We start from the raw sequence: 270,482 nt of genomic DNA on the forward strand, positions 1-270,482 counted from the left end.
AAAGCTCATGCCACTGACGTCCTCGCAGGTTGAAACCCACAAGGGACAAAGCCTTCCGTGGAATGCAGTAAACAGTTAGATGAGATGAATATGGATTATGAGTCTGACTTCCTTTCAGTGGGTAAACAAGCAATACATATGTCGACTAAGTATTTTGCTTCCTGGGCTTAGCTATAGTACCGCATTTATTTCCCCTTATATTGGTTCTGGAGGCTTTTTTGAGATTTTGTCAGGGGATAAAGCTATGATGGAACAGTACTGACCATGACTGAAGCAGACTGCGATATTAAGAGTTAATGTCTGTGTCGAGAAAAATATGTGCTGTGCAAATACAAAAATCTCAAGATCTGTTTTATCCTCCCAACAAAGGATTAGGGAACTGCACTCATTGTGATTTCATTATGCTAGTGCAGGCTTGACTAAGAATGGGCAACAGTACATGTATGGCACATTTAGGAGTCCAAAAGCCACACAGAAATACGTTCTTCACAATTGCGGAAAAGCAAAGGGAGAATCAGTGACTTGGTATTTATTAATCTGGCAACACTTTGGCATTTTTGTCCACTGAAAACTTCAATTCCTGGAAGCATCTTGTTTTGCGAAAAAGTCTGTTCTCGTTTAAGTTAGAGGTTAAGTGTCAAGTTGTTTTTTTTGTTATAATATGTGCTTTAGTTTGAAATCCTACAAAGTTGCATCCCTTCTCCATACACTTTCCTTTTGTGATTTCATCTAGTTTTAACCAGACAATGCAGAGGCATGGCAGCTTTTGATTAAAGGTGGTTGGATAGGTGTAGTTTAACCCATTCTGACCGGGCACCCATTTTGGTGTCAGCATCATGTTATGCTTTAGCTATTGAAAAATAGCAGATCTACAAGCTCATATCGCGCCACCGAGTGGCGCGATACGAGCTTGTAGGTCTGCTATTTTTGAAAAATCGAAGAATGACTGACATTTTTAGAATCTGATCTCAGGTCAGAATGGGTTAATCAGACCAGTGTGTGTCCCAGTGGAAACCTCGTATGAATCTGATCTCAGGTCAGAATGGGATAAAGTAGGACATAAAGTACCATCAAAGGTGTACAACGTGTACTCAATCCCCTCTAAATAAAGGCGGTGTAAATCAATAAATAAATGAACAGTAAACAAATAAACCTGTATAGATATGTAGTATTTAAACCAGATTAATATAATACATGTGTATAGTATGATACAGTGCACAAGTGGGCAGCTGCTTTTTTTTTTTTATGATTACGTACTTACAGTAGTGGAATAAAGCATTAGCAAAGTATTACTGTAATTTGCAATAGTTCAATGTCTGGGTTCCTCTGGAGATGACTAAAGTAAAGACTCTCCCCAGCTTCTCAGAGAGCCCCCCCCCCCCCCTTGCCTTTGCCTGTGAGTGGTTTATGGTACATACCACTCAACACTTTGTTCCCACCACCAATTTATCTCTGTGCTTAAGGTTTTTATGGCACCTCATTTTCACAAAACAACCATAGCCCTTCAGGTAAATCTCTCCATTTACTCTACTGACAGCTAACTTTGTTGTTGTAGCCAAACTGCTCCATCCCCATTCCCCATAGAGTAAACAGCAAAACAGCACAGTGAGCATGCACTAGAGCAGACTGATCACCCTGGTTTATCGGGTCAGACTGTGTGTTCTGTGAGGTTGTGAACAGGCCTGGCGTGTGCCCCCACCCCTCCAGCCCCTTCTGTTAGGGTTTATAACACCCTTGGAGCCTGGGCCGGGTGTGTGGGTCATCCCCTCTAACGGTCTAACCTGACAAAGGAAACCCAGGTCAGGGATCAGGGACAAAAAAGTTTAAGTGGAATTGCATCGAGATAGACGTTCTTGGTTTTTTTATTCTGGTAAAGGCAACCCTGTGAATGATGATTGAAAGAACATTTCATGGTCACAAGTTTCATAATATACTTTTATACTTCACAACTTTTTTCATGTGTCTTGGAGGTGGTGCATGGTGCACATAGTTTGCATTGCTTCAAACAACCTCTGCATCATGTGGCACTGCAACAAAGTGTTCTTGCATATTGTACAAGGATAAGATTCGGACCTCGCATACAGTGAAACTTGCAGACACATCACCCTTAAAGACCACCTACTGGTCGGCAGGGTGGGCAGTCATAAAATGAAAATAGATATTTCAAAATAGTTAGCCTCTCATGAAAATTCTAGTCATCATCAAGTGCCTCATTTTCAAAACAAAGGGCACAGTGGCACAGTCGGTAGTGCTGTCGCCTCACAGCTAGAAGGTCCTGGGTTCGATTGCTAGGGACGCTGTGGGTGCTGGGGGCGTGTACTCTCCTCCGCGTCATCAGTGCCCATACCTGATGTGGGGTTGGTGAAAGGGCCTTTCTGTGTGAACTCAGTTCTCCCCGTGTCCCCTAGGGTAGGTACCCTCACAAAAACATGCATTAATCCTGGTCTCTAAACTACCTCCCCCTGGCCAGCCAGGGCACCTGATGGAGGGGAAAGGAACTGGTCGGACCCGGCCGTAAATTGAGTTGGAGATCGGGGTTCAACTCCAGCTCAGGGTGCTAAACGTTACATTGGTGTCAGAAGTGGGATGAGGACCCCTGGAGTGTGCCCTTGCGTGAGGGACGTGAGGGACTCGAGGAGTGAAGTGAGAAGCGCGGGGGCGTGCGTCAGAAAGGAGGAGGTAGTGTAACGACTTTGCGAAAGACCCGGCCAAAAGCTCTCTTGGCGCGGTTGGTTGCTTGCCTTGTCTATTGAGTTGGAGATCGGGGTTCGACTCCAGCTCAGGCTGCTAAACGTTACCATATATATATAACTAATATATGTATATATTAGTCGACAAAATTAACACTGGTACCCTCACAAAAACATGCATTAATCCTGGTCTCTAAACGCCTGATGGAGGGGAAAGGAACTGGTCGAACCTTCCACGCGCTACTTCCGGCCGGGGAAACTCCCCCCTGTCAGGTGAAAAGAAGCAGCTTGGACTCCTCATGCATAGAAGGAAGCATGAGGTCAGTCCCCTGCCCTCCCCAGGTTGGCAGATGAAGTGTAGCGCACAGGATTACATCAGATAATTAACACTGGGTGGGAAAATGGGTTGCAAAATCGTGGGATAAAAATGTATTAGCAGATAAAGAGGAAATATTATGTACCTGCATACTGGATACTCACTCCATTTATTATATTTTTTTAATTCTGTTTATTGATAAGCACACTTAATCAAACAGTTGTACAACAGAACCGGGAGGAGAGTGATCAACATAGTCATTTACAACATTATTGTACTTTTGGTTTGTTTTTCTCTCCGTGCATTTAACTCTCCTCTCTCAGTGTTCAGTTTCATTTTTTTTACAGTAGTTCATGTGCCGTTATCTTTTCCCCATTTTTGAGTGGTGCAACCACTCCTACAACCAGCAATGTCCGTGTACCTGTGTACCTGTATAAGTGAGCACGAGTATGTGACTTATTAATACCAGTAGGGGGCGCCAGAAACAGAGAGAGGGGTAGTGCTGTGTCTGCTGCCTGCTAATGAGAGAGAGAGAGAGAGAGAGAGAGGGGGGGGGAATTGCACCACTCAGTTCACACGTGTGTGATTTTTTTATATGCCTGTGTTTACATACATATAATGTAAACACATTATTGTATATGTAAACCCTTCCCCCTCCTGTACTAGGGTCAGTGTCCGAGTGTCCGTACAGTCTGTTTCATATTAACAGAGAAATTGTCTGCGTGACGACAATTGTATGCAAGTATAAATAAAAAGACGTAGATATAATGTAGATATAAACATGAAACATAGTGATGATAGTAACAATAGTGTAATAGTATTAATCACTGTAGTATTAATAAAAAAAAGTCCCTGAGTACCAGTTCCATGGATATAAAATAGTAATGATAATAAACAAAATAGGCATGGCCAGGCCTCAGAGAGAACCAATAGGTGTTTCCTATACTGATTGTTTTTTCCCCTATTTTCTATACCCCCCCCCCCCCCCCCCCCCACCACAGTGCTGACTGCCGCCCTGAATAGACAGGGATGCAGTCAGCACGATGTATCGGAAGGGGGTAGGAGAGAGGACAGAATCAGCATGATGGCAGTTTAAATTATATTGTTATTATATGACAGCCCGGTCCTCTACATATCTTATGAATGGAGCCCACGTTGTATCGAACTATATTGTCTGTACTGTACCAGTCACCTGGGAACTACATACACTATATTTTGGAACTCGGTAATGGACAAATACTACATTCCACTCTATCCCTAGCCAAGAATGTCACCTCTTCCTCCTTCAACCGTGTTAATTATTCATGCAACATTACTGGCCACTGTACAATGTGGCTGAGGTGGAGATTACAATAACAGCACAAGGTGCAAAGAAAGTTCAACAAAAAGGAGTCTAGGGATTATAACCCATTCTGACCTGAGATCAGATTCATACGAGGTTTCCGCCGGACACACACTGGTCTGATGAACCCATTCTGACCTGAGATCAGATTCTAAAAATGTCAGTCGTTCTTCGATTTTTTTCAAAAAATAGCAGACCTACAAGCTCGTATCGCGCCACTCGGTGGCGCGATATGAGCTTGTAGATCTGCTATTTTTAAATAGCTAAAGCATAACATGATGCCGACACCAAAATGGGTGCCCGGTCAGAATGGGATAAAGCATGGAGGATTTATCCAGATGAAGTATTTTCAGGGGTGGCCTGGGGCCTCTCTTTTATGAATCACTAATTATAAGTGCTGCCCATTTTGATCTGTTTGAACACTAAGCCTCCTCTGACTGATCCAGGGACCAGAGAGCAGAGAGGGGATAATCCTTACCATGCGCACTGTTAATACAGGGGAAAAACAGCACTGTTCACTTTAATTGGCAATGGGAAGATGCATGGGTGAGGAAACAGTTGAACCATAGCACCAGTTCTTTAATTTGTTTTAGATTGGTCAGTAACATTTCACTGACTAAACCTAAAGCAGTTAATGTGCTTTAAGTGAGTAAGCAGGAACCTCCCCATTGTCAATAGATATTCTTGAAAGTGTCAAGAAAATCACATAAAAAGTTATGGTTTATCAGCTTTGAAGCAATGTCACCTCTCACTAGCAGAGCATGAACAGAACTGCTGCAGGACATGTCCTGCACTGTAGCTCACAAGACATTATCTATTCTATGATGTTGCTCTGCGCCTTATCTTATCAATGCAGTGGATTTGAAGTACCATGTAATACGGTCAGCTCCTATCCTGCAGATATATACGGGAAATAAAGAGATATGTGCAATATATAGAGGCATATGGATGCAGGGAGGGAGATTTGGACCACTACTGGGTCTGACTCATGTTCTGATTCTTAAAGGGGAACCAGAGGAAACGAGGAGAGAAAGTTAAATGGAGTATAATGAAAGATTGGGTATCCATGGTTAAATTAGAGTGAAATTTGGAGATTAATTGGTGTCACTGGGATCTAGGATGCTCTCCTGTAACGGTTCAATAGTTTTCAATAAAAAAAAGGTGCTCTGATCCACTCTGTCTCGGAATCTGGCATCTATCTTTGATTTTCCTCGATTGTATATATGCAACAGCGCCCCTAGCGGCCAGGGTTGCGCAGCCAGTTGCACTCATTAGGGGAGACGAGGAGAGAAAACTACGGATCTGCGGGTTATAAATGCTTTCCGTAGCCAAACCGGACAAGTGGAGCAGCAATTTAAGCACCGTAGATTTTGCATTTGTACAAGTTAAGAGTTACTTTGAGGCAGGGATTTTCAGACCACCACAAGCCATGGGGCAAAGTCGCTTAGACTCTCATAGAGTGATGACGTCAGAATCGATAAATACATCTAAAATAGTCTAAACTAATCTTAGGCTAGCACTGGACCTTTGAAAGATATATGGACACATGTGTACTGTATGTCATTGTTGGTCTGTAAACCTTTTTTATGATTACTATGTTTTCAAAGTAAGTGTTGTTATATACTGTGCAATGTATTTGTCTTCACTTTCATTGGCAGTATAGAAATCAAGGTGTGGATTTGGGACCAGATGAAAAGATCTGGGTAAAATGCATGAGTAATGCTCCCGGCCCCTCTCAACAGCTACTGCTGACGTGCCCTTGAGCAAGACACTTACAGTAAATGTTGTATTGGAGCTGCTTAGTCACAGACAGGAATATGTCTATATGCTTGAGGGGGGATTAGAGTTGCTCAATGGCTACAAGAAGGCCTACACTACAGTATGACTATAGTTGTAAATGAGTGTGACTGCAAGAATGTGCAAAAATGAAAGTGAGAAGCTGGCCAGTGCTGAAAAATAGTGTTCATGCTCAGCAAACCCTTCACTGAAAGGAACTAACAATGGTAAAAACAAAATAGTTAAAGGAGAATATTGATGGATTTCTTTCACATTCCAGTCAGTCCTCATGACATAAAGAGGTGTCTTTGTCATCCCCCGACCCTCAGTCATCCTTCATTCCTTTACAGAATTACAGTACTTAACCATATCTTCTCTTCCCTGAGGAGAGAATGCTCAGATTTGTCACTGATAGCTAATAGAAACCAAACATTCTTTCCCCCCTTTTATCCAGACCGGAGAGTATAGGCACTGTTCTCTCCTTAGGTTTTTATTAACTGAGACAGATACTGTGAAAGTTGAGAAGGAGAGAGAGAGAGAGCATGAGAGCAGCACAGGAAAGCACTGGCGGGATTCAATCCTTGGCTAGCCTGATCAGCTCTATGGGTTCAGCACAGGCACGGATTAACAATGGAACTAGGCGGAGCTTAAGCGCCAGGGCCCGAAGCTTGCAGGGCCCAGTATGAGACTATAGGTACAGCTGTTGCTTCTGTCGAAAAATATAACGCAACACAGGAACCCCCGCTAGTGTTTTTGGTCGTCCGACAGTTTCTGTAGCAGTTGATTTTCCCTCGGGTCGGTTGGGGGAAGGCCCCCTCACTCAGACCAACGTGTGTTGTTGCGACAACATACAACCTATATGTAAGCCAAAGGAATATAAACACAAGACCTTGGCGCAAAACTTCATATTTACCCTGCTCTAATGCAACAAAAGTGTGTTCTTACATCCTCCATTTCACGATTTCAGCACTCGTGAGTAAATTAATTTAATTGTTATTATGAAAGCTTTCAGTGACGTTGCACCCACAACTTGGTTGCATTGTTGTCAATAATGAGTCTGTCTTTAAAACGTTCTAATATTAATAGAATATTGGCATTGTTTGTGCACAAATGTTATGTGGACCATGTAACAACATGGTGAACAGCACTGTTTGCAAATGTAGCTACATTTGTTGGCCACAAAGACAATTTAGACTGCTGCTGCCTGCTAATGGGGCTTGTAGTTATAGGCTAATTGTTTTTCGGGAAAATTGCAGATAGTTGAGTGGACCAGTTCCATGCCAGTCTTGCTAGAACAGAGATGGTGACTTTAGTAAATGTGAAAAACGGTATTTAACACCATAAGTGGAGCTTTTCAAAGTCTTTCTCAACCGTCCGGTTCTGTATACATTAAGGAGTCAGCTTTTTGTTTCGCTTGTAAGCTATTCAGGACCTGAATAGCTTTTTTCAGGAAGGTATGATATGCGTGGTTCATCATTCAGCTGTTTGGCTGTTGAATACAGTATAAGAAAATACATGAAACAGCATAGTTTTTTCCCCCATCTTATCATTGCCATGCATGTTTCTTGTTAATGACTGTATTAATAACCATAAAGTAATCTCCTAGTCCTTACATAATAGTTTAGCAGAGACTGAAGTTGGAAAGGCTGTGCCCACTGCCTGGCTGTGTCTTGTGTGTCAGCGCCGGCAGTGGTGGATATGTTCTAAAAGCTATGCATGTTAATGTTAATTAATTAATTAATTGGCTGCATCTGTAGGGCCTTTTGATTTGGTGAAGCGCCAGCTGGGCCCTGAGAGGGGTTGATCCGTCACGGGTTCAGCAGAGATGTGTGCTGCACAATCACTGGCCTAAACGTTCAGCCTTTTGGCTAACATGTTACACAGACTCAATCACGGTACTTTTAAATCATGCGCTATAAGCAGTATGCCTTAGTTGAAGGTAAACCATGCTGGACAGAGCTGGAGCAGACAGTTGGCCACTACAAAACAGTCACGCTTCACAGCAGCTGGTCAAATAAACTGATGAGTCTTTGTGCGGGCCCGTCTGCTGTCCGTCAGCAGTGCAACATTCTGGCTGTGCTGCTGTTGGGTGGACTGGAATAGTGGTCCGGGACACATTTTTGGGTTGGCTTTTTTCATTTCCTCCAATTTTGTAAATGATTTATAAACATATCTGAAATAAATAAAATGTCATACATTTTTCAAAATAATTTAATACATAAAAGAATAATCAAAGAAATGCCATTAATACAAATTAAAACTTAATTTGCAGATCTACAACGTCACAACTGGTTGCATCGCAATACGATGTGAGCTTGTGGATTGGTCATTTAGGGAAAATGTATTTCTCTAAAACATTTGGGAACCATTGGACTGGAGGTTGAGGGGTCCAATTGGATTGGAGGTTCTACATTAGAGGTTTGACTTGAGAGCTACTTTCAAAATGACAAGATCTACCCACCAAAACAATATTGAATTGCTGAAAATAGTACCTGAGGGGGCTTTGGAATAGTGGCAATGGCATTACAAATAAGACTAACGCACTTGGAATTGGAAATACAGGGGGAAAACTTTGAATTGGTAGCGGTTTCTTGTATATAACTTTGTAATGCTACTGATGTTTGTGATACAAACTTGAAAACAAAGTATAATGCAATACTTTGTTTGGGTTTGAGCTGAGGACCTTTTTTGATGACAATAAATCAAGTCACCTTAATTCAAGTGGAAGATGCCTTTTTACCGGTATTTATTTATTTTACATTTAAATTATATATTTTTGGCATGTCATGTGACATGCCTTTGTGATCTACTGGTAGATCACGGTCTACCTTTTGGGCACCCCTGTATCTACATTAACTTCTTGGCTGAGTCCAATATTTACCTCACACATTTTGGTTTTAATATCTTATTTCTTATTCTCCTTTCTACAGCTTTCAGAGCAAAGATCAAGGAGGTAAAGCGTGAGAACAATGATCGCAAGGTGATCCTGCAGAAGAGGAAGAAGATGCTGAAGACGGGGAACCTGAAAAAGAAGGATTTGAAGAAGCTGGTTCTGTACTTGAAGAACGGAGCAGACTGCCCCTGCCAGCAGCTGGACAACCTGGGCAACCAGTACCTCATCATGGGTCGCAAGGTGGACAAGCAGTACCTCCTCACAGGCATCCACAAGTGGGACAAGTCCAGCAAAGAATTCAAAAAAGCCATCAAGAAACTCAAGACCTACAAGTGCCCTGCCTTTGAGAATGTCTTCAAATAATCCATCCCATTTGTTTGCATCTCATCCTACATAAGAACTTGCACAACCAGAAAAAACTGTCTTTTTTTTGCTTTTCTATTGTTTTGTTTATATATCTATATACCTTGGTATATATACAGATATACATAGACAGTTTCTATGTATTTGTTTATGTTTGAATGGGGTGGTTTATGAAAACACACTTTTATAGGGTTGGGATTCTTTTTTTGTTTTTCTTTAAAGAAAGGACATTGTAGTAAAGAGCCCTCATCACTGAAATAATTTCCACTATGTATGTAGATACTTTTGTTAGACCCTCTCAGCTCAAAGAATGTGCTATATACCTGTAAAGGTATCCATGATAGTGTGATAGTGTCATTTTGCTGAAATCAAACATTTTCGGAACTTCCACTTGCTTTGATCATATAATAATAGGATCATTATGTAATTTAGAACCATGTGATCAATGAAAACTGAATTGGCAGTTGCTGGTATTCATTTTTAGCTTTCAAAGCCACACTGTAGTGATCCAAATGGTATCATTGTTGAATAACTTATTGACAGTAGTTTGATGGAGTGTTTGCCTCGCCTCATTGTCTCTCGAATTAATGACTTCACTACTGTGGATTTTAATTGTCATTTTCAGTCATTCTGACCCATATATTTCTCATATTTTGACTTGAAATATATATAACAGCCAATTAGGGATGCACCAATATGAAAATTCTTGGCCGATACCGATGTTTAAAATAACAATTTAGCCAATAGCCGATACCGATATATGTTTATTTAGTTAGTTAGTTAGTTAGTTTCATTTATTGTCCACGTGTGGAAATTTGTCTTCGGTCCCAACAACAGTAAAAAACAAACAGCGACAACAGCAACAACACTTACACAATTATTTTCATGGCAAAAATGCAGTGGCAAATACATTAAAAAACTACTCTAGCGAGACATGGTATCATTTAATGCCTTAATGGCATTTGGAATGAATGAATTATTAAATATGTTATGGTTAGCTTTTGGTACTTTGTACCGTCTACCAGAGGGAAGTAGTTTGAACTCCCTGCAGAGTGGATGAGAGGGGTCATTTGTTATCTTGACAGCTTTTTTTTGAAGTACTTCCTTGTAGATACAACTTAATTGTTTCTGTCTCTTCCCAATGATTTTTGAGGCTAGGTTCACTATTCGCTGCAGCTTGCTTCTTCCTTTTACATTAAGATTGCCATACCACATTGCCATGTTAAAAGTCAAGATTCCCTCTGTCAGTTTCTTATAGACTGTTTCCATGATATTTAGTTTAGATATTTAGTGCCAGGGAAACAAATACATCTTCAATACAAGAAATAAATGTTCAGAATCTACAGCTTGGTAGGCTGCAGATATCCAACACAATATGTATGCATATCAAGAACAGATAAATATCAGCTACTGCCATCGGTTAACGTCAGTTTAATTTGCCGATATTGATCGGAAATGGCAAATATCGGCCGATACCGATATGTGGGCCGATACATCGGTGCATCCCTATACAGCCAATCTATAACTGCGCATTGTGGTCCGAAAACATGTTTAGACATTAGTCATTACTGTGTAGGCCTATCCTGTGTAAAACACTATATGATTGTGTTATGCAGTAACAGTATAACACAACAACAACAGTTCATAACAGAACAATATTTTTTGTTTGCCAGAACAGATATTGTATAGTCTTACATGATGTAGGTACTGGTAGCCAGTTGGATTGTGTGTGTTTTTTGTTTGTTTGTTTGGTTGGATGGTCTTTCTAAATACAGTTTAAATGCAGTAACATTCACTCATTCGCATGAACAAATGTCAAAGTGCAAAGAATGCCAAATCTATATTTAGATATTGTTCTTGGTGTTGTTGGTTCCTTTTTAGCACCATTTTGTTTCTAGATATGAATGTCAGCAGTGCTTTGCTGCTTATTATTGTGTACATACAAAGTTTACATAAATATGGAAAAAAGGAGTGGTGTCTTGAATATTACTTCGTTTTCTTTTACATTGAGTCTCCTGCTTATACACACATATCACATGCTGTAAAATCCAGTGTTAACTAACTATTGAGAGTGTAAAATGCTTTGATCTCTTTCTATGAAGACACAAACATACTTTTAATGCATTTCAATCTGCTTATATAGAATAGAAATGGCGCCACTTCTCGATTGGACTTAATGGACTCTAGTGTCAACCTGTTCAGTCGCCCTATTACTTTCAATGGTGTCCTCAAGCTCGATATAGGACACTAATAATAGTTATAAATACTCATAAATATTCATAACGATTAAAGTATAATCCTCCTCCCAGCATCTCGTTAATTGGTTAAGATTTCTGTAGCAAGCTTTTTACGTGCTTGTCCCTGTGCTCAACCCCTGTGCCATTGCTCACTTTAACCCATTCTGACCGGGCACCCATTTTGGTGTTGGCATCATGTTATGCTTTAGCTATTGAAAAATAGCAGATCTACAAGCTCATATCGCGCCACCGAGTGGCGCGATACGAGCTTGTAGGTCTGCTATTTTTGAAAAATCGAAGAACGACTGACATTTTTTTAGAATCTGATCTCAGTTCAGAATGGGTTAATCAGACCAGTGTGTGTCCAGTGGAAACCTCGTATGAATCTGATCTCAGGTCAGAATGGGTCCTCTCCCCAAAACCAATAGCCTTCCAGGAAATGTATTAGAGACTCACACCAGACAGGTTGTGGGCTGTGGACAAGCTACCCCGGCACATCAAGCCCAACCAACCGTTACCATGTATGTGATATTTTGCTCCTAAGTTGGTGCAAGATTCCCACTGTACTGGCAACGCAAGACAGGTCAAGTATCCCAATACTACACAAATGCTGGACACTCACTGACAATTCATTTGCAGGTATCATAATGCATTGTAACTCTCTAGTTGTAATTCATTATGTCATAATGTTATAATGGCTGTATTATAGTGCGATTATGTGTCACAATAAATAAGTAATCATTGGGTGTTTTAAGTAAGGTAAGGATATTATTACCAAATGACCACTCACATAATGTATTGTTACCGTGATTATATAATGCATTATTATTATTATAATCTTTTTTTGGCTAAAGTTTTATCCCACGATTTTGTAACCCATTTTTTCACCCAGTGTCAATTATCGAATGTAATTCTGGGCACTACACTTCCTCTGCGAACCTAGGGGGGCAGTGGACTGACTGACCTCATGCTTCCTTCTTTGCAGCCATGAGGAGTCCAAGCTGCTTCTTTTCACCTGGCAGGGGAGAGTTTCCCCGACCGGACGTAGCGCGCGGAGTTCCTTTCCCCTCCATCACGCGGAGGAGGGAACACGCCCACAGCGTCCCCAGCGGGAATCGAACCCAGGACAGCTGTGAGGCAACAGCACTACCGACTGTACATGCCACCGTGACTCCCTATGCTAAACTAAAGAAACTAACTAAAGAAAAAAGTATTATAGTACGTCATTAAAAAAGCTATAAATAAGTTGTGATTATTGTTATAAACCATTATGTGTACTTATAGTACAGCGGCTAACAGCCACATTGTGAGAGAATCTTTCACAAGGTGATACAAGCGTGAAATTTGGCATGAACATGCCTCTGGGTCATCTCTTTAACTTTTTAAACCGAGCCAACAAAAAATCCAATATGGCGGTCATTTTTCAAGATTGGCGCCAAATGAAAAGGGCCTTTTGTGGCGGTACTGGACAACTGGAAGTCGGTGGGGCGAACGGTTCTCGAGTTACGTGGATTACAGATGTACAGACACACACAAAATGCGTGCAATTAGCAGATCATTGGAACGGTTGTTCGCTTGGTGATACAAGCGTGACATTTGCCATGAACATTCCTTTGGGTCAACTCTTTAACTTTTTAAACCAAGCCATCCAAAAATCCAATATGGCGGTGATTTTTCAAGATGGCTCGGTTTAAAAAGTTAAAGAGTTGACCCACACGTTCCACACACCCACAGGGAGTGCAGTGCCCGGTCTCGAGTCGGCCAGACCCACGGTTGTCCAGTACCGCCACAAAAGGCCTTTTTAATTTGGCGGCCATCTTGAAAAATGACCGCCATATTGGATTTTTCGTTGGCTCGGTTTAAAAAGTTAAAGAGATGACCCAGAGGCATGTTCATACCAAATTTCACGCTTGTATCACCAAGTGAAAGATCGTTCCTATTATCTGCTGTACTATTACTTGTATGTGTAATTATGCAGTGTTATAAAGAGTGAACACGTGACAAAGTACATTTATAATGCATGTGTTATTCTTATTATTTTTTTAAAGGTACATTTAGCAAGGATTTTACACAATAAAAGCCTTCATCATACCATGCAGATTGTTGCCAAGACCTTTTTTGTGGCCGTTTAGACAGCCTTGGAAAGGCATTGGGGATTCTTATAATTCTGTAAACCTTTATTTCACGCTTTGCTTATGATGTGTGCTTGTCTGGTGCAATAAAAGCAAAACACTACATTTCCTGCCAATAGCCTGTGCCCTGCGTGAGTTCACACTAGACACTATCATTCCATATGAGCCTATGATGCCAGGCCAAATGAACTATCTTGTGAGTCAATTTCACACATCTCAATTTTTTTCACATAAAGAGTCTCTCATGCGTGCATGCTTTAATTCTCTCCTCTCTGACCATGTTGTTCAAGCGATCCAAATTCCTGTCCGGATGTCTTAAAGGATTCCTTAAAGGCTCATTGTGGTTTCATGGACTATTGGTAGCCTGGTATGCTGTGTCTGAACGCTAATCCCGAGATATACATCATTAACAGCTCATGCTGATAGTGAACTTTACTGCTTTCTTAACCAAGGGCCAAATGTGTCTGATCAGTTGTCAGATATAAAATGATATGTTTGCGTAAGGATTTTGCTGATGGATATAATTTCCAGGCTGAACATGATTTCTTCAAGCCATTTCAGCCGATATGTCAACAATAACATGCAAATACAGGAGAGATGTCAAAACATGCTTGTGAGGACAGGTTAGCCAGCTCATGTTTCCCCTTTACAATAACATTTGTAGTTTTGGGGAAACACAATTTGAATACTATACTCTACCATAAATATTTCTTTATTCAAATTGAACATGGAGGACAAACAACAAAACAATAAAACATTTAGCTGTTTCTGCCAATAAAAAAGGCTAGTTAAAAACACCAAATAGTAGGCTATCAAATAGACCAGTGTGGCAGCGTCTTACCCATCTGGTTCCAGTAATCCAAGGCTTTGGTATTTCAAAATACATCTCAGATGTGGACTGCACTTTCTTTCTAATCATTCATTCTATTGTCTCCAAAAGAGACAACTTGAGGACAGGGGACAGCTTTGTCTTAAGAGATGAACTGTGAAATTATTGGGGCACCAAAATCTACAAAAGAAGAAAGGATTCCATCCATTCGTTATACACATGCAGAGTGAAAGCCAGTTTTCTTTTACCACTGTGAAGTCATATACCATGGATCACCACCATCCATTGACAATTATTATGTGTGTAGAGTCTGTTTTTCTACTAAACACATGTTGAAAACCAATATCATTCTCTCATTGTAACTCATTGTTTCTCCCGTTATTCCAGTAAACCATATACCGGACCTAATTCACCACAATGCTAAATTAATACAAATTATAACAGGTACTGCTCTATTATGGTTATGGTCCTTGTAATAAACACATAAGGGCCTGGAGGTGGTTCCGATAGGCAAAAACAAAGGGTAAAAAAAATATATCCTTTTTTCAACAGAATGGGTTTCTAGATTGACAGTTTTAGACTGCTTAGAAATGTTAATAAAAGCCTCATTAGATTCTTATAATTGTTTATAATAACTTACAATCACATTTATTGGGTTAAATTATTACTTTTATTATGGCATTGTTATACATTTAAAAAATAAATTAAATATGCTTTAGGCTATACATACTTAATTGATTGATTGAATACTTTATTACAGAGAACAGAGGTACATGCTAAAAGGATAACAGAAAAAACCCAAAGGGCTTCTTTCCATTGTTGTCCTATGCAACAAGAACTCACATAAAAAACTGAACTGTGGCATTTATTTTGGCAAGCTAGAAAACTTGTCTAGTCTTTGTCCATTAAGGAGAATAGGGACTGAATCTTTAGTGATTTCTAGTGATTTTTTGATGGCTGGTGGTAGGGCATTCCACATTTTAGTGATTGTTAGTGATTTTTAGTGATTGTTTGATGGCTGGTGGTAGGGCATTCCACATTTTAGTGATTGTTAGTGATTTTTAGTGATTGTTTGATGGCTGGTGGTAGGGAATTCCACATTTTAGTGATTTTTTGTGTTTTTTTTATGGCTGGTGGTAGGGCATTCCACATTTTAGGGATTTTTTGTGATTCTTTGTGATTCTTTTGTGATTGTTTTATGATTTTATGTTCTCATGGTGAGGTGGTAAGAACCTTTGAGGAGGCTAGGTATCGAGCTAAAGAGGCTGATGCCACCTTGGCTGCCAAGCGATGTTGGGGACCTCTAGTTCCAATTACTGTCCAATGACTGTCAAAGAGTCCTTTTCTATGATTTTTAATCAATAAGCAACCTACGGCTGTAATAAATAGATTTTTTAGTGATTTCTTTGTGGTTTTTTAGTGGGGTTTTTTTAGTGGTTTTTGTGATTGTTTTAGTTATTTTTTGTGATTCTTTGATGGCTGGTGGTAGGGCATTCCACATTTTAGTGATTTGTAGTGATTTTTTGATGGCTGGTGGTATAGTAGGGCATTCCACATTTTAGTGATTTGTAGTGATTTGTAGTGATTTTTTGATGGCTGGTGGTATAGTAGGGCATTCCACATTTTAGTGATTTGTAGTGATTTGTAGTGATTTTTTGATGGCTGGTGGTATAGTAGGGTAGTAATTTTTTGATGGCTGGTGGTATAGTAGGCCAGGGCATTCCACATTTTAGTGATTTTTAGAGATTTTTTGATGGCTGGTGGTAGCCTACCGGGCATTCCACATGGCTGGTGGTAGGCTTAGACTAGAGTATATACTCTAAGGTGGTGGGACATTCCACATTTTAGTGGCATAATAGTAGAATGAATTCATCCCCATGTTTGTGCCGAATCCGGGGGGATAAGTGGAGCAGAGTGTTGTGACCATAGACTGTAAAAAATATGGACAAAGCGTTCCCCGGGTCTAACATGGACGTAAAATGAAGCCTCTTATTCCTGCACTGTAAGTCGCCATCTTTCTAGATCCGTTTGGGCCCAGCTGGCCATTGGCTGGCTCCGTTTGGGCCCAGCTGGCCATTGGCTGCCCAGACAACGAGGCGGGACTTCCCCCCTTCTTCTCCGTTGGTTTTTATTTTGACTCGAGTGGGTGGGGACTCCCGATCATAGACTGTAACGGTAGCCACGCCCCTCAGAACATACGCGACTTTATGGTCATTTATTTTATAAATGGGACCATAATTTTCCAAAAAGAATATTATGACATTAGAAATGAGACTTTAAACTAGTGACTGGAAGCAGAAAGTATTCATGACCATGTTTATTAAGGTAATACAGTCTAGGTGAAGTTGGGCCCAAATACATGGACTTCTATGGGGCTATGGGGTTTTTTGGGTCCAGTGACAGCGCCACAACAGGCCATTATATGAACTTTCAGGAGTTTCAGGCTTCACAAAATATCTGTCTGACTGCCCCCCTGGTTGTGACTGTGGTGTTGTGCCCGTAATAATGCATTTATTAACAGTTAACTATCCGTTTAGTCAAGTGGATCTATAGCCAGGTAAGTAAGGAAGGAAGGAAGGAAGGAAGTGTGCATTCGGAAATGTGCACTGGGAGTGCACTCGTCAATTACTCAGTGTGCCTATGCACCCTAAGTGAGCAAGCAAGTGAGTAAGTAGGTGAGTATTGTTGGTATCGGCTGAGTACGAGGGTGTCTACGGCTATGCAGTTTTCAATCGCCCTCCCTGCCTAGCTTTATTCCCTTGAACATGGTCAGATTTGAACCCCTATGTGATGGGGCGGGGTTCACCTGACAGTGAGAAAGAGTTTTACTGGGAGAGCGTAACACAGGCAACACGCATGCTTCTCAATTCTGTTTTGTACAGCAGGAATCACCTTTTTCAATAGGTGGACAATGACATATCTGGAAGAAACATAAATGACACCCATCTCTGAACCTAACTTTATATCCCCTCATTAACAGGGGGAATAAATAGTGTTATTTTGCCTTAGGCACAAATATTTGGCCTCAAATTAGCTGTCATGATGTCAGACTTTCTTTTTTCCTTCCACAAGGTCCAAATGTTTTGTTTTATAGATCTCTGAACCGCACTGAGACCTTGTGGTTTTATAAAGTGAGGCGGGCCTTATGGTCTTAATCCATCTGCCTTCAAAGGCAGCATTTCCTTAACTACTACAAAAAACATCCTCCGTATTTAATGGTAAAGCTGTATGCTCTGTTTTACGGCACATCATCGGTAGCCAGTGATCATAAAAGGGTCATTTTGGGGCTTTTGTGTAGGAAACGCAGCCATAGGAGCCCATAAAGCAGAACATGTGTTTCTGAATGCGTTAAGAACACCACATCATGAATCTTTTTTCCACAAGGCATAAAATACGAAATGCATCCTTTTCTTGCTGTCTGGATGGTAAGACTTGTTCTAGCAACTCCAACACTTTTTTTATACATACATTTAGCATCTGTGAATTCTACAGCGCAATGTCATTACAGTTTCATCATCATCATGCTATTGGCGTCTGAGTGCGAACCATTAATATATTTTGCTGTTTGAGTGTTCTGTCAAAAGGAAAACAACAACAACAACAAAAAGAATAGAGAGCTTGTTTCCATTGTGGTGCAAATGTGTCTGATAAATAAGCAATAACAACAACAACATGCTCACTGTAAATTGAACTGTTTAAAATAATCAATGGTTATAATTAGAAGGTTCTATTCAGCCAGCACTTTATGGAGGTCTTGAAGTTAACAATTCCACATGGAATAAATGCTGCTGAGTATAAAAATAAGTCCTTTCCCATACAGATTTTAAATATGAAATGTACAAAGTCTGTGACACTCCTTCTGGTGGAATAACTACCATAGAAAAGTATTTGGATATGGATTTTTGCGTACGACGTTGAATGGACCATTCGCATCTTAATATGTGGTAGGCTACTCTATCCTCCACTCTCTTTTGGTGAATAAAATGAGTAGGGAAAATATGTGTTCTCTTCCCGGGTGGATGATCAACCAAACTAATTAATTTGGCAAAATCTGTAGCTTCTTTTTAAGGAACTTTTATTTTATTTTATTGTCTGGATTTAGGGAAGAGGGATGGTGGTACTTCTGGAATTCTGGGATCTAAGTCAATTTAGCAAATTAGTCATATCAATCATCTCACTATTCAACTTCTCAAAGTCTTGAGGCAGTTTGCCTATTACATTTTGTTGAAGGCTTCTCACAGCATGTGATCACTACTTTTAACAGCCACTTAAATCCCAGGGGGAATTCGGCACAACCTGAAAAGGAGAATCAAATAGAGAAACAATTGTTTTATTATTCACTTGAGCCCCATGCACAAGGGGGGTAGATGTGGGAGCTTGTAGCACATACAGGGCCTACTGCCATGTGTTTTTGAATAATAACCATTACTTTTAAGAGCATGATGTCATTGCAGGTCTGCTGTTCCAGTAACTATATTCTTTCCGTCTTGGATCTGTTCCCTCAGACGATAGAATTCCCCGAAAAGCGTGAAATTTGTTGTGTAATTTACGTCAGAGGAAAAATCGCAGTGAGCATATTTCAGCATATTTCACCTTTCTTATGAGACTGATACAAAAGTTCAGACCATGTCTAGGAGTTAGCTGTCAGCAGGAACTCACCATCCAGAAATGGAAAGAAAATCGGTTTAATGTAGTAACGGTATACATTTTGATTCACGATTCAGCAAGCAGTTAAAGCCATTACCTTTAACAATTTCTCACTGAGTTCAATCCTCTTCACCTATGAACTCTGGCAATAGCATGTACAAACACAGGCTGTGTAACATTGTGTGACGCCAATGCCGGCCAGCCAGTATGCCCACAGTTGATTTTTGGAAGCATCATGTCTCAGTCACCAGTGAGACCAGCCATCAGTCGTTAAAAATAACAGGATTTATGATTGGTCATTAAAACACACGAGACCTGTTAAAATAACCACAGTGAGAAAAGTGTAATTTGCAGTTCTGCTGCTATGGGACATAACTCAGGCTTTATGGTAAACTGGACCTGCTTTAAACGTTTTGTACATTCTATTCATGGGATCATGCAATGCCACTTTGATTATCCAACTGCAATGGACAACTATAAATGAGAGTACATTATTGGAGACAATTTTATAGGGATTACGATGACCAGGATTATTAGAAATTCCAGTCATTGGTAAATGACTCCATGCTGGAGATGTTTCTTTATTGGATTCTGATTAGTCTGAGTACTGTTTATGTGATGTGAATTCGACATTTTTTATGATAAACCTGAAATGCTTCAGCTGTTTTGGCCATTAGAGTGTGGCGTCTGGATGTAGGAGGACAGTGTTGTCATTCTGACAAGGCCAAATTGACATCATGTAAATACTTTGATAGTTGCTCAGTTGTGTGTCTCTGCTTCCTGTACACTTTCAGGGAATCTCATCAAACGTTTCCAGTCAGGAAACTACAAGCAGCTGTGTTTTAGTGGATTACTACCATTTTTAACATATTTGATTTAGCACACAATATACACTGTATGTGGAAATGTAAAAAAAAAAAAAAAAAAACTTAAGTAGGCCTATCTAGAAATGTGCTTTATTAAAGGTGTCTCAAAATGAATATATCTCAAAACAGCCTCATACTTTATCTAGTTAGGGCATCAAGGCTATTGGTAGACATTTATTATTAGATTAATTTTTAATAGCAGCTCTACAAGCTCACAACTCATTGCTTGTAGATCAGTTAATTTAGAATGGATTAAAAATAAAACGGGTGTGCTATTCATAAGGATGAGTCCTATTGCACACATTCTTTAACACCTGAGCTACACTGGTGGTTATGAAGATTACAGTTGATCTCAAAGCTTGTCCACAGTGGTGGCTTTGAGGGTAGTTGTCATTTTAACCAAATTACTCTTACCATAGTGCTATGATAATGTTGCTTATATAGTCCTGAAGACCAGGGGGGGCTGCCAGTACGTTCTCATCCTCAGCAAACTCAACAAACACAGTAATGATTAGTCTCTGATGATATGCCACGTATAGCTTGAGGGTGAATCTGGAACAACTGGAACAACTCGCTAGTTATGTTATCTTGATGTATTTATATTTACTTCAAAAAAAGGACAGCTTTATGGATTTTTCCAATCCGAAATGAGCGCTCAATACATTTTTATGTTTCCTGGCAGAGCTCCCTTTGGAAAGTTAGACAGTTATAGGTGGTCTTTAGAGAATTCATAGATTCCGTTGCTATAATCATGAAGGTATATGACATATAGTTTCCATAGGCAGCACGTGGTTGAAGCTGAACTAAGATTATGCACTAAAACATCACCCTAAAATCAGAGGTGAAAGAAGCTCACACATCATTGCCTTCTCATTGTAAAATGCTGCTCCATTTGTGTTGTTATAAACCTTTTCACGAGGGTTCATTTGTTGTGCAATAATTGTTCAAAGGCTGATTTGCGATCATACAGATAGGCAGCTTCAAACATAGCAGCTGGCATTGAATACACACTGCAGCCGAGCTGTATGTCGTCCAACAGCAGTAGACACTGCCAATTTTGCTAATTATAGTTGATATTGGGTGTAGGCAATATGTCTATTGGAATAAACTGTTACATGAAAAAGCCTGTTCTCTGGATTTGCGTTGGACTAAAGGTCATAGAACCTAATTTTGTTCTTGAAATTGAGTATCCCGCTGGTTTATGGTACTGAAGATTTTATATTAAGTAGATAAATAAATATGAATAATCTGTAGGTCATCTTCCCAGCTCTGTTAAAGCCCTCCCCACACACACAAACACATATACACAGTACACGGGTCTGCGCACATGCAAACACACCCCTCACCAACTGCCTAGTTAGGCCTACTCGAACAGGAGATTGAAGAATGCAATAACTTGAAATAAGCCATAACAATAAAGAATTTCTAATGGCGTGTATACTGTACGTGTGTGTGAAAGGAAATGAAAATGGTTGCCTAACTAACTTGACGCTGAAGTCTTTTTGCTGAGCTATAAGAGCTTAATTTGAAAACATGATGCTCTCATGCAAAGTTTCTATGCAAATAAAAAAAACAGTAACACAACTGGATTCGGATTCTGTCTACAAAATGGTTGTTGATCCATGATCAGACATGAACTTGAATTGGCTGGATTCCATCAAAAGATCGTTTGTTTTCTTTTTAATCCAACAGGCCTGTGAAGCGCTGAAGACGTTTTGGAACAGGACATTTCACATACTGTAGTAGGCCCATCATGATACAAATGAATACAAAGGAGTTTTTCCAACTATTACGCTTGTCAAAACAATGCTTCAGAAAAACAATGCTTCAGAACAACATTGAATTACGGATTCAGCTGGTGTTACAGACAATCACATCGTCTTTTTCATCTTGCCTGGGTTGTTTACTGCCTGAGTCCTGACATAGTTTACACAATACGAGAGTCAAAGCTTATGAAGGAAACTAATTTCATAATTTTTACACATACAGAAACCTACAGACGGACACGCACGCACGCACACACACACACGCACACACGCACACACACACACACACACACACACACACACACACACACACACACACACACACACACACACACACACACACACACACACACACACACGCACAAATATATCTGCATGCTGTAATGGTAATATCAAGTCTGGGCAGAGCATTTCAAAGTGGTTTGTTCACAGCATGCTGATTTGAGGCTTGGTGTTTGTTCTGATTAAATAAACTCAGCTTCACAAGCTGCTACAAAAACACTCATAAATTTGGTGTCAGAATGACATTTCTGTGGGAGAATTTTCCAGCACTGTCTGTTTATATAAAAAAAAGAAACCCCTCGAGGCCTCTTTTTCATATTGTGCACACAGCACACACATACCCTTTGCAAACATCCTTGCACTACAGTACATGTGAATTATGTAGAAACACAAGCGCATGAAGATACAATACAAACTCTGAGACCCACAAATATAGGCTACATGTATTTGCATGCTTTTGCATGTGTGTGCATTTGCGCACACACACACACACAAAAACACGGATACACAAACACACACTAAAAACATCCCGTCCGTCAGTTAGTTAGTCACCCCACGCCTATTATGGTCACGCCTCGTGACATCACACTCCATATGGTCACGCCTCGTGACATCACGCCTCCATACTGTATATGGTCACGCCTCGTGACATCACGTCTCCATATATGGTCACTGTCATGCCTCGTGTCATCACGCTACGTAACACTTCACGCCACCATAAATGGCCACCTCCATATTATATGAAGATCACAACCCTGGATAACCATACATGGAGAAGACTGGATCATCGCCTAGATCTGCATAATGGAGCCAGCCAAGAACTCTACATCTGACTTCAAACCTCAAGCCCTTATAGATCTTCATATATCGAGCTGTGTTGTTGTATATATTGTATAGGTTTCGGAGGTATTGTCATGGATTTATTATTGGCTGTTGTAGGCTATAACTTAACATGTAGGCCTACGATGTATTGAAGTGTAATTATGTATTCTGCCGCTTTGCCAGTTCCCACTTGAAAAATATACAGTTTTTACTGGTTGAATAAAGGTTAAATAAAAAATAAAATAAACTCTGGCCTGGTGGCATGACGCCACACACTCGTAATGCCCTGATAATTTGAAGGGGGCTCACAAGTCATCCACTCACCCTCGGCTCTACTCTCACTTTCCTGTGCTCTCTAATAAAGCAGAAATGCCTTACAAAAAAGGGGGGGGGGGATCACAGTTGCAAAAAGAAAGAAAATACCTGGTCTCTTGCTTAACATAATGCTTACCTTGTGCAGCCTTGCCATCATTAGCTTGGTTACAGTAGAAAATAAATAGAGGAATGCCTGTGTGAACCCAGTTTTTTTTCGTGTCCCAGGGGAGTAGCCGTGGACAGAGGGATAATCTGAAGAAAAGGTCTGCAGAAAGAGGCAGGCTTGTATTTCATTCTCCCCTGAACCGGCGAGTGAGCTGCTATTTGTCCAAGCCCGGTGGGGTGCATAATAAGCAACATCATGTTTCTGTTAGGGGCAATGGTATCGGGTAATGGATCAGCTGGTGTCAGCAGAAATGTGTATAGAGACGTCTAGGATAGTGTGTGTGTGTGTGTGTGTGTGTGTGTGTGTGTGTGTGTGTGTGTGTGTGTGTGTGTGTGTGCGTGCGTGCGTGCGTGCGTGCGTGTGTGTGTGTGTGTGTGTGTGTGTGTGTGTGTGTGTGGGAGGTGGGTGGGCATGGGGGGCATATTGAGGTGAAGATGGGACAATACACTCTACAGCTGTGCCTGTGGTGTGTTTACTGGTGCATCACTGCATGGATGGGTTTTGTGTCCGACTCAGTGACGGAACAGAGGAGATAATCGGACACAGCGGAAGGAAGTAAAACTGTCATCACGCTTTCTAGATCATTCGTATTGCATCGTATGATGTCGCTGAAGTTAAGTTATTTTGAACTATATCTGCGACGAAGCATAAATTAGCCTGAAGTAACGAAAAGAAAAGAAAAGAAGAAAAATTATAAACATCCTCACATGGCACATATGCCCCATTATCCCTTGATTCATTCTCTGTCTCTTTGTTTCCACTACAGTCATCCTCTCCTTTCTTTATAAACATAACATAGAATACTGTCTAATAAATAATGTCTGAGCACAAAGTGGTCAACAAGGTACTTTCTGGACTGCAAATAAGTCCCATGTTGTTGGTTCTAAAGGCCTGATGTGGCACTCCCTCTAGTGGTAGTTGAAGGTATCGATTATTCCTGGCTCCTGTCAGGTCAACAATGTCTACAATCCTGTGTGTGTGTGTGTGTGTGTGTGTGTGTGTGTGTGTGTGTGTGTGTGTGCGCGCGCGCGCGTGCGTGCGTGTGGGTGTGCGTGGGTGCGTGCGAGCGGGCGAGCGAATGTAATGCACATTGTAAATCAATATAAATGCACTATTTAACATTCAAAGTTACAGCATAATAGATTCTGCATGACAAGGTGGACTATATTTTGCAGTCAGTGGATGAAAGCATGCATGTTGTGATTATGTTTAGTTATGGACATGGACAAGCTAGCGTACTTCCAAAGATACTTGCTATTGATATTTGCATTAGCAGAATATATAGAGAAAGCTTGGGACATACGGACAAAGAAAACTCATATTTTATGTATTTTATTTTTATGTTATTGCTCATTTCTGTTTTGGTTTTATCAAATACTTGGTGTAACTTCTGTGTGGGAAGTGAACGTGATATTGTTTATTTATGTTTGTTGGTGTCTTATAATCCTGCAAGGGATGGGTCTTAAAACAAGACACGAAAATAAAATAAAATTCATTCATTCCAAAGATACAAGAACCCACTTAAAAACTTTAGTTACTATAGTTACTTTGTAGATTCTGATTATTATTACAAAACACACTAACCACTTCAGCCATATAGGCCTGTAAATATTTCGTCCATTTGAAAATAGCAGATCTACAAGCTCACAATGCGTTGCATGAATTGTGACACATTGTGAGCTTGTAGATCTGCTATTTTCAAAATATGTTTTATAGATTTTCAACGACATTCTGCACAATGAGTTGTTTCACCTTTGGTATACAATAGTGTGTCCCAAAAGTACATTTTGATGCTGATACTAGTACATTTCGAATACGCGACTTTTACTTGTAACAGAGTATATCGATATTGCAGTATTGATATAAGTAAAAAAATATAAAAGTACTTTTTCCACCACTGGTAGTAGCTATACCCAGGTCATGTCCCAGGATGCTAACTGTCCCCAGTCCCCTCTTCAGGAGAGGAATTAAGTGAGATGCTGTCAGACATCTCCACTATAGACACTGGATACTTCATGCACACACAGTGCACACTGCACAGGATCCTGCTTATCCTTTGTTCCCCTTCTGTGCTGGATAGGGATTCCAAGACAAACACGCCGCCCCACTGGCCAGCCTCCAACCCCCGTAGCAACTCTGCATGGCGCTCAGCCAACAAGGTGCACCACCGTAAACCCCTTTGGTGTTCATTGAACTCTGAGAGTGCAAAGATGGACCGGCCTGGCCCCGCTCCAGCCCCTGAATCGCCAGCCTACACACATTAAAAGATATATTGAATATAATAATACCTGGAATTTAATAATGCCTGGAATTTATATCACGCTTTCCCCCCAAGTAGGCCTACCCAAAGTCGCTTTACATGTTTGATGAAAATAAAACTACGATAAGTAAGTTAAGATAAGAAATAAAAGCAGTAAAACACTATACAAGAGTTGAGACAAAGTCAACTCTGAAAAATGAGGAGTGAAACTAAATGAAAATTCTGGAATGTGTCCATTTGAGTCACTTTTTTCCCTCCTGGAGAGTTCAATGAATACTGATGATTTGACAGTATAACCTGTGCTTTCCTTCTTTTTTCATTTTCTTTCAGTCCCCCACCCTCACCTCACTCGTACGTGCACACGCACACGCACACACACACACACACACACACACACACACACACACACACACACACACACACACACACACACACACACACACACACACACACACACACACACACACACACACACTGTTAAGGGGGGATATATTTTCCCCCTTAACAGTCTTCTTCCTGCCTTTAGTTTCCATTTGTCCTCACTAGGAAATGCTTTACCGGTTACATATCTCCACACAACAACAAGTTTACCACATAACACTGACAGTGGCCTAAAGCAATGGTTCTTGATCTTGCACTGCGACAACAAATCTGGCACGGACCATGAAATCACCACCATATTCCTTCGTTGCATTCTTTGTCTATGATTTGATCGGAATGTTTGACTCCTGACCTGTCAGTTGAGTTGCACAGCTGGCCTGAAGCAATCCTGTTACAAAACATGCTCAGGTCCAGGAAGGAACATCAAGAATGAAGACTTAGCATAAGCTTTGAAATTAAAACATGTGAGAGATAACATGGGGTAGTAGCTACTCGGTTTTAGCAGAAAATAGTGGCATTTATTATTTTAAGTAAGACCTTAAGCTGAGGTTTAGCTGTGATTTACAACAACGAGCAGGGAACGGTTCATTGCCTTGCTCAACGTCACTGTAAGGGCCGATTCATACTCGCTGTTTCGGCGCTGTAGTGCCGAAATGATTTCGGCTCGTCAGAAATTTTCAGTAGCACCGAAGAGCCGACTTTAGCACGGTACCCGCCCCCCCGAACCTCAAATGACGTCAAATTGTAGGCTCTACAGCGCCGAACCGACTTTTATTCGGCTCTAAAATAGGAGTATGAATCGGCCCTTAGAGGACATTACCTGTTGATGAACACATTGTCAGTAACAGCGATATGACTTTCTGGTATCTAATGTATACATAGAAAATCACACCCGTGTGAAGTGAAAAAAAAAACATTAAATTATCTTTATTGTTAATGGCATTTAATGTTTGTGTTAGGGACAAGATGACGAAGATTTTCCCCTTCATTGTCAATGGCGTTTTTAAAACAAACATTGAACTAAATGCAAACATTAAATTCTATTTATTGTTAATGGGATTTAATGTTTGTGTTAGGGACAAGATGATGTAAATTTCCCTTCATTGTCAATGGCGTTTTTAAAACAAACCTTTGAACTAAAGCAAACATTAAACCTGTATATATTGTATTCAATCTCAAGAAGAATTGTTTACATAATCATAATTTAACATTGTACTGTGAGTTAACTGTACAAAAATGTGTGTTACATGACATGTTAAAGTTAAATAATGAAGAAATGTCATATTCAGAAGAGTTGACTGTTTATGGATGCACCACACTCACAAGAATACTGGGTGTTGTTTAACCCTGGCTGGCATCCATAACTTTGGGAAGATTCTGAAATATTGTTCAAGTTGTTAAGCTCGTCTTTAAAAATATTTGAAAAAATTACAAAAATAGCTCAGAACGTACTCGTAGTATACTGTGTCTGTATATTGAAGTGATTCAAATGGACCTTTTTCTGTATCCCAGGGCTGTGTCTGTTCCAAAACACCCACTAGATGGTACTGCTGTTCAACACAATGATAAATGCATGCACATCCTGTCCTGTAAAGGGACAGTCAATCTTAATTTAAACCTCCTCCAGTGGTGTATCCTCTGGACCTCTGGACCAGGATAAGCATTAGCGTTAATTAGTTAATGTTTGATAACCTATTCTGAACGTTAGGGTCATTTTCATTAAACAAACAAAGACATATCATTGTTAAATTAAAATGCCTTTATACATGGCTTATTAAATAGGCTATTTCAATGAGTGAGATCAGATTCTTCTCGTCTTTTATAAACTAGAGGTTCAGACTTCTACGTGGCCCTCACGAATACCGGACTTCTCGCCTCGGCGAGTGGACTTCATCTTTGGCGAGTGGCCTTCCCCTTTGATCGAGAAGACTTCACTTTCCGGGGCGGGGTGTCCGAGACCACTCGCCCCGGAAAGTGAAGTCTTCTCGCCAAAAGGGGAAGTCCACTCGACCCGAAAGTGAAGCCCCAAGATGGTCCGTTGCTGCCCTCTAAAGGATCTCCCGTACGGACCATACTCTATGGCACGGACCCACCAGTCACTCGAACGAGTCGTTCAATCATTGGCCGAGCCAGGCCGATCGTCCTTCCAGGCTATGGGATTTTCTCTGGGAGGGATGGGGTCTAATCTCCTCTTGTGCGGTTGAGAGTAGCCATTTTTCCCCCTGCGGTCTATGGTAGTAGCATATAGCACTGTCAATTAGCATCGGACATTTGCGCTCGTTATAGCTAAATACAGTATTAAAAAATTATGAATTATGATCGAAAATCTCAGTTACAATGAAACTGAATGGAGGTGTTTTTTTTAAGGGTAACTGTTCCGTTTTGGCAGAGTCAGACGATCCGCAATGTCAACACCAGTCACTCCTCCCAGTCACCCCCAGTCATGATGTCTTGTACCCGGGCATAATTTCGTCTTTAACATCCCCTGTCTGTCTGGGACCACCAGAGCTCCAATAGCTATAGCAATTATCACAATTTAACTAAATAAGCATATTGAAACTATTTCACATTAACAATGTTGGTAAAACTAAGATATTTGAGGGGAAATATATAATTTATATCTACAAATAAAACATTAACATGTTCTATTGTTCTGATTGTTCTGCCCCTTTAGGCGGACCGAAAATAAACACTCTTTTTACAAAATACGATGGTTAATACTTATTTCTCTGCTATTTCTGTTAGCAAGTTAGTAAAAGACTAGTATTGTTTAATGTTGCTGTAATGTAGAACTATGGATGGCTACTGCTAATGACATATTAGCATGTGCGAAATCTTTGTACATTTAACAGCAAGTACAACATTCCTGAGGCACAGGAAATAAACAGATGTTAATTCGGATCGTCTGATATGTGTCTGACTGCACAGAGCAAGTTTGTACATTTTTACATCATCACTGTTCTATATCACTAAAAAGAGAATATACATACTGAACTAAAACGACTTAATGAACTAAACCTGACTTAATGAACTGTTTTGCAACCAAATAAATAACGGGGACATAAATTGCGCAAAATACTGGTTTGTTTTGGTTGTGCACGGATGTTATTTTTGTTGCTTTAGCACAGTAGCTAGCAAAGGCTGCAGTTGCTGAAAGTGAAGAAAACACTAGCCAAAAAGGTGAAGACTTGTCGCCAAAAGGGGAAGTCATCTCGCCCCGGGGCGAATGGCCTTCTGCTTGGTCCGAGTGGACTTGACGTTTTGGCGAATCGCCTGGGCGAGTGGTCTAGGCGATTCGCCAAGGGCGAGTGGTCTTGCTACCGCCCTCACATGTCGCACTGCCGAGTCATATTGTCGGGCATAGTGTCAGGCTTTGTCAGAGTACCGGTTGTACGCATCTGTCTGTGTCCCTTTTGTGCCCATATATGAATTTATCTGTATCTGTCAGTATATGCCCATAACCTGTATATTGGCATGCTCATATATGGGCCTATTGGTGGGATTGGTGGTTGGCAACTGGATATCCATGGCCATATATGAACATATAGTGGTCAGATCGGCAGTTCTGGACAACCGCATATCCGAACGACTCGGCGGTGGGCACAACACTCCCTCAAGTCCTTGCCGATGTGTGAGTTGAGTTTGTATATATTCTAGTGTATACAGTATATGCACATGACCGTGCATAGCGGTCAGATCTGTGGCTCTAGATAACCAGATCTCCATGCTTGTATATGGACATATCGGGTTTGTTTATGGTAAAAATGTGTCTGAGTCAGAGTGACTGGTATAGGATAACAAATAAAATAAACTAAAGTCATCCAGAGAGGGTAGTCATATCATATATGGAGGTCTATTTTGTTTATTTGGGGTTTTTTTAAGCTGGAAGCAACTGATCAACAGCCTGCAAGCTCCTCACCAACCACCAGGTATTTGTAAAAAGACATTTCAATGTCCTTGTTTATGACGTGCGATTCAATTACACCTTGAGAAGATGGTGCAAACATGGACCCACTCAGAGATGGGATAACCTCAGGTGTCATAGGTTAGTCATTGGCATGGATTGGGGTGATGTTCGTTGGGTCCCATGTGTCTGGGTGATTTATGGTATGTTTAACTGTAGACCATTGATCTGTTGATGCTTGTGGTGTATGTTGCTTTCCTCCCTGTATCCTACATAGAAAGTCCGGAAATCAAAATGTTACTTATGTACTACTGAAGTTTTCAAATGTATAAAAATCTTGAATGATTGTTTCAATAATGTACACAGAGAAGAGCATTAGGGCAAAAGGGATTCATATTTGATTTTAAATTAAATGTAAAAATAATAATCAAAATTCAAATAAGAAAATTAATAAACATATGTTTTAATAATGTCCTTGGCTCTAATGCTCTTTTGTAGTATAACAAGGGATGTCTAAAATGCATACCATGTAGTTAACACACTGCTCAAGGCTAATACATTCACAATCACAAAACAAGCAAAGATATAACATTGTGAATCACGAGGATTCTCACATACTAAAGTAAAATGTCTAAAGACATTTCTTGTCTTGTCTTGTCTAGAGCACACAGGGCTCAAGGCTAATATGTGCGGAAAACAAGCAACGTTAAATTTATTTTCTTTTTTTCTTGAAAAACAATGCATAATAATGTATCTTAGATCTCGAAGAAACCTCAATCATATGAAGTGATATTATCTTGCCCAGCAAGCAGAACTTGTTTCAGCAAACACAAAATAAAATAAGGCACAGGATGCGATAAGGATACTAGAAACATACCGATTGATTTCATGTTATAGTTATTGGTTTTTGGAAAGCATACTGAATTGTATAGAAACAAGTGAAATGATCTAACACCATTGGCAATTGTCACTTGTTAAAAGAACAATAATGGAAGGGCTTGTTAAACTGTGCTTCACACAAGCTTATTTTCAGATAAAGGGATTGGAGGTACACATTGTAAATGGGCAATGAGCAACCCTCTTATGGCACAGAGTAAGGGGATTTTCCTTCTGTGCCTGAGTTGTTTCCCTATGAGGTTATAATGAGGTTAGAGGAGGATTTGTGAGCTGCTTTTGTCTTTTTCTCTTTCCCCTGACGCAGCCAGAGATACACAGCTACTGTATAATCCTCACCTTGTTTTCACTATGTGGCAAGGTGCCATGAAAGCACACGGTAACAATATCCTAACCTCGGACAACATCAACAGCACAACTAAGAACACAGACTTTCATTTTTGTTTTGAAAGCCCATGTGTGGTAAGAGGTCAATGGCATCAATAATCCGACAAACCTCAGATGCCAGGTGGTCCATTCTGACAGAGCTCTGTATAGCGGCCTACGTGAGATCACAGAGAACACCTTAAATTAGCCTGTTCCTATATTTCACAGAGGCTTGATCACTTATGCCGGTCATATGGTTCTGCTCTGGAAAACAGCACCGGGGACACACCCCCATTGATCACAGAAATATTGCAGATAAAAACATCATGGTTTATGTTCAAATATATAAAGTTCCCCTTCAAACTGCAGTAACTGCAATATGATGTCCTAGAGCAGATTCAATAGGGAAGTAATGTAGGCTACTGCAAAATGACAAAAGAAATGTAAACCAAGTCAACTGAAGACAGTGTGGACTAGACAGTGCATGAACTTTTGCGACTTTTGCTAATAGGCCTACATGTCAAAGCCATTAACACACAATATGGATCAGGTGAAACCCCAGAGGTTTTGCACATTGCATGTGTCCAACGATGTGGCATGAAATATGCCTGTGGCATTCTGACCTAAGCTGTACCATAAGCCTTGAGGCTGAATCTCTGCTGCACTGAATAAGCATGCGATGCATCACATACAAACACGCACAAAATAAGCAATTTGTGCATAATTATGTGTGACATAGTCATGCATGGATTGTATGTTGTGTGTGTGTGTGTGTATGCATGGGTTTTAGCTTTTATCTTACACAAGCTACAGAGCATCTACACTCTACAGTCATCTACACATGCAGACACGCTCAATCATGCTCACGTCCATGCACAAATTCCACATTTTGCAAAGTGTTTGCTCATCTACATTTGAATTTTAGGCATGATGGCATTTAATTGAAGTTTAAGCTTCAATTCCTACTTCACATAAATCAGATTACATGCAACCAACTGTATAGTCTGAGGGTCACAGGCAACATTTACAACGGCACTTGATTTGTGTCCGACCTAGACCACGGATTACCGAAGTTCTGAGCAATAAAAAAGGTCAAAAATCTTGAAATCAATTTCCTCACAATGTGACGCATCGCAACGCATTGTAAGCTTGTAGATCGTCTATTTTCAAATGGCCGAAATGCACATAGGACTGAAGTGTTTAATGTATGTTTGGTAATAATAATCAAAGTAACTAGTAACTAACGTTTTCAAATATAAATGTAGTGGAGTGAAGGTACAGTATTTGCCATTTTCTAAAATAGATGATCTACAAGTGTAGTGGCTAGGCTGTAACCTGTAATGGCTGTATAGTATTATAAATAAATCTATCCTTATGCTATAACCAAAGAGACTGGTCTGGGTCCTTCTGGTGAAGATTTCCCTGGTCCATGAACACTTCCAACTACACAAGCTCACAATGTGTTGTTGTGGTGGTATTTCTGACAAATAAAATTAAATAAATATATAAGGGTTATCGCCCACAATCGCCCACAATGACATGCCCGAAATAGGGAATAGGCATGTTGCAGGAATAGGCATGTTGAAAGTGGGTCAAATTCAGGACACATTGACTGCATAACTGCCGATACCGGCATCAGTCAAGCTCCAGCTCAATGGCCTTTGTGGTTATAGTGTCCGCCCTGAGACTGGGAGGTTGGGGCTTTATCCCCGGACTGGGTCATACCAAAGACAAAAAATGGGACCCAATGCCTCCCTGCTTGGCATCAAGGGGCGGATTGGGGGTAAGTCCCTGAGATAATTTGCGACATACTATAGCGTCATGTCCAGCGAGGGGGTGTAGGCTATACTTGTACGTACATCTAGCTGCCGCGCGCTACAGAAACAGGAGGTATAGGCTCCTTCTCTATAGGGGCCACATGGCTCGGCAAGGCTTACTTTAATGACTCATATATGAGCCAAACCAGAGTGCACTAGTCTTCACAGGACACAGGTTATGGATGAGGTATCTGACCGCAACTCCCCCCTCCCCTACATTCTGACACAAACATGGGTCACTTGGTTGACGAGTCCCTCAGGGTAATATACTAGTGACTTTTTGTTCGCTCCACTACACGAAATATCTTCACAAACAATATTTTCTGCGAAAGCTTCCCCCAGAATACAAATGCTGGGGTTAACTCTCTCAATCTTGTATTTTCAACAATCTTTTCCTCCCTCCTGCAGAATGCAGAGAGAGATTGCATGAAGGATGGGCCTATGCAGACTGCAGGTTTGTTTGTGAGGTAAATGGTAAATGGTGCATTTATATAGCGCCTTTATCCAAGGCGCTTTACAGAGATTGTGCATTACATTCACCCATTCACACACACATTCATACACCGATGGCAGCGGAAACCCTGCAAGGCACCAACTAGCACATCGGGAGCAATTAGGGGTTCAGTGTCTTGCTCAAGGACACTTCGACAGTAACTCTGGGGGAGCCCGGGTTCGAACTGGCAACCTTGCGGTTACCATCCAGGCACTCTACCCCTGAGCCACCGCCGTCCCCTCGTGTGGTGTAGGGAGCTATTTCCTAATCAATCACACTGCTGTGCACAAGGTCTACTGTGGTCCATACGCATTGACTCTTGAAAAAGGACATTTATCTGGTTTAGTTCCAAGCGCAAAGTTAAAGCGGCACTATGTCACATTTCTGTTCTATACCCTGGATTTAAACCCGGTCTCCTGCGAACTGCTGAAATGTTTTCCCACTTAGCTAATAGGGGACTGCCTGCTAGCTCTGGTCTAAAAAGAAATTTGACCTTCAGGTCAAAATGTATGTAAACCAGAAACAGGATTGTGTCAAAGGTCATGTCAAACCTAGACACAGGATCTAAATGTCTCAATAGAAGAGCTGGGAGAAATACAACCACCCCAATTATAAGCTATATTGTATTAATTTATAGCATATAGAATGGACAAAATATAAATTTGGCTATTCACTAAACAAAGTGTGTGCGTGTGTGCGTGCGTGCGTGTGTGTGTGTGTGTGCGTGCGTGAGTTAATGTTATTTTGCAAATGTGTGCAGGAACATGTTAATTCGTGCATGTGTGTTAGTGTGTTTGTGTGCACTGTGCTGTGCTAGGGATTGCCTGTGGAGCTGTCACAGTGCTGGAATGACCTTGTATCGGCATTCAGCTGCTGCTGCTACTGCATAGGAGGCGGGGCTTAACAAATGAAGGTAGGCTATTTACTGTGTGGTTGCAAGCTTCATTCCACTCCATTAACTCGTTTTACAGTATATTAAAACAAGATGGGTTTTTTTTGTAAAAACTAACAAACAAACAAAAAACCTAACCTTTAAAACACTCTTGCTTGCATAACAATACTTAGCCACTTAAACCCTCAGTCTATACTAAATGGACCCGAGTTGAAAGCTCTTGTTTCACTTTATATAGCGGATCTAAATAGCAGATCTGTAAGCTTGATGCTAGCTTATAGATCTGTTATTTCTGGCACCAGAGTAGGATGAAAGGAATGAGGGGTCTGTCTGTTTTCTCATGCAAATACAGCTGCACCGTGTACAGTATGTACAGTATGTGTCCTGCAGCAGTGAGAAGACTGGAATCATATACCATTTGTGTTTATGCACTGTGAAACATAGGAACATATTCACACTTTTAGTTTATCCATTTCTAACTTAAGAGTTAAAGGGACACTTCACCCTTTTTGCAAAAAAATATATGTTAATGACGTTTAGAAGCTTTAGAACACTTTCCTGGAGATCTTTATGTGTGTAATATGTGGTTTTAGTTATTTTAGATTGTAGCAGTGAGCCTGTTGTCTCTGATGTCATGGACACTGGGCTCACTTCCTTCCTGGACTACATGTTGTCTCAGTAAGACAGCTCTCCCCCTATCCACAAGGAGGAGCAGTGCACCAAAGAATTATGGGAATTGTAGTCCAGGAAGGTAGTGAGACCAGTGTCCATGACATCAGAGACAACATGCTCACTGCTACAATCTAAAATAACTAAAACCACATATTACACACATAAATACCCCCAGGAAAGTGATCTAAAGCTTCTAAACGTCATTAACATATATTTTTTTGCAAAAAGGGTGAAAAGTCCCTTTAAATCAACACTACTTGGCTGTATAGGTCTATGCTAGACATTCTTCCTGGAATATATGTGTGAAAATATGAAAAGATCTTGAATTTACTGTTACATTCAGTCAGACATTTAGATAAGCAACATTAAAAGCAATGGAAAAGAGGGGCAGGGACAGACCCGCATTGTAGTGATCCTATGACAGAGAAATATGCTACTCGGACAAGGTTGTGAGAGTCCCAGAAGGGCTTCTTTTTTATTTCTTAAAGGGACACTTCACCCTTTTTGCAAAAGAATATATGTTAATGACGTTTAGAAGCTTTAGATCACTTTCCTGGGGGTATTTATGTGTGTAATATGTTGTTTTAGTTATTTTAGATTGTAGCAGTGAGCCCGTTGTCTCTGATGTCATGGACACTGGTCTCACTACCTTCCTGGACTACAATTCCCATAATTCTTTGGTGCACTGCTCCTCCTTGTGGATAGGGGGAGAGCTGTCTTACTGAGACAACATGTAGTCCAGGAAGGAAGTGAGCCCAGTGTCCATGACGTCAGAGACAACAGGCTCACTGCTACAATCTAAAATATCTAAAACCACATATTACACACATAAAGATCTCCAGGAAAGTGTTCTAAAGCTTCTAAACATCATTAACATATATTTTTTTGCAAAAAGGGTGAAGTGTCCCTTTAAAACATTCCTTATTAAAGTGATTATGGAATAAAAAAAATACATCAATCACTAAAATGCCTCTAATTTAGATCCACATAAACACACTTACACCTCATCAATAAGATGCTGTACCCTTCTTAGGTGGAAGCAAATGTCTGGTGGTCTTGAACACACAACCTGGCTCTAACACAGTAAAGGATTATATTAACTCTGGACCCCCTAAAAATACGGTCCCCTCTATGAAAATCTCAACCAGCAGTGCACATTCTGCTAACTGCTCGTCTCCCCAGGCCAGATTCATGTAGAGTAAAAGTGCTCCCCCCCCCCCACTGTGACGTTTGAAAATGTCAGTTTTTATACATACATTTTTGAGGGGCGTTGGCCCCTCTAAAATGTGGCTTTCAGAAAAACAAAAACAGTGACGTTAAGCAGTGTCTACAGTCAACAGCATCACTGGTTCATAATGGCTGAGGGAGGGGAATGAGAAATCCATTTGTGACTACAGAGATATTAAACATCCATCTTCCTACTCTGCATGCATGTGCTGACACATACGCAGTATTGATTAAAAGATAATTGCAAAATGCCTGTTGACATCTGCACAGTATCCAGTGTTACGCATAGCGCTTGCAGTGGTTTGTGCTTTTTCTTCTTTCAACCCCTTGTCTGATGCAGCACGTTGTCTCATAATTGTAAATGTGTGTGAGTAATTGTCTGGCGTTCTCCTGTGATGCACCGCACAGTTTCAATCAAGCGCTCAAACAAAAGCAGCACTGGAGTGTGTCCAGCTATCTATATCCACTTATTATATATGCCCATTTACTGCTGAGAACTGGCACAGAATATAAATCAAAGGCCTGCATTACTTGAGGAGAGAGAGAGAGAGAGAGAGAGAGAGAGAGAGAGAGAGAGAGAGAGAGAGAGAGAGAGAGAAGGTAAGGAGAGGAACAGAAAGTGACAGGAAACGACAGAGCTAGTATAAGAGAGAAAGGGAGAGAGTCAGAGACAGTGTAGAAAACTGCTAAACGGCACGCTTAGCCCACTGCTGTTCACACTACTCATCCACGATTGTGCCAAGTCTGAAAACAACCACACCATGAGGTTCACTGATGGCCTCAACAGCAACAATGATGAAACATCATACAGAGAGGAGGTGCAGGAAGTGGGGAGCTCATGCAATGAAAATAATCTATAGTAACTCTTAGACGGTTGTTGACGTTAGGAGGAGTGGAGAGGGTCAGGAGCACGAAGTTTCTGAAGAGAGACAGTTTACACCACCCATCCTCTACAGATTCACTGTGGATGGTGTTATTGCTGGCTTAGTTACTGTGTGGCTTGGGGACTAGTGTAAAGCATTTGAATGCAAGATCCTGCAATGAATAGTGAGGACAGAAATCATATGGGTCTCTCTCGTGTCTAGGCCTATGTCAATCCAAAGGGATTTTACAGCAAATGCATGACTTTTTAGATAACTCCAGAACAAGGCAGGAGCGCTGACAGTGAGGGCTTGAGGTTCGTTATGGTGCGCCTGAGTGAGCCGCAAGGTGAGCGAGTGCCCATGCCAGGCAGCCGTCCACCGAGTTGGCAAGCCATGGTGGACAGAATACATCAGACATGTCCAAAGTCCGGCCCGGGGGGGGGCGAATAGTGGCCTGCAGCTTCTGTGTATTGTTTATTGTATTATTATTTATATGAATTATGTATTATGTATTATTTATGAAACAACCTAACTAACCTGGGCTATTATTGCGACCATAGGTTGCAGATTACTATGAAAACCTGAAAAACCCGTCCGTCACTCCGTCACTCACGCCTCCATATATGGTTGTCAGTTCGTCACGCCTCGTGACATCACGCCTCATGACACGCTTCATATATGAAGATCACGACGCCTCGTGACACGCTCCTGAAGGTTGTCAGTCTGTCACGCCTCGTGACACGTTCCATATATGACCATGACAATGTCGATCTGACGATCATCAAACCCTCTACACTCAAGACACGCTATATATGGCCATGAACCCTGGCCTTGCCTGTTTTTCATTGTGCATTTGTTGGTCAATGAAAAACAGGAGGAATATATGGGAATATCAATATATGGCCATATTGTGACAGTCTCATGACAACCAGTGTGGTTGCCGCGACGCGAGTCACACTTGCAAATGAACCAAGTTGGTACAACACATGGACCTCCATATGTGGAGCCGACTATCATCACAGGAATCTCCATATGAAGGTCACGGCACTGACCCCGTCAAACCCTGGATAGCCATACATGGTTGACATACTGTATACTAGATCTGCAACTCTACGTCTGACCTCACGGACACCAGATTAATATATAGTTTAACTCCTGCTTCTTAACTGTGCCGTATTAAGAAGCTCTGTTGTTTAAGCGTGACCTCGCCTCACTTCTCGCCCTCAGGGTGTCATGCTGCTGGTGTATGATATGCATTTGTATGTGACTTTGTAATGGTCCAAACAAAGGTACAGTATGTAGTCTACCCTATGCTATTTTCATATTTTCAAATATGGATCCCTTTCAAAAGCATGGACACCCCTGGAATAGGTTATCGCGTGAATCAAAATGAGCACTATCCGTTCCCTCCCTGATGTTCATGGTCATGTTACCAGTTTTCCTTTTTGGATTTTCCTTTATGCATCTCACAAAACTATGCACACTACTGATTCCACTGATCTCCTCACTCTATGTGTTTGTACTGTACTGTGCAGTACTGTAAACTTAATACATGATACAGACACATCATCATCAACAGCCTACAAATCTATTTTAACCAATAATATCATTATTCAGTTAACTTTCCACACAGAGCTATGATTCATTATGCTAGAGTCTAGCAGTCTTGCACACATGTAACTTTATTTACTTAAAACAAAGCATTGCATTGCCTACTATAGAATCCACAAAGGGAGCTGACAGGCACTTTTTGATGTCAATCTATCAAGTCACCTTAATCCAAGTGGCAGATGCCAAAAATGAGTTTTGTGATTTTTGTTCATAAATATCTGTATTTATATAATTTTAATTATAATATTTTAGGGGCTACCGGCATAGCTTTTCTGATCTACTGGTAGATTGTGATTTACCTTTTAGGCACCCTTGTGCTAAACAATAGCTGCATTTTGAATGTAAAAAAAATAAAACAGGGCTGACGTGTGTTGTTGACAGGGTTGCTCTACTAATTATCTAATTACAGGGAAATCTGGTACACAGAGCCAGCATACATCATCAATCAAATCATCAAATTACATATTTTCGAGACATCGTCCCATAATTCAACAAATGTCTGTTGATGACTTTCGCCTGAATGCATTTGCGGTCACTCGTATCAACAGCAGATGTTGCAATAAGGAAGAGAACCTGACTTCAATGGAATTTTATTTATATTAGTGCCAAAGTTATGTGAAGTGCATATCATGCACCGTTGAGCTTAGTCATTTAAATAACCATAATTATTGTTTTTTCCAGAACAAACAAGTGACCCTTTAACAGATATTAATCTTAGAGAGAATGTAACAATAGATTTTTGAAGCAAGTTAATAATTTTAACTCATGTTAATAATAGCATAATAATTTCTGTGTGGAGTTTGCATGTTCTCCCCGTGTCCCCTAGGGTAGGTAGGTACCCTGAAAAAAAACATGCAGTAATCCTGGTCTCTATACTGCCTCCCCCTGGTCAGCTGGGGCACTTGATGGAAGGGAAAGGAACTGGTTGGAATAACGTGTTCCTTCCACGTGCTACGTCCTACCAGGGAAACTCCCCCTGTCAGGTGATAAGAAGCGGCCTACTCACTCCCTCATGCATTGAAGGAACCATGAGCTCAGTTCAGGGTCTCCCCAGATTGGCAGAGGGAGAGCACTACCCAGGATTACAGTTTAGGCAATTGGCACTGGGTGAACAATGGGTTACAAAAATCGTGGGATAAGAAGTTAGGAGTAAAAAAATAAATGGCCTAATGAATAGCCTAATACGGCTTCTTACAAGGTGTACAAGGTGATTAAGAGCGTCTGCTAAATGCCTAAATTGTAAAATTGTAAATTGTGTCAGTAGAATAAAACCTGGAAAGTCTATTATGCTGGACCATGCATGCTGGTCACTGAAGTGTCGAGTATAGGAGACTACTCTTGCTTTTAGTTGAGTTTTAAAATATCTGTTGTTATCTTTGTACCACTGCCTTTGCCTGATTTGACACTGCGTTATTGTCCTATTGTTTTAACTGCATGCCTGTTTTAATGCTGTTTTGTTTTGCTTTTGTTTTTATTATCTTTTCTGCTCTGTAAAGCACTTTGAGCTACATTTATGTATGAAAGGTGCTATATAAATAAAGTTTATTATTATTATTATTACACATGTGTGTATACACACTGTATAGTGAGATACAAAGTGAGATATAGAGTGAGATATAGTGAGTTATAGATCCAGTAATAATAATATTATTACTGGATCTATAACTCACTATATCCATCCACTCACTATATTAATTCAAATATCACTTATTTTTTTGTTTTGTTGTGATAATCCTCCCTACTATAGAGTGTGCTGGCCATATAAGGAGTTCCTCCCTGTCCCCAGTTAACCCCTGGGGGTCAAAAAACCTTAGGTTTCGTTTTTGACTCTCTATCCTGATTGGACGAAAGGCTGGGTCCCACAGCCAAAAACGAAACCCAAGGTTTTTTTTGAGTGAAATCACTGAATATACCTTTAAATGCATAATCGGTTTCCGCTGGGGGCCACAAAACAGAAGCAAAGATACGTACCGTGATTAAAAGAAGAGCCATGCACTTTTCACTTTAGCTATCGTGTAAATAATATAAAACTATCAATTCACAGTATAGCCTTTATCCCATTTGTTGTATTCAACTCGTGAGTTTTACCCTGACCAGATGGAATGCTTTATTATTTGTCATCGCGGCAGAACAAGGAGGAACACCTTGCAAAGGTGGTTCTGTCAGCAGAAGAAGCAGATACAATTTTCCAGTTTTACTGTATAGCGATTTTGAGGCACACTGAGAAAACACACCATGCAGTGATAAATTGTTACTGCCCTCTGTGGCCTAGTTGGGATGGGAAGTGCAAATGGGTAGGGGAACTAAATGTAACTCATATTTGCTACTACAGGTACAGTATACTGCTCATATATATATAGCCTATTGTCTCTGTTGTGGATTATAGCCTACAATCTGGCATTTTATAATATCTACATTTTAATTCAGCAACAAAATGTACTTTGTAATTTATACTTTTGAATACTTGACTACTTTTACTTTAACTGAGTAATATTTTCTAAATGATTTTATAGCGGGATAGACAGTAGGGTGACAGGAAATAGGGAGAGGGATGGGGGGGGGGGTGACATGCAGTAAAGTCCGTCGGGATCGGGAGTCAAACCCGCGGGCCGCGGCACACACTGGATCACCAGCCAAGGTGCCTGGACCGCTGAGCCACAGCCCAGGCCTAACTGAGTCATATTTGATGATCGAGAGACAGGAGTATATATGACTAGGGTTGAGTACCATGTCCACTGCACTGCTGTATGAGCTGAAATTATTTTCCTGTGGTATGCACCTTTTATGATTACAGGTGTGCTGTATGATGGGCAACATGCAATGTGTTGGTTGGTACAGTCAATGCATGTAGGCCACAGAAGTACCTTGACCACTTTAATTTGTTTAATGAATGGGATTGTGATCGCGCTGAAAACATTCTATATGGATCCCCAGTTCCACATCCTGGCTTAACAGCAGATACTGTGATAGGTATATGTGTGAAGTGTCCAAGACTAAATGAATGAATTTATACTCATTCAATTTCATGAAATGTATTGCATTGCGCCATAAATAAAAGGAATGTATGTGTTTCAGTTGTTCTGTGTTGTTGGAAGATGTGTCGAAGTTCCTCACCAAGGAGGTTTTTCAAAAAGATCTTTCAAAAATAGCAGACCTACAAGCTCGTAGCGTGCCACTCGGTGGCACGCTATGAGCTTGTAGATCTGCTATTTTTCAATAGCTAAAGCATAACATGATGCTAACACCAAAAGGGGTTCCTACCCAAAATGGGTTAAATAAATGATGAAAGAAATTAATATCATGGCTTACCTCTGCTGTATGGATATGATATTGACCTCTAAGTGTATGTCTTTCTGTCTGTACTGTATGTGTGTGTATTCTTGGTGTTGAGTTGTTGTGTGCAGTGTGCGTGGCGTGCACGGACGGTGGGGTCCTCTTTCGGTCGCCTTGGAATTGTCTTTTTTACTTGCCCTCAATTGGGCCATGAATTAATAATCAGTGGTTGACATTTTAATTTCTATTACCATCCAGTTCATTGTGGGCTTGTGAAACCCTGGAAGGTGTGGTACAAATGTCATGAATTGGCCTACCAGTATAATAGGCCAAATAGGGTATATCTATATCCAATTCCATTTCCTCTACCGACACCTATGCACAGTTATACTGTAGCAAAGAAAAGATTAATGATTAGATATAGGCTATTGTGTATACAATTCAGAAGAAATGTATTACATTCTTGTTATTACAACAACCAGATAAGAAACCAATTGGTTTCTTCTGCTGCTGTGCGTTATAAAAGTGTTACATACTTTTGTGAGTGTGCTGATAAGTTGCTTGTTGTGTATACTTTTTGGGTCAGATATCGGTAGTTGTAGTAGAATATACCTTTAAATGCATAATCGGTTTCCGCTGGGGGCCACAAAACAGAAGCAAAGATACGTACCGTAATTAAAAGAAGAGCCATGCACTTTTCACTTTAGTTATCGTGAAAAACATACTTTTGTGAGTGTGCTGATAAGTTGCTAGTTGTGTATACTTTTTGGGTCAGATATCGGTAGTTGTAGTTGGTTGGTGTGATGTAGGTGTGGGATGTAGTAGTGAGGCTTATTCTAGTATACCGACTACTAGTATGACATTAAGACCATCAGCTAAATCTCAGAATATGAGAATATAAGTAAAACTAGAAATGCACTCTGTCGAGGTGCCAACTTGCGCCTTGCACATTGTGCGCAAGCAGAGTCTTGAACAGTTTCTAGTTCTACTTGTCAACAATTAGACTGCTGAACAAGAACTATAGGTCTGGTGACACTGCACAGACTTTACTGAATTCGTACGCATGCATTCACATTGAAACGATCCATATCCGAATACACTTCAACGGTCCAGAGACCCGCCCCCATGCATGGGGTTCCGGAGACGGTTGGGCGATCCGCTCCCGGTAACGGTACGCATCTTTCACACTACCACAACATCTGCCAAGTGGTCCCGAGTGCGCACCCGGGACCATAGTGTGAATCCCGTGTTAGTTACGTCACCATCAACAGCCAATAAGGGGCCACCATTCTTACCCCGACATACATACATACATAGCCTACACCCTACATACTGTACATACCCAGCCGATCACCAAACGTACCTTGGTTACGTCATCAAGAATGGTGGTCCCTTATTGGCTGCATGCTCTTCTTGCACAAGTAATAAATATAGAGCATAACATAACATGCCACCATCCATGTTAGAACAATGCCATCCCCCATCCCATGTTGCACATCCTACATGCTCCTTATGAGTCATGAAGACCACAGACTTTTAATACACTGCGAAAACATTGTCTAAAATCCCCCAGATCACATAGTGATGTGCATGCATCTATGTGTGTGTGTGTGTGTGTGTGTGTGTGTGTGTGTGTGTGTGTGTGTGTGTGTGTGTGTGTGTGTGTGTGTGTGTGTGTGTGTGGTGTATTTCCAAGGCACTTTACAATGATTGTGCATTACATTCACCCATTCACACATGACCGATGGACCAATACCATATTGTAAGGCTAAAGGCACCAACCTGCTCATCGGGAGCAATTAGAGTTCAGTGTCTTGTTCAAGGAGTAGGACACTTCGACACTATAACTCTATGGGAGCCCAGGATCGAACTGGGTTCCCAAGCGGCCACTCTACCTCCTGAGCCACTGCCGTCCCCATGTATGTGTGTATGTGAGTGCACGTGAGTGCGCGTGGAGGCCTCAATTTGAGAACAAGCTGGGTATTTTTTTTTAAGTTATTAATTAATTAAATTAAATTAATAATAACCTCACTCAAGCATACTCATATGAACATTTGGTAAAGAAAAGGCCTGCTAATGTGTTCCGCTTGTTTTCCATAGGGAATTGTCTTCCATGACCAGAGGCACTGATTTCACCCATAAATTCACAACCTTTAGGATTGGCCTATATTGCATTGCTTATATGCCTCACGAAACATCCGGTATAGATGGCACACACTCCACCGCTCCTTCGTTTGAACGCTTGATTGAAATTGTGAGGTGCATTATAGGAGCTGCATTTGTTCCCCTATATATTGTTGTCATTGGGAGGTTTTGTTGCACTTATTAATGGTGAGACAGTCACGGTTTTGATAGGGCTGATATTGAGTAGCCTATGTTTGACTTCACTTGAATGTGCTGTTAATAGGTACGTCTACAGAGGGGGCTTTTCTCTGAAAAGGAGTAATTCAGTATTAGTACAGCACAAAATGAAGAGAAAACTAGATTATCTGGCTGTGACACTATATAGGGTTTTATATGTATGTAGGGTTTTATACGTATGTATGGTTTTATACGTATGTATGGTTTTATACGTATGTAGGGTTTTATACGTATGTAGGGTTTTATACGTATGTATGGTTTTATACGTATGTATGGTTTTATACGTATGTATGGTTTTATACATATGTATGGTTTTATACGTATGTATGGTTTTATACGTATGTAGGGTTTTATACATATGTATGGTTTTATACGTATATAGGGTTTTATACGTATGTATGGTTTTATACGTATGTAGGGTTTTATACATATGTATGGTTTTATACGTATATAGGGTTTTATACGTATGTATGGTTTTATACGTATATAGGGTTTTATACGTATGTATGGTTTTATACGTATGTATGGTTTTATACGTATATAGGGTTTTATACGTATGTATGGTTTTATGTATGGTTTTATACGTATGTAGGGTTTTATACGTATGTATGGTTTTATACGTATATAGGGTTTTATACGTATGTATGGTTTTATACGTATGTAGGGTTTTATACATATGTATGGTTTTATACGTATATAGGGTTTTATACGTATGTATGGTTTTATACGTATGTAGGGTTTTATACGTATGTAGGGTTTTATACGTATGTATGGTTTTATACGTATGTAGGGTTTTATACATATGTATGGTTTTATACGTATATAGGGTTTTATACGTATGTATGGTTTTATACGTATGTATGGTTTTATACGTATGTAGGGTTTTATACGTATGTATGGTTTTATACGTATGTAGGGTTTTATACGTATGTATGGTTTTATACGTATATAGGGTTTTATACGTATGTATGGTTTTATACGTATGTAGGGTTTTATACATATGTATGGTTTTATACGTATATAGGGTTTTATACGTATGTATGGTTTTATACGTATGTATGGTTTTATACGTATGTAGGGTTTTATACGTATGTATGGTTTTATACGTATGTAGGGTTTTATACGTATGTATGGTTTTATACGTATGTAGGGTTTTATACATATGTATGGTTTTATACGTATATAGGGTTTTATACGTATGTATGGTTTTATACGTATGTAGGGTTTTATACATATGTATGGTTTTATACGTATATAGGGTTTTATACGTATGTATGGTTTTATACGTATATAGGGTTTTATACGTATGTATGGTTTTATACGTATGTATGGTTTTATACGTATATAGGGTTTTATACGTATGTATGGTTTTATGTATGGTTTTATACGTATGTAGGGTTTTATACGTATGTATGGTTTTATACGTATGTATGGTTTTATACGTATGTATGGTTTTATACGTATGTATGGTTTTATACGTATGTATGGTTTTATACGTATATAGGGTTTTATACGTATGTATGGTTTTATACGTATGTATGGTTTTATACGTATGTATGGTTTTATACGTATGTATGGTTTTATACGTATGTATGGTTTTATACGTATGTATGGTTTTATACGTATGTATGGTTTTATACGTATATAGGGTTTTATACGTATGTATGGTTTTATGTATGGTTTTATACGTATGTAGGGTTTTATACGTATGTATGGTTTTATACGTATGTAGGGTTTTATACGTATGTATGGTTTTATACGTATGTATGGTTTTATGTATGGTTTTATACGTATGTAGGGTTTTATACGTATGTATGGTTTTATACGTATGTATGGTTTTATACGTATATAGGGTTTTATACGTATGTATGGTTTTATGTATGGTTTTATACGTATGTATGGTTTTATACGTATGTATGGTTTTATACGTATGTATGGTTTTATACGTATGTATGGTTTTATACGTATGTAGGGTTTTATACGTATGTAGGGTTTTATACGTATATAGGGTTTTATACGTATGTATGGTTTTATGTATGGTTTTATACGTATGTATGGTTTTATACGTATGTATGGTTTTATGTATGGTTTTATACGTATGTATGGTTTTATACGTATGTATGGTTTTATACGTATGTATGGTTTTATACGTATGTATGGTTTTATACGTATGTATGGTTTTATACGTATGTATGGTTTTATACGTATGTATGGTTTTATACGTATGTATGGTTTTATACGTATGTATGGTTTTATACGTATGTATGGTTTTATACGTATGTATGGTTTTATACATATGTATGGTTTTATACGTATATAGGGTTTTATACGTATGTATGGTTTTATACGTATGTATGGTTTTATACGTATGTATGGTTATATACGTATATAGGGTTTTATACGTATATAGGGTTTTATACGTATATAGGGTTTTATACGTATGTATGGTTTTATGTATGGTTTTATACGTATGTAGGGTTTTATACGTATGTATGGTTTTATACGTATGTATGGTTTTATACGTATGTATGGTTTTATACGTATGTATGGTTTTATACGTATGTATGGTTTTATACATATGTATGGTTTTATACGTATGTATGGTTTTATACATATGTATGGTTTTATACGTATGTATGGTTTTATACGTATGTATGGTTTTATACGTATGTATGGTTTTATACGTATGTATGGTTTTATACGTATGTATGGTTTTATACGTATGTATGGTTTTATACGTATGTATGGTTTTATACGTATGTATGGTTTTATACGTATGTATGGTTTTATACGTATGTAGGGTTTTATACGTATGTATGGTTTTATACGTATGTATGGTTTTATACGTATGTATGGTTTTATACGTATGTATGGTTTTATGTATGGTTTTATACGTATGTAGGGTTTTATACGTATGTATGGTTTTATACGTATGTATGGTTTTATACGTATATAGGGTTTTATACGTATGTATGGTTTTATGTATGGTTTTATACGTATGTATGGTTTTATACGTATGTATGGTTTTATACGTATGTAGGGTTTTATACGTATGTAGGGTTTTATACGTATGTAGGGTTTTATACGTATATAGGGTTTTATACGTATGTATGGTTTTATGTATGGTTTTATACGTATGTATGGTTTTATACGTATGTATGGTTTTATGTATGGTTTTATACGTATGTATGGTTTTATACGTATGTATGGTTTTATACGTATGTATGGTTTTATACGTATGTATGGTTTTATACGTATGTATGGTTTTATACGTATATAGGGTTTTATACGTATGTATGGTTTTATACGTATGTATGGTTTTATACGTATGTATGGTTTTATACGTATGTATGGTTTTATACGTATATAGGGTTTTATACGTATATAGGGTTTTATACGTATATAGGGTTTTATACGTATGTATGGTTTTATGTATGGTTTTATACGTATGTAGGGTTTTATACGTATGTATGGTTTTATACGTATGTATGGTTTTATACGTATGTATGGTTTTATACGTATGTATGGTTTTATGTATGGTTTTATACGTATGTAGGGTTTTATACGTATGTATGGTTTTATACGTATGTATGGTTTTATACGTATATAGGGTTTTATACGTATGTATGGTTTTATGTATGGTTTTATACGTATGTATGGTTTTATACGTATGTATGGTTTTATACGTATGTAGGGTTTTATACGTATGTAGGGTTTTATACGTATGTAGGGTTTTAAACGTATGTAGGGTTTTATACGTATGTAGGGTTTTATACGTATGTAGGGTTTTATACGTATGTATGGTTTTATACGTATATAGGGTTTTATACGTATGTAGGGTTTTATACGTATGTATGGTTTTATACGTATGTAGGGTTTTATACGTATGTAGGGTTTTATACGTATGTATGGTTTTATACGTATGTAGGGTTTTATACGTATGTAGGGTTTTATACGTATGTATGGTTTTATACGTATGTAGGGTTTTATACGTATGTATGGTTTTATACGTATGTATGGTTTTATACGTATGTAGGGTTTTATACGTATGTAGGGTTTTATACGTATGTATGGTTTTATACGTATGTAGGGTTTTATACGTATGTATGGTTTTATACGTATGTATGGTTTTATACGTATGTAGGGTTTTATACGTATGTATGGTTTTATACGTATGTATGGTTTTATACGTATGTATGGTTTTATACGTATGTAGGGTTTTATACGTATGTATGGTTTTATACGTATGTAGGGTTTTATACGTATGTATGGTTTTATACGTATGTATGGTTTTATACATATGTATGGTTTTATACGTATGTAGGGTTTTATACGTATGTATGGTTTTATACGTATGTAGGGTTTTATACGTATGTATGGTTTTATACGTATGTATGGTTTTATACGTATGTATGGTTTTATACGTATGTATGGTTTTATACATATGTATGGTTTTATACGTATGTAGGGTTTTATACGTATGTATGGTTTTATACATATGTATGGTTTTATACGTATGTATGGTTTTATACGTATGTAGGGTTTTATACGTATGTATGGTTTTATACGTATGTATGGTTTTATACGTATGTATGGTTTTATACGTATGTATGGTTTTATACGTATGTATGGTTTTATACGTATGTATGGTTTTATACGTATGTATGGTTTTATACGTATGTAGGGTTTTATACGTATGTATGGTTTTATACGTATGTAGGGTTTTATACGTATGTAGGGTTTTATACGTATGTAGGGTTTTATACGTATGTATGGTTTTATACGTATGTATGGTTTTATACGTATGTATGGTTTTATACGTATGTATGGTTTTATACGTATGTAGGGTTTTATACGTATGTATGGTTTTATACGTATGTATGGTTTTATACGTATGTATGGTTTTATACGTATGTAGGGTTTTATACGTATGTATGGTTTTATACGTATGTATGGTTTTATACGTATGTATGGTTTTATACGTATGTAGGGTTTTATACGTATGTATGGTTTTATACGTATGTATGGTTTTATACGTATGTATGGTTTTATACGTATGTAGGGTTTTATACGTATGTATGGTTTTATACGTATGTAGGGTTTTATACGTATGTATGGTTTTATACGTATGTATGGTTTTATACGTATGTATGGTTTTATACGTATGTATGGTTTTATACGTATGTAGGGTTTTATACGTATGTAGGGTTTTATACGTATGTATGGTTTTATACGTATGTATGGTTTTATACGTATGTATGGTTTTATACGTATGTAGGGTTTTATACGTATGTATGGTTTTATACATATGTATGGTTTTATACGTATGTAGGGTTTTATACGTATGTAGGGTTTCATACATTTTCTTCGTAACATAACACCAGTCAGAGCCAGATGTCGTAACCAGCAGAATCCCAGTCTTTTCAAAGATCAAGGTTGAGAAAACACAGCATGTTGCAGGTTTGATCCCGACAGCGGTCACTGTGTTCATCACTGGCCAGTGCAGTGCAGTCACTCAGTTAGACAGAGTATACCTGTTCACTCACTGCAAAGCACACTGGTTAAGAGCATCAGCTGAATGTCTACTATGTGAATGAACATGCTCTGGTGACTGGTGGTATATAATCCCCTACGGATATGACATGATTTCCACTGCAAACATAGCTTGTCTTTGAAATTCCACCATCTGGACCCAGAGTAATGAGCTCAAAGGCAAATGAAAGACATTTTCCCACTGTAGTATCCTCTGTGGGCATACATCTCAGTCTGTGCTACTGACCTGATATTCTGACCAACTTGATTGAATAGGGGCAATGGAGACATTTTACAAAGCCGACCCTGTTTCCACACACTCTCTGACAATATAGTCTTATTAACCCACATTATTCAGTGCAGGTTTATTTATTTTTACTTACAATTTGATCCCACAATTTTGTAATCTATTTTTTCACCCAGTGCCAATTGCCTAAACTGTAATCCTCCTCTGTAAAACTCTCCCTCTGCCAAACTGGGAGAGCCCCGAAATGAGCTCAGTTTGTAAATACAGCAAAGATGCGAGTATAATCCCTTATAATGGATGCCTTGGCCTGGAAGAGAGGTCATCAGGTGGTCTCCAACCTTCTTAGAGTGTTTCAACCATAGACTGTAAAAAATATGGACAAAGCGTTCCCCGGGTCTAACATGAACGTAAAATGAAGCCTGAAATCCCTTGCATTCTAATGCACTGTAAATCGCCATCTTTCTAGATCCGTTTTGGACTAGCTGGCCATTGGCTGGCTCCGTTTGGGTCCAGCTGGCCATTGGCTGCCCAGACAACGAGGCGGGACTTCCCCCCTTCTTCTCCGTTGGTTTTTATTTTGACTCGAGTGGGAGGAGAAGACTCTTGAGTGGGAGGGGAATCCCGATCATAGACGGTAACGGTAGCCACGCCCCTCAGAACATACGCAACTTTATGGTCATTATTTTAATTAATGGGACCATAATTTTCCAAAAAGAATATTATGACATTAGAAATGAGACTTTAAACTAGTGACTGGAAGAAGAAAGTATTCATGACCATGTTTATTAAGGTAATACAGTCTAGGTGAAGTTGGGCCAAAATACATGGGCCTCTATGGAGCTATGGGGCTTTTTGGGTCCAGTCCAGCGCCACAACAGGCCATTATATGAACTACCGATTTCAAATGAGGCTTCACGAAATATCTGGCTGACTGCCCCCCTGGTTTCAACCCTCAACCACTACACTCTCCAGTTGGCGGGTCAGCAGTGATTGGCCAAGTCACAGCCCCTCTCCTCCAGGCTTCCAGCTATAGACAAGTCCACGGAGGGGCGCCCCGCCATCACCGAGGCACAACCAGCACCGGGAGGGAGAGCCACACCTGGCCAACAGGGAAGTGCTGGCCAGGTGCAGCAAACCAGCGCTGATCACACCCCAGCGACCCGCCCACTGTCACACTTTCTCCCCTGCCAGAACTAGCAGGAAGCTCTCTCTGCCTTGTGTGTTCTTGGGGGACATCAGGCACTGGGAGGTCTCTAGGACTATGGTTTGCCTCCTGCCTATAGTGTCCTCCTATATGTCTCACCAGACTGTTCATCTGTGCGAATATAATCCATTTCTAATGGATGCCTTGGCCTGGAACTGGAAGAGAGGTCATCAGGTGGTCTCCAACCTTCTTAGAGTGTTTCAACCCTCAACCACCATTATAGTAGTGCATGGAAATTCCAACCAGTTCCTTTCCCCCCCATCAGGTGCCCTGCAGCTCACCAGGGGGAGGCAGTATAGAAACCAGGATTACTGCATGATTTCTGTGCTTCATGGACGCCCTGAAGGGGCAGCCACAGGATATCTCCCTGTCAACAGCAGTGCTATGAGGACCTTGGCCGGTGCTCTCATTCAGTGTCAATTTGACTGTGTTTGTATAAGCCACTGAAGACAAAGCTGCAGACCTCCCAAAACAAGCTTCTATAGATTCAAGATTCTAGATGCCTCTGTTCCCCAAGTACCTGCTACCTGCCCAGAGTGAGGGATGCTCAAGTACCTGCTGGCATGCCCAGAGTGAGGGATGCTCACGGGGAAAATGTGTTTTATTGCGCAGGCTGCAGCCTCTACTTGGAATATGCCCTCCCTTCAGTCCTGAAATCCCTAAATTCTCTTGCAAGATTTAAGAATGACCTTAAATGATGCACTCCCATCTTCACACTAATAGTTAGATCCCGACCCCGGATACCCCCCTTCGCTTCCCTGGATTCTTCTCTTAGGGTACCTCTTGTCCTTTACGTATAGCTCCCAGCCTTAAAAGGATTCTATTTTTGAGGGGTGATAGCCTCTCCTATGTCAAGCATTTAGTGTATATGCAAACACAATCTTTGTCCTACACAAACATTAAATGTGATTGACAATATATGGACAATGTAATGTCCTGTCTCGAGTTGGAGATGTTGCCGGCTCTGAAAAAAAGTTTTACAAGACCTGGGGTCCGTTTATGACATTCTACCAATCTACCACAACACAAAAAACTGTATAGCGTGCCGTCACGTGCCTATGCCTCGGCCAACGCCAAACCACAACAGAAACAACAAAATCTGCTCTGCTATGAAAATCTGCTTCAATTTTATTTTATCTTTATTTATTTTTGTAATTATGTATGCATGTATTTTGTGTATATGTGTATATATATATATATATATATATATATAATATTTATTTTCCTCCAGACTGTATTTCTGACTGGGATAGGGGACTGAGTTTGATATGTCTGTTTAATGCTTGCCCCTGGGCTTGTTACAAAAAACCTGAACAAAAAGATTTTGAAAAGAAAGACAATGAATGGACAGTCTGAGTCAGTGGTTCTCAATCTGCGGGTCCTGACAGTGAAGTGACAATTTAATAATAAATAAATAAATAAGACCATAACTGAATCAAAAGTAATGAACAAACTATAGCCTGCTATAAAAAGAAATGCCACATTTTCAACTAATTTAAGAAAGAGGCAATCTTACTATTTTCACAATATTTATCTGTGGGTATCTGGGGTCAGCCTGCATGAAAAGGTTGAGAACTACCGTTTTACTTATAGGCTATAATTCAGCCATTCAAAAATAGCTGATCTACAAGCTCACAATCACAACAATGCAATGAGTCCGGGGTCCGGACTCCCAACTCATTGTTTACATGAAAATGTTTGAGAATCGCTGTATTGCTAATTATTACCAACACACTGTCAGTCACGACCTCGCGCCTCAGTACCATGCAGACAGTCCCTACTCCCTACACCACCACCTCTCGTGGGAGTCGTGGCGCCCTTCAGGGGGAAATCGTGCCCGTGCCTATACTGCTCCACACAGCGGCTACTACTGCCAGTGACCGCTGACCAATGGGATGGAAGCGGGGCGGAGAACAGTCGATTGTACTACACTACAGTATTCCTGCCAACAGCTGTGGACACGTCTTCTGCTTTAGTGCGCGCGTTATTCGCACATCTGGTCAATGGATTATACGGTTTCTCTTCAAGTGCAACATCAGCTGACAGTGTCCCCGACACACTTGTACCAGGGCTACAGTTTGGAGTTACAGGTACAGTTAACGTCGTCCTATGCTGTTCTTTTTTCAGTGCGCGGCTGCGCCAAACTACGAATGCTATTAAAGTGCTCCTAAACCAGATAATTATACCCAGGAGTTAATACTCATTTGTGGCGATAATGTAGTATTTCATTTTCTCTGCTGCTGTGAACTGTGAAGTATTAAAACGTGTTGGTTTTCGATGCGCGTCGAGAGAGCAACGGAGCGAGATTCGTGTTGCATGTCATTAAACACATCGGTGGAGAGAGAGAGAGAGAGAGACTGTACTGTTTTAAAAAGTAGCGGAGCAACCTCGCGAAGGTCAAATGGCTCTTATAAACAAGTTGCACTCTTTAAGGATCATTCTCAAAGTTGTCCTGCCTCAAGTTCGAATGCGTTGGCCGTCTCACCATGTCTGGCATTTGTATGCCGTTTACTTTGAAGAAGTTGAGATGACTCTTTGGGCAAAATAATTATGTCATGCTCAGCATCACTGCTCACTGCTTGGTTGGCGCTAACATTTCACCACTGTTTGGAAACAGGCTATATAGCCTACTGCAGAACAGCTTGGTCCATTTAAGTGACATGACAGAAAATAGCTTTCAGGACTGTCTTAAAAAACAAACAAACAAAGTGATATTACATTGGATTTGGTGTTATTTTGATTGGGACAGGAGTAGCTCTGGTCCATAGCTCTAATGCGCAGGGCAGAATCATAGAAGCATTAGAGCTATGGACCGGACAGAGCACCTGCTGTCACTGTCACCAATTAACTCTCTAGCTCTCTCTCTCTCTCTCTCTCTCTCTCTCTCTCTCTCTCTCTCTCTCTCTCTCTCTCTCTCTCTCTCTCTCTCTCTCTCTCTCTCTCTCTCTCTCTCTCTCTCTCTCTCTCTCTCTCTCTCAGACGGGCACACACATTTGATTGCCTACTACCATTTGTTTTACTTTATTATTTACTAATTTTTTTGAGTGAGTGCGCCATGAAGTCATTCGTAGGCTGATTATTAATTATGAATTAGGCTACTCATTGCATGTTGTTGATATTCCTCCAGGTGTTGGGTTTGGTAATCAGATTTAGTAGAGTAGAAGTATATAGTAGAAGTAGCCTATATACATTTGGCCTAAAATCTTGTCACTGTGTTCAGAACACAATTTATTCCAGCAACTGTAGGCCTATTCAAAATAATATTTGAGATCCAAACTTGAATGAGTTTTTAATCTACAAAATAAGGTAGGCCTATATTGTGAAAAACGCTGTCCACCTGCTACCTATACACAGTAGGTTACACACGGTCAACTATCCGGTTGTCTGAGGGAATTTGAACGATATCATTATCTTCTCCTCCCCGTTCAATCCAGCAGATGGCCCCTTCTTGGCATTGTCATGGTCTTGTTGAATTTCATCATTCGAGACAGTTCCGTCTCTGCATGCCGCCTGATGCCACAGGCGCGTTAGGTACCGGGACAAAGTGCTTAGGCATGCACTTTCAGTATCCTACTGTTTTTTTACAAGGGGTATTTTTGGAGTTACTGTCCGCAGAGATATTGCAATACATGATGAACTAAAGAAAGTTGATCTCCTTGTGTTAAGTTATGAAGCTCTCTTTTTATTGACCTCCACTTTAATAATCCTGATTAGCCATTTCTATTTTGGAAAATGCTTGAAGTGGTAAAAAGGCTTAAATTCTCCTCCCTTACCGTCGGCATTCTAGAGAGTTATAAATAAAAAGCTTTGAAGCTGTATACGGGATGTGCGATCCAGTGCCAACAATAAAGGTTTCCTTTTGTAGACAGAAAAATGTCTTTCTTTGCATATCTTTTTGGTAATTGTTTTATATTTCTCTAAAGGTGATCAGGGATTAAGACTTATTTAAATAGTTTAAATTAAATGAAACAAGTGATAAAACCATCTGTAACCTAGAAGGGCATTACAACTATAAGGATATCTATATCACAGGAGCAGAATAAATATCTGTTTAATCGAAGGAAATGAATGCATGTTCTGCAGTTATTCCTGGCCTTGGCTAGCAGCAGCAGCAGCACATAAACTATTGATTAGGATATTTAAAAAGCAGTAACACTGCACTTGGATCTACAACCTGTACCTCATGTAAAAGCCATGAGTTACAAATAGTGGCCCTAACATTGATATCCTGATACAGTAGTGTAATTCCAAATGTAAAAACAGTGGTTCTCAAAGTTCCAGAGGGATCCCCAGCCAGATAATTTTTTAGCATCAAAATCAGGTTAACAACTTTAACCCCACATACATCGGCCCCCCCCACATATATACACCACATACGCCGGCTATTTAAAAATAGCCGACCTACAAGCTCACAAGGCTTTCCCGATCCAACACGTTGTGAGCTTGTGTATCACTGATCTGCTATTTTTAAGAAATCTTGAAAAATGTGGATTATTTTGAAACATTTTAACACTTTGGCATTAAATCAAACTCAAAAAGGGATCCGTGGCCAAATACATGTTAATGTGGGGGTCCTTGACATGAAGAAGTTTGAGAACCACTGTGTTAAACTGACAAACACACCGTACAGTACACATACAGTATGGTACACTCCCTGCCACTGACTGTACACATACGGTAAACTGATGCTCCACAATGCCTCCAGTGCTAACAAGTGAAATGTTATACATGTAGCCTACAACAATCATTCTTCTAGAATGATAGTGTAACTGTACATACTGGATACTGCATATGACTTTTGCTAAATATACTCTAAATAATTCATATTTATCTGCCATCTGCTGGCTCCTGTGACGGCCTCATGCAAAAGCCCTTTAATAAACTGCAACCGTACCAAAAACTATCAAATGGAAGTTAGGTGATGCGAGGAACGGCATCTCTCTCCTGTGCGCATGCACGCACATAATAGACGTGTCTCTGTATGTATATCTCTGTGTGTCTTGTGCCCGTGCATGCAGTGTTAAATGTGAGGTGCACAAGCACATCATTTGGTGCACCCCAAACTTTTCACTGTGCCTTTTGGTGTAGGCTATTACATTTTAAGCGTTTTAATGTGCTTCATTGATATGTCATCTCCCATAAACATTAATACTTTCTGTATGATGCAGTATAAGCATTTGTGCATTATAATTGGTTTATAAAACACTGTATAGTTAGTTACAAGAACTCATAAATACGCATAACGCATAATAACAATAATAACAACCAGTCTGCAGCTGCCATGAGAATAGCCACACCATGGGGGCCACTTGTTGCTCTAAACTGCACCAAACTTGAGAAGAGTCACACCGGCCCCATTGGCCAACAGGTGCACCAATGGTCTAACATGCACAAAACTTGACACATTGGGCGCGTTCGGAAATACCACACCGGAGCACACTCGCCTATTAGTTTGCATTGCACAGTGGGCTCAGTGCGCTATTTCCGAACGCGCCCAACATTACATGACAATAGTCACACCTAGTAGTCACACCTAATATTCAGGCGTTTAGTTTTCTGTCTGTTAATACTTTGACTGTGCACATCCCCGGGTAATGCAGCATTCACTGGGGGTCGCCCTGCCTTTTTCTTTTGATTGAAATATTTATTAACAGTTTGTAGAATTTACAGTACATTTTAAGCACAAACTCAATACAAAGACTGTCAACTGTGAGTGGACGACCCAATTAAGCATTACACTTGTTTACAACAGGGTCCACATTGTTCAATTCATCAAAACATTTAAAGACATACAAACATTTAGAGTCATACAAATAGACATTTCTATGTAGCTAAAGAACAGCCTAAGAAACCATTCACCTGAAAGGTGTTAATAGTTGCTATACTACTATGTTCAACAACACAAATTGCGTGCTCATAACCCCAGACGGGTATGGACGAGTCACTAGTGTGAATATTGAATCATTTAGAAAAAGATAGAAAGAAAAAGATAAGTCTGCACACCGTCTTAATGCTCCCAAAATAATGTATTAATAGAGTGGTAAATGCCTTTCAGGCGTTTAGTTTCTCCAATCCGCTCTATTAAGCCATTCTGACCTGAGATCAGATTCTTATGGCCCTTTATCATCATAGATGCTTATTGCTTACTCATAATGTCAATGAATAGAATACATCCTAAAATAAGGGTAGATGCTATCTGCTATCTCTTTTTGTCTTGCGTCCAGGACAACTAAAGTGGGGTAAGCTTATCTTACCCCATTCTCCCAAGTACTTTATATTTTGAATTTGTAAAAAAATATATGGGCACGGAACACAGAGTTCCAAACACTATTGGTGGAAGTCTCAAAGGCAGTCAGAGATACCCTACCTAAATGTCAGAATTGGTTATAGAAATCTCTGCCAGACTTTGTCCAAGATAGTACAAGTTATTGCACCCCAATGACTCAGTCCCTACTGTAGGTCTTTCAAAAATCGATTTCACTCTTCTGTGAAATATAAATACATTGAACGGGAGCGGCCCAAGAACTTCCTTGTTGTATATTATAAAAGTATAGTAGTGTATGACTGTGCGCCTGTGGTAAATGACATAGATTGTGATGTACATTCACCCATTCACATACACATTCTATACAGTGTATAGAATGTAGAAGTGGGCGAGGATTATGAATTTGGAGGCATTTCACATTGCAAAAGGGTGCAGGAAGAGTGGGCACGTGGGCACCTCAGTGTTAATATTGGCCATTAGGTTGAACATGCCCATGCAGAAGGTTAAGGGGTGTCTGAGTGTCTCATTCAAAGACGAAGTTTTACTCTGTGACTCTGTCAAAAGTATAATGTGTTTGGTATCAAAGACGTTTTACTATATATTTAATATATATATACATATACATATACTGTACATATACATTATATATATATATATATATATATATATATATATATATACACCCCCCCCCGTATATCTAGGTGTTCCCCGAGATTTCTAGGCTATGAAAAGTGTTCCCTGGGACAAAAAAGGTTGGGAAACACTGCACTGTCACCGATGGCTGTGGAAACCATGCAAGGCACCAACCTGCACATCAGGAGCAATTAGGCGTTCAGTGTCTTGCCACTTCGGACACTCTGTGGGAGCCTGGGATCTAACTGGGAAACCTTGTGGTTCCTATCCGGCCGTTCTACTGGCCATATACACCTAAGCACTGCTGCCCCTGTGGGTTGCCAGAGCAGGCCACCCTACCTAAAGCTCACAATATTGACTCAAAAGCTTTGTGATAAATCTAAGCCGAGAGCAGCAGATCAGTCATATGCAATAACTGAGCAGTAGCATGCATAAATAAAACATAGGGGGGCAAGGATAGACACGTAGGGGACCCCAGTCAATGATGATGGGGTTTAAATTAATATTACGGGTTGTGTTCAGCTCCCAGTGTGAAACCAGTTGAGAACCAAGATATAGATACGTAGTAGATCTCATGTTAAACTTTGATTCACTTCATTTTACAGCTGAGAATTGTGTTCATTACAAACCATGATGCCGTATGACTCCATTTCAGTAATGATGCCCTATTAAAACCTTAGCTGGACTCAATATATGGATCTGGTTGGCTTGATGCTTGCCTAAGCTTCCAATTGGGGGTGCTTTGTGAATACATCCAGCTGAGCCTCCTTGAGCAACAAATCATTTAGCCTTGGTGTAATGACCTACTACAGCAAACACAGTAGTAAGCTGCACTTGATGGATTGTTGTGTGTGTGCTGATGTAGGCTGTCCTGTCATTTTCAACAGGTACTTACTTCACGAAGGGTAATATTCAGTCTTATATTGAATCAAGGACAATTGAAGTTTGAATCTTTCAGATTGACATTGTGCCTGGAACTGTAGAGATTTAACATCGTTAAGATGACCGGTGTCACAAATTCACAATTTTTTATTTTATCATCCTACCCTCTCAAGCTCACCTAGGCACTAGGCACTCTGCTGTGTCCTGTCCACGCTAATGTTTTCACACGGCCTATCTGTGGGCAATGGTTCGGATCCACTATACAGAAATAGGCCCCACTTACCAGAAAGGATAACTGCAGATTAGTTTGACCTGAAGGCATGGGATTGCAATTTGGCTTGACCTTGCCTCCCCCAAAGAAAAAGACACAGAACGGTAGAGAGTGATGGAGTGAATGGATATCAATTGAGTATACATGGAGCTCAGGGATGAGAAACGTGGCCCCTGGTTATGTAAGTGTGCAACCTCAGTATTCAGGCTTGACTAATATGGTCTCCTGGGAGTAAGGCTGAAACAACTCAATGACCCCCGTAGCACCTGCTGGTCAAGCCACTGCTGATGAGGGCACTTATTTTAAGCCTTCGTTTAGGTAAAGGGGGGGAAAGAAAGAACCAAAAGGTGAACTGTAATTGTATTTTTAACTGTATTTGTACGTGTGTGCTTCTTTCAGCAACGCTCTAGTAGCCCATTACAACTACAGTACCACTATCGGCCACTAGGGATGTGTAAATGTGTCCAAAATGAAAATCGATTTGTATAATTCAATATTAACGATTAATCGATTAATCGTTTTAATGAACCCTACAAATGAAAACAATCTTCCCCCAAGGGGTACCTAAGTCAAAAAAGTTTGGGAACCCCTGATGTAGTTGATTAACAATAATTGTAACTCTTGAGAGTTAATAAGGGTCCATTTGGTTACTAACTCCAATTGATCACCATAGCAACCCCCGCCTAGGCCTGATTAGGTAAATTCCCAACACCTGCTAAATCCTCCAAACCTGTATCTTGATTGGAATCAATCTCCACTCACACTCCTCTCAGTCATGCAGCTACACAGACACATCCCAGGCACACTTTGGTAGGCCTGTAGCCCTGTCCTGTTTGGATGACAATATTGCCTTTCCAACAGATTTTCATTAAAAAAAAAAATGGAAAAAAACCCGATTATCGATTATTAATTTTCATAATCGATTTCGGGTCCTATCAACGATAATCGATTAATCGATTAATCGGACCCATCCCTATCGGCCATTCATCAGCTCCACTGGAGCACCAGGGGGTTTAGAGTATCCATGGAAAGTCTCTAGGTCACAGCCAGTCAGCCACAGTGCAGGGTCAGCCCTTCTTTGGTGCCTCTGGAGCAAGGTGCATTCAATGCATTTGACGTATGAAGCAGAATCAAGGTTTCATTTGTCACTAACTTATACAAGTACAAGCAGCGAAATGTTGATGGGATTTGTTCTGCAAAATTGTGCTAACATGCACAACACAACACATTAACTGCAAATAAGTGATGCTGCTCCCAGGGCCTCATCCAAAAACATGGTGTCTGTGCAGATTCAATCTAGGTGCAATAGTTAATCAAACACATTGATTTTTATAGATTATACAACTTAATAAATGAATAAAAATAATAGATTTTGGCAAATTATATTTTTGAAGAGAAGACTTCCGCACACTCAACTTACTAATAACAGCAGGTGAGTGGACAAAGCAAGCAGACTGCAGACACATAGGAGAAAGAGGGAGTCCCGTACACTGCCAGCTCTGGTTCAAGAGCATTTTATTTAACCCATTCTGACCGGGCACCCATTTTGGTGTCGGCATCATGTTATGCTTTAGCTATTGAAAAATAGCAGATCTACAAGCTCATATCGCGCCACCGAGTGGCGCGATACGAGCTTGTAGGTCTGCTATTTTTGAAAAATCGAAGAGCGACTGACATTTCTAGAATCTGATCTCAGGTCAGAATGGGTTCATCAGACCCAGTGTGTGTCCAGTGGAAACCTCGTATGAATCTGATCTCGGGTCAGAACGGGTTAATGTCCAAATAAATGCAACGTTTCGGTCCTTTGACCTTCCTTGGGCCTGGGGAAGGTCGAAGGACAGAAACGTTTAAAATTGCAAAAATAGCAGAACAGTCTGCCTGTTGAGCTTGTAGATTGTCTATAGAGGCCGTATGGGCGTGACATCATCATCATTCCCCGGAATTTATGCGCAAATGAGTAGCAAAAAACTACTGTATGACCTTGACAGCCCATTCATCCAAATAGAAAAGTCTTATCTGATTGCATTAAACAACATTAATTAAGTACAAGTAAGACGCGCAAACGCGGGAAGCGAACGCAGCTGTGTGTGTGTGTGTGTGTGTGTGTGTGTGTGCGTGCTACAGCTGCGCCCTCTGGTGGCGGGCGGGTGGTGTCACAGCGGGACAGACAGACAGACAGACACACACACACACACAGACACATGAGCTGCAGGGTCTCATAGTTAGTGCTCATTGCATTCGCAATAAAATGGAATTTGTTGTGTACACACAGAGTTAGATGAACACACACACACACACACACACACACACACACACACACACACACACACACACACACACACACACACACACACACACACTGTATGTGTAACCATACTCGGTCACTAAAGTAATATTGAGACGGCGTCTATTCTGAATCTGCAGCAATGAAGGCTGACAGCCAGCCACAATGGCTCAAGTCTATTAGAGGTCTAGTTCACAGGGCTCATTGTCTCCATTTCATGGATCAAATAATTTTACTCTCTTCATCCCGGTCGCTATTTTCTCTTTGTCTTTTTCTCTCTGTGTCTCTCTCTCTCTCTCTCTCTCTCTCTTCAGTAACTCAGAACTTTTCTCAGTCAGACAAAATCCATGAGCTCCATGAGCTCATATTATTTATCACCCACTGTTTTGTCAGGAGATATCCATAATTACAGTAATTAAAAAAAAATCACACTCGTCTCGTGTGCAGTAAGGGGCTACCTTGTTTGCTTTTTGAGGGGCGCTAGCCCCTCCTATAGGTTTCATGTTTGTTTTAAAAACGCCATTGACAATGAATGTCCCTAACACAAATCCCATTAACAATAAAGAGATTTTTTTGACACCGTTTGTTTTATATCATCATTACATCACCTAATCATAGCAACATGAGTTAGACTTTAATGTATTAGAGTTAGATTACCGAATTCCCTCCTCGATGTTGTAAGATGATAAGAGTGCCCCTCACTTCACACAAGTGTGATTTTTTTAAGTCACAAGGGGGGCATGCCCATTCTGACCGGGCACCCATTTTGGTGTCGGCATCATGTTATGCTTTAGCTATTGAAAAATAGCAGATCTACAAGCTCATAGCGCGTCACCGAGTGGCGCGCTACGAGCTTGTAGGTCTGCTATTTTTGAAAGAAATCGAAGAACGACTGACATTTTTAGAATCTGATCTCAGGTCAGAATGGGTTCATCAGACCAGTGTGTGTCCGGCGGAAACCTCGTATGAATCTGATCTCAGGTCAGAATGGGTTAAAGCGAACACAAAATGTCCATAGACTTGTCTGCCACGTGATGTCATGTATGATGTTGAAAAGCCAGACGTTGGAGGGACTAGCGCCCCTCAAAAAAGTTGCATATGGCCATTGAACCATATCGTGGCTGCTGTTGTTCGGGGTTTAAAACTCATAGATTTGACTAGCATAGTCAGGCATACTCATCTGTAGCTATACGTGATATTGTTTAATTGACAGACACGCTCTCACCTAACCCCTGTCCACTGACAACCAGTCAGGATTTTGGATCATGGATTCTCTCCCTGGCTAAATAGTACAATTAAGAGACAGACATCACATCCTGAGTATTGGTAAAGGTTTACTGCCATTGCTATGAAGAAACAGAATAAAACACAACTGTCCTCCCTGGGTTTGGCAAGTTGCCTGGGAGCCTGGGACTGAAAGGTTATTGGAATGACCCCCCTGTGCAGGCAAAAAGGTGTAATCCTGCTGTGGGCTGGCAACTGGGGGTGGCGTTTATCATATTTATGATGCCCCCCCATTGATGCTGCACTACAGCAAAGCCTGCACTTTGAACTCTTTGATGAAACATGGGCAGAAAGCTGACTTGCTCTGCAGACTTTAAGGTCCTACACCATGAATTTCAACTTTCCCAATTTTTGTTTCGTTTTTTGGGCTCCATATAACCCCTATGTGTCTTCTATTCACTGCTTAATGTCTAACTCAAGAGGTGCCGGTGTGTGTGTGTGTGTGTGTGTGTGTGTGTGTGTGTGTGTGTGTGTGTGTGTGTGTGTGTGTGTGTGTGTGTTTTTGTCGGGTTTGAGGGTATTTGGCGGTTATTTGGTGGTTATTCTGCCCCAGAGTGACAGCCAGGCAGTAGGTAACAAACGCATTGTTTTGGCCCACCTAGTAAGCAAAACTATTGGTTTTCTTCCACACAAAACGGAGGAGTTGCAGACAGTGCACTAGCACGCGATCATTGTTACTAATACAATTGTTATTTAGCACGCAGCACTTACACACAGTCTAATTGATTTCCCCAAATAAGACCTTAACCATAGCCTATAACAACATTTGCAGCAGCAGTTTCAACAGCCTACCGTAAGAACACACTACAGTAGGCATTTACAGTTCAGTTGGCACAGCGGCCCAACGCTACAGTATAACATTAGATACTGTATAAAATACACAGCAATACTGTGTATATATACAGCAAGGAATATCACATTTACAGTTCAGTTGGCACAGCGGCCCAACGCTACAGTATAACATTAGATACTGTATAAAATACACAGCAATACTGTATATATATACAGCAAGGAATATCACCTCTAATACTATTAAAGCATGTGTTGTATGGAGAATATAGGTCGCTACCTTCAGGAAGGAGATATGGTGTACCAGCATACAATAAGGTCAGACTAAAGAGGTCCTTTGTCCACCAGTCGACTTTGAGGCTTAATCAGGAGTTGTAGTAGCCACGGGGTAATCTAGGCGGTGGACATATTGCTCTTGTCTTCATGTTTTTATAGTATATGTAAAATTGTCTTGTTCTTTGTGTTATGTCAAATGGGACTGAAAGGTTATTGGAATGACCCCCTGTGCAGGCAAAAAGGTGTAATCCTGAAAGGTACTGAAATTTCAGTCTGAACTGACAATAAAGTACTATATCATATCATATCATATCATATCATATCATATCATATCATATCATATCATATCATATCATAACAAGTGGCCCATCATCAGAACAGTACTCAATCCTAAATACCTGCACGCTGTTGTTGTTGTTGTTGTTGTCCCTCCACTTCCTCCTCCTTCTCTTTTAAAACAAAACGCATGCTGTCCCTGAGGCTAAACTCCAAGTAGCAGTTAAACTATTGCTTCATAAAAGTATATAAATCCATATTCCATATGCAACGAACAACAATAACGGATGCAAAAGTCGAGAGACCGTCATAATACAGGCTTGACCATGTGTCAAGTATAGTAGTAGTAGCCACCTATTTCCTCTCAAAGCGGGCGCACATTTCAAAATAAGAGTGTTTTTTTGTTCGTACTTCATTCATTAGTACAGGAAATCTATGGAAAATACAGGATCAACTTCAAACTAATTGCAAAAAAGAAACGAACTCGGCTGATTTTGCATCTTCAATATATCCTGAATAACAGAAAAAAAAGTTGCCTGGAATTGTCTGCTCACATTCTACTTAAAGCATAAGGAAATGTAGAAAATATTGCCTTATAATAGGATGTCAATGGTGCAGGCCATACTGTTCAGGCCATTTTCAACACTTTCCCCTCAGACAATTCCAGGCAACTGTTTTTCTGTTATTCAGGATATATTGAAGATGCAAAATCAGCTGAGTTTTTTTTTTTTTGCAATTAGATTGAGGTCAAATTACATTATTACTGGACTACATCCCATGTTCTATTTTGTAATCGTACTGGAAATAGAAGTAGCTATGACCATTAAACTAAAATAATAAAAGAGACATATTGTATATTGTAATTTGGGGTGGTACAGGTACCGGAGCTGCATGGAGGTGAACGTCCGTCCACCTCCATGAAAGTCTTGCAGTTCCACATTTCGCCAGTAGATAGTGGCAGCTTCAACGTTGGATAGTCTTACTGGGGGCTTGGTTTGAACCCAGTAAAATGTACTAGGCTCATTTATTGAAACCAAGTCCTCATGAAATATTAACCCATTCTGACCTGAGATCAGATTCATACGAGGTTTCCGCCGGACACACACTGGTCTGATGAACCCATTCTGACCTGAGATCAGATTCTAAAAATGTCAGTCGTTCTTCGATTTTTTTCAAAAATAGCAGACCTACAAGCTCGTATCGTGCCACTCGGTGGCGCGATATGAGCTTGTAGATCTGCTATTTTTAAATAGCTAAAGCATAACATGATGCTGACACCAAAATGGGTGCCCGGTCAGAATGGGTTACTGGGGGCTTGGTTTGAACCCAGTAAAATGTACTAGGCTCATTTATTGAAACCAAGTCCTCATGAAATATTAAACAGTGCAGGTGCTCACTGGTCACCAATGCCGCCTAGATGAACAGTGCAACATTGATCAATTTAACTCGTGCAAATTATAACTTCAACGGGGTACATTCACTTCACAATGACAGAGTATTAGTCCAGTAATAATGTAATTTGACCTCAAACTAATTGCAAAAAACTCAACTGATTTTGTATCTTCAATATATCCTGAATAACAGAAAAAAGGTTGCCTGGACTTGTCTGAGGGGAAAGTGTTGAAAATGGCCTGTACAGTATGGCCATATCCATAGACATCCAATATACGGCAAATATTTTCTAAATTTCCTTTTGCTTTAAGTAGCATGTGACGTGTTTTCATGATGATGATGCTGCCATTCTAAGCATTATTTTTTGCATAAAAACACTCCTTGGGCTAATAACGGCCATAGCCACTTGCCCAAATGTGCTGACCTCATCACATTTGTGTGTATACTTTTTCAAAGATCTGATTGCTCAAGGCTATCTATAGTATTGATCTGAACAGAACCTGTTACTGAACAGGCAGGAGAATTTAACATCATGGCCATGTATCCCCATTAAAGAGGGTTACTGCTTTGATGCCGAAAGCCAGGATCAAATCCATAGTTAGCTGGTTAACACACTAATCCTGCCTTTGTGACATATAAACTGTCTCCCTGAATGCCAAACATTTATTGACATCTGCACTGCAGTATACACTGTATGTTTCCGCGCCGCTAAACATTTCTCTTTACCTCAAAATGAACCCTGAACGTTATTATTGAGCGCTGCCTGTAGTGTTCAACCCTCCTGCTAGCTTTCAGTGGACAAATCAGAATGCAGTGCTGGCAGATCTTGTACTGAACCAAAGAGACACCTGGAGGACATGCGGGTGAGACTCCGACACACGTCCACTCAGGCCCAGCTTCACAGCTCAGCGCCTCTCCCCTAATGAATTACAGCCCTGAACATCTGCCCGTCATTCGCTGCCTCAGACCTTTTCCTCCTCCATCGCTCACCTGACCACTCTTCCTACTCGCTCTTCCCTATCGAAGGTGGTGCCACCGACATGCAGCCTGTCTGTGTTGATTAGTTTCCAGTCATAGTCATACGTATTGGACAGGCAGGGCAATGAACAGTAGGTGATGACTGCGTATGAGAAACTGAATCAAATCAGATTACAGAATGTCGTTTTCATTCAAATGTTTCAGGGTCACATTTTCGACACCACAAAGTGACATTACATCGAGACTGTGGTGCAGAAAAAGGTATAATACCCCAAGCTGACAATAAATGCTGTGATCAGGTATTGCTTATTGCATTGTGTAGACTAGAGAACCTCCAGTTGGATTAAGAGTGTGCTCCCTCCCCTTATTTAATTACAGCGGGTGAAAATTAATATTTCTCACAGCTTCTCATTTAGAGGACATTCACATTTCAACCTCCTGCAATTATAGCGCCATATCTGACTGTAAAATCCATTTAGCTTAATGAATTGGTTTGCCGAGGAGAGGGAATATGACTTGCGTGAGTACAGTGGGTGCTCTGGTGTGAGCTGAGGTTCACACTCAATAACCCATTCTGAACGGGCACCCATTTTGGTGTTGGCATCATGTTATGCTTTAGCTATTGAAAAATAGCAGATCTACAAGCTCATATCGCGCCACCGAGTGGCGCGATACGAGCTTGTAGGTCTGCTATTTTCTTTAAATCGAAGAACGACTGACATTTTTAGAATCTGATCTCAGGTCAGAATGGGTTCATCAGACCAGTGTGTGTCCGGCGGAAACCTCGTATAAAATCTGATCCCAGGTCAGAATGGGATAATAGCCTTTACCTTGCCTGTTGCAGGGCCAGGCCTTGTGGCTCTGCTATTAAGTGATGTTAATGCTGATAGACAAGGACAGTGCCAACGTCAGTGCAGTAAAAAAAAATACTGCTGTCGATGAGTGTTTCAGAGATGTCATCACAACTTTCTTTTTTTTTTACATTTATGTCTATAATTTGCACTCTTAAGGGTTAGGGGTTATGTTTAGGCGAGAAAGGGTTGTGACATGTTAGTGTGTTGATGTTAAGTGGGCACAACATCTTTCCCGTGTGCCTGCACATCATGTGCACGTACGTACTCTGCAGCCAATCTGTGTGACAGTCTCTGTCTGTCTGTGTGTGGTGTGTGTACACTGTGTGTGTGTACAGAGTGTGTCTCTCTGTATCACTCTGTCTCTCTGTCTGTGTCCCTGTCTCTATGTCCAATTGTAAAACGGTGGTGTCTGAAAAGATAGCGGGGCGACACGGGACGAAAATACCATTAAGGGACAGAGGAAGCTCCTATATTCGTAATTTTCGGGGCAGCGGCTGAATTGCGGGGCCGCGTTGCGGGTAAAGGCCGCGACGAAATTGGAGCCCAATGAATTCACAAAAATAACATTGTCGGTGACTCGTGCAAAAACATTATTCAGTAATTGAGTTATTTGGAGTTCTGGCAGCGTGCTGAAGAAATGTCATCCGATTGCTAAGATTCTGCAGACAGACAGGCGCACGCACGCACGCACGCACGCACGCACGCACGCACGCACACACACACACACACACAGGGGTGAAAAGAATCATCTCCACCCACAGTCTTTGTGCTGGGTGGTGATGATAAAAACACCACACAAAGCACCAGATCACCCTCTAGTGGCACAAAGTCAACATGATTTCGCGATGAACAAACAAACCTGAGAGAGAGGGGATAGGAATGGAAAAACGACACGTACTTTAGAGAGAAATGCAAGATCTAATGTCAAAACTACAGCAACATGGTAATATATGCATAACAAATATTCCATTTCCCTGTGTCCGTACAATGACCATGTACCGCGGAGAACTGAATTAAGACAGGACAAACGGTAGTACAGCCTTTTGTTCCACTTGTTCCTGCTACTGCACAGAATTAAGAGTGATTAATGATTCGTCGTAGCTCTGTTCTGGCTCAAGGCTGGAGGCAAGCTGATAGAGCTCTCAAAGCCGCTCATTTAGGTTGTTTGTCCTGCTGGAATCCGAAAATTGTCTTGGGTCCAGGAAACTGTGCTGCTCTCAATTGATTACAAGACGGAACGGACGAGTTTTCACTGAGCTCTTCTCTTCTCTTCTCTTCTCTTCTCTTCTCTTCTCTTCTCTTCTCTTCTCTTCTCTTCTCTTCTCTTCTCTTCTCTTCTCTTCTCTTCTCTTCTCTTCTCTTCTCTTCTCTTCTCTTCTCTTCTCTTCTCTTCTCTTCTCTTCTCTTCTCTTCTCTTCTCTTCTCTTCATAATCCTCATCTTGTTGGTCTGGTTGTGCCCTTTGGGCCACCGGGCACCATCTGTCCTTCTGTCTGTCTGTCTGTCTGTCTGTCTGTCTGTCCGCTGACTCAACAGCTTCAAGGCACCACAGAGGGTGCCCGTATCCCTCTGCCAAGGTCAAATTATTTTCAGGAACAGAACAGTGACATGAATTGCCACTGGTGAAAAGGCAGTCTATACAACATGGAATTAGATTATCCAAGTGGAATTGTCCATAGATAGATAGTGATGAAAGCAAACAAGAGATTGTCGTGGCGAGGAAATTGCCAGGCCTTTTTATTTATGATTGTAAAGAGTAGGGAAAAAAAGCTTTATACAGGCAACATATCTGATAAAGGTCTGTGTTATTCAAAGTAGAAATAGGCATGACACTACCATTCTGAGATTTTAAGATTCTCACCTTCCCACAATCTTGATGACATTCCCTTATATTCTTTAATGCTCTTATCACTATTGCCATGTATGTAACTGCAGGCAAAAGTGGATTATATGAACTTGGTCCAAACCCTCAAACTCATAATTTATTCACAAGGAGAAACACTATGATATGGATACAGAGGTAGCAGAGGTAGCAGAGAACCTGTATTATATACCAACCACTATGTATAGCACAGTTTGTACTTCTTTCCTTGAACACTGTCTCAAACTGGACGTAATGTTAATGCCGAATGTGGATATCGACCTGGCTTTGATGTGTGTTTCGCAATGCACACAATAGCATGTTTTATAAAATGTATAATCTGTATCATTTTATAAAATGTATAACCTGTATCAGGGACTTAAACTTAAGTAAAAGGGAAACCTTTGACTATAGGAGTAAGTCCTTGTCCGTTTTGAGAATGATTTATTTCCAGTCAACCTGTCATTTTGCATACTTTCTCATGGAGGAGAATTACACTTGATTTTTATGAAACAAAAACTTTGCAGATAGAAAGAGGATAATTCAAGCTTTTCGTACAGCTGCAATGTTGGTGAGTTTAACATTGTTTAATCCAATCAGACAGGACTTTTCTGTTTGGATGAATGGGCTGTCAAGGCTAGAAAGTAGTTTTTTGCCACTTAGTGAGCGTTCCCGCATAACTTCCAGGTACGCTGATGTCACGTGCATACCCTATATTTTGACATTCCGTTTTTCTTTTTTTTTTAATGTTGCCACTACTTTTGGAGCAGCCATAAACTACACAGGTTCATCTCGATGTTCTGGGCATCTTTGTAATGTTAGTGTTAGTAAAAAGCAGGTAAAAGAGTAACGTTTGAGGCAGACTAACATCAGTCACTCTACCATTCACTGTAGTAAATACGTAAGCTGCGACCATGAGACCCGTTTCTGAATTCATCTATAGCGCCACCATGACATTTTTCACACACTTTCCTGATAGGCGGAGGAATGAATCCCACCCTTTTCACATTGGCCTGTTATAGCGCCACCAACAGCTGGATTTTTGCTAAACACATTTTTGGAACAAAATGCCTCAAATCATTAAATTGCCATCAAAGGTGTAAGAAGAAAGGGCACCCTTTTCACATTGGCCTATTATAGCGTCACCAGGAGTCCACAATAAACTGACCTGGTGGAGACCTAGCTGTGCCCTGATTGTCTCCACCAGGCCGAAGGCGAGAGAGTATGTTTTGCACTCCGTCCTTCCGTCCGTGTGTGTGTGTGTGTGTGTGTGTGTGTGTGTGTGTGTGTGTCCGTCTGTCTGTCTGTCTGTCCGTCCGTCCGTCCGTCCATCCTTCCGTCTGTGAACAGCTAATCTCCGGCACCGTTAACCCGGTCGATGCCACACTCCCTGGATGCCAACGATGAACCTCTGCCCCAAAATTTCCAGAACGGCCTGTTATAGCGCCACCAGGAGGCCGCTTGGTGCAAAACAAGTTTTTGGACAGTACACCTACAGATGTTGTCCAAACATCACGCAAATTGGTACACAGTCTCTCTAGAGCCATTCAACGAAACGGGTCTTTCAGATTTCTCAGACCCCATCCTGATTGGCTAAGATTGGTTTCCAAAGTTCGCAGGAGTGCTCAGTTTCAAACAAAATGCTGCAAATCATGAACACATTGTGTGATTCCGTGAAATTGTGCACGCACATTCCCACTAGGCCGAGGAAGAAATGCCACGTGAACATTTTCAACTCAGCCTCGCTCCTCGTGTAATGAAGAATATGGTAGCACATTGTTGATCTTTAACAACCATGTTTCATGTATCAATTTCCTCTATAGTTAAGCATAATAGGGTGAACATGTTACCACATCAGTAACGCAACCTAAAACATTGATAAAAAAGACAAACGTCATTATGTCATGAGGACACAAATGGCAACGAATACTATATGACCCATATACAGTATATAGCCTATACAGTATACATTATTTCAGTACGCATGTTGGTTTGGTTTGTTTCCCCGTTCCTCTGCTCCAGATAAAGTCAACAGAGGTGGACCAAGGGCTTTTCACAAAATGTATGTACAGTATATTTCAGTAAATGTTCCCCGTTCCTCTGCTACAGATGAAGTCAACAGAGGTGGACCAAGGGCTTTTCACAAAATGTATGTACAGTATATTTCAGTAAATGTTCCCCGTTCCTCTGCTACAGATGAAGTCAACAGAGGTGGACCAAGGGCTTTTCACAGACAGCTACTGCAAGGTCTGCAGTGCTCAGCTCATCTCAGAGTCCCAGAGGGTGGCCCATTATGAGGTGAGGACCCTAACCTGCACACACTAACACACACTAACCTTACACACCTCTGTCAAAGCCCCAGTGGCACTACCTATACCATCTTGTTGTGTTAACGAGCGGTGGTGGAAAAACTACTCACATGTTTCTACTTAAGTAAAAGTATCAATACTGCAATGTAGAAATACTAGCCTGTTACGTAAAGTAAAAGTCCGGAATTCAAAATGTATACTTGAGTAAAAGTACAAAAGTATTGGCATCAACATGTACTTAAAGTACCAAAAGTACTCACTCTCAAAATGTCTCATTTCAAGTTTTCAAATGTATAAAGATCTTTTGAAAATAGCAGATCTGCAAGCTCAAAGTGCGTCGCACCACGGCACATTGAGAGTGTGTAGATCTGCTATTTTCAAATGGCCAAAAATGTATTTAAGGCTGAAGTGGTTAATGTATATTTTATAATAATAATAAAAATCTAAAGTTATTAGTAACTAAAGTTTTCAAATAAATGTTGTGGAGTAAAAGTACAATATTTGCCTCTGAGATTTAGTGGAGTAGAAGTAAAAGTACTCGAAATTGGAAAGTAAAGTACCTCAAAATTGTATTTAAGTACAGTACTTAAAGGTATATTCAGTGATTTCACTCAAAAAACCTTAGGTTTCGTTTTTGGCTGTGGGACCCAGCCTTTCGTCCAATCAGGATAGAGAGTCAAAAACGAAACCTAAGGTTTTTTGACCCCCCCCAGGGGTTAACTGGGGACAGGGAGGAACTCCTTATATGGCCAGCACACTCTATGGTAGGGATGATTATCACGACAAAACAAAAAAAAATAAGTGATATTTGAATTAAGTGAAATCACTGAATATACCTTTAAGTAAATGTACTTAGTTACTTTACACCACTCTTGTGTTAACGAAGACACAGGAGTCATGTTGCTTTCAGTCTGTCCGCCTCCAGGGGACACACAACCAGAGTGCTGCAGTTTTTCAAACGTCAATATAGGGACATGACTTGGCTTTTGCCCCGTTAGTTTGAACTGTTCTTAATAGGCGACAACACACTTCAAGTAATTAGAGTAGTTCAGTGGAAATATGTCATAGATGTTTCTGTGGTTGTACCCTTGATTGATCTTAATGTATGTATAGCCCATTCTGACCGGGCACCCATGTTATGCTTTAGCTATTGAAAAATAGCAGATCTACAAGCTCATATCGCGCCACCGAGTGGCGCGATACGAGCTTGTAGGTCTGCTATTTTTGAAAAATCGAAAGAACGACTGACATTTTTTTAAATCTGATCTCAGGTCAGAATGGGTTAATCAGACCAGTGTGTGTCCGGCGGAAACCTCGTAATGAATCTGATCTCAGGTCAGAATGGGATAGGCTATAATTATTTACATAGGGGGGGGGGGGGCGGCTGTGGGTGACTAGAGGCGCCATCTGGGAGTTGGAAGGTCAGGGGTTCGACTCTTGGCTCGCCCGGTTTACTTGTCGTTATGCAGACGGTAAAGTGGCAATTTTACCCATTCTGACCTGAGATCAGATTCATAACGAGGTTTCCGCCGGACACACACTGGTCTGATGAACCCATTCTGACCTGAGATCAGATTCTAAAAATGTCAGTCGTTCTTCGATTTTTCAAAAATAGCAGACCTACAAGCTCGTATCGCGCCACTCGGTGGCGCGATATGAGCTTGTAGATCTGCTATTTTTCAATAGATAAAGCATAACATGATGCCAACACCAAAATGGGTGCCCGGTCAGAATGGGTTAAGGACTTTTTAATACCTAAAAAAACAAACCAAACAAAAGAGCAACGTTCTTTATAATAATAATACTTCATCAAAAGTGATCAACCAAACATTGGCAAAAAATGTCAAATTATTATAAGAAAGAGGCGAATATTTTGAAAATAGCCGATCTACATGCTCACAACGCCTCGCAATGCTATTTTCACAATATTCATCTGTGGAACCAAGTCAAACAAAATGTAATGCCTCAATTCCTACGATTCCAAGTGCTTGTCAGGGTGGGGGGTACCTAGTTCAAAGTATCCTATCTATCTATCTATCCATCCATCCATCCATCCATCCATCCATCCATTTCTTTTTCATTCATATGTTAAATAGTTTGCTATATATAGAATGTTTGTTCAGTAATAGGGCATCTCCATCTCTTCGGCACTGTAAAAACTGTTCATTTTCAGGCCAGCTACCAGAGTGCCCATAGACCTCAACATTTCAGTTTTCACATACATTTTAACGGTTCCACAAGCTATAGCAATGATTACCATCATCAAAAGAAAGAAAGAAGCTGCTACATCGCTGAAGAACCAAAACAAATAATTCTGTTCTTGTGTGCTCATACATAAGATGTAACAATTGATATCTTGAATCGAAGTGTCTCTGAGAAAATTAAGAAAAGTAATTCCCCTTCCCCTGGAGACCAGTAAACAACTTCCTTTGTGTTTAGAGAAGCATGTACTGTACTATATTTTACCTTACACTACTTCCACCACTGCTCCTAAACATCTACTGTAGTCTGTAGCTCAGCAATCACAAGTTGACACACAGATTCATTCTTTTTTGTGCCCTTGTTGCCCTTTAGAAGTTTAGACTAGAGCAATTTACAGTGATTGAGCGGGTATGGTTTGATCACCCTGTTCAAGGACACTATGACAGGACGCATGGAACTTGATGGAAAAGCAGATGAAGGGATTCAACTTGTGACCTTTTGGGCCATGGCTCAGTATCTCTAACCATCAGGTTATCTTGTGTCACCTCAAGGACAAAGTGAGCGCAGCAGCAACAGCAGCGGCCTGTTATTTGCTCTATCGAAGCGTAGGGCAGGTACCACCTCTCCCTTCTTTCTATAAAGATACTGCCTTTCACTCACTGTCACTGATTTAGGGCCCATTCATACTACCGCTGTAGTGCCCAAATGATTTCCGCTCGTCAGAAATGTTCCGACTTTAGGACGGTACCCCCCCCCCCCCCCCCCCCCCCCCCCCCCGAACCTCAAATGACGTCACATTGTAGGCTCTACAGAGCCAAACCGACTTTTATTCAGCTCTAAAATAGGAGAATGAATTGCGCCTTAGACTGAGTCAGAATGTCGGACTGAAGTGTCTCTGATATATGTTTCTGAAATAACATGAGCTAAAAGGACTATTATTGAGACTGCACACTAAGGTCGCATTCATACCAGAGAGCTTTGCTGCGATTAAAACGAATCCTGCTGCGCATTGTCAGAAAGTGCGCTTCGTTTGGCAGGTGTGAAGGCTCATTCGAATCCTAATGCGCAGCAAATAACCGCATTTTACTCCGCCCAAAAACGTGGGTTTCGCTTCGCTTCGAATCGCACTTGACTACGATTCGGTGCAGGTGTGAATGCAATCCGCAGTAAATAAAGGAAATGAAGCAAACATAATGTGGCGGGTGAGGAGCTGAACTAAGGATGTGACGGTTTCCGGTTCAACCGGAACGATCCGGTTTCATCTAGTAAACCGGATTAATTTATTTAAACCGACCGAACCGTATTTTTATGTTTGCCGACGGAAGCGGTCGCAACGCTAGCCGCGGTGCTCAGGCTCACTGCCTGTTGTAGCCTGCAGAGCGGCCAGCAGCCCAGCACACACACACCAGGTGTCAGGTTTCAAGTGAAGTGAATGGGGGCAGGGGGTGGAGCTGGATGGACCACGCAGTGTTGTTTGTTTACAATAAAGTTTCAATAGTCACTGTACAATAATTTAAAACAGTTGTCATGTTGCACACAATCAATTTGGTCATAGCAGCCGCCTGTAGAAACCCCTCATCTCCCCAAGCAGCAGCCCACAGTTCCCGCACCATGAGACCGCACAGTGAGCATGCTATAGCATTGCAAGAAGCTAAGGCTTAGCTGCTAAGCTAACACAACACCAGCCATGGTGGTGGTGATGTTAGCTAACTTAGCTAATAGCTTAGCGTAGCTTGCTGCTGCTTGGCAGTTCCTTCATCTCTGCCTGTAATTTCTTATTTTGTTACCCTGACACCGGCGCTGCAAAAACAGACAGATCTACAAGCTCTACAATCTCAACTCTTAAACTCCAGCTAGTCCCACTCCGCTTAACTCCAGGCTGCATGAACAGTGCTCGAGCGCTCAGTTTTCTGCCACCTAAATGTCGCAAATCTGGGAGTCTTAAACTTCAATGGCTCTTCTGCACAGCGCAGCAGTAGCTTTGCGTTAGTCAAAACTAAACAGACAGCGAGACGAGCATGTCGACCGTAGCAATGAATGGAGAGACCTATTTGGAATGATTAAATCCATTATTGGCCTGGAGAAAGTTACAGCCGCACCGCCTCCTCCTCCTCCTCCTCCCTGGCACATTAGCCATGTGCTATATGACGTTTTGTTTACCCTGCGACAGGGGAGAGGGGTTTCTCGTCAGCGAAAAGTCAAGCGGCCAGTGGCTTTAAACAGTAGGTACAGTTGCTCACATTTGGACTGGACACTGGACACGACAGCGATATGTTTTGGACTCTCATGGACCCTATATAGCTGGCCTGGTGCAGATGCATCACGATGCGTTAATTGTTTAATACAAATACAATGCTTAAAGAATTGATCCCAAGTAGGCAAGAAAACACTATGGCTTGTTTCCATTTGTGTGAGCATTGAGAAATAAAGACAAATGTGTTAAATCTGTCACTTTGTTGTTCAAATTATGGTCTTTACACCGCTATGGAAAAAAAACGAAAATTACTCAAGTGCGCCCTCCAGTGGCCAAAGTCGGTTTTACCGTTTCGGTCGGTTTTTTATTCAATATCGACCCGGTTTTGTAATTTTCAAACCGTCACATCCTTAAGCTGAACATAGTTGGAGACGGTTAAGGCATATTTTACGCAGCGCAAAGATGTCCCGTTACTGTGGATAGACGTGGTCGAATAAGGAGACTGAAGCCCTGATCGAAATGAGGACGTGTAGGCTACATTAATCAATTGCTTAAGAAAACACATAAAAACACTGCAGTGTATTATAGCCTACATAATATTCTGTCTGTCTGTCTGTGTGTGCCGTAAACATGGAGTGCTGTCACTGTGTGGGACTGGGGAGTTATATCAGTGCGCTCATGCAGCGCTGTGCCTCCATGCCCAAAAGAACAGTGTGTGGCGGCTGCGTGCGTAGAGAGAGAGAGAGAGGGGGGGGGGGTCCCAGACGGCACGACACATGCACGTTATGAGTGTAATTTTATCACCATAGATTTCACTGTGTAGGCTATAGTTTATGAACGGAACACATTGATAAAGGTCCCCCCTGCTGCGTTTCCAATTGCTGCGAATGACAGTGTGAAGGCAAACCGCAGCCAATTAAATATGCAAGAATCCCCTTTCCCCGCCCATACGGATCTGAGTCTACCGAAGTATTAGGTGAGAATCTGACCTAAGTCAGAGTGCCGTAGTTAAGAAAATTCACTGCTCAAAGTCACAATGCGTCTGTGGTTCATCTGTGGTCCATCTGTGGGTCGCTGCCATCCCGGTCGCTGTCAAACTATATGCACATACACTTCCTGGACAATTCCGAACCTCTGCCCCAAATTTTCCAGAACGGCCTGTTATAGCGCCACCATGAGGCAGATTTTTGCAAAACACGTTTAAAAAATATATATTACTCAAAGATATTGTATCCATACACCATGCAGTGCATGCACATCGGTAACACTATCTCTATAGTCATGTGATCAGCACAGATCCGTACGATTGTCCATTATTCTATCCCGATTGGCTACGATTGACATCTAAAGTTTTCATGACTGGCCAAATACCGATGTTGAAGACCCCTGCTTTGGAGAGTTGCAGAGGATAGGAAGTGACTCTACTAAATATTATTTAAATTCTCGTGTTCTTGAATGCTAATTACAAATATTATTTAAATTCTCGTGTTCTGAATGCTAATTACAGTACTTACTCTAGTTCATCCTCAACATTCACTCTCAGTACAGTTAGGGTCTCATGTGCAATGAAATGTTTAGCCAATTTGGCGAGGATGACAACAAGCAACACAAAAGATCAAAAAGACCTCAGACAGAGGCGACGTTTTCTCATAGAAGTTCCCTATTCATCATAACATTCCTGAGTTTGTGTCCTTTATGCTGACCATTTACTTGTCTGTAACTGCCCACGCCAACCGGGGGTTCCATTCCATCTCCATTTTTCATCAAGCTCTTTGGCCGACTCACATTTTTGAATCACTGAGGTTAATCCAAGTTTAAAATCCAAAAATAAAAAAGTCCTTACGGCCAAATTGAGACTAAAGATGTAATTATTTTTTGCTGCTGATGTGCTTTAAATCCCCTCTCTCAACCTAACCAACATCAAAGCCACTACTGCTCACATGCAGAATGGATCAGAAGGGTCTTCATAGTTCAAAGAGTAGGGTAGCTCTCTGGGTTCATCTTAATTTATGCATCCATTTCTTTGTGTGTATACACTGGTTCAGATGTGGGTTAATCAGATACACTTCACAGCTAAATTGACTATATTCACATGCCATTTTGTATACTGTTGTTGTACATCTTATGATCTTACCTGGGGATGGCAGTCTATTGAGGCAATATATAATAGTATTTGATAGTTCAAGGAGTATCCATATCCACTATAGCTGACATCATTTTTTCAAAGTGAATATGTGTATAATTTATTTGCATTATGCTTCACAGCCTACGTGCAGTATTGTGTTGTGTTTCTGAATGATATTATGTGACTGAGCTGGGTTTGTGCATATAAGTATTTGTATAGTGTCACCAGTGCATTTCAGTGCTAGCCTCTGAATTGTCTTCCTTGCTCCATGCATCTGCGGCACATTTCATTGCTTTGGCCAGAATAATCCCATTCCCCACATACTAGTGTCAACTGGCACGCTATATGTCAGCACTTCTCAGACCTTTTCACAAAATGCCAGCATTCTATCTAGTGTTGAACTTGAAGCTCCTTTCTTCATTGTGCAGGTTTTACCAGATTTAGATTTTGTATTTGCAGTGCACAATAGGATGTCTCTCCATACAATGCAGGAGCATAATCGGTTTTCAACTCTCTTAGAAGCGATAGATACTACAGCACAAGCACAACAGTGCTTGCTATCCAGCTACAGTTAGAGGATGAAAACTGTTGCGTCAGAAATCCTTTGACTTTCCTCTTCTAACTACCACAGTCAAATGGCCTGCAAATGAGTTTGCATACAGTACTATGTACACAGTGGGAAACATGTTTGCTTGTCAGCTCCACAGTACATTCATATATATTTGTGATGCAGCAGTTTGTGGTTTGAGCTAGGTAAGGGCAGATAGTTGAAAACAACATGGCAGACAATAACTGATTAACTGTTGGTCGTGCCCACATTGTTTCCATGCTGGTGTTTTCAAGGAGATCAATTTTAATTGTGAACCCTGTCTGCACCAACATCTCTCGTTCTATGTCTCTTGTACGTACGTCTCATTATTAAACATCTCACAATAATCGTATCGCGGAGATTTAAATTTATCGTGAAATTCATACACTAGGTTGAATTAGCTTTTGTTGACTTGAGCTGCAAATCCAGTACCACTTAAACCCTTAGAAGATCTACAAGGTCGCAATATGTTGCGTTGCAACTTGCAACACGTTGTGAGCTTGTAGATCGGCTATTTTCGGAGAAAGAATAGGGATGCTGGGGGTTCAAGTTACACAAAAGTGGAATTTTATGTTTTAAAGACATAGTGAAATGAAAAATACGTTTTTCACATACCTGTGGTCATCATATGGGCATACTTAACCGATTATATTCCGCCACCTCGTGGCTAAACTCAGTATCAGGTGCCAGAAAATCTCTTCAACAAGGCTTCTTTACACAGCCCTTGTTGAGCCTAGTTGAACAGGAAGTGATTGTGTGATGACACATAGCTTCAGTCCATGCCATCTTCTCTAGGTGTAAACATTGGTTTTCCACTCGCAAGGTCAGTTTAAAGTTTTATCAAGCCGTAAACATCGTCCTTCATCTCAATCTGAGTCCCTAAAGATGCTTGAAATCGCGTGTGCGCGCGCGTGCGAGGAGATTTGGATATTCCATGACGTAACACCATGGGAGCCATCTGAGGCTAGCGATGGATGCTAAAAACAGCTGAAAGACAATAAATAAAATGCTATTCATTCTGGATTAAATGACATTAAAGAAACCTGAGATTTCTCATTTTGGCAAAGGAGGATTTAAGAAATAATCCAGAGAAATTGCAGGTCTGGCATAGGCCTATATTATCCCATTCTGAACGGGCACCCATTTTGGTGTCGGCATCATGTTATGCTTTAGCTATTGAAAAATAGCAGATCTACAAGCTCGTATCGCGCCACTCGGTGGCGCGATATGAGCTTGTAGGTCTGCTATTTTTGAAAAATCGAAGAGCGACTGACATTTCTAGAATCTGATCTCAGGTCAGAATGGGTTAATCAGACCAGTGTGTGTCCGGCGGAAACCTCGTATGAATCTGATCTCAGGTCAGAATGGGTTAAGCAATAATCCAGAGAAATTGCAGGTCTGGCATAGGCCTATGTTATGTTACAGGAGAATTTCGGACTAGAAGGCTAATTGCGAACGCAGTGAGCCACTTACTATGACAGCAGGGGCTGAGTGTCTGTGTGTGTGTCACGCTGTGTGGTGTCACGCTGTTACACCACCGGCCCGCCACCAGAGGGCGCAGCTGTGGCACGCACGCACGCACGCACACACACACACACACACACACACACACAGGGCGCAGCTGTAGCACACACACACACAACCACACACACACGAGCTGCGTTCGCTTCACGCGTTTGCGCGTCTTACTTGTTGTAAACAGCACCCCCTGCTGTTTTCCTTTGAATTTGCCTCTGGGGGCGCCGACCAATAGAATGTGAATCGATGCCCTTTTTTGCAGCATCTCTGCAATCACTCAATGAACTCATCACAGGCAGTTAAGTGTCATTGCTGTAGGTTTCTTTTTCATAAGGACGATCTGGGGCTTTTGGCTGTTATTATAAGCCGTGTTACATTTTATTATCACCTCTGACTCCTCACTGCATCGGTCCTCAGTCCTCAGAGGAGGGGCGCTGGTCTGCAGAGCGTAGTGTATAGCAGGCCATGTGTTTGTTGGATTTGGAATGTCGCTTCGGAACATCAGAATGTTTATTCATCAGCACTATTCCCAACCATGCTTTGGCTGAACGCTTTGCAAAAAAGAATGCAGTGCATAAATTGGCGTGTTTTCTATTTTGTTTATCTGAGCCACAGTTCTGTTTTTGTTTAGAACTTCCTGTAGCTGTCTGTTGTGATGGCACTGGCTCTCTGGAGCCCTACTACTCACTCAACCTCTCCATCCTCATTCCCCTTACCTCTACATCTCTTCATCAATCATCTTCTCTTTCTTCCCTTTCTCCTCTGCCTCCCTCTATCCACATTATTTTCTCTTCCTCTTCTTCGTTTCTCTCTTACCTGAATCTGAGCTGATTCCCCAAAGCAAAGTGTAGACATTCTATTCCATGTATTCAGATTCAGGTCCTAGCCTGGCCTGCTGAATATGTATGAATATTACGATAATGCGCACGTCACGTGTGTGTGTGTGTGTGTGTGTGTGTGTGTGTGTGTGTTGTTTACAAAGGGTGTTGTGATGCGTCTAGTGCAGTAGTTAGTGGGAAGGTTGCATGGCTACTTCCGACCTGCTTGCTAACCTCTCGCTTACAGACTGCCGCTGGCTAGCCCTTGTGGTGAACGGAGAAGCAGCTTTGTGCATCAGTCTTCTCCTGCCAGTACACAGCCTCTCCATCACCAAGAGCAGGCCTCCACGTGGCCACACACGGCGTCGGTAACTGGGGCTCTGCGGCCCCAGGCTAACTCGGCAGGGGATCTCGGAGCTGCAGTGGTCCCCAGAGGTATGGTGTGCAGGCCCACCCCAGTGGACACGCCCTGGCACCTACCAACCACTGCCCCGCTGCCTTGTGGGCAAGTCTGGGAGGACTAAAGGCTAAGGGAGCACACCCCGATAGAAAAGCAAGCTATGGCGGCAAGCTTCAAGGCGGTATTCCGATAAACTGGATTTCCGGCAGCCTCCTGCAGTTGTGTGGATGTGCCGGTCGGTCGTCTAGGGTCCCCCTTGCCATCGGAACCACCTCCTCTACAACCAAGTTAGTGGCGTTGGGAGGCGTGCACCCCTCATGCCACTTTAAAAATCATCATTGCGCAGGTATTTTCTCCTTCAACAGAGTCTCCGACTTCACAAAGTCTGGCGGCGTTTGGAGTATACCGCAACGGGGGCAGGTTTGAATGAGCTGGAAGCTTCTAGTTGGAACTCTGCACATCAGCGGCACAGGGCAACGGTCGTTATAGCAGCTGGGATTGAGTGGCAGCTGTTTCCGGCAGACCCCTGTGCGACTGAGCAGCCCCTATTTAGGGACCGCACTGCTCACCCCAATCGGGGAACGGCCTAGAAAAGGTGGCCCAAAAATTGTCCACTCAGCACTGAGCCTGGACAGGAAACCGCACCTGTCAGGCCATTCCACTACGCGGTCGAAAAACTAAAAAAGATATACCTTTTAGAATTGCAGCATGGAACATAAGGACACTCCTGGATGTCAGTCATGGTACTGACAGACCTCAGCGCAGAACAGCACTCAGCGCCAGCGAGCTGAAGCGATGCAATGTGGATGTGGCGGCACTAAAGACTAGGCTTCTTGAGGAGGGTTCACTCAACGAAATAGGAGAGGGATACACATTCTTTTGGAAAGGTTACCCCCTGGGCGGACAACATCTCCATGGAGTTGGTTTTGCAGTCAAGAACAGCCTCTTATACCCAAGCTCTACAGAATCACCAGTGGGCATCAATGAGCGACTCATGACTCTTCGCATACCCCTTGCAAGATGTCGGCACATGACCTTGATTAGAGCCTATGCACCAACCTTACCATCCCATGATGAAGAGAAGGATCGCTTCTATCAGGCACTTGATGACACACTCAAGCGTATTCCAAGGAGTGACAAAGTCATCTTGCTTGGTGACTTTATAATGCACGAGTTGGGAAGAGCACGCAAAACTGGAATGGGGTTATTGGCGCCCATGGCATTGGGCAAGTCAACTCCAGTGGCATAAGATTTCTTAGTCTGTGCTCGGAACATGACCTTACCATCACGAACACCATCTTCCAACAAAAGAACAAGTACAAGGCATCCTGGATGCATCCCAGATCCAAACACTGGCATCTGATCGATTATGCCATTGTGAGGCGGGCTGATCTTAAAGATGTGCTCCATACAAGAGCAATGCGAGGAGCAGATTGCTGGACAGACCATCGCATGATCCTGACAAAAGTCAGAATCCATGTCCGGCCTTTAAGACGCCAATGTGGTCCAAAGAAAAAGCCACTCCACTGTGCCAGACTCGCCCACAGCGACACCCGAGACAACTTCCGTCGCTGTCTAGCTGATAAGCTGCTGAACATTGAACAGCTGATCAGTTCTGAGTCCGGGATGGATGAGAAGTGGAGTTTTTTGAGCACCACCCTCTTTGATGCTGCAGCCCATTCCATTGGCTTCAAAACCAAAAAACATCAGGACTGGTTCGATGAGAATAATGGAGAGATCTCTGCCCTCCTGGACAAGATGCACAAAGCACACAGAGGCACCCTCAACAACCCACTATCACAACCCCTTAAGAAGCAATGGCAAGCCCTCCGTTCTGAGTCCCAAGCAACCCTGCGGAACCTGCAAAATGACTGGTGGACTGCAAAACCAACGAAATCCAGGCTCATGCAGATAGGAATGACATGTTCAATTTCTACGACGCCGTTAAGACCATCTACGGCCCCCTAAGCTGCTCCCTGGTTCCTGTTAGGTCTGCTGATGGAACAACCCTCATCAAGGACCAGGCCCTGATAGTGGAACGATGGGCTGAGCATTTTAATACCCTGCTCAACCAGCCTACTCCAGTGGACTAGAGCTGGGATACCCGACCGAAACCCGACGGGTCCCATCGGTACCCGACGGGTCGGGCTAGGGTAAGGCTCATTATCATAATTGGTCGTCGGGCTTCGGTTCGGGCAACCATGCTGTTGATAAAGTGTAAATATGAATAAAAACGATCTGACTAGTCTGTCTCTCTGTGTGTTTCCTGGTTAACCAGGACGCATGGTGCACTTTAGCAGCGTGACAATGCTCTGTCTGCAAGCAGCAGCACCGCTTGCAAGTTGCAACAACGCAAGCTTGCAACGCACATGCTGCAAGCAGCAGCAGCAGCGAACGTAGCCCCATGTGAAATTGTGAACCTCAGTTCACTACGCTAATTCTGTAGGTCTGAAGCTACAGAATGATCGTAGGGATCCGAGGCTACATTATATGGGGCGCAGCTGGAAGAACCACTGAAGAGAGGAGGACGGCGTTAGCCTAGGTTGAACTCACCCACGGCGGATGCGATCCTCCTCCTCCATGACAACATGTAAACCGCGATTTTTGGATTAATATAAATAGTTTGATTTATTAGATGTTGAACAGTGAAGAGTTGAGTAGTTACTTGATCCTGCCCATGGACCATGGCAAATTAGGCTACCAATAATCGCCTCCCGCTGGCGCGGATTGTTTGATTGAATAGCAGTTTGCAACTTTGCACGAACAAGCTGTGTGGATTAAATATTGCCAATGCAGAGTTGCCGATGTCAAATCAATCATCAATGCTGGTATAAAAATGTGTGTGTGTGTGTGTGTGTGTGTGTGTGTGTGTGTGTGTGTGTGTAATAATGACGGTGTGTATGCAACTGACTGCGCACAGTGCTGTGCAGTGTGCTTTGTAGTGTGCACAGCGTGTTATACTATAGCTATTTATTAATCAACGTAGTAGGCTAGGCTATATAAAACGGACCCCTTTCATGGTAATTTACAAGACATATAGGGCCTGATTCTTCAACGCGCTTCCGCTTATATATTGACGTGACGCTAGCGGAAAGGCATTTACGTGGATTTCCCACATTAATTTGGAATTCATGGAAATGGCCGTGAACTTGACGCTGACTTTGGTTGATCGGCAACTCCGCTAAATCCTCCGCCACCTCTTTAGGTGGCGGAGAAATTTTCGGAAGGATACACTTGCATATATAGATTTATTCAGAAGGCTTTAGTCTTCATGCTGAATCAATAAATAGTCCCCAAATCTCAGATAAAATATGTAGGCATGTGTCCCCAACATATTGGTCGATCAGCACATAAAAAAACGATATATATATATATAATATATATATATATATATATAAAAGCCGAGTGCACTTGTATGCCTAAATGCATATGCATTCTAGAGGCAAGTTAGCCTATAGAGTCCCATAAGGAAACTGCCCCTGCAAGCCCCGACACCTTTTTATTTATTTATTAGGATATTTATATAGCATGCCATGCGCGATTGCGCTGCTCACTTGACAGCCTTCTCTAGGCTACTCGCAGTGCAAGCGTTGTGAGCTTGTAGATCGGCTCTCGCGCATGTTAAAAAACAAACTCACAATTATAATAAGAACATAGGCCTACACTTATCTGCATTTTGCACTGTACGAATCTAACGTTGTTTAGTGTGTGTTAGTGACTGTATTGTTTAGTGAGTCAGTTCTCTTGGCTGTCGGTGTGTGTGTGTGTGTGTGTGTGTGTGTGTGTGTGTGTGTGTGTGTGTGTGGCGGACAGCAGCATGCTGCCGCTGAACCGAGTCCAATCTGGGTGAAATTTACATTGGAAAATTAATATAACGGCGCGGTGAGCCCGGCCAGGACAGAACACGGCCCGGCCCGACTGACATTCTGGTTCACAGACATGCCGGTCTGACAGACAGACAGCAGTCACGAGGGCTAATTAGCCCTATAAATCCACATTATGGCATCAGCGCGTGCAATTTGGCCAGTCAGTTTTAAGCCAGCTCACCGTAATTCATTATAATATGGGCAACGTTGTAGCTGTGTAGGCTGTAGGCTACTACATTGATCTCATCATGAGATCAATCAAGTTTGCCAAGTGTCCCGACTCCCGCGAATCATTTTAATATGAGGACATCATGAAATGAACCATGCACTTACATCTGACAAAGAGGATATAGGCTACCCGCTGTATATGGTTGAAATTCTAAATAGCTATGCCTACATGTCCATGCTCAGAACAAATCCATTCTCCACTATATGCATTCAGACAGCTGACAGTGAGATGATATTAATCTATTCCCCGAATGAATCAATGCAGCTCTGATTAAAAAAAAGTATCGCATATCTCTTTACTTTTGCAGGGCGCCTTTCATTTTTTATAACCCTGCAGTGCATTCATCCTGTCAAAATTAACTACTCTACAAGCTCATCGCGCTGTTGTATAGAATTGAAATCCTCTGTGCAGGCTATGATGACGTATTTCGAGATTTCCTGTTGCCCTTATATGGTGTAGAATGGGCGTGGATGTTCCAACTAACCAGGCGACACCAGGCGAATCGCTTGGGAAAAATGCGGAAAGGATACACTCGGCGATCCGCACAAATGAAGTGATTACACCAGCTTCCCTGAATAACACGTCCTCTCAACGTAGGATGATCGGACGGATAAATACGATATCCGTTTCCGCCACCGTTACACTCTGGCGCATTTCGTTTTTGAAGAATCAGGCCCATAGTGTGGCATAATATGTCTAAAGGTAACAGCCAGGCAAGCTGTATGCTGTCAGTGGAATTATTAAAGTGCCTTCCTCAACAAAACAAAAGTGTCGGGTATCGGGCACGGGCCAGGCGCATATATTAATAATTAAGGTCGGGCTCGTTTCGGTTTGGACACAAAGCTGTCGGTGACGGGTTCGGTTCGGGTAGTATAAAGTCGGCCCGATCCCACCTCTACAGTGGACACAACAGTCCTTGCAGAGCTTCTTCAACAGCCTACCCTGTCAGACCTAGATCTCCCACCAACCTTCAATGAAATCCGACATGCAATCAAAACCCTCAAAAACAATAAAACCCCTGGACCTGATAACATCCCAGCTGAAATCCTCAAGGAAGGAGGCTTCCTCTGTATGAGGACACTGCACCTCTACATCTTGGAAGTGTGGAGACGAGAGTGTGTCCCCCAACAGTGGAAAGATGCGAACATTGTGACCATCTACAAAAACAAAGGAGACAAATCCATCTGCTCCAACAGTAGGGGTATCTCCTTGTTGGCCATTGCTGGTAAAGTCCTAGCCAAGGTCATGCTCCGCAGACTCACATCAACAATAGCCGAACGGGTCACACCAGAATCACAGTGCGGTTTCAGAAAGGAAAGAGGGACAGTCGACATGATCTTTGTCACACGTCAACTCCAGGAGAAATGCAGGGAGCAACACAAGGACTTGTTCATTGCATTCTTGGACCTCTCAAAAGCATTTGACACAGTGAACGAGTGCAGTACTTTCATCCGACGGATCATTGGTCCGAACGACAACCTACCTCCTCCCTCACCCTAACCCTAACCTCCCCCGGGGCAGACACCTAAACCTAACCGCAACCCTCTCCCGACCCGCAGCGCACCTCGGACGTATGCCCCGTCGGGCCTATGAGTTGTCGGACAAAAGGATGCCCCCCACAGTGAACAGGGACCTGCTGTGGCAAGTGCTGAAGACATTTGGATGTCCACCCAAGTTTCTCACCATCCTTGAACAATTTCATTCCGGGATGATGGCCAGCGTGGTAGTGGGCAGGCACAGTTCTGAGCCCTTTGGTGTACAGACTGGAGTAAGGCAGGGCTGTGTGCTAGCCCCAGTCATGTTCAACATCTTCCTGGTCTGTGTTACCACACTGTTACACAGGATGATGGAGGAACAGGCTGGAGTCACCATTGACTTCAGGCTGGATGGTAACCTGTTCAACATTAGGAGGTTACAGGCAACCACCAAGCTGACCTCTGAAAACATCATTGAATTGCAGTATGCCGATGACTGTGCCCTTGTAGCCCACACACCAGAGGCCCTACAGAGCACTCTCTCTGCAGCTGTAACTGCATACAGCAGAATGGGTTTAATGATCAACACCCAGAAAACAGAGATCATCTGTCAGTTGAGTGCTGGCCTCCCATGCCAGCCAACAACCTTCACAGCAGGAGGGCAACAACTGCTTACAGTTCCCACTTTTAAATACCTGGGAAGCATAATGGCTGACAACTGCACAATGGATGACGAGAACCAAAACCGCCTTAAACCATCCTCAACATCATTTGGTCGTCTACGGAGAAGGGTGTTTTTGAACAGAGACATCAATCTCCACACCAAAGTGCTGGTGTACAAAGCAGTTTGCGTCCCCACACTACTGTATGGATGTGAGGCATGGACCATCTACAGCCACCATCTCAGAAGCCTGGAGGCCTTCCATGTCAGATGTCTCCAGAAGATTCTCAGCATCACCTGGAAGGACAGAGTGCCACACACAGAGGTGTTGGAACGTGCAGGCAGCTGCAGCATGGAGTCTATCCTGAACCAACATCAACTCAGGTGGTTGGGTCATGTCATCCGTATGCCCAGCCATAGACTACCAAGTCCTCTATGGCCAGTTACATCTCGGTCAACGCAGTGCCGGCGGGCAGACGAAGCGGTTCAAAGACCAAATTATACCACACTGAAGAGAGGCCAGATCACTGGAGGAACTCGCTTCCTGTCGCGACCTCCGGCGTTCTCGCTCCGCACAGGGAGCGCAGCATATGGAAGGCCAGCGCACACAACACCGTGCAGCAAAGCGTGCAAAGAGGCATGCCCGCAAAGCCACCCCTGTTCCCCCCAGTATACCGCTTTCATATGCCTGGTCTGCAACCGTGACTGCGTGCGTGCGTGCGTGCGTGCGTGCGTGCGTGCGTGCGTGCGTGCGTGCGTGCGTGCGTGCGTGCGTGTTAGAGAGAGAGAGAGAGGAGAGACCACAGGAGTCTACTACTACATTCTTGGCTCCTGATGATCTCATCTGCCCTTAAGGATGCCCTCTCTAAGACTGTTGTGAATGATTGTCATGGCCCAGTTTCCATCTATAGTTTCCAACACTCATGTCCGTAGTGATTACCACCCTATCAGACCCTTCTGTGTCAGTGAGAGCGAGTGTGTACTACTGAGGACCTATTAGTGCCAATCTAATGCTACGTATGCCTTAGCAACTCAGCTAGATGAGCTTTGCAATGTAGAATCAGAATTAGACAGTGTTGGACTGTAAACTACAGTAAGTGCATATACTTGATCACTAGCTATCTGTACTTATTTTTTTATTTTTTTTAGATAATTCACTAAAGAGCCAAATATTGTCTTTGAACTCTAATACAGTACGTATCTAGAAAGGGAAAAGGACAAAGGTACATTATTATCCCATTCTGAACGGGCACCCATTTTGGTGTCGGCATCATGTTATGCTTTAGCTATTGAAAAATAGCAGATCTACAAGCTCGTAGCGCGCCACCGAGTGGCGCGCTACGAGCTTGTAGGTCTGCTATTTTTGAAAAATCGACATTTTTAGAATCTGATCTCAGGTCAGAATGGGTCAATCAGACCAGTGTGTGTGTCCAGTGGAAACCTCGTATGAATCTGATCTCAGGTCAGAATGGGTTAACTAGAAAAAGTGCTCCTCGGAGAAGTCAGGTAGGTTACAATCTGGGAACCCATCGGCCCCTGCTGTTTTCTATTGGGGGCACTGCCCAATAGAATGTGGATGACAGGACGTTGGCCCTCCTCTTCCGGTGGTGCGTCTTTGATTACATTCCTATTAGCAACAAATCTACACGTTGTAAACAGAGTTGCCGACAGATCTTGTTTTATTCAACGTTTTTGCCCCGATGGAAGTAGAGACTCTCGTCTTTCTTTCATGAGATTTGGTGTTTACATTGTCATAGAACAAAATATGCTGTGGGTTCTTGAAAGATTACCGGTAGTAAAACTAAATGCAAAAAAAAATCACTGACAGTGTGGGCAGGGTTCTTTAGAAAGTCTGGCAGTGAATCTCACTAGACAAAGGGAATGTATTAAGAACTATAATGACATCTTCGAGAGCCCCTATCAGTTGAGGGCCTTTAAAATTAACCTAATATTTCACCCTATTCAGCAACCTTGGAGTGTATTCTGACATACCGACTGAAGTAAAAGCATTATTGCATAAAGCGCCCCTTTCCAGTTGCGTGGAATGTTGAATTTGCTCTGGCCCCTTTGTTTATCTAGTAATTTACTAATGTCCTTGATCTGGAATTGGATTTATTCATGGTAAATTGTCCAGGCACTTTATTATGTTTACATTATTACTGACCCATATGCATAAAACATAAGCACTTGCCTTAGGACATGAGGAAGCACAGCTTCTGGATCAGTAAGTTAACCATATTCATCTTTATCCGTATATCCTTTATTTTAGTTGTCCTCAACCTTTTCTCGACCAGACCAGACCTCACTTTTAAAGGTTTTAAAGAAACATAATTTCATTCTTTTTCTTTTACTTTTAATATTAATGTTATATTGTCAGTCTTTTTTTTAAGTTATTTGCTTGCAATATCCTCACGACCCACAGGTTGAGAACCACTGCTTTATTCTACGGTGCTCTTAAATGGCCTCTACTTGACCATTTTTGTAAGCCTGTGCACACCTGCCCCATCGATCATAGGATTCTAGCTGCTCTCCAACAAAACGTAGTGTGTGGGTGTTGGAGAGTGTGCTGTTTATTGACAAGCTAATCTCCATTTCCCAAGCCCATACTGTTTGACCTTTACCAATTGATTTTGGAAGAGAGGATTACGGATGACACCACAGTCGAGAATAACCGCACTATGTGCCCTGTGATTCACACTACATACTTTTTTGTTGTCTGACAAATAAGCATACTTTTCCTAAGGATATTGATATTCACACACATAAAATATGTGCAGGTATTTATTTCCACTATAGCACTGATATACTTTATGCCTTAACAGCGCATTTGTAAACATGCAATTTGTAAACCATGCTGATTCAGCCAAGTGAAGACACAAACTCTTCAATTCAGCTCTATTACACAAGCTAAATAAAATGCATGCTTATGCAGGAAAGACAGACAGGCGCTTTCTTCGTACAGGCAAAATTTGCAGTGGCTGCATTTTCTGAGCAGCATAATCTGCATCAAATGCAGCCCGTTGAGAGCTTAATGGTTCTTTGGATAAAGAAAGGACTCATTTTCATCACACCACCTTCTTAATTACTTCTCAATGTATCATTAGCTCAGCGGTCTATTCCAATGGTCACACTCACCGTTACTGTCTGAGCGTCCGTGGATATTGTAGCTGCAGGTACAGTGTGTGAGAGTAATGTGCAACATTGATTGATTGATTGATTGAAATATTTATTAACAGTTTGTAGAATTTACAGTACATTTTAAGCACAAACTTTCATTTGCTGTCTGCTTCACAGGAGTTAATGAGGTGGGAATCTTAGCTATTTTTATTGCAGGGAGTTGGGGGGGGGGGAATTATAATAATAATAATAAAATTAAATTAAACAAACTACAGTATGAAAATGAGAATAGGAGTCGTCACTGTTTAAGGGCTGAGCGGGTGCTTTTGGGGTGCCTGTATGACAACATACAACAGAAGAAATGTTATTTTGAGGAAGAAGCCAATTCCATAAGATGTGATAAACGGTTATTATTTCTAAACATAGGAAAGTGACCTGTGGCCTCCGGTGTGAGCACAAACTGCAACAGCTATACACCTCATGTACTGTAGTTCATTCTGAGACAGCTTGGACTAATTAGGAGCTGCTCTCATTGGATAACATAAGGAGTGCGCACTATTAGGCCCAGGCTACACATACTCGATCTTTAAAAAAGCGGATATTTTCGTGTCCACACATACAACCCAAAACGATCATTTTTGACTCCAACAAGCATGCCAGGCCAGTAGGTGGCGATAAGACATATGTAACGCAATAGAAAAATGTTCTGAGCATGCGCGGTGAGCTGCTTTCCCAATAAATCCCCCCACGTAACCCGGTAGTACTAAAAACAAAACAAACAAGGCGTGTATAGACAGGGCTCCGTCTAGTGAGCAAATTTAGAACTCACCTTCTAATATAAACACAAACCCCATTCTGCCAGCTGCCTTGCTAGTCTAGTGGACTACTACGCCGACTTGTAATATATGCTTCGCGCCCCACTGCCGCCACTTATTTTTTACACAGAAACATAATGTGTGTCGGATAGCATCATTTAAATGCTTAATTTGTAGTTTTAATATGCAAATGAAACTCTAACCTAAACATAACCGCAAGCAGGGGAGAAACGCATCCTTCACCAACCTTAATCCAGTCTTTTTAATGCAACCTTAATCCAAAAACTATTAAAAAGTATGCGGTTGTAAAAACAGTGGAGGCAGTGGGGCGCGAACCAGCGAAGCATAAATTACAAGTCGGCATAGTAGTCCACTAGACTAGCGAGGCAGCTGGCACAATGTGGTTTGTGTTTAAATTAGAAGGTGAGGTTCCGCCTGTGCGGGTGGCGCTAGCTGCCATCGTGTTTGTTGTCGCTTTCACCTCGGAAGTTGTTCGTTTTTCAATCCATGAACTGATGCGCATGCTCAGTGTTAAAAGCAACAACGAACATGCGTGACTAGGGAGGTGACGTCAGCGTTCGTCTATAACTCCGTTTTGCATGACTACACAGCTCCACCATCCGGATCTTTTCGCAGATCTCCACTTATTTATCCGTTTCCTTAAACCTCCGTTTGAGTGGCCGAAAACGCCGTTTGCGTGTGGCTGAAAGGCCCAAACGCACACAGAAATGTGCGTTTGAATAAAAACCTAGAGACGTGTAGCCCATCCCTTAATTGAAAGTTCTCGAAAGATCAGTTGTTAGCAGCACTTTGAATGGAGAGTGAATATGCCAGACAACTGCTTTTCTGCTCTTAATCAAGAGACAACCTACAAAGATTCTAAGGGAGTTAATTGGCTGATGAGACGCATACAATTGAAATAATGTGAGATGTAAGGTGCACAACAGTTAGCTCATAATCCAAGGACTGCCAGTTTTAAAAACACCAAATCAAACCAAAAGAGTTGTTTACACTAGCCAGCCACTGCCAGCATTTTTTTAATAATCTTTCAAGGCCCACAGTATAGTTTGTTCTATGACTACAGTATGTAAGCACCTCTACTTTCATCGGGGGATTGTGTGTTACCGTGATGTTCCGTTCTTTAATTATTGGCAGTTAAATATACAGTAACTTGTTTTCACCAAAAACGCTGTCTGGGAACAGAAAGCAGAGACATTTTATTATTTTATTTTTCCTATCCTATAATACTATACTAAACCGGTTTAGTTGTGGGACCTGAGTAGCATAGCCAACCCAGCCTGGTGGAGATCTGTGCTCAGAGGAGCACACTTTTCTTTCTCTTTCTTTCTTTCTTTCTTTCTTTCTTTCTTTCTTTCTTTCTTTCTTTCTTTCTTTCTTTCTTTCTTTCTTTCTCTTTCTTTCTTTCACAATTATTTTAGATGAATTTGCTTAAAAATAAACTTTTTGGTTTGTGTCATTACAATTTAGGCATTTAGCAGACGCAGACGCATTTAGCAGACGCTCTTAATCCAGAGTGACTCGAGTACATTCACACAGAACCTAGACATCACACAGCGATAAAGCTACATCTTTATTCGGAACGAGATAAACATTTTCACAGCGAATGAACGCATCAACCTATTTAAATAATGAATAGTTTTGATGTGAAATACCCCTTTGTATTGTTTATTCATCAAGCCCCATGGTGTATAAAGAACGTCATGCACCGAATGAATAACTCTTGCTCATTTCTTCTGCCAATCTAACTTTACAAAGCTGCCTGAAGGGAGTCATGACTATAAAACCACGAAATCCACTGATGGGCAGAACAAAGGCTTTTAAAGCTGTGGGGAATAGAAACTAGATAATATGAGGCCGACAAAAACAGAGAATGAGGGGTGAAAGGGTACCTGAGCATATAGGGGTCTTCGCCAAATTGCCAGATGATTCCTAATGCATTTAGATTACTGTCACCAGTGTTGAAACTAATCATACCGTCAGAAAAGAAAAGGGGTACAGTAATGATTCTGCATTTGACCCAGCAGTGTGCTGCCCAGATGAGTGGCCTGGAGGAGCTGAGAATAACTGAGGGATACGACGCCATTTTGGAAAGAACTTAGGCCCCTTCCCTTCTTCCTTGACAAGCGATGATACTAATGAAGGCTCTGTTCCATTTTGGTCAAACAGAGTCAGGCTGCTGCTGTTGTCTGTGCTGGCTGGCTCACTGGAAACACCAGTGGGTCTCAAAGTGTCCTTGAGTGGCTTCCAAATGGCCCCATTCGGAGTGTACACATTTGCACACTCTCAGAGTTATGGGGGTCCTTGAAATTAAAAAGTTTAACAACCACTGCACACTAAATGGAACAGAGCCTTAATTAGTATCATCGGTAACACCTGTGAAGGAAGTAGGGAAGCGGCCTGGAAGTAGGAAGAGTTATTCTGTACGTGTGAATACAGTATAGCCCATAGGGCCATATTCCCAGGCCGCCGCTCTACCTACAGAGCCACTGCTGCTTCCTTCATTGTAGCTTGCTCATTTAGTTTAACGTAACTGGTTTAGAAAATCTATTTTTGACATTCACAGACAATGAGTATAGTCCACTGACGCTGCAACTCATCTTTGCAGCATTGCAGGAGATGTCAGAGAACTGAAAAGATCATATCTATAAGTCCTTGTAAACACATCATATTTCATAGTGCCAGTGGGGCCAAATCTCTTTGATCTCTGTGGGTTTTGGCCGATTGTTGCCAGTTTGTTTATTGATGCGAGTTTCACAGTTGACTGTGTGACCTAGTTTTGTGACATAGTGCCCATCCGATTCTCTATTGATCTCTGAGGCTCAACAATACTCTTGGTTGCTGCCAAGCTGAATTTGGCTCTCAGAGTATAACAGGGTATTTAACTTTAACCCATTCTGACCTGAGATCAGATTCATACGAGGTTTCCGCCGGACACACACTGGTCTGACGAACCCATTCTGACCCGAGATCAGATTCTAAAAATGTCAGTCGCTCTTCGATTTTTCAAAAAATAGCAGACCTACAAGCTCGTATCGCGCCACTCGGTGGCGCGATACGAGCTTGTAGATCTGCTATTTTTCAATAGATAAAGCACAACATGATGCTGACACCAAAATGGGTGCCCGTTCAGAATGGGTTAAAACACTTCTGGGGCCAATTTAATATCTTCTATGGATTTTGTTTGCAGTTTTAAATTACTCAATATTTACATATTTGATATTGATTTGATCCCCATTGAATTTCAGAGTCAATTTTAACCATTTTAGATTGAGATCTGGTGACTGATATTGTCCTTATAATGCGTGCAGGCGTGTATTTGTTTTTAATATATTTTTTTAAACCACATTTCTTTTGTTTGTGGACAGATTTATGTTGTGTGACAATCAACAAAAACAAAAAACAAATCATTATTATCTTACTTTAATATTATACAATATAATAGACAAAGATTGAACAGTGTAATGGAATGAGAGGTGTCGAGACAAAAAAAAACTCGTTTTGATGGATACTGTCCCAAACTGAGCCCAGCATGAATGTGTCAATTAGGCCTGCTGTTTTTTAATTTACTATGCAGAGTACGATACTAATGAAGTTTGAACTAATGGCAATATTCCACTGCAACAATATTTGCAATATTTGACAACGCTCCCTGCAGAAAATGGCAATTTATTTTATTTTGACCAGATGTGCCTTCTGTTTAACCGGCAACAGCATTTTTGGGGGTTGAAAAAGTGAAACCACCTCCCAGAGTGAGAATCTTTGAAAACACTCTGCCCAGTGTCTCTGTGTAAATAGGCAAAACACATAACATGTGAACATGGATCACTTTTCTGTCTCTGTCTGCAGACTGTCTGCAGGGAGCATTGCCGTGTAAAACAGCCTGAGATATTAAACCTCTCTAATGGAGAAAAGTCAATTGTATTTATTGTGCTCCTCCTATAGATTTTGTCCAAATCTCACAAAAATATTGTTTTGAATAAAACTCTAAATGGTGGAAAATCTATTTAGAAGAAGACAGTCAGCCCGGAGTTAATGTATACCGATTTGTGTAACAGTTTTGGACAAAATCTGTAGGAGTAGTAGTAAAAAGTGTGGAAAAATGGAACTATATGGGAAAAAAAGAATCTGGCACAAACAGCTATCTATGGCCTATAAATTCCAATTAGGATGGAACATGAAAAATCTGACAGATCCATCCATACAAGTTCATTCTCAAGTGAGAGTATAATCATCAAAATGATCAAAAGCTGCTATGGTTAGATGGGACTATACACAATTGGCCCGTCCCTTATACCATCTGTGAATGTGGAAAAGCAGACAGCACTGCCTTGTTTGGTCTGCCTTGTTACACAACCCATGCAGCTTAAAAGGTCTCAAAGAGTCCAGTAATAATACACTTGTCTTTAGTGTGTAAAGACATGTGGAAACTGTCATATAATCTAGGTTCTGCCCCGCTGGCACTATAAGGAAGCACACTATAGTTGGACCGCAATGACCCTGTTTTGGCTCTATAAGGGAGCGGTGGGGCAGTCTAAGCACATGATTTTTTGATCAGCTCAGTGATGCGGTGGTAATACGTAGTATTGATTTTTCTTCATCCCTGATAATATCAAGCGTGCATGTTGCTGTACTACTCTACAAAAAGTGAGGGCCATAGACTAGTCTATAGTTTATTTGCATTCCCCCCAATCAGTGGCGTTCACCATTTTAGCTTCACTGCCCGAGCAGAAACAGACGGATGGTCCAATGACCCTGGGGAAAGAATTTAGCCCACTCAGCTGTAAATCTATTGTATGCAGGGGTATCATTACCCATAGGCAAGCATCAACAGAGTAAAATGCCATCTGAACAGTAACATATGTTTTATAAGTAGTAGTACTGTATGTCTTTTTTGTTCCAGTTTGAATCAAATAATAATCAAGAGAAATTCTGAACAGAGGATATGCAGTGTGCACATTAAGTTGTTACTGTTCTAGTGGAAATATCAATGACACAGTATATGGGGAGATCCACTTGATATCTCTTTTAGCCTTAGTTTGTATCCTACTTGTATTGTATTTCAAAATTCAAATAGAACTAGAAAAAGTGCCCCTCTGGGAACAGGATAATAGCGTTTGTGATGTTTGGAGTGCGCCTAAAAAAGTTGCACACAGATCGGTGCAATTTTAGGTAAAACAAGAATTGACCTATTATAGCACCACCGTGAGGCTGATTTGTTTTTCTTTTTAAATGCCATTTCTTCCTCTGCCTAGTGGGAATGTGTGCGTATAATTTTACGGAATGTATGGATAAAATGTGTACAAATAAATGTGTTTTTCAACAATCTGCCACATGGTGGCGCTATAACAGACCGTTGTGGAAAATTTGGGGCAGAGGTTCGTTATTGGCATCATAGAGTATTAAAAGGATAGAGACTGATCTGGCGCGAAGCTCCGCTCCCCCCCCCCCGCTATTCATGTCAGTGGAAGTTGCTCAGTGGCGTTTTGAAGCACCCGGAAGGACCGTCTACTTCCGCCTTTTTTTCCGCTGATTCAGCATTTGGGCACCAAACTTTGGTGCCCAAATGCGGAAGTGCAACCGAGCGCTCAATGTTAAAGCCCAGCTGCACAGGGTTCCCTCGTCATGAATCCACGGGTCCGCCTGCAGTCCTTCCTCTTACCACTAGGGCCCCGTGCTTCAACGTTGGAAAGCCTCATTGGCCCCTTGATTGGCATCCAGGGAGTGTGTGTACCATAGACTGTAAGAAATATGGACAAAGCGTTCCCCGGGTCTAACATGAACGTAAAATGAAGCCTGTAATAATATGCTAATTCCTGATGTAAGTCGCCATCTTTGGTACCAGCTGGCCATTGGCTGGCTCCGTTTTGTATACCAGCTGGTCATTGGCTGCCCAGACAACGAGGCGGGACTTCCCCCCTTCTTCTCCGTTGGTTTTTATTTTGACTCGAGTGGGAGGGGAATCCCGATCATAGACTGTAATGGTAGCCACGCCCCTCAGAACATACGCGATGGTTTTTTTTCTTTATGGTCATTTTTTTAATTAATGGGACCATAATTTTCCAAAAAGAATATTATGACATTAGAAATGAGACTTTAAACTAGTGACTGGAAGAAGAAAGTATTCATGACCATGTTTATTAAGGTAATACAGTCTAGGTGAAGTTGGGCCAAAATACATGGGCCTCTATGGAGCTATGGGGCTTTTTGGGTCCGGTCCAGCGCCACAACAGGCCATTATATGAACTACCGATTTCAAATGAGGCTTCACGAAATATCTGGCTGACTGCCCCCCTGGTGTGTACACAGTTTGGCATCGACCAGGCCAACGGTGCTGGAGATTAGCTGTACGCAAGACGGACTGACTTCCACACATGCACAATAAGCCATAGAAACATAGAAGACTGAACTTTTACTTGAGAGAAAGAAGACCATGTAATTGTGACAGGGTGAGTTTTGATTGGACAGACAGACAGACAGACAGACAGACAGACAGACAGACAGACAGACAGACAGACAGACAGACAGACAGACAGACAGACAGACAGACAGACAGACAGACAGACAGACAGACAGACAGACAGACAGACAGACAGACAGACAGACAGACAGACAGGGTATGGGCATTAGTCTACACACACATCATAGCTTTGAGATAACACCTCACTGGGCTCCTCCTCGCAAGACAAAATTTAACCCATTCTGACCTGAGATCAGATTCATACGAGGTTTCCGCCGGACACACACTGGTCTGATGAACCCATTCTGACCTGAGATCAGATTCTAAAAATGTCAGTCGCTCTTCGATTTTTCAAAAAATAGCAGACCTACAAGCTCGTATCGCGCCACTCGGTGGCGCGATATGAGCTTGTAGATCTGCTATTTTTAAATAGCTAAAGCATAACATGATGCTGACACCAAAATGGGTGCCCGTTCAGAATGGGATAAATAGAGCCCACCTCACTATTGTACAGCCCTGTCTTTGAATGTCACATCCATACTCTGTACCTTTCTAGCAATCTGGCTTCTCCTTTTCATTGTCAAACAAGACCCTGGGAACGCTCAGAGCTTATGCAGTCAAGCGGAATCATCTCGAGATAAACTTAATGAGGAATTGACTGACGCATTCCTCCCAGAATCCCTCGCTTCTTCAGCCAAGACTGTCAGAGCTGAAGGGGGGAGGGGGGGGGCACAAACCCACAACAAGGTTAGATAACTAAAGTATCAATTGAGACAGGCACATAGTACTGCACAGTACATTTGGTGGTCTTCCTTATTTCTTTGTGAGGTTTATTTGGTTTATAGTTTGTAAGTTTTCTCTTTTACATGAAATTAATACTTTGTCAACGTGTCCTTGCTAATAATCTTCTTCCTTTGTCCTTCCAGAGTCGGAAACATGCCAATAAAGTACGACTGTATTACATGCTACATCCTGCAGATGGAGGCTGCCCTGCCAAGAAACTCAGAACAGACAATGTGAGTAGCCGTAATAACAGAGGTATGAATTATACATCCTGCCTTCCATGCTACATGTGTGTTTTCACACTAGGTAATTAGTCTCTGGGAAGCAGGGCCAAACACAGTATATTGTAGTTATGTTCACAGCTCTCACGGAAAGCTGGAAGAGCCCTCTCAGTTAATGGATTTTCCTACTATTGATTCCACCACACCCAATGTCTCCGTTCCCCTTTCAGAATAGTGAATAGATAAATAGCGGTGCCTCTATTCCTAGTCAAATGAACAATGTGACAGTGTGACAGAGACAGCGTGGCAACAGCACTGGGGTTTTCCAAGCAGACTTCCAGGGGAAAAGGAACACGCTGTAATGTATGCAACACTCCAACAATCCTCAGCTCCCTCTACATGTAAATTGCAACTACATGGCATGTTTGACAGACGCAATTATGCGGCCTGTCACTCGCTGGTCGATAAGTGTTGGGATGGTGACGTGTGTGTTATCCGTCCCTGTGGCCTACGGAGGAGGTCAACGGTGCATAACCCATTCTGAACGGGCACCCATTTTGGTGTCGGCATCATGTTATGCTTTAGCTATTGAAAAATAGCAGATCTACAAGCTCATATCGCGCCACCGAGTGGCGCGATACGAGCTTGTAGGTCTGCTATTTTTTGAAAAATCGAAGAACAACTGACATTTTTAGAATCTGATCTCAGGTCAGAATGGGTTCATCAGACCAGTGTGTGTCCAGTGGAAACCTCGTATGAATCTGATCTCAGGTCAGAATGGGATAATGTACAAGAAGCATGCATGAGCCATAGCCAGCTATGAGGTCACCAAGGCCTGCACCTTGATACCGATAACTAAAGGTCTCCTACTCTGAACTCAGAAGTATAACCTCTTCTTTGCTAGAGATTAATATGTCGTCAACTCTGACCTTGAAATCATTTACATTTACCCTATACTAAGGGAATGGTTATAGACCCAAAAAGAATGGATTTTGTTTTACCAAGATGCAATGAAAGTTTGTTATCGGTAAGCCAAGTTCACTGGGATATTTCATGGTAAATGCAAGGGGGGGATGCACAATTTGTTACTTGTCGAATACTTGAGTGTTACCTACATTAATTTATCATGTGAACAATAATTAGAAAAAAAAAAGGTTGTTTTGCATGATTGGGAGTGCATGGTGACAGTAGTGAGAAGTGAAGATTGAGCAGTGGGAATTGCTCAGTTTTCATCTTTGTTGCTCTGCCTTTTCTCCCTTTCTCGGCACATTTTCCCTCCAGACAACTACTCTCCTCTCGCTTTTTAATCTCCTCTCCTCTGCAGCCTGCAGAACTCAGCATGTCCATTGTCAGGGTTAGATGGCAAATGATAAAAAAGGGGGTTTGTTTACAATTAACCACTTTCAAGGTTCAAGGCTCTTTATTGTATGTATGTATGTATGTCTGACTGTCTGAACCTGGATCACAAAATATATGCACTAGAAATGCGTGTGTGTGTGTGTGTGTGTGTGTGTGTGTGTGTGTGTGTGTGTGTGTGTGTGTGTGTGTGTGTGTGTGTGTGTGTGTGTGTGTGTGTGTGTGTGTGTGTGTGATCATGTGTCTCATCTGAGACTGTTCACCGCCTCATTTAACCCATCCTGAACTGAACCCATTTTGGTGTTAGCATCATGTTGTGCTTTAGCTATTGAAAAATAGCAGATCTACAAGCTAGGTCTGCTATTTTTGAACGACTGACATTTTTAGAATCTGATCTCAGGTCAGAATGGGTTGATCAGACCAGTGTGTGTCCAGTGGAAACCTCGTATGAATCTGATCTCAGGTCAGAATGGGTTAAATGATTTGCTCGCTAATACAATTCATGACTGGGTAAGTTATAACATAGTGATATAGATAGGGAACAGTTTGTTGGCAATCAGCTGCAGTTGTCACCTGTCCTGCCCAATTATCCCTCAAAATTTGCCATGATCTTCTTCATCAAAAAATTAACAATACTCTGTCACAGTGCACCCACTAAACAACTATAGAATACCATCATTTAACAATACAATCTGTCACAGTGCACCCACTAAACAACTATAGAATACCATCATTTTGCCGCATCCTAGCTACTAGTTGCAGTGCAAAGGGAAGAAGGAAATTGCAGGATGCGACAGCCTCCACTTCATGTTGCCGCTGTGTTTTTAAACCCAGTATTGTACCCTTCATATCATGTAGTAACAGATGGCTACACATCGTAGACACACGCACACCCTGGGTAAATAGTATGTGTACTGCGCGCACGCACACGCACACACGCACGCACGCACACACACACACACACACACACACACACACACACGCACACGCACACACACACACACACGCACACACGCACACACACACACCCTCCCGGGACCTCGTGGAAAAACACCCTCCACACCCGCACCAATGTGCGTGCCTGATCTGCCGTGCAGACTTGCGTGAAATACCCACATTGAATGAATACATTTACCCCAAAACACACACCTAGCCTCCCCATAGCCCCCGCACTGCATGTTGGGAAGGACACAGCTTAATGTAGGGGGTACCGATTGCTGTGCAACATCCCCCTCATGTTCTCTCAACCACCCCCACTTCGGCTACACCACACACACTAACCTACACAATTCTCCACACGCAACACAGAACCCTTATTGGCTAGCCCGCTCACATGCCGATCTCCACGCAGCAAAACACAGCTGTGATTCGCCAGCCAGCCCCACACACACACACACACACACACACCACATCTCATCGCCACAACGCGCGCAGTCGGATGCCAAGTTCTTCCGCACATTATTTATTTCCCAGTCCCACCACGGACTCATATAGTAACCTCACATCAGTGTCACTGCAGACACGTATTCACACTGTGGATGATCTTTGGTGGAGTGGACGTAACGGGGGAGTAAAAAGCTGTTAATGTGTGCTTATTTTAATTTAATTGTCTCCACCAGGCCGAAGGCATGGGGGGAGAGTATGTTTTGCACTCCGTCCGTCCGTGTGTGTGTCCGTCCGTGTGTGTGTCCGTCCGTGTGTCCGTGAGCAGCTAATCTCGGCCACCGTTAACCCGGTCGATGCCAAATTTTGCACACACACTCCCTGGATGCCAACGATGAACCTCTGCCCCAAACTTTCCAGAACGGCCTGTTATAGCGCCACCAGGAGGCCGCTTTGTGCAAAACAAGTTTTTGCACAGTACACCTACAGATTTTGTCCAAACATCACGCAAATTGGTACACAGTCTCTCTAGAGCCATTCAACAAAACCGGTATTTCAGATTTCTCAGACTCCATCCTGATTGGTTAAGATTGGCTTCCAAAGTTCACAGGAGTGCTCAGTTTCAAACAAAATGCTGCAAATCATGAACACATCGCGTGATTTCCGTGAAATTGTGCACCCACATTCCCACTAGGCCGAGGACGAAATGCCACATGAACAATTTCAACTCAGCCTCAAGGTGGTGCTATAACTGGCCGAAAAGTGTTTTTACCTCTAACTGCACGGATCTGTGGATAACTTTGTATGCCAACTCCCTAGAGGCCAAAGAAAAACCTTTGCCTGGAATTTTTCACATCTGCTCATCCTGGTGGAGACCTGTGCCCAGAAGGGCACTTTTTCTAGTTTAATTTGCTTTGATGTGAAAATAGTTATCTGATATCTTCAGAAGAAGACATTGGGGGGGAAGGTCGGGCAGGAAATACAGAAGATTTTGTCAATTTTGTACCAGAACCAAAGTTCTTCCTGCTCCTGTCTTTTACAAGCTAAGAGAATGATAGCATTGACCTGGAAGAGGCCAGACAAACCAAGTATTACACAGTGGTTCAAGGAATTATGTTTATGTTTACCTTTGGAAACGATTGCATACATTCTTAAGGACAAACAAGAAAAGTTTCAGAAGGTGTGGGGACGTTTGTATCGTCAGTTGTGTGTGTAAAAAAGGAAAATAAATACATTGTTGAAAAAAGAAGAAGAAGACATTGCACATTGCAAGAGACATTTGGAATAATGATTTGTAAGACCTGTTGTGTTTGTATTGTAGGTATACTGTGCCAAAATGCAGTTTTCTATGCATTTAAGGGGTATTGAGGGGTTTGGCCCAAAAAACAACAAATAATAATAATCCGTTACTACATGTGAAGGGCACAATACTGGGTTTAAAAACACAGTAATGAAGTGGAGTCTGTCAAATCCTGCAATTTTCTCCTTCCCATTGCGCTGCAACGTAACTAAGCCGCCCGAAGGGCGGCGAAATTCTAGTCTTTTGTAACATAGTAGTGCTGTCTACTATGAGGAATTATTGTCACAAGTAAGACGCGAGAACGCGGGAAGCGAACGCAGATCGTAAATTGCAATAACAATTAGAATAAATTACGAATTAGTGAGAAGTGTGTGGTACTGTGAAATTAGTGAAAACAGGGCCGCCACGAGAAGGCTCAGCACCGCTAACCCCATAATATATATATATATATATATATATATATATATTTTTTTTTTAAAGTTTTAGTACACATAGCCTAGTTACAGACAGTGTCGTTGTTAAGCAGCGGCGGGTGGTGTAACAGCGGGACACACAGACATTCAGTGTCGTTGTTAAGCAGCGGCGGGTGGTGTAACAGCGGGACACACAGACATTCAGTGTCGTTGTTAAGCAGCGGCGGGTGGTGTAACAGCGGGACACACAGACATTCAGTGTCGTTGTTAAGCAGCGGCGGGTGGTGTAACAGCGGGACACACAGACATTCAGCCCTTGCTGTCTAGCTGCGCCCTCTGGTGTGTCGTTGTTGAGCAGCAGTAAACAGGACTGTGACTGCTTAGCTAACGTTAGCCCATATGCACACACTAGTACACATAGCCTAGTTACAGACAGTGTCGTTGTGACAGTATTATTTTTATGTTGGGCCTAGTACAGCAAGTTACAGACAGTGTCGTTGTTAAGCAGCGGCGGGTGGTGTAACAGCGAGCAAGTTACAGACAGTGTCGTTGTTAAGCAGCGGCGGGTGGTGTAACAGCGGGACACACAGACATTCAGCCCTTGCTGTCTAGCTGCATCAGCCCTTGCTGTCTAGCTGCGCCCTCTGGTGGCGGGCGGGTGGTGTAACAGCGTGACACACAGACATTCAGCCCTTGCTGTCATACTAAGTGGCTCACTGCGTTCGCAATCACAAAAACTCAACACTGTTTTGCTCTTGAATGCCTCATATGGTGATGCTAACTTGCATGAATATGTCAGTGCAAGGGAAATGCTTTATTAACCATTGCAGTGTGCAGTCGCCAACTGGTGGATAATATTAATATATATACATTTTCCTGCTAAATAAACACTTTCTAAAATGAAAGCTTGGTAAATGGAGCACCAGAGGTGCAGACAATTATATCTCTTTTCCCCCCCGACATTGCATGCATACAGTACCGGCACGCTTCCAAGATCAAAGCTGTTGTGCTGGCTGCGTTAACAGGGTATAAGCAGCATTGTCTAAAGAACACTGTTAAAATAATGGTCATACATTAGAAACCATCACCAAAGTTGCTATCTCATCCCGTTAGCCTCCTGAAGCCTGTTATTTCCCCAATTATTGTAAACTGTAATCTGTTGAAATTGGCGGAAGTTAGCAAAATAGTGATGGGTCGCACTGGGTCATTTACTGTTTCAGGATTTATATACCTGGTGGTGATTAGGTGAAATGATCTGTAGCTAGTGCCCCCAACACATTGTCATATTAGTCATGTCATATTAGTATAGACTATATAGACTATTATATAGACTAGACCAGTGCCCGGCTGTAGAGCGAGTCAGTATAACGATGGAAGTTGGAGATCCATGCCCCACCCCTTTTATCCCCATATATGGAGATTTCTGTATCTGTCTCTCTGTGTCCCTTTACTCCCTTTATTCCTATACGGTATGTGTCAGGCATTGCCTAGCAAATAACAGTTTGACTGTTCATTTCTAAGTGAAATAGACAAGCATTATAAAAGCAGGTTTAAGTATATCTGGGTGTGACAAAACAAAGTGGCAGCAGCACAAAAGATGAGTGCATGACTCGCTGTACACAAGTCGACCTGGTCCGAGAAGATTTAGGCGGTGCAAAGTTGCCGTCCTTGTAAACACCACATGCCATTCTGTGACTCTCCCACATCCTCACACGACTGTGGCTCAAGAGGTAGAGCAGGTCGTCCAATGATCCATGGGTCGGCGGTTCGAATCCCGGCTCCTCCTGTCTACATGTCGAAGTGTCCTTGGGCAAGACACTGAACCCCAAATTGCTCCCGATGTGCTGGTTGGTACCTTGCATGGCTTCCGCCGCAATCGGTGTATGAATGTGTGTGTGAATGGGTGAATGTAATGCACAATCTCTGTAAAGCGCCTTGGATAAAGGCGCTATATAAATGCACCATTTACCATTTATTTACTCACACGGTGAGTCACCCAATACCACATAAAAATAAGGAAATTGACAACTGTCCTCTGTGCACCTTGCGCCAATGTGTCGGCCCCAAAATAGGAACCATTATAGTCTTGTTGTTCCACTGAGCCAATAAGAGTAATATTGAGACTGGTCGCACAGGTGTTGTTTTGGGGAGTGTTTGGTTGCAGTTCATTCAACCTCCTCTTGTGTGTTGGCTAGTGAGGCACATCATAGGGAGACATTTATATACTTTTGCGCAACAGTATTGAGAACAGTAAAGCTGACATTGCGTCGTGGATGCGAATGTTGGGAGCTTAGAGGGTCTGCTAGTCTCGGCCGTTCTCCGCGCGCGTGACACCTTCGCGTGACGGTGTGACAGGGCATAAATTAGGCTTGATAGGCTGCGGCTGTGCGCGTGCACAAACAGGCTCTATACAGCCGTGATCATAAGCGCTCCCTCCGTTCTTGCGACAGCGACAGGAGGTGTGGTTTTGAGGACAACTGTTTGGTTGTCCTCAAAAAAAAGGTTCAAAATTCCCCTCAGCCAACTACACTCCTGTAATTCAATAGAAAAACTTGTGCAAAGACAATTACTGCCAGGGGAGGAGTTTGGGTGGGAGCCGATGGGATGTCTCCTCAGTTCCTCACTGCTGTTGTAATTAAATTCAGGCTAATAGGGCTTCTGTTTCATTGGGAGAGGTGTGTATTTGTGTGTGTGTGAGCGTGTGCAACTGTGCGTGTGTAATTGTATTACTTGTGAGGGGGCCAAATGTCCCCACAAGTATTGTAGAATGTGTTTAGTTTGTATGTGTGTGTAGTATATGTGTGTATACCTTCTGGTGTGAGTGTGTGTGAAACAAACTCCCGAAGAGCGAGGTAGAGCCATCTACTCTCCGTCCTTCTGCTGTGGCTGATTAGCACAATGTCCCCCTGAGACGTTACAGTCTGTAGCTTCTCTTGATAAAGATGAACAATACATTGTTTGCTCTTGACAGTTTTATTTGTCATGCTATAGTATGTGTTTGCATTTATCATGCATATTGATGACCTTGACCAACGTTCTCATCCGTATATAAAAACATCTGGGATTTGTTGGTGTGTGTATTGCACCGTACGGCACATAATACAACTCGACTTGTAAAGAAGCATTTCCTGAATTAACTAAACTTCCTTGTCCGACTTTTATTTTATTTTTTATTTTAATCATTCATTATGCAACACATGGCACCTTGTGTGTAAATCTACTACTTGTCTATCAACTCCAGATTCCAAGCAACCTTGGCTGGATCTTGTCCCTTTTAGTTGCCTTTTTGTAACCTTTACTCACCGGTCAGTTTGACAACTGACTTACAATAGAGCACCGAAGTCTGACGTCACTTTCAGTAGAGGGCGTCAGTCCCCAGGTTCATGTATTTTTTTTAGTTTTTTTTTAAATTATATGATTGCTTCATATAAGAACTGTGTTTGAAAAATAAACATGTCACCCCGGCCGCTTCACTCATATGGATATGAAGAATCAACTGACTGAGAGAAAACGCTAATGTTACTGCTACTGAATTAGTTACATTTTTGCTAGAAGCAGACTGTATCATATATGAGTGACTGACTGTTGCAAACGATACAGAGACACCTCCCTGACAATAACGCCGAGACAGCTTGTTTATTTTTGGACCACAACGCTTATAGTAGACGATATTAAGATCACCCCATGTTATTCTCCATAGAGAAATTACTTCCGCGAACCAGGGGAATCGAAGGGATGAGCGAGTTACGTCAGGACTTCGGTGCTCTATATACAGTATATATTGATGGTTATGTTAAAACTTTGAGCTCATGGTTGGCGATGATGGTAATGATTTAGGCATAAACAGCCTAACTTCTGACTTACACTTTGTGATACTATGGTGTTACTCAGCGAAAGTATTTGATTAATTTGATTAATTTGATCAATTGTTTTCGGTGAGCGATACGATTATACGGTATATATTGACGGTATAGTATAGTAAGAATGAAGTAAATCTTAAGGCATCTCTGGAAGCACTGATCATCATATCACCCCTCTCAGCTTTCCTTTTTCTTTTGTCTAAATAAAGAAATCAATTGTAAGTGGAGTGAACTGCCCGCTTTTTCTTTTTTTTCCACGGTAATATTAAATAATGCATATAGGATGGAGAGACAGAGAAATGCAAGAGAGCGAGGCTTAACATGCATGAGGTCATGGCCTGGTTTTAACCCCACTAAGTCACCTTTAGGTTAAATCATATGCGGTTGAGCCCATATAGGACTCACTAGTCTCCTTTGTTGTTTTAAAGGGACACTTCACCCTTTTTGCAAAAAAATATATGTTAATGACGTTTAGAAGCTTTAGATCACTTTCCTGGGGGTATTTATGTGTGTAATATGTGGTTTTAGATATTTTAGATTGTAGCAGTGAGCCAGTTGTCTCTGATGTCATGGACACTGGTCTCACTACCTTCCTGGACTACAATTCCCATAATTCTTTGGTGCACTGCTCCTCCTTGTGGATAGGGGGAGAGCTGTCTTACTGAGACAACATGTAGTCCAGGAAGGAAGTGAGCCCAGTGTCCATGACATCAGAGACAACAGGCTCACTGCTACAATCTAAAATATCTAAAACCACATATTACACACCCCAGGAAAGTGTTCTAAAGCTTCTAAACGTCATTAACATATATTTTTTTGCAAAAAGGGTGAAGTGTCCCTTTAAGCACTTGACCCTTAGCATCCATATTGGGTTAAAACGATGGGAAATAATTTTGCTCACAACGTGCTCACAATGCATTGTGAGCTTATAGAATTGTGACCTGTATAGATTGTCATTTTCGGTTACGGTAATATTTGGTTTAGAGGGGGAAAAGGAGCACACCGAGTGTAGAGCCCTGTGGGGGACCCCAGTCAACTAATTAGGATTTAAGTGGTTAACCCATTCTGACCCGAGATCAGATTCATATGAGGTTTCCACTGGACACACACTGGTCTGATGAACCCATTCTGACCTGAGATCAGATTAAAAAAATGTCAGTCGTTCTTCGATTATTCAAAAATAGCAGACCTACAAGCTCGTATCGCGCCACTCGGTGGCGCGATATGAGCTTGTAGATCTGCTATTTTTCAATAGCTAAAGCATAACATGATGCCGACACCAAAATGGGTGCCCGTTCAGAATGGGTTAATACACCTAGATAGTCTGTGCTAAAACATTAACACACATCTTATTATATGCTATTTACACTGTGGTAAATAATCTATGCTCAAAACAGGTCAAAACCCAACCTCAGGCTTCTAAAGGGCACAGTGGTGGTGGTGGTGGTGGCATTGCATTAAGGCAGCGCAGGGTGAGACTATAAGTTAGCACTAACGAAAGACACAGTATAGCAATATGCAGCATCCCTCTCCACTGCACGCACATGCGCGCAGCCGTGCACACACGCACACACACACACACAAATTGTAGTCCCTTCCCCACTCTCACACGCATTACAACCACCACCACCCTCTGGCACTGTCATAGTGCACAGTATGTGTGGAACCTGCCTGATAGCAGCTGACAACAGTACAGCGCTGCTGGTCATGCTGATCGCCGTGACAACCTGCTCCTTCTGGAGGCATGCGGTCACACAGAACTTACATTGGATGGTCCATTCTCGCATTTAAAACAATATGGAATACATTTTGGTAAATGGTGCACGCGCGCATGCGCGCGCACACACACACACACACACACACACACACACACACACACACACACACACACGCACACACACACACACACACACACACACACACACACACACACACACACACACACACAAACAAACAAACAAAAAGATCGATTTTCTATAACCTTTTGTTAGATGCCTGTCTTGCCAGGTGTGTGTGTGTGTGGAGAGCGTCAGACAGAGTGGGATTTGCACCATATGAGCTAAGGTTCAAACGTAGTGTAGTTTGGATTTAAGTTCTAATTGTGTAATTTAGTTTATACAACAGTTTAAAGCATCCGCGCTGAAATAGTTCCAACTTAGACACAAATTACAACTTAAAATTACACCTAGTGCATATAGTCGGTGCATGAGCAATTTGTTCTCCATGACAGACATGTACGAAATCATACTCGTGCTATAATCCTGGGTAGAGATACTCAGGATTATTGACCCGCATGGCAGAGACAATCTTTTCTCACACACCTACATCCCTGCGCAATTAAGCGTGAAAGGTTTTGACCCACTGCAGCATCATGTTACGAGTAATTACGTTGTAAATTACATTGAAGAGGGGTTACAGATGTAAAGTCCCAATCCCAATAGTATGATATTTTGATTGGTCATATGAAAGCCCTCATCAGCGGTAACTATAAGGTTAGACGACAACTGTCCCAGATTGATCAGCCTGACTGTTAATATTCTGTTCATGTGCTTTGATTGCTTTTTACTGATTGGCAACAGAAAGAGAAGCCATTCTTTTCTGTGAAAATATTGTGGTTGGTGAGGAGTTTAGTGTAACTAAGATCAATCTGTGGTGCAACCAAACAAAGGCACATCTTGTCTGTCTGGAATTATCTCACATTCTCTCTTACAAATAGTAAACATCAGCAGATCACACCGTTAATGTAATAAATGCATGCAGGGGGTGTAGACCCCTGCATTGGAGGGGGCGTAGACCCCTTTCCGTCTCTCGATGGTGACTCTGACCTTTGACCCTTTCAACTCCAATTTAATCATGGCTTTGGGCCAGCTTCCTTCCCCTTCAAGTATCAGGGAAATCCACACAGCCACTCTAAAGTTTGACCTTGACATTGATTGTGACCTTTTTTACCCAAAAGTTAATCATCCGTTTAAGGCACCTTACTGATCATTCCCGCCATGGCGGCCATCCATTCTGGAGATGCCTTCCCCCTTGGGTTATTTCGCTAAACGCGCACCCGTTACACACACACCAACATAGATGTAGGACTACTAACAAAGCATGTGGTGGCAGTTCAGACCTCCCATTGTGATGGGTGGAAGAATCAAAATACATTTATTGTCACATCACAGGTTTACAGGATTAAAGAAGTGGGTGAAATTAGTCTTTGTGCAAGCTCCATTATTGTTGTTATCTTCAGAAGAAAATAGAAGGGGGAGTCTGATGGTTGCCGGGTGAAAGCTGTTCATAAACCTGGTGGCTTGCCGTTGGTATACTACGGTATATAGGCCTCTTTGCCTGGCCCCGTATGAGCCGTTTGTGGACGGGGTGGCGGCGGTGGTGGCGGCCGTCCTTGGAGATGCGCTGAGCTTTGACTTCACACCTCCTTCTCGTATACAGTGCCTGCAATGAGGGGAAACTCACCTGCCATTAATGCGCTCGGCCGACCAATTTTTCCTTTCGCGTGCACTGCATTTTCCATACCCAGGCAGTAACACAGAATGACAGAATGCTTTCAATGGAGCTGTTGTGGTGTGTCCTGAGGATGTGGGGGGCTATACTCTGAACAGTATAGCCCATTCTGAACGGGAACCCATTTTGGTGTTGGCATCATGTCGTGCTTTAGCTATTGAAAAATAGCAGATCTACAAGCTCATATCGCGCCACCGAGTGGCGCGATACGAGCTTGTAGGTCTGCTATTTTTGAAAAAAATCGAAGAACGACTGACATTTTTAGAATCTGATCTCAGGTCAGAATGGGTTCTTCAGACCAGTGTGTGTCCGGCGGAAACCTCGTATGAATCTGTTCTCAGGTCAGAATGGGATAGTTGCTGCTGAGACCTTTTCCTCCGTGTGTCGCACTTGAGCGAAGTTGAACTCGCCGACCCTTTTCCACTGCAGCTCCATCAATGAAGATGGGTGCGAGCTCTCTCCTCGCGGCCTCCTGAAGTCCAACGATCAGCTCCTTTGGTCTGAGCATTCGGTAGCCTGAGCTAACGTGTTAGGTTTCTGGTCTAGAGGGGCGGGTCGCGGCTCAGATTTGCGCACGCCCTGATTGGATCTCATCGATCTGTCCGTCACCCCCGGCCCCTCCTCTCCCCCCTAGTGCAGCGCTACGTCACATCATTTGGAGCGACGCCCACCCGGAAGGGTTGACTCCCACTTTTAGACCAGAGCGGCCAATGCGTTCCTCCAGGCTTTCAATTTTTGCACCAACAAAAATGAAAGCCTGGTACCGAGGCTAAGCATTCGGTAACTACAAAAATGTTCCCCTCCCCATTTTAGTGGATGAGACCGAAGAATCTTAAAACGTAATAATAATAATAAACGTACATAATGTATGTAAGACGCACTACAATGAATTATGAGATTATAATATAGGACAGGTAATTATAATGTGCTGTTCCACTCTATAGTCTATAGAAAACACAACCTTTTTTACTTTTGAAAAGGTGTTTTTTTTTCCTTCTTCCTTTTTCTCATTTATGTGCTGGTTGGTGTACGTCAGAGTTCTGGTAGAAGAACTACACAAGCTTCAACAAAGACTGTATTGTTCCCATGTGTAAGAACTGATCATTCTCAGTTAAGGAGGGCAAACGTTTGGAACTCTTTGCCCACAGATCTAAAACTAGAGACGGCTGGCAATGTGTTTAACAGAGGACTCAAATGATGGTTGAAATCAAATTAACTGTGCTCACACATGTAGTTTCTGACTGGGGAGTGTGTTCATACACACACAGACTTGACTAGTGTCCCTTTAACAAAAAGATGCAAGCATTTAAATGTTCCTCCATTTACTTGAGATGGGTCATAAAATGTGGTATGTTAAGCAAATTGTCCTCATCTCTCTCTCTCTCATCTTGTCACACAGTGCATGGTAGTCGTTCAAACCACAGGGCATTGAGGCCATTCAGGACTGTGCATGTCCCCTCTGCTTAAGACTGATGGCTACAGAGGCTGTCATTCCTTCTCCCAGAGGCACATCTTCATGTTCACCTCATACAGTATTATTATACAGTACTATTACTGTAGGTTTCTTGGTCTGCAGTAGTCGCCAGTGTTGATGGCCTCTCGTAGCAAGACTTGTGAATCCATAACTGCTTCCAATGAGTAGGTTGGTGCTTTTCAGTGTGTCGTCAGTGTGTGAACTTGTGTATGTTGTTGGGGGACTGTGAAAAAATGTGCTTTGGACAAAGGTGCTATATAAAATGCAGTCCAGTATGCAGTATTGCAGTAATATCTATAGGAGAAAACTCCAGCCCATGCATTCTATTGCTCCTACTATAATGTACAGTAACACTAAGTTTAACCGGCTACCAAGCCATCCTTTGTCACTTGTGATGGCTGACAATATGGTTCAATTATTTTTAGCCCAAATGCAGTGTCCCTTATGAATGTGAAATTGGATATAGACAACCTTTAATACAAAAGGTAGATTTATACAGTGAACTAGATCTGTCATTTTCTCCTTAGACCTGAAAATAAAACTAAAAGCCGTTTAGCCTCTAGCTAAAAGTTTCGGTCGAGGCAGAGGCTATTATTCTTTTGATTACTGGTATACAAATATTAGTGTGACATATACAGTATTCATTGTTCTTGAGTAATAAGCAATGGTCATAACAATAACAGAAGATAACTATAGAGTGCCCCTCGGGGCATAGGTCTCCACCTGTTGGTGGCGCTATAGCAGGCCAATGTGAAAAGGGTGAGATATATTCCTCAGCCTAGTAGGAAAGTCTGTCAAAGATTTCACGTAAATTGCACACTGCGTTTTTGATTTGAGGCATTTTGTTCCAAAAATGTGTTTTGCTAAAATCTACCTGTTGGTGGCGCTATAACAGGCCAATGTGGAAAGGGTGGGATATATTCCTCAGCCTAGTAGGAAAGCCTGTGAAAGATTTCACGTAAATTGCATGCTGCGTTCATGATTTGAGGCTTTTTGTTCAAAACGGGGCCAATCCTGCAAACTTTTGAAAGCTGGAATATGAAATATCGGACAGATTCGGCTTGAACACATGACTATAGAGATAGTGTGTAAAGATTTGCGGGATTTTTGGACAGAATCTGGGGGAGTAATATAATTATTATTTTTTTAGTCGGCTTCCTGGTGGCACTATAATCGTTGGCATCCAGGGAGTGTGTGTGCAACATTTGGCATCGACCGGGTTTTAACGGTGCCGGAGATTAGCTGGTAACAGACGGACGGACGGACGGACGGACGGACACACACACACACACACACGGACGGACGGACACACGGACGGAGTGAAAAACATACTCTCTCCCCATGCCTTCGGCCTGTTGGAGACAATTATTGGTCACAGATAAAGTATACAAGAGCTTTGGCTTTGACTTGATTTATGACTTTTCCAGACAGATAGAAATTACATTTTATATTGACGTGTGCCAAATGCATGTGTGGATTGCTCTGGTGTCAATTTTTAGAACTGTCACTTTCTATTAGAAGTGTCGGATGTTGCCAGTTTATTTTTTATTTTATTGGAGAACACAGGTGTACAGCACTGTCTTGAATGAACAAGAAGTGACTGCAGGCTTAAGGCCATTTCAGACGGGGAGCGAGTGACACAGGCTTTCTCGCCTGGAGTAGCGTAGCGTGAAAAACCACAGTCCAGCACTAGTCGCCCATGGGCATGTGCACAAACGAGCACGCGGGCGACAATTTCACGGGACTGTGCTCGCTTGCGTCAATGCCCCTCAACTTCTCTGTGCGTCCAAAATAAACACACGCCTCTCATTGAAAATTACCAAAGCGCGTCAGTCGCTCCCTGTCTGAAATGGCCTTTATGCTTGGTTGCCCTGACTTCTCCTAGGGCGATATACAACAGACGCACGCACGCATGCATGCACGCTTTACAGCCATATAAAGACATACAGTCCAAAGGCATACACACACACACACACACACACACACACACACACACGTTACTATCCATGTAGGTATGTCAAAAGCTACATTTCAGTAGACAGATGCTCGCAAATATCAAACTATGTTTGTGTTTTGAGAAGTTGTCCAAAAATGCCATTATGTGGAATGCTGATTGTGGAAAGATATACCAGTGAAAGATTATATCAAAAGGTTGCTTTTGTTTAATTGAAATATTTACACAGTGTGACTGCAATTGCTTAACTTAAATGTGAAACTTTCACACTTCACAGAACCTTGGTCTAAGCTTCTTTGTGAAAGGGTTCAGACAGAGTAGTTTGTATTATTTCAATCTTAACAGTTTCCGTGCTTTGAATGGATTACTCCAGGTTAATGTCGCTGCCATATCGGATATACGCGAGTTTTGTTTTATGTGTTTAATCCGCCGTAATGTAAACAAAAAAAAGAAAATTCTTCTTCGCCGCGGAGAAAGAGAGTAGGCGCATCTGTTGTGATAAAAAAAACCGGAAATCGTCACATGCTGTGGGCTGCTAGGGCTTCTGGGAAATTGAGGCCAATGGAAATGCATGGGGTGCAACGCCTCATTGAGACGAGTCTTGTGTGCGTCTTCCGGGTGCACCAAGATGGTGGATGATACGATCGAATCATAACAAACCACGGGAGCTTTTTTTGCTGGATTTTCGCGGATTAAAAGCCCAAATAATTCAGCGTATGCTCTAAAGGTAATACAACAATCTCGGCAGTGAAGGGGGGTTGATTAAAAGTCCGATAAATCGTTTTCCGCAGTCAAACTGTTAAGGGACTCCGATTTAGATAATGCCATTCCTCACAAAACCTCTTAAGAGGAGTGAATGAGAGTGAAAAGGAAGTAGGCAGCCCAGATCTAGCACATCTTAACCCATTCTTAACGGGCACCCATTTTGGTGTCGGCATCATGTTATGCTTTAGCTATTGAAAAATAGCAGATCTACAAGCTCATATCGCGCCACCGAGTGGCGCGATACGAGCTTGTAGGTCTGCTATTTTTAAAAAATCGAAGAATGACTGACATTTTTAGAATCTGATATCAGGTCAGAATGGGTTCATCAGACCAGTGTGTGTCCGGCGGAAACCTCGTATGAATCTGATCTCAGATCAGAATGGGTTAAGGTAATGAACCATTCATTTCTAGAAATGGCTATTATGCTGCAATTTCCTTGCATGTCAACTTGGCGTGAGAAAGATGCCATTGCTGTAAACTCCTCACTTATATTGTCTATCTGCTATTATGCTGCTGAAGCTATGATTGTGTATGGTGAATGCATAATCCCACATACAATGATCTGCTCATTTCTATTCTTTAACCCATTCTGACCTGAGATCAGATTCATACGAGGTTTCCGCCGGACACACACTGGTCTGATGAACCCATTCTGACCTGAGATCAGATTCAAAAAATGTCAGTCGCTCTTCGATTTTTCAAAAATAGCAGACCTACAAGCTCGTATCGCGCCACTCGGTGGCGCGATATGAGCTTGTAGATCTGCTATTTTTAAATAGCTAAAGCATGACATGATGCTGACACCAAAATGGGTGCCCGGTCAGAATGGGATAATTTGAATTACAGGGATATATTGATATTATTTGGGTCAGTCAACCTTCATGCCTGTCTCCTCGTTGACAGAACACATTTTGCTGAGTGTGCGGCACATTCCCATTTGGACTTGGTCACTTGGCTGAGAGAGACAGAAAAAGGTGGAGAGGGTCTAGGAAACACATGCAAGGAACAAACAAAAATGTCAACAAGAAGTGGGGATCAGGTTGTGCCACTGTACCGGCATGAGTCTCATCACAAAGTATATTAAGTCATCACACATTCACTTCTAAGCGGTATTCATTCATCTACGACGCATGCTTGAGATTCTGGTGCATGATGTGGAACAGCTAAAACAGTGGAGGAAGTAATTTTAATTAAGACGTCCTTTTACAGCTAATCAAAAGAGCTGAGCATGCAATCAGTGCAGGGGCTCGTAAGCTCAAATTCGCTGAGTTAGTATACAAAAATCTGAATATATCCTCAGTCCCTTGATTTGAGGCAACCACTGTGTGGGGCTTCGCACACACCTACGCAAAACAAATGTTCTGTCCGTGTGCGATGTCTGATTGCTGTTTGATTGCTGCTCCAATTCATTTTCAATGGGAGTCACATGGTTTGACCAAACATTTTTGTTTGATGAGAGGGGAGCAATCAGCAATCAGCAATCAAACACAAATGTTTGATCAAACCATGTGACTCCCATTGGAAAAGCATTGTGGTGGCCCACACAGTTAAATTGATTGGGGGGGGGGGGGGGAGATAACATTTGAATCAAAGAAAGCTACACCATGAATTTTGATTGACTTATTTGCTGATCCACACTTTAATTATTGTGAAATCTTTGTCGATTAACTGTTTAGCCCTATAGTAGAGATGCAGGATAAATACACAAAGGTTGATTCCTGCAGTGCTACCATTTTAACCCATTCTGAACGGGCACCCATTTTGGTGTTAGCATCATGTTATGCTTTAGCTATTGAAAAATAGCAGATCTACAAGCTCATATCGCGCCACCGAGTGGTGCGATACGAGCTTGTAGGTCTGCTATTTTTTGAAAAATCGAAGAACGACTGACATTTTTAGAATCTGATCTCAGGTCAGAATGGGTTCATCAGACCAGTGTGTGTCCAGTGGAAACCTCGTATGAATCTGATCTCAGGTCAGAATGGGATAAATAGCACTAATACAGGATGGATGCAGAATAAAAGTGTGAAGCTCTGCTGGACATCGGCTGCGAAAGTGACTGTCACTCTATTATTTATCTCGAGCTGTGGAATCAAGGCTGGGGTTTTAGCCTGCCGCTCGCTCCCCTGATGGGTCTGCTCGCTGTGTAATGATGAAGGTCAGAGTTTGTCTGAGCGGATGAGATGGGAGAGGCAGTACTATAGCCATCACTTGTGTCTGTCATGCTTAGCATTTCCTCCGTGCGCAAGGTCTGCTTGGCAGTAATACACCGCTTTGTTCAAAGCTTTATTAGGATCAGATCCAGTTTCCACGCTTTCATTTCTTTTGGGGGGGATATGCACTTTGCTGTCATTCTTCCTCTATGCTATAATATAGGCAGAGGAAGGGGAAGGACACGAGATGTGAGCGTAGATGGGCAGTATTTGAAATACATGTATTTGAAATACGTATTTGAAATACGCTACAACATATGAACCCATGGCACAGCAGATTGGAACGGTTCAGACTGATGGTGTGGCTGGAAGCTCAAAGAAAGCCATGATCTCAAGGAGCCAAAAGGCTTTGAAAGGCTGCTTGAGCTCTAGAAAGAGAATTCCGCCTAGACACTGACTGCTTTAACAGGAGCAGTATAAAGTAAACCCTATGCTATTTGACACTTTGGTTGTTGCAGCCATAAATGAGAAAACGGCAGCTAGCATAGATAATAAGTACAGTGAAGTAACTTAAGACACTAGTATTTTGTACAAATACAGGTCGGGAAATGGATACAATGCTTGGACTTGGACAGAGAAAGTGTGCAGTGCAGCATTGACAGGAAAGGGAATCTACTGTTGCAAATAATCTTTTTAGTTTATATTATGCATTCACATTAGGAACTAGAAAAAGTGCCCTTCTGGGCACAGGTCTCCACCAGGATAGGAATGTAGGACATTGCAGCTTGCCTTCATCTGGTGGTTGGATAAAAGGGCAACAAAAGTAAATTAGAGGTAAAAACACTTTTCGGCCAGTTATAGCGCCACCTTGAGGCTGAGTTGAAATTGTTCATGTGGCATTTCTTCCTCGGCCTAGTGGGAATGTGTGTGCACAATTTCACGGAAATCACGCAATGTGTTCATGATTTGCAGCATTTTGTTTGAAACTGAGCACTCCTGTGAACTTTGGAAGCCAATCTTAACCAATCAGGATGGAGTCTGAGAAATCTGAAAGACCCGTTTCGTTGAATGGCTCTAGAGAGACTGTGTACCAATTCGCGCGATGTTTGGACAAAATCTGTAGGTGTACTGTGCAAAAACTTGTTTTGCACAAAGCAGCCTCCTGGTGGCGCTATAACAGGCCGTTCTGGAAATTTTGGGGCAGAGGTTCATCGTTGGCATCCAGGGAGTGTGTGTGCAAAATTTGGCATCGACCGGGTTAATGGTGGCCGAGATTAGCTGCTCACGGACACACGGACGGACACACACACACACACACGGACGGACGGACGGACGGAGTGCAAAACATACTCTCCCCCCATGCCTTCGGCCTGGTGGAGACAATTAGGAATGAGGCAGTACCCTTTCTACGGAAACTCAAATATGTGTCTACCTCTCCGCCTTCCTCTGTCTCTCTCCATCTCTAACATTCAGAGAAGTACAGCACAGCAGTATGCAGTATACTGTATACTGCACAAATCCAAAGGGCATAATTATGCTTCTAGGGTTCTGAATCGTTTGGTACACAATTTGATTTGATTTTGATCCTCGAGGTCATTCCATAGTAGACTGCCCCTCCAGCCTATATATAGATCAGGTCATTGGGCAAAACATAGATTGACGCAACGTCAACATAGTTATTTTTGTCACTGAAGAGAGTTTTAAATATCGCCAACAACACAATGTGACTCTTGCCCACAGTGCCATGCTGACCCATACAGGGAGGGGAGGAGTGAGAGCAAAAGAGTTCAAGAGACTACACATAATAAACGTCACTCCAAAGAATTGCGTTCGATGAGTACAGAGTCAGAGTTCTTCCTATTTCTCCTGCTTCATGCCCAGTAGTAGACGCTAGTGATGTAGCGCAGTGACGGATCAACCTCCTCTCAAAGCCCTGGCGCTTCACCAAATCAAAAGGCCCTACAGATTCAGCCAATTAACCCATTCTGACCGGGCACCCATTTTGGTGTCAGCATCATGTTGTGCTTTAGCTATTTAAAAATAGCAGATCTACAAGCTCATATCGCGCCACCGAGTGGCGCGATACGAGCTTGTAGGTCTGCTATTTTTGAAAAATCGAAGAGCGACTGACATTTTTAGAATCTGATCTCAGGTCAGAATGGGTTCATCAGACCAGTGTGTGTCCAGTGGAAACCTCGTATGAATCTGATCTCAGGTCAGAATGGGTTTTAACGCCCGTGGCATCCATTACAAAGACGGCAATAAGACGGGATAACGTCCCTGGCACTTAAACAGTTTTAACATGCATGCGTTCAAGCGCATATCCACTACTGCCTGCACTGCCCGCTGACACACACAGACACAGCCAGGCACTGGGCAGTGCAGGGTGCACTGCGCACAGCCTTTCCAGTCTTCAGTCTCTGCTAAACTATTATGTAATTGGACTAGGAGATTACTTTATGGTTATTAATACAGTCATTAACAAGAAACATGCATGGCAATGATGAGATGGGGGGGAAAACGATGCTGTTTCATGTATTTCCTTATACTGCATTCAACAGCCAAACAGCTGAATGATGAACCACGCATATCATACCTTCCTGAAAAAAGGCTATTCAGGTCCTGAATAGTTTACAAACGAAACAAAAAGCTGCCTCCTTAATAGGAGAGTGTATACGGAACCGGACGGTTGAGAAAGACTTTGAAAAACTCCACTTCTGGTGTTAAATACTGTTATTCACATTTACTAAAGTCACCATATCTGTTCTGGCAAGACTGGCAACTGGTCAGAAACTGTCAGACGAGAAGACCAAAAACACTAGCGGTGGTGCCTGTGTCGCGTTATATTTTTTAGACAGAAGCAACAGCTGTACCTATAGTCTCGTACAAGCTTCGGGCCCTGGTGCTTAAGCTCCACCTAGTTCCATTGTTAGTCCGGCTCTGGATGCGCGTACATAGGCCTATATTTATTTGTTTATTTTATTGTTTTGAGGTCTCCTCCATCTGCTGTCAGTAGCCAAGTCCTGGCTAGAAAGATAATGATGCCGACTGTTCTGATGGAGAAGCCTACACTGAGTATATGCATTTGTTTTGAACATAGTTAAACTCAACAGAAAATGATGCGCTGGATCAAAAATCACCACGGAACGACAAGCGCGGGGCATTTCAATAAGCAGCATATTATTTAGCAGGCTATACTGTTGACTCTAGCCTACTACAATATGACTTGGAAACAAATGGCATGGAACATGAACTTGGATTTTATAGACCTGCAATGCTTCTGTAAGGGCCCATAGTGTGAGTATAGGTCTAACAACAATCGGAAACGAAATGCTGCACAGATGTAAATTGATGAGAAAATGGCCCAGTACCCCCCTCCCGTCTCTCTCTCTCGAAAGCAATTGAATGGACTGCTGGGTGTTTTTGCGGGTCGTTGGCTCCTGTGGCGGGGGCGGGAGGGTTATGACACAGTCACTAGTAGACACAGTTGCGACACTGCTTGTTGTGCAACAGCTGTGGAAGCTGGGAAGGAACGTCATTAGAAGCGAGGTCGTGTGTATGCATTCACCTGGGTGACGGCAGACTACTGGGCGAGCGCTGGCGCCTTGGCATGGGGGGGGGTCAGATCAACATATGGAATGAATTCTGTACTGGCCATATATGGAGCGTGTCTTGAGTGTACGGGGTTCGATGAGGTCAGCTCAACACATGAAATGTCAGAACAGGTCAGCTTCATGGAGATCTAAGGGTTGCAGCGGGGGCAGTGTCTTGAGTGTACAGGGTTGATGAGGGCCTTAATTTTCAGGCCTTTTGAGAACTCTAGTTTTCGCGGGCTGCCAGGCGCGGCTGCACTAATAACTTTGGGGCAGGCCTATCTAGAGTTTGAATGGACAGGTGTCAGTCAAAAGGGAGACATCAAAGAGGAAGGACGGGAGGGGGTGGATCAACATATGGAATGTCAGTACAGGTCAACTCCATTATATGGAAATGGAGGTGTGATGTCACAAGGCGTGACCATATATGGAGGTGTGACATGACACACGGAAATGCAGGTTTTCATTCATAGTAAATGCGACCTATGGTCGCAACAATAACCCTCAAAGTCAGTGGAACGAAACCGTGCTGTGTTAGATAAAGAATAGAGACCGCGTCCGTCCTCTTCTTCAAACATGGCGTGCGCACGCGATATATAACAGTTCCTTAAAGGGCAACTTTAGTTTTTTTCAAGGTTCATGTTTTAGGTTGTTATGAGAGAAAGTAAAAGATGAGTGTTAATTTTTTTTTCATTTGCTGCTTTCTTTCGTTTTAGGGATTTTAGCTGTTTTTGACAGGGGGGGGGCGGGGCATTCGAGCATGGGGCTAAATATGTATTTCTTTACAAAATTGTATAGCGATTTCTTTTTTTATTCTTTACTATAGTCCTACAGTATTAGACCCCCAGAAATTACATTTGGCCACAAAAGATCACAGGATCTACTGAATGTGTCAAATATTGAGCCTATGACACACAGTGTGGCTTCCCCCCCAGTAGGCCTCCTTCACATTCAGTAGATCCTGTGATCTTCTGTGGCCAGATGTAATTTCTTGGGGTCTAGTAGGACTATAGTAAATAATAATAAAAAATAATCACTATAAAATGTTGTAAAGAAATGCATATTTAGCCCCATGCTCGAATGCCCCCCCTGTCAAAAACAGCTAAAATCCCTAAAACGAAAGAAAGCATCTTTTACTTTCTCTCATAACAACCTAAAACATGAACCTTGAAAAAAAACTAAAGTTGTCCTTTAAATCCCACGAAATTAAAAGTTCCTCCTAACCCTTGCTTCCAACTTTTCTTTGTAATTGGCTGCATATCTACGTCATTAAACTTTAATAGCGATTCAAATTATCTGGCACCTGGACCTGGCACTCTGTCTGTTTGAGATTCCCTTCCCATGTGTCACTTCCTCTATTAGTAACCTTGGGTTGCGACATCAATCAGTCTGACTGTCACCTGTCAATCATACAGTGTATGGTACAGTATTATCATATGCTTAGTTTAATAGGATCACAAAATTGTGCTGCGGTGTTGCTATACAATAGCATACAGTTTGTGTTTTGTCTATCTATGTATTGTTGGCAAATCAGAAATTATTCTCTTTAGACAGCGCATAACAATTTACTGTATCATCAAACTGCCACATGCAACTGGTTCTCCATTAATCACATCACCCTGCAATTAGCCCCCCATTAATCTGGTATTAATTAACCGTGAAATGATACTTCCTAACTTTTTGTAGGTGACACGTTATATTTTTGTCTTTAAGGGTCTGTATACACACATACATACATGTATGCTGTGATATACACAGATGTGTGTGTGTGTGTGTGTGTGTGTGTGCCACACAGATGTTGCTGTGTATGTGTAAATATGTATGCATATTTGTGTGCGTGATAGTACATCTTTGTACTCTCATTCATTTGGTTCTATTTTTAAAAGTCTACATGTGCGTGTCAGAGAATGAGTCAGACCACATCACTTATCTTATTTTTGTATCTAGGCGCTCAGCATGATCTGGGCTAAATCACTCACTGACTGTTGTGGGTTAAATCTGTTATGCTTTGATGGAGAGATTTCATGTTGTTGACGTGAGCCCTGACATTTATTGTCGGCCGTTATTTATGGTTAGGTGTTTTCCGATTTGGCTACCTCGATCCGTCGTCTTTTGCCCTTACTATCTTAATATCAGAGTGTGTGCCTGTTGGCTAGAAATGTCAAGGCTTTAAAAATAGGTGTATTTCACAAAATTCACAACATATGGCTGGGCGATATAACTTCAAATTAAGGATGTCCGATATTATCGTCCTCCCGATATTACAAAAAAAAAATGTCACTTTTTGTTTTACTGTTGCACATGAGGTCTGAACTAGATACACAATTCTATTTCATTAGATATGTGATTACTTTTGGTGAAAAAAAAAGAAGTAGGCTACATTATCAGTATTGGTTGATATTGGAATTGAAAATTAAGAGTTGGACAATAGCGGAAAATCTGCAATAAAGCCAATATCGAACACTTTTCAAACTTTTGACTTGATTGCAATTTATGAATTATTAATACAAATTCATTAATACAATCTACATGCTTGTGAGCTTGTACTGTAGTTCTTCCGCCACCACTTTTCAGTGTTTTTACCTTATTTTGTCAACCACGTTGTCCACGATGGAAAATACGCTTTGTAAATGCTATCATCGGTTCTTTAGTTATGGGCCGTTGAATATAGCTTGTTTTGACCAAAAACGCTATCTGGGAAAAGATACACTCCTATAGACAGCTTTGTGTGTCCCTGGCTGGCTGGCTGGCTGGGTGGCTGGGTCTGTCCCTGGCTTGCTGGGTCTGTCCCTGGCTGGCCGGGTCTGTCCGATATGTTGCCCGGTATGTTGCCTATAGGAATTAACCACAGAGAGGAGAATCACGTATAATTTTGCGATATTGCATAGAATGGAATGTGAAATAAGTGGTTGTCTGCCTTATCGCCCAACGTGCCTGCCCGCAGCCTTGCCTGGCCTCTGGAGAGTGGATCTGTTATAGTGAGGCAGAGAGTTCTTCCTTATACTGATGGCTTCACCTGGGCAGGGCCAGCTGATCGAGTAGGTAACAAGGTATGTATTTATCTTCCAGGACCTGCCCCCTGCTCTCCACGTAGCTCTCTGCCTCTCTCTCTCTCCAGAGGGACGCAGCTCACCTGCACTCCCAGCTGTCTTTCTTTCCCTGGAGGAAACAGTAGCATCCACCTCCAACATGGCAGCTAGCTTTCCTCCCCTTTTGCATTCTCAGAGGGTGTATGCTGTGATTGTGATGCAGACAGAGACATCTGTCATCCCACCTTACACCATCACTTACTGTAGAACCTTAAACTTAAAACAAACACAGCCATATAGAACAAGCTTCAATCTGTACATCAACCAGGAGTGAGCCTATGTATATGGGCATGCATAGAGTGAGAATTGCTCAACTGGGGAGTTATCGAAAGAACTGCAAAAAAACATGTGAAATGGAGGACCATCCACCCTGGAGTAGCAAAGGGCTTTAAGTCAAGTAAGTCAAGAGGCATGCATTAGGGGAAGTAGTAGTAGAGTATAGTCAGGTTAACGTTTGTAAAAGGTTATGGGATGGGTGAATGTATCTACAGTACAGTATATGGTGGTTGATTTTTTTTTTTTTAAGAAATAGTAATTATGATGCTTCCAGACATTCGTTGGAATACGCCACAGTCTGAAGAATTTAACGGACTGATGGGCTTTTCCCCTGTTCTGCATCTGTGGTGGGAGAGATTAATGGTGTGTTTACTGGTCATTCTAGAAGTGTTATTTATTTATTATACTGTAAAACAGAATTAGCACAAACTGTACAACAACTAACTTTAGATGGCTTAAAGGTGAAGAACATTTTGATGCCTCGAGTCTAAATTATTCCACCTGGAAATGGAACTAAAGTGCAGCATTTCTAGTTAACAAAGCGTGCGACACACGGCAACGTGCTCAGATCTCCTCGTTCTGCGTTGTCTTGAGGTAAATGTGTTTCTCCTGCAGGCCTGTGCAGTCGGTCTGCCAGCAACCAAACCATTTAGCGTGTGTGTGTGTGTGTGTGTGTGTGTGTGTGTGTGTGTGTGTGTGTGTGCGCGTGCGTCTCCCTTCATCTACAGATGATGTAGATCAGTGAGATTACGCGTGTGATTACAGGTGAGGCATCGTCATAGTCTGCCTTCATCGATTTACTCTGCATTTATCTTTCTATACGCCAAACATAAGGGCGCGTACACGTGCGCGTGCGCACACACACACACTCACGCCGACACACACACACACACACACACACACACACACACACACACACACACACACACACACACACACACACACACACACACACACACACACACACACACACACACACACACAAATGGAGAAACACCATCCATTTTCCTCCACCAGGAACTGGATCATATTTAGATTACTATGAATTCTGAGTAGGTCTGCAAAGAGAAAACCTCCAGTTGGCTTAATCTGAATTTATATTGGACGACATGACTGGTGTTTTCAAAATGCACATCTGCTCATTGGCTCACACATGCCAGTAGGGTGTTTTTATCTATACCTCAATACATGACGCCAGTACATTTTTTTCTTTTCTTTTTTTGATCTTCTACATGATGCTAGTATGGTGTTTTTATGTACAGTACACTACAGTGGTATAGCCTTCATGCTGTTCATCCATTGACCTTACCATCTGATTTATTACTACTTCAACTATAGGTCTTTACACCTACCTACCTACCTACTAATTAAAAGTAAAGCGTTTGACAGATTAGCTAGTGTAAATTGCATTAGTAAATGGTGGATACGTGTACTGAATCTGATTAGCAGTGGTTACACGGAACAAGGCCCCCTAGCTTTCCCTCGGAAAAACACAGATGTCGTGTTCAGACTTTTACACAGTGTTCCGTTCCATTATCCCATTCTGACCTGAGATCAGATTCATACGAGGTTTCCACTGGACACACACTGGTCTGATTAACCCATTCTGACCTGAGATCAGATTCTAAAAATGTCAGTCGTTCTTCGATTTTTCAAAAATAGCAGACCTACAAGCTCGTATCGCGCCACTCGGTGGCGCGATATGAGCTTGTAGATCTGCTATTTTTCAATAGCTAAAGCATAACATGATGCTGACACCAAAATGGGTGCCCGTTCAGAATGGGTTATTCATTGGTTTGATGTTTGATTCCGTCATATTCTAAAAGCCCCACAGGCAGATGGACGGCGTGATGGACTCTTTGATGTATCATTGATAAGATCTTCTTTTTGCTTTCACTAAAACCTGTGATATGAGAGATACTGGGTTCCGCTGGCTAATGCACTTACTGTAGGTACATGCACCACTTACTGCAGGTACCGTACACACCACTGACCTCTAATAAACTTTTACAACATACAGCAGATGGAGACCACTGATCTATAGGCTAACAAATGTAACACAATGTGTACACAACATTGATCTATAATAAACTCAGGTTCGATAATGGTATACAGTGAACCCGAACCACTGTCATTGCTGATCAATAATCTTTTAATCAAATGATTTGATTTACAGTATAGGACTTTTTTTTTTTTTTTTACGTGACTGCAACGGCGAAATTGTAGTGGGGGGTGTAACATTCGCTTTACAATCTGTGCATTTTCAGCACTTAGTTCCACTCTCAAGCACATTCAGAATCAAAATGGGTAACTCAGCACTGGCAGTTTATATTATCTAGAGACTAGGATAATATGGGAATATGGGTATGGGTGCAAACTGGGCTCAGGAGCTGCATGTGTTACATGTCATCTCTTTCAACGAATGTGTGCTAATGCTGGGAATAAAATCTGTGTGTCCTGACAGCCCAGGCAGATACAGTAGGCAGATTGCTGTTAGTTCAAATCTGTGTGTCCTGAGTTGACAGCCCAGGCAGATACTGTAGGCAGTTTGCCGTTAGTTCAAGTTCATGAACTGTATCACATGCAAAAATCAAAAATGACAAATGTGTCCGTGGCAAATTTTAGATTTTCTGTTTTACACACCATTATAATATCCAATTATGTATGAAGTCTTTTTTCAGAGGTCCACAAAGAACGTTTCAGGCATTTTATTGACCTCCAAAAGTGTCTTTAGACAGTGCAAATACACTGATTTACTACGACACTATTATGAGTCCACTAGTACTAATGGTTCTCAAACATTTTATTTGCAAGGACCCCTATAACTCTGAGAGTACGGGTCGATTTGGTTCCATTTGTATACTCTCAGAGTTCTATTTGTACACCTGACCTGTTATGGTAATTCAGGGCTATATCTCTTTATATTTCTCTGGTAAATCATTTTGTGTATGTCCATGGAAATATAGGATTTTTACAAAAATGTCCACCAGAAGCCAACATGGCGATGACCCCCTGATCACGTGTCATCCTGTCTCTCTTCACTGCACTGTCCAGCAAAGCGTAAATGAATGCTGCAAATGGAACCCTATAACCCATTCTGACCGGGCACCCATTTTGGTGTCGGCATCATGTTATGCTTTAGCTATTGAAAAATAGCAGATCTACAAGCTCATATCGCGCCACCGAGTGGCGCGATACGAGCTTGTAGGTCTGCTATTTTTGAAAAAATCGAAGAACGACCGACATTTTTTAGAATCTGATCTCAGGTCAGAATGGGTTCGTCAGACCAGTGTGTGTCCAGTGGAAACCTCGTATGAATCTGATCTCAGGTCAGAATGGGCTAAACCACAGGTGTGTGGGTGTCTTGCAGGGCAGCGAGGAGGGCGACGTGGACAAGAACAAGTGCTGCACGCTGTGCAACATGTCCTTCACGTCGGCGGTGGTGGCTCAGTCGCACTACCAGGGCAAAATCCACGCCAAGAGAATAAAGTTGCTGCTTGGGGAACAGCCTGCCATCACAGCCAAAGGTACATTCATTCATTACTTATATGCATGAGTTCATTGTGGTTCACCCTGTGGTGTTGTAGACTCTCCATGTTCAGCTCAAAATGTTTTCTCACTTCTCTCTTGCCCCTCTCTGCTCTGCTTTATCTCTTCTCCTCGACATTCCTATCCTCTTAGCCCATTCTGACCTGAGATCAGATTCATACAAGGTTCCCGCCGGACACACACTGGTCTGATTAACCCATTCTGACCTGAGATCAGATTCTAAAAAAATGTCAGTCGTTCTTGATTTTTCAAAAATAGCAGACCTACAAGCTCGTATCGCGCCACTCGGTGGCGCGATATGAGCTTGTAGATCTGCTATTTTTAAATAGCTAAAGCATAACATGATGCCCGGTCAGAATGGGTTAGGAAGTATAGATTACATGGCTCACTTGAGTACTTAACTTTATATAACAATATTGTCAAGGCATCGAAATACAACGGGGTCCATAATTCATAAAGAATACATATGTTATACATCACCTGGAGTGTTCATTTTACAAAACTAAAACTGGACCATTAAATGTACTCATTTTACTGTGTTGGAGGGGTATTCAGCTGTGTGGTATAGGATACAGAAAGTGGGTGCTTGGGAGGATTAGCCAATAAGAGCACTGACATTGTACCTTTCAGTGTCATATCAACCCCTACCAGGGGGCGGTATTGCAGTCGCTGTACCGCACTGTTGTGATGAACAGAGAGTCGAGCCAGCTCTCTGTCTACTGAGCAATGTTCGTTCCTACTCTCACCTATGGTCATGAAGTGTGGGTCATGACCAAAAGAATAAGGTCACGAATACAAGCGGCCGAAATGAGTTTTCTTCAACGGGTGGCCCTTAGAGATAGGGTGAGAAGTTCAGTCACGCGAGAGAGACTCGGATTAGTTGTTGCTGCTTCTTCGCCTGGAAAGGAGCCAGCTGAGGTGGTCACTGGTTCGGGCAGCCTCGCGGGTGTCTCCCTAGGGAGGTCGTCGAGGCACGTCCCACTGGGAGGAGACCCCGGGGCAGACCAAGGACCACGTCCCACTGGGAGGAGACCCCCGGGGCAGACCAAGGACCACGTCCCACTGGGAGGAGACCCCGGGGCAGACCAAGGACCACGTCCCACTGGGAGGAGACCCCCGGGGCAGACCAAGGACCACGTCCCACTGGGAGGAGACCCCGGGGCAGACCAAGGACCACGTCCCACTGGGAGGAGACCCCGGGGCAGACCAAGGACCACGTCCCACTGGGAGGAGACCCCGGGGCAGACCAAGGACCACGTCCCACTGGGAGGAGACCCCGGGGCAGACCAAGGACCACGTCCCACTGGGAGGAGACCCCGGGGCAGACCAAGGACCACGTCCCACTGGGAGGAGACCCCGGGGCAGACCAAGGACCACGTCCCACTGGGAGGAGACCCCGGGGCAGACCAAGGACCACGTCCCACTGGGAGGAGACCCCGGGGCAGACCAAGGACCACGTCCCACTGGGAGGAGACCCCGGGGCAGACCAAGGACCACGTCCCACTGGGAGGAGACGCCGGGGCAGACCAAGGACCACGTCCCACTGGGAGGAGACCCCGGGGCAGACCAAGGACCACGTCCCACTGGGAGGAGACCCCGGGGCAGACCAAGGACCACGTCCCACTGGGAGGAGACCCCGGGGCAGACCAAGGACCACGTCCCACTGGGAGGAGACCCCGGGGCAGACCAAGGACCACGTCCCACTGGGAGGAGACCCCGGGGCAGACCAAGGACCACGTCCCACTGGGAGGAGACCCCGGGGCAGACCAAGGACCACGTCCCACTGGGAGGAGACCCCGGGGCAGACCAAGGACCACGTCCCACTGGGAGGAGACCCCGGGGCAGACCAAGGACCACGTCCCACTGGGAGGAGACCCCGGGGCAGACCAAGGACCACGTCCCACTGGGAGGAGACCCCGGGGCAGACCAAGGACCACGTCCCACTGGGAGGAGACCCCGGGGCAGACCAAGGACCACGTCCCACTGGGAGGAGACCCCGGGGCAGACCAAGGACCACGTCCCACTGGGAGGAGACCCCGGGGCAGACCAAGGACCACGTCCCACTGGGAGGAGACCCCGGGGCAGACCAAGGACCACGTCCCACTGGGAGGAGACCCCGGGGCAGACCAAGGACCACGTCCCACTGGGAGGAGACCCCGGGGCAGACCAAGGACCACGTCCCACTGGGAGGAGACCCCGGGGCAGACCAAGGACCACGTCCCACTGGGAGGAGACCCCGGGGCAGACCAAGGACCACGTCCCACTGGGAGGAGACCCCGGGGCAGACCAAGGACCACGTCCCACTGGGAGGAGACCCCGGGGCAGACCAAGGACCACGTCCCACTGGGAGGAGACCCCGGGGCAGACCAAGGACCACGTCCCACTGGGAGGAGACCCCGGGGCAGACCAAGGACCACGTCCCACTGGGAGGAGACCCCGGGGCAGACCAAGGACCACGTCCCACTGGGAGGAGACCCCGGGGCAGACCAAGGACCACGTCCCACTGGGAGGAGACCCCGGGGCAGACCAAGGACCACGTCCCACTGGGAGGAGACCCCGGGGCAGACCAAGGACCACGTCCCACTGGGAGGAGACCCCGGGGCAGACCAAGGACCACGTCCCACTGGGAGGAGACCCCGGGGCAGACCAAGGACCACGTCCCACTGGGAGGAGACCCCGGGGCAGACCAAGGACCACGTCCCACTGGGAGGAGACCCCGGGGCAGACCAAGGACCACGTCCCACTGGGAGGAGACCCCGGGGCAGACCAAGGACCACGTCCCACTGGGAGGAGACCCCGGGGCAGACCAAGGACCACGTCCCACTGGGAGGAGACCCCGGGGCAGACCAAGGACCACGTCCCACTGGGAGGAGACCCCGGGGCAGACCAAGGACCACGTCCCACTGGGAGGAGACCCCGGGGCAGACCAAGGACCACGTCCCACTGGGAGGAGACCCCGGGGCAGACCAAGGACCACGTCCCACTGGGAGGAGACCCCGGGGCAGACCAAGGACCACGTCCCACTGGGAGGAGACCCCGGGGCAGACCAAGGACCACGTCCCACTGGGAGGAGACCCCGGGGCAGACCAAGGACCACGTCCCACTGGGAGGAGACCCCGGGGCAGACCAAGGACCACGTCCCACTGGGAGGAGACCCCGGGGCAGACCAAGGACCACGTCCCACTGGGAGGAGACCCCGGGGCAGACCAAGGACCACGTCCCACTGGGAGGAGACCCCGGGGCAGACCAAGGACCACGTCCCACTGGGAGGAGACCCCGGGGCAGACCAAGGACCACGTCCCACTGGGAGGAGACCCCGGGGCAGACCAAGGACCACGTCCCACTGGGAGGAGACCCCGGGGCAGACCAAGGACCACGTCCCACTGGGAGGAGACCCCGGGGCAGACCAAGGACCACGTCCCACTGGGAGGAGACCCCGGGGCAGACCAAGGACCACGTCCCACTGGGAGGAGACCCCGGGGCAGACCAAGGACCACGTCCCACTGGGAGGAGACCCCGGGGCAGACCAAGGACCACGTCCCACTGGGAGGAGACCCCGGGGCAGACCAAGGACCACGTCCCACTGGGAGGAGACCCCGGGGCAGACCAAGGACCACGTCCCACTGGGAGGAGACCCCGGGGCAGACCAAGGACCACGTCCCACTGGGAGGAGACCCCGGGGCAGACCAAGGACCACGTCCCACTGGGAGGAGACCCCGGGGCAGACCAAGGACCACGTCCCACTGGGAGGAGACCCCGGGGCAGACCAAGGACCACGTCCCACTGGGAGGAGACCCCGGGGCAGACCAAGGACCACGTCCCACTGGGAGGAGACCCCGGGGCAGACCAAGGACCACGTCCCACTGGGAGGAGACCCCGGGGCAGACCAAGGACCACGTCCCACTGGGAGGAGACCCCGGGGCAGACCAAGGACCACGTCCCACTGGGAGGAGACCCCCGGGCAGACCAAGGACCACGTCCCACTGGAAGGAGACCCCCGGGCAGACCAAGGACCACGTCCCACTGGGAGGAGACCCCGGGGCAGACCAAGGACCACGTCCCACTGGGAGGAGACCCCGGGGCAGACCAAGGCGCAGTTGGAGGAAACACATCGACTCACTGGCCTGAGCAGGTACTGTGGAGTAGAGTAATTCTGAGACAGGCAGGCATATACAGGCTGTATATTACATTTAGCAAGCCACTTAGACTCCCTGGTCAATATTCAGGTTTGCTTGTTAAAATACCTTTCAGAAAATGTTCAGCTTTAAAAAATAAAGAAAATGCAACCATGGTATAGCTGGTATCGTCAGGTACAGTACTGTAACCATGGTATAGCTGGTATCGTCAGGTACAGTACTGTAACCATGGTATAGCTGGTATCGTCAGGTACAGTACTGTAACCATGGTATAGCTGGTATCGTCAGGTACAGTACTTCTTGCTTTTGGTTGATTTTTAAATCTCTGTGTTGTTTTCCAGGTCCTCACTGTTCTGCCTGATTCACTGACTTTTTGCTATTATTCTAATGTTGTTACTTGTTTTATTATTTTCTTTTTTCTTTATTGCTCTGTAAAGCACTGAGTTGCATTCATGTCATGAAAGGTGCTCTATATATAAATAAAGTTTATTATTATTATTATTATTATTATTATTATAGTGACTAGTGTTGATTTTCACAATTAGAACAGGCCTTGCCTCAAATATGAGTTGAAAAAGTTCCTACAGTGAATAAAATATCGATTTTTCTCTCTTCTAAATGGTAATGGTAAATGGTGCATTTATATAGCGCCTTTATCCAAGGCGCTTTACAGAGATTGTGCATTACATTCACCCATTCATACACCGATGGCAGCGGAAACCATGCAAGGCACCAACTAGCACATCGGGAGCAATTAGGGGTTCAGTGTCTTGCTCAAGGACACTTCGACAGTAACTCTGGGGGAGCCCGGGTTCGAACTGGCAACCTTACGGTTACCATCCAGGCACTCTACCCCTGAGCCGCCGCCTCTTCTGCTCGGATCCTTGTGCTGTCCATGGTGCTGAATGTTGCATGTCAGAGAGAAGGTCAATTGTTGATTTACACAGTGCAGGGTGAGACTGCTTTTGAGAGTTCACCCAAAAAAGTATCTATTTTCTATCCATTACACACCCAAAGAAGCTTTGAATTAACAGAGATTTTTTTGTTTTGAGCCAAAGATTTGATGACCAGGTAGCTCGTCAGTAGGTACCGGAGACTCCTTTAAGTTGTGTCAAGCTATTTATGAGTTTTTAAAGTAAAATGTTGTACATCAACCTAAATATAAATGTGTTATTTCTGTAGCACAGTCTGTTGCTACTGAGGGTTCCTCTCAGATACTTGGGTGGACAGACAACTGCATGCAGGTTAAATTATATATATATATATATATATTGACCTCACACAGACACTCAGTTTAGAATGAATATAAATGCTTTCCGTGCTAAATATAAAGTCAGCCCAGGCGTACTGGGCTCTTCACAGTGTCTCTCTGTGTCTCTGCATCTCAGGTACAGCACTCTACTAACTCATTTAGAGACAATACAAATTTGCCGCAAACACAAACACCTGCCTCTCAATAAACCTTGGCACTGCTCCCATGAGCCACTCCACCATCTCCACCCACAGCAGAGCCCAAATCACACGCCACTACCATTTCTACACTGTTTGTTGTATCAATTACAAGATAGACTGAACAGTACTTCTCATCATTCGGCACTGTGACTGGCGTGTGTGTCTCAAGTACATTTTAGACGGAACACCTCAGTCGTTGTAGATGGGGACAGCTTAATGAAGATCCAGGGAGAAAGTACTCAGACGAAATGATCAGGCAGATACTATGAAATCAGCTTAGTCGGGGTAATTCAGCAAGAAAGCGTATAGTACAAAAAGACAGACTATTCACTCGATCGGATAGAATAATTGATCCCCGTCTCTCAAACCAAAGTGTCATCCTGACATTTTGTTGTTGAGCTGTTTTCAGCCTTCATATTAAAAAAAATCTCTTTCCATTTCCACCATTTGTTCTGGCGTTCCGGTATACTCCCTGTCAAATTTTTGGCAGCTCAATGGTCACATCACATCTAGATTTTATAAACGTTTATAAGCAGTTTGTAGACTATTAACAGATCATTAACAACCTGTTTGTTGACATTCGTAAATTATTACTAAAACCGTTATAACTATGGTTACAAATCATTTATAAGGTATTAGTAAGTAGTAAACTATTCATTAATAAGCCATTTATATACATCTGTAAATGATTATTAAATCATTTGTAATGACCCCATTATAAAGCATTTATAAACGTTTATAAGCAGTTTGTAGACTATTAACAAATCATTAACAACCTGTTTGTTTACATTTGTAAATGATTACTAAAACCTTTATAACAAATTTACAAATCATTTATAAGGTATTAGTAAGTAGTAAAACTACTTACTCTGTAAATGATTATTAAATTGGGGCGGCGGTGGCTCAGGGGTAGAGTGCCTGGATGGTAACCGTAAGGTTGCCAGTTCGAACCCGGGCTCCCCCAGAGTTACTGTCGAAGTGTCCTTGAGCAAGACACTGAACCCCTAATTGCTCCCGATGTGCTAGTTGGTGCCTTGCATGGTTGCATGGTCGCTGCCATCGGTGTATGAATGTGTGTGTGAATGGGTGAATGTAATGCACAATCTCTGTAAAGCGCCTTGGATAAAGGCGCTATATAAATGCACCATTTATCATTTATTTACCATTTAAATCATTTGTAACTGATTATATAATTATATAATATATACAAGCTATTTGTATATTTGGGAAATGTGTTTGTTCATGTTTAACATATACTTTGTAAAACATTCCTAAAATATCTATAAATATCTATTAATGTTATTAAGTGCCCTATAGTAAAGTGACGACAGTTCATCATTTACAACTGTCTGTTAATGTGTTTGTTCACGTTTAACCCTACATTTTATGTTGAAGATATTGTGTTGCATTGTGGGTAATCCTCAGTACAGAGGAACTCCATACTGAGAGTAAGATGGTCTCCTGTTTGCTCAGGCACAAACAAATTAATTACAAACATCTAAGCTTCATATAAGTGGCCAGATATGCACTCATGTTTACATAGTGTTATTCAGTAACATTCATTTTTATATGACATGGTATCATATTACATTGTATATTTAATTGTTTGAAAAACAGTTAGCATGTTAGCTAGCTGTTAGCACAGCTGTTAGCTGTGCTGTGTAGCCTGTGTTACATGAGAATTCACTGACATGGAGTATGTTATACTCCATATGGAGTATGTGGAGTATGGAGTATGTTATACTCCATGTCAGTGAAGGAGTGAAGCGTGTGAATGTTTTCTCTTCGACAGCAATACTGGAGAGGCAGACAGCGTTGTTGATGACACGGCTGTGTTTCCGAAACAGTTTCACCATGGCGTTATTATAGTATGAATGTTGGTCATATGAATGCTTCTATTCCTCTTCGGAAAAACGCCGACATAACACGGTGCTCAATGGAGGATCGCTGATGTTTGTCCTGCTTAACAACAGTATCGAGGCAGCTGAGCGAGCGGGCGGTGCTTACCTGTAATGCACGCAAGTTGTAGGCTAGTCTTTATGAAACTCATACATCATTTAACAATAGGCACCATCAAATACAGACGCACACACACACACACGCATGTACCAATCACACATGCATGCACACACGCAAGTTGTAGGCTAGTTACCTGTAATGGTGGAAAGAGCCGTGGTGTAACGTCGTGTCCAAGTAAGTTAGTTGTTCCTGGTCGCAACGTCGTGTCCTTGCGCAGTTCCCATTAAACTAAATCCGTGTGTGTGTGTGTGTATGAGCCGTCAGTGGTCGCGAAGTTCCTGTGTGGTGTGGGGGGGGGGGGGGGGGGGGGGGGGGTGGGGGTTGTGTGTGGAGTGTGTGTGGGTCCAGGCGTGCGTGCGTGTGTGTGCAGCCAATGCGAACAGTAACAATGTTGATGTCTTACAATGCGAACAGTAACCAACTATTGTGGAAGAACAATGTTGTTGTGGAAGAACAATGTTGATGTAACTAAGACATTCGCTGAGCGAGCTGTATTTTAAATACAGAGATTTAGAAGGAATAAGCGAAATGGTGAGGCGACTATCCCCCCTTCCCCCTATCCCCCCTTCCCTTCTCTGCGGAGAGGGAGATCCATAGGGGAGATCACATTACAGCAGCCAAAGAGGGAGGGGCTGAGAGCTAGTGACGGGTGCGCACATGTTGGCTTGGCTTGGGTTTTCATCTTATGGGCACATCTTTTATGGGCACATCTTTTCATTGGCTAGTGGCACATCTATGGGCACATCTTTTCATTGGCTATGCGCACATCTTTTCATTGGCTATGCGCACATCTTTTCATTGGCTATGCGCACATCTTTTCATTGGCTATGCGCACATCTTTTCATTGGCTATGCGCACATCTTTTTCGCACGTGACAACTTTAGACTTGTTAATATAGATATCAACCCGATCGCAAGGACTGAGAGAGTGAGAGGAGCCCATTCACATTAATTAATTAAAGACAGCTGTTTACGGAGAACAGCGCTGCATGACGTTCATATAGAGTGTTGTAGTTCTCGAGACATGGTCTCGTCTCGAGACCAAACTTTCGTGGTCTCGGTCTTGTCTCGGTCTCGCGCTTCTCGCCTTTTTTGTCTTGTGGTCTCGTCTCGGTCTCAACCCTCCAGGTCTTGGTCTTGGTCTTGGTCTCGGCCCCCTAGGCTCGCATCGGTCTTGGTCTCGACCCTCCAGGTCTTGGTCTTGGCCCCATAGGCTCGCATCGGTCTTGGTCTTGGTCTCGACCCTCCTAGGTCTTGGTCTTGTCTTGGTCTCGCTTTAGGTGGTCTCGACTACAACACTACTGACAGATCTAACTGTTCATGCTCTGTCATGGGAAGCTCCGACTTCCCATGACAGAGCAATCAATTGTACTGACACTATAGGATGGGACGATATGGGTACCTCACGATACGATACATATCGCGATATTAGGCCCTCGATAGCGATAATATCACGATATTCGATATATTGCGATATATCGATATATTGTATGAAATTTCATCAACGATATATCACGATATCTGCAACTATAAAAATCTACACCTACTGCTTTGAAAACTACACATTAAAACATAACAAATGTATTGTTCATAAGAACTTTCTAAATGTATGTAATGTTCATACATTTGTGTATTCTTTGTACTGGCAGGAGGCCCTTCAATTTGATGCTGGGAAAGGGATATTATTATTATAAGTACAAATTACATTTTGGTCACATGCTTGGATTACTTGCCAAAACATCCATCTTCAACCGCTTATCTGCTTATCCTCCAAATCATATGGAATTTAATGTATACGTGTAGGAAGGAAAATGCACAGTACACCATAAGAAACATACAGGTGTTTTGTCATTCAAACATCAAATACTTCCAATATCCCTACTGTAATAACGACAAGCATTGATCGAGCCCTTTCTGTTTTTTATCTCACAGTGACAATCTAAAGCACCTGTATTGTGCAAATAGGAAATGTCAGGAAGATAAATCAGGGGCAGCAGGAGGCCCTGGGCTATTGATTTCTACATAAGTAACGTTAGCGGAGAGGCAGAGTGCGTCCACTGATCCACTCATCTCATGGGACTGTTTCAACTGGCTGTCAGAGGTAGAGGCAGAAACATTTGGTACCCCCTCACACCCTCAAAATACATCCACGCAGAAATGAATTACACATGATTATTTTTGTCCTATATCCTGCTATCCTATTCATTGTCATGTTCGACAGCTGAAATGATTCGCAAATCTTTCCCCTTTGGAACAGCTAGTGCAGCAGTGTTTCAGTATCCAAAAATACTGAAACACTGTGAAGGGTGCTTTACCAACCCTTATCACCTTACATCATCGCGATATCATAACATAACATCATATGCCGATTTGCTCAGTGACAGACAAAACAAACATTCAACTCTGTCCATTGTCAATGGCGTTTTTAATGTTTCTCTAGATAAGACAAACATTAAACCTGTATATAGCAGGGCACCCCTCAACAAACATGCAGTTAAAAGTGGCACCACTACAACGGCTCCACCTTCTATGTCATGAGCTAAAAGCAGCTATAATAGAAGGATATTGTCATTTTATAATACATTGGTTCCTGACTTCATGGTAATTGTACAGTATAATTTGGGTTCTGGTGTGAAACCAGCTGAAATTCACTACTTGAGGGTAGAGCACAAGTTATGACTACAGGGAGTTTCAAATTCATTCAGGCACAGATTGTCTTTTTTATTCTTTCCTTTTTATTTTTCCTAAGCATTTAGTGGGTAATGGGACTATGGTTGCTTTTTTAAACTAATATAAAGGGTTTTTTAAACTAATATAAAGATGGAAGCTTTTAATTTGACAACATGATGCCAGTCTTTTCTCACAGGGTGTGTTTTACATAATTTTACATAGTTCACATTGTGTGTAACACTGATAGCCTGAATAAACTAATAATGCCCATAATTAAATTTGCCCTTTCAGTCAGGCACTTCATGGATACAGTTGTGCTAATATGCACTTATTCAGTGACCCATATACCGTTTGCCTGTTCACATGCATTTTTACTTGAACGTGTTTTCAACAGTCCATACTTAACTCGACACAGTATGAATGAATGTTAATTGGCCATTATAATTCTTTCTATACAAAATAGGATCCTCTACATGGAAATGTAGTTTACTTTGCTCATCATTTAACCCATTCTGACCGGGCACCCATTTTGGTGTCAGCATCATGTTATGCTTTAGCTATTTAAAAATAGCAGATCTACAAGCTCATATCGCGCCACCGAGTGGCGCGATACGAGCTTGTAGGTCTGCTATTTTTTGAAAAATCGAAGAACGACTGACATTTTTAGAATCTGATCTCAGGTCAGAATGGGTTCATCAGACCAGTGTGTGTCCAGTGGAAACCTTCGTATGAATCTGATCTCAGGTCAGAATGGGTTAAGTATGAATTGGGGGTTTCTGGTCTGTTTGCATATGTCTGTAGGAACACAATAACTGCCATGAATGCCATTTCCTGTCAAATCTGTAGCTTTACACAGGGATAATTCTCAATGAGATGATACTATACTCTGTAATGTTAGCCCATTCTGACCTGAGATCAGATTCATACGAGGTTTCCGCCGGACACACACTGGTCTGATGAACCCATTCTGACCTGAGATCAGATTCTAAGAAATGTCAGTTGTTCTTCGATTTTTCAAAAAATAGCAGACCTACAAGCTCGTATCGCGCCACTCGGTGGCGCGATATGAGCTTGTAGATCTGCTATTTTTAAATAGCTAAAGCATAACATGATGCTGACACCAAAATGGGTGCCCGGTCAGAATGGGTTAGCCATGCTGTGGCAATAGGCCTTCAAACTCTGCCTAAATACTGCATTTCAAAACAATCCATTACTTATCTGCAGTCTGTGTGCATCTTTCAGTGACTAATCTGGTAAACTATATTAACCCATTCTGACCTGAGATCAGATTCTTACCAGGTTTCCGCCGGACACACACTGGTCCTGATGAACCCATTCTGACCTGAGATCAGATTCTAAAAATGTCAGTCGTTTTTTTCGATTTTTCAAAAATAGCAGACCTACAAGCTCGTATCGCGCCACTCGGTGGCGCGATATGAGCTTGTAGATCTGCTATTTTTCAATAGCTAAAGCACAACATGATGCCAACACCAAAATGGGTGCCCGGTCAGAATGGGTTAAGCCAATCAGCATCATATTCCTTGTACATACCAGCAGGCCATTCAAGCTAATTCTAATCTGTCAATGACAACTATGTATTTTGACTAGCCTAATCATAATCAGAGCAATTGTTCCTCTAGGATATACTAGAACTAGCCAATCACAATAGGCGATGGAATGAGCATGAGCATACTGCTAGACTAGCTAGATAGCCAGATAGCCAGATCATCATCATCATCATCATCATTTTTCGACTGCGGTCGAGATCATGGATTCCACAATGCTACACCAGACTTCCCGGTCCTTCATTGCCACACCCAGTTCCTGCCTACTGAAGCATGTGTCCCTAGCGATGCGGCATCAGGGAACGACAGCCTTCTACCTCTGGTCCGCCCTGAGGCAGGACTCCAGAGAAGAAGGGAAGATATACATCCTCATTGACAGCTCTGTAGCAGTGGCCGGCAAACTGCGCTCTTCTAGATCGGACCAGTGAAGAAACAGGACTGCTAGAAGAATCAGGACTGCAGAGTAACATGTAGTGCTACCACTACATGCTACTAATGACTGCAAGGAGTGCAGTTCCTGTGGAGTACGGGCCGGTTTGAATTCTGACTGGTTGGGATCGAGCAGGTTGTTCTGTGATTCAACAATACATGACATGCTTGGGTATACCTCCTCAGAGAGGTATTCCAGGCACGGCTAGCTGGCAAGAGACATCAGACCAAGTAGATAGGGGGATTATATGACCATGCCTTGGGATCCCCCAGTTAAAGTTGGCTAATGTGACCTGACAGTTGACTGCAATCAATGACTCAAGTAGGCTACCCACTGCTATATTATTATATCACAACATAATGTTATATCATTGACCTAAATGACGTTATATCAACATGGATAGTAAGATTTACAAAAGAAAAACAAAGTTAGGCCTATGTCTTTTTCAGAAATGACTTTGGACAGGTGGAGAACTTTAGTTAAACTTGCAGAGTGACGCATTACTTTCCTGGGTTAGGCTACTTGAATGTCGACATTCAATTCAAGGTGAATGAAATAATAATCCTGCTACAGCTGCTCGCTCAACACACGTGAATGGTAAAAATGTGTGATGCACTGAATAATCTGTCGCAGAATGCATGATTCAGCTGAATAAATGTTTTATGGACCCATAATAATAGTGATTATTATTTAAGTTAAATTTTGCCACAAATCAGGTAGCTTTAAGGTACAGCCATGACAGCAATGGTATGAAATAATATATATAATATTGACCATATTCGGATATTCGGAAATTCAGTTTTCGGGCAAACTGTTTCCTATATTCGGTATTCGGTTTCAGCAAAGAATTTCCCTTTCGGTGCATCCCTAGTGAAAATGCCAAGGATTAGACAGTGATTTAACTGTTATGCTATGCAACACCAAAGTAGCAAGCACTCGGACCTGTGTATGAACCACAGTCAGTGACATCACCAATGAATCCTTGGTGTCTTCATGCTACCGAGTCAGGAAAATCCTGGTGACGCAAGGTTATAGATGGTATGGTTTGGCAAGACATGACATAAAATGATGGATGTGTCATTCACACTACATAGCCTATATCCTCAAGACAGGGACCTACGGTAGATGATTCTCTCTTCTGGCTCCCAAGCTGTTGAATGATTCCCTCTCCTCTGTCATCTTGCTCTGCAGTCTGAAAACTCACTTCTTCATCTTCCAATCACCTTACCCCTAGCACTCCAGCTACTACTTAATTGTACTGTAGTTGACGAACAACAGGGTTGGAAGGCATCTATACTATATAGACAGGAAACGTACAGTATCACTCCAGTCCACATACGGTACATTATATACTATACATACAACAGTCCATATACTCATATGTATGACAGCTGAAAAAGTATGCAGCCGTTATAGAAATATGGATACAATATTATGTAAATTGGTATAACAGATTGCACAGACTTTGGGCAGTCCGCGTGGAAATCAGTGGCAGTGACAGACAAACAGAATGGGGGGAAACAATTCATTGATGAACATCAATTAATTACCAGCTGGGTTATTATATCTGCAATATTGTGCTATGAAATGTAAATATTTGTGTATATCTGCATGTATTTGGGTGTGTGTGGAAACAACAACGGGATCTGTCCAGGTGACTGCTGTATGGCGTGTTGCGTGCTGAAAGTAGCTGATCTGCAACATCAAAACGTATCGCCTCCGCAACACGTTGTGAAATATACAGACACACACACACACACACACACACACACACACACACACTGAGAGGTCGGCTAGAGGCAAAACGTGTCTGGTTGCCTAGAGACGAGGCAGCCAATCAGAAAGATAGGTGATTACTGCAGCCAAAGAAATGATGAGTTGCCACTAACAACCTGATAGAAAGTAGACCAGCCTGGAGATGACAAGGTGTTAAAATTGTATGCCTGTATTTTTTTGATAGCCACATATTACTTTCTTTATGGTTATAATTAAATAACACAAAACAAATCCTCCACTCCCATCCATCCAGCAGCATTTAGCCTACCAGGCCAACAAAGCAGGTAACAAGCTGTGTTTCATCCTGCTACCCTAATAGACAGGGGGTACATAAGCACATGGCCGTTTATCCCTTCTCTTTCTCCGACCGAACCACACTTTTACAACACATCTCTCTATGCTAAATAATTTCTGCACGCTCCCAGAATGCATATAGGCTACATTGCATTCACTCAAATGTCTTATTTACTTTACAAATATTACTTTTGTGAAACACGCTGTTGTTGCGCAAGCTCAACAGCCTACGTCAAAATCGTCATGTTGGGGCCAGACTGGCCAGTCCTTCACAGTGACACACGTTACATGAACCACGTGACCGGGATGGTTTCTTACCCCTCAATGTCGTGTTTACGGCCAAGCTACACCAGGCGATTTTGCGCGCGTGCGTATGCGTTTACTGCGTGCGTTTACTGCGCGCGTACAGTGCGTTTGGATAGGACCAATATATGTCAATGATACCAGCTACACCAGACGCACGGATACCGCGGGCCATCCTATGCGTGCTCTAAAAATAGGATTGGTTCTAATTTTTTTACGTGCGTATGCCCCCATGCGCGCGTATCTATATATCCTCCCGGAAGGGACACAAACCTGCCGCGCGTCTGACAGATCGATGTAGCCAGGGCATTTGGCTTACGCACGCACGGTCCGCACGTTTAGAGTAAACGCACGAGAAAAGCCTGGTGTAGCTTGGCCGTCAATCGTTGTACTTCTGAACACATTTGCCTGTGCGTGTTGCACGCCCGACGCGGCGACGCCCGTGCATTCTGTGCTTGCGTGCGCATTTCCCAACTCTCAGTGATTTATCCACACATCGCCCTGTGTGTGTGTGTCGCCCTCCAGCCGAAATTGCGAGTGTGCGCTGAACCCAGACTCACACACTATCCATTCCATGCACATATTAGTCCTATATTTACTACAGTACGCCTGGCAGACAGTGTCGTCGTTAAGCAGCTCAACCCTGCAGCTCAACCCTAGCTGACAGGAGTGATGGTGCTGTGCTGTGCTGTGAGTAAACTGACAACGCTTGGCTTTCTGACATCCCTTTCTCACAATCTACAACAATAGATTTGTTACTAACATTAGGTTGTGGCGAAGTAGAAACGTGGAGAGCAGATAGTGTGTTTTGGACAAACAGGCTAGCATTGGTGTTGGTTTGGGTCAAATGGAGTCTATATGGCTAAAGATAAATGAACACATGAGGTCGGTGGGAGAGGAGTTATTGTGTGTTTTGGACAACAGCATGGTGTTGTTTTGTGTCAGCTGAAGCTTCATGTGTTTGTGTTGGAGCGCCTCAGTGTGGCCGTATAGGTCATGTGCAACCTCTTCCAGAGAGATGGAGACACTAAATCTCAGCTGGAGAAACATGTTTGCATGCATGCATGCATGCATGCTGCCTTGCATGCTGTGTGCTACTGTTGAGTCTGTCACTCACTTTCACTGATTTATGGCATTGTCTTTCTGTTAAAATCCAACTATGTTAATTTAAGAACTCTGGACATATTAGGCCATTGTTTATTAACTGTGCACACGTGTTGCCTATTGCATGTCAGACTGTATGTCTGTCACCCCACAGTCACAATCCTTTAGTAATTAGGCTGTGGAAATATTCACACTACTTTTACAATGCGTTGTCAACACGTGCTGAGTTGACAAAGATTGGCAGATTTTGGAGAAGACTGATAGTTTATCCTTTAGTAATTAGGCTGTGGAAATATTCACACTACTTTTGGATTTGCAGGCCCGGCGCCACCCACGGGGGGTATATAGTTACAGACAAAACAATGGTACATTTCCAGGCATTCAGTTAAATTCCATTGCTTGAAAGGAAGGAAGTAAGGATGCATCTTAATACAGGATGCAGCAGCATCTTAATGATCTCCCATCTAGAACTGGAAAAACAACATTCCTCACCTATAGGCCCATCCTTGGGGCGGGGAGGGATGCTAATGTCATTGTTGCAGTGGTCAGGGTGCTTAAGTGGGCAGCTTAGCTACTGTAACTAGCCTATTCATTTGTTTGTAAAAATGTCAATAATAAAATATATATATTTTTATATTTAGCAATTTTGGAATCCATGTAATAATAACAATAACAATACTACTAATAATGATCATAATAATAACAATAAGCTTCTTTGTAAACTCACTCATTTACAAACAAGCTCACATCAGAACAATAATCCATGTAATAATAACAATAATAACAACAACAACAATAATAACAACACTAATAACAGTACAGTACAGTACAGTACAGTACAGTACAGTGGACAACATTACAGTACAGTGCAATACTAAGGAGTGCAGTACAGTACAATACAATACTAAGGAGTGCAGTACAGTACAAAGGGGTACAGTACAGCACTCGCATCGCCCTCCCGCTATTGCCTTCTTCCCATTTGCCATGCATCGAGGATGCGCTAGGATGAGCGGGCCGCAGGGCCGCGAAATTCTAGTTAACTGAACGTTCAGCTGCTGTTATGAAATCTGGCATGCCTGCTGTCTCCTTGACTTGATGATGATAAAGCAGGGCTTGGATGATTCATCATGTACTGAGGATAAAAAAAAAGAACAAAAAATAAAATCATCTCACACATAAATGCCAAAGAAATTGTAATGCCTCAAAACTAATCCCCTCTAGTGACGTGAGTCTCGGTGACTTCACGTACGTTCTTTAATAAGTCTGCTACAATTCCTCATCAAAAAGTTTACAACAAAATGACATTCTCTCTCTGCCCTACAAAAGAGAGAAAAATTATCACTTCATGCACCGTCCTCCAAAAGTTGGTATTAAAGTCAGGAGTGCACGTTGAAACTTTAATGGTATGGTTATCCGCTGGGACAAAGGCAATGGGAGAGATTTCGCCCCTGATGCGTCTTATCTGTGAGTCTGTCTGGGGCTAATCTCGCAAACCGCTGTACTAATCAGTGCCAGTAGACCAAGGAAGTAACTCCACACTCCACATTTTTTATTGTCTATATTTGTTCAAAACACAAAACACTTTTATATTGATACTGGAAGTCAATGAAGGCTCAGCCTGAAACCTGAGCCAGGTCAATTATGGAGTCATACTGTACGTCATACAGTAGATAGGTGACTGACATCATAGACTGTCAACCCAGCCAGTATGCGCTCCACTGAGCTAAATTATTGTTTTTACCGGTATTTAATATTTTAAACTGTGCTGTTTGCTATATTAATATTCCTTTGGCAGCCAGATGCAAAATCTGCCTGTTAAACCTGTTAAAAGTCTTCTGAGCTAAGTTTTGAACTGTGCCTGCTGGGTAATCATCTATGTATGAGACTGGAATATGAGATAAGACTCTGAGTAGTAGTGTACTTTATGACAATGATGAATCGGGAGCGGGGTACCTCTCATAAGCATATCATCTTTCCAACGCACGCACGCAAGCACACACGCACACTTCAGTCATGTAAATAACTTGACAGTTAATTCTAAGTCACAAAAAGCTTTATTCTTCACTGTACAACTGCCACTCTGTCAAAATAGCTATTCTACACGCTAAAAATGTATTATACATGTTCTGAGTTTGCATATGTGCTATTTCTGGTGTCGTTGACAGTCGTTGACAGATCATAAATGATTACAAATAAAAAAAGATGTGAAATCTTCTTCTTGCAGCAGATGATGAATAGAAAAAGTTTACTTGACGGTACTGTTACGGTATCTCTTTGCTGCTATAGTTTTACATTAATTATTCATTGAATTGATACAATTGCAAGCAATAGGCCAGATAAAATAACAAAGCTGCAATTGCTAACAAACATTAGGGTTAAAATTAGTTATGATGATTTATTTCAGTGATTTCTGTTACATTTGGGGTAAGTCTCACATAGCCAGACAACCAGGGGTCATCACCATGCCGGGTTGGGATCGACATTTTCATCAAACTGCACTGTTATTAGTGTAGCACAGTACAATACAATTGACATCAGAGGATATTATTTATAAATAATTTGTCTGATCCAAATCCTAAATGTACTCCTATGGGTAGATTTTGAAGGTGCGTTTTACCAATGGAAATACATAAATTGGCCTCGCTCTGCGCACATTCGTATTATGAAAGGCATATCGGCCCGTTTTGAACGCACTGGCCCGTGTTGAACGCACACACATTATGGCTTACCACGGTCCTGAATATTTTAGCATTGTGGGAGTGTCCATATGTTAATTATTTTCGCTTTGCGCAATTTGCTATTAAGCCCCTTGACCTAAAGACACTCAGCGCATAACGATTAGACGTGGGTCTGACCACCTCATAAACGCAAAAAGCACTGTTTGATTTGACACTTGAGCGGCTCTGAGAGGCTGCTAGAGTGTTGCCATGTCTGTTTATTATAAGCGGCTTCTTTTTCTGTAAAGTTGCTTGTAAATATTGGTAGTTGTACTATTTTGTGGTTGCTTTTCTTGTTTCTAAAGTGGTTATTTGGGCTTTTCTCCTAATGTTGTTTAAACCAGTGATCCTCACACAGCACATTCCGATGTCAATGATCCCCAGATGAATGCATTTGCCCAACTAAGGACAGCTAATCCAAAAATTAAATAAAAAGATTACTTTTGAAAATAGCAGATCTATACCAGCTCACAATGCATCACATTCATTCATTAAAACTATGAACTCTGACTGCAGGGGGATATATAATGATCATTATAACAATGTGCAAGAACATATTTAAAAAGAAGGAAGAACTTTATATTTGTGGACAATCAAAATATGTTTTTATTTTAATGTGGTGTCATTCAAATTAATCTGGATATGGCAGACTCACTATTTAGAAAATAAAAACATGGCACTTCATTTAAAATAGGTTACAGACGCCTGTTATATGCGCTTATTTTTATAGACCTATTTACTTGTTTCTATGAGACATGGCAGTTTTGCGTCTTTTAAAAAAAAATGTTGAGATTAGAAACGGCCATAATTCTTTCATTTCTCAACCTTAAAAATAAATAAAAACATCTCCATAATCCGTGGGAAATGTGCTTTCATATGCTGTATCACACCCGATTCAAGTCTTCTTCAATAAAATGCTACGAGCGAACTCAGCGAAGACCATACCATCGGGGCCACAGCATTACGCAGCACGCATTCAACTCATTCCTTCGTCGTGACTTGAATGAAATAAAATATAATAAACGTTATTTTACTGGTGTTTTTCAATAGAAACAAATAAAGAGCGTGTGTAGGCTACTGTGTGCAAGTGCAACAGTGCATATACATGCATGCACTAGGCTATATTTCTTCCGTGTCGGGATGGTGATTGAGCTCTTCAAGTTCACAGCCCGTTTGGTCTTTCATAAAAAAACGTTGATATTAGCCTATAAACACTCATGGTTCTCTCATTTCTCAACCGTTTTATTAAATGTAAAAATCTCCATATTCCTTAAGAATCTTGCTTTCATTCGCTGTATGGTACATGGTTCTATCGTTATCGAATTAATTAATTACGCATGGATTGCAAATTTGCCAATATGCTGCTATCTACTCGCAATTCCATTCCGATCTGAAAGGTGGGTCTGTTCTTTTGAGGCATAAAGGTGACAGCATGCAGTGCAATAGGAATAATTAACCCAAATGTGACAAAGGCATGTCATGTCTTCTATGGTGCCAGCCTGAAGAAATGTCATACCACGATCCCCAAAGTGCGCATTCCGTATGTGACATCAGCTGACTGGTAAAGAGAATAGTACGGACATGTTGATTGGGTACGTCTCAAACACGCCTTAAACACACCCATGACTAATTCAAGGCCGTTTTGCGCACTCCGCGGGGTGTCAAAAGCGCTTCTTAACATGCCCAAAATTGCAATATGACATACTACACGCCCCCAGATCATAATACTGTAATTAGATTAGTAATATAGAAGTAAGTAAAATAGAAGTCCTAAATCGACCCCCTAGTGTTCTATAGTGCCCATGCCAATGTCATATCACATTTTCTTTTACAAAATGGTATAAAGTATACTTGAGTAAAAGTGTTATTTGAAAGTGAATCACATTTTAGGGTCGGGCTGCTGGGCTACTACATTAACTACAGTTCAATTAGTCTTCACTGAACTCGGGAAGAAGCTGTTCCACATCTTGCTTGTTCTGGCCTTAATGCTCCTGTGCCTCTTCCCCAAGGGTAGGAGGGCAAACAGGAGGAGGTGTGGCCACATTCTGACCTCTTTGAGCTGCTCTTATCACCTGACAGAGGGGAGTTTCCAGCTACACACGGGGAGGCAGTATATTAGAGACTAGGATTACTACATGTTTTTTTGTGAGGGTACCGGGGACATGGGGAGAACATGCAAACTCCACAAAGAAAGGCCATGCTCTGCTCTGTGTCACCCTTGGTCTGTGTACAGTAGTATGAGAGCTATGTGATCAGAGTAGACAATGTTAGGGAGCGCCCCTCAAAAAGTATTGGGAAGTGCCGTCTGCTGCTCGTTGATTTTATTGTAAAGTTGACTCATAGCTTCCTTCACATTAGCTTCTGGTGGTAGTATAGATAGTCTGCTCAGATATCGCCTACCCAGTGTGACTGCCTGCCAGGTCGGACCTGAACCATGCCAGGAACAATTATGCCCATCATGCTTGGAGAGCCATCTGAACCCTACGTACATAGGATACTTGGTATCCCTTATTTATTGAGGTGTGTCCTTTCTTTTTGGCGATGTGGTGTGTAGTGTATACCGCATGACACTTTCTTTCAGCTATTTGTTAAACAAAAGTAAACAAAATCCCAGCTTGTGACCTAACATAATTAAAGTTGTGGCTGGTAGCCATTAGTCTCTTCTTTTACACACTGGAAGGTTGAACTTTACACTGACACATAATAATTTGCTTTTGTGAAACAGATCTGGGTAGTCTCAGGGTTTCGTGTGAGCACTGTAAATGTCACAGCGGCAATTAAAAATGTCAGCAAGGTGGCCTTTCTGAATTATTTAGTGCATGGTTGGCAGAAAAAATTAATCAGAAAAGAGTGAATAAGGTTAGCACAATTCAGGCATGGCTAGAATCATACCAAAACATTTCGAAGGGGTATTCTTTGTGGATGCAGCTAAAAACACGTAGGGTTAGTGTAGCTTAATTATTTGGTTATTACAATTAGAAATACAATAGGCTGCCCTCATTGCATTACTAAATAATTTATGTGAAAACCATTTAAAGACATTTAAAACGGCACAATGTTAGATATCAAATATCTGATGGAAAATTCCCTTTCATACTACAGTATAGTTCTGCAGTGGTGACTGTTGTTCACCACTGCAAAAAGACAGAATGACAGAATGAAAATGGTTTGACATCTTTCTTGATTAAATAAAGGTAAGACACACAGATGTGCATGAATGAACCAATAAAATATATTTTTAAATAAACTTGTAATATTTATCATATAACCATCTACTGTACATGCCATTTCTTAATGCTGGAGATAGAGAGCAACAGTTGTTCAGCAAGCACGCAGCAAAAAGTAGAACGTTGACAACAGTGTACTGTACAAAGTTACAAACCCTACTGTTCCAATGTCAATTTCTGAATGACTTAATGAGTTGCAGATATGCTTTGCTTGAAGATTAAAATGCTGACAGTTCATTTCGCCTACACGGCAACTCCCCAACATCATGTGCTGTTAACTAGTGCAGCTTACTGCGAAATGTTGCCATGTTCACCAACTTGCACATGATGTGGAGGAGATGTCGAATAACACCGGTTGGAACAGCCAGCGAGCGGACAAACTGCTTACAAAATTGCGCACGTAACAGTTCTGATATGTAGCGTTGTCACCTGTCATAACGGGACTAGGGGCGCAAACCAACTAACTAATGAATATACTGTAACTAATGAGGAGAGGAATGTCTCCATTTCGTGTCTGTGTTGTCAGTCCAATATGCAATTTGAACATCCAACTTCCTGTATATAATTTGTATGTACAAGGCTTCTGACAATCATATACCGGAGCTATATTCCAGGAACGGGCGTAAAGCAGCTTGCAGATCTCAACCAGTAAAAACAGTGTGGAGTGGGAACAAACACGGCTGCAAATACCCGCTCATATAGAGACAGATGGAGCTAACTAATATTTGAGGACTGGAAGTAATCGCAGCACAACGCGTTGTCCCTCATGGCATGGCAGGACATTCTGATAGAAACATGCCTTTTTATCACTTGTTCTTGCTCGCTTCGCTCTACTGTACATCTACTGTACATCAACTGTACATCAACTCGTCAAGATGAGGTGTGGGTTGAGAGCCTGATTATCTATTACTAGTGATTAACATGATGGCTCCGTTTTTGTTGGGGTGTGTGATTCAGTCATATGCTTTTTTTTTGGGGGGGGGGGGTAATGGCAGTATACAGATACACACATGAAGGGACAAGTCATCAGCCACGAGACAAGCATGCACATTGCTCACCATTCCATTTTGACGCCTAGACTTTAGGTTTTCTTCCCAGGTCATGAAATGGAGACAATGGCTTGTAATTCATGGCAGATGTTCTTCCTTGTCAAAAAACATTCTTGTCATTGTCATTTTGAATGGTCAAAGTTACCGTGACAATTTATAATTGTGAAAAGTTTCATAGCAAAATGAGATAAGATAATATAATATAATATAGTTTGGAACACAGCTCTTTTATGTGTTACTTGAATGGCCCAATGTCCCCTCTCTTGTCTTCTCTTGTGCCCACATAGTATCCTTTGTTATCTTTCAGAGGTGTCGCCCAGTCCTGTGAAAACCTCCCCGGAAACCACACCCGTGATCTCTCTACGACAGCGCCGCGACTCGGACCGCTACTGCCAGCTATGCAACGCCTGGTTTAACAACCCCGGCATGGCTCAGCAACACTACGACGGCAAGAAGCACAAGAAGAACGCCGCTAGAGCTGACCTTCTAGAGCAGCTGGGCAAAACCCTGGACATGGGCGAGATAAAAGGTAATCGCTGAACAAATGGCTGACCAATGGTTGTCCTCCATGGTCTCTTTCTCAACATTATAACTGTATAGTTATAACTATAACAATAAAGGAGGGCGTAGAATTGTCCGGTCTTCTTTTTATCAAATGCATAAAGAATCCAATCACAGTGTGGTCTTGTTGTCCAATCTTTAGCTATCGAATTGTCAATATTGATACTAGTGGCGAGCAAAATGACACTATCCAACCCAGGTCAAAGATAGGAAAGTCTCCACCTACGTAGATGCTCTGCGGCACGACAGATGAGTTGAGCTCAAGACCCTGATGCTACTCATTACTTGCGCAAGCAGAGCGTGCAAGTAATGTTATCAGTCAGGTGCTACGATGCGTATGTCCCTTAGCAGCATATGATATGACGTCATATGCTGGCACGGGACATACGGAAGCAGACCGTGCAGGTATGTTTTCCGTCATGCTACGAAGCGTATGTCCCTTGACGTGATGAAGATATGTACCAATGCCAGGGTATAATTGGTTTACGATGGTGACGTAATGATGATATGTTTCAGTGTCGGGTGGATTCACCAAACCACAATGTAGTTAGACACACCTATGTTACATGAGTGGTGTTAAATAACAGATATGTGTTGAACAGGTCTGTCTTTTACCTTTTAGACCTGGAAGTTGGAACACCTATACGTTGTTATACCTATACCTTTAAATGCAGAGTTCATATCTCACATCTCCTGACCACCCCTCACATTTGACTGTTGAGTTGCAGGGAACCGTATGATTGGCCAATGGTTGGCAAATTAGTATTTTGAATTCAGAGCCGATGGCAAATGTTGCAATGTAGCAGCTAAAGCTATGCTTTGCTCCAGTGTTTTATGTCCATGTGCAGGTGTGGGTACAGTATTATCTGATAGGCTGCTAATTTGAGCCTGTGCACTGCTGAATGCCAACCAAACTGTACTTGTCAGCTTGACTGCCAGCTGAATGCCTAAGAGGCTGAGCATCTCTGAGTGGCCACAGTCTCTGTGAGCATGTCACAGGCTGTTAATTTTAGAGAGGAGGGTGGTGTGCTCAATTATTGTTTCCTAGTCACAATAATGTCAATAACGATTACAGAAAACTACTCCAGTCGGCAGATGTTCTTGGTATAACAGCAGCAGCAGAAGGAAGCCCTGAGGTGCTCTAAAGGGCAACAGTGCGTGAGCAAGGCGGAATGGATTAGATAACTCCTTACAGCTGATTGGACGCCGGACACTAATGTCAATCTCTTTATTGGTTCTTCGAGGGCTCAGGCAACAGAAGACAATTTTGGTAGTTTCAGCCTACCCTGTTGGTTACTTTGATTTGTGTGCATGGGGATTGTCATTATTGATGCTTCCATCCTGATCACATTGTACCATGAGTGAAAGGGTGAGAATCTCGGTTAGAAACAGTTAAATACGCATATAGCAACCTTAATTCTTACGAGTTGTGTCCTAGGCTAACACACACACACACACACACACACACACACACACACACACACACACACACACACACACACACACACACACACACACACGTGTAACCTAATTCCTTTCATTTAGTATTAGTAGTGATGTATTAGTAATTAACCCATTCTGACCGGGCACCCATTTTGGTGTCAGCATCATGTTATGCTTTAGCTATTTAAAAATAGCAGATCTACAAGCTCATATCGCGCCACCGAGTGGCGCGATACGAGCTTGTAGGTCTGCTATTTTTGTAAAAATCGAAGAACGACTGACATTTTTAGAATCTGATCTCGGGTCAGAATGGGTTCATCAGACCAGTGTGTGTCCAGTGGAAAACCTCGTATGAATCTGATCTCAGGTCAGAATGGGTTAATGACTTCACTTGTCAACACTGGAGATGTGTTGACTTCAGTTTTGTTTGAGCGAGGCAAACATACAGTAATAGTTTGCACTGTACAGTATGTCAAAATGAAGGTGCATTCAAATACCTCTCAAAGGTATCCACACCTCCGTAGCACACAATGCATTTTAGGCAGTTTAGTTGGCACAGAGAGACTGATAGGCCGACATCAATGCGGAGATGGAAATGTCAGCGTGCTAGCCGCATCATTCAGCATTTATGTACTAATGAGTGCATGTCTCTGGCAATGAGCAATGCATAATTAAGTAGCAAATCATCCTGAAAGGGAAAAACTAGCATTTGCTATCATGTGAAAAAAGGGAATGGAGCTATAGCAGGCACACAACCAGGCTGATAGTTGGGCAGGGCAGGAAGAGGATTGCTTACTGTAGTTCACAGGGACACAAGTAAGCTGGCAAGGCCCATTCTTCATCACAAAAGATGCTACCTGAGACAGCAACACCTACCCGATTCCATTATATCTCTCTCCGCCTAAGGGCCGATTCATACTCCTATTTTACCGCTGTTTCGGCGCTGTAGTGCCGAAATGATTTCGGCTCGTCAGAAATTTTCAGTAGCACCGAAGAGCCGAATTTAGGACGGTCCCCGCCCCCCCCGAACCTCAAATGACGTCACATTGTAGGCTCTACAGAGCCGAACCGACTTTTATTCGGCTCTAAAATAAGAGTATGAATCGGCCCTAATTCCGTCTTCTTTTTTCAGAGGACATTCGTGTGCTAGCTACAAATTGCACTCTGTGGAGTGTATACCACAACCAATGCTATGTATTTTCTCTCTCTGTTTCTGCCACATCTTCAGCATTTGCTATAGGCTAAATTAAGGCTGTTTCCTTGACAAGTTGCTACAGTATGTAGACATTGCCTCGTTCTTGTCTCTTTGAGAGGATTTACCTCTAGTCCTCCTTTGTATACCCGTGTGAACCCGAGCTCCCATTTGGTGCATCCGACAGTTTCTCAACAGTTCTAATGCAGATAGCCCTAATGCACCTTGACATTCCATTCAGAAGCTAAGAAGCTAAGTGTTCTAGACTACTATACACTTTTTTCCATGGTCACACTCGATGTAACTTGTTCAACTTCTCACACTGATTCCTAATGGTAAACAGTAGGATACATCTCAAATTTAGAAGCCTGTCATTAAATCTGTAGATTAATCAGGGATGCGCTTTTTGCTTTTCAGCTTCCTTTTGTGCTGTTAATAAGCAAAGTCAAATATATATTGATTCTCTGTCCTCATGGAATCGATTTAGATATCATCATCATCATCATCATCCTATAATTCTAACTCTGTCTGTCTGTCTGTCTGTGTGTCAGAGCCGTAGTGTCAGAGCCGTAGCTCCTCATTGCCTGCACCAATCGCTCCCATATGAATATGGACGGGCGTAACGAAGCCCTTTTTTTGATTTGACACATTAATGATTATTAATGAATTCATTAGTGAATTAAAAACGCACCGGGCGCAGTACCCCCCACGGCCACAAGGGGGGGGGGGGCAAATATCTCACAACGGGTAAGGTCTAGTACAGTATAATACATTGAAAGGGAAGTTGAGTGCCATCTCAATCCATTCCCTTCTCTTGCCTGACACCACTGTCCTGCACACTTCTAAACGAAAATATGCAGCCTGCCTCCCATGATTGCCAGGTGATTGAAAGGCTCTGACCTATGGAGGAGGAGGTGATACTGTTTGCCAGGAGCCTGTACTCTATTGTGTGCACAACACACTGCAGCCACATTAAGTTGTTGTCAAGTTGATGGAGAGAGTGCAAGGACAGTTTATTTGTATTGCACATCTCATTGATCCCAAAAGGCAATTCAAAGTGTTTTACATAAAACATTAAGGCAACAGAAAAATATAATAATAAGTTACAGTACCGAAGAAATGATAACAAATTTAAAAGGCAGTGGCCAACAGAAAGGTCCTTGCAAGTTGTCTGGGAGATTGTTTACAATTTAGGCATTTAGCAGAGTAAACAGACGCTCTTAATCCAGAGTGATTTATATTAAGCAAGAACACCACATCATTGTTCAACATATATAACACTGAACACGCAAAATAGTAAAAAAGGAATAGACAAATAATGCAGGAGGAAGAGAATGGAGAACAAAGAGATAGCAGGGAAACACAGAAAAGAGAAAATTGTAGAAACAATAGAGATCGGCAGAGAGACAACCCACATGCAGCAAACCACTTAAACCCTTTTAGGTTTATAGTAAACTGAACCGGGGTTGGCTTTGTACTCTGGACTGCTGTTTATTGTCATTATTATTATTTTTATTATAGGCTACTTCATTTTACTTTGTGGAAATAGCCGATCTACAAGCTACTATACAAAACGTACAAAAATAACAAATCTACAAGCTCAAAACATATTGCGATGCTATGCATTGTGAGCTTGTAGATAACCTATTTTCACTTTTATTCAAAATTGTTCATTAATCATTATCGAGGCAAAAGTCTGAAAGAAATCGTCATATTGATTTAACCCTCTAACACCCGCATTCATTTCTACTTGCAACCTTACTACTACTTTGTACTACTAGGACTAAGACTAAAAAAAATGTGAAAAAAATAAAAATAAAAAGTTTGATGAAAAATTTATAATAATTATATAATAATTATATAATAATATAATAAATTAATAATTTACATTTTGGGGATATCTTTCACAATAATGAATAAAACATGTTATAGACATTCTAATGATCACAAAAAAACATATATTACAATTATTTTACATACTTTTATTAGGGTAAAGGTCAAAAGTCTTAGGTTAAAAAATGTCCAGACATTTTTTATTTGTGTGAATTTCAGCCTCTGTGGGGGGTATTTATATGCAAATATCATGACCAATGGCATTGAAATGGCATCGCAATGAACATCACTGATGACGTTTAGGTGAAAAAAGAACAGAATTCTTTTTAAATAATTTAGTAATAAAATAAAATAAAAATGTTGCTAAAAAGCAACGCTGGGTCTTAGAGGGTTAAAGCCAGCCCTATTTCCCTACTGATCACAGAATACCTGATGCTCTGTATCTTGGTGTTTTTTTGTGATGGAGGTCCTTAAATGTTTAATAACCGCCTGTATACCTGTATATATAGTTCTTCTGATAGTAAGAATAGCCGGCTCTAAGTACTGTAGGCTTATGTAAAATGAATGGGCAGTATGTGTTTACATTGTTTGGACTTGCTGTAAGAATGGACTGTAACCTCACACAAAGGATCCTATTTCATTCTGGGAGAGCATGCCTTTTACTGCATATAGTAGTGTACTATAATTGTAGTTCATGTTATGGTCAACCAATAAAAGTTGCCCGGGACTCTGGGAGACCCTATACCCGCCAAGGACAAGTCATTAGTGCTAGATTCTATTCATTCTTTAAAACCCTATACCCGCCAATTGATATATCAGTGTGTACTAGTTGAAAATGAATGTTTCGCAGTTAACAGTTTTATTTTGCCTATTTAAAACATGGTAGTCCCAAGTGTTTGACTGGTACAACTGGTGTGTGTGTGTGTGTGTGTGTGTGTGTGTGTGTGTGTGTGTGTGTGTGTGTGTGTGTGTGTGTGTGTGTGTGTGCGTGTGCATGCGTGCTGACCGTTCAGTCCTGCCCAAGACTGTACATTAAAAGATCAGCGGCAGGAGGGGTCAGAGTTTCATTTGGGTGAACTTTGAGGGCAGCAGCAGACAGTGCCAGGGTGCAGTTAGAGATTAGGTATCTTGCTCAATGGCACCTTGGCCCAGGAGATGAACTGGCATCTCTGCAGCAAGTTACCAGTCTCCACTCTCTATAATATGTGACCAGTGCCAACAAAACATGCCTCATGTCGCCTTTTCCATTTTTCAGATTTTTACAGATTATTAAAGTACAGAATGTAAGCTTTCATATGATGTATCATTCAATGAAATTGGACAATAATTGAAGGAGATATAACCATTTTAAAATGACTGGGGCCTTTCACCCAAAGCTGAGAAAAGCCCTTTTCAATATTCACAACATTTTATCACCTTAGAGCTGGACAGAAGTGGGTGTGACAATGGGAGGGACAAGAGACAATAGGACGTTTTAGCTGTCAACAGTGCAACACTAGAAACACTGACATGTTTAAGCCAGTAGAACAAACAATGCAATTTGTAAGGTGCCCCAATAAACCCTTTTGAAAGTACTAAGTATTAAATACTAAGTATAAGTATTCAAGTATTAAATATTAAGTTAAGTGTTCAATTTAACTTATACACTACCTGGTTGTAAATAGCTGCAGTACACCATTTTATGCAGGTCTACTTTAAGCAATCAAAGTCAGACAATTGACCCAGTATTTTAAATAAATAAAATCGACGCATCAGGCTATGATGTTGTGCGCTTGTAGATTTGCTATTTTAATAAACAGATCTGTCCACATGCAGTCACAATGCCTGGTTTCATTTATAGTAATTCCTGTGCATTCGATGGGTGGATTCATACTACATCGGGTGTCTATTTAGTGTGCAAGGCTTACATCCGGTCTAAAGCCCACCCACTGTATGCCCTGATTTATATACACAATACATACACGATCCGTATCCTCCCCTCACCGGATGTTGAATTAACAGTACTAACGGCCGTATTTGAAAAGACGTAGCTCTTTGCTGGGTGCGCGAGGAAAAAAATTAAGCTATTTTCCGACATTTCCTTTTCAATTGATACCGTTTCTTAGAGACGGCCTACACAAACGTTCTATATACCAAATGAAAGCCTGCATTTCATAGTTTACATAGTATATAACCTTTTTTTAAATGAGCAAGAAATGAGCGAGTTGTGATTAAAAGAAAAGACGTGTGATCTCTTTGCTCTTTAACACACGACACAAACGGCTAACTAGGCTAGCTAGCTTCTAGCCTGTTGTTTGTTGGTGAAAGACTCCAAGCTGGGAAGTGTATTTCAGCGAGTAGCTATACGTGGTTTTGTTTATTTTCTGTAAAGTCTAACCCAAATGCCCAGAATACTTCTGTGTTTACAAACACAAGCACGCTAATGGGCGGTGATCAGAGCGTGAAACCTGAGGACAAAGAGATTACAGGACCAATCGTAACCAACATGCAAATCTCGGAACTGCGCTCTTCTGCCTCCAGAAACTTGTTAAAAAACAAGCCCACTTTGACGTATAAATGTATACATTTCATTTGCCCAAATGAACAATCTGTTTGAATGAAAACCTTCTTCAACATTCAAACTGTATTAATATGAAAAAAAAAGAAAATCACATAAAAAAAAAAAACGAGTTTATTTATTGATTTAAGGCATGTTCATTCTGGCGACATGAGGCATATTCTGCTGGCACTGGTCACATATGGTCCATGCTGGACTTGAACCGCTTCTAGTCCCTACAAACTGAGCTACTGTCACTCCCAAACGTTGCCAAGAATTGCTACATTAGGCATCACCATCACCATCATCATCATGCAATCATCATGGACTCCACACTGACAGCCTTGGCTATGGTCAAAATATGACCGTCAGCCCAACACATTATGTATTTCCAGGTGCAATGCATCAGTTAATTGAAGTGACATTAAGGTGACATTCACACCAGAAAGCTTTACTGCGATTAAAATGAATCCTGCCGCGTATTGTCAGAAAATGTGCTTCGTTTGGCAGGTGTGAAGGCTCATTCGAATCCTAATGCGCATCAAAGAACCGCATTCTACTCCGCATTCTACTCCGCCAAAAAAACGGGGGTTTCGATTCTCTTCCAATCGCACTTGATTTCGATTCGGTGCAGGTGGGAATGCAATCCCTAGCAAATAAAGGAAATGAAGCAAACTATGTGGCGGATAAAGAGCTGCACAGTTGGAGGCGGAGAAGGGATATTCATTTTACACAGTACAAAGATGTCCCGTTAGGTTACCATGTGACGTGGTCAAATAAGGAGACCGAAGCCCTCATCGAAATATGAGGACGAGCACATCAATCTATTGCTTAAGGAAACATAAAAAACACTGCAGTGTACAGAATATTCTGTCTGTCTGTCGTGCGTGTAGAGCTCTACAGAATTTAGGAAATGAATATGTAACATACATGTTTATTATTTATTGCTGTCGCTAATGCAGTATTGTTTAGCTTGAGCTTTTATTTTGTCACTGTCATGGTCCTGCCTACTGGTACCGATTTGTGCCAATGTGTTATCAGTGCGAGGGGGTTGGCATATTGTAAGCCAATGGTATAACCTTTTTTTGGGAAAGAAAGAGGACATACGAAACGGGATATCCTTGTTAGAGAGAAGAGGGACAGAGGGTTTGGTGTACCGTATGGCATGAGTGTTTTGCTCGTAAAACAAAAAAAAATCACTTTCTTTATTAAAACCAGAACGGACGGGTTTCCCGGAGTTTATTTACAGTGACAATGAGTTGTGAACATTGACTGAACAGTACCATCTAGGCTTGCCTGGTGGAGACGTAACTTCTGTTTCGTGGAATAAACACATACACGTGATTTGTTCATTCACTCCCAAGCGCCGTGGAGCCCTCGTGATCTTGGCCGTGACTCGTAAGGAAGCGTGAGTAACAGGAAGAGGACATCAGACACGATCTGGTTCGTTTTGTCTAAGGAGTTTGGTTGTTGTTTTTTTGTGCACCAACGTATGGGCCCCAACGTCTAGAAAATCCAAGCGCTTGGTATTATTTCCCTTGAACATTTCTGAGTGAACTGTGACTGTTTGTTTATTTTGTTTAACTTTAAGGTTTTTGTTTAATACTGCATATTGACTGACACCGTGACCACACACACACACACACACACACACACACACACACACACACACACACACACACACACACACACACACACACACACACACACACACACACACACACACACACACACACACACACACACACACACACACAGTAATTATTTACTGAATATTTACGGGATACAATTTTATTTCTGGTTTAAAAGGTAAAGTGAACAGGTTCAATGTTCTTGTTTTGTTTTTTTTCTTTCAAGGTGATCAAACTTTATATTCAACTGTTTATGAAACCATATGGTTAGCCTGTCAAAGTAATTGCTTTTTGCATATGTTTTACACATCCACACCTGCACGCTCGGCTCATCTATCTCCATCTCTACACACAAGCACCCACTCACGCACAACACACAGGATAAATCCCTGTTGTTATTCTGCTTATATGGTTGCCCTGAGCGTGTTATTGACTATACGGAAATTGTCATTTCTGGTACTGCTACTAACTATTCACATTTGCTGGGGAATACAAGAAAAGCTTATAGTTTATGAGTTAGTAATCTCCAGTGGAGGCACTGCACCATTTAAGTACTGTGTTAATGTTACCAACACAAGCCTGCCTTATTACTGGTGAATTAGGTGAGTCAGCCAGTTCAACGCCAACAGCTGAGAACTCAGGATTCTGTTCCCATTCTGAACGGGCACCCATTTTGGTGTTGGCATCATGTCGTGCTTTAGTTATTGAAAAATAGCAGATCTACAAGCTCATATCACGCCACCGAGTGGCGCGATACGAGCTTGTAGGTCTGCTATTTTTGAAAAAAAATCGAAGAGCGACTGACATTTTTAGAATCTGATCTCAGGTCAGAATGGGTTCATCAGACCAGCGTGTGTCCGGCGGAAACCTCGTATGAATCTGATCTCAGGTCAGAATGGGTTAAGACAATATGGCCCTTACACACTGAGGAAAGGGTTACATGCGTAAACATGGAGGGCTGTCACTGTGTGCGGGGATCTGAGTGGAGACTTTCTTCATCTTGTTTAAATATAAATACTTCAAAATTAAAACATGTTTAGCTCAGCATGATTTATAAACTGTAGGCATATAGCTAACATGGCATATGCATAATAATTGTAGGCTATATGGCGACCGGATGATCATCATTGGGACTCTGGGAGTAGCTGTTGTAAACTTCGGATCTGCAGTGCCTCGACTCCCGTCTCCCGTCTCCACAGTGCCTCGTTCATGTGCCCAAAAGAACAGTGGCTGGCACACACACACACACACACACACACACACACACACACAGAGTCCCCGACGAAACACTGCACCCGTTACCCTCACTTTACATCAAAAGTCCTAAGTATATCTTTTTAACACCATAGCTTGCCTTTCACTGTGTATTTTATGAATTGAACAAATTGATAAAATTCCCTACTTCGTTTCCTGCAAATTAAATATGCAAGAATCGCAACTTCTCCGCCCATTTGCATCGAGTCTACCGAAGTATTAGGTGAGAAATGAGAATGTGACCTAAGGCCCTTTCCCAATTACCCCCTCCTCCATGGCCCTTAGCCCCTCCCCTTGCTGATGCGCGTTCACGTGAGGAGGAAGGGTTATCTCATTTCTGTTTGGAGCTAGGGGTAGGGACGAGGGCGAGGGGTAGAATCCCCTTCGTTTGAAGGGATGTCGCGACGGGACTTAAAACGGAGCAACATCACAGAGGGCGAAAGGCGGACGAGGTAAGAAGCCTTTTTTGTCCTTTATGGAGAAATATGATAATAACCAATATTATTTGAATGTATTAACAATCTAACCTGACGCTGCCAGATCCAAGAAGCTTGCTACACAAATTTGTTTCACAGCTTATTGGGATCTGGCATCGCGGAAGCAAATTCGATGACGGGGCTGTTCCTTTTTTTCAAGATACTTGGTAGATGATGTCTATCACCGTGTGGGCGTGCAAACACAACCAATCATATTGACGTGTCTATATAGCTTCACATCCGGTTTCGCACATATCCCGCCCTTAGCTCACGCTGATTGGTTCGGTACGGAACGGATTTGTGTCAGCTCAACTCCCTGAGAGATCCCAGATGAGTGCTGTGTTGGGGAACATGGTTACCCAATACCGCCCCCATCTGGCAGCGTCAGGTTATTAACAATCTGCATCGCCAAAAATATCGCAATCTCGAGCAAAGGTTAACGTTACCTCACGTGAACTAACGATATGCTACGGCGTTGCATTCATACAACGTTACCCATTCATTTGGCGCCGCATCGGCGCTTTATTCCTTTTTATTTATCGCCGGTGCCCCGGTGATACAACTCGGATGCAAGCTAGCAACTAGCAGGCATCGGTCCGACCCCCCAGACCACGATATGTCAACATTCTGCAGTTTTGGAGCTCTTAAAAGCCGTGAAATAGCCTACTGTACCTATACATAACACTGTCGCTGCATAACGTTGGCTACTCGCTGCAGTGATAGCTGTTATGGTTTTATCATGACCAATGTTAAGCTAATCCCCACAAGTTGCAAAATTTACATAACTAATTAGCAATGGTGTCGTTTTTCCCCCCAGGCAAACTGCTATGGAACAGATTGCAAGCTGCTGTACAGTCTGTACATTTGGATGGAGATGAATCACGATGGCATTTTCATTGATAGAAAATTACTCTGTTCTTAATATTAAAAACAATGAACACAGTGACCACAGCCCCTTCTTTCTATACTGTAAATATCTTTTCCTTTTTCTAACCCTGTATATGATTTATCTGTACCCATGCTATACAAACTGTTAATACAATAATCAATGAATCAGGTACAACTGTTGAGCAGGTGTCAGAATGAGCTATATCTAGCTGAATTACTTTCTGCATGGTGGGCTATCAAGATGAGACAAAATTACAATATATTTATTTCATCATAACCACAGCAATGTTATATTTACGTTCCATCTATACAGCTTATGGAAAGTGGTATCCAACGTGGGTTATGGGCTAAATGATAGTTTGTACACTCTCAGAGTTAATTAACATTGATTTTACAATATAAATTGGGGGTCCCAGAGACAGAAATGCCATCAATTTGGGGTCCTTGACATGAAAAAGTTTGGGGACCACTGGCCTGTAGTGAGCTTGCAGATAAGCTATTTTCTGAGAACAGGTTGTATATCAATATCTACAAGGGACGTTCAATATTTAGGGACGTTCCAATTCCTAGGGGGATGATTTATCCCCCTACCCCTTGACACTCATTATGTAGGGACAAGGGGAAGGGGCAAGGGCTGAGGGGTAGGGTTAAAAAAGGAATTGGGAAAGGGCCTTAGTCTCATTTGTCTGTTTTTCTTTTTCTCTCTCTCTCTCTCTCCCCATCTCTCCACCACTTGTATATTCTGTTGCTATTTCCTGGGGACCCTTGCAATCACCCTTGCAATTCACAAGCCATTTATCTAGCTACAGCTGTGCCAACTTCACCGGTCACCCTGACCTTAAAATAATTTAGATCTATTACTGTCTTAACTCTTTTAGCGCCACCTAGTGGTCACCAGTTTAGGCTTTGAGTGCCAATTCTCCCATTATAAAGAAAGAAAGAATTTGTAATTATATTATGCATGTAATGTGCATGTCATCACCTGTACACCAGATTAGAGGAATTTTCAAAATATGGATAAAAAAATAAAAAAAATCCCAAGAGAAGACGTCTTGTCGTTCGTGGCATCCGGTACTTAATTGCCAATTAGACGTCTTGACGTTTATGGCACTTAAACTGTAGCTGGCTCAGACTTGCAAATTACAGAGCTGATCAAGCTCTTCTTCAAGAGGCCACGAGGAGGGGCTTTCTGTCCCCAGTACACTGAGTCATCTGGTAAATGGCACAAATTCAAGACATTGGATGCGATGACACAATAAGGAAAGACCACACATTGCATGGCTCTCTTTGACATACGCTGTTATCTGGTGAATTATGCTATTTTAAGAATGGCGACCTAAACGTTCCTTTCAAAAGGCATTAATTGTCACTTATAATGATATTACATTGTTTCATACATGTGTCCAGAGACAGCCTATCCGTTACTTTCCGTGGTTAGATACCAGCTTTTCCTGTTTTATAACTTCGAAGGGGAAATATGTTTTATTTTGTGAAAACCATTCACCAACTTGCGGCCCTGAGCCATCATACAATTGCTCCTGTGGGGTCCCAAAGCTAGCATAATATTATGCTCTTTCAGCCTAGGCACTACATTACAGTGAGGGAAGCTTAGAGGGGAATAACTAAAAGATTAACCATCTGAAAAGGGCAGATGGCTCCTGCTTAATTTAGCATGAACCATGGACCCAAAACCGTCTTTACTACTACTCATAAACAATCCAATCAGAGGATTACGCTGTTGATCGATCATGACGCTACCTTCCCTTTGTTGTTCCCTCCAAAAGGCAATAAATCTCAATTAATTGAGACAAGCAGAGATTTGGCCACAGATACCTAGCCAAATTACTATATCCAGCCACCTCAATAAGAGACTGCAGTCTCTGGCTTATTCGAGAAAAGAACAGGCCAGCGTAATCTAAAATAGCAGATGCCATGTTCTATTAATTTGCTATTTTTTCAAGTCTACAAGGCACCAATAGTGCGGGCAAGTCGACAAATTATAGGCTGAAGGAGGAATTGGACAGAATTGGACAGTATTTTCCATATGTTTCACAACCTGTTTCTATACTCTCAGTTTAATCCAAATAAATGAGAGCACTGACAAATCTTCCTCAGTACACCTCCACTCCCGAACTGGTTAACCTCTTCCTGGGTTGAGGGACCAGCTCACGTTAACCAAAACAAATGACTATCCCACCACGCACCTTGGGGGAGTAGCTGCAGGTAGCTGGCAGTGATGGATGCCGTGGTCCATCGCACCATCTTTCACCTTTTCAAAAAGTGTTTGAGAAGCGAGTTGTCAAAAAGGGCCACCACAGAGCACACCCCTTGGTGCTTGGCGCAGCACTTTAACCCATTCTGAACGGGCACCCATTTTGGTGTCAGCATCATGTTATGCTTTAGCTATTTAAAAAATAGCAGATCTACAAGCTCATATCGCGCCACCGAGTGGCGCGATACGAGCTTGTAGGTCTGCTATTTTTTGAAAAATCGAAGAGCGACTGACATTTTTAGAATCTGATCTCAGGTCAGAATGGGTTCATCAGACCAGTGTGTGTCCAGTGGAAACCTCGTATGAATCTGATCTCAGGTCAGAATGGGTTAATGTCAGCCTGCGAGCCTGTCAGGGGATGCTCGCACCAAATTGAAATTCCAAACCCAGGTGGTGGCCGTCTTGACAGCACGGCTATGGCTCAGCCAATCAACAGATGGAGGGAATGAAAGTGAGTTGCTTGTGTCTCGCCCACAGGGATATTACCCTTCATCAAAACGGTGGAAAACAGCTGACACTGACATCTCAGAAGTAAGCTGTTGGCAAATAACACATTTTCAACATCATTTGACACTACTTTTTTCCTCAAGATATAATAGTGTGTTTTAAATTGGAGCGCTTGATACCATGGTGCTTTAATATAAACTGAATGATCGTTAATAACAGATTTGACTCAAGAATGTTGGCAGAAATTTGATTCAGTGGAGGAGGGCAAGGCATTTATTTTGTCTTGGCCGTTTGCTCGAAGGCATGTTCCTGGGGAGACTTAACTCAATTGCGAGAACAAGGTTGTGAGGACCATTTATCATGCCACCGTGTCATTAATAATACATGACAGCAATTACACAGACCACTTTAACTGCAGCAGCATTTACATTTTATACATTTAACTGATGCCCTTTTCAACCGCAATTCACAATAAACAAGCAGATAAAAGGTCCAGTGCCTTGCTCAATGACAGTGTTCAGGACATGTGGTTGTTGATGGATACGTCAACGTATCCACACAAACAGTCTAGTTTTAGTTGTTTAAATATCATAGGAGAGGAGACCAATGTCGCGGCCTTACATATAGGTATTCTTCAGGGAATATGTTCAATGCCAAAAACACATTTAAAGCATTAATCATAATTCATGGTATGACTAATCAAACGTGGTTATTAGGTCTATAGTGACGAGTTGACGATTGGTTGGATATTTAACAATATCCAACCAATCCAACAATAACCACATTATAAAAACACTTAACACTCCTCTGAAACAGGTTGATGACTACAAGTAATTGGGTTCATACAGTACTATATATCTTCTTCCCAAAAGGACTTTCAAACTAGGAAGGGTATGGCCTGGTCAGCCTGCAATGACATGCATAAGATCTGGTCATCCCAGCTTAGTATGTAAAAATATTTAGGACGACTGTTGAGCTGATTCTACTCTATGGCTCTGAGACATGGACACTTTCAAAGAAATTAGAGAAACGGTTGGATGGCACTTCTAATGAGAGCGCAAAATCTGTCTTGGAAGAGCCACCCATCGACTAATCTAATATACGGCAACCTTCCCCGTGTTTCTTCACTAGTCCGATCCAGAAGAGCACAGTTTGCCTGCCACTGCTACAGAGCTGACAATGAGGTTATATCTTCCCTTCTTCTCTGGAATCCTGAAAACTGTCGTTCCCTGATGTCATCACTAGGGACACATGCATCAGTAAGCAGGAACTGGGGATGGCAATGGAGGACCGGAAAGTCTGGCGTGGCATTGTGAAATCCATGATCGAAAAATGATGATGATGATGATGATATAGCCTTTTACGTCTCATGGGCATAAAAGGGGCAAGGACATACAGATACATAGATCATATGCACATGTCACAGAGATATTCATATATGGGCATGAAAGGGACATGCCGAGACAGACGGACGGGTACTCTGTCAAACAATGGGCACTGTGTAAGCCAAGGCACCAGCTGGAACTGGTGGCTAGGGGAACTGACACAATGGGCATAACTAGGTCAGATGACCAGGGCATGTAAAATGTAGTTTGATGATTTGATATACCGTAATTTCCGGACTATAAGCCGCACCTGAATATAAGCCGCACCAGCCAAATTTAGGGAAAATCCCATATACAAGCCGCACCGGACTATAAGCCGCACCGGACTATAAGCCGCAGCTACGTTAGCTCAGAGCCTGAGATGGCTCTGCGTTAGCTGTAAAAATCCATAGATTAGCCGCACCGTTGTATAAGCCGCAGGGTTCAAATCATGGGTAAAAAGCCGCGGCTTATAGTCCGGAAATTACGGTAGTCTGTAAGTGGAGAGCACACTGTACCTATGCATACTGCATGCCATGTTCAAATATTTGTAATTCATGTCTGAAACATATTGATTCATTGTCTTCCCATTTGTCTTTTTTTAATTCCAGGTCTGAAACGAAGTTACACGTGTGAAGTCTGCAGTGTCACACTGAATTCCGTGGCACAGTACCACGCACATCTGCAGGGCTCCAAGCACCAAAACAAGTGAGCCGATTTATTGCTGCATCCTAGCAGCGGTTAATTTAATCTTGGTACTTATTTGGATGTAGTTTGTTAGAATGCAAGTGCAGCTTGACAACTTCCGTTTTCTTTCCTTTCATCACTGCCCTTGAATTCACCCGGCTCTCAAGTTGGGGGAGGGGAAGGGGGAGACAGTACTGTATATTTGAACACTGCACAAAGTTAGGATTTTTATAGAAAGCGTTGCTTCTCCAGGACAGACATATTATAGGGGAGTTCAGATGGCATCTTCAGGCACCTTCTACCATTTAGGTTGAGCTTTATTGAAGCAATTAGTGGGAAAACTAGTCTAATTGAGTCATTTCCCCTAATTCTTTCACACTGCTACTAATTGGTGGCTGTTGTGCCCTGCAGGAGCCAAATCTCCAGAAGTAAACACACATTTATAGACACAACAGCCAGACAGGACCAAGAAATGGGCACTGATATCCAAGCATGCATGTTTAAAAATAATTTGTGTACACCCCCCAAACAATTCTCAGGGATAAAATACTATTTACATGCGCGGCATAAAAAACAACATCTCGGATAACAATCCAGAACCTAACCATGCTTACAGAAGCTAAGACGAATATTTTCAGTACCGTGTCAAGTTGATTTAGAATTTAGATTTAGTATGAACCGGTTTGCCTTGATGCTTTGAACTAACCTTGAGCTGTGAGAGAGGGCAGTGCCAGTGACAGGTGTGTTGGTTTAGCCAGGCCTTATAGCCAGCAGGTGTGAATTGATGGGGCTTTCATGCTGCGTATGCTGCATTTAATTCCCCCTGTCGGGCTGTCTCTCTGTCTGCACAGTGCACACAACCGGCAGGGATGCTTGGTGCGGGGAGACGTGATGTGTGCCGTCTAACAGCTCGTGCTTTAGACACAGTCTGCTGCACTGCCTCATCAGCGCCAGCGACCCCAATCCCCCTCCCCCATACAACTTAACCCATTTAGACCGGAGTTAAAATCATTCACTTTGAAAGAATATACATTCAAAGATTTGCTCCACATTTTTACGATTTTTCAAAAATAGCAGACCTACAAGCTTTGGTGTTTTAAACATTATGTTATAATTTAGCTATTGAAAAATAGAAGATCTACAAGCTCATAGCGTGCCACCGAGTGGCGCGCTATGAGCTTGTAGATCTGCTATTTTTCCAATAGCTAAATTATAACATAATGTTTAAAACACCAAAAGGGGGTTCCTGCCAAAAATGGGATAAACAATGCTGCTCCCTCCCCGGCTTGCCACAAGCTCTCCCTGGCAGGGCTGATTCCAAACGGCGTGCGGCACCCCTCTCTTAGCCGCTCTGCCTACTGTGCCAGGGGTGTGTATTTAGGTCATTTATGCGCGTTGGTTTACATACCGTAGAGATTGTGGTTATCAAAGTGTGGTCCGTTGACCCCCAGGGGACCTTGAGGGGGTTCCATGGGGGGGGCCGGTCCCCAGCAAAATGAGTTAATATTGCATCGAAATCAATTTGACCACAAAAGTCTATCAGCTATTTCGAAAACAGCCGATCTGCAAGCTCACAATGCGTCACAGCGTGTTGTGAGCTTGTAGATGAGCTATTTTCAAAACCTTAAAAATAAATGTTAATATGCTAAATCAATTTGGCCCCCGGGCGTTTATAAGGAACTATAGGCTTATATTTGCATTAGGCCATTATTTGGTTGTTTGATGATTGATTGTTTACAGTAGCCTACAGTGCAGTACAGTACAGCACAGCATACTATTCCCGCTAGGTTGCCACAATTGCGGCTTTCAAGCAACAAGGCATTAGGGATGGGTCCGATTAATCGATTAATCGATTATCGTTGATAGGACCCGAAATCGATTATGAAAATTAATAATCGATAATCGTTTTTTTCTTTTTTTTTTTTAATGAAAATCTGTTGGAAAGGCAATATTGTCATCCAAACAGGACAGGGCTATAGGCCTACCAAAGTGTGCCTGGGATGTGTCTGTGTAGCTGCATGACTGAGAGGACTGTGAGTGGAGATTGATTCCAATCAAGATACAGGTTTGGAGGATTTAGCAGGTGTTGGGAATTTACCTAATCAGGCCTAGGCTGGGGTTGCTATGGTGATCAATTGGATCAACAGTGGTCCAGGGACCACCAGTGGTCCTCATTTAAAAGATGGAGTTAGTAACCAAATGGACCCTTATTAACTCTCAAGAGTTACAATTATTATTAATCAACTACATCAGGGGTTCCCAAACTTTTTTGACTTAGGTACCCCTTGGGGGGAAGATTTTTTTTTATTTGTAGGGTTCATAAAAAAAAAAAAAAAAAGAAATTATAAAAAAAAAAAAAAAAAAAAAAAAACCCAAATTCGATTAATCGTTAATATTGAATTATACAAATCGATTTTCATTTTGGACACATTTACACATCCCTACAAGGCATATAGAAACATTGCAACTTGCCCTGCTTGCTCTCCTACGGGGAAAAAAAGAAAAACACTAACAGGGCCACTCAGCCAGGTTGCCACGTTTGCACTATACACGCAAACGGGTATATGAAAACATCATGGGTTATATCTATCTATCTATCTATCTATCGAGAGAGAGAGAGAGGGACTATATAGTTTTTTACATTTTAACACAAACATTGAATCTGCAGCCAAATACAAATTATTATAGGCGGTCCTAGACATGAAACACAATGTCTTGCTATATCAAGATATGTAGTAGGAATGCACACAATGTTTGGCCAATAACTGATCGACGCTGACATCGCAATGCATTTATAAATAAAACACAGCTTTGTTACAGTGCAACCTGATTTATGATGCTTATTGTACAGCTGAGGTTGTTCCTTAATCACTTGCATCCTCCGTCTTCCTCTTGCTACTGAAAGGGCCACGCTCTAGTTATGACAGCCATTATGCAAGCAAATAGTGATTGGATCGAGGTACAGTAAAACATACATTAGCCAACAGAGAGATCGAATCTGACCTTAACATTACTGTATGTAAAGGGTCGCTTATGCTTTGACAAGTTGGCATGAGAATAAAGATATGGCCATTCATGTGCGTGTAAATTAAAAGGCAATGTCTAGAATATATTGTATGACTTCATTGCTAAGCTGAACCGAGGCCAAATAGCTAAATACAAATGTAGGGCTTTTCCTCGGCACCAAGGTTCTGAGAAAGGTTATAGCCATGCATTTGCATTTACACATGCGCACAGATTGCCGTGGAACAGCTGGAACCATGCCCATTGCTGGATTCTCCACAAGGTTTCCTAAACTGTAGTTACTGTAGTTTTTTTAAAGGGATGTCCATTGCAGAAGAAACACAAAGGACAAAACCGTAGACAACAATGTTGTCACAGAACAGAGCAGAGTGTGGTGAGGCATGGCACAGATTATAATTTGGCCTCAGTGACACATGGTTGTGGAAATTGGAAAACAGCCTTTTGACTCAGGAGGGGGAAGAAATGACCCGTTCCTGACAAGAGTACTAATGAGAAGTGTGATCAATACTCCTCTAACAAGCCAGCTGCAATGCTCCATAACAGCTCAGTTAAGCCTAACAGCAACACTGATGTCACCTAAAAGCAGACGACGATAATGGACACTGTCATTTGATTTATTAACCATATTAACCATACAATTTACAATTACAATTTAGGCATTTAGCAGACGCTCTTAATCCAGAGCGACTTACATTAAGCAAGAACAAAAAAAGCATCATACATCACATAAAATCACATAAAAAGCATTTATCATGAAACATGCATAAGCTAAGAACGTAACAGTGGAATAATGAAACTATACATATAAACTATACATATATACTATACTATGCTATACATAATTATGTACTGCTATGGCTACATACAATGCAATTATAGTGCTGTCTACATAACATGCTATAAATCTGTATCAAATGCTATCTAAGTCTACAGAAATGCTATCTAAGGGGGTGGGGTAAGTGCTATGGGCCATGATGGAGTCTGAAAAGGTGGGTTTTCAGACTACGGCGGAAGATTGGGAGTGATGCTGCAGTTCTGACTGCAATGGGAAGTGCATTCCACAGTTTTGGAGCCAGAAGGGAGAAGAGTTTGGGACGTGTGGAGCGTTGTCCCGGCGTTTTTAGTGAGGGTACTTCCAGCTTCCCCTGCGTTGGCTGATCTGAGTGCGTGGGAGGGTTTGTAGGGTTCAATCATACTTGCAAGATATGGGGGAGCCATACCTTTGGTTGCTTTGAATGCCAGCATCAGAGTTTTGTATTATGTGCGGACAGCGACCGGGAGCCAGTGGAGGGAGCGGAGCAGGGGGGAAGACATGTGAGAATTTTGGCTGGTTGAAGACCAAGCGAGCTGCGGCATTTTGGATCAGTTGGAGAGGCTTAAGTGCAGATGCTGGTAGGCCAGTAAGGACCATAGATCTCTATCACATACCAAGTTTTTTTATTTTTCAATTTATCATCATACTATAATTCAGTCAATGTCTGTCTGTCACTGCCGTAGCTCCTCACCGCCTGCACCAATCACTTTTCACACAGGCATTGACCATAATAATATGGAGGGCGTAACGAAGCCCTTTTTTCGATTTAACACATTAATGATTAATAATTAATTTATTAGCCCCCCCCCCCCCCCCCCCATGGCCACAAGGGGGGGGGGGGCAATATCTCACAACGGGTAAGTAATCACAATGGTCCATCTTTGCTTTGCTTGGAGGTGGCTGTTCTGGGGGTTTCGTTCTTTTCTTTATATACTTTATTTTTTTATTCCTTTGTTTTTGAGAATAGGCAGGTTATCTCGGGCATCACAGTTCAATATATATATATATGTTACATTTCAGTTATTATTTGTTATACGAGTCATCCAATCCAAAAAGCGTTGGGTCCTATATACTGAGGTGGCTTCAGTCCTTCACAAAGTTCTCAGATGATCGGTAAAGTCCACGTTTTTTACACATTGATATGTCGTAGATTCATTTCCATGTATTATCATCAAGATGAACAGACGTTCATGTGTAATGGGAAGGAACAGTATTAACAGTAATAGCAACAAACGTTACATCAACAGCAACATGAGCAATTACAGAAAGCCAAACGAATACACGGACAGAAGCACACCCGACCCGTGAACTCCCGCCCGCGCCCCCATCCGGCTCTACACATGTCATCATCATTGGAATGCCTTCATATACAAAGTTCGGTTTCACCCGTTTTCCTTTACACAGGGTATGGAAGGAGAGTTCTTCTTTGGTCTTTTCTTTGAAGCACAATCGAGCGAGGATTAGAAGTTGGGGTGGTTTGAGGCCCGGCGATCTGTAGCAACGCTGCAGGCCGTGATCGATCTCGATGTCCAACTCGAGTCGTTAATAAACTCTGTAATGTTGTTTCTTTCACGTTAACTTTAGGGACCCCGTATAAACGTAGGTTCAGTTTGCGTGAGTTTATCTCTAAACTTAAGAGCTTTGACTGCATTCTTTCTTGTAGGACTAGTTTGCAGAGGGTGTCCTTGGCTTCGGTGACTACCTGACTGGTAGTTGTTCCTTTAGTCTTTTGTTTAAATTCCTGCCATTTTTGTGGTTTTAAACTTCGGTGTATATTAACCCACTAATGGCCAAGTGGCCAACCTTAATATCATCTTATTGTGCCTTAGGCCAGCTTTGGCTGACTTTTTGAATGACAATAGAATAATGTGCGATATGACCACAATGTCACGAAATATCTCATTTTAAAGCTGCACATCTATAGTTTACACAGAAAAAAAAAATATGTTCCTAGCATGTTCTTTCGTTTACTTATAAGCACTTTAGTACACCTTGGTTTGACTTATCACTGAAACCAAGGTCTACTAAAAAGCTTATAAGTAAACGATGGAACGAGCTATAATCATAATTATTTTTTCATTGTAAAGTAGTGACTTGGAGCTATAAAATGAGACATTTCGTGACATTGTGGTCATATCTCACATTTTTCGATTGCCATTCAAAAAGTCGCCAAATCTGGCCAATGCTGGCCAATGCCCCATTTCTTAATTCGTCATTTTAATGCAATAAGAGGGATCAGCGATCTAAATAAAATACATGACGTTTTACTTTCGTTTTCAAATTAATACCCAGATTTGCCACCAGATGGCGGGAACGTTCCATTGTTCTGATTTTGGCAAGTGTGTCAAATCTGGCTAAATCACTTCCTGGTAAACAAAGGAGGCTACTATGACCCCTAGCATATAGCTTGGCTGTCCGGATTGCTAAGCTAACATTAGCTTTGTCATAACTTAGTCAAATTAAGCTTAAAAACGGCCAGGAACATCCCAAAATATCACATTTTTTGCCGCAGATCACATAGAGACGGCGCGCGTGCACGATAGTGCACGATCGCGCGGGTTTCGGCCGGTTTTTGGTAGATTACATAAAAATAATTAAAAAAATGTCAAACAATTGCAATATTTTGTTATAAAAAGACGTACTGACAGGGCAGTACGTCTACTACGTCAGTAACGTCATTGGCTTGGAGGGATTTGTTGATTTACTACGTCAATTAACATGGCAGTCTATGGGCCTGACGTAGTCTTGGCCACAAGGGAGTTAAATAATAGGGGAACAAATAAATCTGGGAGCTGACGTGAAACACAGCTTCCGCAGCTGATTTCCGATTTTTGTACCATAAAACCGGTGCTCATACAGTGAATTTCCTTTCTAAAGTAGTCTTTCTGTGGTCACCAGTCACGGAATGAGGAAAGAAAGGGCTCTATGCTGAGTCCAGCCGAGATGCCTGGGGAGATGGGGCTGGTGTGACTGGTCAATGTTAACTAAGGCGAAAGAAGAGGAAGAACCTATTTGACCTCTAGATGAGAAACCTGCTACACTCTCTCTCTCTCTCTCTCTCTCCCCTCTTTAACACAAGGACAGAGACAAATCACTATGGGATAGGAAGCATTTACCAGCCAATTTAGGGTTGTTGTTGTTGTTTCAAGCTGTGACCACAAAATACATTCACAGGATGCCCTTTCTCAAGTTCCTTTCAGAAAATGTATCACGAATGTAAAATCCGATCACACCCAAAGTGGAATCACATGTTTAGGGGCCCCTATGGAGCACACCTCCGAAACAGCTTTCACTTTTGCCCATATGGGTCATCACAAATGCAGCTGCACTGTTTGTTTTACAAACACAGACAGGCATACACATAATTATACACGCTTGAGCAATAGAGTCGTACTGGCTCCTGCCAATTATGGGATATGGAACATATAGGGCTCCATTTTTGTCTCATCTTTCTATAAAGCCACTATTTGGGGATTTAGGAGTGGGGAAAGGGTGTTCCCCCACTAAAGTTGGTATTTTGGTTACCTGTCTAAATCCCTTAATAAGGAGAGATGACGCAGCCTTACTCCAAATCCAAGGACATCTCCATGCAGGCGCGCAGCCCGCATCACTCTACCAAACTAATTTGGCACCTTACAGGTATAAGTTACGGGTGGTTTTAAACTCCACTGTCGCTTTCCCAAATGTGTGTGACCAAAATAGCAATTTAGGGGAAAGCGTGCCAACACGCCCATGACCACACCTCTAGGCGCAAATACCGGTGTCGGCAAAAAAAAAAAGCTGGACGAAAATACCATTAAGGGACAGAGAAAGCTCCTATATTCGTCATTTTCGGGCAGCGGCTGAATTGCGGGCTGCGCTGCGGGTAAAGTCTGAGACAAAAATGGAGCCCATGATGTTTTAAGCAGCAGTTTAATTGCTACTTGGAGTTACAAAACAAATGGTGAGTTATGAACATAACTGACTATGGTCAACATGACCAACGAGAAATCGCGCCGCAAAAGACACCCGACATAATATTTGGAGAGCAAAAATAATCCGAACATTCAACACATTTTGTGCCCCAGCATTAGCTCACTGACAAACCACTGTTTGCCTCTCACAATTTTCAAATGCTTCCGTCATACACTCTGGAGTACGGAAGCTCTGATCATGAGTAAAACTTCAAAGCGGAAGTGAAGCCTCCTCCCCACTTCCGTTTTGTGTACAGTTGCGCAAATTCATCCTAATATTAACATAAACAATCTAAACATATAGCTTAGCTGCTTAGCAGAAATGGAAATAAAAATATTCTTGTGAACAGATTACTCGGTGTAGTTCCAGACTATATATAGCATTTGGAGATTGTGGAATAGTTGTCTGGCTACATGAGACTAGGTGCGCCTGGACATACTAACTGTGTACTAATAGACTACTACTAGAGTAATCATTTTGACTTTTTTTGTCATTAATTCCTCCCCACACACATTTCTGTGTGTTGTCATTGTTGTTGTATTGGTTCACCTGCCAGTGAGGCTGCCCCACCGGGAGGACACAGCGCCGCCCTCCGCCCAACACTAACTGCCGACAGGCGCCGCCACATCCCGTAAGGAGTACGTGCAGTGACAAATATCACCCCGAACGCGGGACAATTGAGCTTGACAGGGCATTCGACAAAGCCGGATGGACTGGTGGATTCGAACCCCTAGACTCTGCACGCAGTGGTGGGCAGGTACTTTACCTCTGTGCCACCCGAGCACCCTGCATGGTGCTTGGAATCCTAAGTACTGCTTTTCATTCATTGTTCTCATTCTAAGCCATTTAAATTTAACGGAAAACCGCAGTCCCCTGTCCTCTGGATAAGAATTGCAGGTCCAACACTACACATTGAAGTATGCAGTCAAAACGACAACATCCTAGTCTGCATGACACGATGATTTAGTCTGTTTCAAAATCACTTTCGACATTATTTCTTTACGCGAGGTCTGTCTGAAAGACAAATTGTATTCTAGATTTTCTACTCAAGAGAACTGACTACTGCCGTTGGTTTTAATTTGGTGCCATCCATCATTTCTGAAAGCTTTGTCACATTAATAAAGTGGTAGACGGCAACTCTTAGAATAGGCTAGTCTCTCACACACTGCTCAGTGTGCACGGATCCATTAGCTGAATCCTCATTCTTTGCAGCCGTCGGAGAATCTGTTGCTCATTCATCTTCTAATGTTGCATGAAATAAAATGATCCACCAATGGTAAACCCAGTGAGTATCTGGAAGGAATGGTTACTCACCCTTATGGATTTGGCCGCGTCATTATCCCAACATGTACCGAAGACAGTCACGCAAATCATCCAAGGGTTGTTTCAGAACTGTAGCAGAGAAAATGATAATAACGTCAAGCCTATTCCATAGCTTCACTTGGGTATCAATGAGAAAATGTGAATCAGACAGGTAAATTGTAAAATGACCTGCTTACTGGCCCCCCCTGACGAACAGATTTCCTAATTTGACGAGATAAATTAATTCACCTTATATCTGCTATTTTTGTTTCTTTTTTAATTGGAATCCTGAAAACTAACGATTGTATCATTTCAAATGCATTTAGTTTACTTATCTTTATGAACTTAACTATAAATACATTTGACACAAAAAAGACAATACAATTTCAATACTATAGTCATTAAGCTGCTACTATAGACTTAAGTAATTAAAGTGGGTTGTGTTTACGTTTGGAATTGTAACAGCTGAAATCAATAATATATCAGTATTGCGATATTAACCTGCGGCCGCATTAAGTGAAGGTGGGAGCCGCATGTGGCCCCAGGGCCCTGTATGACCTAGACTAGAAGAATCGAAACGTTGTCATGGACTAACAATAAAGGCGATCTTTTACTTAGAGTTGGAGTGCTTGGCTCTATTTCTTCTCAACGTTAGTCTTTATTGGCCCAGCACCCATGTTGATGTGCATACCGTATATTAAAGTTTGTTCATCTCTTATGTATTCACATTACTATTTGCTTTCAAATTGAGGCGGAAATATAACTGCAGTGTCATCTGGCATCTTCACATTGGCAGTGCGTACGCACTGTAATGTGTACAGCCATTGAATCATCCTGCAGTAGCAGGCTATTTGGAGATGTGAATTTCTCTTCACGGTGTTACTGTATAACGATTCAATTGACATCCATGGGAAAAGGACATTGCTTTGTGTGTAGCATGCTCTGAGCTTTGCAGTAAATAATACAACATAAAAAATAAAATCCAGTTGGTAAAGCCATCAGATAAAATGAGCATGATATATTATGCTTATCCTGGTGGCCCGCTCCACTCCTATCCAGGGACCACAAAGAATGATGCTGTATTGTGATGGACACTGTACTGGTGCTTGCATGTATGCCCACTATACTTTCGCCATAGTCTCCCAGTGTCTTGTGCTTCACCCCCATGGCAAAGAGCCAGTGGGGAAGGCTTCCATCTATTCTCCTCCGTCTGCACCCAGTGCTACTCAGGGTTTGGAGAAAGGCCCTCAAAGGCAGCACAAAGGTATTTCTTTGAATTGCACCCTTCATCTCACATCATTTGCAATGCCCAATTTGCAACCAATACTGTTTGTGTCCTGCTTTTCAGCATAATCACTACAGTTTCCTGCATACTGTATGCTTCCAAGGAGGTGTTTTCTTTTCTCCTCCTATACTGTAGGTTAGTTGAAAAGTAAACAGGGAAAAAGGTACCTTCGCCAAAAAAATGTTAACCCTTGGCCCGGACGGTTAGCTCAACCGTCCGGGCACCTAGGCTGCAGTGCTGAGCCAGCCTGACGGCGTGCCGCGGGTTCGACGGCCTTCGCTGCGTGTCTTCCCCCCATCTCTCTCTCCCCATTTCCTGTCAGTCTACTTTCAAACTATCAATAAAGGCTGAAAAATCCCCCGAAAAATAACTAAAACAAGAAAGAAAAAAATGTTAACCCTTCATTGGAACACACTTCCTTTCAGTGAAATCAATGTTTTTCTCACAATTATCAAAGAGACGCAGGATAACGCAGGTGTCGTTGCTAGTTTCCATTTCCAACAAATGGCGTTTTCATTTTCATGCAACGCAATGTTACCAAATTATAACCATACCAAATGTTTGTGTGCTCATCTGCACGCCAGTGGTCGTGTTGGTCAAAGTTCAAGGTCAAGTTTAATTGTACCAAAACAGAAGATTTAAAACCACATCTCACCGTCATGATTTAATATGCAGTCTAAAAAAAGAACTGATAATGTGCATTAGATTATTAAGTTGGTCCACCTCTCCTTTCCACATGACTGCGTTATTGTCCTATTGTTTTAACTGCATGCCTGTTTTAATGCGGTTTTGTTTTGCTTTTGTTTTTATTATTTTTTCTGCTCTGTAAAGCACTTTGAGCTACATTTATGTATGAAAGGTGCTATATAAATAAAGTTTATTATTATTATTATTAAGCAGAGAGCTTTTGTTTTCTCCACATCTCCTGATCGTATCAGATTATTGACCTCTCAACACTAAGGTAGACAGAGCTAATCAGCATCTGGTTTTAACATGCTGATGTTGTACTATGCAATGAATTGATAGTCAATAGATAACGCACCAGTCCTTTTGCACAAGCGAACATCATCATTTATTCATTTACCCGGGGAAGGTTGCTGAGCACAGATGATCATTTTCAGCAATGCCCTACACACAGACATACACGGACATACATTCAAATAGAGCTGACTAGTATAACCACAGTCTCATGCTGTGGACAAATTTGTCCACATTTCGGCCCTTGTGGCAAGACAATAGAGGATGAATGGCATCCAGCCGGCCAGGAATCACTTGCTGATCAGGGACATTTCAGCCCATGATGTCATTGGGCTACTGAGTTGCTCAAGCAGTTATTCTTCATTTTTGTTGTATTGATGTCAAACCAGTGTAATATGTAAAAGGCTCCATGTAGTAGAATATGATTTTGGAGGGTGGAAATTCAACATGACAGTTAATGTTATATTTGTCTTACAGCTAGGACTGGGGCTACAAAGTGTCAAGTCAGTTTCTGAGAAGTTGTGACTTCAGGATATTGACTATTGCCCTTGTGAAGTCACCCGGCCGGAAACAGAGAATTCCTCGGGGTGTCATTGACAGGTCTATCTAGTAGAGGCTTCCCTCAGTGTTCCCTCAAGCATGAGAGTCAATGCTGGAGGCTAGCCTAGGGAGAAATCCAACCCCCTCGAGAGCGTCGCGCTGAACCCCACAAATCTCCACTGCTGTCAGAGTCACGTTCCTTTCTCACGCTCAACCCATTTCAAACAAGGCTACTGCATGCATACAAATAATGACATCTTCAAAGCAACTTGACGTGCCATCTCATTCTAATTCAGAGCAGTGTGCACATTGCCGACACATCTATTCTTCCTGTTCAAAGGTTTCTGCATCATGCGTCACGTTTACAGTATGTAAATTAAGATGGGAGCTATGATTTTCTAACCGATAAGGAGGGAGTGTCAGAAATGCAATTATTGAACATAGGCAGACAACAGCCTGTGTGTCAATATCAGCATAGGAGTGACCTGGAGAGTCACTTTGCTACCATTAATCTGACAATGGTATTAAGCCACAGTTCAGTATAGCCACTGAAGGGTTACCGCAAGAACCAGCTAATTGATTCTTAATCGAACCTTATTTTGGGCAAAAGAAAGGAAAAAAAAGAAAAACCATTGCAACCATTGCACCATGGTGCATTGTGAGCTTGTAGATGTGTATTCTCAAAAAGAATTGTACAACACAGTCGTGCGACCAAATATTACGCTGAAGTGGTTGAGCAGCAACCAAAACAACTAAATACACATTACTCGAATAATCAAAAAAGTTATAGATAGAATTTAGTTATTGTTTTAACAGCTTGCACGAAAATACATCTCCAGGGGGTAAACCCATCTACATTTTCAGAGAGTGGATATATCTTGTGGACAAATCTTTGTGGACAAATCTTTCCAAAATAGCTATAACATTTTGTTAAAGGTATATTCAGTGATTTCACTCAAAAAACCTTAGGTTTCGTTTTTGGCTGTGGGACCCAGCCTTTCGTCCAATCAGGATAGAGAGTCAAAAACGAAACCTAAGGTTTTTTGACCCCCAGGGGTTAACTGGGGACAGGGAGGAACTCCTTATATGGTCAGCACACTCTATAGTAGGGAGGATTATCACAACAAAACAAAAAAATAAGTGATATTTGAATTAAGTGAAATCACTGAATATACCTTTAATTCATGTTGTCAATTAAAAACCTTAACAAGACATGGTGAAAGTGATTTTAAGCAACTTATTTTTGAAGGCTTTGGCCCTCTACAGTAAATATAAACGAACACATTGTGCACTGAAGCAGAAAACAGCCGGGGATAGAGGATGGGGGGGGGAGGGCTGGGGGCTGACCCTTTCAGAGCCCATATTTCCTCAGCACTCATTGCCCGTTTGTTGGCTCTGTGATTTATAGGAGGCGGAGCGCTGCCTAGTCAGGACCAGCTTTTTACGCCTTGGTGCCCATGAGGTCCTCATTGGGAGGAATTTTACAAGCCACTTTACTGTACAGTCTCTGCGGAAGGGAGATATCGATGACAAGAGTGGCTGCTGGCAAAAAGCAATGAAGCATCAAAGGTGGTCTTGGGCAAAATGAAGGAAGGAAGGGTGGGGGGGGGGGGGGGGGGGGGGACAATCTGACTTTGAATCAGGCTTTCCCTCATCACAGATTTACTAATTAATTCCTACAGCACAGACAGATACTGTAGCTCAGGGGCTAAACTGGATGCAAAATAGGTGATTGTCAACCTGGATAAGGAATATACATTCCCAATCTGTTCTCTTGCTGAATCTCATTATCGCTCCATCTTTCAAACCGACCCAGCCTATGTATGAATGTATGTATGAGTGTTATGTATGCTGCCGATCTATCCATCCCGCTTTCCTTTAATGAAATACTCTCAGGGCATAGTGTTATTGCTGATGGAAAACATACTAATCCTTCTTGATTTAATCTGCTGCCACTCACTCCAGACTGATTAGATATTCACTTAGATGTAGTTCTTTGTTTAACCCATTCTGAACGGGCACCAATTTTGGTGTCAGCATCATGTTATGCTTTAGCTATTGAAAAATAGCAGATCTACAAGCTCGTATCGCGCCACCGAGTGGCGCGATACGAGCTTGTAGGTCTGCTATTTTTGAAAAATCGAAGAGCGACTGACATTTTTAGAATCTGATCTCAGGTCAGAATGGGTTCATCAGGACCAGTGTGTGTCCGGCGGAAACCTCGTATGAATCTGATCTCAGGTCAGAATGGGTTAAATTAAGCCATGGTTCCTGTTGAAGTATACTCCCCATCTTCACCACATCATACATGTGACGTCCCTGTGAGCTTGGCCTTTCAACCATGCACCTTGAAGGCGGAATAAAAGGGAGGGGTTTTTTTGCATGGTTTTTCAGTCCCATGGGCTTTTGTGTTCACAGGCACAGCTTCATTTGACATCCCCCAAGACGACTCCCAGAAATACATTATCATAAATAGATTGAGGGGAGGGGAGGAGAAGATGAGAGGGGAAGAGAACTGCCCATGAACACATCAACAACTGGGCTGATATCTGCCCCATGTGAGAAAACACACTTTAGAGTGTTTACATGGCACTGTAATGTCAATGCACTGAATACAGTGGAATTAACATGGAAAGTTGCCGCTTTCTCTAACATGGAAACACGGTCATAAGCACCCGGTATAGTTAATGCAGCTACCCTCCCCGTTTATTAAGGGAGGGAAATTAACTTCAAAGGGATTTCAAAATGTACAATGCAGAATGTAGGCACGAGGGTGAATTATGCATGAATAATGCTTTACCACCGCATTTAATGTGCTGACAGTATTCGTCACACCCCATAAGCATGCAGAAGTGCGTGTTGCCCACATCATGTGTAGGGGTCGAGGCACTCAGGTGGTGTGGTTTATTTGGCCTATTGGAGGCAGTGAGGCCATGTAACATACACCCACTTCATGGTGAATTAGTTATGAGGGTACTTTGCCTTAAGGAGAAAGCTGGGAGTCTTGATATACAGTATAGCTGTGAGAAATGTCCTCTTTGTGCTCACTTTAAATCTGTGTGTGTGCGTGTTTACGGATTCACTCTATGCGAGGATGTTTATGGGTGAATGTGTGTGTAGATGCATGAACGAACGAGTGCCTGCAAGCGTCCCGAATGTGTGAAAGTGTGTGTGTGCATGTTATTTTGTGCATAATTATATGAGTGAGTGCATAGAGTGTGTTTACATGCATGCGTCCATGCAGGGTGCTGCAAGAGTGGTGGAATTTGGAGACTGTGCTCCAAGCCATAATATATCATATCCAAGCTATTTAAAAACAAGGAATGATTACATGGTAATAATGTGTCAGGTGAAACGGGCGCTGTCTCCGTTGTCCCCCTTTCTGTCTTTGTTTCCCCCCCCCCCCCCCCCCCCCCCCCCCCCATATTATTATTATGATTTTAGTAACGTATGTAATGTACGTTTCTCTGGCGCAACCTCGCGGCCGTTGTTTGCATTCGTTTCTGCAGTCGTACGTACAGCTTGCTCGCTGCGGTGCGGAAATCAGCCCTTTTCGCGGTGCGTGTGGCATAGCTTAGGGGGGGCAGGCAATCATTCATACTACACTCCCATTGGCTTAGGCAGCCAATCAGGCTATAGGCCGTCAGTATGACTACTGTCATCTCAAGTGTCGTTTGGGGAGGACACACGTCACGCTGTCAGTGTGATGGAGATGACGGGAATAGGGGATAAAATACTCAGTATAGCAAAGGGATACAATGTCAGACAATTGTAGGATTTATTTATGTATTTATACTGATGACGTATTGAAGCGCTGCCACAGTGCAAATGTAAACACAACCCGACAAGACTATACAACTCAAAATTATTTTTGTCCAACTGCTTCCGGTTTATCGTTTGTGCTTGAGAGAGCCCAGATCCAGGCAGGAGGAGGGAACTTGTGAACTCAATACTGCCGCAATCTGGCGGGTGGAACAAACTTGCGCTGTAAACCAACGCAGACTTCCTATTGGTTTAACAACCTATGAGCCCGCCTCCCCTCCCCCGCTCCTCACCCCAGTAGAACGCAGCGGAGAACACAGACGTCGCCACATTTGGTGCGACGTCCCTCTCTGCACTGTTATTGGTTTACACCCACTCCTATGCCACTTTTCCTGCTTGGCTCGCCCAGGCTTTTTTCCCCTTTAAAAAGCAAAACACCTGCAGTTTCCGAGGCTATACTCAAATAGATTAGAAACTCTAATCTATTAAGAGTTCGCTTGTATTCTACGAGCGAATATAGGAGGGGTGGACGTCGCTGCACGGCACGTTCGTCAGGACAGTCTCATTGAAAAACATGTATTTTAATTCGTTTCCTAGTTCGCTCGCATCGCTGGCAGTGCGGATGGTCTGTAATGTCCAATATCATGTACTGTATATACCTGTTGCTATATTCATGCACCTGATGTCTAACCTCATGTACTGTACATACTGTACCTGCTAGATATGTTACCGTTTGATTTGTCTTTTCTCCTTGCTCTCCCTCACCTTCGCTCTTCACACTATTCTTGCTTGTTATTGGGGGGGGACTAATTATGTCTGTCAATGGAGCATGTTGATCAACACTTCAACAGCGACGCAGCGACCAATATTTTACGGTGCTTTGTATTTGTATGCTTTGTAGATGCCACTGTGAACGCAGGGTTTAGAATACTCATGCATGTGCATTGTGCATGCAGGCAATTACAACATCAAAGTGCCTCACATGTAAAGCAGAAATGTAAAACGGAAGGAATCCTTTACCAGCATGCTCAGAATGTGTTCATTTCAGAGTAGCCTCTCAAGGTTACTTTACACTTTACTTGCATTCTCCCTCTTTTGATAAATGCCTTTTAATTTACCAACAGCCTTTGACTCCAGTCTCATGAATAAGGGAAAGGGGGCTTTCGTGTACTGAACACGTTCTGCACATAACTCTTTGTGGAACAAGCTCAAACTAAAAGACCTGTTCTCTATCGCAGGATCTTAAATGCGTGTGCTTCACTGCTTGAGGCAGGCTGAATTAAAAAGCCGTCTCTGCTTTGTTTTGCTGGTCTCGATAAAGAACGTGACATTGAATGCACTGCTGTGCTTGGCCTATACAAGTTGTTGTTCTTCTTGTTCTTACAGTATTTTGATTTTCTTTAGATTAACTTTTCAGTATTTTGTGCTTTATTTGTTAGTGCCTCGGATTAGATACAGCAGCAAGAAAGGACTTACTGTAGCCTTCCCTAGTTGCCATGGTTCATCTGCTTTTGTCGTTTGCCCGAAACGTTGTTTTGGATGCCGTTTGACAGGTCTTCCTTCAAACCAGGTTTTGAATGTCACAGTAAAACACTCTGGCTAAGTGACAACTGAGAATTACAGTGGCAGCGGGCAGAGAAACAGAGAGAGAGAAAGGTGTACAGTATGTGCTGTGTGTGTCGGTGTGTGAACGCCAACGCAGACAAATGATCTCATGTTTGGCTGTGTGAAGTGTGCCGCAACCTCTAGAACGGGAGAGTGCTGTAGGAAGAGTATGAAAGTCACAGCCTACACATTGCATCGGAGCATCTCACTCCCTTCAAATCTGCAGTTGAACAGTGTTGAACGTGAATCCATTGCACCATGCAGAACAGTACTGTCTGATCTACAGTTACAGTATGTATCTATACGCCGACCTGTATTTACACTGTCCAATATCTATACACAACCACGTACTGCATCTACTGGGGGCGCCTGCTGGCCTGGTGGTCCAGGCACATGCCACATATAGGCTCCGGCGTGTCACATGTTCGAGTCTCGTTCGTGACGACCTTTGCTGCATGTCTCTCCCTCCCCCTTTCCTGTCCGTCTTCACTTGAACTTATCAAGCCCTCTATCTACACAGCCCTGTATCTTATTCTACACAGTCCTAAATTTGCTTCACATCTACAGTCATGCTTCTACCTAGTACCGCATCTGCACTACCTGGTTTCAACACATTCATGTCATCATCATCATCATCATCATCATCATAACCTTTATTTCAGCTCGGAGTACGGTTGAGGGGGCTGACCAATTTAGCTTTGGCGCTTTGCAGAGACTTAGGCCTCTTTTAGACGGCGACGGTCTCCAGATAAAACGGCAAAGTCCCGTTGCGTTCTCATTCTTATTGACCCTCTACACGAGAACGCGCACTTTATGAAAAGGCTATAATGTCGCTATAGGTGGGCGGTGGCAGAGCATGCAGGCAGATCGCGATCACGGGATGGTTATATATTTTATAATACATTAGGCTACGTAAACGCTGCCGCCGTGGCTGCCGCCTATCACAAGGAACTTTATTTACATCAGGGTTTTACATTCACCATCGCCGACGAGCAGCGCTTTGTAGGCGAGGAGGGAGGCTTGTTCAGGAACTCCATTATATCATACAGCATATGGCTCTGCATCAATGTAATAAACATATGCGCTGTGAGCCAACGTGAGCCATGATGTCGTAAGTTTTGTGGATTCACGGCGTTTTGCCTGTTTACAAAACACGGCGTTCTCAAAGATTTCCACTCTGGGAGGCGTTTTCACTCTGTTGCGTTTTCACCTCCTGAAAACACTGTCATCGTCTAAAAGGGACCACGCCGCCGCCGAGGCTACATGACAGTTCTTGCAGGGGATATGAAGGACTGCACACACACATTGTGTATTTATTTAGCCCATTCTGACCTGAGATCAGATTCATACGAGGATTCCGCCGGACACACACTGGTCTGACGAACCCATTCTGACCTGAGATCAGATTCTAAAAATGTCAGTCGCTCTTCGATTTTTCAAAAATAGCAGACCTACAAGCTCGTATCGCGCCACTCGGTGGCGCGATATGAGCTCTGCTATCTTTCAATAGCTAAAGCATAACATGATGCCGACACCAAAATAGGTGCCCGGTCAGAATGGGTTAAACATAGTAGGCAGTTGCCATAGCTACAACTATTGTGTTAAAAATTACATAAGTACTTATCTTCCTCTCCCCCTCCCCCCTTCTTTTTCTCTCTCTCTCTCTCTGACAGCTTGAAGAATCAGATATGTGTCCAGTGAACCTCGATCATGATGATGAACTGGAGGTCATACCAACCATTGGATTGATGTCAGACAAGCTGTTGGTCAGCTTGCCCCCGCTTCTTCTGCCTCTTAGCCTGCTTCACCGTCTGATTTTCGGCAGTCCTATAGAGCAAGGAGAAGAGGTTTTTAGTTGGTTCTCCCATCGTCAACTTCCTCACCCAGTCAGTGTGCAGCTTCTGCAAGTTAATAGTTCTGAATTCAATGGTTCATAACCATTCAACACAAACCTTTGATATTCCACCACATTAGACATCAACCTGAGGTCATTAATGTGGACCAACACTTATTATGTAACAAATAGTTTATTTACCACAGGAGTAGAAAAGAGAGTGACTGGAAATTTGGCTTGGGGAAGTTTTAATTTGTTTGTGTTTTGACTTTTATTTGAATGAATGAATGAATTTAAAATATTTATTACACATGTGTGTGTGTGTGTGTTAATCTTATTTATGGTATGGTTAACAGAAACCCTTACCCGCTGATACTAGTACATACAGTACTAACTTTATGATAATGCTTCTAGTGCATATCCTCGCGGTAAAAGGAAATCCCTAACGGGATTGTTGTTGGCAATAATTAGACTGGCAATAATGGCTGGGCTTTAAAGCAGTGGGTCTGCCGAGTAATACTACTAGTAATTTAAAAAAGGGAATGGTTTTGGTACATGCAAGGTTTCCACCTGACAGCGATGATATGAAACAACACACAATACAACATTGCTCGCTTGACGGTACCCGTGATACTGTCAGAACATCTCGCGGACCCACCATTGGGTCCCAGCACAGACCATTTAAATGATATATGGCCGTTTCTGACAAAGGAAAGAAGGTACTGTTTTCAACCCATTGTGCCACTGCTAGGATCTTAATGTTATTTATTATACCCTCTTCCCACTAGCGCCTCTCTTATCCATGTTACAACTCTGAAAATAATGCAATTCCATGTGGTGAAGTTGGGTATGGAGTATACATCAAGGGGTTATAATAACTAGGGATGTAATGATTTTGTCGGCTGACACCAAAATGGGTGCCCGTTCAGAATGGGTTAAATGATATATGGCCGTTTCTGACAAAGGAAAGAAGGTACTGTTTTCAACCCATTGTGCCACTGCTAGGATCTTAATGTTATTTATTATACCCTCTTCCCACTAGCGCCTCTCTTATCCATGTTACAACTCTGAAAATAATGCAATTCCATGTGGTGAAGTTGGGTATGGAGTATACATCAAGGGGTTATAATAACTAGGGATGTAATGATTTTGTCGTTATTGCGACAAAATAAGAATTCATCATTATCGTGGGCCCGTGACGGCATCTTCAATAAGTATTCAGGTGACGATGACATTCACACTGTGGCGTTTCTGGCCATCCTGATCCTGGCACCCTGGGCAAGATCACCAACCGGTAATCATACTGTAGCAATAGCCGATCTACAGGCTAACGTGCCAGACACGATGCACAACTAATCGGGGACTGCCCATAACTCCGACATCCCATTACCCCGAATAACAAGCTGTGGGAAAAATGAGCTGTCTGACTAATGACACGGCACCCAACTAATCAATCAGACTTTAGTCCAACAGCTCTGTATGAAAACAGGCAAAAGCTATACATTGATGAGAGCCTCAAACTAATATTGCATCTCATTCATCATCACTCAGCTATATTACATTCACAGCTCATGTTATGACATGGCAAATGAAAAGTTGTTCTACGGACTTCAGCTCATTTCTTCCCCCTAAATATCGTCATGAAAATCATATTGTGGACTTGTCTTGGGATTCTCGTATTGTGATGTTTTTTTAAATCATTACATCCTTAATAACAACACATTTAGACAGACATGTAAAGATCAGAACAGTACGTACCACAAAGGATTCATAATTTCTGTTGTCAGTGATATGTATTTATCGTTTTCTCTCATACTTCCATTTCAATACAGTCTTCATCTCAGGGAGGTGCAATTGTTCGCTATACAAGAAAACACTATGGAAAAGAGCTGATGTATACTCAATCCATTCCACTCAATGCTTGTAGAATGTGTTGGTTTTTAAAGTACAATGGACAGAGCCATAGTGGAGATGGTTTATGAAGAATATTGTAATTGTGGAATAACACAAAGCATCCTTATTTTAACCCTACCCTTTGAAAACTTAAAATCTTATGTAGCATTCCTCTTTCAGGTGTCATATATATAAATTATGTTACAGCGACTTAACAGCCAGTGTTATAAATAAGATAATTTAGGTACAAGTCAAATGAATGACTATGTACTGTGCTGTTGTGCATTGGATAAACTTGTAGTCAGTACCTGTATAGAGTAAAGTGACATTTTCTACACTGTGATTTCAGTGCTGTGTCATCCACGTAATCATGTTTCAGAAAATGTAGCCTTGATTAAGGTGTTTTGGGTACTTTTGTGCAAATTAACGCCCAGTCTATTGATATTTTAAAATGTTTGCTGGAGGTTACATCCGTTGGACACTTTCTTTACTTTTATTACTCCTTTGAAAATATACCTCTGAACATACTGAGAGCTGGAATCACATCGCCCTGGAGTTGCAGAGCTGTAGCCTATACTGTTGAGAGATGAAACACATTCAACATGGTCATGGACTTGACAACAGACTGATCTCAGAACGGACTCCTTCAAGAGACAAAAAATTTAATAAATAAATAAAAAATAAAATGCACAGTAATAATTTATAGAAAAAAGGACAACTGAGATGTGCGCGTGGCGCTTACAAAAAAAAAAAGTTCCAATGAATTGCTCTTGGCTCAGCCCAAATCATTCTTTTCTGTCAGATGTTTCCTTGGATCAAGTTGTCCGTCCTCGTTTTGTCAGAGGAAGTCCACCTGTCTTAAACCCCTGTAGACCCCCATGTGCTCTAGGTTATGTGCTTTACTGTGTCTGGAAAAGAAATAAACATTAAAGAGACACTTGCAACTACAAACCACAGGTTCTGTCTGAATTACACTGCTTGAGTTATTTGTTAATTTTTCACTAATCACAAAAAGAAAGAATACTGTATACCCATCATTGTCCTGGACAGAGTATTTTCAAAGGTCGCAATCGTTCAGAAATAGTGTTTGTTAGTCCACCCGGCCCTCATTGACTGCAATGCAATCCATTTCTCCCCCAGCTGCAGTTTTCCTCCCAGTGCGGCAAATCTTCCAGCTGAAATTGCTGCAGAGAAAATTATGTAGATAGCCGTGCCTGCTTTTATAAAATATCTTGACAGAACTCATGAAGTGAATTGTTTTTTATGACAACTCTGGTCAATGGCCACACCTCAGATGATTTTCATTGGGCTAGACTCGCCTTGTGAACCAAATAACCTGTGCCTCAGCCGTATTGTCTCAAATAGCTTCCCAATCCCTACTGTATATTTCCCTCATTTGTATTATGTAGTAAAAGGAGTAGAAAGACAACTGGGTAAGAGACAATGGATAGTACCCAAGGCCTTCGTAAAACACATTTCATACCCCTTAGAGCTGGGCAGCAGTCGGAGACCACGTGGCATCAAAACTCTGTACAGATGAGATATAAAAGCAACAGTATCTACAAATAAAATAAAAATAGAGGCATATACAGCTTACAGTGAGCTACAAGATGTAAGGGAAATAAATTACAAGGACCCTAATGATTTACTTCATTAATCTGTTCCCATTCCCAGTGGTAAACCTCAATGTTCACAGCTTGTAATAGTGCTATGGAAAATAGTGGAGACGATAAGAAAAGCAAGATATTTTTGCACTACCATCAGTGGCGGCCTTATATTGTAAGGGTGGTGGAGGTTCTTCGTCACAGGAGCGGGAAAGTGCTGACCAGCCGGTATAATTCGGAGTTAGGTCTTGGCGATATCTTTGGCTAAATGGGCTTAGTTAAGAAAGCTTAAGTTGCAAGGCTTAGTTTAGATTCTCAAACAGACTAGATATGAAATGATAATCGGACAGAGAACTTGTGCTGGCGAAATGCCTTATAAAAGGAGGGGATGACGTCACCACTAGGTAGGTGTGACGTGACATCAGCCCTGACATATATATGTTTCAATCGTTTCAATTGAAACGGGCCTCAAGCTTCCAGGGGCCTCCCAAAAAAGTAGTAGTGGTAGTAATATATTGCATCGCAGCCTTCCAATCAGCCTTGTCAATTATTCGGCCACTTATTAGTCCACTTACTACTAGTTGGAAGCAGCCAATAATCACTGCATTACTTGACCTGCATGTCATGTCACGTTGACCTGTGTTTGTTTTTTAATTGTTCCCACTTCCCAGTGTGTACACTCACTGCATATATCTACATGACGGAGCGTTTGCGCAAAGACCCGCCCGGCAGCATGCGTGTTATAAGTATTTTTTTGTTGAATTATTCATGACAAAGTTGTAGAGTACTGTATGTATATCCATACCATAAACAAGCAGCACACTAGCAAACAATTCACTAGTTCTTTATTTCAATAATATTATTATTATTATTATTATTATTATTTTCACAATTACCTGATCATCTTCTTCTTAAATACACTAGTTTCTATTTTTTATCATTTTTATCCCACGATTTTGTAACCCATTTTTCACCCCTGTGTCAATCATCTAATGTGATCCTGGGCTCTACACACCCTCCGCCAACCTAGTCCCCATATATGGGGGACAAGGGGAGAGCAACGGACTTGAACTCATGCTTCCTTCATGCCTGAGTGTCCAAGTTGCTCCTTTACACCTGACAGGGGAAGTTTCCCTGGTTGGACGTTGGACGCGCATGGAAGGAACACGTTATTCCAACCAGTTCCTTTTCCCTCCCATCAGGCGCCCCGGCTGGGCAGGGGGAGGCAGTTTAGAGACCAGGATTACTGCATGTTTTTGTGAGGGTACCTAGTACCCTAGGGGACACGGGGAGAACATGCAAACTCCACACAGAAGGGCCCTTTCGCCAACCCCGCCTCGGGTATGGGCACTGATGACGCAGAGGAGGAAACACGCCCCCAGCACCCACAGCGTCCCGAGCGGGAATCGAACCCAGGACCTTCTAGCTGTGAGGCGACAGCACTACCAACTGTGCAGGTACCGAACCGAACATGCTTGCATATACCGGGTACCCATTACAATAATTACATTTCGGTTTTCCCTAGCGGTTCCCACAGACGCACGTAGTCACACGCCATCTATTCATTTACTTTCTTCCCTTTTTTAGATGAACACTGGGCAAACAGCTGATCTACAAGCCTACACTGCGTTGCATCAGATCGGCTGAGGCGGAGCTATAGTTCTATGAGTCTGCGTTTAGTTGTCAAGGAGTCTCATGTGATTATTGGTTGCGACTGTAGGTCACAGGTTACTATGAAAACCTGCAAAAGTCAGTCATTCCATCACACCGCCATATGGATGTCCATCCGTCACGCCTCGTGACACCCTGCCCTCATCCAACCATCTCAACCAACAGGCCTGAAAATTAAGGTAGGGCCCTAACTGGGCTGGCCGAGGCCCCGTCTGGCCTTACCATCCCTCAAACGTATTTCTAATGGTTTAATTTTAAGCCTCAATCACCACTCTGATATAACCAGTCCATGTCATTTCTTTCTGGACTTTGAAGCAGTTTTAGCTGCAATACCACAATGCCCTGAGTTGGTGGGGGCGCTGATATGCAAATTATTTACTATTTGAGTCATTATAATACTGATATAACCAGTCTTTTTTCCATCCAATGCCAGCTTGGAAAATGAACAATGGTGGACATTGTAAACAAAGTGGAAATGCAAATTTGGAACTGAAGACTGATATCTCCATAATAATTACGAGTTGTAGTCTTGTTAGGTCGTGTTTACATTTGTGCTGTGGCACAGCTTCAATATGTCATCAGTCTCGGGTTGATCTAGCGGCCGCATACAGCCACATATCGCCCTGGCCAGAATTGGTCCGGAGTACACCCTCACGTCGTCTCTGCCCGAGAGATTCCAGACTCACCCTTCTGGCAGAATGCAAATGTTGTCCAGCAGGGGGAGTGGTTCCAAGCAACTCTACATCTGACCTTAAACCTCAAACCCTTAGATCTCCATACAGTATATGGAGCTGATCTATGCCGACTAGTAACATCCTCTAGACCTACCACTTGTCCTCTTGACCCTGTCCCGTCTCCAATCTTCCAGACCATCGCACCTGATCTGCTCCCCTTCATCACCTCCATCATCAACACCTCAGTAACCTCAGGCTGCGTCCCATCTGCCCTCAAGTCAGCCAGAGTAACACCACTCCTCAAAAAACCAACCCTTGACCCCTCAGATGTCAAGAACTACAGACCGGTATCACTCCTTTCATTTATTTCTAAAACCATTAAACGTGTCGTCTCCAACCAGCTCTCTCTCCATCTCTCACAGAACAACCTGCTGAATCCCAACCAGTCCGGATTCAAGAAGGCCCACTCCACAGAAACTGCCCTGCTGGCAGTCACAGAAGCACTACATGCTGCCCAAGCTGCTTCCCACTCTGCAGTACTGATTCTCCTAGACCTATCAGCAGCATTTGACACAGTGAACCACCAGCTGCTCCTAGACACCCTAGCGGAGCTAGGCATCGGTGGAACGGCACTAAAGTGGTTCTCCTCCTACCTCACCGATCGGACCTACCAGGTTTCCTGGAAAGGTCTGTTATCATCCCCCGAACCCTCCAAACTGGGGTCCCACAGGGATCTGTACTTGGTCCCCTCCTTTTCTCACTGTACACTAAATCCCTTGGCACTATCATCTCTGCTCACAATATATCCTATCACTGCTACGCCGATGACACACAACTGTTCCTATCCTTCCCCCCCTCTGCCACTCAGGTGGAAGAGCGCATCACTGCATGCCTGGCTGACATCTCACAGTGGATGTCCTCCAACCACCTCAAGCTGAACCCAGACAAGACTGAGCTTCTCTTCTTCCCAGCTAAGTCCTGCCCTATGCGGGAGCTAACTATTTCCGTAGACAACGCCCTGGTAACGTCTGTCCCAACAGCCAGGAATCTTGGTGTTGTCCTGGACAGTCAGCTCTCGTTCAAAGCTCACATCACAGCTGTCACTCGATCATGTAGTTCACACTCTATAACATACGACGAATTAGACCGTTCCTCACCCAGGAATCAGCCCAGCTCCTAATCCAGACAACAGTCTTGTCAAAACTCGACTATTGTAACTCCCTCCTTACTGGCCTACCAGCATGTGCACTTAAGCCTCTCCAGCTGATCCAAAATGCAGCAGCTCGCTTGGTCTTCAACCAGCCAAAATTCTCACATGTCTCCCCCCTGCTCCGCTCCCTCCACTGGCTCCCGGTCGCTGCTCGCACAGAATACAAAACTCTGATGCTGGCATTCAAAGCAACCAAAGGTATGGCTCCCCCATATCTTGCAAGTATGATTGAACCCTACAAACCCTCCCGCGCACTCAGATCAGCCAACGCAGGGAAACTGGTACCCTCACTAAAAACGCCGGGACAACGCTCCACACGTCCCAAACTCTTCTCCCTTCTGGCTCCAAAACTGTGGAATGCACTTCCCATTGCAGTCAGAACTGCAGCATCACTCCCAATCTTCCGCCGTAGCCTGAAAACCCACCTTTTCAGACTCCATCATGGCCCATAGCACTTACCCTAACCCCTTAAATAGCATTTCTGTTGGCTTAGATAGCATTTGACACAGACTTATAGCATGTTATGTAGACAGCACTATAATTGTATTGTATATAGTCATAGCACGCCATAGTACATATGTATAGCATAGTAGTAAATATGTATAGTTTATATGTATAGTGTATGTATAGTTTCATTATATAGATATTCCACTGTTACCTTCTTATGTTTCATGTTTCATGATAAATGCTTTTATGTGATGTATTCCCATGCTTTTGTTCTTGCTTAAATGTAAATCGCTCTGGATTAAGAGCGTCTGCTAAATGCCTAAATTGTAAATTGTAAATTGTATTCCATATGTTGAAATACCTACCCTTCCTTCCTCTTCAATGTCTCCCTTTTGACTGATATCTATGCCGACATTCCATATGTTGAAATACCTACCCGTCCTTCCTCTTCAATGTCTCCCTGTTTGACTGATACCCGTCCATTCAAACTCTAGATGGGCCTGCCCCAAAGTTATTAGTGCAGCCACGCCCGGCAGCCGGCGAAAACTCGAGTTTCAACAGGTCCGAAAATGAAGGCCCGGCCCTACCTGGGCCCTCATCAAACCTTGTACACTCAAGACACTGCCCCTGCTGCCACACTTAGATCTCCATATATGGAGCTGACCTGTTCTGACAATTCCATATGTTGATCTGACCTCATCAAACCCTGGCCAGTACAGAATTCATTCCATATGTTGATCTGACCCCCCCATGCCAAAGCACCAGCGCTCGCCCAGCAGTCTGCTGTAACCCAGGCGGATGTGTGCACGTGACCTTCAATATACTGTAGGCAATAGGCATGTTTTCTGCTATTCAATATACAGTGTTGCTCCATGCCTATTTGAAAGGGAAATGTTTTGACTTTCCGTTCACACATCTAGGATCTACACATTATAGCACTATAGCAGCAAAAGGATCAGATGCATTTGAAGAATTATTTTTCACTTGCATTGTTGAAAGATACATTGAAGATAATGATTATCTTTTGGCATATCTAAATATGAAATATTTGATGTCATTCAATACAATAGCACTGTAGACATGCTGTATGTTAAAGCGATAGGTTGAAAATGCTAAAATTCCAGAACAAAACGAAGGGATTTTCTGACAAGGCAGCTTAAACGAGCCATTATTATCTCTGCCATTCCACCTTCAACTAACACCTGCAGTATTTCTTTCATGATTAACTTTTCTAATTAAATCTTCCAGCTACGTGGGGGGTAGTATAGGCATCCTGAACCCTGAAGATAGATAAGACTAATTAAGTCATGTAGACACCTGCTGCTCATGTGGAATTTTAAGTAATTCATTCACTCTTTTAATTTTTAATTGAATAGAATTGAAATGGGAGTGAGGGTGGGTCCCAAATGGGAGGCACGTAGACGAGTCACTGATATTCAAGGCTCAAAACAACAGGATCATATTAGCCTGACAGTCTGACAGAATTGCCTTTTTTTTCTCCTCCTCACTTAATTATTCAGTTCTGATAGTGCTCCTATTTCAGCCATTTTCCGAGATGATTAGGGAGTGATGTTCTTGTCAAGAGACACTGGTCAGATACTGTATAGTGAAAACCTGCCATTGGTGTAAACTTATATAAATTAAGGGGTGATTGATAAAGGCTCTATATTGTTTTATTCCTGTGATTCGATTCACAGCAGATTGATAGTTGGTTACGGATTTATTTATTAAAATTAAAGGGGGGGGGGGGGTACTGCGCCCTGGGTGCGTTTTCGCATTTTTAATTCACTAATAAATTCATTATTAATTTATAATTTGCTAAATCGTTAAGCAAATTAAGTGTAAAGACCCGCCCTCGCCTGCCTCTAATTGGCCTACCGACACTGCCATCTTTGCTCCGTGGTGGGAAATATTAATAATAATAATGAATAATAAATAAATATAATATTATAAATAAATAAATAAAACGGGGCTGAGTCGACATTAGCGAACTTCGCAAACGTTCGACATGGCATCTCACTCGACTGTGCTCCTCCGTCGTGGTCTAAAACTATACTATATAATCTGCAAAAAGAAATAGTCCGCAGTTGTTAAAAAAAAATAGTGGCAGTGGGACTCGAACCCTGGAGGTGTGGGTTGCGACCATAGAGTTATATATCTATAGAGAAGACACCCGAGTTCTCCTCCCATCCACTTGCATTAAGTTGCTCAAAAGCGCATGAGGCGGATTCACTCCTCCTTCCTGGTAGGAACAGAGTGCATTCTGGGACGGATTGCAATGGTGAGTGGCCCCAGACCATAGAGTTATATATCTATAGAGAAGACACCCGAGTTCTCCTCCCATCCACTTGCATTAAGTTGCTCAAAAGCGCATGAGGCGGATTCACTCCTCCTTCCTGGTAGGAACAGAGTGCATTCTGGGATTGATTGGTTACAAACACATGAACGCGCTGCCGTTGACTATCATTGTGCCGTTTGTGCGCGTTCACGTATGAAACATTCGTTCACGTGTCATGGCCCCAATCACATGAACGTGCGCAATGATAGTCAACGGAGCAGCGCTGGCTCGAGCTGCACTACCAAATCCGGCCACTATGTCCATTTCGCCTCAGGGTTTCCTCTGGGTGCCTTCTCTAGAAATATATACTCTAAGCCCCAAACACATGAACGCGCTGCCGTTGAACGCGCACGAGCGTCGTCCGTCGTGAACGTGTACAATGTTAGTCAACGGACAGCGCGTTCATGTGTTTGGGGCCAGGCTGCAATACCTTCATTCGGCCACTATGTCCATTTCGCCTCAAGATTTCCTCTGGGTGCCTTCTCTATTCATATATATACTCTAAGGTTGCGACTAGTCTAATGACTAAACGAATCACGATGCATGCTACCGAGCTGGCTGCCAGAATGTGGTCTTCTGTGTGAGAATGCCCCGCCCCACAGCGGCACCCTACTACGAGTAGGAGGGGGGCCAATCAGAGGCAGGTGGGGTATTTTGAGGTGGATTGGGTTTGATGCAAAAATTAGTTATATTTATTCTTCTTCTTCCTTCTCAATCTCAGCTCATAAACCCTCCAACATTCATGAAGGTTCCCACTGGGCCTGAACCGGGGGGAGAGAAAAAAAACGTTTCTGAAAGAGAGGGATAATGCAGGAATAAGCAGGGGAAAAGATGAAAACTATGAATTCATCACTTAGATGTGCTTGCAGCAGGCCAGGAGGCTATGCTATAGCCTTCTCACGTTTCTGAAAGAGAGGGATAATGCAGGAATAAGCAGGGGAAAAGATGAAAACTATGAATTCATCACTTAGATGTGCTTGCAGCAGGCCAGGAGGCTATGCTATAGCCTTCTCAAGTCCCATACGGAGTCCTTCAATCCATGGCCAATATGGGTAATTGCTCTTTTCTGAAGCTGAACGAATGAAAGGGTGATTTAAAGAGCTTAACAGTGCTGCATGCCAGTGGAAGAGATACGATCTCAAAGAGAAGAGGAAGACCCGTTATCTTCAATGCACGTACCTGTGGTCATGCCAAGAGTAGTCCCCTAGGACATTGTAAATCTGTAGTTTTTATGCGTTTTATATCTCATAGCATTTGCATACCATTACCATGTATACGCTATATGGTGGGAGTCAATATGCTCACGTTAATTACTGCTACTGTACTTTATGTAACATGTATTATTCACACTTTATTATGAATATATTTAGGCTTACAGTAGCAGTCTGAAGCAAGTGCTACTGCTATAATGTGTTTTTCCAAACTTTAAAATGCAATCATTATGAAGCCTCGTTGAAACTGGATGGTATGACGGATTGTGCCTGACAGATTGTGTTCATATAGTCCAGCCATCTCTGGATTTTAAGATAGCTTAAAACTGCAGCTCATCACTAATTCCACTATGCTTTGTGGGAATTAAATCTTCACTCTACATACCACAGTGGATGAAAGTAATCGGAAAAAATTATGAACATGAATACATTTTTAAACAGAACATTAATAAAAATATATTTTGCCTCATAATTTCCAGGGGCAGCAACTACCCATCCCTCCTCAAATTTCCCTAAAGCTGTTCACAAGTTCTGCATTTATTACAGTTCACTATGGACACATTACGTTCTTACTGTAGGTTATCTGACGTGTTCTGACAAATCATTGAAGGATGATCTATACAGCAGCATTTATACTGTAATATTAGCATTCACTTTGGCTTTCAATTGTGTTAGATGTAAGGTGGTTGTGGCTATTTGCCTTTGTAGGGCAACAGAAGCAGATATGATATGGTATATTACTGTACATTAAAGTAGGCCTACAAATTATTCTAACCGAGGAGCAATTTTAATATCCAGGTAAGTGGAGGTCTCATTGGGGTTATAAATTATAATAGGATCAAATGACTTGGTCATTTTCTCTGTTGGTCATTAAGGCAACATGCATTCGTTTTATAGACAGAAATGTTCCTGAATATTTAAACAATTTCTCATGAACCAGGATAGGTTGGTATTAAACTAGAATAATGAGCCAATAGGTCATGATGGTTCTCTGCGGTATAAGAAGACTTAAAGAAATATTCCCTTTGCACTACAGCACACACTATCTTTCATTGTAAGCATGGGCGGAGCTTAAGGGGGTTCAGGGGGTGCACTGCACCCCCTGGCAAAAAAAAAAAAAAAAAAAAAAACGTTTTTTTTTTTTTTTTAAACTTAACTTCTGGCTTCTGACTGTAGTTTGTAATCATCTCTCTTATCATGATATGATGACTCGCTGTACGGCTGTAGTGCATGTGTGTATGTGTGTGAGCTGCTGTACTACCTAAATAACTCATTTTTAGGGGTTAGGGCATTGTAAAAACGCTAAAATAATAAAATAAAGGTCAAATAAATCGTTAGCCAAGCAGTCGCACCCCCTGGCGTCAAGTTCAAGCTCCGCCTATGATTGTAAGGCTTGTAGTGCCCATTTCTTTGCAGAATAATTAAATCCCTTCATTGTTAAAATGGCAACATTGAGACAGGTCTTAACAATAGGTTGTCTTGGAACTACGGAATACTACTGTATTAGATGACCTTTTTAGAGTACCTTTCTCTGTGACTCAAAGAGCCCAGAGAGATTAACTCAACACAATGTCACCGTTAAATATTTACTTGCTTTTATGATGTTTGAAAAGTCATCTCAGGAAAACGCTATGTGGCCCGTCATACCTACATGGCACGACCAATCCGACCAATTATGTCATAGTGTCGGGGGCTTTGTTAAGAACACCTGTTGCACCCGTCTGGCTGTGATCTCTGTATCTTTAAAGGGCCACTTCACCCCTTTTGCAACCAGATCTCATCTCACAAGAAACACTTTCATGGGTTTTTTTTGTGTGTGTAATGGGTTTTTTGATATTTTAGTTACAGTATGACGCCATGTTCATGACCAACATTTGTCATGAAAATGTGGTCTCACTTCCTCCCTGGATTTTAAGTTACACCTCCAGGCAGCCTCCCCACCTCCACAAGGAGGGGCAGTACACCAAAGCAGTATGGTCAAAGCAGGAATTCAGCTATCCCATCAAACACACAGACTTCATAATGTTTCTGGCCATAGGGTGCACATTTCAAATATGCTACTGTTATCTACTACAAATACTATTAACATTGAGTGACTGCAGTTTCTTCCAGCTGTGAAATATTCCTTTAAGAAACACTGCAGAATTTTGCTTCCGTTTCATCTACAGTGGGTTGTTAATTTGGGGTCTACAAAATAAGATATCCGTCTGAAAAGACCTCGGCAGGGAAGGGACTACAGAGTGAAACTAGAAAAAGTGCCCTTCTGGGCACAGGTCTCCACCAGGATAGGAATGTAGGACATTGCAGCTTGCCTTCATCTGGTGGTTGGATAAAAGGGAAACAAAAGTAAATGAACTTTGGAAGCCAATCTTAACCAATCAGGATGGAGTCTGAGAAATCTGAAAGACCGGTTTCGTTGAATGGCTCTAGAGAGACTGTGTACCAATTTGCGTGATGTTTGGACAAAATCTGTAGGTGTACTGTGCAAAAACTTGTTTTGCACAAAGCGGCCTCCTGGTGGCGCTATAACAGGCCGTTCTGGAAACTTTGGGGCAGAGGTTCATCGTTGGCATCCAGGGAGTGTGTGTGCAAATTTGGCATCGACCGGGTTAACGGTGGCCGTGATTAGCTGCTCACGGACACACACACACACACACACGGACGGACGGACGGACGGACGGACGGACGGACGGACGGACGGACGGACGGACGGACGGACGGAGTGCAAAACATACTCTCCCCCCATGCCTTCGGCCTGGTGGAGACAACAATTCTGGCAGTAAATTTAAGAAACACTGCATGATTTAAAAAAAAATGAATTGGAAACACTACTGGACACTATACTTGGCTGTCAAGTTTAATTATGAATTATTTTTGTACAGTTTTAAAACCAAAGTGAAGCCAAATTGTTATTCTATTCCTACCAGCTCAGCAAACCAGTGTCGACAGGATCCGATTTCTTCATGATACAATAATGGCAAGTCTAGTTCATTATATTTCATTCATCATTGCATGCTTTCCCCCTATGAGAGGCGAGCTACTATATGTCAAGTTCTCTGCACCAACTTTAATGCGTGTTCGACATGAATACCTCCTTCATTCCATCTCCTACACTATGAGTCATATGTCAGATGAAACAGCCAGAGAGAAAGTGTGTGTGAGAGAGACCGTGTGTGTGTGTGTGTGTGTGTGTGTGTGTGTGTGTGTGTGTGTGTGTGTGTGTGTGTGTGTGTGTGTGCCCGTGTGGGTCAGTTGTCTTATCCATTTTGCCCTCGCATGGCTAGGTGGCAGGATTATGCCAGGGGGACAAGTCAGGCTTGTCAAGGTATATCTATCCAACCATTGCCACTTCCTACACTTGTCATTACTGCCCGTTATAGGATGAAAACCACAAATCAGACAGAGAAAAGGACATGAAGGAATACCTATATTTCTCATTGACATGCATGTCCTTTTAAAACATGACAGCCTAACAGGTTCTTTGGGGCCTGAGGTCCAGCGTACTCAGTCGGCACAAATATTCATTTCAATTTGAGTGTGAAAACAAAGCAGCAAAATTGCACTGAGACCATCTTCAGATGACAGATGCTGCATGTAGGCTACTGCCATTCGCTTTTTCTTCTTTTCTTTTTACCACACATTTATTTCTCTCTCTCTCTATAGCAAACACAAGTTCCTGTCCCTATAGGCCGGTGTTGTCCTGGGGGTTCCCTAGGCCTGTCAGGGTAGGTTAGTGTTGTGTGTGCGTGTGCGTGTGTGAGAGAGAGAGATGGTGGGGAATTGGGCTGCCACTCAACCAGGCTAAATTAGACTGGTATTCCCAAGAGTTTCCATGGCTTCCAAGTCACAAAGCAGCCTCTGGGACAACATAACATCACCGTGTACAGCACCCTGTCTTGACCTGAACCGCTTGAGACGGACGGACGGACGCGCGCACACGCGCACACACCACACACACACACACAAAGTAAAGGAATTAATGCTCCTTCAATTATTCAAAGCGGTCTTCACGAGGTCTGTGCCAAACGGCTGGTTGTGTTTTCTGTCTGGGATGATGAAGAGCTAGTTTTGCCTACAAATACTATCCATTCATAATTAATGGGTTTAAAGGTCAACAAGATGCACAGTCGTTATAGGCTCGATCACAAAACACCACAGAGAAGTTAATGCTATTCTTACAGAAAAACATTGACAAATCTCAAAGATATTTCTATAGTAGCCTACATTCAGAGGAAGGGACCTGAGTAGGGTAGGGACCAATGTGGACCAAACTCCAAGTGTCTCTAAATCAGAAATCATACCGAGTAGAGATAGCATTAGTAACGTCACAGTCACACTTGCCAGGTCACTCTTTGCTGCATTATTTGCGGACAGTGGAAGAAAATCTCCAATCCAGTCAGTGTTCAACTGGGTGTCAGGTCAGAATAACTGACCATGGAACTTAATTTACTGATTTTCATGCATCTATCAGCATTTATCTTGCTGGAGACGGGGTGAAACTAATCCATGTCCTGAAAATATCCATCACACCGCAGCAAAGACACTAAAAGCACAATCTTTAGTGGGTTTTTTACATAAATATACTGACATTTTACTTTATTTTGAAAGGTTCTTATTGGTTGACACTTGACACAATTGACCCAAGTGAAACACTTGCAACATAATTTATTTTCTATTGTCTGGTAGATGCTTCTGGTTAAATATACTAATTTGCGATTGGAGAACATGTTTGATATGTGTAATTACATTGTGCTGTAATGTACATTTGCGTGCAGCATTCTTGTGTCAGCAACGCCTTCAGGCTAATGTACTGTATGCAAGTATGCAGAACCCTTCCATACAAGAGCACTTTATACTCAATTACAATAACATTTCATTCCTGGTTTTAAGCTCCAGTGATTAGGTTGCTTTTTTTTGTGTGTGCAAATGTACATCTGGGAAAAGTGCTCACACAGCTGACAGGATAACGCTCTCAATCATTGCACACTAGTCTATTCCATCTAAGCACTTCCACTCCCTTGCTCATTCAACAGGGAATGGGCTTGATGACTTATACTGCGTGTTGAGGAAACAGGCAAACCATACCAGCCACGTGTTCTCCTATGACTTCTCGTCACTGCCTAGTGATAAAGTCAAGAAGACAATGAGCATGTTACTCACTCCCACAGCACCAGCCACTCACCCAGGCAGCGCTACGCACAGTGAGCAGAGCCATGGTGAATATGGTTTTAATATGAGGCGGCACAATCTACAAGCTTTTTGTCTAGAACAGCCAGTAAAAAAATAGAACGAGGCAACCAGCTGCTCACCGGAGACGTAATAGTCAAAAGAGTTAAAAAATAGTTAGGTGCTCCTAGATCAGACGGGATAAAATATTCGATGCAAAGTGGGATATCCGGGCACTCAAAGTTAAAAGGGGGAACCTTTATTACAGAAATACAACACCAACATGTTTCTTCATCAACCATAATTGAAAATTTGTTCTGGTGTGGTATGGGCCTAAGTGTGCTTTTTACCAAAAAGCTAACCGTAACATCTTTAAAAAATTCCTTCATTCCTTGCCATTAAGGCACTAAATGATACTATGTCTCGTTAGATTTTTTTTTTTATGTATTAATAATTGTGTGTAAGTGATGTTGCTGTTGTTGCTGTTTGTTGTTACTGTTGTTTATGAGACCGAAGACAAATTTCCACTTTGTGGACAATAAATTAAACTAACTAACTAACTAGCTTAGCTGTTGTTCTGATGCTGGCATTCAAAGGAACCAACGGCATGGCTCCCCCATATCTTACAATTATGATCGTATAACCTACAAACCCTCCCGCACACTCAGATTAGCCAACGCAGGGAAGCTGGAAGTACCTTCACTAAAAACGCTGGGACAACGCTCCACACGTCCCAAACTCTTCTCCCTTCTGGCTCCAAAACTATGGAATGCACTTCCCATCACAATCAGCACTGCAGCCTCACACCCAATCTTGCGCCGTAGTCTGAAAACCCACCTCTTCAGACTCCACCATGGCCCGTAGCACTTGACCTAGCCTAGCCCCTTAGATAGCACTTTATGTAGACTTCGATAGTATTTTTAAACAGACTTATAGCTTGTTACATAGACAGCACTAGAATTGCATTTTATGTAGTCATAGCACTTTATAGTACACATGTATAATATATAATATAGTATAGTATGTATAGTTTACATAGATATTCCACTGTTACATTCTTAGCTTACGCATGCTTCATGACAACTACTTTTTATATATGTGATGTAGGCTATGCCATGCTTTTTGTTCTTGCTTAATGTAAGTCGCTCTGGATTAAGAGCGTCTGCTAAATGCCTAAATTGTAAATTGTAAATAGCTTTTTTGTGGGGCGCTAGCCCCTCCTATATTCAGCTATAGTGTAGATTTTTGTCTTACACAAACATTAAATTCCCATTGACAATGAATGAAGAATTTACATCATATGTGGACGAGCAAATCGGCTATTTGAGTCGTACACAATTCCCATAGACAATGAATGGATGTATGATGATAAGAGCGTCCCTCACCTCCCTGTGTGGAATATTATTTCCCCCCATAATAAACATTTTCCGACGAGGTGCAGGGTGTTTTGTTAAACGTGTATATGGTACCCAATATGAAATGTAAATTTAATTTAGGTAAATTTACATTCTCGAAAAACAATGCTGAAATAAATGATAATAGGACAGACAGGCAGCTGTCTGAGAAACATCGCTACAGCTGCATCACCATACAGCTGCTTCAAAAGTGCCCAGGGGCAGAAACAGCACTGGGCACCTGGGGAGTGTGGCTGCATGCCATGCACAACCAGGCGATCAAATGTTATTAACTTTAATGGAATCATGCAGACGTATCTGTTGCTCTACTTATGGAAGAGGAGGAAACCATTTCTACCAAAAAGCAGCGGTAAGTTACAATGCTTACCGGTAGTTACGTAGCTACTGGGATGCGCCTCCTCGCCTCCCCACAAAGCTCCAAACCATGTGCGACCGGGCCTTCTGCTCAGCTGCCCCTCGACTGTGTAACTCACTCAGACCATCGGAGTACAGTCTGTTGATGCTTTCAAGAGAGGACTAAAAATTTTCCTTTTTAATAAAGCACTTTGTTATCTATCCTGGTTTACCTGCTTTAAGTCACAGTGCAAATTGCCTTTTACTACTGAGGAAGTGTTTCCGGGAACCAGTGTGAAAAAAGAGCCCAGCACCATTATGGACAGAAAGCAATTGGTCGCACGTTTCACTGTCCGATAGCCACTGTTCTGCACAGCCTGTATCTGCAGACCGGCTCAACTATATGTTTACCTACAGACCAGTTCTGATATTTATTTTTATAAATGGTGCCTAAATGAATAAGCGCTCACTGAGAGGAATGGATTTGGAGATTGAAAGAGCTATCATGAAGATTTGCCATGCTTGAACCCGAATTTCATTTGAGTATTAAATTGAATTGAAACAGTTGCAATAGCAGAAACTCCCAGAACAAGTGATTTGGCATGGCTCTTTAAAAGTGTCTAATAAAAAATGTCAAAGATACTTGCAGAATGAAGCCATAAGAACTAGAAAGATTACCACACCATTACCATCACCCTGTGACAGGGGAATAGACTAATATAGGACAGTTTTTTAATACAACAAAGAAAAATCACACCCGTGTGAAGTGAGGGGCGCTGTCATCATCTTCCAACATCGCCGAATTGGATATAGTCTGGAGCAGCTATAAGTTAATTGCTAAGAGACTATACATCTTTTATGACGTAATTATCAGAAAACAAACATGGACAAAACAAACATTAAACTCTGTTCATTGTTAATGGCATTTATTGTTTGTGTTAGTGACACACCCCCACCCCCACCCCCCTCTCTCCCTCTCATTAGCAGGCAACAGTGCAGCACTCTCTCTCTCTGTTTCTGGCACAACAGCGCCCCTACTGGTACTCATTATACTGGTGCTCATTAACCAACACATAGGCGGACACATAGGTGAACACGGACATTACTGTTCCTTGGAGTGGTTGCGCCACTCAAACATAGTAGACAATATAGAATATAGAAAATAATAGAACAGGAACATCTGAAATCTGAACCATTCAGCTCAGTCCCACAATTTGAGCAAGAAAAATACCAACTTCTTTTTAGTGGGGGGGTCAAATAATACCGACAACTACAGGCTGGATTGCCCCTGAATTGTTTGTCCAACTTCATAAACACCAGAGGATTCAATCTAATGTTATGTGACTGCATAGCCGTCCCACTAATGCCACCATTAGACTAACCTTTCCACTTGCACACAAGCCATCTCAAAAGCTAATGGGCAGATGTCCATGAAAATTACTGGGCGTATCCATGCTCCCTGGAACTAATTGATCCTTAATTTCCTTAATAGGCAGATTCCACGGTGAACCATATCTGATATTGGTGACACGTACCACAGCCTTTCCTCTAGCACCACTATTAAAGGTCTCCACCGCACTGATGTCAGCCACAGAAGAAGTTGGATAGTCTCTCCTGCCGACAGCTTATCGTCAGCACGGTGCCATCAACAGTTCGGGACCTGGTCTGGAATTCTAGTCGGACGTCGATCGCCAACCGGACTTGTTTGGTCGGCAGCCCGGCAGGCTAATGTATACAGTATGCAAGCCTAGGCTGGGCAGCATTCCTTTGATCCAGTCGTGAGCGGATTATATCGTTATGTCATATTGTAGTCATATGTCGTTTTGTAGTTCCGCATCAGGCTAGTCTCGCGCAGCCAGACAACTATTCCACAATCTCCGAATGCTACATAGAGTCTGGACCTATAGCCCCCCATGAGCTGAGTAACGGAAGCTGCCATTTCCGTTCACGAAAATGTATTTTTAATTTCCTTTTCTGCTAAGCAACAAGCTATATATGCTTAGATGTTTTCTATTTATATTAGGATAAATGTGCGCGACTGTAAAGACGAAACGGAAGTGACGAGGAGGCTCCACTTCCGCTTTATGGCATACTCATGAGACCTCCTCCGTTGGCCCAGACTGTGTGATGGAGCGTTTGGAAGGCAACAGCCTGGTAACGCGAGACTAGCATCAGGCTGGAACCCTCTAAACCAGAACTTCCTTTCCCTCAAACCGGAAGAACAGTCGGAAGATTACCGCCTTCCCAATAAAAGTGTGACTCGCACTACGCCGCATCAAGGCTTTTATTGGGAAGGTATTATTCTTCCGGTTTGAGGGAAAGGATTTTTCTGGTTTAGAGAGTTCCAGCCTGACTACAAAACAATGACTACAACGTAACGATATAATCCGCTCCTGACCAGATCACACAGCAATTTAGTAACACAGACCACAGACGTAAAAGCCTGGTGATGCTAGCCCAGGCCCCGTTTGGCCGTCGGGAGGACCGGGTCTATTCCCGGTGGCCTGCCTCCTAGTGGCCTGCCTGGCTGTCCAAAATATATATATTTTATTTGCATCAGGTCAGGCCAGCCAGCCACAACCAGCGCAGCAAAAATAATCTCTCCTAAACTCAGGCCAGGCCAGCCACAGTCAATTTCAATTCAATTCAGGCAGTGTTGCTGCAGCACTGCCCCCCCGCAGCACTGCCCCCCCCCCGTCGTAAACAGAAAAGCAACGTGCTCTCACACTGCTCTGTGATCAGAGGGGTAGGGATTGGTGGTCAAAATGATGTTACTGAACGTTTTCTTTAGAATAATCGAGCCCCCAGCATGCAGTCTAAAAACAATGATGATGCTCCAGCAACAACAAGTAAGTTTATAAACACTGGTGGTTCTTCTCAGTGGTGGAAGTACTCTACAAGTAAAAGTCCAGAATGAAAAATGTACTCGAGTAAAAATACAAAAGTATTGGTATCAACATGTACTTAAAGCAATACCAACCAAAAGTAGAAAGTACTCATTTTGCAGAATGTCTAATTTTCTAATGTATAAACATAATTTGAAAGTAGCAGATCTACAAGCTCACAATGTGAGCAGAGCTTGTAGATCTGCTATTTTCAAAATGGCCGAAATGTATAGGGGGCAGGGCTGAAGTGGTTTTGTTATAATAATCAAAACCTACAAAGTAACTAGTAACTTCAGTTTTCAAATAATTGTAGTGGAGTAAAAGTTCAATATTTGTGCCTGAGAGATAATGTGAGATAATGAGAATGTATTGCTAATTTTAATGCACAAGAAATTTGGAGGGTCTGGCCAAAAATACCTCTACAGGTGGGTTGCAGGCAGCCTGAAATAGTTTGAGACCCCCTCTTCATGTAGGATAGTCTGTCTGTTATCTGTCTAAATTAAGTTAACTTTTTCGATATCTAATGTTACTGAAATAAGTTGAAGTTGCTGTGACATCTAATTGATTTGCTGACAAAATAATACAATGTTGTTGTTTAATCGCGTAAAATACAATATAGGACAACGGGACACATGGTGACGGTAGAGAACAGGAAAGTACTAGAATGGAGGACTTCGTTGTCAATCGTCATGTTTGTTGTGTTTAATACAGTGTTGTTGTGTGACTGTCAATCTACAGTATATGGAACAACAAGCTTTGGTGATTACTTAGCCCGTATGTGTGTTCAGTTCATGCGCACATGGTTGGTTGAGTGTATGCGTGCAGCCAGGGCATCACACTCATTCAGAACATCCTCACTCTCACAGATCCGCGATTTCGTACCACCACCTTTGTCTGACTGTTTTCTTTTGTAGTACATTGTGTGTCTTATGTTAATGGAGGGAAGAAGTTAATAATATAAATAACATCAGATGGTACATTTCTCATGTGAAATTGCTGTAAAGGCCCCCAAAATGTCCCCCAAAGTTTCGGCACGAGCGCGGTGTGGCCTGCCAAGGCGTATAACTCCCGGCCTGATTTGGAGTTCCACTCTGGGCCTGTGCTAGCCTATCAGCATATGCATGTGTCCTTGTATGCATGGACATTCAGTGTGTGGACAACTGGACATGTATACAGTGCAACTAAACAGTTGAATAAAACAGACCCAAGCCTATAGCTATCAGACTGTAGTCCGTGGCTCATCTTACAAATAATTAACTTTTTAGAACACACATCTCAGCTGCAGATTAAGTCAGTCAGTCAGCCAGACTGACTGACTGACTGACTGACTGACTGACTGACTGACTGACTGACTGACTCAGCTGTCAAAAGAAGACACCACCATCAAAACACCAAATGAGGGAAATTGGGGAATGAATTTAGTTGAATGGTTGTGGTTCCATCCATTCAGTAGAGTTCCAGAGACTTCAATTCAACTCCAGTACAATCTAAGTACAATCTCTATGTCATCTATGGCAAAGCTGCTCCTTCTGTCCTCAAGCCGTTGGATACAGTTTATCATTCTGCCTCGCGATTTAGATCTGGTGAACCTTACAGAACTCATCACTGCATCCTATTATGACAGTGGGTTGGCCCTCCTTATCCGACAAACTGACGGTGCGCATTTCCGAACGCACCCAAAGGCGCTTTCACACCGGGACCGTTTGGTTCGTTAAAACGAACCATGGTCCGCTTACCCCTTTTGTTCGGCTGGTGTGAACGTGCATCCATACTCTGGTGCAGATCAAAGAAACGAACCATATGGTCCGCCAAAAAATGTGTTCGCTTCCAAACGAACCACAGTGCGGTTCGTTACTGGTGTGAACGCATTCAGACTTTATAGAGGACCAAATATAGGAAGATAGCCAAAATAGCCGTCGGGCGTCGGCAGTTGTAAGGTTGCATTAATAATTAATGTACAGTATGCAAGGCTAGGCTGGGCAGCATTCCTTTGATCCAGTCGTGAGCGGATTATATCGTTATGTCATATTGTAGTCATATGTCGTTTTGTAGTTCCGCATCAGGCTAGTCTCGCGTAGCCAGACAACTATTCCACAATCTCCGAATGCTACATAGAGTCTGGACCTATAGCCCCCCATGAGCTGAGTAACGGAAGCTGCCATTTCCGTTCACGAAAATATATATTTTATTTCCTTTTCTGCTAAGCAACAAGCTATATATGCTTTGATGTTTTCTATTTATTTATATTAGGATAAATGTGCTCGACTGTAAAGACGAAACGGAAGTGACGAGGAGGCTCCACTTCCGCTTTATAGCATACTCATGTAGGCCTACAAGTTATCGACACGGTATATGGTCTGGTACTGCTTGTAGATGTGTTATGACGAAGCCTACATCATGAATGCATGAGACTTCAATGCGAGAGAGAGGTTTCTTTCAACTTGCGTCCCCTCCTTTTTTCTCAGAATTTGTCATAAAATATAGTGCGTGTGTGTACATATCGGGGGAGAGACCCGATATATTATAGCTCTAGAGAGATGCAGACACGAGAAATATTTAAAATCATCTTCTCGCTCTACGCACATATAGAGAAAGAGCCATATACCTGTGTTTGTATGTTGTTTGTATGTCTGGCCTCGTGGGGAAAGATGGTGGGTGGGTGGGGAGGATTGGGAAAGGAGTTGTGGGAGAAAATGTAAAAAACAAAGAGTCGTATTCTCTTTCTGTGAAAATTGCATATGATGTCATAATTTGAATAAGATTTACTTAAAAAAAAAGAAAAAAAAAGAGAAAGAGCCTAATGGTGACAAGACGAATGTCAAGAGTAGCCTACATGCAAGCCATTTAAAATGTTAAACAGGTGGTCCCAAATGATTAATTGATTACATCACTATAGCAAAAGACGTGAAACTGGGTCAACTCACTTAGCTGCAGCGATCTGTTATGACTTGAAGGTCAATACTAACTGAAAGAGCACGGCTTCAAGTTTAAACCATAATATGACATGTACTGTAACTGCCCGCCGATTTGATGCGCAGAAATAACATCAGATCTAATCGGGTTAAGGTGCACACATGGAAGAAATGTCCTTTTCTTCTGGGATACCTTGTTATAGGCCAGGGATGTCGAACTCATATGGCCGGGCCGCATTGGACGAAATGTGACTGTGATGAGGGCCGGAGCGGTGCAACCATGCAGTCGCGGACTGCAAGCATGCTCACGCATGTTTACGTACAGTACACAGCTGTCACTTGGCTTTGTTTTTCTTCCTGTTTTGCATGCTATAGCTACACTACATCACACAAATTATAATAAGAACAGCTACTTACAGTACATAATTGGCTTTCATTATTGGTATCATACCTGTAGCCTAGAAGCCATTTGCTATGAGAGATGCTTTTTTTTATTTATGGAGCGGCAATAAACCATTTGAAAATAGAATATTTAAATTTCAAATACCGTCTCTGCAGAAATTTGTAAATGGCTATACAAACCTTGGTTTTATGCAGGCCTGCTTTTTTATTGAAGTGATGAACAATGGAACATTAAAACAATATGAGTGAATAACAATAACTAATACTAAAAATCTTAATTGTTTTTGATCTTGCGGGCCGGTTCCGGATCTGTTCTTATTTAAATTTTAAACTTTGATTGCCCCAAGTGTCTGCAACAGTTTTTAAACAGCTACATCACGCAATGAGGAAATGTTGCTGTTCTGTTCCGTTTTTGTTTATTGCTAAGAATGTTGTATTATGTTGTATCTTGACGACGCTGCAAATTAGGGCCACCTCAATGTCTCTCAAGAATAAATGAAGGTTTGAATGAATGAAAAAAGCCACGGTGCACTGAAGCTGTTCTGGTGGCTCGTGGTGGCCATACACCTAAATAAGGACACAGGCATGTACAGTACATCATCTACTATACAGCACCTACTAAAAGTTTCATGCATCATAAATGATGCAGCTGACTTTTAAGCAAAGAACTACCTGAAACTTTGATGCGGGTCACAAACAAAAACCCTTCTTTTAATGACCTTGTGTTTTGGTTCCTTTGCATGTGGAAAAACTACAGTGTCTCCTCAGTTATCAATTCCATTTCACCATCTGCAACATCTTTAGTTACTTGGGAGATCCTTCTGCAGCTAATTTGCTATAGTGGCGACAGTTCAGTGTGGCATTTTGGTGATATACAAGCTTAACCCCCCAGGCCCCCACTCATGGCAAATAAAGTATGTCATAATAAATAAATCATACGCACTGAAGATGGTCGACATTTGCTGTATCATCTCTCTCCGTTTCTCTGCTGCTCATCCTTACCCCTTCACCTTGACTACTAGTGAAAGAGTGAGTTATTCACAATGAAACTTTGGAAATCAGTTATAGCCAATTAGAATGGAATTTGAGAAAACCTATGCACTATTCGCCCTTGTAAGTTTTCAATCAGGATTCCGCTCAGCCCACAGCACAGAAACAGCACTAGTAAGAGTCACTAATGACCTGCTGATAGGGGCTGATAACGGTTCCCCCTCCCCCTCCTCACCCTGGACTTGTGGCATTTGACACAGTTGACCACACCATTCTCGACCGCCTTCACTCCACCATAGGACTTACCGACTCTGCACTCAACTGGTTCACCTCCTACCTCACAGACGGAACCGAGCGTGTCTCCCTGGGAGGTGTTTACTCGCGGACACAGCCTGTCACCTGTGGCATATACCCCAAGGTTCCGTCCCCCTAACACATCTGCAAAACCTCATTCTTTCACCTCAGAAACATAGCTAGACTCCGTCCCACATACTCACTCTGCCAGATGCCGAAAAACTCGTTCACGCCTTTGGCTGGCTCAAGGCTCGACTACTGCAACACACTTCTCATCCGGATCCCTAGCAAGAGCATCCAGAAGTTCCAGTACATCCAGAACAGTGCTGCTAGGATCCTTCAGGTCTGCCTCCTCAGCCATCAGCGCATCCACAGCAGCACCTCTTCCTACCTAATGGAACTCATTGAACACCCAACCTCCACCCACTCCCTCCGCTCCGGTAATTCAAACACTCTCAAGGGAAAAAAATACCAATCTCCGCACTATGGGGGAGAGCCTTTTGCTCAGCTGCTCCTCGGCTGTGGAATACCCTCCCAGAGCACCACGATCCGTGGACGCTCTTAAAAGGGGACTTAAGACTTTTATTTTTAACAAGGCCATTTGCCTAGTTGGACTATTAATTGCCTTGTGTGCTTTTAACTTTTTAGCTGTATAGGTGACCATAATAATAATAATACTTTATTTATATAGCACCTTTCAAAATTGCATTACAAAGTGCTTTACATATAGACAAACAGCAAAATAAGCAGCATTTATTTTTACACAACAGAAATATAGTAAGTCAGGGAAAAACTGAAATATTAATAGAGCTTAGCAGTGAAGGCTAATCTATAAAAGTGCATTTTCAAAAGGGATTTAAAAGAAGACACTGATTCAGCGTGTTGTATCTCTAAGGGCAGTGTGTTCCAGAGTGTATACGGTAGGCACTATGGTGCTGAAAGTCTGATCTCCTTTGAACGTTAGCCTGCAAGTTTGGGAAACTAGGAGCTCTTTAGTTGAAGATCTCAGGGACATAAGGGGAGATTAGATCGGCGATGTACAGTAGGGTGGAGCGAGACCGGACTTGGCCGTGTATATTGCGAGGAGTTTGATTCTGAAGGAGATTGGGAGCCAGCTAGTGACCATGACCACGGAATGCATTCATTGTCTTTATTCTTATTTTACCTACAGTTCAAGAGTCATCCCAAAAGGTCGCCACCATGAGACCAATTTGACAAGTGGGACTGTACTGTGCGCGCAAAGTTTCACAGCAATTGGAGGCTGCGTTTATGTTGCATTTTGTTCGAAACAGGCCGGTCCTGCAAACTTTGGAACCCTAACAAAATGCGACAAATGCGTATTGATCAAATAAGAGACCTGTGCTACGGGGACTCAGGGAGCACAGTATTCTAGTTATAACATGTACATTTATTTATCTGCCCTTTGCCAGGCATATTGCCAGATGGAAACAGCATTTTAATTTATATTTATTGTACAAATCATTCGGATATAGTTATTGATTGTTGAATATATTTCTGGTGAATATTTCCAGCCGTTTCACCTCAAAATTTTAAGTCATTTCACATTTGCATGCTGAATATGCTACAGTAAAGCAATATGATCCCGCTTTTGTAATTTGTCCAAACATTTCAATTACAATCCACATTGGGCAAATACAGTATCTCAATGTAATAACAGCCAAGAGTTAGATGTAAAAAAAAAAGGGGAAAAAAAGAAAATCGAAAATCATTTCTCTACAAATTCTCCTCTGCTCAGCATCTTAACCCTTGGACTACCAGTCCCAATTTTTTTGTTTGGGTAACAAATTGGCATATTTTTAATTCATCGTTTTAACACACAAGAAAGATCTGGTGGATTGAAGAGATGTTTTTTTTTTTTCATTCATTGCAAATGTATTCTCTCGATTCGCCACCAGATGGCGGGAAAGCACCATTATGCTGATTTTGGCTAAAATAGACGGATCTTCCTAAGTCACTTCCGGTTCAACGATCAACAACATCCTGTAGTATTTTGACCCTAGTCAATAGCTTGGCTGGTCCGGATTGCTAAGCTAATGCTATATTTTTCATAACTAAGTCAAATTAACCTCAAATCAACCCCAAAAGATCGCAAAATATCACATTTTTTACAGCGACGCACATAGAGACGGCGCGCGTGCACGATAGCGCACGATCACGCGGATTTCGGCCGTTTTTTGGTAAATTACATCCAACATTAGTGATATTAGCGAAAAAATATTAATTTTTGCTCTTTTGACCCCGCGATAACTGATATTGATTGTCATTCCGTTTTTTCCGTTAACGGGAGGTTTAGATTTTTCGATTAATTCCGTTTTTTCCGTGAATTGTAGGCCAAGGGTTAAACCTTCTTGGCAGCAAGCAATAAAAGATATCTTGAATACAGTCCCCATATCTCAAAAGTGTACCAACTAGGGGCGTAACGATATAGTAACTGCATCGAAAAATCGATTTTAATTTCAAGAAGAAATGAAAACGGCAACATTGACTATGTATCGTATCGTATCGTTTTGCAATGAAAACAATCCGTATCGAATCGTTTTGCTATGCAATTAATCGATTGCATCAATACTACCTTTTTGTGCATGGTATTGAACAAGTTTTTAGAAAAAAAAGAGGGGTTTAATTACTTAGTTTAAAATAATGTCAATGTATTTGAAATAGTTACCGTATCGATTTCAAATCATTGAATCGTATCGCCATAATGAACCAATATCGTCTATGCATCGTATGGTCAACCATGTATCGTGATAAGTATCTTATCGCTGTTCAAATGTATCGTTACACCCCTAGCCTATTCTGAACGGGAACCCATTTTGGTGTTAGCATCATGTTATGCTTTAGCTATTGAAAAATAGCAGATCTACAAGCCCGTAGCGCGCCACCGAGTGGCGCGCTACGGGCTTGTAGGTCTGCTATTTTTGAAAAATCGAGAGAACGACTGACATTTTTAGAATCTGATCTCAGGTCAGAATGGGTTCATCAGACCAGTGTGTGTCCGGCGGAAACCTCGTGTGAATCTGATCTCAGGTCAGAATGGGCTAGTACCAACATCCATCCCCCATGTACTTTGCTTTGGGTGTTTTTTGGGCATCTAGCCAGGACTCTCTCTCTGTGCATGGTCTTCTCCACATCACCAGACTTTGATCGACCAAATTCAGCCTCTTTGATCACTGGCATTCCAAAAAGCTCTGCCTTTGTCTAGCCCATTCTAGCCCAAAATAGCAGACCTACAAGCTCGTATCGCGCCACTCGGTGGCGCGATATGAGCTTGTAGATCTGCTATTTTTAAATAGCTAAAGCATGACATGATGCCGACACCAAAATGCGTTCCCGTTCAGAATGGGCTAGATTACCGTTTCTCAACAAGGGTGGTAACACCCCCCCAGGGAGCATTCAGAGAACATGAGGGTGATGCTTTCATTCTCTTGCTGTCATTTTGTACATTATCGTGGAAGAAACATTTTCACGCGACTTTTTTTTGTTTAAACTTCTGGTATGTATTCTCTGACCCAATACACAGCTTTATTTAGTTTTGTTTGTTTGTTTTATTATTATTTTTACTTACTGTGGTTCAGTTATGCTCAGATAGTCAGCTAAAGAAACAATATGATACGAAAAGCCAAATCATTCTTCTATGTCAAATCAGTATTTTTTTATCAGCATACACCTTTCAAGAACAATAAAGACAGCTTCTCATCTACATTGTCAATGCTCCATGTGCATTCATTACTGTACAAGGTGAACCGAACCGGCGAACTGACAGACCCTGGGGGGCACCAGTGTTGATGATCAGAACTGACAGAGCAGTGGGGGGCACCAGTGTTGATGATCATGGGTTCAGACATGGTGCTATATTCACCCTGCCGTGCAGGGTGTAATGGAAGGGGTGAAATTCAACTGTTGCTATGTTTTCAGGAGAACATTAGTCTTCAGGTTGTTACAAGCTGAACTGAAATCTACGTGGGGTTCTCTATAGCTGTTTAGTACACTAGTGGCTATATAAATATTTATATTTATATTTAAAATAGTTCAAATAGCTGATCTACAAGCTCACAACATGTAGATGTAGATCGGCTAGTTGAACCATTTTAAATTTATTTTCAAAATAGTAAAAAATGTCAAATACGTTTAGGCAAAAAGGTGCAAGATGGAGCCCTAGGTGTTGAATACTGTTGAATGCATTATCAGTGCCTCTCTTGCGGAGGATTGAAGATCATCTCTCTCTCTCTGATCAGATGTGGTTTCTGAGCTCTTCTGTAAAATGCCATGTATTAAATGCATTGGGTATGTTAACGTGTTTGTGTTTCGGAAGTAGTGCATGGAATGTTGGATGGTATTAGTCTCACAGGAAAACAAACTTCCAGAATCAAAATCTGGTTACCAGTTTTCTGACACCAACAGTTTATCGCCATGACCCGATTCTTCATGACTCATACAGTATGTCTGATGAACTGTACTACAATGATTAACAAACAAATCATTATTTGCATAAGTTCATTCAAGTAATAATGAATTTAAGTCTAGGATCTGGTCAATATTTCAAACCCTAAAACTCTATCCGACTTTATTATGCAGAGAAATGGATTCACGCCTGCTGCTCCTGTACTTTGTTCTCTGGTTGCAGTTGTTTAAAAACTCTAGCTAGTACAGAAATTGTCAGAAATTGTGACTGGAATTTGGAAATATTTCTGCCATCAGCTCTTGCTTCATTGCACAGGCTGCCTGATGATAGTTCTTTTGAAGCGCTGTATTCACTACATGCTCCAGGTGTACAAAAACTGCTCATGACGGAGTGTTCCGCCAATTAGAATCCAACCAGCAACTGCTCCTGGCGGAATGCTCCGTCAAATAAGCTTCATATCAAACGGGATCACTGTATTCTTTTTTAGCTCGCTAGCATCGACGATAAATATTTAGCATCTACATTTGACACCACAAATGGACATGCATCACACTAAAACCAAGTACATCTGGGTCGGCAGTCAAGTGTTGGCTCTTGCGTCCACCAGGTGGCAGTAATATGGTTAAAAGCATAATATATTAAAAGTCTATACTATAAGTACTAATAATTAAAAATCTGAATATATACTGTATGCAACCTGTGTGTTCACCAGTCCATCAGGTGGAAGGGGTTGTTTGTTAGAGATTCCAACGATTCAACTATTTGAGAGGCCTTCTTTATTGTCCGTTTTTTTATGGATGCTGCCGAGTGACTCCTGGTCCCTTCCAATGATCACATGATAGGCTATGTGTACTGTCAGTCTAAGCACTGTACATACAGTATAGTGTGGAATACAGTTTCTCTTTGAAAGGTTTTATGACATTCATTTTCATTTATTTTTCTTTTTCTTTTTTCTTTTAGGTTTTATGACCTCAATTACACCCAAAAAACCTGAACTTTGAACATTCAGTGGATTTTCTGTGGTCTGAAGTTTTCTTTGGGGTTTTTTGGGACTTTTGAGCTACAATGAAAACAGGCAACACAGTGAAACAGTGACATCTGCTGGCAAATCCCATTGACATATATGGGATTTGCAGTAAGTGATGTCACTTACTGCCGGCAAATCAGAGCACCTGTTTGAGCCAGAAAACCCCAGATCACAGAAAATCTACTGAATGTTAAAAGTTCATGTTTTTTGGGTGCAATTGAGATTAGAAAAACAAAAAAAAACAAGAACAATTCCAAAACCAATTTTTTTTTTAATGTCACAATCCCTTTAATACATACGAACATTTGTTATCTTGCCGAATTGTTTATTGCTCATGTTTACATCCATGTGATGTTTTTACCATTGCCTCAAGTGTTGGTTCGCGGTACACATACATTAAAGGACCACTTCACCACTTTTCAACCTATCTTCATATAATAGGTCCTCACTGATAATCATGAAAAAAATGGTGCAATTCTTTTCTACTCAGTCTGTGTCTCATAGGACAGCTGTGGGTAGTTTAGAAACCCGTCTTCCAGTGACATCATCGATGCGGAATACAAGCTAATAAAAACTGCAGGCTTTCTAGTCCTGAAAAGTTGCAATGCGAAAATGGAAGCCATCGTTCTCACGATAATGAAAATCTAAATATCTTTGTAAAACAATCTCGTTTAAAAAAAAAAATCTGCCTAATGATGTCGTCACTGGAAGACGGTTTCTAAACTGCCCACAGCCGTCCTATGAGACACAGACTGAGTAGAAAGAATCGTGCCATTTTATCATGATTATTAGTGAGGACCTATTATATGAAGATAGGTTGAAAAGTGGTCCTTCAATTGAACCATCCAAAAAAGAATGCACTTGATATGATGCTATATACACGATACATTGACTTTAGGCTTTATTTGCCTGTGATCCTTTTAGTCATCTCTAGCGGTGTGTGTTGGCTGTGCACTGTGTGTAGTGACCCTTTACGGATTGAAAAGAGTTTAATACCAGATGAACATGGTTCATGTTCATGTTGTTTATCCTTTATTTTGAGATGCTATATGGTGCTTTGCGAAACATGTAGATCAGCTATTTTCGGTGAATAGATTTGGTGTAGAGGGTAAACAGGAGGGGACCAAATAAAGACCACTGGGAGACCCTGGTCAACGAAGTATATAGGATTTACAGCAAGTAGCCTACCACAACAAAGGACTATATGTTTGGCAAGTCAGTATAAAAAGTGCCAAATTACGCCCCCCTCATTGCCAATATACAAAGCCCTGCAGTCAACACATACTCAGCTATCTACTCTGGCACGGGCTGAACGTCTCACTAGCTGGTATCGGACAGAAACCCCACCCCACCCAACGTTCACCTCTGTCCAACGTCCTCTGAACCCTATCGGGTTGTGCTGCTGCTCATCAGCCAGAGTGAGGCAGGACAAACTAGGAGGGATTTCTGTCTCGCGGTCACCCCCTTCAATGACGGACGAGGCCCCAGCCTGGGACATCTGCCGCACAATGCCTGTTACCTGGATCCAGTGTCCAGGGGATCGAGTTCAATAGATTTTCATCCCTTTTGCCGCTGGCCAACCGTGACTACTCAGTTTTCATGTTTGCCTTTGTTGAATCATTAGAATTTCGCGGCCGCTCTGCGGCCGCTCATCCCAGAGTTACTTTGCCGCGCACTATGGGAAGAAGGAAATTGCTGGAGTTGACTCCACATGTAGTAACGGATGGGTTGTTAGTTATTATTATGTGTCCTTATTAGTGTAGTGTAGTCAACACGTTATGGCTCATACACACTGCCCGGTATTTGCTCCGATTATGCTGTCGGGGAGCATTTTTGGCGCTGGCCGACAAAACCCCTGATCTGACGTTACTGGTAGATCGTGATCTACCTTTTGGGCACCGCTTAACTCAACCTTTTTTGTCCCGGGGCACACTTTTCATAGCCTAAAAATCTCGGGGCACACCTAGATATACGGTTTGTGTACACTGTATATATACCGGTGTGTATATATAGTAAATATATATATAATATATATATAATATATATATATATATATATATAAATATGTATACATATAGAATATTAGTGGTCCATGACATGAAGATGTTTGAGAACCACTGCTGTAAAACAACATTGGACAATGATGTTTGACAGTCAGCAATATTGTTGCTTATTCTAGATTTATTTTCTGACATGATCTGGCCTGTTAACATTGTCATAGACCTGGTTGCTTGTTTCCCTCTCAGTCAATGTGGCAACCCTGGTCAATGCCGTGTTGACTGTTCTGTATGATGATTTAGCTTAGCACACAACAGCTAGGAGGATGCAGCAGGCTGATGCCGTCATGTTTAACAGTATTTTGCGCAATTTATGTCCCCGAATTTATGGATATGGACTTATGGCTCCATCGCTGCCTCTTTCTTTAGTAGAAGTAGAAATTTAACGTGTTGCTGACTGTTTACCTCCCTCTCACACGCGCGCACGCACACACACACACACACACAGCTGACGTCCTCTCCCACCGACGTAAGCTGTTCATTTATCTCCTTATTCATACACGCTTTGAGCTGAGAGAAGCTATAAAGCGCCTTTTAAATATGACAATGCTGTATATATATCAGCTGCACAGTTCAGGCAAGTGTCTGTGGCATATGTAACTTTAACAAAATAGGTTTGACAGCTTAAATCCGCTCGGCAGTGTTGTGTGTGTGTGGGACACGGGGTAGTGTTGTGTGTGTGTGTGTGTGTGTGTGTGTGTGCGTGCAATCAGAAGTACTGGCAGTAGCGAAATAACAAACGCGATCTGTCTAATCGTAGTAGTTAGGCACAAACCAAGTAGTTTCTAAGAACAATGTTCTTAGACATTCGCTGAGCGACCTATATTTTAAATACAGAGATTTAGAAGAAATAAGCGAAATGGTGAGGCGACTATAGGTAAGGTTTCTCTGCGGAGTGCGGAGAGGGAAATCCATAGGGGAGATCACATTACAGCAGCCAAAGAGGGAGGGGGGGGCTGAGAGCTAGTGACGGGTGTGACTTGGTTGAGTTTTCATTGGCTAGTGGCCACATGGGCACATCTTTTCATTGGCTAGTGCGCACATCTTATGGGCACATCTTTTATGGGCACATCTTTTCATTGGCTAGTGCGCACATCTTTTGCACCACGTGACAACTTTACAACTATTAAATTAGATATCATTTCAATGTCATCTTCCTCATAGAACTATCCATTGTGTGGAATCTAATGTGTACCACTCAGAAGAGTGTGTGCCATCAAAAGTTAATGAAATTAATTTATGGTGTTCATTTTCTGGACTATGGCAACATAAAACATGAAATATATCCTCATCTCAACAATTCAAATTCAGCCTGTACATATTACGCTGCAGAATATGCAGCCGAAAGTGCTGCTAACAAAATGAAAAAAATACTTTGTCATTGTCATGAGTAAAAGGTAGGTGTTATTTTTATTGTCACATTTTTCCCCACATGGGCGGGGGGGGGGGGGTTGGGGGGGGGTCTCATTTCTGGAACCAAATCCTTATTTTCAGCTACATAACTGAAAAACAATCCACTGCCAGCTGGATCCTTTTCCTTTAATAGCTCAATAATTTCAGGCTCAAGGGCAGCTTAGTTTATGGAACACTCACACACTGGAAATTAATGCCGGTGTACATGTATAAAAAAATCACACCTGTGTGAAGTGAGCGCTGCAACTGTACCGTGTGGGGGTCCCTGCAACTTCCAGACCCCCAGAAACGCGCCCAGGGGGCCAGCCCGGTTCCAGCGAGCCTTATCACAGCATATATATCTAAATGACGGAGCGGTTGCGCAGAACTGTTTAATGCAATTTATTTGTGCGAGTTATACAAATTTGTTGTTGAATTACTCATGACAAAGTTGTAAAAGTCAACAGTATGGATGTCCATAACATAAACAAGCAGCCCGCTAGCAAACAATTCACTAGTTCTTTGTTTCAATCATTTTGTTATTATTTTTCACAATTATATTACCTGATCATCTTCTTCTTATACTAGTTTGAAACTCTATAGGCCTACAGTCATATGCATGTCGCGCAAATTATCAAAACATTAGAAAGTAGGCTAGCCGGCGTTGTATCAGATTGGGAAAATATAATAACTAGAAACAAATCGCTGCAAGCACGATAAAACGACACAATCGAGAAAACGGCAAATATATAGTGGGGGGGCAGGTAAGGGTTCTTGAAGACTCATACACAGAGTTGGCGGGGCCCAGATCAGTGTTTTTGTAGCAATTTGCGCAAGGATAACTAATGATAAGGTGGGTATAAATATTTATTTTTAATTGACTGCGTATAAACCAGAAAATATGCCAGATTCGGATGAGGAGCTCAATGAGTAAAACCTTCAAATAAACAGCTTTGAATATTTATGAAAAACAAACAAATGGGGCCCACTTTAAGTTGTTGACTTGAAAAGTCCCAGTTCAGTTCCTATTCAGTTCAGGGAAAGCAGATCTCCAATTTGGAGAACCAGATTACCACATTTGTGGGTGAAGGGGGGGGGTTCAGAGTTCCGGATCGGCTCGCCAGGTCTGGGTACCATCCGGTACCAGAACCATCCATGCAAGGGAATCCTTTCATATTTTAATTTTTAACGTTATTGTCGAACTATAATTGTCGAGTATAATATCCTGCATATGACAATGGCACAATAGACAAAATAAAATATGAAAGTAACCCACAGCAAAACACACACGGTACTAATTACTTGCGCAAGCAGAGCGCGCAAGTAATAATTTCGACCGGTCTTCGTTCACCGTGACAGCAAACCTGCCATTTGATGTGTATGCAAAAAAAACAGCAAATCTGTGCCTGGTTTGCTGGGACCAGATCACATAAATGACCATATGTCTTACGTCATCATTTAGAGCTAGTCATACGTATACTATATACATAGTCAGTAAAATAAAATAGCAAATTGTGCCTGATTTGCTGGGACCAGAGTACATGGTGCGGGGCGGCGGTGGCTCAGGGGTAGAGTGCCTGGATGGTAACCGTAAGGTTGCCAGTTCGAACCCGGGCTCCCCCAGAGTTACTGTCGAAGTGTCCTTGAGCAAGACACTGAACCCCTAATTGCTCCCGATGTGCTAGTTGGTGCCTTGCATGGTTTCCGCTGCCATCGGTGTATGAATGTGTGTGTGAATGGGTGAATGTAATGCACAATCTCTGTAAAGCGCCTTGGATAAAGGCGCTATATAAATGCACCATTTACCATGTCCAGCAGTGCCTGTGATTAGCTGCTCAAAACACACAGACGGACGGACAAACGGACGGATGTATCCATTGTCAGGGACGAAAACATAGACGAGACCACAAACTAAACACACAATACAAAGTAGGGCAAAAGAGCTAGTAGTGTAAGATGTATTGTGTAGGGCTACATAAGCCTTTTCAGTATTTCTTTTTTCTTTATTTCTTTTCACTCACAGATTTCAAGGGCCTTACTATGTATCCAGGTGGTGTCAGTTGATGGAGATGATTGTTGTTTTTGCTGCCTAACATTAATTGCCCTGTAGTTGGGGTGAATTTCCATTTCCCTCATTTTGCCAGACCATTTTCTTTCCCCATCTCATCTCTACACAGCAGAAGTGCCATGAAAAATATTTCTGCCTTAATCACATATCATATTTCAGGGGTGTTGCAATAAACAGTGATTTAAAGCCATCTCCAAATCTCTGATTGGCCAGGGCAATGAAGACACACTTTGGACCAAGGAGAATAATGAATGGAGGAAGTGCGGGGAGGTGCTAAATGGAGTTAACCTGAAGCTGCCAGATCCAAGAAGCTTGCTACACAAATTTGTTTCACAGCTTATTGGGATCTGGGATCGCGGAAGCAAATTCGATGACGGGGCTGTTCCTTTTTTTCAAGATACTTGGTAGATGATTGGATGGGACCGTCTGTCTATCACCGTGTGGGCGTGCAAACACAACCACACAAACACATCCGGTTTCGCACATATCCCGCCCTTAGCTCACGCTGATTGGTTCGGTACGGAACGGATGTGTGTCAGCTCAACTCCCTGAGAGATCCCAGATGAGTGCTGTGTTGGGGAACATGGTTACCCAATACCGCCCCCATCTGGCAGCGTCAGGTTAAAATGGAGTGGCTGAGGGCAACTTTTTTCTGGAAGCAAATGCTTCTATTATTCATGAATTAGATCAATCAGCATAACTGGGAATGAACCCATAACAATCTGCAGCTGAATCATTATCATTCAGGAAATGGCATTAACGATCTCTAAAGCACACAGGCAAACACAGTGGATTCAGTACCAAAAACAGCAGCACTGCAGGTGAATTGGGAGTAGCTGGGTCCCAGTTCGTTAAAATCGTGCACTTGGTATTGGTTTTTGGCATGGTGGTAGGTATGGTTATAAGGTTTTCAAAAACCATCGCAAACGTGTTGGGCTCACCCCCTAGTGGTCTGTTTGCAATGAATCTAATATTAAATGGGTCAGTATACCGTATGGTTACAAATCAAAATAATTGATAAAAGAGATTTTCCAATGGATTCTATTAGTATTGGGTATGCTAAATGACATAACTTCTGGAAAGGCATCGTTTAAGATTGCGTCCACGATAGCTGCAAAATGCCTATAAAGCTGGGATTTAATATGTAAAAATTATGTATCAATTATGCACTTGGTGACAAGTTTTAGATATTTGGCATGATGTTAGGTATGGGCAGAATGTTTTCAAAAACCATCGCAAACAAGTTGGGCTCGCCCCCTAGTGGTCTGTTTGCAATGAATCCAATGCTGGCCTATTTAACATAAGATTCATTGCAAACAGACCACTAGGGGGTGAGCTCAACTCATTTGAGATGGTTTTTGAAAACCTTATGCCCATCCCTAACACCATGCCAAAAATCTAAAACTTGTCACCAAGTGAACGATCTTGTTGATTTCGGACGAATTGGGACCCAGCTAGTGGAAATTGTTAAGATTTTATATGTATTAAATCCCAGTTTATAGGCATTTTAAGCTTGCGGCAGCCATCATGGACGCCATCTTGAAAATTATGCCTTTCCCGAAGTTATTTTCCCCCAATCTTTTAGTATGTTATTTAGCATAGGCCTACCCAATATACTAATAGAATCCATTGTATTGGAAAATCTCTTTTATCAATTATTTTGGATTTTAACTTTAATTTCAAACCAAGTTCCTCCCCTACACCACAAGTACATTCCTTCCTTTGGGCTAGGAAACACCGGAGCCCGTGAGCGTTATTGGACAGCCTCTGGGCATTTACCAAGGTGAACAGAAGGACAGCAGATAACCAGCTATTACATCTCCTTCAACCAGCTTCACTTTTACCATTACTTTTGAAAGGCAAGCAAATCACATTGTCTGAAATTTCAATATTCATTACAAGATAAAGGAGTGCCGACAGTCATTATTATCAGATAGATGTATGCGATAATACTGTCAGAATCTCTGGGGTGTCTTCAAAAGTGTAGACCAGCTCACTGAACACTGTAGTTAATCAAATTAAAAATATAATTACTTAGCATCCAATCAATGGTGTAGCTATAATTCTTTTCCTGAAATGTAATTAGAATGTCAAGGGAAGTTATTTATCTGGACAACTCAGCAACACTGCTTGCGTAACACTCACATTTCAACCTGGGAGTTTCACAAGTAGGCTACTATAACTACAGTATGGGGGTGATTTTTTCAAATGAATCGCAAAACAATCACAATTGTGTGAAGTGACGGGCGCTCTTATCATACATTAGCCAATCAAATCATCACATTCCATGCTCAAACACACCTACAAACAAAGCTGCGCATAGGACTAGGAGGGCTAGCGCCCCTCAAAAACGAGTGAAAGACGGTGAACTTCCAGTGGTGACATTTAGATATGCTACGGCAGTCTGTTAATGTAAATTTATAAACTTTATTTTAAGTAATGTCTACATAGGCATAACTGTTGTGATCAGATTGGCTAACAAATGTTAAAGACAAAACAAGCTATGCCTATGCCCCATCAGTCCAAACCAATATAATCATACAAATACGAACAAGTCACCAACACAATATCCTGTATGTAAAGAATTTAAGGAATGTATGGAATTTATGATTATGCTAATTATAATTATAATATTGATGAGATATACAATATGATTTTATGGAATGTAAAGAATGTAATTACTAATTTGCATAATTTACGCATTAATTGCTCACTAGCGCCACTAGTGGTCAAAAAAGGTACGGAACCCCCACCATATGATACTACTTACAGACATATACACCTTTTGATAACACAATTTAGGACAATGATATAACATATATCCCCCCTTCTCCGCAACAGTAATATTATTACTATTTACTTTGTCAAAAATATAATAATAAATATTTTGTTTTGTTGACTGCCGTTTGAAAACATTTCATTTAAAAGGTAGAGAGAGATTGCTGCTTTAGTATTTCATGGCCTTTTTGGCTGATTGGTTACTCTTCTTCTTAATATTAGTACTCAAAACGATTGGATTCAGTTCTAAAAGAAGCTGACTTAACAGATTGTGTTGTTGTACATTCCTATTTTTGCGTGTGTAATATTATATAATATCATATCAACAGTCTGTCTTGAGAGACTACGCTGCCTCAAAAAGGTCAGAGACTGTTGCTTTATTTTATTGTTTGTTATTTATGTATACAAACCGTCCGTTTTGAGTTGCTAGCCTGCAGCCATGTGTGTGCAGTTCAGATTGTTGATGCAGCAGAAATAGACTGATGAGACTGTTGATTATTTCAGTTTTATATCCTGCAAGTATTCAGTTTGGCTGATTGGAGACTTCTTATTCCAATGAATTGGATCCAGTTGTAAAATGAGCTGGCTAAACAGATTGTGTTCTTTTACGGGTGGAAGGGGCCTGGGTGTAACTATATTACTCTTGAAGTAATAAGTCATGTAATATTATTACTTTTTCTAAGGAGTAATAAGTAAAGTAAACACATTACTCCAAGTAATATTACCCAACACTGTTGACTACGCATGTTTAGGTTCCAGTACCCAACATTGATCGGGTTATCAAACTATAAATGCACCATGTCTCTGTGTGTGTTGGTCGGACCCACGGTTGTCCAGAACCAGCACAAAAGCCTCTGCCTAGGCTCTGAACAGGGCCCAAATTAGCCAATTGATCACACCTGATCACCCCTAGATCTCCATACAGTGGAGCTGGCCTGTTCTGACACCACATAGACTCCATATTTGGGCATGCCTGACAAAGAACTCCATATATGGGCATAAAAGGGACGGACATAATAACTGCCTCACTGACATCATAGACTCCATTTTTGGGCATGACTGACATTAGGACTCCCCGTCTATATGGATTTGAACGACTCATAGTGACATCACAGGGATGACACGAGCACTATAGCCAACAAATAATCCACCCGTCAAGCCCACCCACTATAATAATTAACTTAGTCACCGTCAGTCCTGCGTGTGACCGCACCAACATGCAGGCGTATACTGCAAACTACTGTACTGCTACACAACCATGAGGATCTGGACAACAGAACACACATTCAACCACCCTTGGGAGACGGTGATGAAGGCTGTAATCCAGAAGTACCCCAACCCCATGAACACCGGTGTGGTCGGAGTGGATGTTTTGGATAGAACAGTAGACAAACAGGGACGACTGCACAGCAACAAACTTCTTATTGCAGAGTGGGGCGGCTGAACTCTGAAATAGAGGAACGTGCAGCCACAGCGCATGGGACCATGCGTACACCAATGGCAGCTGCTGTCACTGAGAAATGAAACCTCCCTCTCTCCGTACTCCCAGCATTGCCAGCCCCCCCTCCATAGTACTCTTTTTGGTTTGTATTGCTCATCAAGAGACATCGATTCTCCATCTACTATTTATAGTACTGTATATTAGATAAACAAAATAGGGAATCAGAGTAGTAGTTTCAGGGGACACCGTCAGCACAGACTGCATTGAGAGATGGGGGCTACACTAGAACTGGACGATGGCAAGGTTAGCACAACTTAGCAGATGATGGGTACATTTCCCAATGTTCCCAATGCAGCTATGCCCAAACATGAGTGTGTCGTTTACAATCACTGTTGTCATGACAGCAGTCGCTAACAAATCAGTCAACTCCACATATGGGCACAAAAGGGACATGCCCATATATGGACTGATGACATCCGGGATCTTATGGGTATAAAAGAGACAATAAATGACAGATAGAGATCTCCATAATCCATAAATAGGCCTTTTTGTAATTGAGGGGCACTAGCCCCTCTTATGTCCAGCTTTTAGTGTGCATACTTTGTCATACTTAGTATGCAAACTTTGTCCTAACACAAACTCAATGAATGGCCATCTTTTTTTGTGTAAAAGCTTTGGCCGAAATGAGATGATGTATGATGATGCATGATTGCATGATGATAAGAGGGCCCCTCACTTCACACGGGTGTGATTAGTTACTTGCGCAAGCAGAGCGCGCAAGTAATGTGATCGGCCTGGTCCATTTGTCGTGACAGCCGTTCCGCCATTTCAGGACCCCCCCAGAAAAACATCAAATCTGTGCCCGTATTGCTGGACCAATGATGACGAAATGACCATATTTCTTACGTCATCATTTAGAGCTAGTCATACACGTATTTCTTACGTCATCATTTAGAGCTAGTCATACACGTATGTGTATGACTAGCTCTAAATGATGACGTAAGAAATATGGTCATTTCGTCATCATTGGTCCAGCAATACGGGCACAGATTTGATGTTTTTCTGGGGGGGTCCTGAAATGGCGGAACGGCTGTCACGGTTTTTGGACCAGGCCGATCACAGAATACCGCTAATCAACTTACAACTACACACTTTATACAGTATAGAGTATAGAGTATATATGTATACATATATAGTATATGCCTATATACTATATATATACTATATATATTTCTTACGTCATCATTTAGCTCTAAATGATGACGTAAGAAATATGGTCATTTCGTCATCATTGGTCCAGCAATACGGGCACAGATTTGATGTTTTTCTGGGGGGGTCCTGAAATGGCGGAACGGCTGTCACGGTTTTTGGACCAGGCCGATCACAGAATACCGCTAATCAACTTACAACTACACACTTTATACAGTATAGAGTATAGAGTATATATGTATACATATATAGTATATGCCTATATACTATATATATATTTCTTACGTCATCATTTAGAGCTAGTCATACGTATACTATATACATAATCAATAAAAAATATGGTCATTTCGTCATCATTGGTCCAGCAATCCGGGCACAGATTTGATGTATGACTAGCTCTAAATGATGACGTAAAAATATGGTCATTTCGTCATCATTGATCCAGCAATACGGACACAAATTTGATGTTTTTCTGCGTAAGCCTCAAATGTGTGTGTATGTGTATGACTAGCTCTAAATGATGACGTAAGAAATACGTGTATGACTAGCTCTAAATGATGACGTAAGAAATATGGTCATTTCGTCATCATTGGTCCAGCAATACGGGCACAGATTTGATGTTTTTCTGGGGGGGTCCTGAAATGGCGGAACGGCTGTCACGGTTTTTGGACCAAAGTGACCACAGAATACCGCTAATCAACTTACAACTACACACTTTATACAGTATACTATATATATACTATATATATTTCTTACGTCATCATTTAGAGCTAGTCATACGTATACTATATACATAATCAATAAAAAAAAAAATTACCAAATTGTGCCTGATCTGCTGGGACTAGAGTACGTGGTGTGTATGTAAGAAATATGGTCATTTCGTCATCATTGGTCCAGCAATATGGGTACAGATTTGATGTATGACTAGCTCTAAATGATGACGTGATAGTAAATAGTTACACCTAATAATTACACATTTCAAATGTTCCTACACAGAGATATTGAGATTCCACCGTTTACAGAAAAAGTATACTGTATAACATATTTTAATTCAGTTTATATACCTTTTTTTTCAACACATATAAATGATTTATTTGTCTCTGAAAAACAAAAAAGGGATCCAGAATATATCTACAACAATAAAACAGTATTTCTTATATAGATAGAAACTAGAATCATACTTAATACTAAATGTTTACATGTATAGTAGATAGCAAATAATTACATCTAAACATTAATCATTTCAAACTTTCGTTCACAGAGATACTGAGATTTGACAGTTTACAGCGGGCGAAAACATTACATGCGCGCTCTGCTTGCGCACTAGTTGGCCATTTATGGCCTACTAGTGTGCAACAAGCAAGTATGCACTCGACAGAGTGCAGTTCTAGTTTAGAATGCATCCAGCATAGCTATAGTATTTTTTTGTCAGTTTTAGTCTACAAAATCAACACTGATGGTCATAGTTTGTTGTTTTCTTAGTGGACTTTGTTTTCAGTTGCTGTTGGTAGACATGGACAGACATGACAAGACAGTTCCCACCTGATGTTGTGGAAGTCTAGACAGCTCCAGACAGTACTGAATGACTGGTAGCTTGCACAGCGTCTTGAGACTATAGGACTAAAGTGAGTAAAGTCTGATGTACAGATCATTGGGTGTTTGGGATCCTCCCCCCCCAGCCCCCAAATACAAACATCTTTGTTCAATGATGGTGGCACTACCTGTGAGTGGGGAGTGTTGGCTGATGAATGAATATCAACATCCTAATACGTCCCGATACTGGGGGGTCAAATTATGACAGGCAATTCCTGCTGTCAAAATATGCAAGTTTATGTTTGGAAAGGTGCTATATAAATAAAATTCATTCATTCATTCTCTGAAAATCTGGGAACAGAATCCAAGATAAATGCATTTTTGAGCCCCTCCTATGCCCAGCTTTGTGTGTTTGTGTGAATCATAGCGATGATGAAAGTACATATTGAGGATAAAAACTAAAAAGTGAGGACAGAAAAGACAAACACCTCAGGAGGGAAAAGCGGGGAACCATCCAAGCTGTGTACAGTATAGTAGTTTCATTTAGTTCTAGTCACATTTTAGTCAACTGAAATGTTTTAGTGTTATTCTAGTGTTAGTCGACAAAATATCATAAGATTTTAGTCAACGAAATCTACAGTTGATTTAGTAGACTAATTAAATGTATTTTGGTAGGCCTTGATGGTGTCGTAATTGATAGGTATTTTTGGTGTTTGGTGAATGAAGGGGTCATTGGCCATGTGTAGATACTGTAGATATAGTAACTCTCTCTCTCTCCCCTAGCCTGCGGGAGATAAAGAATTGTTTTGATTTGACTGCTTCCCTCTGTGAAACAACATGTTTTTCGACCTTCGCCGCGGCAGACACTTCGTCTTGCTCGCTGCTTTAATTACGTCGGTATAATGTTATTTTAGTCTCCAACACTGTCCTATGGTTCACTTCCCATTCGTCATACTTCCTGGGAATTCCCAGGAAGTGTGAGTGGCCACGTCAGCTAAGGAGACCTCCCCGGCCATAGGGGTCGCCAATATTACAATTTTATTAGCCTATGAACCCAAAATGAATTGCTTCCTATGTCATTCTTGTTTTGTTTTGCCAGTCCTATATAATGTAATCCCGGACATTGTCCGGGGGAGACTTTTTCACGATGCTGTTCTGTAAAGTCCGTTCTGCTCCCCAGCTAATATACATTGATCCTTGGAAAAGTCTGCGTTGAGTGTGTGTTGCCTCCGTTCATTGTGTCATGTCTTGGTATTTTTCCTGCTGTAAGTAATTCTACTCTTTTCCTTCTTAAGTATGGTATTACAGCTCTTACCCTAAAGTGTTTTTCTGTAAAAGGTTCATTTATATAGTATTATAGTTTATCAGTTGAACCTTATAACATTGAATATAAAGTTTAAATATGCTCCTGGTCTAAAAAGGTTTACAACCCTTTAATCCATTACAATCTATATATAGTTTAATTTGGACTTGAGTACTTTTACTTGAGTACATTAAATATGCCTCTCCTGCTACGGGAGTATCAACGATTTATTAGCCTGGAATTCAAAGGTTATCTGGGCGAATATGCACAGCCACTTTTAACCCCGTAGCTACCAAATGTTAGCATAGGAGGCTGCATGTCTCAACAATTAAACCTATGGCTATTAGACTTTAGCGATATCAATTTTGAGGGTCTAAAGACCCTCAAAATAAATTTTATCCAACAGTAATGACTGATTTTAGAGTTGGTTGCATGCTGAAAATAGCCGATCTACAAGCTCACAGCTTGTAGATCGAAGCTGTGAGCTTGTAGATTGGCTATTTTCAGCATGCAACCAAGCATAAAATGACTTGTCTTTTTAGTTCTCTCTTCTCCACTAGTCCCTCACTAACATTTTAGTATAGTTTCTATTTGTTGACGAAATTGTCAATTGTCAGTTTTAGTCATCATAGCTTAATTTCTATTTCGTTCTTATTCAGTTTCTCAGTGAAAAAGTAGACGAATATCTTTGTTTTAGTCGAACAAAATCAACAATGCATTAATCAAAATAATTTTGTCCATTTGTTTGTAATATACAAGCAAGGCATATGTAACTAATATGAATTATTGTCCATATGAATTTGCAAATAAACAAATCAAAACTGTTCACAGAAAGAGAATCATGTTCAAACTTACATCCATTGCTTTCGAGGGTGTGAAAAAAGGTAGAGATACAACAAACACAGTCACCATGTGCTTCTCTGCTTGTTCTCTAATGGAGTCTACACTGTGTCATGTGTCACCCACTATACACTGCAAACTTCCTTCTGACATTTCAGAATAAGAGTCTATCCCATTGTAAGAATATCAAAATAAAAGCATTCATCAGTTTACTACAAACAAGGAATGTAAGATTTAAACATGAACTAAAAGCATGAACTCAAACTGAGGTCAGAACACAGTAGCATACCGTGTTCATCTAAGTTATATTTATAGTTGAGCACAAAAGCACGCTGAAATGCTGACATTTGATATGACAGCTGGTTACTGTACATGACATTTGTGAATTGTAGCCTCCAAGCATGTGCAGCCTCCCAAATTATTAACGCTTCGCAAGTGGGCCCTAACATGATCTACTTTCTTAATGAAAAATGTGTAACCAGTGATTTTCCCCTGAAATCCACTTTCATCTATTTCATCTATTTATTTATGTGTCCACTTTTACTATCTTCAATTAACCGAAATTTTTAAATCCATAAATCCGTACTGAGACTGGGCCCCAGATTGGAGATTTCTGAAAATAGAATTGAAAGATTTTTTTCCCCATGCATGTAGATCCCATATTCCCTTCCCTTATACCGGTATATTAAATATCTGCACCCAATACCTTGATAGATCTTTCTTGGCTTGGGCTATCTGGTTGCAATATAAGTTCCCAGGAAGTGTGCTCTCTCCGTCCTACCTAGAAAATGAAGGGTAGATAAGTCTTACTCTCCAGTCTCCTCCCAATCTCCTGTAACCTATTCTCTTGTGAGTGAACGTATAATGAGAACATCCTTCCAGTGGCTGACAGCCATTCAGGCTCTATCATAAGCATGATTAATAGACAGATAGAAAATGGAGATTCCATGGTCTTAATGGAATATATAGCCAGGCATGGAGCAACAGCAAAATAATAGCTTCATCAGAGAAAAGTCAAGCTGTTTGCGAGCTTTTAAAAAAAGGAAGATGGGAAATGGAAGGTGGTAAATCTGTAAAATCTGCCTTGGCAGTCTAGCACATTTATTCTGAAGAATTCTCGGGTGAGTGTTAAATGTTGTGCCAATTATTTGGGGGCCCACTTGAAATACCTCATGGCCCACAGGTTGAGATTAAGAATTTATCAAGAATTATTTATTAAGAATAAACATATTTGTCGCTGCTGAAGAGATGGTGGTAGGCTATTTTGGAATATTTAAACACAGAAATGAAAGCATTAAAAAAAAAATTATAAAGACATCCGTAATTCTACAGGACCTGATAATGCTATAATTTATCATCACAGTTGCCTGTCAGATGACAACACAATTTGATGTGCAACCTGGCTGATATTTTGGCAAATGTTGACAAAGACTGACCAACCCGTTTGTACTGCATTGAAAACAAAACCTCGTCATCATACCACTTATGACCACTAAACCACTAAATACATAAAATGACATGATTTGTAATGATCGGACAGTGTTTGTAGTGAGATAGACTTACCTTGACATAAATTGTGAAGTTAAGACTCCATAACGAGAGAAACCCTCATTTTTCTGATCGGAAGGACATTATTAATCCCCAATCCTCCAGTTTCACATGATAAAGTATAATCTCTTTATTTGAATTTTCAAAAGAAACTCCACCAGCGTTATTTCCTGAAAGATTCAGTAAATAAAGACTTGTGGAAAGCTTCTTGTCATGAAAAGTGAGAGCTGAATATGGGAATAAAGGGCTCCACATACTGACATGTCATTTCACTTCAGAGACAACAGTCAGACACAAACCTTGTGAATTAAGCTCCTATAGAGGGCATGCCGGAAAGAGACAAAATGTACAAATGAAATCTCCTCCCATGGTGATAAATGTAGTGGAAAGACATTAAAGTGCCTGAATGGTTTCCAATCAAAGCAAAAGTGTATTTTTGGCTGGTTACCATCCAGAACAAAACGTTCTTGTCTACAATGGCACTGGGACAAATCTGTCAAAAGGTTTAACATTTCAAAGTACATCAAATGGTTGTAACTTCATAATAATAATAGCCCACAATGTGATTTTTTTTTTTTTTGCGGCTTACGCCTTTTATTGGTTTTTTGAAGGGACAGACAGTAGGCTGGCAGGAAACGGGAGAGAGATGGGGGAAGACATGCAGTAAAGGCCGTGTCGGGCTCGGGAGTCGAACCCGCGGCACACTGCGACTGGATTACCAGTCAGGTGCCCAGACGGTTACGCCACCGCCTGGGCACAATGTGAACTTCTAAAAACAAAACAAAAAAAACTTCTTGAGCTGCTATACTGTAGTGAGGTTCTGTTCAGGGGAGAGGGCTGATCATGGATTCTGGTCATCCAGAGTACAACTGATACTGCCAGGGTTAAGGGTTCAAATTAAATTCCCTGTGATTGGATCATGGCACTAATAACAACATGATGGAGACAATATTCAGGGTGAAATTACTTATTACTTATTAGATGCAATTGTGAACAATAGCCAAGTAAGTATAATATATCCATTGGCCGTTCATATGGTTCACTGCAGCTCAACAGTCAATGTGAGAGGTGGTCAGGAAATGTCTAAACTAATGTCTTAAACTCTGCGTTTAAAGGACAACTTTGTTTTTCTTTGAGTTAAATTAACATTGATTTTACTAAATAAATTGGGGTCTCAGAGATAAAAGTGCCATTAAATGGGGGGTCTGTAGACTAATGCCTGGGGGTCCTTGAAATTAAACGGGTTGACAATCACTGCTAGAGCCGTACACATCTTCTCTTATGGGGGTCCCTGGCCTATCTTTTCAAATGGGGGTCCTTGACATTTTGTTTGGGAACCACTGGTATAAATAACACAGTAATCCCGCTGAAAATATTCAGATAGGAATAGAAAACTTCCAAAGAGGAATTTCACATTAACACCTATCCTTGTGCAAAATGCACCAGTCAAATATCCTGAAGATTAATGGGACAACCAAGGAATTACGACAAGTCAGATTGTGATTGTCATCAACAAAGAACCTGCATGCTCGAACCCATTGTAAATGTAAAACTCCAGAAAATGGCAAAGTCAACTGTCAAGTCTGTCATTGGAGGACAGGGGAGGCTAAGGCTTTTTCTTGTTGATTCATGAGTTGAATCAAACAGCTTTTTTTCCTCTTATGTTTCCCCCCTCGCTTTTATTTCCTCGCTTATTTTTCTCGCATTTATCCTCGTATTTATCCTCCCATTTTTCTTTCCTCGCACCTCGCTATTTTTCCTCTCTTTTTTCCCCTCTCTTTTTTTCCTCGCCTTTTTGCATTTTTTCCTCACTTTTTTTTCTTGCATATTTTCCCCTTGCATTATTTTAGAACCAATTTTCTGTGAACAGATAACTCTTGGACGGAGCTGATGAACAGGGCGTTAACATGTCGTATATTAAAATATATACAGGAGAGAAATGTGCACGGCAAACAGACGAGATGATGTTCCAAGATGTTGTTTATTCAGAGTCCACAGCGCAGCAGCAAAACATAGCATAAGCTCACACAGGAGCCAGAGCCAGCTGGCCACAAGTCGTGACCACTGACCAGCCTCGACTGACTCACCCAGTTACACTCAGAGTACAGGTATTAAGTACAGATTCTCAAACTAAGGTGAGAATGTAGGCGTGTTCACTGTTCCTCTGAAGACCCATTGATCAACCATGTGCCCACACCAATTCTATTGTTACACAAATTGCAGCAGGAACATACAGTAAACCGTAAACAAACCATCTCGACACCCTTCTTTTGAATGACAAAGGCAGGCGTTGTATAGACAGAGTGACTGCAGATACAACAGTACTTTTGTAAACTGTACATTTGCACAAGAACATGGGTTATTGCCTAGAATTATTGATTCCTAGATACGACAAACACACTACTACTGAAGCTACTGAAATGGTTGCAGTGCAGAGAGCTCAGTGAAAATTATTGAGGGACTCTCCCTCTTCATCTTCTATCTAGAAGATGAGGGTACTTCCTTTAAAAAGCGAATGAATTTATGGAGAACTATTGAATACTACAGCTTACCCGCTTTAGCTACATACTGTACCTTGAATCTGAAGCGGTGGCCCTGATGAAATCAGCAGTTTGCCCCACAAATGTTGTGGGCCAACCTGCTCATAATGGGTAACATTCACTCTTCCCCAGTCATTGGGGAATTGTGCATACTAAATCTAGCTCAATTGTCTTACAGTTGACCAATGACAAGACTAATGGCCCTATTTGGGGGAAACAGGCAACGTGGTGTATAGCGCAATGGCGTGGCGGGTGGAAACAGACACTTTTCCAGTAGGACAGAGTACCTGTGGCATAGTTACAAGAAGGGTTGATTAGGCCGAGTATATTATCATTGAATGTGCTGCAAGTGGATTTAATCATGAGTCATGACATCATGACTCATGACCAATAAAAAATATAAAATGAAATGTTTTTCATTGCCTTTAAGTGAGGGAGCAGTCTAGCCCCCATGATTTACATGATAGTGCGCTAAACACTGTTTCGTCTGGAAAAAAACATTCACAAACACAAATAGAATGAACACAGCATACAGATATATGGCTCCATCCTATTTAAAGCTGCGCATATATGAACCTTTAGGTGTCATTGTTGTTATGGATGTCTGCCTAATAGTAATTAATCCATCTCTGAAGATATACTCCCCAAGCCTGCTGGCATCAATGTGTGTCATAACTTTCTTGGTTAAATTATACTACAAAATGAAATGGGACCATTGGAATTATCCCCAGATTTATTTCCAGTATTTGGGTCAAGCAAGAGAATTTAAATAAACAACATGCTCAAAGCCAACACAGGCACACAGCATAGCCTCGATATGGCTGTGTGGCTGGCTGTAGCTACACTACAGTACATCAAAAGGAAAGCTGTCCCCTGAGATCATATTATAGTGGTTAAGATCCAGAACTATACAGGCATCAATTCCCCAAATAGTCTTCCCATATAGTCTCTGTCTTTCCAGTGTCTCTATAAATAAGTAATTCCAATGGCCAGAAACAACACTCCTGTAAAAGAAAAGGGGCAGGCTAAGATGGAAGAAAAACAGGTAACAGAGTGGAACCCAGGCCCTGGCCTCTAAAGAGCCATCTTTACAGGTAACAGAGTGGAACCCAGGCCCTGGCCTCTAAAGAGCCATCTTTAGAGGTAACAGAGTGGAACCCAGGCCCTGGCCTCTAAAGAGCCATCTTTACAGGTAACATAGTGGAACCCAGGCCCTGGCCTCTAAAGAGCCATCTTTACAGGTAACAGAGTGGAACCCAGGCCCTGGCCTCTAAAGAGCCATCTTTACAGGTAACATAGTGGAACCCAGGCCCTGGCCTCTAAAGAGCCATCTTTACAGGTAACATAGTGGAACCCAGGCCCTGACCTCTAAAGAGCCATCTTTACAGGTAACATAGTGGAACCCAGGCCCTGGCCTCTAAAGAGCCATCTTTACAGGTAACAGAGTGGAACCCAGGCCCTGGCCTCTAAAGAGCCATCTTTACAGGTAACATAGTGGAACCCAGGCCCTGACCTCTAAAGAGCCATCTTTACAGGTAACAGAGTGGAACCCAGGCCCTGGCCTCTAAAGAGCCATCTTTACAGGTAACAGAGTGGAACCCAGGCCCTGGCCTCTAAAGAGCCATCTTTACAGGTAACATAGTGGAACCCAGGCCCTGGCCTCTAAAGAGCCATCTTTACAGGTAACATAGTGGAACCCAGGCCCTGGCCTCTAAAGAGCCATCTTTACAGGTAACATAGTGGAACCCAGGCCCTGACCTCTAAAGAGCCATCTTTACAGGTAACATAGTGGAACCCAGGCCCTGGCCTCTAAAGAGCCATCTTTACAGGTAACAGAGTGGAACCCAGGCCCTGGCCTCTAAAGAGCCATCTTTACAGGTAACATAGTGGAACCCAGGCCCTAGCCTCTAAAGAGCCATCTTTACAGGTAACAGAGTGGAACCCAGGCCCTGGCCTCTAAAGAGCCATCTTTACAGGTAACATAGTGGAACCCAGGCCCTGGCCTCTAAAGAGCCATCTTTACAGGTAACATAGTGGAACCCAGGCCCTGGCCTCTAAAGAGCCATCTTTACAGGTAACAGAGTGGAACCCAGGCCCTAGCCTCTAAAGAGCCATCTTTACAGGTAACATAGTGGAACCCAGGCCCTGGCCTCTAAAGAGCCATCTTTACAGGTAACAGAGTGGAACCCAGGCCCTGGCCTCTAAAGAGCCATCTTTACAGGTAACATAGTGGAACCCAGGCCCTGGCCTCTAAAGAGCCATCTTTACAGGTAACATAGTGGAACCCAGGCCCTGGCCTCTAAAGAGCCATCTTTACAGGTAACAGAGTGGAACCCAGGCCCTGGCCTCTAAAGAGCCATCTTTACAGGTAACAGAGTGGAACCCAGGCCCTGGCCTCTAAAGAGCCATCTTTACAGGTAACATAGTGGAACCCAGGCCCTGGCCTCTAAAGAGCCATCTTTACAGGTAACATAGTGGAACCCAGGCCCTGGCCTCTAAAGAGCCATCTTTACAGGTAACATAGTGGAACCCAGGCCCTGGCCTCTAAAGAGCCATCTTTACAGGTAACAGAGTGGAACCCAGGCCCTAGCCTCTAAAGAGCCATCTTTACAGGTAACATAGTGGAACCCAGGCCCTGGCCTCTAAAGAGCCATCTTTACAGGTAACAGAGTGGAACCCAGGCCCTAGCCTCTAAAGAGCCATCTTTACAGGTAACAGAGTGGAACCCAGGCCCTGGCCTCTAAAGAGCCATCTTTACAGGTAACATAGTGGAACCCAGGCCCTGGCCTCTAAAGAGCCATCTTTACAGGTAACATAGTGGAACCCAGGCCCTGGCCTCTAAAGAGCCATCTTTACAGGTAACATAGTGGAACCCAGGCCCTGACCTCTAAAGAGCCATCTTTACAGGTAACATAGTGGAACCCAGGCCCTGGCCTCTAAAGAGCCATCTTTACAGGTAACAGAGTGGAACCCAGGCCCTAGCCTCTAAAGAGCCATCTTTACAGGTAACAGAGTGGAACCCAGGCCCTGGCCTCTAAAGAGCCATCTTTACAGGTAACATAGTGGAACCCAGGCCCTGGCCTCTAAAGAGCCATCTTTACAGGTAACATAGTGGAACCCAGGCCCTGGCCTCTAAAGAGCCATCTTTACAGGTAACAGAGTGGAACCCAGGCCCTGGCCTCTAAAGAGCCATCTTTACAGGTAACAGAGTGGAACCCAGGCCCTGGCCTCTAAAGAGCCATCTTTACAGGTAACATAGTGGAACCCAGGCCCTGGCCTCTAAAGAGCCATCTTTACAGGTAACAGAGTGGAACCCAGGCCCTGGCCTCTAAAGAGCCATCTTTACAGGTAACAGAGTGGAACCCAGGCCCTGGCCTCTAAAGAGCCATCTTTACAGGTAACATAGTGGAACCCAGGCCCTGGCCTCTAAAGAGCCATCTTTACAGGTAACATAGTGGAACCCAGGCCCTAGCCTCTAAAGAGCCATCTTTACAGGTAACATAGTGGAACCCAGGCCCTGACCTCTAAAGAGCCATCTTTACAGGTAACATAGTGGAACCCAGGCCCTGGCCTCTAAAGAGCCATCTTTACAGGTAACAGAGTGGAACCCAGGCCCTAGCCTCTAAAGAGCCATCTTTACAGGTAACAGAGTGGAACCCAGGCCCTGGCCTCTAAAGAGCCATCTTTACAGGTAACAGAGTGGAACCCAGGCCCTGGCCTCTAAAGAGCCATCTTTACAGGTAACAGAGTGGAACCCAGGCCCTGGCCTCTAAAGAGCCATCTTTGTTTTGTAGAACAGTGAACAGCTTCTTTGTTTCTTATTTTTGACAAAGAGACACTAAGGGCACATAATTTTTTACAGTCTAACAGAAGCCTCCACCCCATCCCACACCCTTTTGTGACAATGAAATGATATGGATTAGGACAAGTCCCTAATATGTGAACCCAAACAAAAACACCTGATGTCAGTCTAGGTGGTTGGCTCATGGGAGAGGGGGAGTGCCATTGTGCCACTAAACCTGATTGACAAGTGTGTTATTTGAACTCTCATCGCTCCTTTGTAATCTGATCATGGTGAAATGTTCCCCGAGTTCAATTAATTTCCCTTGCGGCATCAGACATTTGAGAGCTTCTTCTTCGTCTCTTTTGACTGGACGGAGGGGATGGGGAGAGGTTGAGGCTGTGATGATGCATAATAAAATGTCACCGTTTCCATGCAATGCTTAATACTGCAGGGTAGAAGGTTGATGGTAAACACACAACTGGCCAGTAGATTAGACACAATGAAAGTGCCTGTTATGCATTAATTATATGCAATCAGCCAAATTTGAATGATTAAAAAAATGCTAAGTTTCAGAAATGACTTTATTTGTCATTCTTTAATTCCAACTGCAGCAGCAGAAAAAAACGAAATTGCGATGTGCTGAGTGCATGGGCCGCAGCAGCATGGGTCGTGGCGTCGCGCAGCTCGCGCTGCCACAAACTTCTCTTTACATCAGAGAAAAAAAGAAAAAGAAGAAAGCGACCAGCGGGGGCCCGTCGCTTTCTTCTTTTTCTTTTTCTTGGTTTTATCAGTCGTGAGTGACTGTGTAAAAAAATCGTCCATCGATCATCTGACAGCCCGGGCCCTCAGGAGGCCCGGGCCGGGGTGTGACCACCCCCCCTACACCCCCGGTAGTTCCGCCGCTGTGTAGGCCTATTGTGTACTACGTTGGGTGTAGGCTACATGCATGACTGTATGCATTAATAGGAAGTCTATAGTAGCATTATGTTACGTCAAGATTCTCTCTCTAAATCAGCCATCCCACGTGGCTAGTCTCAGATAACAGTTGGTCAGTTGGAACCTCTGTATGTATATGTCCAACCATGCTGCCATTTACTCAATTAAAGAGTGTGAGCAGCAGAGTGTGTGTGCGTGTGCATGTGTGTGTGTGTGTGCTTATACCTCCCTCTAGTGTTGGTGCTGAGAACCTTTTTTATGCCATGGTAGTTGACTTGTCCTATATATTTTTATAAAAATAATAACAGGAGACATACAAATCATGTTTTTTCCGGGTTTTAACGTTAGTATGTGTACTTAGCTGCAATATAATATCCATAGAAACTTCACTGTGAACCCTCTTTTAAATTATGCCAACAGCAGCTGCAGCTCTCACACAGGTAAGATGTTTTCCTTACCAAATATGTAGTTGTGATTTAAAGTTCCTAGTTTGATGCTTTGTCTGTTCATCTACAACTCTACAGTAACAGTTATAACAGCACTGAGCACTCCCAACACACCACAGTGACAGATAATTCTACATGAACATGAGTGTGCATTCTGTGCACTATTCACTTCACATTGTTCACAATCAAATTCACAACTAGACAAACAAGTAGGTGGGGATGGGCATTTTCAGTTATTGTGGATACAACGGTAATCAGTGGAAAACTGTGGGCTGGATCTGAGGCGGTGGGTATCATAAGACACTGCTTAGCAATGACATTGAGCCTCTTGGAATGGTATGATGGATTTTAATCAAGTGGAAATGTATAGCTCATTCAGGAAAATTTTAATTCACTTTGCTTTCTCGACTGTGCTGTAAAATCCACCCCGAGCAGAGCTATGGTTCGGGAGCGTAACTATGTTCCCCACTCACCCCTGCAAAAAAGGTTCTATGTTCCCCGCTTACCCAAAAAAGGTTTCTAGAAGGTGAAATTGCATTAGCCTATCTCCTGCAAAATGTTGCCATCCATCTGCACCTATTTAATGTCAACAATATAGGCCTATTAGCCAACTGCATCATGCATCATTGGCAGCTTTTCACCATTCTTACTTGCTACAGTGTAGAATTATAGCAATCATGTTGAAGGCTAGTTATAGATCCTCCACAGTAAACATTTTGACAGGTAAACAAGGCATATGGTAACAACATTAATTATGGATAAGCGTTTCAGGACTGTGCCAGCAGAGACCATTCCTGCTCTGGTACACACAAAGTGTCACACCTGGCTGCAATTAACAGATGTGGTTTTGTCAAAATGTTAGCATGTTTAGTGTAAAATGACAACAGCTGAAAATATTGGAGAAAATTAGTATATATATATATATATATATAGCATGGACCTACTGTAGCAGTACGCAATATGTTCAATATTTGCACCCAGTTTCTTGATTTGGTGGAATTCTGCAGATGAAAGATCTTTGAATGAATGAGTACAGCCTACTGCACATTTTGGATGCTTTCGTGATAAATATAGGCTATCAATGTCACAAAAAATTAAGAAAATAACTAAATGACGACACTGAAGTGTAGTATCTACCGAGATACCGAGCAATCTTCGTTCCTATACTCTCACCTATGTTCATGAAGTGTGGGTCATGACCGAAAGAATAAGGTCACGAATACAAGCGGCCGAAATGAGTTTTCTTCAACGGGTGGCTGGCATCTCCCTTAGAGATAGGGTGAGAAGTTCAGTCACACGAGAGAGACTCAGAGTAGAACTGCTGCTCCTTCGCCTGGAAAGGAGCCAGCTTAGGTGGTTCGGGCATCTGGTTAGGATGCCTCTCGGGCGTCTCCCTAGGGAGGTCCTCGAGGCACGTCCCACTGGGAGGAGACCCCGGGGCAGACCAAGGCGCAGTTGGAGGAAACACATCGACTCACTGGCCTTGGAACGTCTCGGAATCCCACTAAAGTCACTAATGTTGCTCTGGAGAGGGAAGTCTGGAGCACTCTGGTGGAGCTGTTGCCCCCTTGACCCGACTACGGATAAGCGGTTGAAGATTTCGCCAGTTTGTGTTTGCGGCAGAGGTCACCAAGCTGACCAACCACGAAATTATTTTCAAAATAAAGGTATTATGACTATCTGTGAGCATGCTGCCCAAAAGCAATTCACTTTTTCCATTTCTCTCTCTCTCTCTCTCTCTCTCTATTCAATTCAAAGGAGCTTTATTGGCATGAGAAAACATACGTTTACATTGCCAAAGCAAAAGTGGAACAAAACAATCAATCAGGCTCTTTGCAAAGTGTATTGTCACTTTGTATTGATCCTTATTTCCTGTTTTTGTGATGGCACCGGGTGCATAGTGGGACAATGTGGCCGTACGCCATGCCATTATATCTTTTGTGAGATTGCTGCTTTGCCCCACAGGCTGCTGACGTCCAGGTCTGGGTGTTTTGCGAAGTAGACTTTGTGATTCGTGTCGATCTATCGATAGATCGATAGATCGATAGATCGATAGATCGATAGATAGATACAGAGCTCCTTCGCAGGCCGGCCTCTTCCACGTGGGACCAGAGTCAATGGCGTGGCTACTCGATACCGAGTTGTTCATTTGAGGATGATACACGAACGAAGAAGATAGATATAGATTTTGTTCAATTTAGGCATTTTGTCCCGGCGTTTTTAGTGAAGGTACTTCCAGCTTCCCTGCATTGGCTGATCTAAGTGCGCGGGAGGGTTTGTAGGGTTCGATCAGACTTGCGAGATATGGCCATACCTTTGGTTGCTTTGAATGCCAGAATGGAGAAGGGGGGAGACGTGTGAGAATTTTGGCTGGTTGAAGACCAAGCGAGCTGCAGCATTTTGGATCAGTTGGAGAGGCTTACAGGCTTAGTATGTGCGCATGCCGGTAGATGCCAGACCATTGCCGGTAGGTAGGTATGTAGGTAGGTAGGTAGGTAGATACTAAAATAAATAAATAAATAAGGCCTTTAGAAATAAAAGGCTGCAGTAGACTATTCATTTATTATTATTAATTTATATTCAAAATTCAAACAGAATGGGAGGGTGGAGTGAATTTATCTTGGAGTGCATGATGGTCCAACAACAATTCAAATACGTCATGGGTGAAATGCCCTAGTAATGTTATTGTATTGAAAAGCATGTGTCCAACATTCATGTTGCAACCTCTGTACATGACCTATACTGTACATGGCTCTGTAGTTCTCACTACATTCATGTCACGCACATAGCTGTAGTGACCCAATTCTAGCCATATTAAGTCTGGGCGAGCACATTCCTGCCATGTAGCTTACATTCCATAACAGTTTATGGTTTGCCTGGATTGCGTGATATGCTCCTTAGTGTGCATGGTTACTCAACCACTACTCACTCGCACTCGGACTGGCAACAGTAGGCTAAGGTTACATGTCATTGTCGATATATCAATAGGCTCCATACGGACGGCTGCAATTGGAAACTGGCCCCAGTAAAATCAGAATCCCCCCCACCCCCTTTCCCCCTCACTGTATATGTTTCTTTTCCCTTTTTACCTCCTTTATGATGAATTCCTGTTCTGTTCTTTGATTATATAGAAGTGTCTATTTGTACGTCTCTAAATGTTTTTGATGAATTGAACAAGGTGGACCCTCTTGTAAACAAGTGTAATGCTTAATTGGGTCGTCCACTCACAGTTAACAGTCCTTGTATTGAGTTTGTGCTTGAAATGTACTGTAATTCAGCAAACTGTTAATACATATTTAAATCAATCAATCAATAGCCTACATACAGCAAAATGTTGCCATAAAACTGAATGGGTTTATTTTTAGATTTTATGTTATAATTTTCTTCAAAGTTATTCAAATGTTACCAAACTTAATCATTGAGTCAGTGTTGAATAAATATCATTACATGGTTAATTAAGAAGTCATAGACATTTAGATTCTCTCTCACACACACACACACACACACACACACACACACACACACACACACACACACACACACACACGACAAAAGACCCCACTGGCATCCGAACAGCAATTAAAGAGAAACTGGTCATGTCAAATCCAATTAATGACATGTAGCTTGCGGAGTTAGTTCAGTCAGTCAACCTCGAGGGGGTTCATGCCGTGCTCAAAGGCGTATTCTATAGGGGTTAACATGCTGAATTTCTATGTGTGTGTATAAGTGTGCAAGTCCCACACGTCATTCGCTGATGTGGCAGTCAGCTGACCAATTGGGCGGGCTACTTCCTTCTGCTATGGTTCCCTGTTGTTATGTGATATATTTCTCCCACCACCACCCCAGCACCACCAGAGGGCTCTGTTATTTTTGTTCCCCATGCAGTGTTCATTGTATATCTATCTCCCTGCTCTTAATGTTTATGATTATTAATCGTGCCGAGCAGGGAGTAAATGCAGCAGAGCCGAACGCCAAGATTAATATCATATGCACACTTGTATGCTCATTCTATAATAAATATTGGTTAAATATTTCTGTGAGTTGTCTGACTGAACCATAATTATAACTCTCAGACAGTGCCCCCGCAGATGACAGATCATTCAGGATACAACACCAACAAGAATACATGTTGGGCAGATAGTGATTGGTGAAGTTGCAGGAAGGAGAAGGAATACAGATGGGAGGGGGAGAGAGGGAGTCAACAAAAGAGAAACACAGAAACTACTAAATCCTTGCAACGTGGTGAAGAAGGCTTTTATGTTCTAATCTATGCTATATGTCAAAGTCCAAATTGAAATTCCAAAGAAAAGCAAATTGTATATCTTACAAAATACTGTTCTGTCGACACCACAATATTCAAACAAACTGTTTATGGGATGCCTTTGTAGACCTTTGTGTCTTGTATGAAACTAATTTGAAGTGTTAAGAGTCTGCCTCTGTCCATGAATGAAAATGAATCACAACACAATTTCTCATTCTGATGGATGAAAGCTATAGGTTATGAAGGTAACCCAGGTTAATTAATTCGACGAGCAAGGAAACTCGCTTTAGGAGATTGTGACTTCGTCATAATCACAGAAGCATTATAATACACTCACAGGCAATTGATTGACTGGGTTTTGGACCAATGGGAGCCTTGACCACCCCCCTCCAGCTTGGTGGTATAAAAACCAGGCTCCACCCATTGTCCCCACTTTAAACCAGTGAAACCTTCTCATGAGGCATTGCTCACAAGAAGGGCGTTTTGGCGAGTTTCCTTGCTCGTCTAATTAATTAACCTGGGTTACCTTCGTAACCTATAGTTAATTATAATTTAGACTCACAAGGAAACTCGCTTTAGGAGACGTGATACACTCCCTTATTGTAGCCACAAAGTCCAAGCCCTACAGGGCCCGACTCATAGCCTGTGAGATAAGGAGGGCCTACTGTAAGTCCTGCCCGCCCGGCAGTCAAAAAACCTCACTATTTGACCTGACAGTCACAGACATGTCTTATAAGGTCAGCATAAAGAGCAGACAGACGTAGATCTGAAAATGCTTAGTGTAGTACTACTATATGATCCCCCCAGTCCGGAACCGGTAGGGAGAAACGAGAAGAGCCAGAGCAAGTGAAAACCATTATGGATCCCAACATCTCCGGCCTCTACCTAGAGGCCACACTGAGGACTGCACGTGCCACAGGCGCCGCAGTCACATCCAGCCTATAAAACCTGGCAAAAGTTGAGGAGGAGCCCCAACTCGCCGCAGTACACACATCCTGGATTGATACCCCTTTACACAGGGCCCAGGATGTCACCATCCCCCGTGTAGAGTGCGCCTTCACGCTTATGGGAGGCTGCAACCCTTTACACAAGTATGACCGCTCTATGGCTTCAACTATCCACTGTGAGATCCTCACCTTAGTTATAGCCTTCCCCAGAGTCCTGGGGCCCCAGGAGACAAACAACTGAGCTGTCTTCCTGTGCGTCGCCATTCTGTCCATATAAATCCGTAACGCCCTTACCGGACACAGATTATGCCTCCTCCTATCCTCCTCAGAGGTAAAAGGTGGTGGACAGAACTCCACCAAATCCACCGGCACGCACGTGGCCAGCCGGTTCTTAGGCAGAAAAGCCGGATTGGTCCTAATAACTACCCTCGTTCTATCCTCAGAAAAACGAGTACACTCCTCGCTCACCGAGAAAGCGTGAATATCGCTGACCCGCTTAGCGGTCACCAGCGCCAACAACAATGTTGTTTTAAGAGACAGGAACTGCAAGTCCACTGACTCTAAGGGCTCGAACGGAGGTTGAGATAGAGAATCCAGTACCACAGCCAAGTCCCACGCTGGAACCAGCGACTTGGGCACCTGGAGGAGGCGGGACGCACCCTTCATGTATTGACGTATTAGGGGGTGCATCCACGCGGTGCCATCGCCGAAACCCACGTGGCAGGCCGATATAGCCGCCATATACACCTTTATAGAGCTGAAAGACAGACCCCTGTCCATCAGACTCTGTAGGAAAAGCAGAATGACCCTTACCGGAGCCTGGAAAGGAACCACCTGTTCCTGAACGCACCACTTCTCGAACGCGTTCCATCTGCCGCCATAGGCGTCCCTAGTCGACTGGGCTCTAGCGCTCTGGATGGTGTCAATGACGCCCTGAGGAAGACCCTCCGTTTCCAGATTCAACCGCTCACGGGCCAGGCCCACAGGTCTAGGTCTCCTGGCTGGGGATGGAAGATCTCCCCTCCCGCCTGGGTCAGGAGGTCCCTCCTCAGTATGTATGACGCTATGCGGACCCCCCTCTGTCTCAGGGGGGCTATCGCTGCTTGTGTGCATTTCACGAACACCCGGGGGCTCAGTGACATTCCGAACGGGAGAACTAGGTATTCGAACACCCGTCCCTCGAAACCAAAGCGCAGGAACTTCCTGTGCGGTGGGTAGATTGGAATGTGGAAGTAAGCATCTTTTAGGTCCATTGACGTATACCAGTCCCCTGGGCGCAACATGCGCAGAAGGGCCGCATTTGTCAACATCTTGAAACGAAATCTCTTCAGGTACCGGTTGAGTGCACGTAAATCCAATATTGGACGCACACCGCCCCCTTTCTTCTTCACTAGGAAGTACCTCGAGTAAAAACCGTTTCGACTTTGATTTTGGGGAACCTCCCGAATGGCATTCTTGCCTAATAGGGAGAGTATTTCGGTCCGAAGAATCTCGGCCGCTTGCCCACTCGCCTGAGAGAATATTACTTTCTCGAACGTAGGCGGTTCCGCAGTGAACTGCAGCTTGTAACCAGTCTGTATGGTGCTCAGCACCCATGGATGTGTCCCGCATTCTATCCACTTTGGAAGGCACCGTGCCAGAGGGTTCATAATCAACACGACATCGCTTTGTGGTGTCGTGGCGTTCTCTGCTGGGAAAACTATAGGTTACGAAGGTAACCCAGGTTAATTAATTAGACTAATTTTTTTGGCATGGTGGTCCCGTCTCACGATGGCAAAACCTGCTAGAGGTTTTGTCATCGTGTCGCCGAGTTGTCCCCCTGCCGCTGATCGTTTTAGCGATTGGCGCGGCAGTGGGCTCATATCCCGCCGTTTTACACAAGGGTACAGGCAATGATTCAACTGATTTGTTCTGAACAAATTTATTCGAACCAAGGGAGGGAACATGGGAGGCAGAGCATTCATCGACACATTCGGAAACAAGTGCGGTGCAATAGCAGCTCCTCTTTTTTTTTTTTTAGATTTTTTTTTTGCAGCTTACGCCTTTTATTGATTTTTGAAGGGACAGACAGTAGGCTGACAGGAAACGGGAGAGAGATGGAGGGATGACATGCAGTAAAGGCCGTGTCGGGTCCGGGAGTCGAACCCGCGGCACACTGCGACTGGATTACCAGTCCGGTGCCCAGACCGTTACGCTACGGCCTGGGCCAGCAGCTCCTCTTAGAGGTAAAACAGTACGAACATTCAAGTCCAATACATTCGCAAACCTTTTCAACGTCCTCCTCGGCGTGAGGCCCGAGGCCACTACGCCGTGCCTGGGTAAGCAAACACGGGGAAAATGAACGGGGGGGGAGGCGGTGTCCACCGTCGTCTCCCCGAGGCTCGGCCGTGTGCTACTTGCGCTGCTGGCCGCCGTTGGTGTTCTTAGCGCCGCCGCCTCCGCGCTGCCTTCCAGCGGGGGAGGATGATGGTTTCCTGCGAGGTCTGTCCCTCTTAAGGGACTGCTGACGATGGCCGGATACGGCAGGCGGAGCCCTCGCTGCCTCCGGGGCCTTGAACTGGGGCTGCGTTCTCGGCTGTATTCTCGTGGTCTGTCCACGGACCTACCGTACTTGGGCTTCTTTGAGTATGATGATTTGGGGGGGCTCCGTGGGCATATATGCCTTGAGCGCCTCTTTCTGCTTGCTGTCCCACGGAGCCCGAGAACAGGCTGGACTGCAGGACGGGCTGATCCAAAGTGGCGGCTCTGTCCCCAAACTTCGGAGAGAGGTTGAGCCACCTGACTCTCTCGAGGACCACGAGGTGGGCCATGGCCTTCCCGGTCATTTGTATGTTGTATTCTGTGAGGAGGAGGGTCTCCTTATGGATCCTCCGCAGCTCCAACATGTGCTCCAGTGTTGGCTCGTCGCCCATGTCCTGGAGGATATGAGAGGTGGAGCCCTGGAGCAGACCTATGGCGTTTACAGCCTTGACGCCGAGCGTCAGAGACCAGTAGCCCTTCCTGGCGATGGTAGACAGCTCTTTGTCGTGGGCGTCAGGAAAAAACGGCTCCTTGGTCCACCGGGCCTCTGGCTGGCGCAGGAGATGAGCCGCCATCTGCCTGTCCATCGCAGGCATGCCCTCCAGGCCTGCCACCTTCGTCTCGGCACAGTTGAGGTCCCTCTTGTGGTCCGGGGGGAAAGAGAAAGTGTTGGGGTTCCTCCACGACGCGCTCAGCGGGTTGATGAGGCCCCTGGTCAGAGGCAGGATCTGCTTGGCACGGGGAGGGTCCTTGTCCTCGCCGAAATCGCGCCATAGCGAGTCCTCCCTAGCTTCCTCCGGGGCTGCCTCGGTGGGCCACTTCAGGCCCGAGCGGATGGTGGCTCTCCTGAAGATGTCCAGCAGCTCCGAGCGGTCCATTTCCATGGGCGGTCGAGGGGGCCGGGCCGGGACCTGGGGGCCCGGGACCTGGGTTGGAACCTGGGGAGCCATGGCCTCAGATGCGGTCCCCACCGTGGGAGGCTCTGCTGCTGCCGTCCCCGCGCCCGCCAGTAGGGTGGCTTGGAGCTGGGCCTCGAAACGGGGGGAACCATATTGGCTGCCAAACGGCCTGACTTCGTGTTGTGGGTCGTCGGAGGATTCCGAGTAGTCGCCGTCGGAGCTACGGCTCTCGTCGTCCTCGTCCTCCATCGACTCCCCTGTGGTGGGGTCGTCCTGTTCGATCAGTGTGGGCAGACCCAGGTGTCGCACGCGGCTGTGGTGGACGGCGCGGTGCTTCCGGCATCTCGAGCACCGACGCTGCCCCCTGGTCGACGTAGTCCCGCTCCTTCTCTCTCACCTTGCTGGTGAAGAAGGCCTTGGCCCGTACGAGCCTCCGAGCTCTGATGCCGGCTGCTGTGGCTTTGCACAAGGCACACGCGCCGGTATTATTGGCCGCGTCGATGGCGTGTTCCAGGCCCAGGCAGCGCACGCAATCTTCGTGCTGGTCCTCACCCGCCATCCAATTGCCGCAGGACTCGCAGTGTTTCTGGGAGACCTGCTTGCGGCGACGACACTGCTGCTTGTTCCGCTCCGGCATCTTCTCTAGGCTTTCTGCAGGCCAGAGAAAAAGAGAGGGAAAAATCAGCTAGTATCTGTAACACGTTTGCTGTGTACAGGTGTAGCTATAGCCTAGCCAAACTAGCCTAACACCTTTAACATGTTCGCTGTGTACAAGTGTAGCTAATAGCCTAGCCAGCTATAGCCTAGCCAACCTTACCACTGTCGACACGTCTGCTGTGCACACAGTGGACAAAGTTGGCGGGATGCTAAACCGAACACGTTTGCTGTGTTCGTAGTGAAGCAGTAGCCCGTGGCTATAGCCTAACTAAACTGTGCTAACTGTCGACACGTCCACTGTGTATACAGTAGAGCAGAGTTTAGGAAACTAAAAAGGAACACGTTCGCTGTGTTCGCAGAGTAGCCCAGTCTAGCAAGCGCTAACAATAGCGCAGTCGCGTCCTTCTGCAGGACTCGTGCTAGACAAAAACAGAGAATAAAGTACAGTGTGAAAATTAGGGCCGTTCGCCGGTCAACTAATGAAGAACACTTACGTGAATATTTTCTGGGAAAAAAACAAATGTCCAAGTGCAGTCGGGGTGCCAGGATCCGCTCCTGTCCGTTGACTCAATTACTAGGACTTTGTAGCAATGCTGTCGCAGCGTCGCTGTGTGTTCTCGCATGAGAAGTTTCACAAAAGTGGGGACAATGGGTGGAGCCTGGTTTTTATACCACCAAGCTGGAGGGGGGTGGTCAAGGCTCCCATTGGTCCAAAACCCAGTCAATCAATTGCCTGTGAGTGTATTATAATGCTTCTGTGATTATGACGAAGTCACAATCTCCTAAAGCGAGTTTCCTTGTGCGAGTCTAAATTATAATTAACTTCATTGTTATTCCCTATGAAAAAAACAAAACAATTACTGCATTTATCTGCACACCCATATCCAATTGTAATAATAGCAGTCTAAGAATGGATATTTGGAGTCTAATCAGAAGCACAATGTAAGGAATGTAGTGTGTGAAATGGATAGAGAAATGGTGTGACAGTGGATGCTGGATATACAAACAGAGGTAATATCATTCTTGTTTTCTCTCTTGAACTGGTTCAGTTTGTTGTGTTGCCCTAAAGAACAAGTAGTGTTTCACTGCCTGGCAGCAGGACACTTTATTTCCCTATCATTTATCTTGTGATTTTGGACAAATATCAGTGAATGTAGCCTACTGTAGGCTATGTACCATCTGTCGGTAGATGTAGCCTACTGTATGAGAGTTGTAGTTTCATATTTTAACCACAAGATAGAGTTGTGGTCAAAAGAAACAGCTACACCGTATAAGCACACCTAGGATTCCATACACGGACAAAAGAACATGCATGTCATTATGGAAGGCATTGTTCTCACGCTAATACAAATTTATATATTTGATTGAATAGGTTATTGACAGAGATGTAAAAAAAAAAACAGAAACAGTAGAGTAGAAAATGTTAGTCCAAAAGGGATGGCACACACAAAAAAATCCTTGTTTCCATTTAGGCCCTATGCAATCAATTCATAGACATGAAGAATAACGACAAAATTCAGTATCACAGGAAAAACACAATGTAGGCTACAGCGTTTCCTCTACCTTAACTGTGCCTGCTGAAAGGTGGATTTTCAAGCCCGTTTTAAAAGATTTAAGTGATCCGTTTTGCGGGAGGAGGTCAGGGCATTCCACGCTTTGGTGGCAGTGCTGTAGAAGGAGAATTGCACATTAATATGGGAGTGACTAGTGAGAATACATTTTATTATCACTAGTCACTCCCATATTGGTTCAGCGGACATATATATATATAATATAAATACTAAGTCATATTCTTGTCATCTGGATTTTACCAATCAAGTTGTAACCCCGCTAATAATTATTTGAGACTGGACCAAAGCATATAGGGTACAAAATAGCAAATAGTTTATGTAATAGAAAAAAGATTAACAGATTACTTTATTTGCATATCAAAATATGTGACAAAATAAGTGTTGAACTAGGAATGGGGAGAATGGTTACCAAACAAAAATACAAATCATAGCAAATCAAATAACGAGGGGAAAGGAACAATGGCTACACACAGGCAGTCTCCTCAATGGCTACATGCACATGTGACACACACTAAAAGTATGTATCTCATTTTTGTGTTTATTTTGTATTGAATACCAGTAGGAGGACTAGTAGTAGTAGGACTACCACTAGGGGCAGTGTGGGGCAGTACACGCTTTGATGGACTGTGGACTTTATCTTGTTGGTGGCTGCCTGCCTTCAAACTGGTCAGGCTCCTACTTGGCCTCACCCCCCGAACCCACCTCACCCCTGCCCACTTTGACAGGCTGGGATGGCTTAGGGTCGACGACAGAGTACAGCATCTTGCAATGGGTCTGGTCCACAAGATTCGATACACCACCATGATACCCATGTACCCGTCTAAATACTTCCTTAATGTAAACGAAGTCCACACCCACAACACCAGAGGGAGTGCAACAAACCATGTACAACCCAGATTCGGCACAAACAAGGGACTAAATTATTTTCGCTCCTATGCCACCAAAATGTGGAACGCCCTACCAACAGTCATTAAGACTTGTGAATCCCTTGACTCCTTCAAAACCGCTCTCAAAGGGCACCTACAGATGGCTGCAATTCGAAACTGGCCTCTGTAAAATATGAATCCCCCCCCCACCCCATTTCCCCTCACTGTATATGTATCTTTTCCCTTTTTGCTTCCTATATGATGAATTCCTGTTTTGTTCTTTAGCTACATAGAAGTGTCTATTTGTATGTCTCTAAATGTTTTGATGAATTGAACAATGTGGACCCTGTTGTAAACAAGTGTAATGCTTAATTGGGTCGTCCACTCACAGTTAACAGTCTTTGTATTGAGTTTGTGCTTAAAATGTACTGTAAATTCTACAAACTGTTAATAAATATTTCAATCAATTCAATCAATCAATCCTCATTCCAATCAAGGAAGCTCTTAGAAGGAAGTGAAGTGGTCACGTGACTGGGCTGCGCCATGACACTTTCATGGACACTTTCATGGGAGCCAAACTCACACCAGTAGTGCAATGAATACATGGCAGTGAATGGAGCCGGCTGGACCAGCTCATAACAAACATTATACATGAACGATTGCGAGCTTTGTCATATAATTGGTTCAGGAATATGAAAGAAGACATAAGTGATATCACACGTTTTTTCTGAGTGGTTGTTTTTCGACTTAATAACTATTTATTTTTATTGAGGTATTTATAGAGGAGCACATAGTAAGTTTTCTGCCTGGGCTGCTCTCTGCTCTTTGAAAAAATAAATCACATTAAGTAGTATGCACATCAAAAAATAAGACAGCCTAAAATAACGTGTTATATATATTATTTTATTTTCCAGAAGCGATAACTTTACAAAAGGTCTCAGTCATTCATAAATAATGTTTGTTCATGAGCTGGTCACTGAGCTCTCATTGACTTTCTGCCGAACTTCCGGGTGTAGTTTGGCTCCCGTGAAAGTGTCCATGAAAGTGTCATGGCGCAGCCAAGTCACGTGACCACTTCACTTCCTTAAGAGCTTCCTTGATTCCAATGATAGCAGCTACAACTGAATGCAGCACGTTTTATTTGTCTCATCTGTCTTCCACTTTTAGGTAGGTGTTTAAGTAATAAGTGCACAAGCATTTATATTGACATGGAACAACATGTGAACATGTTTAGTTAATGGACAAACGTTTTTGAGAATGTATGATTGCAGTATGGTTTGTCTAAATAATATAATACAAGTTTCACACTTGTCTTGAACACTGTAAGTTTGTGTGGTAACAATACACAGTTACTGTGTGTTTTCAAATGGGTAAATCTGTGTTTACTCCACAGAACAAAATGTTTTGTACCATTGTTTTCATGTAATGCTAATTTGGATATAAACAGTAGCAGCACTCTAGTATTTCTAGCCACAGTGAATGCCATATAAGAAAATGTATGAATGTAGTTGTCCATCTACAGTAAAGTCATGGTTATTACTTGCGCAAGCAGAGCGCGCAAGTAATGTTTTCGCCCGGTCTCCTTCGTCGTGACAGCTGTTCCGCCATTCAATGCTTACGCAGAAAAACATCAAATCTGTGCCTGTGTTGCTGGACCAAATGACCACAAATGACCATATCTCTTACGTCATCATTTAGAGCTAGTCATACGTATACTATATACATAATCAGTAAAAAATAAAATAGCAAATTGTGCCTGATCTGCTGGGACCAGAGTACGTGGTGTGTATGTGTATGACTAGCTCTTAATGATGACGTAAGAAATATGGTCATTTGTGGTCATTTGGTCCAGCAACACAGGCACAGATTTGATGTTTTTCTGCGTAAGCATCAAATGGCGGAACAGCTGTCACGGTTTTTGGCGCAAAGTAACCACAGTATACCGCTAATCAACTTACAACTACACACTTTATACAGTATAGAGTATAGAGTATGTATACGTATATAGTATATGCCTATATACTATATATATTTCTTACGTCATCATTTAGAGCTAGTCATACGTATACTATATACATAATCAGTAAAAATAAAATAGCAAATTGTGCCTGATCTGCTGGGACCAGAGTACGTGGTGTGTATGTGTATGACTAGCTCTTAATGATGACGTAAGAAATATGGTCATTTGTGGTCATTTGGTCCAGCAACACAGGCACAGATTTGATGTTTTTCTGCGTAAGCATCAAATGGCGGAACAGCTGTCACGGTTTTTGGCGCAAAGTAACGACAGTATACCGCTAATCAACTTACAACTACACACTTTATACAGTATAGAGTATAGAGTATATATGTATACGTATATAGTATATGCCTATATACTATATATATTTCTTACGTCATCATTTAGAGCTAGTCATACGTATACTATATACATAATCAGTAAAAAATAAAATTGCAAATTGTGCCTGATCTGCTGGGACCAGAGTACGTGGTGTGTATGTGTATGACTAGCTCTTAATGATGACGTAAGAAATATGGTCATTTGTGGTCATTTGGTCCAGCAACACAGGCACAGATTTGATGTTTTTCTGCGTAAGCATCAAATGGCGGAACAGCTGTCACGGTTTTTGGCGCAAAGTAACCACAGTATACCGCTAATCAACTTACAACTACACACTTTATACAGTATAGAGTATAGAGTATATATGTATACGTATATAGTATATGCCTATATACTATATATGTATTACTTACGTCATCATTTAGAGCTAGTCATACATATACACACCACGTACTCTGGTCCCAGCAGATCAGGCACAATTTGTTATTTAATTTTTACTGATTATGTATATAGTATATGTTATTGAACGTCAGAGGTTATCTAACACATTTAGAAGATATAAACTCAGATTCCCAACTCGAAATGTTGGATCTAATAGCTTTTACTGAAACACACTTAAAGAAAAATAATAACATTACTTTTAAATTAAAAACAACGAACACGAATTACAATACAATGAGGAATGACAGAGAAAAAGATATAGGTGGGGGAGTTATGTTTGCTATAAAAGAAGATATTTCCATTGAAAAAATTCAAACAAAGCAGGATATTAGAGAAAGTAGAACATATATGTATACATGTAAAAGATAAAAATCTATATATATCATTCTTATGTACAGATCACCTAAAACAGACCTTTCAAAATTAAACACATTTCTCGAAAACATGGTAAAGTATCTATCATGTCCGACTTCTGCAATTATGATAATAGGAGATTTCAATGAAGACCATACTACTGAGATAGAAAGAAGTATAAAGACCTACATGTCAAAATTAGGCTTTAAACAATTAAATACAAATCCAACTACAGATTACGGAAGTATTTTAGATCATGTATATTTTAACAAATGTGAAAGTATTATTAAAGAAATTGAAGTTAGAGACACATATTACTCTGATCATGATTTAGTATTAATATCACTATAGTCCAACATGAAATAGATTTAAAATAATTGACAATTTACAATAAATAATACTTTGTTAATACAATAATTATACTGTATAATATATTTTAATTCAGTTTATATACTTTTTTTTCTAGGTGTTTACATGCATAAAGTAGATAGGTAGTAAATAGTTACACCTAATAATTAGACATTTCAAATGTTCCTTCACAGAGATATTGAGATTCCACCGTTTACAGAAAGATTATACTGTATAACATATTTTAATTCAGTTTATATACTTTTTTTTTTCAACACATATAAATGATTTATTTGTCTCTGAAAAACTAAAAAGGGATCCAGAATATATCTACAACGATAAAACAGTATTTCTTATATAGATAGAAACTTGAATCATACTTAATAATACTAGATGTTATAAAGTAGGTAGCAAATAGTTACATCTAAACATTAATCATTTCAAACGTTCCTTCACAGAGATACTGAGATTTGACAGTTTACAGCGGTCGAAAGGACTTGCGCGCTCTGCTTGCGCACTAGTTGGCCATTTATGGCCTACCAGTGTGCAACAAGCAAGTATGCACTCGACAGAGTGCAGTTCTAGTTTGTTATTGATATTATTATTCATGAAAAGATTGAGCATCTGAAGTGAAGTTATCCACTATAATACAGACTGATAGACTGATATACTGATTGTTAATAAATGATTCCAATGATAGCAGCTACAACTGAATGCAGCACGTTTTATTTGTCTCATCTGTCTTCCACTTTTAGGAGACATAAATACTGTAGCACTGCCCCGTGCCCGGGAGGTGTTACACACACACAGATACACAGGCAGAATAGGCCCTGCAGTCTCCACCTGTAGGTGGTTGATCCAGTTTAAATGCCTACATGTTACTGTGGAGGCCACTCCCCCAAACAATTCAGGACAGGTAAACATTCACATAACAACACCAAAAGTGCCACTGCAGACCTGACAATAAAAACAACATTATCATTGTAGACCATACAAGATAGCAGTAAAGATGCAATACATCCAGCAAACAGGCTTACCAATTGACAGGTTGGCGCAAACATCATTCCTCTGAGTCCTCTCAACAACATGCTACCAGCAATGTTGTTTCAGACGTGTTACCTCTTCTTCTTCTTCTTCTTCATGGGGTTTTATGGCGGTTGGCATCCAAATAGTTGCATTACCGCCCCCTTCTGTTACTCTCACTTTTCTTACTTACAGTCTCTTTAATAAGAGATTTCTTTAATAAATCTGATCACCGTGCCTCTCCCCGTGTTATCCTCTGCTGCACCAATTAACTTATTATTAAAAGTGATTTCTTCAACTCCCACCCCTCTCAGCTCTTCCACTCTCTGATACTGTCTACAGTCCATATAATGGCATGCTCCACCGACTCCTCCTCCTGGCAGTGTTCACATACTGTAGGACTGTAGGATGTTTGCCCATCACCATCAATGTTTTATTTAACGCACTCCCCCCCCCCCCCCCCCCACCCCCCCCGTGTCCCAACTTTAGCCGTGTTATTACTTCCTCTCTTCTGCATTCATTACTGTTATTTCTACTTCCACCCACTTTACTTTGGCTATTGTAATAATGCCTTCCTTTTCCTTCTCCATCCCATCTTTGCTGCCATTCTTCCATCACCTTCTTCCATACCACTGATTTAGCCTCTGCTTTACTTATATAAATATCCACCTCTATTTCCTCACTTAGCAGTGCTTCCTTGGCTAACACATCCACGGTTTCATTTCCCTCAATCCCCACATGCGCTGGCACCCACATGAATTGTATTTCCACTCCTTTTTGGATCAGGTTATAGTGCATGTGAAGCACTCGATACATTAAGTCTTCTCTGCACTTTGATCTGAATGACATCAAGCTTTTTAGTACAGAGCTCGAGTCTGAGCACACCACCACCTTTTCTGGTCTTGCCTCCTCCACCCACTGTAAAGCCATTAGTATTGCATACATTTCTACTGTGTAATACCCCCAGTTTATCTGGTGCCCGTCTATATATTGCACAGTTTAACCTAAGAACTACAAAGGCTGTCCCTGTTCTACCCGTCTCTGGATCTACTGATCCATCTGTGTAGATCTGCATATGATCATTATACTCTCTTTCCACATAAATGTTAAACACACCAACCAAATCTACTTCACCCCTTTCCCTCCTTTTAGCTTCTAATATATAAAAATCCACTTTTGGTGTTGCATACACCCATGGTGCTACTTCAGGGATCACTACTGTTGGACTGTACTTGTCTACATTCACACCCATTGCTTGAGCTAGCTCATTCGCCACCCACCCAAAGCTACTATTCTGGGCCCTTCCATAATCCCAGCATGGCTGCAGAACTCCCTTCACTGGGTGAATATTCTCGTGCCCCTTAATGTGTGTCCAATAATTTGGTGTCTTCTCCTAATATCTAATGGCATTTCCCTTGTCTCCACCTGCAACGCACATGTGGGAGATGTCCTGACAGCCCCACAGCACATTCGAAGTGCTTGTGCTTGAACTACATTAAGACCTGTTACCTGCCTGTTCAGAAAGGCTTTAAATACTCTGGTCACTTATGATGTCATTTTACCTCTGCCTCCCTCTAGGGGCTACAAAGTGTAGCCTTACCAGCCAGCTGATATGACAGATATTGAAACCAATATACCAGCTCTGGTATAGACCGATTCCGTACCGGTTTCATGGTCGCAGCCTACGTATTTCCTGTAGGCGGACTCGACATAGCTGCGGGAGTAAAACCCTCACCAGGCGCACCTCTTCCACTACAGTGAACGGCAGAGTGACTGATGTTAGTTTGCCTCAAACTTTACTCCTTTACCTGCTTTTTTACTAACACTAACATTACAAAGATGCCCAGAACATCGAGATGAACGTGTAGTTTATGGCTGCTCCAACAGTAGTGGCAACATAATAAAAATAAAAAAAAACGGAATGTCTAATATCCACCTCGGTGGCGGAGACCAGAGCCATTGAGTAATGGTTGAGACAAAGCAGTGAAGGGTCCTGAAAGATACGTAATTTCAGTCTTACCCAATACCCAATCTTTCTGTTTTATGAACACAAGGCTGCTGTATTTTATACCTCATACTAAGCATTTAAAGTATGAGGTATAAAGTACAGCAGCCTTGTGTTAATAAACAGAAAGATTTGGTATTGGGTAAGACTTGCGTTATGTATCTTTCACTGCTTTGCCTCAACCATTACTCAATGGCTCTGGTCTCCGCCACAGCGGTGGATATTAGACATTCCGTTTTTCTTTTTTTTTTATGTTGCCACTACTGTTGGAGCAGCCATAAACTACACAGGTTCATCTCGATGTTCTGGGCATCTTTGTAACGTTAGTGTTAGTAAAAAAGCAGGTAAAGGAGTAAAGTTTGAGGCAAACTAACATCAGTCACTCTGCCGTTCACTGTAGTGGAAGAGGTGCGCCTGGTGAGGGTTTTACTCCCGCAGCTATGTCGAGTCCGCCTACAGGAAATACGTAGGCTGCGACCATGAAACCGGTACGGAATCGGTCTATATTGAAGCCAATATACCAGCTGCTGTTATGAACGTAATTTCCCATTGATTTCAGTAGCATGGAATTTAGTTAGCTCTGTTGGTAGCTCCTCGATAGCTGATAGAATCCTGATTGTCTCTGTAGAGACCGACAGTCCAACGGACCGGGATGGACCTCTGGTTCTTCCTTAGCCCCTTTCAGGACCCTCAGTTACCTTTCCAGAACTTTGGACGGCGGTACCTCGTTGGTTATTCCACTCTCCATATTTTTAAAGTATTATACTTTTTTGAAATTTTGCTTCGCTAAACATCTCTCTTCCTCACTTCCCATGTCCCGCCTCCCACGACACAACAACATTATAAACATCCTGAATGTACGCGGTCGGCCAATCAGAGGCAGTAACTAGGACGTGCAGCTAGTCAGTGGTGAGTGGTCCAACTCTGTGTGGGGGTTCCCGGGGGGGGGGGGGTGAGTTCCAGACCCACAGGAACGCGCCCAGGGTGCCGGGCCGGTTTCGGCGTGCCGCCCCGCGTCCGAAATGGTTGAGAAATGACAGAGTTACTGTGTGCCGGTCCCTCTACTGTACCCTCTACTGTATTGTACTGTACTGTCACTGTACTGTACTGGCACACCCGAAATCATCATATACAGTTAATATGTGCGTGTGTGTGTGTGTGTGTGTGTGTTAGGTTGCGCACAGGTGGTGAAAAACAACCATGCTGTTTTCGTGCTCATACCCAGCCAGGCAGGCACCCACCCAGGTACCCACCCACCCACCCACACACATAGTTCCGTAAGGGTGTGGTTGCACCACTCAAACAAAATACAAGGTATGTATGTATGTATGTATGTGTGTGTGTGTGTGTGTGTGTGTGTGTGTGTGTGTGTGTGTGTGTGTGTGTGTGTGTGTGTGTGTGTGTGTGTGTGTGTGTGTGTGTGTGTGTGTGTGTGTGTGTGTGTGTGTCAGTGTGTGTCAGTGTGTGTGTCAGTGTGTGTGTGTGTGTGTGTGTGTGTGTGTGTGTGTGTGTGTGTGTGTGTGTGTGTGTGTGTGTGTGTGTGTGTGTGTGTGTGTATGTATGTATGTATGTATGTATGTATGTATTTAGTTAAAATGGGTAGGGTTTAAAAAAAGGCAAGAGTTTGCTCTGGTGCACTGGCCTAAAAGTGGGTCCTTAAAAACTGCTAAAACTTCTGAAATGTATGTATGTAGGTATGTATGTGTGTATGTATTTTAAAAGGGGAGGCTTTTTTGTAAAAATCCCTGCCCGCAATACCTTCATATATTTAAAATGAGTCCAAAATAGGGTTACCAGTGAAGGGCAAACTGCCTATTCACTGGGGACTATGCAAGGCAGAGGCGTCCACCCCCCTGAGTCCAAGTTTAAGCTAGACCGCATACCTAAATATGTATACATGTATGTATGGTATTTATTAACTCATCTGGAACATTTACCAAATTATCTGTCATTGTCATTTGTTGTTTTACGTATTATATTTGCTGGTTAAACTGTAACAGTAACAGTATCCATGTTACTTCATTTTGAGCACTAGATGTCACTCTCTACATTCCATCTCTATACCTTATGGAGCCCACTCAGAGGCTCTCCATCTACTTCTCCACCCTTCCTCTTTGGTGTCTCCCTTTTGACTGATACTGATACTCAAACTCCAGACAGGCCTGTCCCAAAGTTATTAGTGCAGCCGCGCCCGGCAGCTGTCGAAAACTAGAGTTCTCAACAGGCCCGAAAATGTAGGCCCGCCCCTACCTGGGCCCTCATCAAACCCTGTACACTTATATGGCCAGTAGCCCAGTACAGAATTCATTCCATGTTGCCCCATGCCAAAGCGCCAGCGCTCGGTCAGCAGTCTACCGTCAATGAGGCGGATGCGTGCACCTCGGTCGCTTCTCGCCCTTAGGCGTCTTACTGGTATTGTTATTTACAGTGTGCCATGTTGTCACAGAGCTCAGAATTTCAAGCAGCTCTACTGCAGGCAAGGTTCTGCAACTAATCTACAGTAATATAATCTACAAGTATATGGCTGTTGCTGTGATGAAAATGTGCTTCTTGGGATGGTCGTTATGGGATGATGGGAATGCTTTCAAACTGGCTACATGTAAAAAACACAATTATAATAATGACATAATAACAAATGATTGCAGCAAGACTGAATGCTCAGAGACAAAGGGATATATGCCAGTTGCCACCTTCTCTTGAAAAATAAAGGGAGCCAGTTGAAACCAGTTTGATTTCACCCTGAGAGCACATGCAAGAGTGCACGGTTTGTTTCCTCTGGGAGATTACCTACAGTATACAGGCCAGTAAACACAACACACCTGTTGATCTAGCACCACAGACAGAATATACAGTTGAATTTACACACACTTTCTTTACTGCCTCGTCCTTTATCCCTCCCTGCTTTTTTCAATCACTCTTTTCCTCAGCGTCCATCTCCTTCTTCCATTCTCTCCTTTTCTCTTCCTCTATTTTCTCTAGTTTTCTCTCCCTTTCTCCATATTTTCTTACCAAAACTACAGATTAATTTATTCTTCCACTGTTTATCTCACCTGAATATCCAGACAGTTAGTGTAAGTGATATTTCTTGTTGGTTAAAAATAAAAGGTTTATTGTGAAACAGTTTTATGGTACCACAGCTTTATGGTATAATCATTGCAATCGTGTTTGTTCAATAACAAGAGTGTCCCTATCTCTCCATCTAATCAGAAAATACATTTTCGGTGGTTTGTCAATTTCATCCAATCAGGAGAGATTACCAAATTTAAAGTTTTCCGGTATCAATTTTGTCTGTTCATTTGTTTGTGTCATCACGTCCAATTTCACTTGTTTATTCTCTTTCCTGATTGGATAAAATGGGTAACCCAAAAAGAAAATGCATTTTCTGTTTACTACAGAACTTGAGCTGTTACAATGATTGGTATCAGAATATAGAGCTCGGCTATTTAATACTTCACAGAAAATCACAGAGTTAACGACCTATAATACTGAGATAGATCCCAAAATATATGTCAAAGTTCCTGATGTCAATCATTTACATTGTTGAAATTAATTCCTGTACAAAGCAACGTTTTAAATGTTTGGATGCTTCATTCTCCGGCTTAACCTTTAAAAGAAACACAATACAAGATTGGAAAACATGATTTTCATTGGACTGTATGAATTGTAAACATTAATATTAGATTCATCCACCTTCCACTCCGGCACTACCCGAGTTAAACAACTATTACCTCTGCATGCACTGGTCTTTGACCTTCCTTACCTGCTGGATAATACAATATCTGACATCCTGTACAGTGACATAACATCAGTGTGTTGTAACGTGTGTGTGTGTGTGTGTGTGTGTGTGTGTGTGTGTGTGTGTGTGTGTGTGTGTGTGTGTGTGTGTGTGTGTGTGTGTGTGTGTGTGTGTGTGTGTGTGTGTGTGTGTGTGTGTGTGTGTGTGTGTGTGTGTGTGCGTGCGTGCGTGCGTGCGTGCGTGCGTGCGTGCGTGCGTGCGTGCGTGCGTGCGTGCGTGCGTGCGAGTAAATGAAAAATGTAACTATGTTCAAGAAAATAATCGATACACCCAAGCTATACATGTATCTGACATGTAGCCTACCTGTGATAGATTATAGACATGCACCTCTGGTCCCTAGCTGGTTCAAATGGTAACCAGAAGAGTGGGCACCTATAAACATTGTGGGCACCTCAATGTTAATTTGGCTAATGGTCTAAGGCAGGGGTATTCAATTAGATTAGGCCGGGGGACACAACTGTAGAATGAATGATTGTGTGTGGGGGGCCGCACAGTGTGCTCGCGAAGCGCGGACATTTTTGGTAATAATATCTCTATACAGGTATATGCCACCTTAGAATAGATGTAGGCCTAGACCTATTTGACAGTGCATAAACAGCATTGCTTTGACATTAACGACCATCAGCTGGACGGACAAACACACACTGCACACACACACACACTCACTCTGCTGTGGGCAGTTCAGAAACCCGTCCACGACCACCAGTGACATCATCGCAGATTGTTTTTTAAACAAGATTTATTTACGTGAGAATAGTTTATCAGACTATAAAGATCAGATTACATAGAGCAGTGATTCCCAAAGTGGGGTTCGGGGTCCGGGGACCCCCAGGGTCCTTGAAGCAATTCCAGGGGGTCCCCAGGGAAATGATGGTTTGGAACCAAATGAACCCTTATGGGTCTGTAACTTCCATTTTCGCATTGCAACTTTTCAGGACTAGAAAGCCTGCAGTTTCTATTAGCTTGGATTCTCCATTGATGTCACTGTTGGGTGGGTTTCTGAACTGCCCACAGCCGTCCTATGTGACACAGACCGAGTAGAAAAAAACGTGCCATTTTATCATGATTATTAGTGAGGACCTATTATATGAAGATAGGTTGAAAAGTGGTCCTTTAATGATTACCGTCATTATGGTAATCTCACAATTAATATCGCACACACCATACCTGTAACTTAAAAAAAAAAAATCTTCCAGGGGCCACATTGAATTATATGTGATTTGAACATGCTTGAACATTTGATATTTAAGGCCTAATTTTTTCACAATTGCTACAAATTGCTGCAAAACCCGTGGAAATTATGGTTATAAACTGTTAAAGCGTATTAGGTCTGTCGGCCTCATTTATACCTTACATTACTTCAGAGTTCAGACCATTTATAATAGGCAGCTTAACATTAAGGTGGCTGCAATGTTTAGGTGCCCACTCTTCCTGTACCTGTTCAAATTCTCGCTCTGTGTTGTCAAATCAGCTTTGAGCCACATACAGATTCCTTACTTGCACTGTGGGTGCATTGGATCTTTTCGCATGCTGCTAAGCTTTTTATACAGTACATCAACCCAGTTGTTGATGACATGGGGACGATGCCACCTCACCCAGGTACTTTACAGCATTACTACGGACACTTAAATGAGATCTGCCCTCCAGGACTCAGGCGGTGGGGGGGTAAGAAAAAAGATTCTGAGGTAGGCGAAACAGGAGAAGATACCAACATGTCACTAAAACTGGTCCCTAGCGTTTGCTACAGCTACCCTACTGGCTGGGTGACTGTTGAGCTGCTTATAGGCTTTAGGTGCCAGGCAGCCATGGATAAAGGAGCTGGTCACCGTGCTCTATGACGCTCTCTCCTCAAGCCCTCTGCTTGACTTGACCTGCAGGTTAATCTGATTTGGTTTCTGATTGGTTTCTGGGGCTGGTAGCACAAAAGGCACTGTATGATGCTTTGTTTACATTTATCCACCGCACCGGATCCTTCGGCCTGTATTCTCAAAGTATAGATAGATAGATAGATAGATTATTTATTTTTGTGTCATGCACCAAAGGCGCCCAGCCCACATGGACTTACAGGACACACCATATCATTGCTTCAATATTGCATTGTGTACAAGAAACATTTTTACACAAACAAAACATTCTGCCTTATTTCCCACGATTTGCATAAAAGGTCTGCTAAAGCAAAAATACCTTTCCTAAAACAAAATTCCAGTTTTTCATAGTTAGCACAGATGGTTGTCATTTTACAAAATAATACATGTCTTAATTCTTCATATAAAGGGCAGTAAAACAAAAAATTTATTTCATTTTCAATTTCTTTCAAATCACACACTAGACACACTCTGTCCTCCTCAGGAGTACCAATGAATCTACCCATTTCTAAAGCTAATGGTAAGGTCCCAGAATGCAGCTGTGCACAAAAAGATCTCTGACCTTTGGATATATTTTGTGTAACATAAGGATCAGGGCCATAATTATTTTTAATAAGACGATATGTTCTTAGTTTAGGTTTGTACCATAAATCAACAGCCCAACTCTCCTTATACCCAAGGAACATGTAGTTCTGTATTTCATGAATATTACAGCGTAGTCTATTTAAATAAATAAACGATGAATTATTCTTAAAGAATAAAGACTTTAGCCCAGGGGTAACCATTAGAAATGTCCCAGTTAAAAATATTTTTGGTCAGTCTGTCATCGGACATATTAACAAGTCTATTCCAAAGTCTCAACATCTCACCTTTGTGTCTGATATTTACGGGCATCCATCCCATATCGCCGCTAATAGCCAAGATATGCGTGAGCTTATGAACTCCAAGAAATGACCGTACGGTATGGCTCTATTTTGAATTGTGTTACAACTTTCATTGTTCGGAAAACCCCATACACCGGAGGCATAATCCGAAACAGGGCATACACAAGACTGATATAATTGTGTATATGTATAATATCCTAAATCCTTACAGGCTTTCACCTTCAGTACTGACCCCAGGGCTCTACCAGCTGAATCAGAAAGAACCTGAGTGCCTTCCTTGAAGTTCATATGCTCATCTAAAGTGAGGCCAAGATATTTATATGTCTTTGTGTATGTTAATACAGTTCTCCCACACATAAATGTAAATGGACTCCTTTCTACAGATGGTTTCCTAAAGTGAACAATTTGTGTTTTGTCAATGTTTACCACCAGCCTCCACCTCAAACACCAATCCGCAACAATATTGAGCATATTTTGCAGCTCCTTTCACAAGTAAAACTATATCATCTGCATACAAAAGTATGCCTACAATCATATCCGCTATACTTCCACCCCCAATTTAGAGTTTCTAATCTCAATTGCTAGATCATTAACGTACATGGAGAACAACGTTGGTGACAAGACATCTCCTTGTTTCACACCAAAGTGTGTAGGAAACCATCCTGTTCTGAAGTCATTTACCTGAACACAAGCGATGGGGGCCCGATACAGGGCCTTAATGGCGGCATAGAACTTCCCATTTACCCCTGATGTTAATAATCTGTATTCAAGGAGCTCCCTATTTACCCAGTCAATGAAACATGCATATGTAGATTTCTTTTCTTGAAGTCTCGCTCTAACAATGGTAGTGACTGAGTAAATATGGTCAATACAAGATCTTACTTTACGGAAACCGTTCTGTTCGTCAACAAGAAATCCTGACCGTTCAAAATGATCTGTAAGTCTATTATTTAGGAGAGACGAGTATAATTTGTATACATTACTAATTAGACTTATGCCTCGATAGCTAAGTGGAAGTTTAGGGTCATTTTTTGAGGACTTTGGAATAGGCTTTATGATAGTTTTGTACCACTGCGAAGGAACAATACCACTATCGAAACAGGATTGAAACAAATTAAACAAAATTTCTAACAACTTAGGTGATTTCAATACCTCATATGAAATGTCATCAATACCCGGAAAACAAATCTGTGAAATCCTTCTCCCATTTTTCTAATACTATTCCTATGTCAGAGCAGCATTCCCCACTCTCCAATGCTACAACCATAGGAATCTCTCTTTTCTTAATGGGACCCAATTTATTAATTTCCTTCCAAAATTTCTGAGGGTTATGAGTCTGCAGTTGCTCAATATGTAACGACATTCCTCTGTTAAACTTGCGCTTCACTGCACGTAACCTATACTGTATGTGTACTCTGAAAGACACACACACACACACACACACACACACACACACACACACACACACACACGCACAATATATAGAACATATAGAGATACATATAGAGCATAAAATAAATACATGATCCGTTAGAACCATAGCATTATCTCTAGCAGACTAGCACCCCTCTGACCTACAGGGTTCTGTACTGGGTCCCCGGCAACTGGCAGGCTTTGCCTTCACTTTTCCAGTAAGGGCCTCTGTTGAATCGCCTTTTATAGATAGAATAGACAACACATTCTCACACATATTAGTGGTGCTCCATTCACGGTGCCTCTCCTCTCTCTTGTGGTCTCGCTTTGACATTCACTTCACCAGCTCTCCTCCTGATCTGCAGGGATAATCTGAACTGGTTTGAAACCAGTTCTGCTCTGTACACAGCCTGCTGGCAGGATTGGGTGCATTGCACATCATGGCAGGCACAGCCACAGGATGTAGCTTCCAGTTGCCACCCGGCTGGCAAATATGCTGGTGCAGAATTAGTTTCTATGCAGCCCACCCAAAGCCTCTTAAAGTGTCCTAAACCCACACTTTGACACTCAAAGTGTGAGTGTCCTGCCCATTACAGTTCATTTAAACAACCTTTATACACATAGCTTCCTTTCAATGCCTTTCAATAGACGTAAGAATGTAGGGGCAGCTGAAGTGAGGGTGCGGGAGGGATCTGCACTAGCCTACTTATTTTTATTGAAAAAAATAAAAACTCAGAAAACTGCCGTTTTCTAAGCAAGGCAAGGGAACATTTTCAACTGTCATAAACTTTTAGAAACAAACTACTCTCTCTTCACATTTGCAAACAAACTCTTGGCTGTTTTGACATTCATGGCCCTTTGCTTCCCAGAAGTTCCCTGATGTTATGGTCTTATGCAACAAAAATACAGACATGTTAGTTTAGAGGTCATTGTAGCCTTATTTTGTTTCACAGTTATTTTACTATCTTGAATTTCTTCCAAACACCCTTCCAGCTCCTTTTAAAGTCTTTCTTTTCTGTATTGTTGATGTTTGTCGAGTAATAATGTCAAATTAATAGTATAAACAGTCACAGAAATAGTATAAACAGCCCAGGCCGTAGCGTAACGGTCTGGGCACCGGACTGGTGATCCAGTCGCGGTGTGCCGCGGGTTCGACTCCCGGACCCGACACGGCCTTTACCGCATGTCATCCCCCCATCTCTCTCCCGTTTCCTGTCAGCCTACTTTCTATCCCTTAAAAAAAAATCAATAAAGGCGTAAGCCGCAAAAAAATATCTTAAAAAAAAATATATATATAGTATAAACAGTCAAATGAAGTAGAGGTATAATAAAGTACCGGTACCTACATCTACAATAACACATTATTCTACTAGAATAGAATAGAATAGAATAGAATAGAATAATTGTTTAGAAATGTGTCTTTGACTTTACTGTAGAAATTACAACCAGACAAACCAGCTAAACTTGATAAAGTGGTTGATAAAATAATTATCAAGACCATAATTGAATTGCTTCACTCATTATATCTCATATTAATTATTTACATCGACCTCCTCATTTTGTTCTCATCAGCGTGAATAAAGGGCACCATGTCCGAGATGTCACTGCAAAATCAATAAATGTTGACCTGGAACTCACACAGCCGTCATGGAATGGAACAGTGCGGCACAGACTTGTTTGGCCTCAAAATGATGATGGAAAAGATGTACAGTAACAGACCAATGAGTATCATATGTGACCCAATAATGCCCGTGGACCTGTTCAATCTGCTGAAGTTGTGTGGCTATGAGCATCATCTGAATACTATCTTCAGGTATACAAGCATAATGATATGCATCATAATTTGTGTGTCTGTGTATAAACCGTATAATACTACAATATCCATATTATAGCCAACTAGGTTAATTGGAGGAACCAATGTCATGTACAATGCATCACTGTGATAATAAAATCATGTCTTTCAGTGAAATCTGGCATCTCTTCAGTGCTGCACTCCCAGAACAATTGACCCTAACAACTGTGTAACTAATTAGGCTCTAATGTAAGCTACAGACAAGAGCCCAGCCCGGATGAAAGCGAGGCAGTAACACATTGACTAAATATCCGCCCTTTCATTGGCGTAATGCCTGACGTTTGCCTGCTCTGATATGGATCAGAAAGCAGAGCAATTGGACCTTATCAGCTTCCTTTTCCTTCATCAAGTTCCTGTCTGAACCAATGTACAGTACACTGGGCGAGTCTGGAAATGGAAACAGAAGCATTGTTTTATCCATGCCATGTTAACTGTGAAAATCAACGCCTGTTTGCAAGCAAGATCTGAAGAGAGGCCCAAACCAGTTTACCCAAGTTCAAATCTATACGGTAATGGGTCCTCGAGCAGTGGTTCTCACCTCTAGAAAAAGTAACCCAAAGTACTGCTCATTCTATCCGTAATATCATGTATTTATTTATCGCTGGGAGCAGTAGCGTTTCCAGGAATTACATTTTGGGCAGGCAAGATGTGTTAATTGTCGTCTCCCCACGCACAATCGTAGCACTAAAGGTTTTCAAAGAGATATACCTGCCAGACGAGTAGGATACAAAGGCTGAAAGGCATTTATATTCCAATGGGTGATTGAGGGTCGCGCTCTACCGCAATGGCCAATCAGCTGTCCACTAATAGTTCTCAGGTCTTGATTTTGTCCTCTCTTTTTTCTCATTTCTATGGATTTTGGCCAGTAAATGTAGAACTAGCAGTAGTCTGGATTAAGGGGCGGCAGTGGCTCAGGGGTAGAATGGCCTGTACCCTGTAAAATGGCCATGTCGAAGTATCCTTGAGCAAGATGCTGAAATTGCTCCCAATGTGCAGGTTGGTGCCTTGCATGGTTCCTCCGCCATTGGTGTATGAATGGGTGAATGTAATGCACAGTCTATGTAAAGTGCTTTGGATAAAAGCGCTATAAATGCAACATTTACCATTTAGTTACGAACCACCACGTGGTTCGTAAAACCATGTTTAGAATGTCTACTCTAAACCAACGTATGCCATAGGGTCAATCTCTTCCACACACAGTGTGCGTAAGAGTACACCACAATTAAGATGCACAGAACATGGGTATTGGGTCATGCACTCAGTGCCCTACCATAACATTATCATCTAA

At 42.3% G+C, this 270,482-nt stretch overlaps 2 protein-coding genes and 1 long non-coding RNA gene across 3 annotated transcripts in view; 2 read left to right on the forward strand and 1 right to left on the reverse strand.

Moving 5' to 3' along the window:
* sfrp1a (secreted frizzled-related protein 1a) overlaps window positions 1–11,340 on the forward strand; it is a 19,011-nt gene extending 7,671 nt beyond the window's left edge. Inside the window, exon 3 of the mRNA XM_083784754.1 lies at window positions 9,055–11,340. Coding sequence (XP_083640880.1) covers window positions 9,055–9,380 — 326 coding nt within the window. The 3' untranslated portion in view covers window positions 9,381–11,340. The remainder of the gene's footprint in view (window positions 1–9,054) is intronic.
* Window positions 10,009–12,792, reverse strand: LOC310872716. The gene is made up of 2 exons (XR_014570417.1): window positions 11,993–12,792; window positions 10,009–11,765 (listed from the first exon to the last, which is right to left on the reverse strand). It is a non-coding gene; the product is annotated as an uncharacterized lncRNA (long non-coding RNA).
* A 40,642-nt stretch (window positions 12,793–53,434) lies between these two features.
* On the forward strand, window positions 53,435–186,329 carry zmat4a (zinc finger, matrin-type 4a). The gene is made up of 7 exons (XM_083784755.1): window positions 53,435–53,529; window positions 71,680–71,781; window positions 99,206–99,295; window positions 127,780–127,936; window positions 151,007–151,228; window positions 167,208–167,304; window positions 186,221–186,329. Exons 1-7 carry the CDS (start codon window positions 53,443–53,445, stop codon window positions 186,246–186,248), a joined length of 783 nt encoding a protein of 260 aa, XP_083640881.1. The 5' UTR covers window positions 53,435–53,442; the 3' UTR covers window positions 186,249–186,329.
* The last annotated feature ends 84,153 nt before the right edge of the window (window positions 186,330–270,482 follow it).

The sequence above is a fragment of the Protomyctophum parallelum genome (genome assembly GCF_964188405.1).
Source record: "Protomyctophum parallelum genome assembly, chromosome: 15".
NCBI lineage: Eukaryota > Metazoa > Chordata > Actinopteri > Myctophiformes > Myctophidae > Protomyctophum > Protomyctophum parallelum.

Coding starts and splice junctions, on each gene's coding strand:
- zmat4a (XM_083784755.1), top strand. CDS start 53,443: ATGGATTATACGGTTTCTCTTCAAGTGCAACATCAGCTGACAGTGTCC. Junction 53,530..71,679: donor GCTACAGTTTGGAGTTACAG/GTACAGTTAACG, acceptor CCTCTGCTACAG/ATGAAGTCAACAGAGGTGGA. Junction 127,937..151,006: donor GCCTGCCATCACAGCCAAAG/GTACATTCATTC, acceptor GTTATCTTTCAG/AGGTGTCGCCCAGTCCTGTG.